The sequence below is a fragment of the Typopeltis vanoorti genome, chromosome 6 (genome assembly GCF_054136105.1).
Source record: "Typopeltis vanoorti isolate ZY-2024b chromosome 6, IOZ_Tvanoo_1.0, whole genome shotgun sequence".
Taxonomy (NCBI): Eukaryota; Metazoa; Arthropoda; class Arachnida; order Uropygi; family Thelyphonidae; genus Typopeltis; species Typopeltis vanoorti.
Genome location: NC_143554.1, coordinates 81,739,702 through 82,028,059, shown reverse-complemented (window position 1 = coordinate 82,028,059; position 288,358 = coordinate 81,739,702). Strand labels below are relative to the sequence as shown.

At 35.4% G+C, this 288,358-nt stretch overlaps 3 protein-coding genes and 1 pseudogene across 3 annotated transcripts; 1 reads left to right on the top strand and 3 right to left on the bottom strand.

Moving 5' to 3' along the window:
* The first annotated feature begins 79,987 nt into the window (after positions 1-79,987).
* LOC150105639 (uncharacterized) lies at positions 79,988-162,114 on the top strand. The gene is made up of 5 exons (XM_090394278.1): positions 79,988-80,553; positions 90,507-90,616; positions 117,839-117,966; positions 132,209-132,392; positions 156,969-162,114. The coding sequence occupies exons 1-5, from the start codon at positions 80,082-80,084 to the stop codon at positions 157,167-157,169; spliced, it is 1,095 nt and encodes a 364-aa protein (XP_090250404.1). The 5' UTR covers positions 79,988-80,081; the 3' UTR covers positions 157,170-162,114.
* Positions 162,115-162,246: 132 nt separating this feature from the next.
* LOC150105637 (putative N-acetylgalactosaminyltransferase 9) lies at positions 162,247-229,619 on the bottom strand. Its single transcript, XM_090394277.1, has 10 exons — positions 228,922-229,619; positions 226,724-226,890; positions 210,008-210,185; positions 205,306-205,515; positions 205,043-205,160; positions 198,161-198,346; positions 183,568-183,702; positions 174,563-174,676; positions 170,015-170,158; positions 162,247-167,520 (listed from the first exon to the last, which is right to left on the bottom strand). Exons 1-10 carry the CDS (start codon positions 229,596-229,598, stop codon positions 167,356-167,358), a joined length of 2,094 nt encoding a protein of 697 aa, XP_090250403.1. The 5' UTR covers positions 229,599-229,619; the 3' UTR covers positions 162,247-167,355.
* Positions 213,338-213,516, bottom strand: LOC150105638 (U2 spliceosomal RNA; annotated as a pseudogene).
* Positions 229,620-255,889: 26,270 nt separating the features above from the next.
* On the bottom strand, positions 255,890-278,718 carry LOC150105636 (glycoprotein-N-acetylgalactosamine 3-beta-galactosyltransferase 1-like). Its single transcript, XM_090394958.1, has 3 exons — positions 278,628-278,718; positions 263,077-264,061; positions 255,890-256,408 (listed from the first exon to the last, which is right to left on the bottom strand). The coding sequence occupies exons 2-3, from the start codon at positions 263,962-263,964 to the stop codon at positions 256,079-256,081; spliced, it is 1,218 nt and encodes a 405-aa protein (XP_090251084.1). The 5' UTR covers positions 263,965-264,061; positions 278,628-278,718; the 3' UTR covers positions 255,890-256,078.
* Positions 278,719-288,358: the final 9,640 nt, after the last annotated feature.

The following is a 288,358-nucleotide window of genomic DNA, read 5'->3' as shown; positions in this document are numbered from 1 at the left end:
AATTTATTCAACGTCTCTACGTACTGCTCGGAATTGATCGTGGTGCTTTCTCCAAAAAATATCTACAAGCAAGATCCCATCTGTTCCAGAACACGGCTGTCATGAATTTTCCCAAGGAAGTCTGGTTGGAATTTCTTCTTGCGCGGTGAACTGAGATGACATCATCCACTGTCTCTTCGTGAGCTCATGTACCATCACTGATGACTATGGGGGGAACAGGAAGACCTCCCCTTTTTCTCATAGAGTTGAAAAGTTCCGTACAGATGACTTTCCGGGATTCTTTGTGTTCAACATTCAGCATTTTGGAGATCCAACATTTCCAAACCCTCTTGTAGCCAAGGTCATTAAAGAGGATTATGGTAGCTGGTTTGTTTGTTTGTTTCAATACCATTACAAAATCCGCGAATTATGATGCGACGATCCTCCTTGATCAGCCTTGATCTTAAAATGTCTTACCAAGTATTTAATTGTGCTCGTATCAACAGTATCGTCTCCATAATTTTTTTTCAGACAAGTATGAATTTACATCGGATTCGCTTTCCACAACAAGGAATTCAATCGCCACCCTTCATTTCGTACATGCGTCTATAACCATTCATTTTGAGCTATTGGTGGGCTGCGTTCATGTGACACTCACTGTGGTGAGTGCCACTTAAAGACTATACGAAACTACTACTGTCCACTCAGCGAGGTGTGAAGTCATCTGCTACGCTCGAATGGAATAAATAAAACAGGAGACATCACTTTCGTATCACCTCTCTTATTTTAGGTATTAGCAGTGTGTTAAGGATAAAATATTCGGAAATCCTGTTCTAGAAACATGGAACCGTTGAATATTTTATGACTTCAAATATTTCCGAATATCAAGAGGCATCAAACTTAGTTAATCCAATTAAAACTGGATATTTCCGAATAAATAATTCCACGTATGGCGTTTAAAAAAAAAAATTTTATGCTAAGTTCAACAACTTTAGTTTGATAAATCAATAACATTTCCTTTTTTAATAGCGGAGTACTAATTTAAGAATCAAGAGGATTTGCTCTAAGAGAAAATTACGATCAGATTGAATCCCCTGATTGGTAAACATAATTAAATATGATGGATACGAATATTATTCAAGCGAGGGATAATTTTTCATCGAATAGTATGATACCACCATCTTGCTTATTTTGAAGCAGCAAAAAAATCGACTTCCGTGTGGATTTGGACTGTCGAGAATGATGCTCAGTGAGACAATTATATTTATCTATCAGTTGAATACGTTTCCCAGCTGGTTTGTTTGTGAAGGGAAAAAAACACTCACCATAAAACACTAGATAACTCAGCTTCAGAAAAATTATTAGAAAATGTGCTTGCATTTTTAAGATGTAATCTCGGCCTTCCGTTCCAAGTGACATAATACAGTCTTCAAAACTTATCTCAGAGGTGTCAGAATAGCAGACTTTCAGTCATTTGATCCATGGCCCACTAAAGGTTCTGAAAACGCAATAAAAAAGTGAACAAATACTTGCATTCATTTTTTTAGCTTTTTTAATATGACACCCATCCCTTAAAAGAGAAGGAAAATAACAGTTGCAATTAGTTATATTTTGCCGTTTTAGGTATAGTTCGCATTTTTCACTTTGAAATAAACAAAACACTGATACTGGGTTTGATTTAACACTGATAGTGAAACTACACTTTTAATGAAATAAAGAGTCAAAAGGTTTCATGAAACGCTTTGATTTCTATCTTAGAGTTTTCTTATTCGGCTTTGAAATAATGTGGGATTAAATATCCCCTTAATTTAAACAACTATACTTACGTTTTTATTAAATTACAAGATACCCGAACAGAACACTTCTAATTCTAGCTGCTTAGCCGCACTTCAATTGTGTCGCAGTGGAGGCACTTGAACAAAGAAACCGATTAATTCCAGTGCACAAGACAGAAATAAGAAGAGATTCCCACGTGCCAGCACACAATTCAAGTAATTGGCGGGTCAAGTAAACTCTGCGATCCGAATTCCCACACCCCACCCCAATGCAAACCCTCTTTTAATGTAAAATAAATTCGTACTTGCTTAGAAATTCGCTGAACGGAAAACATAAAGGAGGAATGACAGTTCGAATTACGTTAACGTATTGTTCAGAACAGTTTTACGGTAATAAGTTACAGGCAAATTGTGTTGACTTTTAATTGAAAATTATCTCATTTCTACGGTCGAAATAGCACTAATTTCAACACACGTTTTCTACTGCACGAACGTAATTCTTTCTCTGACTACCCTTTCCCGCTCCACAACCATCAAATCCAACAAATTACCATTTCTGATAAGTGTGCAACGTTTAAGTCAAGTCTCCATCTCCGGCTGTCTTTTCTGTGTCAGCATTTCACTTCCGAAAGAAATAAACGGCATTATCTGTCCGTGTCAAATCCATTAGGCGATGCTCTGGCTGATGGAATTTTTATCACTACTTTAAAATGTTACTTGTTTGAGCAGAGGGTACTCGGGAATTGTAAAATGCAAGAGAGCTTGTAAAATGGCTTCTCTTTCGAGTCCCTTAATCTGAGCAAGAGATCACGAATTTCATCGATTATAGTGTTGAACGAGTGCATCTACGAACTATTACTTGTTTGTAAAAGTAATGGCTCTGGGTATAGCGAAATTACGTTGGATTTCAGAAAAATTATCTGGCGTTTTGCCAAAGATCTTATATGTTGCAAAACGAGACTTAATAAGTAATAGTAGAAATTCTTTAAATGTTCAGGTTTTTCTGTTTATATGACAAATAAGATGGAAACGTTAGTGCAAAATTTATGAGTAGGTAAAGTAACTGTATCCTGAAATAAAGCTGAGAAATGCAAAGAAATGAGATGTTTATGAAGAGTTATTAGTCAGATACAAATAATGTAAAAGAAACTGCAGACATTCAAGAAATCTCCTTGAAATTGAACTGGTTTTAATGAAAAAGAATTTTCCACAGAAATGCAAAGAAAAAATATCTGTGCTCTTCAATCACTGCATTTAAACTGCAGAATAACTTAAGAAAATGAGTCGTTTCCAGTTTGTTTCTACCAGCGAGGTGAGAAACACAAGCGTTTGTGGAAGTGTTAATCGATATTATCATTATTATTACGTGACATCTCCAAGGAGTCGTCGCTGGAGGGCACTCAACTTTATGCAATCCACCGTCTACACAAACTTCCAGCTATACACCACGCCACAATCCATCAACTACACACATAGTGCTACCGACAGTATTTTTTTCTGTAATCATAACTAAGAGTCAGTTTTTCAAATGTTATTATATTAGAAAATTTCATTTCCATAAGTTTCTATAATAATAATAATAATAATCACGCTTAAAACCAGAGGCGCGAATATCACGCTACTGATACCTTAATATATTACAAAAACAATGCTTTTTTTCTGGGAGGAATCTTCTGCAGATAGGTTTGAACACAATGCTTTAAAGTGTGTCCATTACTTTACAAAATAAATCTAATATTAATTTCATAATTAACTATTCAGCTATTAAAATTTACTTCATATTGCTAAAGTATATTCACTTTTTATATAAAGAAAAAATACACGACTTTTCTTTTATATTTCTCTACTAAATATTGGGTTTAGATGTGCTAAACATATTTCTAAAGCAAATTTTTTTCATAAATGCTTACTCGGATGGCAACTGATGTGGTCTCTGTACTAAACGTATTATATTAGAACTACTTACCTGGAATTTGCTATGCTCCCACACTGCCCGTCATTCTGATCACATTCTGCGAAATCTCAAGAAATTTGCCAAATATACCCACCAGTGCTGTCTCGGGATGTTGGAATCGATTGCCTTATACGGTTCGCGAAATCGCCGATTTCGTGGGTTGCTTCGGGAACGCATTACGCTTTACATAACCACACCGATAAAAATTCATTTTTCTTCACGATCTAGGGGAGCGTAGACCTCACTGCAGCAGGTTTCGTATACCCATCCACTAGCATGTCAAAATGCAACCCTGCATTAGATCAAGCATCGCTTGATGTGAATTTTTTTTTTTTTTTTTTTTTTTTTTTTTTTTTATTTTAATGCAAGTGTTGAATAGTCTGTAAATGATCCCATGACGCAGTAGCACTGAATTTCTTTTCTAATATAACTTCGGCTGCTTATTCGAGCTGCCACTGAAATCGCTTGCATAAATATCGATACTCTGCTCCACTAGAAATATGTCGGTTTTTCATGCATTCCTGGGATAGGGGATGGGAAATTTAAACTATATATTAAATAAGTAATCTGGAAGAGACCTTAATCAAGATAAGTACTCGTATGAATTATAATACTCTTTTCACTTCAACAAATGAATCGATAAGAGTATTACAACGCATGAGTTCAACCTGAACTGGTGGGATTGTTTAGAATTACGACGGAAGCAACCAAGTCTTATTGTGGCTGGTGTATTTATGACTGCTAATTGCATGTGACTGGCCTAATTTGTAGAATAAAAAAACAAAGTCTCTGAGAAGAAAACTCCTGCCATCCTTTTATGAAACCAGCTAGCTATAAATAAATAAAGATTAAGTCCCCATAAATGCATGTATTAGACCGGATTTGAACATCTTCCCATCTAAAGTTATCATCGTTACCGACTGAATCTAGGTTGTCAATCAACTTAATAAGAGGTTAAAAACTAAACAATTTTCATTGAAACCATAATTGGTCGCGGTATAAGTAAAAAAATAAATTAAATTAAATTTTAAATTAAAACCTTTCTCTATTTTGTCTGCGAGTCTATATAATGAACGGATGAGAAATTATGGCTTTCCTATTTATGCCATAAAGCAATAAAGATTTCACATTGAAATGAGAAGTTAAACCAGCAGCAAAATTAAAGTTATGTGATCAAAGAGATTATCGTGTGAAAATATTCACGTCGTTTCAACCCAAAGACAACAAGAAAACTTCATTGTTATCTGTGAAAAACTGTATTTATCGAACATGCATGTACAGTTTAAATTACGATTTAAAAAACGAACAAGAAATAATTACGAAATATGCAATTTTGTATATATTAAATATTATCCGTTTTAGAAATATGTTTCATTTTTAATAATATATATTAGACTGTTTTGTAATATATAGTTAGAATGTACTTTACATGATCTGACAAAAAGCTGAAATTCCTTGCAGAAATCCAAATTCAAGTCTCCAAGAATTGATCGCCTTACAAGCAAAGTTTTCCAGATTTTCTGGGAGTAACTCATCACTTTCCTCTACAAAGTATACAACGAATCATACATTAATGGCTTCTCCAGTTCAATGACAACATCATTCATCTTGAATAGCATGTAATTGGAAAACTGGCGACTCGCTTCCACCATCAATACTGAGTGCAATATAATACCCAAAGTCATGGCTAACAGGATTAAATTTGCATTACAGAAAATAAACGACCAATACCCAAGCAATGCCATTCCAAATAGATCAATCCATGATAATTCGCACCTCATAGGAGATCTAAAGTCTTGTGAGCATAAATAATGAGCATAGGTCTTATAGCACTGGACCAAGAGAAATCATTCAACCTCTGAGCATCCCTACAAATGCTTGCAAGCCTATGGCTCCATCACTGGGATAATCAATATACTATATACCAACCCTCTAAAAATGAATATTATCCTCGCCACATCTGCTCCATATAGGAGGAGGGAATAAAACAAAGTTATCCACTGTTTGGCTTACTTTACACATACCGGCATAAAGCCTTTCCTATGCAGACTTAAATACTCGAGTCGGTGAAGCTCATCCTTTGATCTCTTCCTATCAAACACTAACCTTGACAGCCTATGCCGATGATGTCGCAATATTAATCCTTCAGCAGGAAGATTTCACACATACAAACGGTATATCAACTGTGCTAGGTCCTTTCAGGAGCCAGAATAAACCCACACATCAGCAGGAAAACTACACACAAGCAGTATTATCAACTGTACTAGACACTTTCAGGAGTCAAACTATATCCACACAAAACCACTGGGTTGTGGTGCGGCAACTGGAAAGGCAGAACTGATCCACTAGTCTCATGATGGCAACAAATATTTTAGAATCAACTTAGAAAGAACATTCCTATGAGACACATTAATAATGCTTCAAACAAACACTAAGAAAATGGATCACAGTATGAGCCAATGCATCTTCAAATGGAGAGTAATAATCAACCAAATAGCTAGTAACCCTGGCATACTCGTATACTCAAGGTTCTAGCCTCTCCAGAATTTATCAAACAAATACAATCAAAAATCTATCGATTTATATAGAATGAAATCAACTGGCTCCCATATTCCAAGCTCTGTCTATATCTTCAAAGGAGAGGACAAGGATTGGTATAGGTTGAATCATACACTAATAGACTACAAGGTACCTTTCGTATCTTGTTTTTGCTCAACATTCAACGGCATCTCTTAGGTAGTAGTTTTCCCCCCCTCTCTACTACTAATCATCCATTTATTGAGATCTATCTTACTGAAGTAGAGTCATTAAACCTGACGCAGACATGCAATACCCAATGTGGCACAATGCTATCCTCCCCACCCTTGCCATGCCAAACAAATTTAATCTGGATTTATGGGAGAATTATCTCTTCGGCATACGATCGGAACAGTTCGATATATGTCTATGTGAAGTGCCCAGTTAATAGTAAACTGATCCGTTCTCGAAAAACTGCAGCTCTAATTTGCAACTAGTTAGTTAGTTAGTTAGTCGTTTTTATTTTTATGGCGCAAATACATCAAAGGTTATAGCAGTAGATATGGTAAACGGTTAGTAGTAGGACAATCACAAACATCCATGCCCCTGGAGGGATTCAAATCCGCAGTCTGTTGGCTGGAGAGCTGATACGCTTAACCAGGCCGGCTAATTTGAAGCCATTCGCATTCAGAAGAAAAAGAAGATGAATCAAGAAACTATCCGGTCTGAAAGTATCTCTTAATCACTGTGAAAACAGTGACATACAACTTTTGCTTCGCAGCATCAGAGCAGACAGCACAACTTCATTGAGAGAGAGGAAGCTGACCACCTTCTCCGTGTTTTCAAACAAAAGGTGAGAACTCATCTATTCCACAAGCATCAACAAAATCTTTGATCTCTTCCATCAACACTGAAATGTAAGGGGTAAATTCCTAACTGAGCAGTACAACACGGTCACAATCCTCTTTGAAACCTAACACTAACATTACATCCAAAAAAGGAAAAAAAAGGATACTCCAGCATTTTCGATGGACTAGAACCGTGTAAAAAAATAAACGGTAATTTTTAAATTAAATACGATTTTTTAAAATCTTGTAGCTGTTAACTAGCGATCAATTCACATGTAAACTCTATGCCGGGATGCAGAGAAATCTCTGTAAATTTATGTCAGTTGATATCTTTTGTATATAACATCACTATTTTTAAGATAAATAGCAATAAATTATACTGATAAACAGTGTACAATATGTAAACGTGGTATGCTTAATGTCACATTTGTCTTAAACAATCAAAGAAAATTTTATAGGATTTATATAGATAGATGAAATACGAGCTTGAAATAACGTTTTGGAACATAGTTTCATATTACTATCGAAAACATGTTCTTTGAACTGAAAGGCTTATTCAATGTCATTTACGAAAGTGTAATACACAGTCTACAACATTTTTGGTGATCTCACATCCTATCTTTCTGATGCGAGTGGCAGGAATTTCCAAACCGATCTCAGTGATCCACATTAGACACACAGATGCACTTTCCTTTTACTATTTTTACGAATCTGAGGAACCTAGCAACGATTTCAATAACGTAGTTCATCTCCTCGCTCTTGAGCAGTGACATATCTAAACTAGGTTTCTTAGAGATATTCAGTCTTCTTTCGAAACATATACTGAAATTTCTTTCTCATAGGAAGAAAACTGGCATGAAAAATTCGCTTCCCATTGATTTGGATATATGTCGGCTTTCCAGACTACATCAATTCGCATACAAGAGTCTCTGATCGCTCCTGTCAAGATGAATCATGGATAGAATGTAAACAGTTTTTCCACAAACTTCAGAAATGATGTTATATATGTTAAAGAAAGAAAATACTTGTAGTTCTTAAAACAGTACAGTTGTGGAAAACAGGTAATTTTTAACGTACAGATGAAGAGTCGGTACTCAAGTTTAAAAAAAAAAGTAGTAAAAAAAAGAAGTAACTAACTTCTCACTAGCGAAATATTTCGTAATCAATGCTTTCATTTGCTATTTATTTCAAAATTGTAATTTTAATCAGCGTGACTGACAAGTACAATATCTTGTAAGGTTGATAAGTATTTTCAGTTGATAAGTTTCGCACCACTAAAAACAGACTTAAAACAACACTACATATGCAGAAAATTCTATTTCATAAACTAGGAATAATTACTTCAGACATCTTCGACAAGGTGAAACTTGTTATCGAAAAACAAACAAACTGGACTCAAACATTTTATTTTATTGATTTATTTGATATGCGCAGAAATCAGTATTACGAATTCATTCCATAGGATCAAAAGGGAACCAACACTTACATTCGATGTTTTACACTGTCAAAGTACCTTTAAAAATTCGTTCCGAAGATTCCAAGTGCTATAGTGCAGACGATTCAACAAACTCGTTTTTGTCTACAAAGAAATTTCTGGCAAAAACGATAGGACTGTTTCTGCACTCCTTACTGTCTTGATATAGCAGCACTTTCTACTTTATTCATAACCTAATGGCACCGATAAAAAGATCAGAACGTCATCACGATTTTTTGAAAAAAAGACATCTTGAATGCGAACTATATCAAGGGAAAGAGTACCACGCATGTGATGAGAGATGAATGCCATTGTCTTAGAGGTAGTATAAATATAATTCGAAATTTTTTTAATAACACCTCGTATATGATCAAAAATATAAACGTTTTACTCTCTCATCATAAGAAATGACACTAGACAGTATATAATTCCTCCGCTAGCGTACGTAATGCTAGATATTGTCTACCGTCTATTGATTACCAAGAAACTCCGGAATGATTCGTATCGACCTCATTTTTAAATATATTCTTACTTATACAAATATTAACAAATTTTAGATTCAGGACATATATCAATAGATTTTCAGACTCCCGATGAAGCAGAATATCGGTGGCAGCTCGCTGAACTATGAACTATTCCGAGCATCTTCTCTTCACTTTCTTTCTATATCTTATATTATGGTAGATATGCGAACTATGTGCTGCGGGAAGCCAACGATATTGAACATCTTATTACATTTAACAATTTCAGTCAGCACTTAACCATTACTGCTGGTAATGAACATAACTTCCAACTTCCTCAACTTTAACCTGCAAAAGAATTCAGTACGGCCAAGGTGATCACAAACTAACACTTATACAATTATTTTCATTTTCACTCCTACCATCCACACAACATAAAGAAATCAGTTATTCTAACACAGCTTATCTATTCTTATCCTCTGATACTCATGATGATGATGAATATAAAATGGAAATAATATTGCTGAAAAAACATATTCAATAGCCATCTCCAATTAACTTTGAACTCAAATACGCTCAAAATAATCTAAGCTTTAATTTTCTGTTTTTTTAGTTGCAAAGTAAAAATTACTGAACAATCTAATCTTTAATGGAAAGCATTCGAAAGCAGCCGTTCAGATATTTCAAGTGCACAACAAACCATAAATTACAAAATCAATTAAGAAATGGACCTTCATGGGTCATGTTTAATTCGTCCCTCGTAGATGGATGTTTGGAACATTTCACAAACCGTTGAAAGGTCGACTTAAAAAATAAATATAGTAAACGAATCAATATATGCACTCTGGAAGAAAAGCCTTCGAAGAATAGACTACCTGAGATTAGGACAAAAAGTAAGTGCTTAATGCGTTGTGGAAGACTTTGTACTAAATTCAGATAAATACAATAAATTCAGAGACCACAATACCAGTATTGTATTCCAATCATCATTTACAGCATTAGCTAGTTCCCCTAAAGGAAGGTCGTAATGAGAGTGACCTAATATTGCTTTCAGTTCAGATATAACATTTCAGAGATGTTCAGTCGGATTCAGATCAGATACCTGTACTGGTTGCTGTAATATTCCGATATTATTCTCTTCACGCCACCCATTCAATGAAACTGGCGTAACATGTTTGAAAACCATATGGCATGGAAGGGATAAGGATCAGTGTACCATATAAATGTCATATGAAAGACATTACTGCAACTGGCTAGAAAATCAGTGCGGTGCAGGACCAAGCAGTTATGATTCCATGTACTATAACCAGATGACCTAATCCGTACCACAAAGAAGTAAATTCCACTTTATCACACTTATATCTACATTTCATCATTGTGAAATACACACGCGGTAATAAATAATAATAATAATAAACGCGTTATCTGTCGTCCTCATATCCAAACACATCCAATCAGCCTAGAAGCATGTGACTTCGCTTCGCAAGACTGATTCACATTATTCATCATGCCAATCGATGATGCATGTTCATTATCATTAACGAAGGCTTTTGGGTTATAGCTATTCCGTGAAAATTCATGGTATGTAGCCCACTACTTAAATATGTTAGAGAACGCCAAAAACACAGATTCTCTATGTTTTGATGCCAAGCTGATACATTCAGCCTTCTCAAGTAGCGTCAATTCGTGAACCTACGCTCGATGTCACCTATTCCTTCAATTCCTTGCTACATTGCCAACTGCGGACTTGGAAATGCTTAACTGATGCATAGAAATAACACAAAGAGACTTTTTTTTTTTAAATGTGTATATTGAATAGCCATCCTTTTTTTTCTGCAATCGAAATGGTGTCTCATGATTTCGGTAAGTATATGAGTTATTAACAATTTTTGGTACTATTTTTTATCAACACATTATTTACATACTATCACATAACGTGCAACTACATCATGATGCAGAAGATACTGTAAATTCAAAAAATAAACCTTCATAAAAAAATGTTTCTTTACTAAAAGGTGCATCAGCTAGATTCACGCAAATGTAAGGGATTTTTATATCCTTTATAAACTCCAGTTTTTAATTCCACCAAACAAACGCAACTAGCCGCAAAACATATACAGAGAAAGATAATAAAGTACTGTCCTCATGGGAATACTCCGGTGTAATTTAACTAAACTAACCCGGCACTTTCGGCAAACCCCGTTTAAGCATTGACAAAAATGGTTGCTAAGCCATCAGGCAATGCAGCATACGTCTGATCAATGGAGCTTCTCACTCATACTTTTCGGTTATAAAGAAATAGCCAAATAATTCCCAATTCATTAGGTCAGCAAACCTAAACTACGGTTGGGACCCACAATCCTTGCAAATGTAACCTGTCTTTTTAAATTACTGAGATTGCAGTCCATTATTGGGAATACGCTACCGTCCCTTAAATGTCTCAATTATAATTATAAACATCAATCTCAATTATAAACATGCACAGTCAACTAAACCAGAGCTCAAGACACAAAATACTCTAGAGATTCACGACCTGCAACAATAATAGTAACCTATCACTTCACGATCGAGATATACAGTATCTACTTCTCACTGAAATTTGCTCTTCGCATCAATCCATTCTTGGAAAAATAAAATTTTATTCGAACATGTATTAAATGCCTGTTACATCTGATCTCAGTAGCCAACAGCGACAGTAACATTTTCCAGGATTTTTAAATGCTTACATAAGGTATAGATACAAGTAGATTTAGATACGATACATATTCGCGATAGGGCCAGTCCCAATTATAGAATATTTAGGCGAACTCAAGTTAACTCATCTAACAGTATTTAAATTCAGTTTTGTTGATAAAGGAAACTTCAATATAACATTGAATTTTTATTTTCATTATGAAACTTACTGAACTAGCTCTCAGCGTTGCTTTACGATATTTAAAAAAGCATCCAATTATTTCAAAATTCAACTCATTTAGGAAAGAATTCATAGAAAAATTCTCAGCTAACTTTTTTTTTGCTACTCCGCAATTAATGATAGCGTCCTCACACAAACAGTTCATTGCACCGATACACAAGCGTATAATTTAGAATAAATTATTACAATTTACCAATTCCCTTCTGATTATATGTTTATACTTATTTCTGAGCAGGGTGGTGTATCTTTATTACATGTCCATTAAACTGATCTATTAATTGCTTATTTTATCTAAGGCCTCAAGCAGTTCAGTACTCCTCTCAATTTGCCTCTGCCTACAAGGGAGAGAAAAGAAAGAATTCTTACAAAAACTACAGACATGCATTTATCACGAAGAAGAAGAAAAAGAACAAAAAAGGAAAATACCAAGAATAGGAGGGATCATGCTGGTAACAAGGATAGGGAAAAGATCAAAATATTCAACTCCCTGTTCATCAGGGATATTTTAATATTCCTACTTAATTCTCAAGAGCACAGATAACTGGGGAAGAAAAAACTCCCACACAACAAATGAGAACCTCTAAGATTCACAGTTGATATAATATTCAGCTGAATCATTCTCCGAACCAGAGATATGATTCATTTCCCAAGATTACCTATTTAGGTGGTAGGATTTTGTTTTACAGTTCGTTATACAATTTTTGATCAAAAACCATTGCATATGTACTTCTGCAATACAGTAAAACACGGAACACAATAGTAGTTATAAAAAAAAGGATCTTATGAAACATATTTCTTTAAATAATCATGGGTAAGGTGATGTAATATAAAATATCATCTGAAAAAATGCAATATTTCCATAGTGAAAGTGCCAGGATGTGGTTCCAATCCATAAATCGGCCAGGAACTTTTTCGAAAACTTTTCAAATAAGGATGAGTTTAATTATCTCAAACTGTTGTGGAAGAACTTTCTCAATAAAATCTTGATTTCCCTGATTATAAATATAAAACGCAAAAATATAAAACAGATTGAGATGAATAACGGAAGAGAATTTCAGTTTGTCATTTATTTATGGGAATATTACTATTACTGTTATTACGTGACGCTTCCATGTCGTGCAAGGACTCATTGCATGAGGGCACTCTACTCTACTTTGCTAAATACATATCACTCTCGCCACTACTACCTTAATTCTCCTACCACGCCACTACTGCCATCAACGCCATCTACTGCCCATCATAACCAACAAGTGTTTTTGTCTGTAAATTGCATATGTTCTGAACGCTGATTTGTCTGTACGGTGGGACGAAAAAGAAAAAACCCTACTACCTCCGTATGAGATCGGCTAACTCACCTTTAATTGAAATATAAGGATTCCCCTCGTCACGAAGAGAATCAAACCCAAGTCTTTTCCAACCGAATGACGCAACGTTCCGCTGTTCTTCCAAATGCGCTATAGAGACATAAAAACTTTGTCTGTTTTTGTCGAAAAGAAAAGAAACGAGACCTCTACTTTCTTGCAAGTATTAAAATAAGAGATTATACATCAGCAATAACTTATGTATACTTCAAGACAGCTTTTCTTCAAAACAGAAAAGGAAGGAAGAGAGGAGTCGTCTTCTTCTTCTTCTTCCCTTCACGTATTAGGCCTAGTGGCTTGTTACGGGACTATCCTTATCCCTACTAAGCCGTACCCGTCCCGAGAATAAGAAGGCTAGCCCTATACCTCCCGGAGTGTCCTATGTCTGTAGATGCGTATGTCCATAGGATCGGCGTGCCTGCTTGCGGGAGGAAAAACCACAGATAAACTGGGGAGAAAAACCCTGCAGTCTACGCCTAAGACCGACTAACTTGGTGTCTGAGAAAGATCTTTAAGCTAAAAGTTTTAATCACAGCACACTTTTACTTTTATAAGAAAGTTATTGGACGATTTTTATTTTATTTTTTCTTATAACGCTTTTAAATTGACAACAACACCGACACCTTAAAATCAGCTATTTAAACAAACACCCATACCTTCAAAAGACCTCATATACCTTAAAAAACAGCTATTTAATTAAGCAATGCCAATAGCTTAAAAACAGCTATTTAAAATGCACTGATCCTTCCGCAGATGATCGGATAGTAATTACATCACGGGCCGCCAGTGAGCCATCACTGTTTTACATAAAGGTTTTCATTCTCATCGAACAACACACAGTTTTCAATTAGAAAGAACTTTTCAGTGAGAAGATAAATATTCAAACTACTAAAAAACAGTTAACGTACAAAACTCCTTTAACTTTTCACTTACTAACAGCCAGTCCCTTCAAAAGAAGGTCCTGATTAACCGAAGAACTATTTCATTATTACTTTGTACATCCATACTTATTACTTGAATTTTTTTCGAAAGATGGCAAACTGCTAGCTCGTTACAGTGAAATATGGGGTTGCCGTGCCTTTAAGAATGACTTTCTTTATCAAGGGTTACCATTTTTTGTCCCAATATTTACTAAACTGCTTCATTAATATATTATTCGAATTACATTAATAATCCGGTCTGATTGTGTTATGAAATATAATAGTGATAAATCAAGTAACATGAAACGGCTGTATTTTAGAAACCACAAAGACTGGGGAAATCGGAAATAACTTTTTAGAGTTCCTTAAGAATACACAGAGTCAAAATACTTGAAATGCCAGAGGAATTTATAATTTCAATGTGACATCATGAATTTGTTTATATAACCAAATCTGTGATAATCAGTTAAATGGCGCTGGCATAACTCACCTTTGTCAACATACATGCAATGTGTAAATCAGTATCCGCAATCTAATGTATTCATGTAATGCCAAACATTACAGCATTAAATGTATCAGCCATTTAATTTAAAAAAATTTAATAAATAATTAAAAAAAGTTAAAAAGCATTTAACTTTTTTTGGGATTATTTCGTATGGTGATTCAACTGCCGTGAGCCCCTTTTAAGGGGAGGTACGGCACCACCTCAATTCCCGCTATTTTTATCTGGGCTTGGGACCGGCATAGCTGACAATTCAGACCTTTGGCTGGAGGGATCGTCTTAGGTATTCGTGGCTGTATCTGTGTGTGTACGGGACCGGTTTGCCTGCTTTGCGGGATGAAAAACCCCAGCTAAATTGGGGAGAAAAAAACCCTGCTATCCACGCCCAAGACCGGCAACTTGACTATGGCTAAGGAAGATCCTTAAGCTCCTCTCGTCGCAAACGGGAATCGAACCTAGGACACCCCTTTCCCAGGCATATGGTTGCGAAGCGCAAAGCCGCTAGGCGAACCGCGCAGACAGTATTTAACTGATTAACACGTATAGAGAGGGAGAGACCTCCCGGCATGAGAAAGACACATATTTCGATTTGGAATGCAGAAGTAGTGCGGATTATCATCTCATTGCATCGTATCATTCTCCTCTGTAACAGTACGTTCATTGCCGTTGCTGATGACTTCTTTAAAAAAAAAAAAAATCTTCATTTGTGTTTCCAAACAAACTACAGTTTCACTTGCTTACGTTTCGAAATTGCAAGCTCTTCTTAATCCATAAACACAACAAAACTGAAATGCATCCTACTTCTAAAAACTGCAACTCCACACGCTCGGGAAAACACTCTTCTTCCAGTACTTACGCAAGGTGCATTTACAGAACACCTGAAGAGTTATTTGAAGACCCTTGAATTAGGCATTCTTTACGGTGAACTTATTCGGTTGCGTTAAGTTGTTCTGAAATACCTTGGTTAGCAACAATCTACCACTAGAAGATCTGTCACGCATAAAACTTGTTTCCTCAAATTTCTTAATTAACTTTTATCTTAGTGAGCTTTTGAACACGACTCACAACAGATTTTTGTTCACTTTATATAACTTCCATGAGAACTAAAATGTTAATGCATCTTTAGAAATAAAGAGATACATTGCCCAATTTCTTTGTTTGTTTGTTTGTTTTAATTTTAGTTCGAAGCGTTCAGCCATCTAATATGGCGACCAACTCAGGAAATTATTTGCATCACATCATAAAATAAAATATTACTTCACTCACAGTTCCACTGGTAACAACGTAACTGGGGTCGGTTATTGTTTAAGCTGAGAATGTGGAACTCCTACGCACGCTTTTCTGAATAGCACAAGTCACGGTTTTGCATGATATTCATTTAAATGTATGAAAGAGTTCCCCCCCCCCTTTAGGTTATTTTTTTTTCTTTCTTTCCAAATCAGATATATAAACAGGTTGTAAAGGTTCCTGAACCAATAGATTTAAGAAATGCTTTCATTGTCTTCTAGTAATATTTAGAGATATCGGAATACATAACATTTCTTTCCAAATTAAAATCTTTAAATCTACTGAAAAAGATGTATCAGACGTATTTCCGTCCTGGTTGACGAGTGAACAATATTTCCACTTTCCATTCCATACGCAGAATTCGAATGTCTTGGCTAGCATCGATGATTGTGGGAGCTGAACTTCATCGTAAGAAGTAGCACTGGCCTGAAATTGTTCCATGTTTGCTCTCTAGAACCCTCAGCTCATGCTAATACTGGCATAGTCGTAAATAAATCTGTCAGATTATAGTGATTTAAACGTTGTACTTTAAGTATATATAATTGGCCCGAGATCTATCTTCTCCAAATAGCTCTGTCTTGCAACTAATTCACCTTCTCTACAGCTATTCCGTCAGCATCTTTCTTTCTTTCTTTCTTTTTCTGTCGTTCTTTGTCAAATTATTTTAAGGCTTGCTCTATTCCTTTTACCTTTCGCGATCCGTGTTAGAATTCCCAGTATAATCTCTTCTCTGTCCTTTCTCGGTACGTCTCAATCCAGTTCCATCTTCATTTTCTTTCATTTGTAATACTCTCGCTCTGTCTGTTTTATATAATTCTCCATTTGTTATACATCGACGTCAAAATATTTTTTTTAAATATTTTACGCGAACACTTAATAATAATATGGATTTAACACTGCTTTATTTTGACCTTTATGTTTATTTTGGTTTTATTACAATATCTGGATGATTTTCATCATATTATGCAATCTTCGGAAAGAGTATTTACTTTCGTCAATCTTTATGTAACATTCTTGTCAATTCTACCTTTAGTATCAAGACTGCCTCGAGTGTATATAAAATAACTACAGTTAACCATTGAACAACGTGAGGATTAAGGACGCGTTGTTCGAAAATTCACGTATAACTCTCTAAAAACTTGACTACTAATAGCTTATTGTTGACCAGAAGCCTTACCCAGGGCCGCCCTAGGAATTTCTTCGCCCCGTGCAGTAGCATATTTTACCACCCCTTTCCCCGTGCAAATGAACGTCTTTCACCGTCGGTACAATCGACCCTGGCCTTGCCGATAACATACAGTCGATAAACACGTATTTTGTATGGTATGTATGTAAATATACTACATTTTTACAATAAAGTAAGCTAGAGAAAAGAAAATGTTATTAAGAAGATTATAAGGAAGTGAAAATACATTTCCAGAAATGCACTGTATTTATCGATACCGTAAGTTTACGTCGACTGCTTACAAGATGATATCTGTCAGTATTACATTAATATTGTACCATTTGATACAAAAAACTGTAAATGTTATGCGTATTAGACATCAAAAATGAAAAGATAATGTGAAAAAGAAATTATTCATATTTATTTATCGATATAACGATTCATGCATTGATGACGAAGAAGAAGCAACATGATCGCTTTATGGAAGCCTAGGGCAATCGATGCGATTGCTTCACAGTAGCCTAGCCTATACACTAATGAATGAATCGTTATAAAATTTTAATTTTATGCTAATTAATTAATTTAACTAATCTACAACAACAGTTAATTTTATGCAGTTATGATTTACCACTGTATCTTTACGTTTGTTTACATTTCTCTCTACTGGAAATAAATCTGTTTGTGTTTGTGTGGGTAAGTTTTGATACATTTTAACTTTTTATAATAGATTTATGTATATTTGATGGTAGTAAATGATAAAATAGACTAGTGTCTATATATATTTTATGTATTCATGACATACCTAACTTTTTCTTAATTTTTGGATATTTTTAAGCTACGCGGTTCGTCTGCGAATTTTTTCAAATCGTCGCAAATCTCCCAAAAAAATTTCCAATATATGTATTCATAAAAAACTGCGTATGAGTGGAACCTGCGCAGTTCAAACCCGCGTTCTTCAACGGGCAACTGTATATATATATATATTAGTCACTTTACGGACATAGTCATATTTATCTATTAATTCAAACATTTTTTATCTGTCCTACACAGTGCTTCTGATTTTTTTGCTTGCATATTGTTGCGTTTTAATATTTCTATATTTCTTTATTATTCTCACATATTATCAGAGATTCCATAAGTGTCTCTGATAATTATTGCAATATCTGTCGACCAATAATGTTAAAAGCTTTGAAAAAATGCATAAAATGTGGGAATAAGATGTTTTTAATTTTATACTTTGTTTAATGATGTTTCTTAAAGTAAAAGTATGATTAACTTTCTCATGCCTTAATATGATTCTATTTAATTTTTATCCTATTCATTAAAATTTTACAAAATAAGATTTTGTGAATTCTGATAGTAGACTACCTCAACTCCACTTTTCACATTTAGTGAGATCTCCTTTCTTTAAATTTATGGTTATCATTGCTTCTTTTCCATTTTCTAGGTATTTCATCACTCTCTAGTACATTATTAACGGTTACCTGCAATTTATCAGCAGCATTTTTACTATATCTTCATTGCCACATACCACTTCACTCTTCATTATTTCATTGTTATTTATTGGAGCTAGTATAATGTGCTTCTTATTATTTTCCTTATATTGTTTTCTATATTTAAAATTACCTCAAACTGTCCACACCATCTTTTTTTTTTTAAATCGTATTTTTTTTCTTTCCTTCTTTCAGAGAATATTTTCCTTGTCACACGCAAGTTTCCAACATGTTCTAACACGACAGCCTTCAGTGCTTCATAAATAGAAAACTAAGACAAATAGAAAATTTCCCCACTATATTTTGCAGGGGAGCAGAAGGAACAATACATAGGCACAGACAATGGCGATTTTGCTACGTTTGGCCCTTTCAAATTCAGACTTAACCTTGTTAATGATGGCTTTGTAAGTGATACTGACTTTAGTATAGAATGTAAAAGAAACCGGGGTTTTGTTTCAAGACACTCTTTATGATAACTTTTTCCCTCACTTTGGAAAACCATAGCTTGGACAAGAGGTTGTGAATGGCAGAGGTATGCGTTCGAGATTGTAATCTCATCCACGTAGAACAATTTTGTAGAACTCTTTTGTAGAACAAAAGAGGAAAAGGAAAAGAACAATTGTTTACCCTTCCTAGAGACCTTAGTTACACGCCTTCCTAACGGTACACTTTCCTTCACTGTATATAGAAAACCTATGCACACAGGCAGATACATTCACATACCCTCCCACCACCATCCCGCTCAACAATATGGCATTATTAAAACTCTAACTAAGAGAGCCCACAATCTTTGTTCCAGTGGAACCGCCCTTACAACTGAGCTTGACCACATACACAACACTTTCCTCTCCAATGGCTGCATTCCCCGCTTTTCTCTTCAGAAAGAATTTGGAAATGCCATCACCATACCCTACATCTGTGGCACATCAGAAACAACAGCCAAGATTTTAAAAAAGTACAACCTGCACACAGCATTTAAGCCCCACTGCAAACTTGCTACCCTTATCCGTTATACAAAAAATCAGCTCCATCCTCTCTCAGTGCCTGGAGTTTAAAAGTACCCTGTTCCTGTAAGCTGGTGTACTTTGAACAGACAAGCAGATCAGCAAGCATCCGCCTGGAGGAACACAAGCCATACAACTGCAACCACTACAATGGTCAGGAGGACTGGCTGACCATGTCTTGGATATAACCCACAGGATCTCATGGGAAAAAACCACAATGCTCCACCACAGCAAATTCAGAAAAGAGAGACTATTTTTAGAATCAGCAGCAGCTCTCAGAAATAAACCAAATCTTAATAAATACGGTTGCATTAAGCTTCCTAAGATTTGAGAAACACTTATCACTAGAGGGCCCACCTGACATTCCAGGCCACTATAACCACCCTTAGAAGGCGCTCCACCTAGATAGGACTTTAGAGTCACCCACGTGGTTGGGCTTAGTATTGTGTGGTATTTGTGTATATGTTACATTAGTTTTTTGTAATCCCTGAAGATGTCTCAGTGACTGATACGAAATATAGGAAGCATTAAATTCTGTTTTAATCCTTTCTGAGTGCTGTATACAATCCATTAAAGGTGTTCTGACAAGCCATTATCTTGTCAGAACAACTTTAAAGAATCAAACGATTATCAGATGGGCATTAGAAGTACAAGAATTTAATTTAAAAATTTCTTATGTGCCTGGAGTTAAAAATGTTGAAGCGGACTGTTTGTCTCGAGCTGCCACAACTGAAGACTCAGTGGAAAATCCAATTAAGAACCCTGAGAAGGTTGCCACTTCTAATGTACATGTTAATCCTGATTCCTCTGCTAGTAAAAACAAAGTTGAGGATGAAGAATAGAGTGAAGAATATATAATGGAAGCTCAACAACAAGATCCATTTTGTGGAAGGCTTTATTTCTGACAAGGTATCTTTTAATATCTCTCTTCTTTTTCTTGACTCTACGGACATCATGTTTATTAAGGTGGAAAATTCCAAAGTCAGTTCAAAACTGACTGTTTCATCTGTAATGGTAAAATGGGTACTAAACCAGTACCACTTATCATCATCATCATTGGCAGGTCACGTAGGGTATGCAAAAACTTTGCAAAGAACAGTAAATCGATATTACTGGATAGGTTTAGCTAAGGGTTTAAAGGATTATGTCCAATCTTGTCACAGCTGTCAGATAAGAAATGTTTTTGTTGGTAAGACTCCCTTGCAGCCGTTCTGTTACCAGTTCGTCCTTTTCAGCATCTAGCTGCTGATGCTGTAAATCCTTTGCAAACTTCGGACAGAGGAAATAAATTCATTTTTGTAGTGGATATGCTTGCAAGATATCCTGAAGCTTTTCCAGTAAAAGATCAAAAGGCAGAGACCCTTGTTAAATGATTTGTAGATGGGATAATTAGTGGATATGGTTGTCCAGAATCTTTGTTGTCAGAGAGAGAGAGGGGGGGGGAATCCTAGTTTTACTTCAGAATAGTTGTTGCAAATGTGTAAGCTGTTAAACATAAATACAATTTTCACAACGGCCTATCGACCTCAGTGCAATGGACTTTGTGAAAGAATGAATAAATCTATAAAACAGATCCTCTCAAACTTATCACATGAAAGAATAAGAGATTGGGATCTGTATCTTCCACAGACCTTATGTGCTTACCACACAGCTTTCACTGTGGTATCAAAGAAAAATTCTTCTTTGCACTTTCTAGATTTGATCCTATTTTTCCTACTAATTTTCATTAAGTGGTAACATCCTTAATTGGCTCTGTCACTAGTTAAGGATTTGAGGATATAGATGCATATTTGACTGAATCAGTGGAAAGGTTCACTATTTAGTGGAAATTAGTTAGTGAATACAGTAGAGAGACTTCGGATAAAAATAGATCAGCTATAAACAAAGCTAGAAAGGAAAGAAATTTAGAACCTGTCAGCTAATTTTATTACAAAATAAGACTGCTGTGAAAAAAAAAAAAAAAAAAAAGGAAAATTAGGAGCGGGTGAAACCGTCCCATATAGAATACTGAAGAGACTCTCCCCAGTAGTTTATAAGATTGTGGACAGTAAGCACCCTGATAGGATTATAGTGGCCCATTCAGACAGATTGAAGAAATGTTATATTAGTAAATGGACTACTATTATTCCTGAAGAAATTTTAAAACAGCTGTTTATAGAGGAAGGTCTTTTACCTAAATCTAGAAGATCCAAGTTTGTTCCTGTTAAAAAATAAAGAAGGTGTTAATAATGTAAATTGCAATCCAAAGTATAATAATGAGCATCATGATAAAAGAAATCAGAGTTGCAGTTTATAAAGCTTTGAGAGTGATTACAACAACATAGATCATGATTTAGACACTTTTTATCAAAGGGTTCAAAATATAATGCTGAGTTGAGAAGGAGCAGGTGATTTCTACAGAAATCTCTTCTGCTGACGATGTCGCTCAGGAAAGTTTTGAGGAAGATATATAATTAGGCAATAGTCCTAATGGCGAATAGATTGTAAATCAGGATTTAGACGATAACATTTTTGTATCTAGTAGTATGCTATCATTAGGATCAGTTGAGTCTAACTGTTGTTATGAAACATCTGCAAAGAAATATTTTCTCGGATTCAATACAGATAGAAGAAAAACGGCTTGTAAGTTTTGTCCTTCATAATAGTTTTACTATGTAGGATATCTGCTATTTAACGATATCAGATAATCTTCCATTATTTTTAGTAGCTGCCGATTTTGAATAAATAAATAATAAGGAAAGGATAACTTTTGGTTTTATTATTTATCATGTATGTAAACATTTTCTAAATTTATAGCAAAATAAATGCAGTATTTCTTGTAATTCGAAATGTTTATATACGAAATCTTTGCATATTTACGGCCCGTCACAAGCTGTTTGATTGCGATATTTCTTTACCAAAAGGACTCACCTCTAATTTAGTTTTTTATTTCTGCAACATAAACTTCAGAGAAAAAAAAATAAATATTGAACTTTCCGATGACGTTTTCACGCCATTGAAGAAATGCAGTCTTGTTTACAACAAAATATTTTCATCTCACCGCCATGTTCCTTACCACGTCAGGCAATAGTGCGCTTGCGCGAAGATTGCACTTCCGAAGAGAAAGGTGAATTGGGAGTGAGAGAGAATAATAGAACAGCGCGGCGTTGATTAGAAGAGAGGTAACGTTTTAAAAGTTGGGAGTTTAGAGGAAAAATAGAGTTTTAAGGAATTCTAAAGCCGAAAAAAAAAATAATAATAAAAATAAATCGCAAAATAACCCTATGATGGAAACAAACAGTTATTCCAAAATTAACGGATGAATCTCTTTTATATGAAGCTAAGTGTGACATAGATAAAAGTGATATATAGTTTCCCCCGAAGCAACGGACAGTTCCTTTTGATATGGTATGCAGCAAAATGTATTCTGGTTAAGCGCTGTAAACCCGAAAGAGATGAATTCTTTTTGTGTTTAAGGATAAGGATTTTGTGTTTCCACAAGGAAAAAGAGAACTTTAAAATTATCTTCATATTTCAAGGAAATAAGAAAGGGACTGACATTGTGCAGAATATATGAAAGAAATGTGTTCTGCCTCAAGAAAGGTTGTGCACAAATTATTTTGTTGTTTTATAAGAAAAACAGATATGAACTAAGTACAGAATTTATATTTTAATGGCCATTATTGAGAGCAGAAACTGTCTTTTGAAATTTGTAGTTTGTGTATTCTCATCAAATCCTGTGATTTGAAAAGAAGACAAAATTGTGTAAGATGTTTATGTTCTTTAAGTCTGGTGTAATGTTTGTTGGCATTTCTCTGTTTAGGAGATAAGTTTATTTGCATTGCAAATTTCTCAGATATTAACTGATTTTTTTTTTATATTGCAAATTTGTATATAGCGCTTGCGAAACAAATATTTTCTCTCTCTCTCTCTCTCTCTCTCTCTCTCTCTCTCTCTCTCACACACACACACACACACACACACACACACACACACACACACACACACACACACACACACACACACACTATTAAGACAACCATAAATCTATACCAATATTAATTACATAAACACAAAGCTTTTCAGTGGCTGCAACTGGTGAAGCATGTAATTTAATTGGTGTTTATACCACAAATGCTGATGAAATGAAAGCACAATAACTTTTTTGTAAGATTTTCTTGAGTCTTTTTTTTTTAATTTTGGGAGAAATTTTTGAGGGACACTAAATTTATTTGCGTTTGATGTTATGCATTTCAGAGACAAGGGGAAAAAAAGAACATCACTCTGGGGGGGGGGAGCGAAAGACATCCATTCTCCATGCCATAATGTGGCCTGAACAATGCCCCTCACATACGATTACACGGCTTAGCTCCAGACGCAATCTGGCAGTATAGATGGAGAAATTATATGTGCCAACTGATCAGGAAGCTTCCGAAACGCGTCACATCGTTGAGTGCCCTATACTATCTAGCAACTAACCTGCAGAACCACCAGTCTACTACCCTTGAAACCCCCCCCCATTAGCAACATGGTGGCGTTTCACTAAGTACTACCACCAAATGGTCCATACATGGATTTTATTATTATTATTATTATTATTATTATTATTATTATTATTATTATTATATTAATATAATAATATTTTTATTTTTATTGTTATTCTCCTATATACAAAGCGCTGATCCTAAAACCACAACGAACACAGAGAACAATACGTTCTCTCGGACTTCACTTCGATACTGATCAAAGTTGGAATAACCATACAAACTACCTACACGACAAACTCAAATTATATCGATTAAAAGACATTGCTCATCATATTCTACGCAGACTACAAGCTTAACAGATTACAATCATTTCAAAATAAAATAGTAAAACTGATGTTCTTGGAACAAAGAGAACAGCCCACACTTATACGGGCAGCAAGGACAGAACACAAAATAAGGTGAAGCACTTACGTCACTATGCAGTCATGCTAAAACATTACTTCGGTCCAACAGGATAACCAGAACAACATATCATATAACAAGATCACAGTCAACAAACTATATAACATATAAGTATAATAATCACTATGGAAAAGCCTAATTAGCTGAAACAGGCGCTATATAAATATTATAGCGAGACTGGAGACAGTAGAGAGGAATATTTCTCTCTCTCTCTCTCTCTCTCTCTCTCTCTCTCTCTCTCTCTCTCTCTCTCTCTCTCACACACACACACACACACACACACACACGCATTAGGATATATATATATATATATATTAGAATAACCAAGTAATTTTATAAGCTTGGTTATTTTTACTCCTAATCCCAAGTAAGCAAACAGTTAAGTTTTCGCCTGAAACGTAGTTCAAGTCTAAAGATGGTACAACACCAGGGCAACTCATTGTAAAGGTGGGTAAATAACCAAGCTTATAAAAATTACTTGGTTATCCTAATATACAATATCCCCAAGTTAAAAATTCGTTTTAACTTGGGGATATTTTAACTATATCTCCTCCAGAGATTTTTATTAAAAATAAAAACACCTTGTAGCAACTTGTATAGGTAAAGTTAATTAAGCTCTGTATTACTAAAACCTTGGTATATATATATATATAGGGTCTAGCTACTCACTGAGGAGACCTCAAAAAAGGTTGAAACCGGTCTGGGTAGTGACCCCACCCATAATGTATTGCAGTATACATCTTTTAGTGAGATGTGCTTTACATTATGGGAAATACTAAGAATAGTGATCAGAGCTTTACCCACCTTTACAATGAGTTGCCCTGGTGTTGTACCATCTTTAGAGTTGAACTACGTTTCAGGCGCAAACTTAACTCTTTGCTTACTTGGGATTAGGAGTAAAAATAACCAAGCTTATTAAATTACTTGGTTATCCTAATATACAATATCCCCAAGTTAAAAATTCGTTTTCGTACACACACACACACACGCACGCACGCACGCACACACATATATATATATTGTACTGTACAGAAAATATGTCTCATGTATATATACGTAAATACTCTGTATGATAATAAACCTTGCCATCGTCAAAAATTCTTATTATTATTAGTATTATTATTATATTAGTTATTCATTATACAAAAAATTCTGTATAATCTTCATTGTGAATATTAGAAGAACATGTGTTCTTAATATATGAAATAGAGGCAAAAAGTATTAAAAGTTTAATTTAAATCCAATTTAGAAAAATGAACCACATATGCAGCACTTAGTGCTGAATTTTGTAAAAATTATAAGTTGGAATGTCACTCAAGGTGATTAATGTATATGTGTAAATATTTTAGAAATCATTAAAAAAAAGATTATTATTAAAAAAAATTATTACGGAATGTGTAAGGTAGCTGGGATTTTTCTGCAGAAAAATCAGGTTTTTCTTCTCGCAGAACAAACAGGTAGGCCAGAGAACTCAGTCAATTAACAGATAAACGCACTATATAGTGAAGATGATATCTGTGAGTGAAAGTATTTTAATACTTTTTTATAAAGAAAATTTACGGTTGTTTTTTTTTAGCTTGTGTTTCTTCCTGGGAGAATTTTATTTATTACTTAACAAAAATCAACAAAGAAATGTGGATTTTTTTTTAGCACTTTCAAGTCAGAAGAAACCGTTGAAAGAAGCGCAACGCAGTTGCTAATGCTTTTTATGTAACAAAACATCTAAGACATCTGTGATACACTAAAAAATTTCCTAAATCACTCGTTGTTGTTTTTTATTATTATTATTTTTTTTTTATTACTTAAATGTCACTCACATGCGTCTTGAAGAAAAGAGTGCTCGGGTGGTAAGGAAAACAAAGTGCAATTTAGTAGTGAACGTAATTAGTCGCAAGGACTAACAACTGGGACAGTTTCGGGAGGACAAAAAACACTACATTTCATAAATAATGTCAGTAATCAACTTTGGCTTCGCATACAACAAACTGAACACAAAACACAAACATGGAATGAACAAGCACTACAGGTACTCAGTAGATACGCTTTGTAACTTCCAATATGGCTGATCAACGAGTTAACATTTTCGTTTTACTTAAACTGTTTATCATACCAGAAACGAAATAAAACATGTTCATACGATTACTACGAAAGACCAAAGGCACTAACACAGTAGCCTCTCGTAACAACCAAACAAATTTTGTATATTTAACATTATTAGATGGGATGGAGAACAGCAGACTAATATATTATACAAATATATTACAAAATAGTATACAAATATATTACAAAATAGTATATAAATATATTACAAAATAGTATACAAATATATTACAAAATAGTATATAAATATATTACAAAATAGTATACAAATTTTATACAAATATATTATAAAATACTATACAATACAGTAGTATACAAATATAAAATAAAATAATTATGCAATAAAATTGCTACGTCATTATGACAACAATAAAATATTATTATTATTATTATTATTATTATTATTCCTGATACCTCCAAGGAGTCCGAAGACTCATCGTGGGAGGACATCTACAACTGTCTCTGCACCTAACCTCTACTACGAATCATCTCTATCAACGCCATCTGCCGCCCACCTCCAACACCACCACAACTAGTAATTTTTGTCTGTAAATTGCGTGTGTTCTGAAGGGCCGATTTGTATGTATGCGGGATGAAAAACCCGAGTTTCCGGGAGAAAAAACCCTGCTACCTCCGTATGAGATCGGCTAACTCACCTTCGATTGAAATCGACCAGATAAAGATTCCTCCCGTCGCGACGAGAATCGAACTTAGGCCTATTCCAATCGAAGGGCGCAATGTACCGTCGTTCTTCCAATTGCGCTACGGAGGCGCTTATTATATACAAACATAAGTGGGAAAAGAAGAAACGAAAGACCAAGAAAGAGATGGCATGAGACCTAAATAGGCCACCTGGCCTTCAATTCATGTTAAGAAGAAGAACATTATTACATTAACTGTAGACATAAATTATAACCGTTAAGCCTTGACCATTAAGGTATATAACTTCATGTTATAGTTCTTTTATTCTTTCAATGTTTTACATTACGCACGAGATAATACCTAAGCCTAATGGTAAATCATGTTACGCTGCTTCAATGCATTATAATTTATTTTTAACTTCTGTAATTTATCACTTTATATACTTAATATTTAAGACCTACTGCATAAATAAAAACACTATTACTAAACAAATAAATAAATATGATTCATACCTTGTATTGCTTTGCTTTGTTTTTTATGTAAACAAACGGCATCACTTTCACAAAATGCATTATTGCCACGTCATTATGACAACTGCGCCTCCCTACAAAACACAAATGATGACGTAATTGTTTGTGATATAGTTCTAAAATATTTTAACCGCTGAAAATTCATCATCGCAATATAAACACTTCCTGTTTTCTAATTATAAAAGTAAATTAACAGGGTTATTCCGTATTTTGTCTGTACAGTTGGGATAATTATTTTTTAATTTTTTTCGCATAAATTAAAAAAAATAACTCAGGAAATGTTGGTAAATCTTGATATAAGTAAATTTATGTTTCCGCGAATGAGTCTTCTGACTCCATGGAGATACCAATATAATAATAATAAAGTATTAATTGTTTAAAAATCTGAAAAATATAGCAGGGGAATATTTGCTTTTAGGGAATTACGTATTCATTTGCTTATAAGAGCTCTGATGAGATCTTATAAGTAAATGAATTCTTCTTGTAAAGAAGAAGAAGAAGAAGAACATTATTACATTAACTGTAGACAGAAATTATAACCGTTAAGCCTTAACCATTAAGGTATATAACTTCATATTATAGCTGTTTTTTTCTTTCAATGTTTTACATTGAAAGAAAAATTTGCTTATAAGAGCTCTGATGAGCTCTTATAAGCAAATCAATTATTATCTCATTTGTGATGCCTTTTTGTTATTACAAGCATGCGTTTTATAGAATTGGTTTTGGGCAGTTCAAATTGTGTTGGCATTTTATGTAAATTCTCAACTATTCTGCCTTAAGTGAAATGAAGCATTTGAGATGCTTTTAGAAACAAAAATGTGAAAACCGGGCGAGAAACAAAAACAGAATTTTCTTGAATTTTAATTTGATCTATTTTATAATAAGTTTGGTAGAAGATCGAGGTGAATGTGGGAATGCGTTTATTCCCACATTCATCTCCCCTTGTAAAATACTATATTTCCAGTTAAATTTGTGTGCTCTCCAAATTCCTTGGAACACTGAGGTTTATTCAAATGTTATTGCTTACTAAATCATCAATCGACAGTAACATTTACAATTAACGAATCTGTTATAATGTGGTAAGCCAATTCTTTCGTTCGTTCAAATGTAATTTATTTTAATAGCGACCGACGAATGCTCTAGCCTGCTTTACAACCCCTCTAGCTAGTAATTCAAAATTAAAGAGGTAATAAATAAATACATTTTTGAGAATCGATGGCTCAGTCATTTATGCTTATGAGAGCAAAATTGACAATCAAAGTACAAACAAGCGATTCCTCTGTAGGTAATTTATGATTTTTGTATGTTCTTTGTTGGCTCTAATCTAATTTTAGTACTCATTTTAGTACTCGTCATCTCGAAATCTTCTTCGTTTTTCTCTTCTGGATCAGTGAGATCTTCAGTAACCCCCACAGAATGTTTGTTTCTGCTCCCTTATTTCTGTTAATGGTTGAATATTCTTCATTCTGTTAAAGTTGATTTTGCAATTTATATTCTTCTCCTAATTTCTGTTTTGCATTTTTCCATCCTCTGTAATTAAATATCCGAAATAAGTCAACCATATGACTCGTTCTATCATTTGGTTTTCTACTTTGATTTTTAACTATGGGTGTATTTTTTCTCCTCTGCGTATGTATTGGCTTTATTAACTTTTGTAAGCCTTCCTCTTTCGCAGCAATCAATACAGTATCATCTGCACAATGAAGATTATTTGTATTTCTATTTCCTATTGCCGGCCTGGTTGACCGAGTAGTTAATCCGCTCTCCAGCCAAAAGACTGCGGGTTTCGAATCCCTCCGTGGGCATGGATGTTTGTGATTGTTTGTGAAAATACTAGTAGGGGTGATGGGCAGTAGATGGTATTGGTGTAGATGATTCGGTGGAGATGGATAGTTGTAGAGTAAGTAACTTCCCTCGATGAGTTTTTTTACTACCTGGAGGTGTCACGTAATAATAATAACAATTTCACTACAATTTTTCCATACACTGTACAGATTGAATAGAAGAGGGGGAAAGTACCGATCCCTTCCTAACACCTCTCTATATTTGGGAACTTTCTGACAGTTTACTGTTGATTTTTATGCCTTGTCTATTATTTTCTTTACTAATATTTTCATTAATTTCTTATAGTGAACGCTATCAAATGCTTTATTATAATCTATAAAACAGATAAACGTCTTTCTGCATTTGCAAGTTTCTTTCTTGTATTATTTTGATACTGAAAATACTCTTTCCGTTTCCTCTGATTTTCATAAATTAACTTTCGATGTCCTTTCTTTCATTTGCTGCTTTTAATTTTATTCTTTCCAATATAATTTGTAGTAGTAATTTTATTAGATTGTTTATTATGCTCTGTAATCATTGCAGTTAATTAATGATTATATTAATCATTAATTAATATAATCATTAATTAATCATATAATCATTACAGGTCAATTGCCCTAACCCTTTTTAGGGTGTTTATAAAAACAGAATTCCAGAGTTCATTAAGAACATATCTACTTTCATATACACTGCATGGAAAGAAGTCAACGGACATCATAGTGTGAGTAAAAAACAGCCATGGCACCCACCTTTAATAAGATGTTGGACCTCCTTTCGCTGTGATGACTACAGGAATTCGACGGGGCATATTTTCCACAAACATACGATAGTGACCAATGGGAATTTTGAACCATTCTTCCTGTAGGCTTGTAATAAGGTCCTATACTGTTGTGGGGTGGACATCCCTTGACCACCCCACAACACCCGACGTTCAAGTTCATCCCACAGATATTCAATACCGTTCAGATCAGGACTCTGTGGAGATCAGTCAAGTGTGGCGACGTTCACAAACCACACAGTTACAGAAAGAGCCATAGGACCTGTGCATTGTCTTGCTGAAAGAGACAATGGCCAGTTCCGAAGAAACGCCACAAAGTAGGAACATTGCATTCTACAGAATGTTTAGATACATATTGAATGTTCGTGGCACCACACACACACACACACACACACACACACACACACACACACACACACACACACACACACACACACACACACACACACACACAGAAGTCCGAGGCCAAACCAAGGGAAAAAAAACCATACCATCGCTCTGTCGTCTCTGAAATTCATAGTTGGATTTCGCTCTGGTAAGAGACGTTCACCGGGCATCCGTCCATCATATCGGTGGAGAGCGTAAAGTAATTCGTCTCTCCATAACATAACATAACACAGTGAGACGTGAAAGCTTTCCAAGCTTCCACGTCCCACTGTACACGCTCTTTGCACCACTAAAGGGTGCAAAAAGTTCGTTTGCACTTTGCATGTTGATTCAGGCAATGTGGAGCTTGCATACTGCGTTCCTACCTGGACACCCACGTTGTGAGCGTCGGTTCTGAATGGTTTTGTGCAGATTCGTGCTTCAGGTGATGTCCAGAACCCCGCTTTCGACATGACGGCCTAGGAATATGATTTTTACATATTATCCTTAGTAGTACCCTATGGTCGCCTTTTGTGAGTATGGTCGATCAGCCACTGCGGATACTCTCACAATTGACTCCATGCACTTCCATCTAAGTATAGTATCACTGATTGTTGACCTGGGATGGCCTAATAAAATATTTGCCGAACAGATAGGCCTGAACATGTCATCCTATCACAATCCATCTTTCAAACTCCGTCAGTCCTTCTCGCAGTCATTTCACCTGGACACAAATTCACTGACTTGGATGCTTTCTATTCCTCCAATAGAAACCAGCTACAAAGAAGTGACTCGTTACATGACATAATGCACCTTGCCCATGGGATTTTCTGTTGATTTCTTTTCGAGCAGTGTATAAGGTTAAATAATTTCATTAGCTCTTCTATTAAATTTCCATCTAGGACTTTAGCATTTCTGTATGAATATGATCTTGACTTGGTGATTTTCCTCTTATCTATTAACATTTCTTCTTTCAATATTAAAGGGCCGTCTTCAAGATTGTTAAATCCTATTATGGTTTTATTTCTCTCTTTGCATCTCTGAAATGAAATGTATTCAATCTAGCTTTTCTTAATTTCTTCTTTTCTGTTCTAGTTCGTCGTTTGTTTTATTTTTGGCATGTTCTCCAGTTTCTTTTTTTTGTCTTTTCTTTCCTTGCACATTACGAAGTTATTTCTTTCTTCTTTGGATGCTTTTCTTATTATAGTGTTTGAATATTTGTATTCTGGTTTATATTTTACGTTTTCTTGGAGTTTCTCATAGGCAGCATCTTTTACAGTCTCCTTGAAACTTTTCTATTTCTTCAGTTCGTTATCAGTTTCCATTTCATATTGTAAATGAATCATTTTAATGTGTTCAAAACGATCTTTAATTTTTGTTGCTATACTTGAAATTGGGTACTTTGCCATACCTGCAACCTAGGTACGTTTTTGTTTGCACAATACTGTTTCGAAATCTTTTTCTAGTCCCTATATAATCAATCTTGTTTCTTATTTCAGCTTCTAGGCTTTCTTAAGTATATATAACGCCTTTTTGATTGTTGAAAGAAGGTATATTTTAATGTCATATTATTTTGCTCACAAAACTCTTAAACCTTTGTTGTTCATATCACCAAGTAAAAAGTTGTCAATTACTAGGAACATTACTCCTCCTGTGGATCAAACTGTTGCATTTAAATCTTCCATAATGATCATGATATCATCTCTATCTGTAGTACAACTTTTCATCTCCTCATAAAACTCTTCAGCGTCTTCTTCACAATGATTATGAGTAAGTGCCATACACCTGGAGGATATCAATGCCTAAGGGTTTTCCTACCAGTTTAACTAGTATGATTCTGTCAGTTATAAGCTATATACAAGAATGCTTTTTGAAATTATTTTTTTTTTAATCATGAATCCAACACCTTTTGAGTGTTCTTCATTTCGCGAATAGATAAATGTAAAATTATCCCTCTCAGTTTTTTCATTTTTGTCCACATTATCTCATTAACTTTCATTATATCTGTATTCATATTAGCATACCTTCCGTTAAATTGTCAAATTTACCAATTTGGTATAATGTTCTGAAGCTCTAAGTAGCAGTCTGTAGGAGACTATTTATGGTTTTGACATGATCCAATAATGATGATGATCAGGACTGTCATCTAATAATGACAGTCCAGATGAATTTGAGGCATCATCCTCATAAGCCATGTTATTGGAGTTCATCCTACACTTTCCCTTTTCGACATCTTCTTCTCTGTAGTTGTATACAGCAGAGTTCATCGTAGAGGTATACAAACTGTTCCTCATGACTAAAGCTCTTCAACCTGTAATCTATAATATTCAGTAAAAAGACAAGGTGATGAAGCTCTAATCTCTTCCATCTCACAGTATTATATCCATTATAATAATTGAGATTGTAAGTTTCAGGAAATTAGCCTTTCTGACGTTATTTGTCTTCATCCTCAAACCAGCAGTGATAAGAGCTGCTTCCCTCTATCGGGATCTCACCATTACCCAAATTATTTACATTTTAAGCATTCCTACAAGGCTATCATGGTTACTGTAGTGGCTCGAGACCAAAAAATTCCCACCATATCTTACATTCTTCTAATCGTTTACGTTTATTGAAATTCTTAATCTTATCAAAGTTTGTGACTGCTTACACCACAGAAACGGGAAATCGTGTGTATAATGTATTTTGAAGATTTCCATATATGATTTGGTTTCTGATTTCTTCTTTGTTTCTGCCAATATTTAACATCACTACTTTCAGACAACCTTCAGACAACCGTATTCACTCGAATATAACACGCAATTTTTTTCCTCAAAATTAAAGTTTAAAAATTGTGGTGCGATATATACGGGAATTTTCGGAAGCTAAAGTTTTTCAGGAAAAAATTAAAGTGACGTTTATAATTAAATTCTCGGTATTCATTATACGGTAATTAATTCATTAATTATCAACGTTATTTACACCTTCATCACGCGATATATTTTAATGTTTTAGCGACGATGCTTCTGTAATTAAATTAATTATTTCTGGCGAAATCATGTCCCAAACTCTCAAAATCCAGTTACACAACAGTTCTAGTGATGGAGTCTTAATCTTCATTCACTCCCACGTAATTCAAGATCGAGAAGAAGTCACTCCCCTCACTCCCACATTTCCTCTACTGGTTGCTTCCATTTCTATGCATCTGATTGGTGTGGTATTAACAAAAGACTGCGCGACTCAATCACAAAGGCAAGCCGACGATTGTTGAGTTGAAATGCTGATTATTCTCTTCAACCGAATTCCAAAATATCTCAAATTGCCATAACAGCATTCACTATCTATTTCTTAAAGTAAACTTTTTTCGAGTTCGAATTATAAGCGAAACTTTTTAATTTCTTTTTTCGTAAAGTAAAATCAGGGGTGCGAGGGCAAGTTATATTCGAGGAAATACGGTATACGTATTTTTTATATTATCTTACATTATTTTTAAATTATATATATTTATATATTTTATAAATATATAAGATAATCTTGTATATTTTTACGTTACGCTACGTAGAAGTATGAATTGATCATTGATGGAATTATCACTGTTACCTTCCTTTTAGATATACTCCAACTTTCACATTTTGTTTAATGTTTTCCTAACCTGTTAGAATAGTGCATACGATATATTAGCTTCACTTTTTTAAACCTGCAGAAGAAAAAAAAAATTGATCGGATGTCTTCGAATTCAGTTTTGATCATCACTGACTAGAACGGTAAGAGTGATTCTGTTAGGAATAATGGTATGCGAGGGTGCCTTCTGCAGCTGCAAATTTAAACTGTCACTATCAGTATTTTATTGTGAAAGTTAAGTATGTCTTGCAAGTGCAAATAACGCCTCTCTTCACGATTTATATTTCTTTGTAAGAATGTGATATCTCTACAGTTGCCATGAGCAACAGCAAATGTAGGACAAGGCACGCAAGTAACACGATGCTGGGTGTTATCCAGTTTTAAGAAAGAAATTCTGAACTTAGGTAATCGAAATATTTAAATTCTCACCCAAGTTTTTCTTCTTTTTTTTTATTATTCTTCTCGAAAATGATTAGTCTAGTACAAAGAAAACTATATTGTTAATGCCAAAAATTTGAAATTATATATCATCTAGGCGTAGTCGACCTAATTGGCCGACAACGTATTTGTGTAATGCATTTTCGAAGTGCAGACTTCGAAAAACTGACTTGCATTTGTTGAAACAAAAAATATCAGTCATTAGATAATTTTCCCACACTGTTTAGTCTGACTACTTCTATATATGCTTTACTATTGCTTTAACAATAACAGGGTATACGCTTGATGATGTAAATCAAGCTTTTAGATTTTTTTAGATTATAATCAAGTTCATAGGTGACTGTGTAGATTTGTAGAAATGGCGTTGCTTCTATTCAACCTTCAGAAGAAAGACTTACAATTTTGAGTATAATCGCTTGCTAGAATAAATTTTTCTAAGCCTTTCTTCAGCCGGTTTTCGGATTTAGTGGATCTTTGGCAGGTATATAGAATTTTCCTCCCCGAGAAACTAAAGGTTTAACAACTCAAGAAAATCGACCATAGAACTCACACCATTTCAGACAATAATGTCTTGTGTTAGGTTTAGCGAGTACATGATGGCAGTAGTGTCGGTCTTCTCCTCCCCGGATGCCCATGAAATCACTGATGGACCAACTATCAGTGATGGCTAAAAGTGGAGATTGGTTACTTTCATCTTCAAAAAGTTAACACCAAGCCTCCTCGGTTTATTTATTTATTTAATCATATTCACTAACTAGGTAGACAGAGTGTGGATAGCACATCCTCTCTCTCTCTCTCTCTCTCTCTCTCTCTCTCTCTCTCTCTAGTCCAGCTCTAGGTTCCAGTTATACCGTAAGCACGGAAATCTAAGAGTATATTTAGGTGGTGAATGGACTTCGCCTGGTGTGACACTACTACCCCACTTATTCACTACCTGGAAGTGGCTTCAAAATTTTCTATATTTTTTGTGTCTAAAGAAGATACAAAAATGAGTTTCAAAATTTCTATATTCTAATATACAGCTCATATTTAACCTTTAGTCCCATCTCGGAACTAATACTACTGTAATAGTGCTTAAGGGTCAAATCTGTATAACTGAGAGGAGACCTCTACATAGCCTTTAAAAGAACGCGAAGAACCGACCAGGGTTTCTGACCTAATGTCTAATCCTCACTTTCCCGTGGTTCCCCCTGTTAGGTATCTACCTGGATACTGATCGTACAAGAATGGGCTGGCAATTTGGGATTTAGCTGACCAAATTGTATTCTTATTGACTTTAAACCACTTAATAATAAAATGATGGTATAAGTTTGCAACATTTCATGGATGGCACTTACATAAAAAAAATCACACGGAATACTTATTTATTGATTATTAAATTAATCAAATGGTAATTATTACATAGTTTGTAATATCTTGTACGAGAATTGGATTTCTATAACTTCTTTAGTTTTTTTTAAGCTGCTGGTAGTAATGGCCATAACTTTATGAGTTGCCATGCTGTCTTCTTTTAGATATTGTTTTAATTATTTTTTTGAAAACACCTCATTCAGTATTGCTCATGGTTAGTTTTAGCTATAGAAATACAAGATCATTACATCGCTGTGCTGTATAGCTTTCCCACAATGAATGCATAATCCGGCACTGATGTCCCCCTCCAAAACAAAACAAAAAAAAAAAGAAAGAAAGAAAAAAAGCTTACGAATTGCTTTTAGAAAGTTCGTATAATAAATGGACAAAAACAAATGAAATCTATTCAGTTTTTCATACTCCCACATTTCATCACATCTCGTCGGTAAATTTTGTATTAAGAAATGAGCATTAATTAATTCTGAAAGCCTATCGCATTTTCTTAGAGAATTGGCAATGGCAACATGTATCTATGCTTAGAGCCAACTGCGTTTATCTGTTTGTTAGTTAGAAACAAAGTCTCAGGGGAAAACTAAAGTGGTCTCGTGAACAGAAACTGCATGCCAGAAACTGCATGATTACAAATGGTTTTGCTTTATAAAGTGAATTTAGTAGCTTAATGAAGCATGTGAATCACACGGCCCGTGAGCAGCTTTCCAATTATTACATAATATATTTTCTTCCTGTGAATTACCTAACCTTTATAAAGTATCCTCTCTCTCTCTCTCTCTCTCTCTCGCTTTCAATTTTGAGTTCATTTAGATTTTCTGAAGCATATAATAACGAAAAATGAGTTCATTTCTGAAGCTAACATATTTACAAATGAACTTTTTTGAACTTTACGAAGATGTATATTCCATAAGACAAATATCAAAATTTAATGGTTTGGCTACTTATCTGTCTGTGATTTCTATACATTCAGCAGCTATCTTAGTGAGGGAATATTTTTATCTATCACATATTTCTTATGATAAGTCTATGGTGAGAATAATCGGTCAACTAGTTTGAATGTTTCGCCCTAAAACCCTTCTATTAATATTCCTCGCATCACCACTGAAGTATTTAAATGTCGTTCAATCCAGCTTCTAAAGAGTCGACTATGATCGCCTTCATGGTTGCCATGGTGATGAGAAAACTGTGACAACCATGAATAACGGTTTCCGATACAGTGTAGCCAACTAAGTGTCCAAACTTGATGCAGGATCATCATCCATTTAATAGCTTCGGATAGTCCTCCCATTTTGTCTGACGTGACTTTCCTAAGCCGAATACGTGAGAAGAATTTTAAAATGTTCCCATTGTTAATCGATATGTACCGCCACCTAGGAGCACAGTAGTGAATGAATGCTATTAATGTATGAAACGATCAAAGGATGGTTTGCGTAAAGCGAAATAGATTGAAGAATGCCGTTACATATATATTCGCTTTTTAATTTAGGTAAAAAGGAGAACGGGCAAATAAACTAAATGTCCGTGAGCAAAATTTAATAAATTAAATCATTTAACCATCGAAAAATGATAGCAATTTCGAATTCACGAATCATAAAATATGATAAGATGAACAGAGGGAAAAGGTGGAGAAAGAGATCACGTGTTGAAAACAGATCAAACATTGCATGCTTGTTTCAGAGAAGTAAAGTGTTAAAAAGAAAAATACCTGAAACAAAGCAGCTCACTGCACAAACAAATACAGTACTAGATAGCACTTAAAGATCTGAAATGGTCATCAATCTCCATAGTAACCGTGATGTTTATTGCGGTGCTTAAAGCTAATGCTATTACAGTTGAGCATGCCCAGAGCGTCAGCTACATTTCCATCTCGATTCCCCTTCTTCGACTATATCACGTTAGTGAGTTTGCTTGTGACATTGGGTCGTTACAACAACCCCAGCACGAGCCTAAGTCACGTTTCCTTATAATGTGCCACCTTCATTAGGTGATGTTATCTCAGTGACTAGACACCCGCACCGAATGCCCAACTGTTTCTCCCAGTAAATAAGATTATAGCAACCATTTCTAATTATAGAATTTCTTCCTTTAAACATTTGGGCTACGCAGCAGTCTTATTTGTTGTTTGTAAGGGATCAGGACATCAGTTTATTTCAGTAACTAGTCTTCATGTGAAGGCTAATATCGAGGCACTAACTAACGAGCTAAAAAGGAAATTAACTTTGGACAAAAAAAAAAAAAAATCAATGGAAAGCTCCCAATAGAAATTATTCAAAAAGAAGAGAGAAGTTGATTGTCGTTGAGACAGCAGATAATTTATGAAATATACTGCCTCATCTTCTGAGACATGCATTTCTTTAAAGTATAAGTAAACCAGAAAGAATTCTTAAAGAGAAAGCAAGAATACAAACTATGATAAACTACTTAGTTGACTGTAATGAATTCCATACGCAGAAATTTTAGAGCTAAGCGATTTAGATATTCAAGAATATTCAATTTAGAATACCAAATTGACGCTTAATCATGAACATACCAGTAAATAACACTAGCATAAAATAAATTCTTTAACGTTTAAATTTTATTCCCCAGACGGAGTAGGCGAAAGTCAGGTTAGCTATAACTGACTTTTGGAAAGTTAATTGGGAAGGTCGGTGGACAGCCGATCTCTACACTTAACCGTCATCGAAAGTTGAATTGTGCTACCAACGATTTTGAGTATGGCAGAAAACTGCCCATCCGATGATCCTAAACCCTAAATGGTATGACTGTCTGAAAAGTGACAGTTTTATGGATTAAAATCCAAAGTTTACCTGATAAGAAACATGGTCATCAATCTCCATTAGTAACCGTGATGTTTATTGCGATGCTTAAAGCTAATGCTATTACAGTTGAGCATTCCCAGAGCGTCAACTACATTTCCATCTCGATTCCCCTTCTTCGGCTATATCACGTTAGTGAGTTTGCTTGTGACATTGGGTCGTTACAACAACCCAAGCACTAGCCTAAGACAAGTTTCCTTATAATGTGCCTTCACTACTTGCCTCAGTGAAAGAACGCTAAAATAGAGTACTGGCTGAAAAATGTTATTTCAGTCAGTAGACTCGAACCTATAACTATCTTTCCCTGGTATATCTAAGATTGTGGAAACCGAAATACTTTCAGGAGACTTCAACGACCCTTCACCTTTCAGTGATGAAATGGAGAGGCTTACGGAATACTTATACAATGATGTATGATTAGCTTCTGTCTGTTTTGTTTTCGTTTTCTCTTTGGTTTATAATTTTATTAAGAATTTTAAAGAAAACTAAAACTATGACATTCTGGTGTAAATATCCCATACGAACAAAAATAGTAATTGAAAACCAAACTCGAGAGCAAGTAACACATTTTCAGTATTTAGTATGTGATATAACATTTGATATACAATGATAGGGGCAATAAGTTACACTGTTTTAAAATTTTATAGGTGGTACCAACAATACTATATGGTCAGAAAGTTGGATGGAAATAAAATTTTTAAAAAAATGCAAGTAGAATACAAGCCGCTGAAATGAAATTTCTTAGAACAGTTAAAGGATGTACAAGAATGGATAAAATACGAAATGATGAAATTAGGAAGGAATTATAAATAGAAGCAGTAGATGATAAAATAAAAGAACACCAAACGAATTGTAGAGAACATACACAAAGAATGGAGGAGGGAAGGCTCCCAAGAGAAATAAAAAAGTATAAACCGAAGGGGAAAGAAGACGTAGGAAGACCTAGAAAGAGAATCAAAATATAGTCCTCAGGATGCCGAAACAGGCTTTTCCTGTCTATATCTTGAAAGAAGATTAACAATTTTAAGTTTTAAGGAAAAATCATATCTCATCTATTAAGCTACCTTGCCTGTGAAGCAGTGCCATTTGTAATGCCAATCGAACAATAAAGCACAAACTGAACTAGTTGTGTATTAATATTATGTCCATCCTTATATCAATCACATATCGGTGCCTAAACAAGTGATAAGTAATTACTAGACTGCATGAAGCCTATGAGATAATTTCGCAAACGAAATACTCAAAATTTTGCCATTCATATCATTTATGCGGTATACAACAATCACTTTAATTATGTGGTATTAGAGATATTTAAATCTAATACCTTAAATCGTGTCGGACATGAAGACCAGAATTGCATGCACGTGTTCTCATTTCATCTTCCCCTTAAGAGTGTTAAGCTTCGATGAAGACTTTCACTATCATGAACAAACATAGCAGACTATAGCAGTAATTTGTCTTGATCTTCATGAAATGAGAATTACGTACCATAAAATTCTTTTACTTCAACAAGACAGAGTATTTTGCAGAGGGAAAAGTTTTATCATTTCCATATGAGATTGTGGCTCCTCAACTTATTTCCAATATATTTTCAATCAATAGGTCGTAGCTACCGACTGGGATTCAGATGCCCATAGCACATAAATAGCTTTAATGCGCAATGATAAATAAAAATGAGTAAATCACTCATTTAAAAAATACAAATAAATAAAATCTGAATAGCTGCCAGTCAGCATTCCTACGTTTCCATAAATTTATTTATGAAAACAAAACAAAGTAAACAGTGATATGAATGCATTGGCTTCGTTCAGTACGGTTTAGTTGGGATTACAACCGAAGCAACTAATTCTCTAATACCAGTTATGTTTATTAATTTTATGCGTTCTTTGTCCGGGTTGTATGCTGTGCAGGATGAAAATCCCTATGGCCTCTGTACGAGACATTGTAACTTCAGCTGAAAAGTCCTTATAAAGATCATTCCCATGTCAGATTGGATTCTAATTTGGGTCTTTCCAAATAACTACAATTGTAGTGTCTTCCCTGTGAATGCAGTACGGAGACTCCTGTATATCTGCCAGTCAGTTTGACTTCGCATGGGACTTAAACTATTAGATAAATTTTAATATAGTCCAGCATGGAGAATACTTCCTAAAATGCATTATGCATGATGGTCGTCCCAATCTACACGCGTTCACCATCGAATTGTCAGTAAAACCATTCCACCTTTATGATGAAATTTTCGTCTTTGTCTCAAGGGCATCACAAAAGCACATCTAAGGCTGCGTTAGATAACTCAATCAAATAACCAGCCTTTTTACCTAAAAACAGTAGAGAAAGCTAATGGAATTTGCTCTTAGTGTTATTAATCTTGCATCAAAGCACACTTTTTGAATGTTTCTTTCTCTCTTTTGTAATTATTATTCTTTTCTGCTAGACGTTTGGTCTTAGGAAGAGAAATAAACCAAAACTTTCAAGATCCTACATTCCACAACTTCTATTATTGTTAGGTTTAATAGCTTTTATCAGAAGCAAATATATCCCTACTAATCATTATTTCATCACAAACACTGGCAAAAGCACACTATCATCATTAGTGCAAGCGTGATTACCTATCGACCAATCTTTCACAAACAACTGCTGATGTCACATGCCTCGAGTCATTTGAAAGCTAAAACTCGAACATATTTCAGGGTTAGAGAAGGCTGAGTTCTGTTTAATGTTCATAAATTACGAAATATTTCTTTGTCTTTCTTTCGAATCAAGCAATATTACTGCTGTTGGTGTGTTAGAAACAAATCAAGTTTATGCACGTATAGCAAAACAAATAATTAACATTTCTGAAATAGAGTCTGTGATTTTGTCAAATTAATTTCTTTTTTTTATAAACATATTTTCAGCAGCGATTTTCGTGAAAAAGAACTCAGACTTTTGTATAATTTTAGAGAATAGAAAGAGTTCGACAAAAGAAATCAGTTGAGTTTAAAAATGAAAGGAGAAAGATGAACAGAAGGAAAAAATGATCAAAGGCAAAAAAAGACAAAGGAAAAACGGAAGGAAAAAAAAAAAAAAGAAAGACTCGTAAAGTAAGAGAAAGACAGGAAGTGGAAAGAAGCTTGCTTTTGTAGCAATTTTATATTTGCTGACCAAGCTGTATTCTCATCCAAAACCATTACCACCTGAACAAAAATGAAAGAAAGAAAAAAAAATCACTTCTGTTTAAATATAAAGCATTGGAGCTTCAGGGAAAATGGGACTGAAAGGAACTTGGTTCTTGCATAATACTGCTGAATGCTGCAATATTTTAGATCAGCTAATAAAGCAGTTGGAATTACAAGTCGTTGCCATAGTGACGACAGAAATTTAATATCAATTAACCCTTGTTGAGCAGACGATTATTCTTCGCATCAAAGACTTTAAAAGGGAACTTTTGCAATTAGATGTTAACGCCTTGGACAGACTTTGTTTATCTCAGTTACTTGAGATAAAAATTTCCTGAATGGCGTTTTAAATAATCTTCTTAAGTTGATGGGTATGTAAATATTAAAATATCCTTTTAGTATTATGCACATCACCCAACTGGAATCCTTGTCATTTAAATGGAATATTGCATCTTTGTTTGCGCTTTCTTAATTTGTAACGCACTGTAATTCGCGGTGCTTTTCATATTTAAACTTTCATAAGCATTAGTAATTCAAATTAGAAAGTTTCCAAATGTTGTCTTATTAATATTTTTTTCCTTTTTTTTTTTCCTGTTAGAAAAGTTATTAGTGAGGCTACTGGAATATTCATGCATTCATCTAGTCAGAGAAACGTTCACAATATAGAGGGAAGGAATTTTATGCCATTAATTTGTAAACTTCATACTTTTCCCCGCTTTGAAATCTTTCTAAACTTCGCACCTGAGAAATTCTATCCAAAGCTAAAGAGAATTATTTTAATTAAAATGACTTGTAGAAAAGAAAATTAGAAAGTCTTTTTTTTTTTTTTTCCAAAACGCAATAGACTTTCCTACTTGTTTATTCACTGGAAAAATAGGTAGAATTATTTTTCCTAGTTGCAATCTCTGGAGAACTGCTTTCTTGTATGTTTCTTCGTTGTCTAATTGTGCAATTAAGGTTGTTTATAAATAATTTTTACAAAGAACTTGTTTATGAGTCGACGTGCGCTCCATCTAGCGGCATTCGCGCATAACATTATTATGCTTATTGTAAATATACACGGCTAACAAGCAAATGACTTCTTTGCCCTAGCTATTGTATTAATAATATATTGCAACCTGAAAGTGTTATTAGATCTAATATATTGTCTCGAATTCTGAAAATGACAGGTCAGGGAATTCCATGACAACACGTGCGTATAATGAGTACATATTACGCTGAAACTAGGAATTAAAATGGGCATTAAAACTTAATGGCGGTATATGCTACAAGTACGTTGAAGATTATCGTCAGTAATTGTTCTGAGCTCACAGAGTAAGATAAACTCACTTAATCAACGACGTTTAAGACTGTACGCATTTCTCTTTAGCAATCTTATTAGCACTGTTTCAAGTATGCCAATTTCGCAAAGACTGAAAACAATTAATGTCAAGAAGGTAATAGGGCCTACTCTCGCCAAGATGAGTTAACACTGAAATCTAGCTTCCGCTTTAGAACTTAATAATAACAAATCAGAATTTTTCTCACATTCCTTTGTCACAATCACTGTTGTTAATAATTTTCTTAATCAGTAATTTCAAGTTTGTCATCTCTCGCTGCGAAAATTCTCTATAAGAACTGTAGAATCCTGCCTCCATTAATATTCATATATATATATATATATATATATTAATAGCAATGTGATTTACATCTTCAGCCATTTTGATTCCTTAATATTATCCCAGTTGATCTCGGAAATGCCTCAAATAAAAGCACTGATTACACAAATGTGTTTTAAACCCTGAATTTTTTTAATTTCCGACCTAGAGCTTCACTTAAAAAATAAAAGATGTTTATTTTAGAAGGCATTGGGTAGATACCATCCAGCAGATGCCAACCGATATGCGCCTTCTATAAAATAAATTCGCAAAAAAAAAAAAGTATTTTATTCCCCAAATGGGTATAGGCATAGCTCGTTTAGCCCTAAGTTGAAGACATATGAGGAAACACTTCTGGAGAGAGAAAGTACTCCAGAAACCTTCCGCCATTTCATGATCTTTAAACGTAACATTAATATTATTGTTTGTTAAAGTATGAGTTATACGATCAGGTTTATTATTATTATTAGTAGTAGTAGTAGTAGTATTTAGATTCAGTATTAAAACTCTACTTTCTGATAGGGGAAAATTCTTCTAGATAATGCCAAGGATCGATTAACCCGGAACTGGGCGAAAGCAAGCTTAGGAAAAAAAAATTTGGGGGCAACTAGAATCGAAGTTATAACCATCTTTCTTTGTGCGGCCTAGCACTATGGAAGCTTATGTGTGATACCACCGTCCTGTGTTTTAAAGGTCTGAAGGCAACTTGAAAAAGGGGTAGGGTTTTCGGTTAATGCAAAACATAAACATTTTTTTTAAATTTAATCTTTTACTTTACCGACTCTCTCTCTCTCTCCCCCCCCCCTCTCTCTTTCTTCTTCTCAGAGTTAGTTACATCTCACCTGAGTAAGTGGTCACATTACACAATCTCGTTTTAGATCAAAATACTTTTCTTACGAACAACAACAAAAAATCTGTTTGATAATCCCTGACTATCTTTACTCACCTCACAACACTTTTTCTATGACACAGACATAACTTTCTTTTTTTGGCTATAAGTATCTCTACAGTAGCTAATTCGCCCAAAATGTTAGTGATAGTTATACTGAACACAAACCGAAAGCAGCATATCAAAACTCATACACAGTGCAACTTCATATCCAGCATACTACTTTTTCTGTCTGCACTTTTTTCATCCTTACTTCTGCCATCCTTCTTGCTTCAGTTTCCCAGAACGCATCAAATTCTTGATAACTTTCTTCTCCATTCCCGCTCCTAACTCAAGATGGTAGTGATATCTAGTAGGTTTTATGACTCTGTGTGTGTGTGTGTGTGTGTGTGTGTGTGTGTGTGTGTGTGTGTGTGTGTGTGTGTGTGTGTGTGTGTGTGTGTGTGTGTGTGTGTGTGTGTGAACATTAATAAACTGCTACGTTTATTACTATGTTTACAGCATGATTATTATGTTAAGAAATAATAAATAAAGTCCGCGCGGTTAGCCTAGTGGCTGTGCGTTTCGCAACCATATGCCTGGGGAAGGAATGTCCTAGGTTCGATTCTCGTCGGAGACGTGAGGAGCTGAAGGATTTTCCTCAGCCATAGCCAAGTTAGCCGGACGTGGACAGTAAGGTTCACCCCCCCCCCCCAGTTTATCCTGGGGGTTTTCATCCCGCAAAGCAGGCAAGCCGGCCTTGAGAACTCAACCCTACAGACATAGGATACACCGGGGAGTAGGGCTGACTACCTTATCCTGTGAACGGCTTGCGGTCCGATGATTAATAAACCCTCGACACCGCAAGGTAAAAGAGGGAAAAGGAAGATGAGATGAGAGATGAGAGATAATAAATAAATAATAAAGGAACTCCTCGAAATGGAAATCTTAATGGAAATCATTTGACATTCTCATATTATATAACTTTAGTTCTACAATCATGGAGCCAGCAGCAAGTTTATGTTGAACGACAAGAAGTTTTGACATATGTTGAAAACAATTGGTAAAATACTTTTTTTTTAAAAAAAAAAAAAAAAGTACAACTTGCAAATAAAGTTTCCAGATCTAGATGGAGTCGGATACATTCAGCCATTTTAACCACTTGCTTTTAGTCATAAATTTCTTTCTGGAGAAGCTAAGTGAGCAGGAGCATTGTCATGGTGGACAAACCACCATTCCTGCAGAAGCTACAAAATATCAGAATCAATGAATTCGTAATGAACAATTGAAATCTATGAACGCCATTAAATTTTTGGACTTAAAACCAATCAAGTATATTAATTATGCTCAAACTCCTTTTCTCCGAAAGCAAGGATTAGCCACCCAACCGGCCATGACGTGTATACACGTCAAAGTTAACATGAATGCGAAGTGTATTCTGTCTTTTATTTTTCAGCAGTCCCACCACGAAAGACTGAAAGCGAGCACGACCATTATCCATGGTTTTCGATTAGAGAGAGAGGCAGAAGGAGTAAGTCAAAGATCAGTTCTGCTTCGAACCCTATATCTCTACCTGGGAACTCTTTACCAGGGTCAGAGAAAATTATCTGCCTTCTAATGTACGTGCAGAAGCTGAATTCTCCGACTTATTTAACTAACATAAAAACTGTTCCTAAATATTTTGAATCAAATGTAGTAAGTAATTAAGCAACGTTTCAAAATTAGACTCCATTTGGGGCTCAAATTCCTTAAAAAAATATAAAATAAAATCTCATAATTTATGTTATTATCTTCTTAAAGATGAAGGGATAACATACAAATGCCGAATAATATAAAAGCGAATTAGAACTAGTTTGAGCTCAGATCACAATTGCGTGGATGTTATTTTGGATTATTCCCCCCCCCCCCCTTCTCTACTTAATTGTACGATTTTGAGTGTGATCATATAGTTAATATTTCGATCGACTTTCAGTTTCGTCTGTTTTAAATGATTTCGTCTGCCAATTATCAAGTTTAGATGATTGCAAAGTTCAAAATAGACCGATTACAATGGATGAACTTTTTCGTGGAAATTTATGAACGATAAGAATGATGACATGGGATGATGACATCATGAGTGCAAGTAATTGGATTATTTGCAATATTGCTGTTACTATTATTATTACGTCACACCTCCAAGGGTCCAAGGACTCATTCTGTGCAAACAGAGTAGAATACTCATTGACGGAGAGTATTCTACTCTGTTGCACAGAATTCACCTTTTCCACTACTTAATTAATCTACCAATTACACAGCGCCATCTACCCTTTACCAAATACTACTTTTTTACTGTAAATTTCTTGTGTTCTCCTGGCAATTTTCATTAGAAGACATAATGATTATTGTGTGGTCTAATGCAACATGATAATCAAACTCCATATCCGACACAACGATAGTTGTGATTAATAAAACTAATAAGCACGATGTGAAGATGTTAACACGGATTTTTTAAAAAAATTTTCCGTGCCTATTTTTCATCCTTTGACAGTTAATCACAAAAGCAATGACCGAAATAATAGTTTTTTTTTTTTAATCTAGCTAACCTAATTTATGCAATTACCATTTTCCCCCCGCTGAGTTTTCTAATGGAAGAAGCATTAATCCCTTAGTGTCTTTAATGCACAAATTCCATTTTAAATGGTTCATTTAAGAGTCAGAATTCATTTTAATTAAATGATAAATTATAAAGGCTTTTATAAATATAGCGAATAAAAATTAGATAACAAAAAAAACAAACATTTTTCATGAAAAAAAAATCACATCCTCTTGACGTCTGTTTAGCTATAATTTATAATTATTAAATACAAAATGCAGTGTTGGTCATTTTATTGGTTTGTCTGAAATCGAAATCTGATTTGGAGAGTCCCGGATGCACTTTTCATGCTAGCGCGCTCTCTGTTTTGATTGCTTATTTCCAATTTAATTGATTTTAATGGCTAATTAACCTAACCATTTAATAGCTTAATACATAATTCTTAAAGGTCTCTAATATATATAAAAAGCATGCTGTCCCGATTATCATCGCATGACCGAATAAAACATTAAATGTTTTAATGAAGTAATAATTCTGATTATTGAATTTTTGAAGCATAAACAGATATTTTTATTACAGTATTTATTATTAATACTAAACATAAGTAAAAATAACCAACTTATGAGTTAAATACTGAGTGGAAATTATCCCTTATTCAACAAAAAAATAAATAAATAAAATAAAAAAGTGGATGCAGTGTGAATGGAACAATTTGGTAACTTATCGTTTTACAGACTTTGAATTGCATTTAAAACCAAAGTAATGGTTTCAGATTTGCTGAAAGCATAATGAAACGCAAGAACAAAGTGAAATAAGAAGCGTTGATTAACCTTCAAAGATTCGTAAGAAATTCTAGCAACCGAACATGCTGAAAAAGAAATTTATTTATTTATTCTTATGACAGAAGGAATACAGAACACTACGATTCAATTTCCGGTCTGGAAAGCCAATCCAAGGCCTCACCGTCACCTTGTGGATATCCCGTAGGCCACTACCCTGAAATTGGCGCCTTGGGCAGTCGTTCACAATATGAGTAATCGTCTGAACCACGGGAGAACAATCACAATAAGGATGGTCTGACAGCCTCCATTTATGTAGTAGGCAGCCACATCTGTCCTGGTTAGTTCTGATCCTGTTGATTGATGACCAAATCTTCCTAGGAAGAGCAAAACCAGGCTGCAGAGCATAGGGATCTTCTACCAGGAAGCCGTTTGTTGGGAGATTGTTAGACCTGTATTCTCTCCACATGTCAGGTGTTGATGGCAGGGCAGCTGAAGAGAGTTCGCCCATGGACCACAAAGGCTTTTTAGATTTTAGGCGAAAACTAGGTGGATTTATGAGAGTCTGGTGCAGGGGAAGGAGTGGGTTGCTTATTGCTTTATTAAATTCTTTAATCGAGGGTTGTCTTCTCGGTATGTTTGTTGGAGCAATGTTAGATAGGACAGGCAGCCAGGAGAGAGAGAGAGAGAGAGAGAGAGAGAGAGAGAGAGAGAGAGAGAGAGAGGGGGGTGCTTCTCACTGTCGCACTAATTGTGCGCATGGTAGAATTTAGCTGGGTGTCTACAGGGGCACAATATTCTGCTGCAGAGAATGCGAGGACTAGTGCAGACGACATTAGGACTTCTTTCGATGAGTGGTGAAATTTTTTAAGGAGAATTCTTTCAAAGAGCTTAAAGGTGGAACAAAGCAAGGAGATAGGTCGTAGATTTTTGACATCATTTGGATCTTTTCCTGGTTTGGGTAGCAATTATTTTAAGTTCCTGCCACAGATTTGGTAGTTTTCCAGTCATTATAATTTTTGAAAAAAGGGTGGCCAGCCATGTTTGGCCTTGTTGACCGAGATGTTTTAGAAACTCGGGGAGGATACCATTCACTCCTGCACCCTTGCCATTGTTGGTGAGTTTTAAGGCTACCTGTACCTCTTCCCGAGATACTGGGTGTACAAGTTCAGGAAGCTCCAGGTCTGTCTTCAGGATTTGTCTGATGGATGATTGCACAGTAATTTTCCTGATATACCCAGGATGTATGTTGGAGGTTTTCAATAAATTATTAGCCATTTGATCAGGAGTTATCTATGTTGCTTTGTGTGTTGTTGGTTCTGCCCCACCTAATTTTCTCAGAAGTGACCAGCTTTTCCAGCCAGATGTGGAGAAATTGAGTTCATGGATGGTTGAGATCCATCTTTCCTTTCTGTTTCTATCCAGCGTTGCTCCTCAGTTTCTCTACTCCAGCATGGAATGTATTGTTTTCTGTAGCCTCTAGGAATATAGGCTTTTGCTACAGTTTTGATTAGTTTAACAAATCTTGGATAGGAATTAGGGGTGGGTGGAATTGCTCTAATGGTTTGCTCGATTTGTTTCTGAAATGCATTCCAGTTGGACCTGCGAAGGTTCCATCTAGCGATTAATGTTCCACTGATGACTGGGATTGATGTGCTTGTCTCTAGTCAGCATTGTAGGACAATGCTGACTATTAGGGAATCTGTTGAGGATGGTTCTGGTTGTTGGCAAAGGGTGGTCTTCACAGAGTCTTTAGAGACTATGCACAGATCTGGGGTGTAGGTTCTGTTCCATCTGGCTGAGTGGAGTGCCTTCCTGCTTGGCAACAAATCAAATACAGGTTACATGTATCCATCCAATTAACTAGATTATTACCGACCCGGTTGTTAGAGGAATAGCCTCCCCCACATGGTGTGATGAGAGTTGAAGTCACCAACATAGATAGCAGGATGAGGTGGTGGTGGTCGGTCCATCTAATCATGCCAGGATTGCGATGGTGGTTTGTAGACATTCTAGATGGTGGTATTTTGAGCTTTAATACCTATGAAGTATTCTGCATCAGGTGCACATTGGGTTATGTCCTTGAGGCTAGGGATGATGTAGGTTGCCAGGACATGCTTAGGATGGCAATTATGTGACACGAGAATTAGGCATGGGATCTTTAGTCTTTTTAGGGCTGTGTCAGGCACCTGGGTTTCCTGGAGAACCAAGACGTCAATTGCTTTGTCTTTGGCTATTTTGCCAATGACTTCGGCTTTGGATTTAGATAGTCCTTTTATGTTTAAGGAATTTAAACATAAACCTTGTTTGGGACATTAACTTCATGTTACCTGTGATTCATCTCTGGGGGCTTCTTTTGTCTGAAACACCAGCAATGTACCACAGGGTAACACTACTGGCGGGGGGGGGGCACGGGAAGGCTGTCTCAAACCACCCCAAAAAGAAGAAATGACACGCTGAGAAAGATTTACCACAAAAAATATCAATCGAAACGCGAGATATGAAATTAGAAAATCGAATGAATGTATAAAGTCAAGTTTGTTTAAGGACTTGAGTGAATAACGGACGAAAATATTTATAGGATAAATTCAGAGGAAATGTTTCAGCATTTGGCTAGAGGGACCAGAACAAGGAGCTATCCTCCTGTAAGTTGAATAAAGGTGTAGTCAGTAGGAGTGTGAGGACTATATTTTTTGCTTGGAGATTGGTGAATGAGTAGAATGGGTTGCCAGAGCCAGTTGTGAGTGCTCTGTCTGTTATAATGAGTTCAAGGAGAGGTATGACAGATTGTGTGGATAGATTGGGTCTTTCGCGATGAGTCTTCGTACTCCATGGAGGTGCCAGTATAATAATAATAACAATAATAATAATAAAGATCACCAAAAAATAATTGACAAGAGGGACAAAAAGATAGATTTCCCTAAATAGTGTGATAAAACGAGTAAATGTTAGATTTGGCAATTTTGTTTTTATTGTTAAAATGGAGGAAATCTCTCTAACTTACTTTTATTGGCAGTCTTTTAATCTAGTTCTGTTGTCTGTCTTATTTCTCTCCGAGATGCTCAGAGATGACTGTTGGTAAATGCCTGTAATCGATTGCAGTAAAACTCTTTCCGATGACGACAGCTACCACAACATTACGAAACATTAGCTTTTAAAAAAAAGCATTTTGAAATCAAAAGAAAGAAGCCTGATCTTTTTAATCGTCTTTCTTCAGATGGTATGATAGTTGTCAGACCTAAACTCGTATACGGGTTTGTACAATTGCATAAGCAAGAAATAAAATTCAGTAAATTAATTCCATACTACGAAAAGCATACTCGATACTATCAAACGTCCAGAACCATACTTTCCAGCTGATAATAATTGGAAATTGTCAGTCATCTTCAAAAAAGTATTTTTAAAGGTTATTCTTATCCTGGACAGAATTCGAACCCAGATCTTCCCACCAAAAGACAGATGTCCAGTCTTTCTCATGGCTGCTATGTAAACGTTTGCATAGTTGCAGTGAGGTCTTATTTGCAGTCTACGCCGTAATAAGATGCAAAGGACCTTGATAAGGCTTTTTAAATGATGATGACTTACATCACTCGTTTTCTCTGTTCCTTTTCGTTTATAGATCACCAGTGTCACCGAGGATGAACTCCTTTTATCAGGTATATGCTGAAATTATTACTTTTAAGGAAATTCAGTGCACACAACACCTCTCACTGTTTGTACACCACTGCCATTCACTCTAGTATACGTTCTCCTGGCTATTCCTTGTTATACACTTTAGCACTTGGGAAGATTATGCTCTTAGTTGATGTATTGGTGTCCGCATTTATTTGAATCACAATGAAATGAAACCATTCGAGGTCTTCGATAATGGAACTGTACCGACCATGCCTTTTGATAGAAAGCCCTAGGTTCAAATCCTGTTTAGGACAAGACGAAATTTTATGAGAGCTTTTCAAACAAAAGTGAGTTAACTGCTTTTACGCGGAAGTAGTGAGTGGTTTCCTTTTGGCAAAACTCGGATTTTTTTTTTAAACCTGCAAAACAGACACATCCTCACTCGCTTATAGACATAGCAAACTGTGGAAATAGAAATGGAAGTAATCGCGCTGTCATTGCCAAAATTCAGAAAAGCAAGTTACTTAGCCAGGAAATATCATTAGGCCTAATAGGCAAAGATAGAATGGTATATTAAACAGTTGTCCCACATGAGGTCCATCCGTGAATTAAAGCAACTGTGGGTTTGATCATTTACATCAGTATCCGGATTCACAGGTCAAGTAACACTTGATGTTTTTCGTGCAATTTTGTGTACTCACAACGGTCCATCTCTTCAGTACTCTAAATCCTTGCTAGTCGTAAATTTTCCTCTTTTTTCTTTCTTTTTTTTTTTAAACAATTAATATTTGGATAAAACTAACACGACCAGATCTTGGAGGAGAAACAATGAACCAACCACCTTTATAAAGACGAAATACTTCAGCAATATAAAATACTCAGATTAAATTCTAACGGGGAAAAAAAAGATCATTTTAAACTCCAACCCTTAATCACATTTTCTCTTCCAGACCAAAATATCAATTAAATTCTTTCTCACTACTCACTTACCTAGTACTTAATACTACTTATCACTGACTACTCACACACAACATACCATTTCTTTTCGGAACTGTTTTTGCAGTAATGGCTGTTTATATGTACTCTGAGATCACATGTCAGAGACGGGAACCAAACTTCTTTTTCTTTTTTTTTTTTTTTTTTTTAATCCGATTTTTTATTTTTTATTTTTATTTTGAGTAGCCTAAAAATTTTTACTGCATTCTGCCCATTTAATTTTTCTTAACAAATCAATTTTTCGACTTTCCTTAAAGACTTCTTAAGTCAAACTTTTCCAAAAAGGAAGTAATTTATCCTGGTGGCTTAAATATTGAACGACTCCAATTAGTTCTTTTGCTTCACATCCACCAGCATAGCTGGAAATGCGGAAATGTTCAATATCAGTAATAACTCTACAAAAATAGCATTGTATCTACCCCAATATATACAGCACGATAATAAAAATTGTTTTGCCTATATATTATTATTACGTCACCCTTCCAAAGAGTCCAAGGCCTCATCGAGGGAGGGCGCTCTACTCTATAACTCTCCATCACCATCATTTAATACATCAGCTACACAGAACCGCTACTACCATCATCATCATCATCATCATGCAAGTCACAAAACATTTTATCGACCATAACTGGTTAAGGATGAGTCCTTTTTTGTTGTTGTTGTTGATCTGAGATACACGCTGAATTATCTCCGCGGCTTTAAATTTTCGAATACAGCTGTTAAACTTGATGTATGGTACTTTTGTTAAATTAAAAATGACTTTTTTTAATATAATTTTTCATTTATTCAATATGAAAAGCGGGTGTGACTTATAAACTCTTTTTCTTTTGCGAAAATGCCTTATTAAATGTTTTTTTGTTGTTGTTCTCATCAGAATTTCTCACGATCTGCCACCTGTCCTACATAATGTTTAGTTGTTGTTTTTATACGTTACATTCTAATTATGTTTCAGCTATATAAAATATATATTAAGTTTTTAAACCGATTTTGTTTGTAATAACTCCTGTGTGAAACTTATCTGTAAAAATATCATCTAAGAAAGTAGTTGAATCGATAAAAAAAAAAAAAAAAACGTTGCGGTAATGCCTGAAATAATTTTAATAGAGTTGTTGTAAGTTTTATTTCTATTGATTGGAATGCAGTAATAAAAATAATAAAGATGCAGATATCGCTCGTTTCACTTTATCGAAATTATGAGAACAATTTCACTAAAACTGTTCAGCGCAAGTGTTGGAATTGTAACACTGAACTATTACAGTTCAGTAATAGTTCAGTGACAGAAAACCTGACAGAAAAAGTACATTGTCTCAAAAGAAAATCTCCACTTTTTTTTTAATGTATATAACCCCCTCTTGATCCTTATCCCCTAGAATGGCAGTCAGTTCCTGTAGTAAAGCAGGACGTGTCAGTCACGCACTCGCACAAAGTTCTAACTCTTCGCAAAGCTCTTTTATTTTTCAAAGCAGCTTTGGGAAGAGGGCGACTTCGTGGTGGGGATTTTGTACTGGTCAGTATAGCTTGTGCATTCTCATTTCTGCAAGGAATGTCGCTGTATTTCTTGAAATATGACTTGTGCATTACCGAGTGAGCTCGCGTGAATTATTTCCAGTGAAACCACAGGTGAACTCCAACGTATACAACAGAGAAATGTCCATTCGGAAGTCATGTTAAAGAACATTACGACAAGGCTAAAGTTGCAATCTTGACTAAAAACATTCTCCACGCCATAACACTACTACCGCTGCCACACTTAACAGATGGGATGACTTGTACTGGTAAATAACGTTTGCAGCTATGGTTCTCCAAATATACGTCTCGAATTCATTACTTATAAAACTTTCCAACGATCTTTGGCCACTCATGCAACAGCCTATTTTGAAAATAAAGTGTATAGCGCTCAGTACGTAATCTCCTGGAAGGTTAGAATTGTTTATTCTGCGGGATATAAAATCGAGTTTTGGAGTGATAAAAAAAACATGCCACCTCCGATTGAGACCCTATAAATCACTTCCGGTTGAAAAGAAAGCGCTTTATGAAAGTATTTCTACAGGGTGATTCAAAATTCCACGTACAAACTTTGAGAGGAAATAAAGAATATCAAAATCAACCATATTCACATAGGAAAGCATGACCGGAAATGCCGCCTGAAAGTGATAGGTGGCGCTGTTCGCCAACACTCCAAGTGAGCAATTGCGGCTTCCTCATTCAAGCTTTCGACGTCATACGAAGAACATGCGTCGTTTTACGAACGCTGAGATGGCAGACATGCACCTCGTTTACCATAGTATGTATCCAAGTACTATTGAACTGTTCAGTTACGCTTAATAAAGTTTTTTACACTACTTACTGCCTTGTGTTATGTCTGTATCTTTGTGTCCTTGTTAGTATCTTCCGGTGACGTTTCCAGTCCTGCTTTCCTATGTGAATATGGTTGATTTTGATGTTCTCTACCTCCCCCCTCAAACTTTGGAATTTTGAACCACCCTGTAGACGGGATTCGAACCTGCTCTTTTCATCTTCGTTGCCTATTGAACTACGGAGATCTATTTAGTTGAAAGAATGCGTTGATCAATGATGACTGGAGAGAAAGAGAGAAAGAGACAGAGAGAGAAACTTACGATATCAATTTATGGTAACCTATTTCTGTCCTTTAATGATATCAATCATCAGTTCTCGGATGCTGTAATTATACTGCATCAGAAGAACTGATGAATGACTAATATTGAAGCCTAAACAGAGGCTTGTTTTATTTTGTTAATTTCAATTTGTTGAGCTTAACTAACAGGAGAAATGGAGAGTTAATTGAAAGTTTATAAATGAGTTCATGGCAAATATAAAGTAGATATCTAGTCTCTACTGTACTTGGCTGAACCTATACCTTCTAGGAAATATAATAAGAAGATAATGAAGAAGGAAGATATCATCTAAGGTCAGGGAAAGGCAATCTAAAGTCAGGGTTAAAATTTTAGGGAATGGTCTTTCTATAAGTGTGGTGTTATATATACAGACGTGAATACTTTAAGAATGAAATTGATAAATGCCATGGATGGAAGATAGGTTTAAAAATCTATATAAGTAAAATAAAATAAAAAACATAATAATAATAATAATAATAATAATAATAATAACGATTGAAGAAGTAGCACAGATGAAAATATAATATAATAGACAGTACCGTAGACAGGGTGTGTGGCATAAAGGCAGCCTGCCTCACGGCGCGGCTTAATAAGGGCGCTCGTTCAGCCATATTGCGGTAGGCGCCGTCGCTACGCTAACAATTCCTGTTAGCGTAGCAAGTGCGGAAAGGAGTTTTTCCAAGCTTAAACTGATTAAAAAGTTATTTTCGAACAGCAATAACCCAAGAAAAATTGATTGGTCTAGCAACTACTATATCAACAGAGGAGGACATAGCTGATAATTTAAATTTAGAAGCGATTATAAACAGTTTCATTGTGCGATATCCTCGTAGAGCAAACATTTAATTAATACTCTTATTTAATCGTTTTACATTAATGTTTCTCTTGTAATAAAAACAAAATAGCAATTGGAGATTTTCTTATATTTTTGTCTTATAATCCATCAGGGGCGATATTTAATTTTTGCCTCAGGGCGCGATCTAATCTGGAGACGACCCTGATAATAGACGTAACAACATGTATTTAGAACGATACAAGTGATAAGTAAATATTAAAAAGCAGTACTACATATGGGTTATAAAAAATATCCCACAATTATTTTTCAATTAGCAATGTAGAGATCGATAGTTAAAGAAAAAGACAGGAATAAAGAATAGAAAATAGAAATAGACTAAACGGAACTATGCAATGCGTGTAACCAAGAAACGTAGCCATACTGGTTACTATGATATAAAAATACAAATGTAGGCGATACAGGCACTAAAAAATTAAATGACTGCATCTATGAGGGCACACGTATACATACAGCACATAACTGAGACACAATATATAATATTTAAAGTGATTTCCTATATTTTTTTCAACATTACTTAGTCCTGAGGCAGTCTCTCAAACTTTTTTTAAAAGTGTAACCTGATGCTACAGACTTTTTTGTTAGGTAGTTTATTGCACCTGATTGTTGTAAGCGCTCAAGAGATGGGTGATGAAATTTTTCTTTGTTACCTTAGGAACTACCAGCAAGTTCAGGCCACAGCGTACTACAGTCTATATCAGGCATGTCAAACTCGTTTACCTCCAAGGGCCAAATTAAGAATTACACATCAAGCCGCGGGCAGCAACAGAAAAAAAAAAAAAAAATTCTCGAAATAAAGAGGAAACAGATTTTTTTTAATATTAACATTAGAGTATATAAGTACAAAATACAACCATGTTACAAAAATACATATAAAATATAAAGTTTACATGTTTAAATAAAATTATACATATTATTTTTTTGAAGAAACTTGAAAACGTTTTTCATTAACGATCTGCAAAATTTGGTTGAATTTGTTGAGCTGTAGTTATTTTCAATATTGCTTGCACATGCTGGTCTGTTAATCTTGATCTTTCCGCAGTTTTATTATTCTTTAAAGTTGAAAATAGTTGTTCGCATAAATATGTGCTACCGAACATCGATAAAATACGCCTAATTGCACATAACACATTGGGGTCTCGATCGACTGATAAATAATTATAGGACTTTGGAATTCCAACATCCATATATTTTTGTTTCAATACGGAATCACACTCAATTTCGATTAATTCCAACTGCAAATTGTCATCAACAGTTTCAACATCAATCGATAGAGGAGAAGTAAATAAGTGAAACTGATTTCTTAAAATCTAAAAATCTTCTTTCGAATTCATTTTCTAATAGCTTCATTTGATTGGCATATTCTGAAAATTTTCTTTTTGATTTTGTTTTTGCCAAAGTAATAATTTCTGTTTGAAAATGTTAATATTGTCAAATAACATGGTAACTACTTGATGTTTGCGTTGTAGCTTAAGATTAAGTTGACTAAGGTGACGTGTAATGTTAACTGAAAAAGCCAGGTCCTTTATCCATTGATCATTTTTTAATATTTCACATTCATAATTTTTCTATTCTAAAAAAAATGGCAATTGCGTCCAGCAATTCGAAGAATCGCTTTAAGAGTTAATTACAGAGTTAATTTTTAAAGCTTTATGACTGGAGAGCCATCTAATTTCTGTATAATAAGGTAGACCGCTATATTCACTTTCTATATCTCGTAGAAAGTTACTAAATTGCCGATGATTAAGCCTATTAATCATCGGTATGTGCACGGATATAATTTACAATTTTACTGACATTTCTTAGGACATGTCCAATATTTTAAACTATAAAGCATAGTGTTTGCTGATGAATAATGCAATGAAAATGTTGAAAATTATTATTACCTTGTTCTTTGCATTTTTCTTTTAAATTTGTAACAACTCCTTTAACAACACCAGTCATCGCAGGAGCACCATCAGTTACCAGACAAACCAGCTTTTTAATGGTGAATTGTGTTCATTCAAAACTTCCATAAGGGCGTCAAAAATAACAACTCCAGTGGTTGTATCGTGCATAGGAATCATTTCTAGAAGTTCTTCGCTTACTTTTAAGTTCATATCACATCCACGAATAAAAGCAGTCAGATGATGAGCGATATCCCGTACATCTGTACTTTCGTCAATTGCAAGGGAATAGGTCTGAAATGTTGGAATTATTGATTTTAGTTGATTCCTTAAGTTCCCGGCTTTATCATCAATTCTGCTAGCAATGGTATTTCGAGATAAGCTTATATTTTTAAATTTCTTTAATTGATCAGGACACAACGCTTCAACTGCTTTAATAATACATTCGCGAATAAATTCCCCTTCAGTGAATGGTTTCGACTTGCTTCCAATTAAATGTGATAACAAATAACTGGTTTTTACCGGAGCTCTATTATCTTCAATAGGTTTTGGTAAATACACTTTGTTAATTTTGAAGTGTCAACTTTAATTCTGACAATTTATCTACAAGAAGTTTCGCAACATATTTGTCATAGTTTTCTTTATGATTTGTATCGTAATGCCTTTTAATATTATATTCTTTGCAAACTGCAATAGAGTTTCTACATATCAGGCTTTTTTTTTTTTCCTTGAATACGAAAATATTGTAACTCCCATTTTTCTTGAACACTACGATGTTCTTCTTCAATTAATCGTTTTTTTACTCATACTGGTTGCAGGTTTCGATATTATTTTTATATAAATTCTTTATTAATTATAAAGAAGACACTACACTTTCTTACAGCTTGAAAATTGCTAATGACTAGCCTCCGATTGCTGTGGTCAGCGGATGTAGCCGCATACGTAGACTTGCTCGGTAAAATTCGGTAAAATTCGATATTTACATTTTAGCAGTGGTTTAACAAGATTTTTTGAAATGACAAATAGAACGTTATTTCCTTTAGAAATTGCAGAGTACTTTGGCGTATAAAATAATCTTAAGTGGAAATGTTAATTTTTTAAATATGTTTATTTAATTCGGTGTTGACAAAACTTAAATAACCCTATTGGTTATAAAGTTTGGGGGGGGGGGAGGCATGTTACTTGTCGGCCGACCTCATGCGGGCCGCGTGTTTGACATGCCTGGTTTTACATAATACTCGTACTCAGAAAAATTTACAATGTTATTTCTTAGATATAGTATACAATTATGTTGATAGAGTTTTCGTAATGGCAAAAGACGACTGTTTCATATTGTAAATATGGAACCACTGGTTGACGTAATGAGAATTAATATTTTAATCATATCAGGACCAAGGAAGATTATTTAGTATAACTATGTTGATTAGCAATTAATTACGTAGTAAGGAGCGAGTTATGGAATATTTTGAATGACAGTTATTGGGATTCTAGGAAAAGAATGATTGATAAGTCATTTGATTATTTAGTTGAACAGTCAATTGAACAATGCGAGGAAGAAAAGCAAGCCATCTTATTCAAGGTCAAGAATTTAGGAAGATGATCTAAGTGTTTGCCGCAGTAAGGTTAGCCAGTAAATGGTTTAGTTGGTTGGTACTTCAGAATGAAATTAATAATAATAATAATAATAATAATAATAATAATAATAATAATAATAATAATAATAATAATAATAATAATAATAATTTAATTATTTTCTTTTTCAGTCTTCAACGGAGTATATGCCATCTTAGCAACAAATATGACAGCAACAAACGTTACTGAATCCAGCAGAAAACCACATAACTAACGCTTTTTTCTCTGTAAATTATGGAGTTCATAAGATGGGGAAAAAGGTAAAAAAATAAAAGAAAAAAAATGAAGTTACGAACAGCGACTTTATATAAAATGACTCTGCTTTCGATGTGTATAATTACAGAGTCAAAGCCCACACATACATATACCGTTCATCGCCATGCAGTCATAACTTTCAAGAGGTGGATGAAACCCGTCTTCTTTCTTCGTCTAATCTCCAGTAAGCTAATCTTACAGTAATGGAAATTTTCATTAGCATATTTATTAACCCCATCAGTAAAAGCAGTGGGTTAACAGATTACAGCATGACAAAAATTACGTTCACTGATATATACCTCCTCACGTCTTTCCGATTAAAACTTTCCAAACTTTAATTCTTAATGTACGGAGTCATTACAATTTACGCCTGAACGGCTGGCTTCAAGACAACTCATAAATGATTCAACAACTAATATCTTTCACCTACGTTACTGCCAGTGTTCAGAAAAGTTGATATGGAGCCACGTGCATTCGCATTACCTATTTGAATATCCTGCATTGTCACCTTAATGGACCAAGGAATGCTTAAAAGTCTTTCTAAATAAATGTATGAAGTGAGCGTACATCTCTTTTTTTTTTTTAAGTATTTCTTTGAAAATTAAATGAGAATCTTATATATGGCTTCCTGATTCATGCAAGCAAACTTTAAGACGATTCTTTAGCGAAATAAATCGGATATACAAGTTACCCAACTTAATGCGACCCTATCTCAGAAATATATTCATGGCAACTTCGTTGCTTTACATTAAATGTTTTTTTTTTTTTAACAAAATGATTATCATAATAAATATTTCATTCATCTTAAATATATTAGCAATATACTGTATATTATTATATTAATACATTTAAGGTTAATGTGTCAGCAAAGCGCAATATATAGCCGCTCTGGGTCAGAGCGGCTATACGCGTATATCACGTATTGCGCATTATACTGCGCAAAGTTAGAAATAGAAGAAATCACTAGATTGGGAGGTTATAGCAATTTGTTGACTTTTTTTTTTTTTTCAGTCTTTGTCTGTAAACTCTGTTAAATTGAATATAGAAACAACGTTTTATTATTATTTTTTTTTTTTAATCTCTATTGCGCAAAAGATGTACAACTTACACAGGTGTCTTGTTCAAATGCCATATTTTTCATTAATTTGATTTATGACTTTATTTAATTAAACTAGATTAAGGAAAAACTCATCGAAGATATGTTAATCAGAGGTATGTGATGACGATGATGACGTTCAGCACGGACATATGAGATATTAGTCACAGAACTAGAACTGTATACAGGGTTATAAGTTTCATGTCACATCTCTTCATTTTATTCTAGTCTGGTATTAGCAAACATCCTATAATATATAAATATATTAATTTATTTATATATATTTACTTGTGATATTTAATTTTATCATCAACAATCCTATACAATTCTCTTATTTTGTATAAAATATAATAAAATCCATCTTGTAGCACTTGGGAGGGCGAAGGACGCAAGCAGCACTGTGTTTACCACCGTGTCATATTGCTACGCGCGCAAGCATATGCACGTCATAGTGAGATGCGAGCTATTAGTGTAATGCGGCACTGTCCGTAGCGCAGTTCCACTGTTGTTTATATGCAGTTTGGGCCAGTAGTATGTTTTCGTAGTGTTTATCGTGTTTACTCTGTCTCTTTAAATTTGGACATCACAATTAAAGGATTTAATTGTAATGTCCAAAAATTGTAAATCCATTCCTTTAAACTTCACATCCTTACGATGTGAAGCCACGTGCCTCCACTGGTGAGGATGATGCCGAATACTTTTGATGGTTCTGACTGTATCTCACTAAATATGACATTTATTACACGATCATGTGTTTTTCCCCCATCTGTCACACACCCACGCGAGTACTCATTGAAAGAATAGTACTAAACAGTTAGTTTTCTATTTGCTATGCATTATCATTAGATATTTACATATTTTCTGGAGTGTGGGGTTAATGTTAATATGAAAAGTAGTCACATCTCGCTGACGAAAGGTTGTAAACTAATAGCATTATTACCGTTGGTGGTCTAAGAATCTCTCTCTCTCTCTCTCTCTATCTATCTATCTATTTTTATTAGTTTTATTTATATTTTGATATAGATATCAAACTTTTTAAAAGTAACAGGCATTATAAATAAAATTTTTAAACCCAATCATGTACAAAAACACACACGAATAAGAATCTACAATACAGTAGCTAAACCAACCTTACTTTATGGCAGTGAGATATGGACAATAAAAAAAGCAGATGAAAGAAGAATGAATTGAATCATCCGAAATGAAATTTCTGCGCAGAACTAGGAGTCACAATAATGGACAAAATGAAAAGCAGCGAAATCAGAAAAAAAAAAACTTGGAATTACAGCCTCCCTAAATGAAACAGTTATTTGCCATAGAGAAAAATGGAAAGAATAGATTCTGAGAATGAATAGAAACAGACTACCTAAACAAATTCTAAATTACCACCCAAAAGGTACTCGATGCAGAGGAAGACCCTTAAAAAGATGGAATTGAGTCCGGAACAGGCCACTTGGCTTATAAGCCTGGAAAGGAAGAAGAAGAAGAAGAAGAAGAAGAAGAAGAAGAAGAAGATTTATATTTGGAATCATCCGAAGATCCCGATCAAGCATAGAATCTTTTCAATCCACTTCAGGGCTCTAATAAGCGGGGATGTGACCTGACACTGGGCAATGAAATCTTCAACTCAAAGATAATGACAAAGATTTATGCTCAAGGTAGGTTTTGAACTCCCCTGTCATTTGGAAACCAAATACACAAATCACTCTGCCACCCAGGCCCGTTTTATAAGTTCTAAATTATTTTGATTTAAGTTCAAAATATTCATATCTCTGTTACTGTACTGTTCCGTTGGGAAGAAGCGCTTCTGGCCATAAAAGCCATGTTTTAAGCTGGGTGGGTAAATAGCATTTAACGACATATTTAATTATATCACCTTTATTTAAACAACGAATTTATAATGTATCGCTTATTTATTATTATTATTATAATATGGGACACATACCTGAAACACTAAACACTGCATTAATCCCACCCATACACAAACACGGAAAAAGAAACATTATAAGCAATTACAGACCCATCGCCATGTTGTCTGTAATTAACCAAATCATGGAGCTCATCGTGCACTGCAAACTCTCCACATACGTGGAAAAATTTCAAATCATACCCAAAACATAATACGCCTTTCAAAAAAATAAAGGAACAGCAGCACTCCTGGAAGATTTCACAGACCTAATAAACGCTACATTGGATAAAAACAGAATAACATTAGTCGTATTCATTGACCTAACAAAAGCATTTGACACACTAACACACAAAACCTTATTAACTAAACTAACGAATATCGGATTCGGAGGTCGTCTACTCCAGTGGTTTAGCATACATGGAAAACAGGAAGCACACCACACGTATAAGATCAGCGTACACCAAAGAGGTACCGGTAACCTGTGGAGTACCGCAAGGAGCTGATCTATCTCCCATTCTATTTAACACATACACAGGACACAAGCCATCTTCCCTTAAAAAGTAAAATCTTCCAGTATGCAGACGACATGGCCATAGTATCCATTCACAACAATGCAAATATCGCTTACACAAATATGCAACACGACATCAATCAAATCACTAACTGGTTAACCGAAAACTACATATATATAAACCCTGGAAAAACAAAGCTCATGATATTCAAAAACCCCCAAACCTTGCCCATAGATACAAAATATCTCACTATCCGACATTCACCCACCCTATACACAAAGTGCTGAACCTAAAATCACAACCATCACACAAGTGAGAACAACATGCTATCTCGGTCTTCACTTCGATACTGATCAAAGTTGGAGTAGCCATACAAACTACCTAACACCAAGCTTAGGATAATAGCAAGCAAACTATAAAGATTAAAAGGCATAGCCCCGAAACACATAAAAATATTAATCTATGAAGCATTATGTGAAACATTTTCAGATACCCAATCACATCATATGCATTCTCTGCAGACTATAGACTTAACAGGTTACAATGGATGCAAGATAAAATGGTAAAAGTGATATTCTGGGAACAACCCACACCTATGTAGGCAGCACGGACACAACACAAAATATTTAAGCTGAAACACTTATGCCACTATACAGTCATGTTAAAACACTACTAGAGCCCAACTTATAGAGTAACCAGAGCAACATATCAGATAAGAAGACAACAGTCAACACACTACAGGTATATAACATATAAGTACAACAATCAAATGGCAAAGCCACCCAAAACTTCTACGTACCTGACATGATAAATAAACTGCTGTTCGACGACAGAATCCAATCCTAGGGACATGCAGAGAAATGAAACAGGCGCTATATAAATATTATAGCGAGAATGAAAATTAGAGAAATTCCTGTTTCCCTCTCTCTCTCTCTCTCTCTCTCTCTCTCTCTCTCTCACACACACACACACACACACGCACACACACACACATACACACACACAACAAAATCTATGACAAACCCCTCTCAAAAAACACCACTACAAGGACACAAACACATCATGTCTAATTCCAACCCTACTTGCAAAAAAAAAAAAAGTTGAACTGTGTAATAGCAGTTGAAGCCTTCCAAGCACATACCAGCAAACAGTAAAATCAACACCTGGCTTGCGACTAGTACAGAAACATAACCATGAAACCATTGCCATCTATTATCTTCCTCAGATAAGCTCTGCAAAGCTTCGAGGAAGAAATCAGAAATTCCTCCAAAAATACTTCCCAATATTAGTTATTCACTCAAAAAAAACTGTATAATCATCACTGTTAAAATTAGAACACGCGTTGTAAACACACAATATAGAGGCAAAGAGTGTTATTAAAATTTTTAACTGAAATCCAATGTAGAAAAATTTTGTAAAATTATACTCAAGATAACTATTGTATATATATATATGTGTAAATAGTTTAGGAATGAACAAAATTATTATTTATTTAAAAAAAAATAATGTTATGATTTAAAAATATTATTAACCTGCAAGTATCTGTTATTCACAATTGTAATGTATTATAAATATTATATATATATATATATATATATATATATATACGTGTATATATAATTATTATTGTTTCTATGTATGTAATTTATCTGAGACATAATAAAATGCTAAAAATTATTATTATTATTATTATTATTATTATTATTATTATTATTATTATTATTATTATTATTATTGACATCCCCCCCCTGGAGCATAATGATATTCAGACCATAAATCGGTTTCCCAGGAAGAACAAAAAACAAGGCTCGCCACGACCCACACCAGTCATAGTTCGTCTGACAAGCAAGGCTACAAGAGACAATCTCATAAAAGCCAGCAGACTGAAAAAACCAGTAGTCAAGGATTTAAATGCATTGCAAGACAATACGCCAATCCTTCTATCTGAGTATTTAACACCTTTCAATCAGAATCTTTTGAACCAAGCAAGAAAAGAAAAAAACAACAAAAAAAGTATCAATTTTTATGGATTAAAGACGGTAAAATATTCTTGAGAAAGTCACAGACTTCAAAGTTTATACAAATAAAAAGCTCGGAAGATACACAGGTTGCCATAGTGAAACAAAAGACCCCAACTTAGTTCAATAAGAAGATCTCAACACAACAAAAATGAATGTGAACCATCAGATAGATGTAATTATACCAGAATACATCAGTAATTGTACTTTCGAATCGCTTGATGCATGGAAACAACACACGGTACAAGCGAGAGGTCTCTCAATCTTGCATATTAACATCAGAAGCATCCGAAAACATTGGTTATAGTTACAGGCTTATCTGAGGAATTACACTGATATTATTGATATATTGATTCTTACAGAAGTATCCATAACTAATGACGAAGCGACTGCTTTCCAAATTCCAGGCTTCCAACAACATAGATCATGCCGCCAAACAAAAAGAGGGGGTGGAATATTAATATTTATCAAACAAAAATTAATAGCAAAAGAAACGGCCTATCAGTTTGAGCATGCTGAAACCCTTTCCCTCGAAATCACTAATACCACCAATAGACAGGATCCCATAATATTAAATGCTATTTACAGGCCACCAAACCTAAACAGGATAAAATTCTTGCACGAACTCAATTGCTGGCATTCAAGCCAAGAAATATGCTCAACCGAATACCTAATTATAATTGGCGACATAAACATAAATATTGCAAACGAAAACCAGAACAACACTGTACAATACCTAGACACGCTATCCATGTATAATCTAATACCAACAATAACATCATGTACTAGAGAAGAAATATTCGGAAATACTATCACTGCCTCCTGTCTAGATCATATAAACGTCCGCGCACGACCAAACAGTTACACTGCATCAGTCATAAAGTGCAAAGTCGCAGACCATTACTTCACCGGTCTAAACCTGCACACCAAGACAATATCCGTGCAATGTCCCACAGAAAAAAAGCGACAGAAAACAATAATAGACGAAGAAATAGTTAACCACGAAATAAGAAAAACAGACTGGGAACACCTGGCAGCAGATATCTTATACAACAACATTAAACTCACACTGGACGAAATATATAAGAAAGCTACAAAAAAGTCAGAATTCGTTCAAAAATAACACAAAATCCTTGGATAACACAAAACTTAATCCTAGAAATACACAGAAAGGACATTTATGGAAAGAATTAAAGCGATATCCAAATAACACAGCTTTAAAAACTGAATATAAGATAATAAGGAATCGCCTTACAACACAAATCAGAAATGCAAAAAGAAGCTACTAGAGAGACAAACTTACCTCTGCACAACAGAAAATGAAACAAACCTGGCATCTGATCAATGAGATGCTAGATTTTGTTCCCAACACCACCGCCTCCGAAACCATAAAGCACAGCTTCATGAAAGACGCAAAACCTATCCAACGACTAGCAAATGACTTTAACCAATACTTTGCAGACTCCATTCAAGAACTGCACAGAAATATTCCCCAATCACAAAACGAGACCCTCCACTTGGACCACAATCAAAACAGACATTATGGTTCCTAGCCATAAAAGAAGCAGAACTTCTCTCTGCAATACATCAAATCAAACGAAACAAAGGCCCAGGAATTGATGGTATCAGACCTAAAGATATAAAGCAACATGCAACTAGTTTAAGTCCTATCCTACTAAAATTAATAAATAAAATATTTAAAACAGGACAGATACCAAGTATGCTAAAGACCACCATAATCACACCAATATACAAACATGGAAAAAGAAATTTAATCAGCAATTACAGACCCATAGCAACATTACCAATTATCAATCAAATTATGGAGCGGATCATACTGAAGAAACTCACAGCATACAGTGAGATGTTTCATATTATCCCAAAACACAATATGGTTTTCAGAAAAATAAGGGAACAACATCTCTCTTGGAAGACTTTACAGACGTAATTAATACCGCCTTAGACAAAAACATAATTGCCATGGTAGTCTTTATTGATCTAACTAAAGCATTCGATACACTTACACATCAAACCTTGTTAGAACAGACGGGCCTTTTCAGAGATGGTTTACAAACTACCTTCAAAACAGAAAGCATATCACACCTATCGGGTCAAACCGAAGCAGAGCGCTACTAGTAACCTGCTGAGTACCACAGGGAGTTGTACTCTCCCCAACTCTATTCAACGTTTACACGCACGATATTAATCAGCTACCACTCAAAGGTAAGATATTCCAATACGCAGACAATACAGCAATAATATCCATCCATAATAACGCAAGCATAACCCAAACAAATATGCAACATGACATAAATCTGATCATAGACTGGCTCACGAAAAACTCCATACACCTAAACACAGAAAAGACAAAATTAATGATATTCAGAAATCCACTGACTCGACCAGTTGATAACAAATATATAACCATCCAACATCCACTTTCTAACATAAAAAACACACAGAACAGCAAAACCACTACAATTACTCAGGTTGAAACAATACGATACCTTGGAATTTACTTCGATGCAGATATGAACAGGAATAGCCACATAAACCATCTACACAACAAACTCCGAACAATAAGTGGCAAACTCTACAGGTTAAATGAAATAGTTCCCATACGCCTAAAAACACTAATATACAAAGCACTATCAGCAAATATGCCAAAATATACTAAGATACGCTATAACAACGTATGCTTTCTGTGCACCCTACAAATTAAATATATTAATGTCGCTACAGTACAAAATGATAAAATTGATCTTTTGGGAACAAAGAGAAAATAACGACCTTATATACAGTACATTGTAATGTCAGAACACAAAATACTGACAGTAAAACATTTATGTCACTATGCAGCTTTGCTGAAACATTATTTCGATGCTAACTACAGGACAGTCATAAATACATACCATATAACAAGACCTCAGACTACTAATTATATCACATATAAATACAATAATCACTACGGAAAGGCCACGTGAAACTTCTACATCCCAGACATGATAAATATTTTACCTTTTGACATTTTACATTTTACCCTACAAACTACAATAGCCTGAAATGAGCTCTAAGGACAAGAACAAGAAACACACACCCAAAATGCCATACAAACTTAATGAAACACAATATATTCGTTCAGGCTTTCAGTTCAGCGACGCATCAATACATTCCAAGTTATTGTGTGTGTGTGTGTGTGTGTGTGTGTGTGTGTGTGTGTGTGTGTGTGTGTGTGTGTGTGTGTGTGTGTGTGTGTGTGTGTGTGTGTGTGTGTGTGTGTGTGTGTGTGTGTGTGTGTGTGTGTGTGTGTGTGTGTGTGTGTGTGTGTGTGTGTGTGTGTGTGTGTGTGTGTGAGTGCGCGCGCGCGAATTTCTCAATCATAGATTTCGTAGCTTCCTAACACAGGAAAAAAAAAACAATAAATAATAACCAACTGGTGTCATCCTCAGATAAGCTTACATATAAGCTTCGAGGATAAAAGTAGAGAAATTAGTTCTCATCCAAGGTGTATCATATGTAACCAAGCGCATGTAATGTACGTATCACATGTAAACCAAAGTATTTAATGTATGTATTATATGTAAACAAATGTATGTAAAGTAAGTATCATATGTATACAAATGTAAGTAATGTATCATATATAATCAAACGTATGTAATGTATGTATTAACTGTAACAAAAGTATCCGATATAGAGTGATTATATCCATTGATATTATATATAGAGTGTAAAATTGCAAAGAAACATCTGTAATAATCATCATTATGAATATTATAATAATATATGTTGCAAACAGTTATTGTTATTTTTATTATTTAAAAAAAAGACGAAAAACCCGGAAACTCGGGTTTTAGGGACCACGAGATGGCGGCACTAGCTTGCCGCCTTCTTTACTGCATACCGATTTATCCGTCATAGCCTTGGGCCAGCTATCTCTCTGATTGGCTACCAGTGGAGATTAACTGCCCACTCAGTCTGCGAATTACCCTATCTCAATTTCTTACGACTATTTGTTCCTTATACGGGAAAAAATAGGCGTCAGCTAATTTTTTTTTTTTTGATTTATTATATACAGGGTTTTCAAAATTATTATTATTATTATTATTATTATTATTATTATTATTATTATCATTATCATTATTATTATTATTATTATTATTATTATTATTATTATTATTATTATTATTATTATTATTATTATTATTATCATCATCATCATTATTATTATTATTATTATTATTACTGGAGACTCCAGGGAGGCTTTGTCTAAGGACTCCCTGGAGTCCTTAGACAAAGACTCCCTGGAGTCGATAATATCTCCACTTTTCTGCTATTCAACCAATTTCTGCAACCCACAAATCTTCAACCTGTTCTCGTAAGGTTCATTCCATAGACCTGCTATTATCTTGGTCATTCGCCTCTGAATCCTCTCCACCTCCTCTCCATCAAGAAGAAACCTAGGTTACCAAATCCGGGCACAGTAGTCGAGATGAGTTCTTATCAAGGCTCGGTACAAAGGTACAATAACTTGCTTGTCTCTGCTTGTCAAGGTATTTTTCAACAACCAAGTGAGTTGATGAGCTGATTTAGCTATTTTTGCAATGTACCCCCCCTAAACTTCATCTCCCTATCCACCAACACTCCCAAGTCCCTGGCTTCATCAATCTCCTGGAGTACAGTTCCACCAATGTGGTATACTACTGCTAATCTTTTCACCCCAAAACCTTACATTGTGTCACATTAAATTGACATCCATTCTCTTCAGCCCAGAACTCCAATCTATCCAAATCATCCTGCAAGATTTTGACCTCTTCTGCATTCACAATTGCCCTACCCAACTTTGCATCATCAGCGAACAAATGAGCTGTTCCTCTTAGATCCTTCCCTATATCGTTAATGAACAAATTAAACAGCAGTGGTCCAAGAACAGAACCCTGTGGCACACCACTAGTCACAGGCCATCTTGTGGACTCTACTCCTGAATAAACTATTCTCTGATATTTCTCCATCCACCACCCACCCACCTATCCATCTCACCAACGCTATATTCATTCCCATATGTTGAAGTTTACTGATTAGAATTCCACGCGGTATCCTGTCAAAGGCCTTAGCTAGGTTCAGCAGTATCACTGTAAATCCATTACCCTTATCCAGTTCAGCTGTCACCGTGTTATAAAACTTGGGCAAGTTACTGAAGCATGATCTACCCTTCACAAAGCCATGCTGTCCCCTGTACAGTATCTCGTTTTCATCAATCCATTACTGTATTTTCCCTTGACTACTTTCTCCAAGACCTTGACAACGACTCCTGATATGCTGATCGGTTGGTAATTTGCAACAGTAGTCTTGGATCCTCCTTTATGCAGTGGAACTATTTTCCCCCTCTTTCCACATCTTTGGGAGTAAACCAGACCCGAGACTCAGATTAAACAACATGGTCAAGGGCACTGATAATTCTTTAGCCGCTTCACGTAAGACTTGTGCTGGTATACCATTTAATCCAACAGATGTATTCACATTAAGGTTCTGTAATAGACTATTCACCTCCACTTCATTCCTCACAATTCCCCTATAAACTAATGGTTCCTTCATTTTTTCAACGTCACCACCTGGATGATATGCTTTTGCAAAGTGCTCGCTCAGTAACTCCACTATATCTACTGATTCAGTGACCTCCTTACCATCGTCATTCCTTAAAATCATTTTGCCGTGTACAGTTTTTTTTCTTGCTTGCAGCATATTGAAAGAACTGTTTCGGATTCTCTTTAGCTTGCATATCTAGTTTCCTTTCATAATCCTCTTTTGTTTTTTTTACCACACTCGTTACCCTTCTGGCCTGCACTTTATACTGTTCGTGTGCCTGCAGGTCACCTCTTTCTTTAAATTCCCTCCACAGTTGTTTCTTTTTTTGCAGCTCAAGCTTAATGGTGTTATTCATCCATTTAACCCCTACTTGTTTTACTATTCGGACCCTAGGTATACAATCAGCCATAACCTCCTGTAAATGCTCCTTGACCACTTCCCATGCTCCATCGACATCCAGCCCTTGCAGTTTTACATACCATGGTACTGAACCAAACAATCTCCTAAGCTTGTCATACTTGCCAGCATGGCAATTCCACATATACCCTGTCTTAATCGAAAATTCCACACCTTTAGCCACCTCCCAGGTCAAGGCCTTATGATCACTCTCACCAATAGGTGACAACATGGTCATATTCATTACAGTCAAATTCTCAGATGCTATTACCAGGTCAAGCACTCTCACATCCCTAGTATTTTCAATTACATGCTGTCTCAGATAGTTATCCTTAATAATTGAATAAAATCCAGTTCCCTCCTCGCATGTGTCCTCCTCTCCTTCCAATCAATGTTACCATAGTTGAAATCCCCCATAATAATTACCCTCCTTTCACTCATTTCATTAATTTTGTTATGCATACTATCTCCACCATCTATTCCATCACTTGATCTATAGCAGCACCCAACTGTATATTTTGTTTTGCCAGTTTCAATCTCACACCAAATAGCCTCAAATGAGCTCTTTTCACTATCCTTCAATACAACTTCAATTCTTCTTGGCTGCAGTTCATCAGCTATCATCAATAACACTCATCCCCCCATTTTATTCTCTCTGTCTCTCCTAAACACACTATAACTTACACATTCTATCCCACTAGCAATATATAATGCCAATTCACTAATGTCAATTCACTAAACTATTCACTAATGCCAATAACCTGTGGCCAGGAAGAGCCAATCTAGGCCAAAAATTCTTCCTTCTTGTTCCTAATACTCCTGGCATTAGTGTACATGAAATGCAGAGGTCCCTTTGTCCCACTCCTATCTTGATGCGTTAATCTAACTATCGCATTCCGATTACTTGTCCTTAGTACTGGCTCGGGTACATTATGTACATTCTTACACTCAACTGTCTCACTGATGCCCGCATATCCACCTCCCCCCCCCCTCCTTGGTAGTTCTAATTTCCCTGGTTCTGCACATCCATTTCAACTTCATTCAGCAACACGTTTTCCAGTCTCTGCACACCAAATCCATTCAAATGCAGGCCATTAAAGTATATGTCCTTTAAGGTGTTGTGGAGCGCCAACCAGTGATCTAAATGCTGCAAAACTTTGCATAATACATTCTGCGTGATGTAGAAGCGATATCTGATGGTGAGTAGTTCCAAAATTCGCTAATCGGGGCGTAGCAAACATAAAATGCGTGGAATTTGCATATCCCACAAATCCGCAAGTGCCAGAAGAGTTTAAAAAGATGGGCAAGAGATTTTTATTCCCCATTTTGGTTGTTAATAACGTTCACAGGGATGGTGCTGACCTTACCCTGTTTTGCTTGTAATGCTATACCACCTAAACAATTGCTATGCTGTTCTGCAATCAACCGAAATTCGTTGCCTGAACAAATGTCGACAAGGTCCACTATCTCCATGTGTTTTGCGTAGAATGATTAGTCGTTTTGAAGAAACGGAATTGTTGGAAGTTAGACCTCGTAGAGGTTAAAAACCAATCAGTTCACAAGTGAATGAAGTTGCTACTGCTGTGTGGAACAGGCCCTGAATAACAGCATTAGTTCCTGCAGTGCACGTGATGTATCAAGAGACATAGATGCGTCTCCCAACTGTCTGGAAAATTATATGGCAGATTCTGCATTTCTACCCATCTATAATAATCCTGACACAGGAGTTGTGCCCTCAAGACTTAGAAAGTTGACTGATATTCGCTTCAACATTCCTTACTCGAGTGAAGTTGGATGATTTTGTGGGGAGTTAAGCTCATTGTATAGCCGATGATGATATTGTAGGGAGATCAGGCTCACTTTCATCTGAACAGAGCTGTGACTACCCAAAATATAGACTATGCAAAACCATCATACGATCCAACAAATTCCTTTGCATTTACACAAAGCTACTGCGGTATTACAGCCTTTATCATTCGACCATTCTTCTTTGAGCACATTCGCCAGTTGCAGTCATGTGATATGTTCAGTTACTGCCGAGAAGTATCACGATATGATAAACAATTTTGTTATGCCACAGCTACAGCTGCGCCTGTGCATGGATTCAGTCATTTTCACACAGGATGGGACCCCTCCACATACATCAGTCGATCCGTACAGGAAGATCTTCGAGAACATTTAACAGAAGCCAGAGTAATCAGCTTTGCGTTTCGCCCTGCATGGCTGCCTCTTTCAAATATCGTGTACTTGATCTAACCCCTGTGACTTCTGGCGAAAGAATTGGATTATTCTGAAAGACAGAGTTTATCCAGATTATCTTGATAACTTGCCAGCGCTGAATGACAGCATAACGCAGCATGTATGTAACATCACTTCCGACCGGCTGTGTTCTGCTGTTGAACATACTGTGCAAAGGATGCAGTTTGTGACATACCGGTAAGGGTATGTCACAACATTGAAAAGTACAGCCCATGTATGCATAATAAAAGGAATACAAATGTGTTACTTATATTTGTGTCGCTTTTCTGCTTCTTACACACGCAGTAAAATTACTACATCTACACTCGGTACATCATATAGCATCACTTGATGGTGAATTTTGGAAATACTTGTTTCTTTTTCTCTCAGATATCGCTTCCCCATGATGCATAGTGTATTGCTGCAAAGTTTCACAGCATTTAAATCACTGGGTGGCGTTCCACAAGGCCTTAAACAGGGATACTTTAATTTTGATCACACTGCATCACAATGTGACACAATGTCTTGTGCATTGTTAACAAGTCGAAAGATTATGATAAACCGATTAATTATTATTATTACTATTATTATTTATATGGGAACTCCATGACGTCAAAACACTCGCTGTGGGTCTCCCACGGCGAGTGTTTTTACGATCAACACAATACAAATCACACATCTCCTTGAACGTATTCACTGTTGGAGTTCTCACAACCACCTCTGTCAATTTATTCCACTCATTCACCACTCTTCATGTAATGAACCAAGTCCGCACGCTTTTAATAGCCACCTCTTACAAAACTTCCAAATATGAACCCTTGTTTCTAACAAACTCTTCATGTATTAAAAAATTTCTTTTGTGTCAATTCAATCATCATAGGGAACATTCCACAGATCTCTCACCAATGGTCAATTGTCTCTGAATCCTCTCCATCACCTCCCAAAGCCCAACAAATACACATGACCAAATCTCTTAACAATAGTCAACATGTCGCCCTATCATGCCCTTATAAATAGAAATAATAACCTCCCTATATTTACTTGTCAATGTGTTCTTCAGTATCCAAGTAATTCTCTGAGCTATTTTGCGACTCTTGCAATATGTCCTCTGAATTTCAAATCTGTATCCACCATTACCCCAGATCCCTAGCCTCATCAATTTCCTGTAGACTTGTACCATCAATATGACACGAAGTAGATAATCTTTTCATCCTGAAAAGCATTAACTTACATTTTACAACATGGAATTGACAACCATTGTCATTTTCCTACACTGCCAGTTTATTTATATCATCTTGAAAGATATCTACATGTCCTTTATCAATTATTGCTCTCACTAGTTTTGCATCATAATCTTCAAATTGTCCGCTATATCATTAATGTACAATTTAAAGAGTACTGGTCCAAGTAAAACGACCTGGAGCACTTCACTAGTCACCCTCATTCGACTTGATTCCAATCAACCATACACAACCCTCTGATGTCTGTCTATCAGCACCCCAACCATGCCAACAGCCTGATATCCATTCCCATTTGCTCCAACTTGTGTAACAGTTTTCCATGCGTATTCTGTCGAATGCGTTTGCAAAGCCCACCAGTATCATATTGTAGCGATTTCTTTTATCCAATTCTGTTGTCACTTGATTATAAAATATGACTAAATTACTGAGTCACATCATGCTTCCCCTATAAGGTATCATATTCCTATACACCCATTCCTGAATTCTAAATTAACCAACTTTTCCAATACTTTAACCACCACTCCAGAGATATTAATTGATGTGGAATTTGCTATTCCTGTCTTTGAGCCACCTTTAAGTAATGGAGCTACCCTCTTTCCACTCCATTAAAAGATTTCCACTCCATTAACCTTGTCAGAGCTGAGACTTAGATTAAATAACTTCATCAGAGCCACTGCCAGTTTACTTAAACATTCTCTTAGCCCATGAGCTGACCTACCGTTCAGGTCCACTACTATATTCACATTGATATTCAACATACTGAGTACCTCCTCTTCATTTATCTCAATGCTTACATCGGTATCTGTCACCTCAGTAACTGCAAACTCATCACCTGAATGATATACCCTTGCAAAGTGATCACTTAGAAGCAGAAGAAATAGTTCTGTTACTGTCGCTTTCTTACCATCACCACCGAGTAGATTATCTTTCCATAATCATTCATTCTCTTACTTGCTACTTAACGAAAAAACTTTTGGATTTACTTGCCCTGCTTAGCTAATTTTTGCTCAAATTCTGATTTAGCTTTCTTTACCATACTAATTACCTTTCTTGCTTGTGTTTTACATTGCTCTCATGGGGATGGTGATCACCTTGTTGTTTATATTCCTTCTACAATTGGTTCGTTTTTTTTTGCAGCTCCTGCTTTATATTGTTAGTCATTCACTTAACCATATGCAGTTTATCCTCCTGACCCTGAGAATGCACTTTGATACTGCCTGGTCAAACAATCCTTGACCATTTCCCATGCACTAATGACATTCATTCCATGTAGTTTCTTATGGCATGGCTCTACTCCAAGTTGCCTCCTAAGTTTGTCATAATCACAAGCTTTGTAGTTCTTCATAAACCCTATCTTGACTGAAATTTCCATATGTTGAGCAACTTCCCAGGTCAAGTCTGCATGGTCACTTTCTCCGATCGGAGGTAGAGTTGCAACTGCAGTTATAGATAGATTTCTGTTGCTATTAGCAGATCCAAACACTCTCAAACCTCTCTTCTGCCTTCCATCACGTTCTGTTCCAGGTAATTATCCCTTAGTAACTTTATAAATTCCATTTCTATTTTGCTATGTACCCTTTCCTCCTTCCAATCTACATAACTCACCATAGTGAAAGTTACTGCTCGTCCTGCAATCATTGTGATAATCGGATGATGCCTGTCGGCTGGTGCATCTTTTTCTGGACTCCTAGGTCTATACCAGCAACCAACAATATATTTTTCCTATTGGCATTATCTCACACCAGACAGCCTCAATTTCCATCATTTCCATCAGATCTACGATCTTCCTGAACTTCTATTTTTATTGGTTGAAGTTCTTCAGCTATCATTAATAATACTACTCCTCTTAAACCCTTTCCTTTATCTTCTCTGAAAATAAAATATCAGTTACATTCTATCCTAATAACTACATCATTCTCTGACAATCAGATATTGCTGATGTCAATAATTTTTGGACAGTTCGAGCTGACCAATGCCAAAAACTCCTCTCCTTAATTTCTGATGCTTTGGGCATTCGCATATCATTTCGAATGAAATGGTACGCGAATGGACCCACAGTAACCCTTGCATAATGTCAATAAATTCCCATTCAGATTCGAAACTTGTAAACTGCTCCCATATCTTCAGTCTGGCACTCATATTTATCTATCTCAGCGGTGGCTATTTCTGCAGAGTCATTCCTGCACTCACGCTAATTTGTTTCAGGGGTGGTTAGATGCATGCTTGATTGCTTTCCCCCCACTGTCCCTATTTTCCTTGATTTTGCACTTTGAAAGTCTCACAGAACAATAATTTCTCCAAAACACCTCACTCCAAAAGTATATAGGCACAGTCCATTAACCATATACCGGTCCTAACGTCCATCAGATTCATTCTTTATATCCACAAACTGCACTCCATTCTTCCTGCATAATCTTCTCACTGACTCGTTGGCAATCATGATCCTTCTCAAATCTGTCCTATCATTCCGAGGTAGCAGACTCACAGTCTTAAATTTCTTACTCTTATTTTTGCTTCTTCTAACAACTATTTCATATATTCTCTCATTTCTCACTTTTCAAATCATTTTGCCTGCTAAAACAATTAACTTCTTCGCTTCTTTCTTCTGCAGACTTAAAGCTTTACTAAGATGCTTTATATTCGCACCTAAAAACATGCTTTCGTGACTTTCTCATCATTATACGTCTTAACTTCGAATTCCTATACAATACTATCTCAATAGCGAAAAGAAATCCTTGAAAAAATCAGGCAGAACAATATAACATACCAAAAGGAACATCTTGTGCTTTAATGACATCGTTCTTTCATATTTGTAGCGATGACAAAAACAACAATGCATTGACTTGGAACCTCAGGTTATCAAGGATCTCAAATTCTTTTATATCTGTATTCCAATGATTTCCGGTGAAGCACAAGTAAATTCATACTTCTACGTGTCTCACTGATTTCTCTCAAAGCCAGAATTCATAACATTCTCAACCATAGAGGAATGGGCTATAGCCTTAGTTTCCATGAAGAACTGCTTATGATTATATAGTTGAATAAAAAAAAAATAATAAGTAATTCAGCTAACTCCATTTATTTCCTTATAAGGAATAGACGAGGCTTGATACCTCGATAGACGAGCTTGATAGAAGAGACTCTTGATACCTACCCCTAGTAGGGGTAGGTATCAAGAGTCTTGACTGAAATAGTGTGTGTTGATTTTTTTGAGTCTACGGTTGATTTTCTTGAGTTTATGAGACGAAAAATCCGAGTTTCCAGGAAAAAACTCTTTGCCAGTTCCTGAGATCGAATAAATCGGGAACCGGTCGAAGAAAGGCTTATAAAAAGTTCCTCCAGTCGAAGATTAGACTTGAACTTAAATCTATTTTCGGGCGGCATAGCGCGATGGGTGCAAGCGTCACTTTCACTGAGTTACACAGGCCTTTTATATAGCTAATCATCGTAAAATTATTGTATAAGTAAGGAATCGTGATGTATGCTAAGATCAAAATAGTTGCGTTTGAGCATGTTGACTAACAATTTACAAGTGTGATGCCTCATGTGTTAGGTTTTAGAAGCAACACTGTGGTAGTGATGGTAGTGGTTTGCATGTGTGTGTGTGATTTAGAGAGAGAGAGAGAGAGAAAGGGGTGGGTGGGATGGAAGCATTTGCAAGAGTTTGAACTAGAATCCTTAATTATAGGTTAAGGAAAAACACCAAACGTTAATTTTTTCTGTTCAATTTTGGTATGAGAAAATTCGCGCCATTGAATATTAACATTGATTTCATGTTCTCGTTCTGAAAGGACTGTGATGTATAGTTTCGAGAAATACATTGGTTTTTATAAATTAACGAACAAAAAAGAAAATCGCGATAACTCAAAAGATGCATGATGAATTTCATATTATACTGCCTTTCACTGAAAAACAGTATGATATGAGATGTGAAAGAAATCCCCAAAATTGTAAATAAATCGTTTAATTCAGTAAGAAATGGATACATCAGATAACGGTTAAAAACAAGAGGTTAAAATGATATTGTTTCATACACAACAATTTTATAACACATTCGTGCTATTTATCATGGCGTGTCCTGGAGCTCAGTAATAACAGCCATTGCTCCTGGAAAAGCTCTCCTAATTCCCTCAAACTCTTGTGGATGGGAAGGATGAAACATCAAGATGTCTACCTAGAGCATCCCAGATGTGCTGAATAGGATTAAGGTGAAGAGATATGGATGGCCAGTCCATACATAGGACAGTCTCTTCTTAAAGATATTGGGACACCAACTTCCCTCGAAGGATGAGCGCTATCATCTTGCAAGATAAATGTCTCTCATAATGCACCCGCATACGGACGAACATAAGAATACAGGACATCATCTCTATAAATGCAACTTTCGTGGTTCTGGGAGGAAGGATGTACAAGTCCTTTCCATCCTTCCTCCCAGAAGGGTCTTCGGGAGGAAGGATGGAAAGGACGGGGAGGCTTTGACGGCTAAGGTTGGAGAGATTGGTTGCTCTAAGTAATTTTTGGAAACAAGGTAAATTACCAATTTCAAAAAGTTCATTACGGGCCAAAGGAGTCTTGTCTTCTGGGAATAAAAAGGCTTTAGGTGATTTATTTTTCAGTTCTTTCAGTTCGGTCTATCATTTAGTCGAAAAGTTACCCCAGTGTGCAGCTACAATAAATTGACACGATAGCACTGGGAAAAGAGTGAATAACTCTGTATATTTAAAAGTCATGTATTTCAACCTGAAAATTAGGTGTCATCAGGCAGTTGAATCCAACGCAGAACACGAATACCCAATATTCGTGTTCTATCAATATTCGCGCGAAGCCAGATTTCTCAGATTTCCTATTAACAATGAGATTGGTGTTCTTGCATTATTTTCTTTGCTGAACGTTGACGACAGTGAATTGAGTTTTGCGATAATAAAAGGCCCTTTACTGTACATTAAAAAACCAAATAAATGTTCCAGTATACAGTAGTATATTTGCTAATGTTTTAAATTCAGGTTCCTGAATGAAACTGCATATTTGCTACATCCGGCGTGGCGCTCGTGTTCTGGGCACATGCTGTGTGTTTTCTTGTAAAAGTTGTTGCCGTATTAAATATTGATTTCGTTTATGTTTCGTTGTATTCGTAATAGGTGATCTGTATAACCTGTGCATAAAATGTGGTGTTTTGTTCGACCTATATATAAAAGACTGACCGATGTTCGGCCATCTCCGTTTTTACTTAAGTATTACCATCAAGGTCAATTGGTACATAATGTGATATGTCTCTCCAGTTTTTGCCCTTTATTTTCCGATGATTCAAAAAAAAGTAGCAGCCGACAGTTACTTTCCCCAACAGATTTTCATAAAAATAATTTTCGTTTATATACCATGTTTAGAAATTGTTTGCTAAAACCTTTAGCTTTAACAGTAGAAAATCCTGGTAACGTAATGTGTATATGTTCTCTTCATGTCATTACTCAAAATCAGATTATATATAAAATGCCGAAATCATTTGGGTGTCTGATATCTGTAAGAAACAAAGGTCATAGCAAGTGGCAAAATATTAAACATACTAAAGCTGCAAAAGACTTACAAAAATCCAGAATATTTTCGAAATTGTGCTACGCGTTGAGAAGAGTAGTGAAAGGTAAGTGGGTTGATTTCAAAAATGCATCTTGTCACATATTAAGGCGTATGTCAGGTGATACTGGTAAACAATAATATATATATATATATATATATATATATATACTAGAAATATATTCTATATAAAAATACAATATATAAATATTTTATATAAATAAAGTATTGTCTTAACTATATACAATAAATTCTTGTTTATCTGACTGCCTCCAGTTAATCAAAGATTCACTACAAAAATTTAACTGTTCAGAATAACTAATAAAACACCTATTTTTCTGCATTGAGATCAGAATTTCTTATAGGATTCTGAGTTCCCAAACTAAGCAACACGTTTAAATTATTATTTTTTGCTATATCTTTAAAAAAATAAAATTAAAAAAAAATATAACTGACTGGTTGCCGCATTTATTTTCATGGCACAGTTAAGTTTTTACAATGAATTTACAAGAAGTAATATACAGTGTTCATTAATAATATGAAATGCCTTTTTATTTTTTATTCTTATTTTATATATTTATTTTTTGGGGTAAGGCTTTGAAATTAGTAAAGAGTGCTTTGCAGAACTGATAATTTCAGTTTGTGAAATCCAGGTTTGTGGAACAATATACAGAGAAAAACTGCATAGTGTTGAAAATATGCAGACTGCTTTATGAATGCATTGATGCAAGAGCGTGAAGCATCATACTTATACAGTTTATGCTGTCAGGTTTTTTCTCTGTGAGGGATGCTTGTACTCGAGATTGCACTGACTTTATATCCAAATATTGCCTAGCTGATACTGAGTTCACAGACTAAGTGAACCTGTTAGCACTACATGCTCATGTATTAGTATATATTTGTATTAGAAGCCTTGGAGCCAGCACTGAGAGAAACCTGATTGCATATTTCACTGCATCTGTTATCAGATTTTCCTGATGTAAGATTTTTATGTTGTAGTGACCAGTGCATGTAATACAGTGAGAATCGCATGTATGGCCAGAACATATCATATCATACCGGTTGTGATATTTGATTATAAAAAGTATTAAGTTCCCATACCAGGAGCAAGCACTGAAAAGCAAAACTGATTACGTTCTTGTTGTGACGAGGGGAATCCGTATATGGGCTTTTTCAGTTGAAGGTGAGTTAGTGTTGTGACGTCTTTCTTCTTCGTTGTGTGTTCTATTTTTGTCTGAATACAGTATTCAGTCATGAGACAGTTTAGGCCTAATCTCTACACTGTACAAGAATTAAGACAATAGGGGAGGTTATCGACGGGGTCGGTAATTCCCTAGTTCTTTCTACTGATTGATTCCTTTTCAGAACACAAAGAAAATTTATATTTAACTGCGCCATTCTGTGTCCATGGTGTAAGAAGAATGTTAAGGAATCAATCATCAGCAAGTACAATGCTACAGTAATCTAAATAAGACAGAACCTTCCTTAGACAAATCACCTTTAAGTTATATAGCAGTCATGGTTCTCTAATCTTTTCTTACTTTCACATTAAATAGAGTTCCTGCTTAGATCCAAACTGTTAAATGAGTGGTGCAATGAAATGAACTCAAGCAAGCATTCAGGTTCAAACTAAATAAAAACATTTAATACACTGTCACATGAATTTACATTAATCTAAGAATATCTAAACATAACTAAAATGATCATAAAATAAAGAAGTTCTTATTAAGACAATAGTAACTTCACAGTAGAGTATACTCATCATGGTTAAATTCTTAACATGTCGATTTCTGTCCTTCTTAGAGTTATAAGCTTCTAAGTACAACTTTTAGACAAAGGTTATCTATTCAATATATTTCAATTGTCGACTCTGCTTAGCCGATCTGGTTTACAAAGCACATATTGCTAAATACACACCAAGGAATTCTAAAGTCCTATCAATCTATTACAGGAATTCTTAGTAAATCAGTTTCTAACTTGTATCACGTTCTCTTGGAACAGCCTTCAAGATATCACACGTTCAAACTTGAACTGTCATTAAGACGATACACTTCCTCTTTATTGTAATTACATTCACAAAAGACATAGAAAGGATTTCCTTACCGGGATGGTTGATATACTTTGCCTATTATCACGTGTTCTGGAAAACACTTCCTTGCTTCTCAATAGCTCTCTTAGGTCACTTTAGTTCGATAGGATCCAGATTCATCATAATGATCTTGTTGACTCGGGAATACATGCCTGCCTCGTTCTAAAATGTCTATCCTTCAGGTTTCCTTGGCAATCCCTGTCATTCCTCTCATCTTTCACAATTACGAGATGGAATAAGAATCAGGATACGAACAAGAGCCCGCAGAAGAGTAAGAAAAAATCAGAGAGCTACCTTGTCTTTTCAACCCGGTTATACTGTTGGCCTTCGTTCTTCTCTCTTTCCTTCTATATAAACAGCCTATGTCTCTTCTCTCTTCTTCACGCCAAAAAATCTGCCTCGTGGATGACTTCGTAAATGTCATTATCACGGCATGGTAACTAGCGCCAAAATGTGCGCTGGCGGATAACTTCATAATTTCATACAGCACTTAATTTCTGTCATACTGGCTATGTCTTTGGCAATGGTTTACACAAATGGATTAAGTTCAGAGTTTCTGTGCACAGTTTACATAAGATATATATACTCTACAAAGAATTAGTACAGGATAAATAACTAACTATTAGAACATACAATTATTTTATAATTATGGAATATGCATCAGTAAGTATATAATTTGCTATTGTCTGATGAGCAAGTTTGGCTCAGGGAATGGCAGACTATGTTAAATCCTGAATGAAACACTATTATATTATAATTCCTTTCATTCAGAATTTAATATTAGCCGATCTTATATGGTGGTAGCAGGGTTTTTCATCCCGCTTACAGACAAATCAGCCTTCAGATAATACTGTTGTTGGTGATGATGGTAGTAGTGTCGTAATTGGAGAAAAAAGTAGTAGTGGAGAGGATGAGATGTATTTAGCGAAGTGGAGTAGTGTGCCCTCCCACAATGAGTCCTTGGACTCCCTGGAGGTGTCACATAATAATGATGATGATGATAATAATAATAATAATATATATATATATATATATATATATATACAGGTAGGTATTCAAAAATTCGGCAACCTCCAGACCTGAAGGGTGCCGGATTTCAGATGGTTATATATGCTGTATATTTTTCACAGAAAATGACTACCTGTACAGTCCTTTAAAGAAAGAAAATTAAACATACATTTGTTTTTTTGATACACTGTCAGAAAAGAACTTTAACAGTTTTTTTTTTTTCATTTTTTAATATCATACACTGTTGAAGAGCCAATGTCATATGTTTCACAAATTGTTCGCACAGACATGCCGCTATCAAGTTTTTTTAGCATTTCTGCGATCGACAACACACGATGTTTACGTTTTACGCCACCTCTTTTCTTTGCTGAATCCATAACGGGGCTATAATACAACAGAAAATAAATGATAAAATGAGAAGGAATAAGCAGGTTATTGCAATGCTTATCGACTACAGCGCCATCAAAACATAAACAGAAAACAGTGGCGCACCAACGCAGTAAATTTGAAAATGCGTGCTCCAAAATCTATGCCAGAGATCTGAAGGAACTGGATTATCAATGGCCAGATTTTTGAATGCCTACCTGATTTAATAAGTTAGGAAATTTAATGACCGTTTTTAGTTATCTTACACTAGTTACGTAGGTGGTGCCTTTTGGAATTGTCAGTTGTTTGATTTCTTTTTACATCTACTGAAGATGCCTTTGATACTTAGGCAAAAATTGTACTAATAAAATAATATTTTCTAGTATCAAGGCTTATACAGGGTGTTCGGGATAAATTTGACATATTTATAATTAATTATATTTTTCCGTAAGTTACATGTATTAACACACACTTCTCTTCATTTAAAAGTTTGGACCCTTCTTCATTCATATACAAGATGTCAGAAAGGATGGATAGCTGGAACCCACCTGAATCATGGAAGAGAATAACTTGTATCATGATGATTCGTGCCCGCCATCAAAATAAGGATATTACGACTGCTGCCCAATGCTCCCTGAATACAGTAAAAACAATCAGGCATGAACTAGAGACTTGCAATGGTGACTACGAGGATGTAGCAAGAAGAAAGATCCCTAGCAGACGATCTGATTGCGTTCGTACAGCAGAATTCCTCGCAAATCTGCAGGAACAGGTGTTGAAGAACCCTGGCATTGGAATTCGGGCTTTGTTCGTGGAGTTGCTAACTGTAGTCAAGCCCTGGATAACAAGGGTAGGCAATGGTAGGCCGTATGTATGGCAGCAGGATTCGGCCTCTTGCCACACCTCTGGGAAAAGTCAAAAATGGTTGTCTGAAAATTTCTACGACTTCACCAGTCCAAATGTTTGGCCTCCAAACTCCCCAGACCTTAACCCCATGGATTATTTTGTATGGGGCGCAGTTGAAAAAGACACCAATCGCACTTCCAGTAATACAAAAGCCCAGTTAATGGATAAAATTAAAACAGTTTTTGCGGCCCTTCCCAGGGAGACTGTAGCATCAGCTTGTTCGAGGTTCCGAAGCAGAATTGAAGCTGTGATCGATGCTAATGGTGGTTATTTTGAGTAAATCTTGTTGATAGTATTGTAATTAACTCTGCCTGTAATGTTTTTTTGTCAATTCATTAAATTTAATAGATACAAAGAAGATTTTCTTTTTCCTTACGAAACTGTCAAATTTATCCCGAACACCCTGTATGTTGGTCAGACATAACTGGTGATTAGTTTACGGAATTAACAACGCATATAAAGTATATTAATTAAAGGTAACTTTAATGAATAACTTCTATATTTCGGCAACGTCACATTGCCATCTTCAGGAACATAAAGATATGGTATGTGCACGCAGGCACTAACACAAAGCAAACGAGGAAGAAAGCAAGAAACTAATATTCTTCCTAAAGTCCTAATGGTGCCCTCTGGCGGGCTAATTTAATAGTCTTGGCAGTTGGGCTGAAGTTCTCATAATGTAAGTCTCCCAAATTTGGGGTGGTTTCATGCACCCAAATTTGTTGAGGTTAGGAACGTTTTTTAGAGCTGCTGAAGATTCTTTGAATAATCTTTTGTATTTAAACTTGCTGCGATGAATTATTTTTGTTTTCTTCCAACGAATTTTATGGTGGGTATCTAAGGCATGGTCTGCCAGCCCAAGAGCGGCTGTACTGGTGGAAGCAGATGTAGTGTGTTCTGAAATCCTGATATTTGTTGTTCTGCCTGTTTGGCCAAAGTAGGACAATTTGCAGCTGCAAGGGACCTGGTATACACCAGGTAGGTCTAGGGGAAGTGGTTGGTCTTTGGTAGAGCGGATAAGGAATGCCAACTTTTTATATGGTTTGTAACAGGAAGTAAGGTCATATTTTTTGAGGATATTGGTTATTTTCTCAGAGGTGCCCTGGAGGTAGGGGATGGTGATAGACTTGGTGTAATCTTTATTGTGAAGGGGGGTTGTGGTTTACTGGTTTTAGTATTTTTTGGATTTTTTTGGGATTATAGCTATTGGCTAAGAAAGTGTTGAGGATGTGGTTTAGTTCAGTAGTTAGGGCCTTGTCATCTGAGCAATTAATTTTGCCCTGTTATATAGTGTTTTTATAACCCCATATTGTTGTGAGGGGGGGGGGGACTGCTGGTGAATGTATCTGCCAGTATGGGTGGGTTTTCTGTGAATAGAGAAAACCAAAGATCCATCAAGCTGGCAGGTGATTAAAGTGTCTAGGAAGGGGAGGGTGTTGTTTTCCTCTTTTTTCTAAGGTGAACTGGACTCTGGGGTGTTGGTTGTTTAAGTGTGTTAGGAAGGAGTGGAGTGTGTCTGAGCCATGTGGCCAAATAGCAAACACATCATCCACATAACGAAGCCAAATAGTGGGGCGGAGTTTAAGGCTTTTTCTTCAAATGTCTCCATAAAGAAATTGACCAAGGGTGGGGAAAGCGATGAACCCATGGCTGTCCCCTCTATCTGTTTGTAGAACTTTCCTTGCCAAACGAAATAGCCTGAGTTCATTGTGAACTGAAATAGGGCTGAGATATCTGGAGGAAGCTTGGCTTGGATGAGCTCTAGGGTTTCTTTGAGTGGGACATTAGTGAATAGGGAGGAGACATCAAAACTGACCATTATGTCAGTGTGTTGGAGTGTGAGGTTTTCTATACTGGCTTTAAAGTGGGCTGAGTTTTTTATATGTGATGGTGTGTTGCCAGTGTGGTGTGTGAGCGTTTTGGCTAAATATTTGGCTAATTTATATGTGGGGGAATCAATGCCATCCACTATGGGATGCAATGGCACATTTTGTTTATGTATTTTTGGGAGTCCATATAATCGGGGGGGTCTAGAGTTATAAGGTTTTAGTTTGTTGGTGACTTCCACAGGCCAAGAAGTGACCTTCTTAAGGAGTCTGTGGAGAGTTCTAATCTGAGAGCTAGTCGGATTATATTCAATGGGGAGGTAAGTCGTACGGTCTAGTACTAAAGCAGTTAGCTTACCTTTGTAGTCTTTTTGATTGAGCACCACAGTGCCGTTACCCACTGAAATATCGAGGCAAATAAATCGTCTGACGTTCCTAAAACGCTGTCGGGATAACAAAGTGATCCCTAAATGTGTTAAATTGAAGCACTGTTTTACTTCTGAGAAAGCTCTGCGCATTTATAATTGCACTAGCTTCGACCTGTTAAGAGAACAAATTACTGCGACGCGAGTTCTCCTGGCCAACAAAAACAAAACCTTACGGGCCTAGAGGAAGAGCTTTCGGATACACTCAGCCATGATCTATGGTCGATACTTCATGACGTCTCGTGCGCATCGGCAAAAAAAGAATTCGAAAAAATACGAAGTCGGCACTTGAAAAAATACGAAAACCTGACAAAGAATTCTACCTCCTTACCACAGCCACCACTCAACACTGTAGTCAACCTCTCGTCGGCGGTTTTAAAGCCTGAAGCACTCACCGCACTTTCACGTGGTCACAATTTCGCCCTAGCTCCTAAAAGAATACCTGCTGAAGAAATCATGATCCAGATAGAATGTGGGATTCGCAACCTGCCTAACCATATCGCCAACAACGTTAGACTGGATGTAGTTGGTGTTCTCACTAAAGCCAAACCTCCAAAACCAACTTATCCAAAAACGAATATGCTGCCCTACAAGAATTGAAAAACAACAAAAAAACAGTAATCACCAAGGCAGATAAGGGAAATGCCACTGTGGTGCTCAATCAAAAAGACTACAAAGGTAAGCTAACTGCTTTAGTACTAGACCGTACGACTTACCTCCCCATTGAATATAATCCGACTAGCTCTCAGATTAGAACTCTCCACAGACTCCTTAAGAAGGTCAATTCTTGGCCTGTGGAAGTCATCAACAAACTAAAACCTTATAACTCTAGACCCCCCCCCCCTGATTATATGGACTCCCAAAAATACATAAACAAAATATACCATTGCATCCCATAGTGGATGGCACTGATTCCCCCACATATAAATTAGCCAAAACGCTCACACACTACACTGGCAACACACCATCACACATAAAAAACTCAGCCCACTTTAAAGCCAGTATAGAAAACCTCACACTCAAACGCACTGACATAATGGTCAGTTTTGACATCTCCTCCCTATTCACTAATGTCCCACTCAAAGAAACCCTAGAGCTCATCCAAGCCAAGTTTCCTCCCGATATCTCAGACCTATTTCAGTTCACAATGAACTCAGGTTATTTCGTTTGGCAAGGAAAGTTCTACAAACAGATAGAGGGGACAGCCATGGGTTCACCACTTTCCCCACCCTTGACCAATTTCTTTATGGAGACATTTGAAGAAAAAGCCTTAAACTCCGCCCCACAAAAACCCACTATTTGGCTTCGTTATGTGGATGATGTGTTTGCTATTTGGCCACATGGCTCAGACACACTCCACTCCTTCCTAACACACTTAAACAACCAACACCCCAGAGTCCAGTTCACCTTAGAAAAAAGAGGAAAACAACACCCTCCCCTTCCTAGACACTTTAATCACCTGCCAGCTTGATGGATCTTTGGTTTTCTCTATTCACAGAAAACCCACCCATACTGGCAGATACATTCACCAGCAGTCCCCCCCCCCCTCACAACAATATGGGGTTATAAAAACACTATATAACAGGGCAAAATTAATTGCTCAGATGACAAGGCCCTAACTACTGAACTAAACCACATCCTCAACACTTTCTTAGCCAATGGCTATAATTCCAAAAAAATCCAAAAAATACTAAAACCAGTAAACCACAACCCCCCTCCACAATAAAGATTATACCAAGTCTATCACCATCCCCTACCGCCAGGGCACCTCTGAGAAAATAACCAATATCCTCAAAAAATATGACCTTACTTCCTGTTACAAACCATATAAAAAGTTGGCATCCCTTATCCGCTCTACCAAAGACCAACTACTTCCCCTAGACCTACCTGGTGTATACCAGGTCCCTTGCAGCTGCAAATTGTCCTACTTTGGCCAAACAGGCAGAACAACAAATATCAGGATTTCAGAACACAAAGACTACATCTGCTTCCACCAGTACAGCCGCTCTGGGCTGCCAGACCATGCCTTAGATACCCACCATAAAATTCGTTGGAAGAAAACAAAAATAATTCATCGCAGCAAGTTTAAATACAAAAGATTATTCAAAGAATCTTCAGCAGCTCTAAAAACCGTTCCTAACCTCAACAAATTTGGGTGCATGAAACTACCCCAAATTTGGGAGACTTACATTATGAGAACTTCAGCCGAACTGCCAAGACTACCAAATTAGCCCACCAGAGGGCACCATTAGGACTTTAGGAACAATATTAGTTTCTTGCTTTCTTCCTCGTTTGCTTTGTGTTAGTGCCTGCGTGCACATACCATATCTTTATGTTCCTGAAGATGTCAATGTGACGTTGCCGAAATATAGAAGTTATTGATTAAAGTTACCTTTAATTAATATACTTTATATGCGTTGTTAATTCCATAAACTAATCACCAAAAATAATATTTTACATGAGTTTATTACAGTATTATAATTTATTTAATTATGCCTACTCATGGTATTTTCTTATTGAAACAAATAACCAATCACATTCACTGATGTCTGGGTGCTATTGTCTCAGCATACACCCTGCCTCGCCTTCTGGGGGGTTTAAAACCACTGGAAATCGAAGAATTTGGCCAGTTGCACCATTTGTATGTCTGTTCAAAGAGCTCAAAGGTGTCTGTATTTGTTACCTCACACCTAGGCTCTTAATGCAAATGTGATGCAATATTTATGCATCAAAAAAGTGTCCTCTTCATGAAGCATTAGTATATTTTGTTTAATTTTAAGAGTCGCACAAAACCAGGAAACAAACAGGGGAGTCTTTAACAGAAATTAATGCAAAAATATAATATGAGAGATATTGCTATTTCATGGGTGTGCACCGTGCATCCTGTATATATGCCTTTGATATATTTGTTTCCAGAGAACATAACTTATATATGAATTTGTGGGACTATATTATATATTGTAGTTTGCTTTTCAGAGATTAATGGAGGTTTCATTTTCTGAAAATAAAATTGTATTATGGTATATTTATGGAAATAATTCATACTACTGTATATGAAAACCATTTTGTGAATGTATTTTATAGCAACATCACATATGTTTAGCGTGTGAGTTAGAAACTCTTGAGTTTATGTTATTGCCATTCTGAATATCATAGTGAGGGAGACTGATCATGATATAATAAAAAATATCTTTCAGTTCAAATAAAGGAAAATTAAGATGTTTTCTTTCTGAGGATATTATTTTCCCAATCTAATTTCTATCAAAACGGTACTGTTTAAAATAATGATATGAAACTAAGTGTCCTATATGGTATTTTAAATGTGAGTGCCATTTTTGCAAATTATTATTTTTTGTTTTATTTCTATGATTTAAATTTTTTTTCTTCTTGATTCATGTAGAAGGAGGTCCAGATCCTAAGTTAAATAGCAAGCTTGCAGATGTTTTGCAACAAGCAAAGGAAGCAAATATGCCAAGTTCCACCATTGAAAGTACTATCAAGAGAGCTTTGGTAACTAATTTTTAATAATCTGTTATTATTTAAATTCTTCCAAAGAATTGATGCTAATATAACAGAAAAGGGCAGTCAACCTAATAATGGAGTGCTCTTTCAGTTACTTACCTTCATATACTTACTCATAGCTGATATGTTTCTGCATTATCCATTTTAAGCACTTTCATTAGCATTACTAATGTCAGTTTAATCAGTTTAACAACCAAGTTAACATCATGATATCATACTGAGATTGAAGCATATGGAGTCAACTGCAAGTGCTACCTGCAGTGGACGACCCACCACCCTCACCCAATGTGACTATAGGGTGCTAAAAAGGATAATATGTAAAAACTGGCATTCGTCAGCTGACATATTGATACTAGAATTCTATTATGGATATAATAGAATTCTAGTATGCAATATGATGTAATACTGGAATTTTAGGAACATGAATCTGCACAAAAACATCCCCCACCGAGCCTCACAACATAGGTTTCCATGGTAGGACTGCAATAGTCAAACCTCACATTACCCAAAACAACTTGCAATGTCATGTTCAGTGGTGCAAAGAGTGTGTACAGTAGGATGTGGAAGTTTGGAAAACCATATTATGGAGTGACAAATCATGCTACACCCTCTACCTAGCAGATGGATGGGTGTGGCAGATGCCTGGTAAACGTCTCTTACCAGAGTGCATAACCCCAGCTATGAAATTTGGAGGTGACGGTGTGGTAGTATGGTTCTGACTGACCTTGGACCTCTGTTTGTGGTTCCACGAACATTGAACTCCAAGAGATATCTGAAATTCTGGACAATGTAGTGCTTCCTACTTTGTAGCATTTCTACAGAACTGAACATTGTCTCTTTCAGCAAGACAATGCACAATGTCATAAGACTGCTCTTATAATTGTGTGGTTGATGGATATGAACGTCACCACACTTGACTGGTCTCCATAGAGCCCTGATCTCAACTCTGTTGCACATCCAGTAGGATGAACTGGAATGTTGGGTGAGGTCAAGGGACATCCACTCCACAACAGTACAGGACTTCATTACATGCCTAAAGGAAAAATGGCCCAAAATTCCCATTGATTGTTATTATAAGCTTGTGGAAAGCATGCCCCTACAGGATTGCTGCAGTCATTGCAGTGAAAGGAGTTCCTACACTTATTATGATGGGTACCATGGCTGTTTTTTCCTCATAGTATGGTGTCCATTGAATTCTTTCCAAGCAGTGTATTTTATGTCTTATAACCTCACATGTAGAGTCTATGTAAAGAAAATAAAAATCATAATTGCTGTATTAATCTGTCTGGATAAAATTTGATTTTGTACCATGCTGTTTTTGGATTTTAACGCTTAATTACTTGCATGGGGAAAAAATTCTGGAAGAGAAAGTTACTAGGGGGAAAACTTCTGGATCATCAGATAATACTTTTTTTCCCCTTCCTTCCCGCTTTATTGCAGAATACACAATGAATTATATAAAGAATATACAGGATGCTTCCACATTTACACCCTGGTCATAAACTTTAAAGGCATCGTCTACATCTTGCAACTAAAAGAGCAGTCATAGTAAAATAGATCCAGAAATATTATGTTTCAAAGACACAGCCTTTTGTAGTTGCAGCACAAATGCCAACAACCTCAATGTAGAATAGGAGACAAAATGTTAAAAAGTACATTCATCCCAAAAACATTTTGGGATGATTGTACTTCACAGAGGGTGTTTAAAATGACTCTTTTACTACCTATGCAGTCATTGAGATGTCTCACTATTGACAGCCTCACATGCATCAAAGTTCCTAGCTGGTGTTTCGATGGCAGAAGACAGGTTGCTTAAGTGGGCCAATTATATGGTGTCCTCGGAATTTTTGTGTGTGTGTGTGTGGGGGGGGGCATTTGAAATCAATTGTGCGCTATGAATGGACTACTGATGAACCACAGAAACATGTTCATAATGTTTCTGCGGTTCATCAGTAGTGCATTCATAGCACACAATTGATTTCAGATGGCCCGTGCGTGTGTGTGTGTGCATGCACACACACAAATACTGAGGAGACCATATAATTGGCCCTTAAGCAACCTGTCTTTCGTAAAAAGATACCCTTGGGTTTCACAAGTCTGGTGAAACTTCATCATGTATGAACCACGTTTCTCCTCTGTGCTTAGGAATATTATTGAGCACATTTTTAAGCATAGTTTTCTACCAACTTTTGCATGATGCCATAGTGCAAAAGCTTTGTAAGCATGTTTGGAAAATGACATGATCCTGTTAATCTGTATTCAGACATATCTGGCCATAGATATAAAGTAATTGCTGATGATTTTGATGATGTTTTAACTGAATAACCACATGTGAATTTTGACTGGCCAACATGTGATTCAGGTCTCAGTTAATACATTCATCTATGGTAACTAGATTTTTCTAGTCACCATAGATGTTAGCAAAAAAGTTAGCAAATAGTTGCAGACTTGACTAAATAGAATACTTTTTATTAAATAAAAAAAATAACTTTCTGAACAGTTTTTTTAACTTTAAGAAAACACAGAACGACATGCATAATATAAAGGCTCATTATATTATGTGTTATATTATTAATGTAAGAAATCATATTTTCCTCACAATCAGTGCTATTTTCTATTCTTATTATTTATTGACTTCTTCTTGGAATGACTCTCACATAAAGGACCATATTGGAATATATTATTGAAAAAAATAGAGGTGGGGGTTCATAGACAAATAACTTTTTTTTTTTTGTGATGAGTGCAATTTTGCATAATTTGTTGATCCCTGATATCATTTGTAATAATTGAAAATACCATCTTGGGTGAAATTGTTGAGTGAATACCATTTCCAGAAGACACATGGGAGAAAATCATTGAACCCATATACTGTTATAGAAACTATTGACAAAATACCAATCAATGATGGTGATCATCTCCAAGCATTTATAGGGGAGGGTCATGCATAACCTTCCATATAATTGTTTGGAAGACACCCTCTTCTGCAGCAGTGCTCTGGTATGTGCTAGGGTCTGTGGATTTTGTATCACTAGATCTAGTATGCTTTCCTCAGTTTCTGCTATCCTCATTCTTTGTCTCTCCACCCCACTTTATTTTTTTCACTGTGCTGAAATTGCTATGCTTGCAAAGGAAGCAATGAAGGGAATTGAATGTTTGAGAGCACAGAATTCAGTTCAGAGAACACAGAGCCTCTGTATAAAGTGAATGTACTTGGTGTGCATTTCACACATCAATAATAAAAGTGCATATCATCCAATTCAGTAAAAATACATACTGACCTTCCATTGCAAAACTGACTTAGAAACACTGAAACCAGTAGTAACTGCAACTTGTTCAAGGTGAATCTGTTAGATCAGATGTAACTCCAGGCATGTCATGCAGCATGTGATTCTGGTTGTTTACCACATGATTTATCAAATTACATCTTTTTGCTTTGTCAGTATCCATGCTGCAACTGCAGCTCTCTGGTTGCAGTATGAACCTCTTCATTCATTTTGAGCTGTGGAATGTGCCTTTTAATTTCATCGTAGGGATGTAGAATCGCCACGTATAGATCATGAAATTTTTTAGTTTCAGTATGTGGTAAATAAAATGGTAGCCATTCAAAGATTCGGGTCCAACTTCTTATGCTCCCTAGTAGGGAAGAATGTGATGTGAAGGCCTCATTGCATCATATCATACACAAAAATACACATTAAAAATAATGTGGTAGTATATAACTCTTAAAAATCTATATAAATGAAAAATTACAAATATTTTTAGTAAAAAGATAATGACAGTGGTAGAATGTCATATTTTTAAAATATTTCATTTATCTGTTTCAGAGCACATTTTTATTTAATAAAAAAAATAACTTTCTGAACAAAATCTTTTGGAAACACAGAAGAAAAGGTTTATTTGTAAGCCTCTACATATTTCTAATGTGGGCAGGCTAAGGGTTTTTTTTTTGTTTTTAATTTTTATTGATTTTGTATATTTTCACACCCACCAGGCAATAAAATTCATATTCCACGTAACGTGTATGTTCATTTGTAATGAATATTTATAATAAAGTTGTGAATCAAACGATAGATTTTAAAGGAATGTGATTTTATATATGTATATATATTTTATTTATTATTATTATTTTTTTAATGCACAGAATTTGTTAAGCTGTTAATGTCTGCATTGACTATATATCTGCTGGTTACTTTCATAATTATTTACAATTAAACAGATCTCAAGTTAAAATCATTGCCGTTTTAAGAGGAAAAGCAGTGGACTGTGGTTCAGGGTGTTGCTTCAGTTTAGAGGAAGAAAATTTAAAATAAAATCAAGCCTCAATAAAACTTATGAAATACTGAAATCCCTAAATTATCCAACTACAGGAGAGCAAGTTTCTTGGTCATATAATTGATGGATTGATTAATCAGTCAAAACGGGGGGTGGGCTGAAAAGTTTTTATCAACACCTAGAACAAATATGACTGATTTGTGCAATAAAAGAAAGAACTTTTTTTCTCAGAGGATGGCAAATGATGCAGTGGCATTGTAACAAGAATGGAATGAGAGGACATCCTTGGAAGTTGAAAATGAGTGTAGTCAGATAGGGGATGAGAGCTAGATTTTTTTCCTCATTGAGTAGTTTGTGTTGGAATAGATTGCCATGGAGGTTGTGAGTGCAGATAGTGTGAAGGAATTCAAGAAAACATTATGACAGTTGGTGCAGGTGATGTGTGGCCTCTCTCTTGAACCCCTGACTTCCTGGAGGTTTCTCTTAATAATAATTACATGTAATTATGCCATCAGTAATCAGACTTTGTGTAATTGCATGTCATTTGACATACTAACCCATTCAAGGATTGATTAATTGAAGATTCATTCATTTGAAGTTCAGATAACTGTGTGATCATTCTATATATGAAATACTTATGAAAGAGGCATAATATATTCTCTGAAAATGGGGTTAGCCACAACAAACTTATTCCATTGCTTTCAAATGCCATAAGTTGGCAGTGGTCTGAAAACTGTCAGAAAATTTCTAGTCTTGCAAATGCAAAGTGAAAAATATAAAACATTAACAATTTACAGTTCTCTTAGTTGCCTTATTTCCATGACAGGTATCATTTTTTAGCCACTGGGAACCATTTCGGCTGTTCCCATAATTTCATGACTTACAATTAATAATTGGTGGCTAGGTTAGTTCACAGACTTTGTTAAGGATCAAAGCAAGATAATTAGTATGGAACCTCCCACATAGTCTTTGAGGAATGCAGAGAACCTTGTAGAACTTATGACCCAGTGTTCAATACTCAACTTCTCACAGTGTGCTCTGTTATTAGGTATCCATCTGAAGAGCAATCAAGGATGCAGCGACAGTTTGGGACTTCGTTGATGTTCTGTTTGACTTAAATCACAAACAAAAGGAATATTATGATTGATGAAAAATTGTGAATAGGGTTTTGTCCATTTAGAAAAGTCTCCACTGCTTTTGTTCCAGAACCAGGACAAACTGGTTTGTTCTGTTTCCTTTAGCAAGTGTCATGAGTGGAAAAGAACTTCTCTTATTTGTAGGGGGTATTAGTGAAGTACTGCTATAGTTGGTGATACTGAAACAAAGAGGTCTGAAAATAGACCTCTTTGTACTCCTAAATAATAACTATAGGGTATTTTATTAGGACATTGGTGATCACAGAAAGGAAGAAGTAACTATAGTATTTAGTATCCAACACCACAAATGAATAACCAAACATGAACTTCTCAAATAGTGAGAAATTTCAATTAGAGTGATGTGGGCAAATTTCAAATTGGGGAATATTGCATGTGATCCCTCAGAAAATCCTACTGAGAAAGAAATTGATAAGTTTTATGAGTCATTAGAGAACATCTGACAAAAAAGGAAATGCTGGTACTTGTTAGACATCTAAACATCAAATTAGCAAATAAATACCAAACATACAGAAATGTTTTGGGGAAATTTGAAAAAAGAACAAAGCTAATAATAATGATACTTCCTGTATTTCTGTTTAGAATATTAACTAATCATTGGTAATAACACCATGTTCTAACATAAATATGTGCATAAATTAACATGGAGAGAGCCACAATAATTAGAAATATTATTGATTCTGTGATTGTTAATAGTGATATCAAGATCATTTGAAATAGGAAATGAGCACGATTTAGTTTTCAGTAGGATAAAAATGAATATCACACTGAAAAGAATCAGTCTAGCTGCTTTCAGAGATGAATCATAAACTCAAATACAGGTATCCCTTGATTAGGCAGCAAAATTAATTGTGGCAATCCCTTGATATACACGGCAAGAGTTTTGATTAACGCTCCTTTAACTCTGCGGAGCTCGCAGCTGATCTGACAGATATATGCAAAATGTTTAATATAAATATTCTATTTATGTTATTATTAATTATTAATACAATAATCGATCATGGATGAATTGTAATTTTTTACCATTGATTATTAGATTTGATTAACACGATTTTGATATATGCAGTAACAGCTAAAAAAAAAGCTAAAGGCGTTAGCTGATTTTTTGAAAAGAAAAAATATGCAGTAACATCGAGGGATAATACCTGTATACAAATATGACAGGGGGGGGGGGTGTTTAAAACAGAAACCAAATCTTAGTCACTGGATGACAGAATTTGGGGGAAAAAAATGTTCATTGATTCAGACATGGGCACATGTGGTGAAGTTGTCTGCAATAATAGAAAAATCCAAACTTCATGGTGGACTCAAGAAATTGAGACAATATTAAAAAAAAGAAAATTATATTGAAAGTTTCTGGGAAGTAAATCACATGTTCCCTGATATGGACTAATTCTATGGTATAAAAACTGTATCCAAAGTATTTTATGTTTTCATTAAATGTTAGGTTAAATACCTTGTCATGGCCAAGTAAATTGGCTTTATGGAAATCTGATTAATGCTGTGATAGGGTGGTGTCTATCAGTTGCATATTTTACTTGCCAATATTACTATTCTGGCTACCTTTTCTGTCAGAAATGTTCCTTATCATCTTTCCTGACTTTGCATCATTAGCAAATGATTGTATATTACTATTCAGACCAACCTCAGTATCATAATATAGAAGTTAAACTTGACTTATTCCCCTTTTTCTTTTAGACTTGGTACCTCCATACATAATGCCTTTGCAAATCCAGTAAGTATTGTGGTATAATCACAATTTCCTTGTCCAACTCTAGTCATTCCATCATAAAACATGAGCAAATTGCTAAAGCAAGACCTACTTTTTTCAAAGCTATGCTGTTTTCTGCAGAGAATAGGCTACTAGCCATCTCTGATGCATATCCTAATTAGCCTCACTAACACCTTAATGACTACTCCAGAGATAGTGATTGGTCTATAATTGGTTGCTTCTATCCTAGTTCCATCCTTGTATAATGGTCTTCCTCCAGTCATCAGGAACTGTGTTTATGAACTCGACTTAAAAATATATATATATATATTTACATTGTCGTCATTACATGTTTACAGCTTAGTGTTTCATTTTATTTGTTATATCTCATGATGATGTGGAACAGGTTATTTCAGGGAAGGAAGTAGTTGAGTGTCTGAATAAATCAAGTTGCTCTGTCTGGTTTAATATTAGCATTACAATTTCATCATTGCTTTGGAATCCTTGCCAATATTGCATTCAAGAACACTGCCATGTTGTTCAAATCATGCTATTGTAAGAGCTTGAACACCTCAATCCTTTAAAAAAAAAAAAAATAATAAACTGAAATAAACTCCAACTCATTCACCTCTATATTATTTATTATTATTATTTTTTTTTTTTTTGAAAGGATAGAGGTGAATGAGTTGGAGTTTATTTCAGATTTCTTCCAAATTCTTGAAAAGTAGTGCTATATATACTGACTGGCATCAAAAGCAAGATGGCAGCTGCTTTGTTTGTTAGTGAATAAAATTTTAATTTTAGTCTTTTTGTGAAATTTGAGTTTTGCCACATGTATTCATTGGAATATGTGGATAAGTTGTGAATTTTTAAAGTGATGGGAAGAAAATGTGTATGAAGTGCAATAGTGATTGGGGGAGAGCACCAAGAATGTAACAGAAAGAATGAGTGCTTATGTGATAGCCAAGAAAGATAATGTGAAATTACAGTGAGTGAGTGAGCAGTAAGATAGCTATGAAAAAGGAGTGATCTGGTAAAAGTAAGTGATATGAGCATAACAAAACATAACAAAAAAATTCAGAATAGTGGGTAAAGAAGCTAGTAAGAAAAATATAAACATGACTGGGGATATTAGAAAAAAGTGGCATGGTTGAGAGATGTCCAGAGTGAGATGACACATTTAGAGAAGAGGTTGGAGGTGTAAGAAAGAAGGTGCCAGTAATAGAGGAGTTGTGAAGATGAATTATTGCAATGGAATGATAGAAAGATATTCAAGTAGTACTGTATGGGAACTGGTGAAACAAAATGATGCAGGTGAGAAGAGCAGAAATAGGAACACTGGCTGAGACTGAGGAGAGAAGGCACAGATAAGTTGACTGTGCTGACAGGAATAAATAGTTTTCAAGGAAGTGTAAATGAGGTAGCCTGGGATTTGTGAGTGTTGATAGAAATAGTGAAGAAGCAGAGTGGGAGAAGGAGAATTGAGTGTGTTGCCAAGATATGATAATGAGGAACTGAGTAGAGGAGCAGTGGTTATGAATGGCACAATGACTGTATGAAGACAGGAGAGGACTTCAGTATGAGGATGTATGGGATAAACTTGAAGGAGAGAGCTTTTTGCTACAGATGGTCTATATTTGAGTGAGAATAGCAATGTGAAGCTGGGTAGATTGTTGATGAGAGGAGGAGAGCACATCCAGCCTTAAACTAACAGTGAGATCGTTAGTTTAAGCTACCAGTATCATTGTGAGAGAAATGATGAGGGAGTGCAAGATAAGAATATAGGATGGCCTCAGTAGGAACACCAAAGTCAAATGACTTGAATAATGGGGTGAGAAATTGTGGGAAGAAAAAGAGGAGGGTGAGGATTTGTGTATAAGCATAATAGCTTGCAGGTGCAAGCTATTATGCTTATACACAAATGTAAGGAATACTAGGAATAAGGGTGCAGGAATAAGTTTGTGGCTGTGATACAATTAGTCAGTCCTCAAATCAATAGTATCAGTATGATGCAGTTAAACAAGAAATATTATGGTTATAGCATTTTTCAAATAGACAGAAAAAAGTTAAAATTCATGTGGAACTTGAAGAAAGCCTTAGTGATAATGACTTTGAGGCCATTTGTGAAAGACTGAGGAGCACAAATTTTAGATATTTAGTGGGATATCACTACTTGCCAGGAAATGTAGATGGAGATGATTCTGAAATATTTAGGTAGATGTGACTGATGATAATAATAAAGGAAGATGACAATAATGAGTGACTAACTATGAGAGCATTGACTGGAAGCAGGAAATAATGTGAATAAGGAGATTGAATTGAAGGAGACTTAAGGAGAACTACCTTATAAAGCATGTAGTTCAGAGCAACACATGGAACATGAGTGCTGGATTTCATAATGTAATGTTGTTTAAGATAGTGATAACAGATGTTACCATGATGCCACCAGTCAGGGAGTGATCATGGGGTTTTGACATGAAAAGTACAAGCTTCCAGGATTGTATTCCTGGGGTTAGGAGGATAATTCAAGTAGGTGGACTGGATGAATCATAGAATTATGCAAGAGCTTCTGAGGAGGATTATTTTTTTTTTTTTTTATGTTGCTTCCACCTACAAAAGGCATTTGCAAATCTATAGTGCATTTTGTACCATAGGTGGGCTAAGTTTTTTTTTTTTGTTGTTTGTTTGTTTTTTTATTAATTTTATTTTATTTTACTTTATTTATTTATTTATTTTTTTTTTTTACATAATCCTGAAATCCTGCTCTAGAGACCAAACATGTAGCTTTTTCAAGCCACCTTCAATAAGCAGGATGGTGGTCTCACACTGGGCAGTGACATTTATCTTCCACCCAAAGTTACTTCGTTAGTAGAAGAAAAGGTGAATATGGAAGACTGACTTTAGTTGCTGGAGATGGAATGTGTAACATCTGCAGAAGAATGTAATTGAAATGTTCAATGAGTATTTTGTTAGTATATTTCATTAGGGTGAGGAGAGGGGATTAAGAATAGTGTTGAATAATAATAATGACAGAAGACTGGTGGTTGAAGAGTTTAGAATTTTAGGTAACCTTGATGCTAATAAGATTAGGACTGATTGGGATATCACCACATATATTGAGGAAAGGTGCACAAGAGCTGATAGTGCCCTAGACTTGGTTGATCAACAAGAGTCTGGCAACAGGAATAGCCCCAGAACAGTAGGAAAAGGAAAGAATAGTGCCACTGCACAAGAGCGAATCCAGTTCAATATATTTTCCCTTAGTGTCTTAGGAACTATAGGACAGCATGTATATCATGTAGTGTTCTGAGTGGTAAGCTGGTTAGAGACAATACTAACCTGAATATTTGATTAGAATGGAAATCTCTTAAAAACAGTGGCATGAGTTTGTTGGGGGGGGGATCTTGCTTCAATAACTTGGTTGTATTTTATAATAGGGTAATTGGTGTACTGGACAGAAGAGATTCTTATACAGTTGTTTTTCAGGATTTTACTAAAGCATTTAATAGAGTACTAGATGCTGAGCTACTATTGAAACTGTCTTGTTCAATTTCAGTAGTAAGTTCATGTTGTATTATGGCGATGGATAGTCAGTGGGTAGCTTTGTTAGAGATGGGGGGCAGTGTCCCAAAATGAAATGTGGGGTTTTTGCAAGTTTTTCGACTTGGTTATACTATAAATTCAGGGGTCGGCAAATTGTGCCGACCCCTGACATTTCAGCTACTTAGGCACAATTTTTACCCTTTTCAGGGGTAAAAATTGTGCCTAAGTAGCTGAAATGTTTTACTTGTTCCACAGGTTCTCCATTCACAACACAGTTGACATTTTCAATGATTCTGCCTATTTTCATTGTCTTTGTCTTTTTATTGATGACCTTCATACCATATCTATTACAACAGCTATTCAATTTAGTCAGAGAATCTTGCAGACTTGTAGCGGATTTATTTAGAAGTATAACATCATCCGCATAAAGCAAAGAGCTGACATTAACATCTCCAATTTTGATATCAGGTTTAATACCACATTCCTTCATAATGTGATCCATATAGATAATGAATAATACAGGGGATAATGTACATCCTTGTCTCACACCAGATTTAACATTAAACCATCTTCCTGTACTTCCTTCAATTCTAACTGCTGACTTACAACTCAAATAATGACTAAGTATTGCTTGATATAATGCCCCATTGACACCATATAACTGCAGCGTATTGAATAGCTTCTCTCTTGGCACCTTGTCATATGCCTTTTCCAAATCGACAAAACTTAAATACAGATCTTTGTTATATTCCCATGCTTTCTCGACTATTTGTCGTAAAGTGAAGATCTGATCCTGACAGCCTCTATTTGGCCTGAATCCAGCTTGTTCTTCACCAAGCTTTTCTTCCACAATTCTTCTCAAGCATTTCTCAAGTATATCTTGCCAGGAACACTCAGTAGGGAAATACCTCTGTAATTCTCACATTCAGTTTTATTTCCCTTTTTATATATGGGTACTATGAGAGCTCTACTCCAATCATCGGGAATTCGTCCCTCTGTCCAGGCTTTCTGAACTATGCAGTGCAGCCACTGTAAGACTCTTATACCACCATACTTCAACATTTCTGGTCGAATATCATCTACTCCTGCTGCCTTTCCACATTTCAAGCCTTTGATGGCTTTTTCTACTTCAAGTATGGATATGTATTCCTGACTGCATGCCTGGTCAGTGTTTTTTATCACTGTGCTGTCATCACTGCTTGTTTCATTTAGCAGTTTTTCAAAGTAATTACTCCATACTTCAAGGATATCTTTTTCTCTCGTTTTCATGTCACCTTTATCATCTCTAACTCCTTTTACAGCACTCTTTCCTCCATTCCTAAGCTTCTTCAACAACCTCCAGAATATTTTGCCACCTTCTTGGTATTTATTTTCTATATTCTTGCCAAAGTCCTCCCATGACTTTTGTTTAGCTAGTTTTACACAGTGTTTAGCATTCTTGCATTTGTCTCTGTATTCTCTAAGTGCACAAGCTGACTTATTTGACAGGAACTTTTGATATGCTTTCTTCTTTTCCTTCACTGCCTCTTTAACTTCCTATGTCCACCATGGAGTTCTAATTATTCTATCCTTGCAGACAACTTCACCACATGCCTCTCTAGCTGAATCAATCAGGGCTTTCTTCAAGCTTGACACTGAATCTCCAAGGTTTGATTCCTGTTCTCAAACTCTTTCATTTTTTCTTTAATCTTTGTGTATTTTACTCTATAGTTCACATCTGAGAGCTGACCAACTTTTATTTGCTTTAAAACTTTCTTACATGTTATTCTTCTCAATATGAAATTCAATTTTATCCTGCTCAAGACTAAATAGTGATCACTTCCAATTTCAAATCCTCTGTACACTCTGGTGTCCTGCACCAGGGAGAAAACATCACTATCAACAATAACATAGTCAATGAGACTTTTCTTATTCCTTGCCTCTTCTCTCCATGTGAATTTGTGCATATTTTTATGTTGGAACATGGTGTTAGTAATAACCAGTCCATGTCCTGAGCAGAAATCCAACAGATATTTGCCATTATTATTAGCTTTGCTCTTTTCTCCAAATTTTCCCAAAATAATTTTGTATATGTCTGACAATCACTTCCTACTCTGCTATTTAGATCCCCAACAATGACCAACTTTTCTTTTTTCATTGTATCAGTTGCTTTTTCTAAAGCCTCAAAAAATTCCTCCACTTCTACCTTAGTAGAACCTTCTGTGGGACCATAGGCACAAATAAGTCTCATTGTCCAGTTCCCCATTCTCATATTTGCCCACATTACTCTACTTGAGACTGACTGCCATTCAAGAAGATTAGCCTCGTATTTTGTGTTGAATACTATGGCTACCAATGCTTTCTCGACTATTTGTCGTAAAGTGAAGATCTGATCCTGATAGCCTCTATTTGGCCTGAATCCAGCTTGTTCTTCACTAAGCTTTTCTTCCACAATTCTTCTCAACCGTTTCTCAAGTATACTTGCATAGATCTTGCCAGGAACACTCAGTAGGGAAATACCTCTGTAATTCTCACATTCAGTTTTATCTCCCTTTTTATATACGGGTACTATGAGAGCTCTACTCCAATCATCGGGAATTCGTCCCTCTGTCCGGGCTTTCTGAACTATGCAGTGCAGCCACTGTAAGACTCTTATACCACCATACTTCAGCACTCTATTTTAAATTTAAATTATAAGAAAAGTAACTAGCAAGTTAACAAAATCTGAATTAGTAGTGGTGAAATTGCCAAAATTAAATCTGGACATCATAATTACTAGTTAATAAAGGCAGTACCACGGTTATTTTAAATAGAACAACGTATTTGGAAAAAACGAATTTAATAGTCTCAGACAACAGCACCTATCAGCTTGTTAACTATAACCCAACTAATCGAATAAAGAAAATGGAAAAGCTACTTAAATCAGTTACTATTTGGCCCAAAGATACAGTTAAAAAATTACTTCTGCACTATGCACATTCCCCGAGAACTTACAGTTTTGTATGCAAAGGTTTCTGTGGTTTAGCAGTTCATAAGAAAGATTCCGGTAATTGGACCACATGTGTATTAAGCTAAATGAAAATAAAAAACAAACCCGACAAGTTTCGTAAGTCGTTTGACTTACATCTTTAGGGGTCAAAGGTAACTAAAAGTTTAAACACAAGAAATGAGAAATTACTCAAAATAATTCATTATATATACAGTTGTGGCCATCTAGCTGTTATTAAATCGAATATCCGAATGTAGATTCAGTGCAATGCTAAGTTGAACAATGCTGGATGCTGCCACGTTCTTTTGTCCGAGGTCTGACTTGGGTATATTTTTTATCAATGCTGACCAAACTTGGTGTAGAATTATTTTGAGTAATTTCTCATTTCTTGTGTTTTAACTTTTAGTTACCTTTGACTGCTGAAGATGTAAGTCAAACGACTTACGAAACTTGTCGGGTTTGTTTTTTATTTTCATTTAGCTTAATAAACATGTGGTCCAATTACTGGAATCTTTCTTATGAACTTACGGTTTACCAAAGATTCACAAGCAGAATGTACTGCTTCGGCTGATAGTTGAAGGTATAGACAGCCCCAATTATCACCTAGCCAAAAAACTATTGTCAACACTCAAGGAGTTGGTAGGTCATTCCCCCTCCTATATTAAAAACACAGAATTCTTTTTAAACAAAATCAAAGACATCACACTGGAAAAGGTTGATTTATTAGTTAGTTTTGACATGTCTGCCCTCTTCACAAATCAGTCCAGTCAATCAATGACACAATCCTTGTATTACAGGACAAATTCTCTCCCAATATCACAGTGCTCTTTTCACATGTAATATGTTCTGGCTATTTTGTGTGATAAAACACTTTCTACCTACAAAAAGAAGCACACTTTCCTCAGCCACTTAAACAAACAACACATATGCATACAATTCACAATTGAGATTGAGAAAAGCAGAACACACCTCTATTTCTAGATATACTTGTCACATGTCTTCCTTCTGGCAGTCTTTCCTTCACTATTTACTGGAAATCTACACATACTGGCCAATATATACACATAACTCCTACCACCACCCAACACAAAAACTAGGTGTCATTAACACACTAAAAAAAGGCTTTGAAGATTTGTTCCAATGAACAAGCACTTAAATATGAATTAAAAGTTATCAGCAATACCTTCCTAAAAATGGCTACAGCCAAAATACTATCGACAAAATTCTTCACAAGATCTCACTTAAAAATAAACTAGACTGTAATAAAACTGTAACCATTCCATACATTAAAGGGATATCAGATAAAATAAACAGAATACTACAGAAATACAACCGTAAAGCCACCTTTAAACCTTCTGCAAAATTAAAGAACTTACTCATCTCATCCAAGGATCCACTCCCTCTGCTGGCCCACCCTGGAGTATACCCTATTCACTGCATCTGTAATTTGCCCTAAATAGGAGAAACAGGGCACACAATTCCTATCAGACAAAAGGAACATAAACAGCATATTAAATTTAATAACTATGGTGAAGCTAGCCTTTCTGATCATGCCCTGAATACTTTACATAGAATTGACTGGAAAAGCATCTGTTGTTTACATCACACCAAAACATGGCATGAATGTAAATTTAAGGAGGGCTGTGAAATTCTTATCAACCTCCCTAATCTTAACAACAATGATTGTCTAAAAATCCCAAGAATATGGAAGGCACATATTCTACCCACATAGCCTTTCTCCCTGAGTTAATTATAAGGAGGACTACAGGTAATCCAGGACTTTAAATCTAATATAACAATTCTCATGTTAAATTAGGACATCATTTTTGCTGTAATAAAACTATCTATAGGAAAAAAATTTTCCCTGATGCTGTCTTAAATAGAATATAGTTTTGACATAATTAAGTGGGTGGTCTGAAAAGTTTTCGGCCTCGACCATAGATGACAACACTATTGGCAAGGATTGTATTCTCATAAACCCTCTGGTCAAAATTTTGAAACTTTCCAAGTTTCTCCATGTATTCAGCTTTGAAATAAGGTTTAAACCTTATTTAAAAGTAGAGAAATATTAAAGATGTGTCTTTAATATCCTCTACTTTTATATGTCTTAACAATCACTGTATTTCTCGAATGTCCATAACTACTGCATATCATAAAATAAAATGATATTTAGTGGAAATAACTGGAATTTACACTTTATCAGTAATAATAAGAGTTGACAGTATTATCCCACATTGTATTTCAAATGTTTTCATTAAATTTACACTGCTTACTGTTAATTTAATGATTGCTTGAAAGTTTATTTTTCACTTGGTTAGACTATAATAAATTTAGTTTAATCCTTTATCCAACAAAGTTTGCACCTGAAAATATCTTCAGGACTGGGGTAAGGTAGTACAATACCGGACAACTCATAGCAAAGGTGGACTAAGCTAACATCACTCCTATCTCAGTATCTCCCATAAAGCAAAACACATCTCCTTGCGGATATGTATAATGTTATGCATTAAGGGAAGGGCCACTACGCAGACTAGTTTCGACTTTTATTGAGGTCTCTTCAGTGGGAGCCAGGCCCAGAAGTGGAGATACCAGGCAGAAGCAATGGCGAGGTCATCTTTACCTATAGGAGTGGCCAAAAGGTGTGCCACCTTTTTTTTTTATTAAATTACTCTGGATTTAGAGAAAGATGTTGAAAGTTTATTTTTCACTTGGTTAAACTATAATAAATTTAGTTTAATCCTTTATCCAAGTGTGAGCAAACAAAGTTTGCACCTGAAAATATCTTCAGGACTGGGGTAAGGTAGTACAACACTGGGCAACTCGTAGCAAAGGTGGACCAAGCTAACATAAAGATATTTTCAGGTGCAAACTTTGTTTCCTCACACTTGGATAAAGGATTAAACTAAATTTATTATAGTCTAACCAAGTGAAAAATAAACTTTCAACATCTTTCTCTAAATCCAGAGTAATTTAATAAAAAGGTGGCACACGTTTTGGCAACTCCTATAGGTAAAGATGACCTCGCCATTGCTTCTGTCTGGTATCTTTACTTCTGGGCCTGGCTCCCACTGAAGAGACCTCAATAAAGGTCGAAACTAGTCTGGGTAGTGGCCCTTCCCTTAATGCATAACATTATACATATCCGCAAGGAGATGTGTTTTGCATTATGGGAGATACTGAGATAGGAGTGATGTTAGCTTGGTCCACCTTTGCTACAAGTTGCCTGGTGTTGTACTACCTTACCCTAGTCCTGAAGATATTTTCAGGCGCAAACTTTGATTGCTTACAGTGATAGCCAGGAACTTAATCGATTCTGACACACATATACAGGAGAAAAATTTGCTACACTAATTTCTCTTGATGATGATATGTGATTAGATGCTAATCCTAATTATCTAAATTACTCATTCCCTGTATAAAATACATTTTTAACCTACTCCGTATCCGTGATATTTTATTTTGCTCTTAAAGTTATTCACAATGCAAACACTTTGAAAAATATTTCATAAATTTTTTTTGCCTAATAATAAAAAGTGAGCTTCTCATATTACTTCATGCTTCTTCTTATTATTATTATTTCTCCTGGTAGGTTTTAATTCAGCCATGTGCAACAGACTGTTTTCTTTCCTATTAGTTATGAACACATTACAATTAACCAAGTCTCGTAACTTTCATGACATAAGCCGTCATTGTTAAGTATCAGAAGTGAGGGATATGACATTGTTGCATAGATATGATTATTCCAACTGAAAATAGTTGGAATAAGTAAAATGTAGTTGAAGGAGATTGATATCTTGATGGGAGAGTGAAGCACTGTTGATGATAGCAAGGGAATTCTGTCTTCATAAGGTTGAGATACAAGGAGGAAGAAATAGTAGCAGTAGTTTTGTTGAAGTAGTATGGTGAAGTGAAGGTTAACCAGATGAAATATTTAATAGGTATTTTATAGAAACGTGTGTGTGTGAAGGTGCTTTTAAAATGATGCTTTTAAAAATGGTTACACGTAGAAAGAAAATTAGAATTAATTTATGACTCCTATATATATTCACTTAGGAAGAGAGCAAAAGAACTGGTTACAACATTCAAAATATTAACACAAGAATGAGTCATACTTTCATATGTCTTGGTCACAGCTTTAAATAGTGTCGTCTCCTGTTCACTCAGCTGTAACTGAGATGGGAAAGTATGATTCATTCTTGTGTTTAATATTTTGAATGTTGTAACCAATTCTTTTGCTCTCTCCCTGAATGATAATACTCATATTACAGTGAACAAAATATATAGGAGTGAGAAATAAATTCTAATTTCCTCTACATGTTGTTAACCCATTTTTTAAAATTATCATTGAGATGTTTTATTGAATGTTCCATAGGCTGGACAATGTAGAGGGTTGAGACAAAGAGATATATAGGCAAATTGTCTTCATGAGCAAGAGAATGGTAATTGTTGCAAATTATTTTTAATTATGGTAATATTGATTTCAATGAAGAAACAACATCTGGGAATAAGGAGAATGGAATTTTTTGAATTCTTTAAAGACATGTACAAATTTCTTAGTATGTAATGGAAAGCACATGATGGTTGAGAGGTGTCTAATCTTCCTTCAGTTGGTGAGAGGGACCAATAAGGTGATCATCTGGGTTGTAGCCAATCATATGAGAACTGGTGAGGAAAGTATCTATGTATAACTAGTACATTGGTGATTATGAAAAGTGTCGGAGGCATCTACGGTTTATAATGTGGAAAGAGGAGTTGGGTGGTTAGAAGGCAGGTGTTACTTGGATACTGATCAAGAGATATTTAACAGTGGCAGAGCCTAACTTTATTTCAAATGTGAAAAGGCTAAATATGATAAGAGTAAAATGGACGAATGAAGAGATTAAGCATGCAATCTTGAAAAAAGAAGGCTTTTTGGAGGCAACCCAGGGAGGTAACATGGTGGATAAAAGTGCAGTATAAGCAGAAATTAACCAATCAGACAAAAAAAACTTAGAGTTCTTTTGATATACAGCAAGTAGAAGAAAATGATTATGGGTGGAGGATGATGTTAGTTTATGGAAATGGTAGGTTGATAACTGCTACATAGGATAAAAGTCGAGATACTCAGTATTTCATCCACATGAATGCAATATCATGAGGAGATTGGGGTGTAGGAGAGAATGACAGTGAGTGAGTAAGTAAGAGGATATGAGGAATTAAGCATGATGTTCATAAGACAGTAGGACTTGAAAACATATTGCCACATGCAGTGTTTCCTCTAAGCCGTGCGCACACACACACCACTCAAAAAGTTAGTGCACATGCCTAGCACAATTTCTGAGTCAGTTTTTGAACATAGTATGAAAACAAATTATATCAAATCATACTTATTTCTTATTTTATTTAGTAATTTCTGCAGTATCTCTGTTCCAATCCATTCCAACTTAATGCTCTAATTAGTTACTTTTAGATGTGAGAAATATTACATTAGCAGTTTTAGTATGTTACATTAAACCCTCAGAATGTCACTATCAAATGGAAAAGAACTGAAAATTCATTTAAATTTGAGTTGATGGAATGTGCCATAGTTTGTTTATAACCTGCATGTATATACAGTATTTAAGTAGCTGAAGGAGTAAGCATTTAGGTTGCTCTTATAAAAATATTTAGCATGCAGCATACAAGATCCTTTAACAAATGTGTGTGTGCCACACACATATTGAGTCTGAGGCCTGGAAACTTGTGCACAAAATATTTTTAGTGTGCATGCATGGACCAGCAAAAATTAGAGAGAATATTGACCATGTGTGTTTAAAGGTAGTTTATGGCACCCTTAGCATACCTGTTTAACATGAGTCTCACAACGGTGCAAGGAAAATTGTCCAACTTTGCAAAATGAGAGAAGAACTGAGGCTACAAATTGTAATAGGCAAATGTATGTGTCTGGAGTAGTGGTTAAGGTGTTGGTGAGGGTTAGGATTCAGAATTGAGTTTATCATAAAAGCAGTATTCTGATGGTTGGCATGGATTTGTTAAAGGAAGGTCAATTTTTAGCAATCTGCTTAGGTAATACAACAACATGACAAAGTAAGTGGATAAAGGGCATATACAGTGATGTGTTGGATTTTCCAAAGGCCTTTGAGTTTTTATTTCATTGCATTTGTTTCTTGGACTGGCCTGACACACTTCTTGGAAAAACCTCTACTGGAAAGCCTTCCCATTCTTAATCTCATGTTCTGTCTGCTAGTTATAACAGCAGCACCAAGAGAAAGGCTGTTTCCATTGTCAGACTGCTGTTCAGATTCAGATACTTTAGCAATCTGCTTAGGTAATACAACAAAATGACAAAGTAAGTGGATAAAGGGCCATATACAGTGATGTGTTGGATTTTCCAAAGGCCTTTGAGTTTTTATTATACAAGAAAAACAGCATACCACAAGTGCAATAAAATAAAAATTCAGAAGCCTTTGGAAAACCCAAATACATCACTGTATATGCATTGCCCTTTATCCACTTATTCCCAAGTGTATTCAAAATTACTATACAATATCCAAGTATTGGATATTGTATCCAATACTGGCCTGACACACTTCTTGGAAAAACAATGTCTTGGTATTGTATAGTAATTTTGAATACACTTGGGAATGAAGACCTTTGTTCAGATGGATAGTTTCTGTAAGCCAGTCACAACAAGTATCTGAATCTGAAAAGCAGTCTGACAATGGAAACAGCCTTTCTCTCGTGCTGCTGTTATAATGCTAGCAGGCAGAACATGAGATTGAGAATGGTAAGTTTGATTTTCCAGTAGAGTTCCTTTTAGTTCTCCGTCACCTGGAAGGAGAACTAAAACATATAGTGTTAGGTGAGTGGAGAGGATTTGACTGGTGTTCTGGTTGATAGGATAAACAGTATGGCTTTAGGTCATTACTAACAGCATACATTTCATTTGGAAAAGGGAAACCAGTTAGGATTTTGGACATTAGTTACCAAGGAAGTTAAGCTTCGAGAATAAGAAATCAAAGAGGTTAGAGTGATTTTCAGAATTAGGTGGAGGGAATTCAAGATTTGTCATTCTGACAAGGAATTCCAGACCACACCAAAGCACATATGCTATCCATGTGTTAGGACTCGTACAGGTCTTAAAATGAACAGTAATGCAGAGGCGTAGCTAGGAAGGGGCAGAGGGGATGGGCTATCCCGGGCGGCACTTTGAACCTTTTTGAACTTTTGCAGTTAATTCCAAAATACAGTCGCAAGAACTCATTTCCATATATTGTAATACTACTGCGAATTTTGCTAACAGAAAAGCAAGAAAAATAAAATGTTAGAATGTTGAAATTGAAGTTTTACTTCAAAAATAAGCATAGTGTTTTAATTTATTTCCCTGTATGTTGTTTTGACTTTTTGTAGTATATTTGGTGTGTATTGAGAGGGGCGGCAAACTCAGGGACTGTCCCGGGCGGCAAAAGCTGTAGCTACACCACTGAGTTAATGTGAACTACAGTTGTAGTAATTTGGACTTTGATCAAGAACATGAGTGAAGTTTTGGATATCAGTGATGGTGACAGACATCAATATAAGTTGTGTTTATGCCACAAATGTTGGTGAAATGGCTGCAGAAAATAATTTTTTGCAATGCTTTTTGAATGTTTGAAATTCTCTGGGGTTGAGAATATTTTATTCAAGTTTTCTATTAAAGTGGAATTTCAGAAGTAAAAAAAAACAAAAAAAAACAGGAGAATGTGCAATGAAAAGAAATTGACTCTTGGATATGTTATCCATACATCCTGTCTCCATGCCATAACATGGCCTCAGTGGTGCCTCCCATATCAGGATACCTTCTCAATCCATTGCCATCATATTCATTCCTATTCGTTATCTGATGATTAAGCTACAAAACTGCTTTACTGAACTGTTGTATCCTTAAAAATGAATACAGTATGCTTGGTATATCCTTGAGAGGTTTCACTCAGACTTCATGTTTGAAGAGCAAGGATTGACTATGTTTGATCCCCAGAATCAAAATGCTTGTTCTGAGAACAAACAGGGCATCAGTTACATCAAACATCCAATAAACAAGGTGACAATGTTTCACCTGGTGATGACCTAGACCTACTAAGTGGTCATATACTACTTAGTAGGTCTAGTTAGCATTTCTTCCAACTCTGAAGTTATACTTTGACAGTAGGAATACTTTCTGAAAACACAATAGATGGAACATGCCACACAACAAGAAAGAGCTTAAATGTTTTTCCACATGTCATCAGAGGATAATCTGGCTATACTTCTAGAATATTTTAAAGAAATTGTAAATTTCAGTTGTCTACCATATGTAAATCTTGCAAGCAGAATTTCAAGCTTTTATTTAACATCAAGGATATGACTTCTCTTTTTTTTAATACACTTGGGAATGAAGACCTTTGTTCATATAGATCAGTGGTTCATTACCTGGGGTGTGTGCACCCCAGGTTAAGAACTACTTAACATTTCCAGGGGTGCGAGAGAAGTTTATAAATTTTGACCCAGATTCGATGGATGACAGCTATTTAATAAAAGATGATCTTATTGAAATACGAGCCAATGCACGTATTCAAATGGAATTTGAAAAACTGGACTTGTACTGTGTACACCAGAACAATTCTGGTGTACACAGTTAGAACCTTATCCACAGGCTGGCAAAAGCAGCATTGCAGACCCTTTTACCATTTGCCACCACCTACCTGTGTGAAATGGGATTTTCATCACTTTTGCACATAAAAAAGTCAGAAATCGCTTAAACATCACTTACACGTGAAGAAGCACGTGTAAGTGATGACTTACACGTGCTTCTTTCAAAAAAAGAGCCTTGCTTCAAAAGTATTATTATGAATAAACAACAACAACATAGCCATTAAAAATTTAGATATTGTGTTGTATGTATATGTAAATGTATGTGTTTATTTTTCAATAAATAAATTATCTTGCAATAGATGTAATTTCCTAAATAAAGAAATAGAAACACATTTTTCAAGGGGGTGCCAATCACTAAAAAGGTTAAGACACACTGATATAGATAGTTTCTGTAATGCAGTCACAACAAGTATCTGAATCTGAAGAGCATGAACAACAGTCTGACAATGGAAACAGTCTTTCTCTTGGTGCTACTGTTATAATGTTAACAGACAGAACATGAGATTGAGAATGGGAAGGCTTTCCGTTAAAGGTGAAGAACTCACCTGGAAGGAGAATGAATACTTAGTGTTAGGTGAATGGAGAGGCATCTTTTTGTGTGTGTGTGTGGCAAGTATTATTTAAATGTAAACTCTCTTGATCTGGTCAAAATTTGTTATGATAATTTGCACAAGTCCAGCATGGTATCAGTACAGAATTCATCCTTTGGAAAAACAACAAGTTAGAACCTTATCCACTGGGAAGGCTTTCTGTTAAAGGTGAAGAACTCACCTGGAAGGAGAATGAAAACTTAGTGTTAGGTGAGTGGAGAGGCATCTTTTTGTGTGTGTGTGTGTGTGTGTGTGGCAAGTATTATATAAATGTAAACTCTCTTGATCTGGTCAAAATTTGTTATGATAATTTGCACAAGTCCAGCATGGTATCAGTACAGAATTCATCCTTTGGAAAAACAACAAGCTAATCTATAAAAACAGTTTTAGGCTTGAGCACCTGGAGAGTTCAACAAGTTTCACTAGCCACTGTCTGGCATTTTCAAGGCTGTACTGGTGTGAAAACAAATGCATCAAGTTGCATGAAAACATACACCTTTAGTAACTGCTAGGCCGTTACATTTGATAATTTGTATTTGATGGCGTGCATGCGTTCGAATGCTTCAGTCAGAATCCGGTATATGACCACTCGTTGTGTAGTTTTTCGCATATTGTAGTTCTGTTGAGCTGAGAGAATTAATGAGATATTTCCATATGTCTTTAAGAGTAGCACCTTGATTTCTATTTAAATTATTGCCTGTGCATAGCACCACTGCTGCTTCTTTGAAAGTTCTGTGTCTGTAGTCATTCTCGATGTAAGGCATAGAACTATTTTTCCAATCTATAACGTGATTTGATGTTGAGAAATGATGAGCTAAACCAGATGTGATGATTCTATTGTGATTGATATCCCCCACATGTTTTTCTGACTTATTTCAAAACTTCTAGAGGTCTGTCCAATGTAAGAAAGGCTACATGTGCATGGAATTTCATACACTCCATGAAATTTGAAGAAAGGTACCTCAATTTTTGGGTGATCTTAAGACTTGTCTGATCGTGGTAGTTGGTTTAAAAACTACTCTGATGTTATGAGTTTTTAACATTCTCGCCAATTTTGTGGATAATGAATTAATATATGGAATGACAGCTGTGGACACATATTGGGACTCCGTTCCACGTTGTTGGGTGTTGTCTTTAAAAAACAATTTGTTTAAAATGTTAGAAGGGTATCCATTCAGAGATAGAGTGTTAGCTATTTGTGACAGTTCTCTCTGTACATCTTCTTTCGAAATAGCCCTTAAGGCTCTATTACGGAGCATATGAATGATGCTGTGTTTTTGTGATCTATGATAGTTAGACGAATAATGTAGATATCTACCTGTATCTCTGGGTTTCTTGTAAATGGACAGTTGGACATTGTTATCTTCTCTCCTCACCAGTATGTCAAGAATGGTTAGTTCTTTGTTCTTCTCCAGTTCCATAGTGAATTTGATCTTATTATGTAGCGAGTTGATTTTACTAAGAAACACGAAGGTTTTCCATGGTATCCTTCCAGATGATGAACACGTCATCGACATATCTCCACCAAATCAAAAATATCCTTTTCAAGTTTTTCCATAAATAGATCTGCGCATGGCTAGACCTTCCGATTGTTTGTATACTATGTTATTTACTTTGAAGAAATTTGATTTCAGGCAGTGATGAAACAACTGGGTGATGTCCTGAGGGAAGAGATCTTTTAGAATTTGACACCTCTACGACAGTACATTAGTGAATAAGGACACTACATCTAAACTAGCCATAATTTCCATTTGTGATATTTTGATTTTTCCACAAATTTTTGAGTTTTCAATGTAGGTCTCTGTTTGTCTAATTTTTCCTTTCATTAAATTTGCCAGATGCTTTGCTATTAAGTACGTAGGTGAGGATTTTCCATCAACTATTGGATGAAGTGGTACGGTTTAGAAACGTACCACTTTGTCCAATAGTTGATGGGAAAATCCTCACCTACGTACTTACTAGCAAAGCATCTGCAAATTTAGACAAACAGAGATCTACATTAAAAACTCAAAAATTTGCGGAAAAAATCAAAAGGATCAAAATATCACAAACAGACATTATGGCTAGTTTAGATGTAGTGTCCTTATTTACTAATGTACTGGTCGTAGAGGTGGTCAACATTCTAAAAGATCTCTTCCCTCAGGACATCACCCAGTTGTTTCATCATTGCCTGAAATCAAATTTCTTCAAAGTAAATAACATAATATACAAACAATCGGAAGGTCTAGTCATGGGTAGCCCCCTATCACCATCATGCGCAAACCTATTTATGGAAAAACTTGAAAAGGATATTTTTTCCACCATTTCACCTAAACCGTAGATTTGGTGGAGATATGTCGATGACGTGTTCATCATCTGGAAGGATACCATGGAAAACCTTCTCGTGTTTCTTAATAAAATCAACTCCCTACATAATAAGATCAAATTCACTATGGAACTGGAGAAGAACAAAGAACTACCCATTCTTGACATACTGGTGAGGAGAGAAGATAACAATGTCCAACTGTCCATTTACAAGAAACCCACAGATACAGGTAGATATCTACATTATTTGTCTAACCATCATAGATCACAAAAACACAGCATCATTCATATGCTCCGTAATAGACCCTTAAGGTCTATTTCGAAAGAAGGAGATGTACAGAGAGAGCTGTCACAAATAGCTAACACTCTATCTCTGAATGGATACCCTTCTAACATTTTAAACAAATTGCTTTTTAAAGACAACACCCAACAACGTGGAACGGAGTCCCAATATGTGTCCACAGCTGTCATTCCATATATTAATTCAGTATCCACAAAATTGGCGAGAATGTTAAAAGCTCGTAACATCAGAGTAGTTTTTAAACCAACTACCACGATCAGACAAGTCTTAAAATCACCCAAAGATGAGGTACCTTTCTTCAAATTTCCTGGAGTATATGAAATTCCATGCACGTGTGGCCTTTCTTACATTGGACAGACCCCTAGAAGTTTTGAAATAAGTCAGAAAAACGTGGGGGGATATCAATCACAATAGAATCATCACATCTGGTTTAGCTCATCATTTCTCATTTACAAGTCACATAACATCAAATCGCGTTAGATTGGAAAAACAGTTCTATGCCTTACATCGAGAATGACTACAGGCACAGAACTTTCAAAGAAGCAGCAGTGATGCTATGCACAGGCAATAATTTAAATAGAAATCAAGGTGCTATTTTTATCAAATGTAACGGTCGAGCAGTTACTAAAGTGTATGTTTTCATGTAACTTGATGCATTTGTTTTCACACCAGTACAGCCTTGAAAATGCTAGACAGTGGCTAGTGAAACTTGTTGGCTCTTTGTATTTGTAATCATTAAATCTTATGGTCTTTTAACAATAAAAGTTCTTAGTTCTAGCACATTAGACCAAATATGAACAGTTTAGCATTAATTATTATTATTTTTTATGTAAAGTTTTCAATGTAAAAACTCTACATTAAAGCTCAAGACAAGTAGAAGACATGTTCTTCTCTGAATCAAATTCCTTATATGTACTCTCAAGGGGGGGGGGGTACAGGATACTATGGTGGCACTACATGAAAAGTTTATATTATTACTAACTTCCCATCAATAACTTGACTTAGAACTAGTCTGTGATCTGCCAGATCTTCAATATTGTGTTTTGGATTGTATTGGTTTTCCTCTCTGTTTTTTTCCCTGCCATCTTGGCATTAAACATTTGTTTTGCTAATCTTTACTCTCCCATTCTGTTTAAGTGACCATACCACCTATATTAGCTCACAAATTTCTAGATGTTCACAATGTTAGGTATCTTCATATCTTCACCTTTAATAATTTTGCCATTGATGTCATCTGTTCACTGACTTGAAGACTGTTTTGTATACTGCTAGTTTAGTGGTTGACTAATTTCTCTCTTATTCCATATTTAATTTACCATCTTCTAAAAATTTTGCTTAAATAGCTGAAATGCTATTCAATAAATTCCTCGTTTGAAATGCAGTTGACTGAGAGGTAAACTCTTCATAGTAAGTAAAGAATGCAGGAAACTGATTAGGCTTCTGATCCACTACTGATTCCTCTTCTTCTCATGGCATGCCTCATTATTAAATATTCACCTAGATACTGAATGATGACTAGGGATGGAATGGCAGTTCTGAACTTACCCAAATTAAAATTAGCAACATAAGTAATAATGGAGCAGCTGATATTTGCAACAAATTTTTTAACTTAGCAGAGTAGTAACTGCAAAAAAAGAGGGGGGGGAAAGCATCTTAAGTTTAACTAATATTCTGTTTAAGATATTATTTAGTTTCTTTAAAAAAATTTTATTTTTCAGACAAGTAAAGTCAAACAATGTGTTATGGAACTTCTTGGGCCTGGTGGCTGTATCTTTATACTTGAAATTGAGACAGAAAATTATAGTAATACAATACATGATCTGAGATCAATATGCAAAAAGTTCAAGTAAGTTTGATTTTTTTTCTTTTTTTTTTATTTGTATCATCAAGCTTTTATATACAACAGACAAAAAAATGATCTTTTTTGTGTAGGAAGTTTGACAAACTGTGACATGTTCCATTGCATCTCAAACATGTTGGACAGGTATGTAGTTTCCAAAAAATTATCTTTGTGGACTTAGAAATGCCATTCAGAAGATGATTTGAAGATGATCTTCCTAGAGAATGAATACAAGAATTTCACAATAAGGATCATATAACTAATCATGAGATTAATAAATTTTTTAAAAAAATAATATAACTATTTTATTAATTCTACAATTCTCAACTAGCTTTGTATACCTTTTGTACACTTCAAGATAATTTTTTAAATGATAAGACATTTTATTGTTTATAAGCTCACTGGAATAGAATGAACAAAAATGGTTTAACATTGGACACATGATGGCAGATATACTTAACAGGTATTATGATGTTTAAAGATATGACATGGCATCATATCAAAGTCTGTAAGCATGAAGGTTTTGATAAACAATTAACAGATTTGATGCTAGATGATACCTTAGTTTTTATTGCATTGAGTAGACATGTTTAACATTTCTGAAGTACTGGATGGCCTTCATTGTTTGTGTGAAGGCTTCATTTGTGTTTTTCTCTTCTTTTCCACTCTGACATGCTGATATCTTGGGATTGTTCTGTTTGCCCTATATAGCATATGCCACAGGACATCTTGTATAATGAGTAAAGGCCACTTTTATGTCATGGTGTAGCCTGAGTATTTTAGAAATTTTGTCTGCTACATGCTGGGTATAAGGAAGGTAAGCACAACATGATATTGATAATCATGTTGTGCTTATCATGTATTCATTTTTAGATAGGATGTGCTAAAAATGTTATTTTAAACTCTTTTCATCTGTTCATTTTATTCTTCCATTCAGCTTGTATATAATAAATATCTATTGTCATTTAACTTATATTTAACAAACTCCTGAAAAGGTGTACAAATAGGTACATGAAACTAGTTTAGAATTGCAATACTAATAAAGTAATATTTTAAAAAAAAAATCTCAGAATTAGTTAAGTGGTCCTTGTATGCCCAAGAATTTCAACACGGCCATGGAGGTCTTAGAAGCCTTTACACAGATTCATCAAATAGAACTGGTGCTTGGCTTCTGGTTTCTTGAAACAATACAACATTCTGATTTGTAAGTTACATGAATATTATTGAGCTACTGTTTGAAAATGCGATTTACTGTTTCATTCGCAGGACCACTTACCTGGTTCTTTTTCTAAGATATGTTGATGTGCAGTGCTTTATTGTTGAAATACAGGAAAACCTCACTTAACATGAATTCGATATGCACGAAATCAGTTAGTGCGATGAGTGAAATGATACTATTTTCTGCTTCAAGCAAGTGATTAATCAGTTAACACGATTTTTTTATGTTATGCAAAATTTTTTTTCACCAATCTACAGTGAGTGGCAGCACTTGTCAATGTAGTGGACAGTGGCAGTGCTGAGGCCAGCAACACACGGCAGTTGACTAAAAGCTATCATCACGCGCAAACTCTGTTCTCTTACTCGACCCCTGATATGGAAAAGAGAAAGACTGATAAAGAAAGTGGCAGTAATAAAAAGAGAAGAAAAGTAATTATGTTAGAGGAAAAGCTGGAAGTCATAAGAGCAAACAATACAAAGAACAAGGAAAAGTTGCTACTGCTTCTTTAAGCATGCAAATCAATCAAAATAGAAAACATTTAATGATCAAGATGGAATGTTTTCTGTCACTCTGGATTGAGGTTTGTAACCAAAGAAGAATACCTCTTAGTACAAGGAATATTCTGGCAAAAGCTCTCAATATTTTTACATCATTGAAAGAGACCAAATTTCAAGAGGAATGTGAAAGCTTTACTGCAAGTTTAGGATGGTTTGACCGTTTTAAAAATCGAGCTGGACTGCATAACGTTAGAATAACTGGGGAATCTATTAATGCTGATAAAGATTCTGTAGCCAAGTTTCCTGGTGAATTGTAAAGGATAAATCGAGAGGATCATTAAATATTCATCGTCAATGAAGCTGGTCTCTTTTAGAAGCGTATGCCAACAAAAACTTTCCCAGCTAAAACTGAAGCATCTCAACCAGGATACAAATTATCTAAAGATCATTTTATACTTTTATTAGGAGGCAGCGCAAAAGATTTTAAACTCGAGCCTATGTTGTTAGTTAATCGTGCGCAGAATCTAAGATCTAACGTTATTGAAGAAATCAACACAACTGGAAAAGAACTTGGATTTAATGAACTGAATAATGAAGATGTGAGAAACTAGCCTAATTTCCATTCAAAATAGTTGTGCATGGGGTGCTTAAGGGTCAAAGCTGTATAACTGAGAGGAGACCTCCACATAGCCTTTAAAGGAATGCGGAGAACCGACCAGGGCTTCTGACCTAATGTCCAATCCTCACCTTCTCGTGGTGCACCCTGTTGGGTATCTACTTTGATACTGAACGAACGAGGATGGGCTGGCAATTTGGGATTTAGCCGACCAAATTGTATTCTTATTGGTTAAACCAAAATAAAAAATGATGGTACAACATGACAAAATTTCATGCCGGCTGGGGCGTCGCCCGGTTAAACAAGGCCCCCGTTGTTTTCGCCAGGGAACCAGGGCGAACAGCGAAAAGTCAGCTACTGGAACAAATCTGAAAACAAACCCCAACTCAACATCACCAGAGTTAAAGATCGGTACTATCAACGTAAGAAGCCTGAATGGCAAAGAAATGGAGCTAGCTGAGGAATTAGATAAGTACCAGATCGACATAATAGGGGTGACTGAAACAAAAAAGACCAAAACTGGTGAGATCTTTCTGAGCAATAAATACAAAATGTTATATTCAGGCAATAACAATCAAGGAAAAGAAGGAGTGGCCATAGTATTCAACACAAAATACGAGGCTAATCTTCTTGAATGGCAGTCAGTCTCAAGTAGAGTAATGTGGACAAATATGAGAATGGGGAACTGGACAATGAGACTTATTTGTGCCTATGGTCCCACAGAAGGTTCTACTAAGGTAGAAGTGGAGGAATTTTTTGAGGCTTTAGAAAAAGCAACTGACACAATGAAAAAGGAAAAGTTGGTCCTTGTTGGGGATCTAAATAGTAGAGTAGGAAATGATTGTGAGACATACAAAAATATTTTGGGAAAATTTGGAGAAAAGAGCAAAGCTAATAATAATGGCAAATATCTATTGGATTTCTGCTCAGGACATGGACTGGTTATTACTAACACCATGTTCCAACATAAAAATGTGCACAAATTCACATGGAGAGAAGAGGCAAGGAATAAGAAAAGTCTCATTGACTATGTTATTGTTGATAGTGATGTTTTCTCCCTGGTGCAGGACACCAGAGTGTACAGAGGATTTGAAATTGGAAGTGATCACTATTTAGTCTTGAGCAGGATAAAATTGAATTTCATATTGAAAAGAATAACATGTAAGAAAGTTTTAAAGCGAATAAAAGTTGAGCAGCTCTCAGATGTAAACTGTAGACTAAAATACAGAAATATTATTGAAAAGAAAATGAAAGAGTTTGAGAACAGGAATCAAACCTTGGAGATTCAGTGGCAAACTCTGAAGGAAACATTGATTGATTCTGCCAGAGAGGCATGTGGTGAGGTTGTGGGCAAAGATAAAAAAATCAGAACTCCCTGGTGGACACAGGAAGTTAAAGAGGCAGTGAAGGAAAAGAAGAAAGCATATCAAAAGTTCCTGGCAAATAAGTCAGCTTTTACTCTTACAGAATACAGAGACAAATGTAAGAAAGCTAAACAGTTTGTAAAACTAGCTAAACAAAAGTCATGGGAGGACTTTGGCAAGAATATAGAAAATAAATATCAAGAAGGTGGCAAAATATTCTGGAGGTTGTTGAAGAAGCTTTGGAATGGAGGAAAGAGTGCTGTAAAAGGAATTAGAGATGATAAAGGTGAAATGAAAACAGGAGAAAAAGATATCCTTGAAGTATGGAGTAATTACTTTGAAAAACTGCTAAATGAAACAAGCAGTGATGACAGCACAGTGATAAAAAACACTGACCAGGCATGCAGTCAGGAATACATATCCATACTTGAAGTAGAAAAAGCCATCAAAGGCTTGAAATGTGGAAAGGCAGCAGGAGTAGATGATATTCGACCAGAAATGCTGAAGTATGGTGGTATAAGAGTCTTACAGTGGCTGCACTGCATAGTTCAGAAAGCCTGGACAGAGGGACGAATTCCCGATGATTGGAGTAGAGCTCTCATAGTACCCATATATAAAAAGGGAAATAAAACTGAATGTGAGAATTACAGAGGTATTTCCCTACTGAGTGTTCCTGGCAAGATCTATGCAAGTATACTTGAGAAACGGTTGAGAAGAATTGTGGAAGAAAAGCTTGGTGAAGAACAAGCTGGATTCAGGCCAAATAGAGGCTGTCAGGATCAGATCTTCACTTTACGACAAATAGTCGAGAAAGCATGGGAATATAACAAAGATCTGTATTTAAGTTTTGTCGATTTGGAAAAGGCATATGACAAGGTGCCAAGAGAGAAGCTATTCAATACGCTGCAGTTATATGGTGTCGATGGGGCATTATATCAAGCAATACTTAGTCTTTATTTGAGTTGTAAGTCAGCAGTTAGAATTGAAGGAAGTACAGGAAGATGGTTTACTGTTAAATCTGGTGTGAGACAAGGATGTACATTATCCCCTCTGTTATTCATTATCTATATGGATCACATTATGAAGGAATGTGGTATTAAACCTGATATCAAAATTGGAGATGTTAATGTCAGCTCTTTGCTTTATGCGGATGATGTTATACTTCTAAATAAATATGCTACAAGTCTGCAAGATTCTCTGACTAAATTGAATAGCTGTTGTAATAGATATGGTATGAAGGTCAGCAATAAAAAGACAAAGACAATGAAAATAGGCAGAATCATTGAAAATGTCAACTGTGTTGTGAATGGAGAACCTGTGGAACAAGTAAAACATTTCAGCTACTTAGGCACAATTTTTACTGAAGATGGTAAACTAAATATAGAAATAGACAACAGAATCAGCAAAGCTGGTATCGTGGGAAGTCAATTGAATAAATTCATATGGAATAAGAAAGAAATTAGTCGGAACACTAAATTAGCTGTATACAAGACTGTGTTCAAACCAATTTTAACTTATGGATCCGAGAGCTGGGTCAGAAGTAAAACACTTGACCAAAGACTAGAGACCGCAGATATGAGAGTCCTGAGAAAGATTAGAGGCGTGAACAGATGGCATCAATGGCAATATCATATTAAAAATGAGGATATTAGGAAAGAACTTGACATTGTCAGCATCCAGGAATGCGTTAGCAGAGCTAATCTCAGATGGTATGGTCACTTAAATAGAATGGGAGAGGAAAGATTAGCAAAACAAGTGTTCTCTGCCAGGTTGGCAGGAAAACGACCCAGAGGAAGACCAAGATATAGGTGGATTGATACGGTACAAAGTGCCTTAGACGATAGAAATATAAGATCTGATAATGTTGGAGTCTTGACAAGTAACAGACTGATTTGGAGGAAAATTGTAGATAGGAAGTTAGTAATGATGTAATTTTTTCATGTAGTACTGTCATATCCTGTATACCCCTTGAGGGTACATGGCAGGAATTTGATGATGATGATGATGATGATGATAGTTGTGCATATGAAGAAGAAGAAAATAAGGAGTGCGAACAAGAAGAGAATGTTACGACTAAGAAGCTAACTGCAAAAGAACTTGAGCTAGTTTTCACTTACATTGAGCATGCTAAGGAAATTTTGTTTGATGCTGATCCTGATATGGAAGGAAGCTTTGAAATCTGCCAAAATCTTGATCAAGCAATCACCAGCTATTGCAAATTGCATGACAAGATGAAAAAGTCAAGCATTATTCAGACATCTTTATTTAATTTTTTTGTAAAAAAGTTGCTCAATCAAATGTTTAGACATTAAATAAAAATTTAAACAATTGATTTTTATTAACTTTGATGGTTTTATTCTCTAATAGAGCTTATACTGTAAATTTTGTTTCAAATTTATGCTAACTGATGTTTGAATTATAATTATTCCTATTTTTATTGTATTTGCTTAATGTGATTTTGCTTATCGCTCATTAATTGATGGATTAATTAATCTTGTTAAGTGAGGTTTTCTTGTACAGTATTTATATTTTAGATTCAGGTGCTGCTTTTTATCAGTTCACCTAGATAGTTGGTCTTCCATTTGAATTTTTTTGTCGTTCTTGCATCCAATGTCTGTTTTGTTCAAGTTCCCAGCAGTGATGGGAATTACCTTTTGGTTTATGGATAGAAGTTTCCTTATCACACAAAACAACTAAAATTTAGGAAATAAGCAAAGAGTGCTGTTATGTTAGGCAAATATTTATTCCATAATACTGTATTTACTCAAATATAACTCGCCCTTGCATATGTTGCGCCCGTGATTTTACATCATAATAAAAGAAATTAAAATGTTTCGCATATAACTAAGAAATAGATTGTGAATGTTATGGTAGTTTCAGGTATTTTGGAATTTGGTTGAAGAGAATGAGCATATCAACTCAACAATCGTCGGCTTGCCTTTGTCGTTGAGTTGTGTGATGATCTTTTGTTAATGCTACACCAATCATATGCATGTCTTCATAGCTGTGCTATCTCTACTGGCCTACCATTGCTGTCCATTTTGTGCTCAGCTTTCACTTCTCATTAGTCGTTTGCTAATTTGAATTAGTATTGCCATTAAAGATTTGAATGTGTCACGTGATGAAGGTGGGCGGGCAGCCGATTGCATAAATAACGTTGAGAACAGTTTTTTCCTGAAAAACTTGAGCTTCTGAAAATCCCCACGCACAATGATTTTTTAACTTTAATTTTGGGAAAACAAGTGTTATATTCAAGTAAATACGGTAAGAGAGAATTGTGTCACTGACATATTTTGGCTGATATGTCAAAACTTATTTAAATCTGTACTATATAGAAGAAAGTAATTTTGTTTCTTTGAAATGTTATGTTTTTAAGTTACATGCTTACTCTTACAGCTAATTTCTTGGCTAGATAACTTAGGTAATATTGTTTTTAATATCACCAGGCTTGAGAGCCATCAATTCAGAGTGGATGTTAACTATAAAACAAGAAAATAACTTGATAACTACAGTAATAAACTAATGAAAAGCAGAAATATTTCTTACTGAAAATAACAGTACATCATCATTGTGTATGTGAAAAACAACAAGCAATTCAAACAACAGGAATACAAGGTAAATACAACAGTAGGTTTGCCAGTTAAACAGTTGCCACATACTAGAAAAATAAATACATTTTCTAAGTTTGAAAATTGTAAACATTTTTCAAAGTTTTAAAAAATAGTTTTTAAATATTATTTTCCTAGCACTCATCAACATCATCATCATCAAATTCCTGATATGCACCCTCAGGGGATGTACTGGATAATTATAATAGTACTACATGAAAAAAGTTACACCATTATTAACTTCTGATCAACAATTTTCCTCCAAATGAATCTGTTATCTCAAAACTGATGTTATCAGATCTTATATTTTTGTCTTTTAAGGCACGTTTTACTGTATCCATCCATCTACATATTGGTCTTCTTCCTCTAGGTTTTTTTTCCTGCTAACCTGGAAGAACACTTCAGATTAGCTCTATTAATGTGTTCCCAAATGCTAACAATTGCATGTTCTTTCCTAATATTCTAATTTTTAATATGATACTGCCATTGATGCCATCTGTTCACTCCATTAATCTTTCTCAGAACTCTCATATCAGAGGTCTCGAGTCTTTGATCAAGTGTTTTATTTCTTACCCACCTCTCAGATCAATACGTTAAAATTGGTTTGAACACCATCTTGTATACAGCTAATTTCGTGTTTTGACTAATTTATTTCTTATTCCATATGAATTTATTCAGCTGATTTCCTACCATACCAGCTTTACTAATTCTGTTGTCCATTTCCATATTTAATTTACCATCTTCACTAAAAATTATGTCAAAATAGTGAAATACTTTACTTTTATAGGTTCACCAGTCACAATGCAGTTGATGTTTTCAATGTTTTTACCTATTTTCATTGTTTTGGTCTTCCATACCAAATTTATTACAACAGTTATTCAATTTAGTCAGAGAATATTGTAGATCTGTGCTGGATTTGTTCAGAAGTGTAACATCAGCAATGTTGATATCAGATTCAATACCACTTCCTTCATAATGTGATCGATATAGATAATGAATAACAGTGGAGATAATGTGCACCTGCATTGCACACCTGATTTAATATTAACAATCTTCCCATACCTCCTTCAATTCTAACTGCTGCTTACAGCTTCAATAGAGACTATGTATTATTCAATATAATGTTCCATTTACACCATATAACCATTGCATTTTGAAGAGCTTTCCTCTTGGCACCTTGTCATATGCCTTTTCCAGATCAACAAAACTTAAATACAAATCCTTGTTATATTCCCAAAATTTATCAACTATTTGTCTTAAAATGAATAGTTGATCCTGACGACCTCTGTTTGGCCTGTTTGTTTTTCCAGCTTGTTTTTCCCAAGCTCCCCTTCCACAATCCTTCTCAACTGTTTCTCAAGTATACTTGCATAAATCTTACCAGGAATACTCTACAATTCTCGCATTTCTCATTTTATAGATGGGTACTATGAGAGCTCTGCTCCAATCATCTGGAATTTGACCCTCGGACCAGGCCTTCCGAATTATACAATGCAGTCACTGAAAAACTTTTATACCTCCATGTTTGAGCATTTATGGTCAAATATCATCTACTCCAGCTGCCTTTCCACATTTCAGGTTTTTGATGACTTTTTCTATTTCAAGTATGGATATGTATTTCTGACTGCATTCCTGTTGGGAGTTTTCTACCACCATGCTGGCACTTCTTGTTTCATTTAGCAGTCTTTCAAAGTAATTACTCCAAACATCTAGAAATATCTTTATTTTCAGTTTTCATGTCATGTCACCTTTATCATCTCTGATTCCTTTTAGTACTTTTTCCTTCATTTTTTAAACTTTTCTAATAGCCTCCAGAATATTTTGCCACCTTCCTGGTATTTATTTTCTGCGTTCTTGCAAAAGTCTTTGCATGACTTTTGCTCAGCTAGTTTTACACAGTGCTTTTCTTTCCTATATTTTTCTCTGTATTCTCTAAGAGCACAAGCTGACTTACTTGCAAGGAACTTTGGATATGCCTTCTTCTTTACCTTCACTACCTCTTTAATGTCCTGAGTCCACCATGGACTCAGGACATTAAAGCACATGCCTTTCTAGCTGAATCAGTCAATGTTTTCTTCAGGATTTGCCACTGAATTGCCAAGGTCGGTTCTTGTATTCAAACTCTTTAATTTTTTCTTTAGTGATCTTTGTGTATTTCAGTCTGCAATTCACCTCTAAATCTCTGAGAGCTGCTTAACCTTGATTTGTTTTAAAACTTTCTTACACTCTTCTTTTCAATATGGAATTCAATTTAACCTGCTCAAAACTAAATAGTGATCATTTCCTATATAAAATCCTCTATGTACTCGTGTCTTGAACCAGTGGAAAAGCATCACTATTAACTATAATATAATCAATGAGACTTATCTTATTTCTTGCATCTTCTCTCCACGTGAATTTGTGCACATTTTTATGTTTTTGAACATGGTATTAGTAATAACTATTCCATATCCTGAACAAAAATCCAGCAGGCATTTATCATTATTATTAGCTTTGAATTTTTCTCCAATTTTTTCCAAAATATTTCTATATGTCTGGTAATCATTCCTTCTCTGCTGTTTAGAGCTCCAACAAGGACTAACTTTTTCTTTTTCATTGAGCCAGCTGTCCTCTCTAATGCCTCAAAAAATTCCTTCATTTCTTCCTTGGTAGAACCTTCTATGGGACCATAAACACAAATAAGTCATTGTCCAGTTCCCTATTCTGATAATGCCTGCCATTCAAGAAGATTATCCTCATATTTAGTGTTGAATACTATAGCCACTCCTTATTTTCCCTGATTTTCATTGCTTAAATATAACATTTTGCATTTCTCACTTAGAAAGATCTCACCTGTTTTTTGTCTTCAGAAATGGGTGCCCATTTCATCCCATGTAAACAGTCCCCATATTAGGATACCACCACCACTGGCCTGAACTGTACCCTGCTGGCACGAGGGATTCTCGCTTCACGTGCTTGGCGACGTATGTCGCCATCGGCGTGTACCTCGACTCATCAGTCCAAACGACCTTTTTCCATGCGTCGAGGGTCCAATGCCGATGTTCCTGCATCCATGCTAATCGTTGTGTCTTGTGACGTGCGGTGAGCAGAGGTACCCTAGTCAGGCGGTGGCTTCTGTACTCCATAGCGAGGAGATGGTTCTGGATGGTATGGCAGCTCACACATCATTGTTGTGTCCAGCACTGAATTGGCGAGTGATCTGCGCCACTGTGGCCTGTCTATCTGCTGTTACCATCTGAGCTAGACGACAGTGTCCCCTGTCATCGACACGTTGTACACCATGGCAGTTTTCCCTGCCGGCTGTGGTTTTACCTGATTCCATGTACTTACGGTACACTCTTGACACAGTGGCCCGTGAAAAGCACAGTGCCTGCACGACTTCGGAGATGGAGTGCCCCATACGTCTGGCTTAGACTAGCTAGCCGCAATTGAAATCGCTGCGACTTTGAGTCTTCCCCATTCTGTGCTCGACTATTACTCAGACAGTCAGTACAAGGTCTGACGACATCCCCATCTTGCACCGTGTGGCACTATTCTATTCGCCGGGGCGACCACAGCACCATTTCACCAACAAGGCAGGAATCTCTAATTCAACTGCTCATGAGTGTATAAATTCACCCTTCATTATGAACAATAAATGAAAGAAAACACAAATTCAGTTGTGATGAGCTGTGTGTAAAAGAAAGCCTCTTTCTGTATAATTACAGGTAATGTATAGAGGAACTTATTATGAAAGTTAAAGAAGAAAGTGCTAAATAAGACCTTAAACTTAACCTCAAAAAAGACAAAAGTTATGGCAGCATGTGAATTTAATGATTTTGAAGTAGATGGGGAGAAAAATGGAAGTAATTAACAATTTTGTGCTCCTAGGATCCTGAATTGATAAAGATGGGTATCGTACTGAAGTAGTTAGAAGATTATTACTCAGAAAGAAAGCAATGACAAATTTAAGCAAGATATTTAAAGATAAAGATATTAGCCTTGCAACAAAAATCAGAATCATGAAAGCATTTGTATTTGCTGTGATACTGTATGGATGTGAAAGTTGGATCCTGAGAAAGAGTGAGAGAAGGAAGATGATGCATTTGAATTATGGGTTTGGAGATGCTTACTAAGAATACTATGGACTGCAAAGCAAATCAATAAATCAGTGATAGACAGAATAAAGCCAGATTGCTCCCTCAAAGCTATTACCATCAAATAAAAATTGTTATACTTTGGACATATTATGCAAGTAAATGACAGTCTGGAGAAGATGATGATGCTTGCCAAAGTTGCTGGAGATAGGCGAAGAGGAAGACCAAGAATTAGATGGGGGATGGAGTTTAAATTAGCAACTGGAATGTGCCTGGAAATTCTGAAAGATATGGCCAGGGACAGATCTGAATGGAGAGTGTATGTTCATAGAATCACCAGGAGTCGAAAATGACTCGATGGGACATAACAACAACAATGTATAGTGAGAATTAAAAAATGTATTACTTTGTTTTGTCAGTATAACATTCCTCCCCTCCCCCTTTTTTAACATCACTTATAACAATATTTATATAAAGCAGATATAAGTTGTATTTCTGGAGCACTGTTTATATTTAAGCCATAAATACAAGTGAAATTTGTTTTTAAATACATGGTAATTTCCTTGCAAGAAATCTGAATTAATAACTGTAAATCATGCAAAATTTACTAATGAAACTGGACAAGTATTATACTTTGGTAGATATGGAAATAATGGGACTACAAAAGTTATTGAAACTGGTCTCCTCCTTGTCTGGAAGAAAAAGAGAAAATGAAACAATTTCATTCTTGGTGTTGCCTTTTCGTTGTTTACTGTGACATAGATATTTATAAAAATCTTTAGGTGGCAGATAGTGTGATACAAACTACCCTGCTTATTGAAGGCCTGAAGTGGCTTGAAAAAAAAATTTTAGTTTGGTATCTAAATCAGGAGAAGATTATCTAACCCTTCATAGATCACCCATGGTTCTAAATGTGCTATAGGTTTACAACCTCTCGCAGGTGGTATTCACTTAACCCTTTCAGGACCATGGAACATATGTGTCCCCACATAAAATTTTAATTTATTTGCAACCCTTTACGTCCATTGGGACACGTGTCCCATGAAATTCTATAAAACCTACGATTTTTTCCTACATAATGATGATGTTTTATGTTAAATAGATACCTAATAAAGTCATTTTAATACCTAAAAACTTTGTATTACTTCATAAGTTCTTCTGGTCCTGAAAGGGTTAAAAAAAAAAAAAAGAATGTCCTATTTGTGTAATAATATTAACACACATTTTCAAGATTTTGGGAATCAAACACTTGGAACTAAGTAGTGGATACTTTTCTATATCTTAGAACAGTGGTTCTTAAACTTTTCAAAGTCATGGAACACTTTTGATTATAAGAAAAATTTGGGGAACACCAAAAGCATTAGGATCATAAAGCTAACAATAAACATATGCATGAACTTGCCTTTAAAAAAAATGGAACTTATTTTAATGCTATACTTTAGCTTGTCAGCTTTTGCAGATTTCAGCAATATCAGGTCTAATATGTGATACAGCTACCCTCATCTCTTTTCTATATTAGTAAGTCTTATATGCTTTTTAGTTTTTATATGGGTTATTGTTGAGAAACCGAGCTCACACAAATATGATGTTGAAAACTGTAACAAAATTTTCAGTGACCTTGTGGAGAGAGCTAGGTATTCGGCTTGGACAAAAATCCAAAATTCCTCAAGAGTTATTTCAGAGAATTTCATTTTTAGAGTACAATCTGTATACAAGGTAACTAATTGTTCTTCCTCTTGTAACAAAAATTCACAACTCGATGTATTAACTGCAAATGGATTTCGTATCAGTCATAATTGTGTGCATTTAAGGAAGGAAAGTAACTTGAAATCTATTATTCCAATATTGTTAAATTTTTACACATTAAAAATAGTACCTATGAATGATATTCTATTGGTTTAGAAGTCAACATGCAAAACAGTCTTCAGTTGTTAGAATCAGAGTAACCAATTATACTGAACTGTGTCATGTGACATCTTTCACCGCAGAACACTGGTTAAGAACCACTGTCTTAGAAGGTTGGAGTTCAGAGGAGCAGTACATATTATGCATGTGCTTTTCCTTATAGGTTATTGCCATAGTGAATAGGCCATGCTGGTCTCTTGAGATAGCTAACTTAGTGACTATAAGAGAAACAGTGAGCCACTACTGCATGGTCAGATCCATTGTTATTGGTCACAGCAGACAATCTCTTACTGTCTGCTTCCCCCCACCACCATTTACAGTCTTCTGGATAACTCTCATCAATGGTGCTGTAATACACAAATAGTTTCCGAGAATTCTCTGACATTGTTTGAATGTTTTCTTACCCGAATTGTAATTGATTTGTCACAAATTATTATAAACAACATAGCCAGGTCATTCGAAGGTAATGAAAAGGATTTGATTATATATATAAATGGTAAGAAGAAAGTATTAAAAAAAAATAAAATAAAAACTTGTCTCACAGACAGTTATTTGTATTGAAAAGTTAAAAAAAATTAATTGAAATCACACACACACACACACACAAAAATTTTAATTATGCTTTGTGCATTTCTAAATTTTAAGGTGACCATCATGAGATGCACCAAATAAATATGCATTTTATCAACAGTTTCTCCAATTGTTAATCTTAAATTGTTTAAAATTATGTATCGAGTAGAGATGATGGATGATACTGTCTCTTCAACTTCGAAGAGTTATAATTGCCATTTAAAAGAAATGCAGTAATGCATATATTTCAGAATATGGTCATGATTAAGGAGTTTAGTGAATCTGAACCCATACTGGTTTTTATTATTTCAACTGTCTTTCTCTCTCACACATGTATACACTTCATTATATATAATGTTTAAAAAAATTACAAAAAAAAAACTTTTCCTTCAGGAATGTTGGAATAAAAGAAGAGGGCCGGAGTCGTCTCTTTTTTGATAAGAAAGGTATTTTTAAGGTAACTGGTACTCTTGATGGAACACCACTTAGTATTGATAAAGCTATGGAGGTAGCAATTGAGGCAGGTGCAGAAGATGTTCAAGAAGTTAAAAATGAAGAAGGAGAAACAATTTTGGAGGTAAGCTGCATCTTAATTTATTGCTGAGTTTTATGTTTAATTATTATTTGACACCTCCAGGGAGTCCAAAGACTCATCGAGGGAGGGCACCTGCTCTACAACTCCAGCTCCACCACTCAAACCACCAACGCCATCTACTGCCGACCAGTATTTCCAGTAATTATCAGAAATAATAAGTTATATATTCGCAGATTTATTAATATATTAAATTGCACTTTACCACTGCTTCATTTTTATAGAAAAATGTATCCTGCTATTTAAAAAAAAAAAAAAAAAGATAAATATCTGTAGTCATCATTTTTATACCAAGTAGGTGAAACCTGAATCGTCAAAAATTCTAAGTGATGAAGAGTTTAAAAATTAAACCTTTTATCAAGTGTTTTGTCCTAGTATTGTATTGCTCAAGACATGAAATCCTCCTAGAGATCATAATATTGACCTTTTATTAATGTTTTTTAAGTCTTCCATGGCAAACTTCAAAATGGAGACATGGACAATGAAACTGACTTATTTGTACTTAATGATTCCACAGAAGGTTCTTCTAAGGAAAAAGTGGAGAAATTTTTGGAGTCATTAGAACAGGCAGCTGACATAAAGAAAATGGAATAAAGTGATCCTTGTTGGAGATTTGAACAACAGAGTAGGAAATGAATCCCACCAGACATACAGGGACATTTGGGAAAAATTTGGAGAAAAGGGCAAAGCTAATAATAATAGTATTTACTAGACTTCTGCTCAGGACATGGATTAGTCATTACTAACATCATGTTTCAACATAAAGATGTGCACAAATTCACATGGAGAGAAGAAATAAGAAAAGCCCCATTGACTATGTCATTGTTGATAGTAATATCATAATGCTGATTCAGGATACAGGAGTGTACAGAGAATTTCAAATGGGAAGTGACAATTACTTAGTACTAAGCAAGATAAAAATGGATATCACATTGAAAAGAACAGTATGTAACAACATTTTAAAAAAAATTAAAGTTGACCAGCTTTTGCAAGTAAATTGTAGAGTTGACTATACAAACATTATTGAAAAAAAAATGAAACAAATTGAAAACAAGCATCAAACCTTAGAGTCTCAGTAGTAAACTCTGAAGACATTGATTGATTCAGCTAGGGAGGTTGTGGTGAAGTTGTTTGCAAGGATAGAAAAATAAGAATGCCATGGTGGACACAAGAAGTTAAAGAAGCAGTCCTAGAAAAGAAAAAAGCATACTGAAAATTCTTAGCAAATAAGTTGACAGATACCCTAAAAATATACCGAAATGTAAGATAGCTAAGCTCTGTGTAAAAGTTACCAAACAAAAGTAATGGGAATTCTTCTTCCCTTCAGATATTAGACCTAGTGGCCTGTTACGGAGCTATCTGTAGCCCTTCTAAGCTGTACCTGTCCCAAGGATAAGGCGGCTAGCCCTATGCCTCCCAGTGTGTCCTATGTCTGTAACTATGTGTGTTCACGGAACTGGTTTGCCTGCTTGTGGGAGGAAAAACCCCAGATAAACTGGGGAGAAAAACTCTGCAGTCCACGCCCAAAACTGACTAACTTGGCTATGTCTGAGAAAGATCCTTAAGCTCCTCACATTGCCGACAGGAATCAAACCCAGGACACTCCTTTCTGAGGCTGGTTGCGAAGCGCATAGCCACTAGGCTAACCGCACGGACAATGGGAATACTTTGATAAGAATATGAAAAATAAATATCATGAAGGTGACAAAATGTTCTGAAGGCTTTTGAAGAACCTATAAAATGGAGGAAAGAGTACTGATAAAGGTGACATGAAAACTGAGGATAAGGATATCCTAGATGTCTGGAGTAATTATCATATTTTTTGCCTTATAAGACTCGCTTTTTTGTACCTGAAAATTAGAATTCCTCTTATAAACAATGCATCTCATACACTTTGGTGTTTTTTTTATGTATGCGCAGTTATGGTGCATCACCACTTGTCAGTAATGTGTGATCAGTTTGAATAGTTGCACAGCCGTCAACGATCACACATTTAAACTAATAATCAACACATTATACAGGTAACCCTTGTATAATGCGGATGTTAGGTTCCATAGAAATGCCATGTTATATAAATCGTGTTATGCGAGACTCAGATTACATAGAAAAAGTAGAGTTATATTCTGAAATCGTTTTTTTTTTTAATTATATAAACAACAATGACATACCCAACAAAAATATTTTTTTTATTTAATTCAGGTAATTCATGTAAGTTAAGAAAAACATATAAAATAAACCATGAAACAAATACAAATTGTACGTAAACTTCATTGCACATAATGCATAAACGTTTTAGACAAAATAAAATAAAGTGCATATTTTAATCATCATCACTGTCTTCAAAACGAACATTTTGTAGATGTTCTTTATTTACGTGTGGCCAGACGTTGTCATCACTTAAAATCTCCTATAATTCTCATTGCATACTTAAGCAGGTTTATTTAAAAATTCAGTAATAAGACCTTGCTTGCCACTATGCTGCAATTTTTTTATTAAGTTCATAATTCTAAACAAATATCGAATTGTCTCATGAATTTTCCAGAGAGAGATCATTATCCATAAAATAAGGTGGCTATCCCTAACTTTCTTGCCAAGCCCAATCCTTCTGCTAATTTCTTTAAACTGAATTTTTTAACGGATTCATCACAATCAGAATCTTCGGCAGAACTTTCCCCACCATTTGGTTCGACATCATGTATTAATTGTACCAGTTCCTCTTCATTTAAATCTATTTCCCCATCAATTAATTCACTAATTTAATTTTCAACCATATCGGAAAAGTCCTCTAAGTGACCATTACTATAAAAATAAAATTTTTACATAAAAAAGCATTACACGTTGTATGTAACTCACCAGAAAAAAGTGCTCAGCTTGAGATTAACACACTTATGATTTTTAATGTGCTTTCCTGGCAGAAAACGAAGACAATTTTCAGCAATAAACACTTTATTCGGTAAACAATTGATGTACGTGCACGCTAAAAGGTATTTCCCCTAATATAAATTCTCTACTTATAACTACATGCACAATACGGGTAGACTCAAAGTTAATGAAGACAAAATTTGATTTTTAAGTCGTGCGGTGAAAAATATATGAAAAGATAAAGGATTTCCACAATTTGTAGAACTTGTTATATCGAAACCACATTGAATAAGTACCGCGTTGAACAAGGGCTACCTGTATTTAAATTTTATTATAGCCCATGGATTCTACGAAGCACAGACATTGCTATACAATTGCGTTTAAGTGTAGAGTGATTGAGTACGGGAAAAAATGGCAACAGAGCAGCAGCAGAAAGAAAACATGGTATCAACTTGGAGGAAACAAGAGTAACAATTAAAAGAAGCAAATTCTAAAAAACACAATTTCCGCAGAAAACCAGCAAAATGTCCAGAAATTGAAAATAAATTAAAAACTTGGATAATGGATTAAAGAAGATCAGGTTGCTGTGAATCTACAAAAATGATTATTCAATGAGCAAAATTATTGGCACAGAAATAAATACCAGATGTCACAGGGTCGCCTCATGGTGCTTTATATTTATGAACAGAAATGATTTATGCATGCTTACAAAAATGAAAATATCACAAAAAATGCCACAGGAATTTAAGGGTCAAAGCTGTATAACAGAGGAGACCTCCATATAGCCTTTAAAGGAATGTGGAGAACTGACCAGGGCTTCTGACCTAATGTCCAATCCTGACCTTCTCGTGGTGCACCCTGTTGGGTATCTACCTGGATACTGAACGAACGAGGATGGGCTGGCAATTTGGGATTTAGCTGACCAAATTGTAATTCTTATTGGCTTAAACCAAATTACAAAATGATGGTACAACATGACAAAATTTCATGCCGGCTGGGGCGTTGGCCAGTTAAACAAGGCCCCCATTGTTTTCACCAGGGAACCAGGGTGATCAGCAAAAAGACAGCTACTGGAACAAATGTGAAAACACACCCCAACTCAACATCACCAAAGTTAAAGATCGGTACTATCAACATAAGAAGCTTCAATGGCAAAGAAATGGAGCTAGATGAGGAATTAGATAAATACCAGATCTACATAATAGGGGTTACTGAAACAAAAAAGACAAAAACTGGTGAGATCTTTCTGAGCAATAAATATAAAATGTTATATTCAGGCAATGACAATCAAGGAAAAGAAGGAATAGCCATAGTATTCAACACAAAATACGAGGCTAATCTTCTTGAATGGCAGTCATATCCATACTTGAAGTAATACATATCCATACTTGAAATAGAAAAAGACATCAAAGGCTTAAAATGTGGAAAGGCAGCAGGAGTAGATGATATTCGACCAGAAATGCTTAAGTATGGTGGTATAAAAGTCTTGCAGTGGCTGCACTCAGAAGGCCTGCACAGAGGGACGAATTCCCGATGATTGCAGTAGAGCTCTCATAGTACCCATATATAAAAAGGGAAATAAAACTGAATGTGAGAATTACAGAGGTTTTTTCCCTACTGAGTTTTCCTGGTAAGATATATGCAAGTATACTTGAGAAACGGTTGAGAAGAATTGTAGAAGAAAAGCTTGGTGAAGAACAAGCTGGATTCAGGCCAAATAGAGGCTGTCAGGATCAGATCTTCACTTTACGACAAATAGTCGAGAAAGCATGGGAATATAACAAAGATCTCTATTTGAGTTTTGTAGATCTGGAAAAGGCATATGATAAGGTGCCAAGAGAGAAGCAAATCAATACGCTACAGTTATATGGTGTCAGTGGGGCATTATATCAAGCAATACTTGATACAATACTTGAGTTGTAAGTCAGCAGTTAGAATTGAAGGAAGTATAGGAAGATGGTTTAATGTTAAATCTGGTGTGAGACAAAGATGTACATTATCCCCTCTGTTATTCATTATTTATGAAGGAAAGTGTATTAAACATGATATCAAAATTGGAGATGTTAATGTCAGCTCTTTGCTTTATGTGGACGATGTTATACTTATCAATAATTCCACTATGAGTCTGCAAGATTCCTTGACTAAATTGAATAACTGTTGTAATAGATATGGTATGAAGGTCAGCAATAAAAAGACAAAGACGATGAAAATAGACAGAATCGTTGAAAATGTCAACTGTGTTGTGAAAGGAGAACCTGTGGAACAAGTAAAACATTTCACCTACTTAGGCACGATTTTTAGTGAAGATGGTAAATTAAATATGGAAATAGACAACAGAATCAACAAAGCTGGTATAGTAGGAAGTCAATTAAATAAATTCATATGGAATAAGAGAGAAATTAGTTGAAACACTAAATTAGCTGTATACAGGACAGTGTTCAAGCCAGTCTTAACTTATGGATCTGAGAGCTGGGAAAGATTAGAGGCGTGAACAGATCGCATTAATGGCAATATCATATTAAAAACAAGGATATTAGGAAAGAACTTGACGTTGTCAGCATCCAGCAATGCGTTAGCAGAGCTAATCTCAGGTGGTATGGTTATTTAAAAACAGAATGTGCGAGGAACGATTGGAAAAACAAGTGTTCTCTGCCAGGTTGGCAGGAAAATGACCCAGAGGAAGACTAAGATATAGATGGATTGATACGGTACAAAGTGCCTTAGACGACAGAAATATAAGATCTGATAATATTGAAGTCTTGACAAGTAACAGACTGATCTGGAAGAAAATTGTAGATAGAAGTTAGTAATGATGTAAATTTTTAATTTTTAAAAGACAAACAATGCTCAAAGAAAAACTTTCCCAAGGAGTTTACATGTATGTGCAGTTAGGGAAGGTGTGGTCCAGATGTCCTGATAGTTTACGTCAGAAACCTGTTTTGTTAGTATGGGATCAGTTTGAATGCCATAAAACTGAAGCCGTTAAGAATGAACTTTGCAAAATGAATACAGAAATAGCTGTCATCCCAGGAGGATTCGCCTCCATGCTTTAACCTTTAGATGTTTCAATAACAAACCATTTAAAGGATTTATGAGGGGAAAATGGGTCAATTGGATGCATTTCTCCGTGTTTTGAGAAACATCTACAGGTAGAAAAATGAAGACCACAAGATTGCAGGTGTGCGAATGGGTAAAGAGTTCATGGAATGAAGAGAAACCCGAAATTATTATAAAATCTTTTCAAAATTGTGGCATTAGTAATTCTCTTGATGGTATAAAGGATGGCTTATTATTTCAAGACAACGATGACTCGGTTTCTGATAAAGAATCAAGTTCAGAAAATTTTTAGAGTGAAGATGAATAAAGATTTGAAAAGATTAATGAAAAATTTATAAAAATAATTTTGTTTATATTATTATTTATGTATGTGTGTGTGTGTGTGTGTTGTTAGGTTTTTAATGATTTTTTGAGAATAACTTTTTTTATCTAATAAATGAATAATACATGTATTAAAATTTAAAAGAAAAAAAAATATTTACTTGAAAAATTTGGTGCATAATTTGTGCACCTTATACTGCAAAGAATTAAAAAAAAATTTTTTTTCAAAAAATTCAACATGAAAAATGTGCATCCAATACAACAGTGCATCTTATACGGCTAAAATACGGTACTTTGAAAGACTGTTAAACAGTTCAAGTCAAGCAGTGACAAGAACAGTCTTAGAAAATTTTCAGGGATAATGTAAAGAAGAGTACATGCCATTACTCGATAGAAAAAGCTGTCAAAAACTGAAAATTTGGAAATTCAGCTGGAGTAGATGATATTCGATCAGAAATGCTCAAGTAAGATGGTATAAAAGTTTTGCAGTAGCTACACTGCATATTCAAGGGCCTATTCAGAAGGTCGAATTCCCCGATGATTGGGTAGAGCTGTCATCTATAAAAAAGGGAATAAAATTGAATGTGAGAATTACAGAGGAATTTCTCTAAGTGTTCCAGGTAAGATTTATGCAAGCATGCTTGAAAAGAGGTTGAAAAAGATTGTGGAAGAGAAACTTGGAGAAGAACAAGCTGGGTTCAGGCCAAGTACAAGTTGTCAAGATCAGATTTTCACATTAAGACAAATAATTGAGAAATCATGGGAATATGAGAAGGATCTGTTTTCAAATTTTGTACATCTGAAAAAGGTATACAACAATGTACCCAGAGAAAAACTTTTCAGAGCATTACAGTTATATGGGGTGAATGGAATATTATATAGAGCAATACATAGTCTATATTTAAGTTGTCAGTCAGCAGTTAGAATTGAAGGAAATACAGGAAGATGGTTTGATGTAAAATCAGGGATAAGACAAGGATGTACATTATCTCCACTCTTATTCATCATCTATATGGACCACATTATGATGGCATCAGGCCTGGTATTAGAATTGGAGATGTCAAACTTAGCTCCCTGCTTTATGCAGATGATGTTGTACTCCCAAACACATCTTGTGCAAGTCTCCAGGATTGAATAACAGTGGTAACAAGTTTGACATGAAAATCAGCAATAAAAAGCCCAAAATAATGAAAATAGGCAGGAACACAGAAACTTCAACTGTATTCTGAATGGAGATCGTATAGAACAGATAAAATATTTCAGCTATTTAGGCACAGTTTTTTAGTTTTTTTTTTTTAGTTATTGAGGGACAAGTGAAGGTGGCAGGTTAAATAGACAACAGAATAAGCAAAGCTATGGTGGGTAGCGAGCTGAATAAATTTATATAGAATAGGAGCGAAATTATCCAAAACACCAAACTAGCCGTATATAAGACAGTTTTCAAACCAATTTTAAGTTACAGATCTGAGAGTTGGATTCGAAATAAAACACTTGATCAAAGGCTAGAGACCACAGATATGACGGTTCTAAGAAAAATTAGGGGGGTGAACTGATGATATCAGTGGAAGAATAATATTAAAAATGAAGATATTAGAAAGGAACTTAACATTGTTAGCATTAAAGAATATGTCAGCAGAGCTAATCTAAGGTGGAATGGCCACTTAAATAGAAAGGGTGAAGACAGGTTAGCGAAACAGGTGTTTGATGCCAAGATGGCAGGGAAAAGACCCAGAGGAAGACCACGGTCTAGGTAGATTGATTCAATCAGAATTGCCTTTGAAGAATGGAATCTTGGATTGCTTACAAGTAATAGATTGCTCTTGAGGAAAATTGTTTGATAGTCAATTAATAGTAATATAAACTTGATCATTTAGTGCTATCATTGTAACCTGAACATTCCTTGAGGGTACATATCAGGATATTGATGATGTTCCATGGCTTGACAGCTGTTTAAAACTATTCATTCTCATCAGAGATCAGGAAGAAATCCAAAATACTGAAGAACATCTACTGTAATTATAGAAAGAGCAGAAAGCCACACACTCACATGTACATACCATCCTGCAGGAAGTGCAGCTGGAGTTGAACTCATTAGATATAGCCACAGGGAAGATATCTAAAGAAGAGTATGGATGGAAGAAAAAAAGTAGAATCTTATATAGTAGAAGAGAGACACCAGTTAAACAATAATTGGGGGGAAAGGAGAGCTTTCTAACTAAATGGGAGGCAGAAATGCACTTAAGAATCAATCACAAATAAACACGGCCACTAGTGAGATTTAATAATGACCTGTACTATCACATGCAAGACTTCATAAAACACGTCAGTAATATACATGAACAAGATAAAACTCATATCAAAATATGTAATGGAAAAGAACCACTGAGAATCACAAGGCAGAAGATTGGAGTTTTTAAAGAAAGGAGAAATCAGTATTAGAACAGCATGATAATGTTTATTATTCATGTAATTGTCAGGCCACAAAATTTTATAGCCTGACGATTTTTGAAAATAATGAATCAGTATCTGAAAAGTGAGTAGAGCTGTGATTTACATGTATACAACATTACTGAATCCAAATTTGTGACAGAATATGAAAATTTAATTCATGGAGCAAGAGTAAAGTAAAATGTAAATGCAGGGGATGAAACATATAAATTTTAATACAACAGATTAGAATAATCTAAATGTCATCATCAAATTCCTGCCATGTACCCTCAAGGGGGGTACAGGATATGACAGTACTACATGAAAAAATTACATCATTACTAACTTCCTATCTACAATTTTTCTCCAAATCAGTCTGTTACTTGTCAAGACTCCAACATTATCAGATCTTATATTTCTATCGTCTAAGGCACTTTGTACCGTATCAATCCACCTATATCTTGGTCTTCCTCTGGGTCGTTTTCCTGCCAACCTGGCAGAGAACCCTTGTTTTGCTAATCTTTCCTCTCCCATTCTATTTAAGTGACCATACCACCTGAGATTAGCTCTGCTAACGCATTCCTGGATGCTGACAATGTCAAGTTCTTTCCTAATATCCTCATTTTTAATATGATATTGCCATCTGTTCATGCCTCTAATCTTTCTCAGGACTCTCATATCTGCGGTCTCTAGTCTTTGGTCAAGTGTTTTACTTCTGCCCCAGCTCTCAGATCCATAAGTTAAAACTGGTTTGAACACTGTCTTGTATATAGCTAATTAGTGTTCCGACTAATTTCTTTCTTATTCCATATGAATTTATTCAATTGACTTCCCACCATACCAGCTTTGCTGATTCTATTGTCTATTTCTATATTTAATGTACCATCTTCAGTAAAAATCGTGCCTAAGTAGCTGAAATGTTTTACTTGTTCCACAGGTTCTCCATTCACAACACAGTTGACATTTTCAATGATTTTGCCTATTTTCATTGTCTTTGTCTTTTTATTGATGACCTTCATACCATATCTATTACAACAGCTATTCAATTTAGTCAGAGAATCTTGCAGACTTGTAGCGGATTTATTTAGAAGTATAACATCATCCGCATAAAGCAAAGAGCTGACATTAACATCTCCAATTTTGATATCAGGTTTAATACCACATTCCTTCATAATGTGATCCATATAGATAATGAATAATACAGGGGATAATGTACATCCTTGTCTCACACCAGATTTAACATTAAACCATCTTCCTGTACTTCCTTCAATTCTAACTGCTGACTTACAACTCAAATAAAGACTAAGTATTGCTTGATATAATGCCCCATTGACACCATATAACTGTAGCGTATTGAATAGCTTCTCTCTTGGCACCTTGTCATATGCCTTTTCCAAATCGACAAAACTTAAATACAGATCTTTGTTATATTCCCATGCTTTCTCGACTATTTGTCGTAAAGTGAAGATCTGATCCTGACAGCCTCTATTTGGCCTGAATCCAGCTTGTTCTTCACCAAGCTTTTCTTCCACAATTCTTCTCAACTGTTTCTCAAGTATACTTGCATAGATCTTGCCAGGAAAACTCAGTAGGGAAATACCTCTGTAATTCTCACATGCAGTTTTATTTCCCTTTTTATATATGGGTACTATGAGAGCTCTACTCCAATCATCGGGAATTCATCCTTCTGTACAGGCTTTCTGAACTATGCAGTGCAGCCACTGTAAGACTTTTATACCACCAGACTTCAGCATTTTTGGTCGAATATCATCTACTCCTGCTGCCTTTCCACATTTCAAGCCTTTGATGACTTTTTCTACTTCAAGTATGGATATGTATTCCTGACTGCATGCCTGGTCAGTGTTTTTTATCACTGTGCTGTCATCACTGCTTGTTTCATTTAGCAGTTTTTCAAAGTAATTACTCCATACTTCAAGGATATCCTTTTCTCCTGTTTTCATGTCACCTTTATCATCTCTAACTCCTTTTACAGCACTCTTTCCTCCATTCCTAAGCTTCTTCAACAACCACCAGAATATTTTGCCACCTTCTTGATATTTATTTTCTATATTCTTGCCAAAGTCCTCCCATGGCTTTTGTTTAGCTAGTTTTACACACTGTTTAGCTTTCTTACATTTGTCTCTGTATTCTGTAAGAGTAAAAGCTGACTTATTTGCCAGGAACTTTTGATATGCTTTCTTCTTTTCCTTCACTGCCTCTTTAATTTCCTGTGTCCACCAGGAAGTTCTGATTTTTTTATCCTTGCACACAACCTCACCACATGTCTCTCTGGCAGAATCAATCAATGTTTTCTTCAGAGTTTGCCACTGAATCTCTAAGGTTTGATTCCTGTTCTCAAACTGTTTCATTTTCTTTTCAATAATCTTTCTGTATTTTAGTCTACAGTTCACATCTGAGAGCTGCTCAACTTTTATTCGCTTTAAAACTTTCTTACATGTTATTCTTTTCAATATGAAATTCAATTTTATCCTGCTCAAGACTAAATAGTGATCACTTCCAATTTCAAATCCTCTGTACACTCTGGTGTCCTGCACCAGGGAGAAAACATCACTATCAACAATAACATAGTCAATGAGACTTTTCTTATTCCTCGCCTCTTCTCTCCATGTAAATTTGTGCACATTTTTATGTTGGAACATGGTGTTAGTAATAACCAGTCCATGTCCTGAGCAGAAATCCAACAGATATTTGCCATTATTATTAGCTTTGCTCTTTTCTCCAAATTTTACCAAAATATTTTTGTATGTTTCACAATCATTTGCTACTCTGCTATTTAGATCCCCAACAAGGACCAACTTTTCCTTTTTTATTGTGTCAGTTGCTTTTTCTAAAGCCTCAAAAAATTCCTCCACTTCTACCTTAGTAGAACCTTCTGTGGGACCATAGGCACAAATAAGTCTCATTGTCCAGTTCCCCATTCTCATATTTGCCCACATTACTCTACTTGAGACTGACTGCCATTCAAGAAGATTAGCCTCGTATTTTGTGTTGAATACTATGGCTATTCCTTCTTTTCCTTGATTGTCATTGCCTGAATATAACATTTTGTCAGAAAGATCTCACCAGTTTTGGTCTTTTTTGTTTCAGTCATCCCTATTATGTCGATCTGGTACTTATCTAATTCCTCAGCTAGCTCCATTTCTTTGCCATTTAGGCTTCTTGAATGGCATGTTTTAATCTAATCTAAATGTAGATTATTTTTTAATCTAAATGTAGACATCGGAAATAATGGGCTATGCAAGGCTTAAAGTGAGAAACCATGTTTGAACAATCAATTAACTTTTGTGATTTTTAATGGGCCTCCCATCCATGAAAGGTTATGAACTTATAGTATGAGGGGGTACCCCAAACTAACTGGAATTATTATTATTTTTTTAAATTTTTATTAAAGTTTATAATACCATATTCTAGTCTCCTTCAAAGTACTCTTCATCTGAGTCATTGCACTTGTTCCAATGTTTTTTCCACTGCTGGAATCATTTCTGGAACTGTTTCCAGCAGTTTAACTGGAATACTCGTTATGGCCTCCAGCGACATTTCTTTCACTTTGTCTATATCAATAAATCACTGCCCTTTCATGGTTTTTTTTTTATCTGTGGGAATAAAAAGAAGTCACATGGAGAGAGAGAGAGAGATTGGGCAAGTAGGGAGGGTGAGGAACAACTACCATGTTGTTTTTCATCAAGAATTGTTGGACAGACAAGGCTATGTGGGTTGAGGCATTGTCATGGTGCAGCAACCAATCTCTGCTAGTCCACATTTCTGGCTGTTTTTGTTGCACACTATCACACTTCTCAAAATGCTGAGATAAAAATGTTGGTTCACTGTTGGTCCAGAAGGAACAAATCTTTGTGTACAGTTAATTTCACATCAAAAAAACAAATTGACATTGTCTTGACACACCTTCTTGGGTCTCGGTGAATTTGCATGTATCCATTGCTTGATGCTTGTTTTGTTTTTGGATCGTAACTGTAGCATCAAGAGTCATCCCCAGGTGAAAGTTCTGATCATTAAGAAAATCCCTCAAATTCAAAACATTTCAAACATTCACACAATATAGATATATTTATTTATCCAGAAAATATAGCCGTTTGGCTTTTCATCTTAATCATAATAATATATATATGGGCACACCACTCTGGCTTTCATATAGTGAAGGTATGTAAGTTCTTTTCACTTAAACTTTGATATCATCCTGGTCTACTTACTCACTGATGAGACCTCAAAAAAGGTTGAAACCGGTCTGGGTAGTGACCTCTCCTCATAATGTAAAGCAGTATCACATCTCCTAGGAGCTGTGTTTTCACATTATGAGAAAATATCAAGGATAGTGAGGGATCTTGCTCCACCTTTGCATCGAGTTGCCTTGGTGTTGTACTACCCAAGTGGTCACTTACGCTTGGATTCGCCGATAGTTCTTCGGCATGAAACTCGTAGATCGTAGTTTTTGATCTTAGTGTTTCGCATACTGGCTATAAAATAATAAGGGATTTTTATCCCCTTAATCTAACTAACTTCGCCAGAAAATATAGCCGTTTGGCTTTTCATCTTAACGTAGGCCTTGTTTAACCGGGCGACGCCCCAGCCGGCATGAAATTTTGTCATGCTGTACCATCATTTTTATTTTGGTTTAACCAATAAGAATACAATTTGGTCGGCTAAATCCCAAATTGCCAGCCCATCCTTGTTTGTTTGGTATCCAGGGTAAATACCCAACAGGGTGCACCACAAGAAGGTGATTGGACATTAGGTCAGAAACCCTGGTCGGTTCTCCACATTCCTTTAAAGGCTATGTGGAGGTCTCCTCTCAGTTATACAGCTTTGATCTTTCTCAATATCATTAATGTGTAGATTGTATAATTGTGGACCAAGGACTGATCCTTGTGGTATGCCACTAATTACCTTAAATCTTGCAGACTCGCATCCCCATATACCACTTTTTGATATCTGTCAGTCAGCCATCCTCTTATCCATGTTAATATTTTATAATCCAAACCCATATTCTCCAATTTATGCAACAGTCTCCCATGCCGTATTCTGTCAAAAACCTTGGCAAAATCCAAAAGTATCATGGTATGTCCATTTCCCTTTGTCTAGTTCACTGTTAACATTAATGTTAACAACGTTAACATTATAGAATGTGAGCAAGTTGCTATAACACGACCTTCCTTTAGTAAAACCATGTTGTTCATTGCAAAGTAGAGATTCACTGTCAACCCCTTTCTGAATGTGAGCCCTAACTGATTTTTCCAAAATCTTCACCACCACGCCTGAGATACTGATCGGTCGATAGTTGGACACATTGGTCTTTGCTCCATCCTTGTGCAATGGGATTACCATACATTCTTTTCATTCCTGTGTAATCTTTCCTGTTCTGAGACTCAAATTATATAGCCTGGTCAAAGGAATAGCCAGTTCAGCTGAATACCCTTTTAGTACCTGTGCTGATATCCCATTAGTCCCTATTGCTGAATTTTTATTCAGTTTGTGCAACAGCTCTAATACTTCCTCTTTATACACCTTAGTTTCTTCATTCAGTGAAGAGGTAGTTGAATTTACTGTTGCATGCACCAGGTTGACTGCTTTTATCAAAATGGGCACTCATTAGTTGAACAACCTCTTCTGCATCTGTCACCCTCACACTGTCTGCATTGAGAAGAGTCATTCTTTCTTTTACTTGCAACATATCGATAGAATTCTTGTGAGTTGTCTTTAGCTTGCAGAGCCAGTTTCTTTTCATACTCAGAGTTAGTTTTCTGCACAAGTTGTGACTATTCTAGCCTGCTGCTTATAATTTTCATAATGGACATCATTCTTATGCACACGGTATTCCTTCCACATCATCCATTTCTTACAAATGTCTGGCTTAATAAGATTACACATCCATTTGACTCTTGCCCTATTTATTCTTCGAATTCTCTGGACACATTCTGATATTGCATCATTTAAGTATTTTTTTAAAATGCTTCCCATGCACTGTAGATGTTCTTCCTATCCAGCAACTGATACCATTCCACTGAACTCAGTATATGCCTCAATTGGTCATAATCCCTTCCATCAATATAGTACACAGCTTGTGATCTCTTCTTCCCAAAATACATCACCTTACATTTGGCCACATTAAACTGGCAGCCATTTACCTTTGCACATACTGCTAGTCGATTTAAGTCTTCCTGCAGGATGTCTGTGTCACCTTCATTTACCATTGCTCTTCCCAGTTTAGCATCATCACCAAACATCTGAATATTTTCTATCAAATTTCCTTATATCATTGATATATAGATTAAGCAACAGAGGGCCAGATATTGTAGTTCACCATTTGTTGCCTCCCTTCATCTGGACTCAGTTCCTCCATAAACTACTCTTTGATATCTGCCTATCAACCATCCTCTAATCCAAATAACTAGATTCATATCTATCCCACATTTTATCCAGTTTATGTAACAGAGTTCTGTGTGGAATCCTGTCAAATGCCTTTGCAAAGTCTAGCAATATCACTGAGTAGCAATTTCCCTTATCCAACTCCGTTGTCATTTTATTATAAAAAAATAAGCAAATTACTAAAAACAAGATCTAACTCTTCACAAAACTATGCTGTCCTTTATCCATTCATTTCTAAATTGTCTTTCACCAATACCTTAACCACCACTCTTCAGGTAACAATTGGCCTATAATGTACTACTATCTTGGACTCTCCTTTATGCAGTGGGATTATTTTTCCTCTTTCCATCCAATGGCACCTTCCCAGTGTGTGTGTTATGATCCATCGAGTCGTTTCCGACTCCACAAACATACACTCTCCATTCCGATCTGTCCCTGACCATGTCTTTCAGAACCTCCAAGCGCACTCTAGTTACTTCTTTAACTCCATCCACCCATCTAATTCTTGGTCTTCCTCTTCTCCTGCTTCCATTAACTTTAGCAAGCATCATCATCTTCTCCAGACTCTCATTTCCTCGCATAATATGTCCGAAGTATGACAATTTTTGCTTGATGATCATAGCTTCAAGGGAGCAATCTAGCTTTATTCTGTCTATCACTGATTTATTGGTTTGCTTTGCAGTTCACGGTATTCTTAGTAAGCGTCTCCAAATCCATAATTCAAATGCATCTATCTTCCTTCTTTCCCTTTTTCTCAGGGTTCAACTTTCACATCCATACAGCACCACAGGGAATACCACTGCTTTCACGATTTTGATTTTTGTTGTGAGGCTAATATCTTTATCTTTAATGATCTTGCTTAAATTTGTTATTGCTTTTTTTCTGAGTAATAAACTTCTAACTTCTTCGGTACAATAACCATCTTTATCAATTTTTGGGATCCTAGGAACACATTGTTAACTGCTTCCATTTTCTCCCCATCTACTTCAGAATCATTAATTTCACATGTTGCCATAACTTTACTAAGGCTTATATTAAACAACTTGGTCAGAGGGGCTGATAATTCCCTTGTACATTCTCATAAGACACTGGTTGACATATTCTAATCCCATGGTTGTGCTTGCATTGAAGTTCTGCAACATTTTTAGCACCTCCATTTCTTCAATTTCTATCCTCCCATCAGTCAATGTCACACCTGGCATTGCAACATCATAATCATCACCTATGAGGGGGGCTGAAAATTTCTGATAAACACCCAGAATAAAAATTATATTAAAGCAGTTGATATAACCGCAAGAAATAACATATCTTAAAACTCTTTAACCCACATGTTTCATCAAATTGTAATAATTTGTTCTTTTTCTTTTAGGATATATAAGAAGACATGTCAGAGGTTTTGAAGAAATTTGGAGACACAGAGGTATAGGCCATCATTCCCAGGTCAGGAAGACCTTCCCTAGCAATCACACCTTCCATACAGTGCATGCCATGATCCTTGATGATAGATGAATACCAGCCAAAAACATTGTAAAGAATGGGGGGGGGGGGGTATTATCCTCTAACACCTGGAATGCAGCAGCTCTCAGCAAAGTGAGTCCCCAAATGTTTGCATGCCAACCAAAAGAGAGAACACGTACTGTCATCTCAGAGGATTTTGGCTCATATTGTGACTGCTGATGAAACATGTCATGGCACTGTGACCCTGAGACCAAACAACAGTCAATGGAGTGGAGACACAAAGGGTCTCTACAGCCAAAGAAGTTCAGAACCCAAAAGTCAGCAGGGAAGATTCTTGGTATTGTTTTTTGATTTATGGATGATGTAATCTATACCAAGTACTTCAAAAAAGGTGAAACTGTTACAACAGCAGTTTATTCAACAGCTCTGAAGGAACTGACGGAGCTACTGAAGGAAAAAATACTATGGGGAACTGAGCAGAGGCATGTTACTTTTGCAGGATAACGTACCTGCTTGTGAAACCCAACAGACAATACACAATTTAGGCTTTCAGTGTCTGTCTCACCCACCCTATTTGCCAGACCTTGTCCCATCTGACTATTTCCAAATTCAAAGAAACACTTGAAAGGAACAAAATTTACCACAGATGATGAAATCATATCTGTAGCTGAGGACTGGTTTGTGTAACAAGGGAAAGACATTTTTCTCAGAGGATTGCAAATGGTGGAGCAACATTGTAATAAGTGTATAACAAATATCTAATCCTCTAATACCTTTGCTTAACTCGCTCTTACACAGTTTCGACTGGCAATCCCTCATTCTGTCCCTACACATTCGTGGGGGAATGTGTAGAATAATGTGTTAGTTACGTGGTTCTAAATCAATTTCTTCATGGTGATTATCACAACTTAGTTGTGCAAATGCTCACTCAGTAATTCAACTGTTTGGTTGGCTTCTGTTACCTCCACACCATCAGCACTTTTTAAGGTCATCCTATAGTCATTCCTCCTTTTGCTTGCCACATAGTGAAAGTAGGATTTCTTTTGGCTTCATCAGCTAGCTTTCTGTCTTAATGTACAAATAATTTGGCTTTCCTTATCATGCAGGTCATCCTTCTTGCCTGTGTCTTGTATTTCTCATGAGCATGTTTTTCTTTATAATTCCTCCACAACTCTTTCTTTGTCTGCAACTTCTGCTTGATTAAGCAGAAGTTGCAGACAAATTTTTCTACCTGATTTATTTTGATACTACTTTTTTCCAAACATTTCTTCTCTCTCTCCTCTAAATTCTTATGCCATGGCATTGCTAAAAGCTGACTCCTCAGCTTGTCATAATCATCTGCTTTGTAATTCCATGTATTCTCCTTCTTAACAGAAAATGCTTCATATCTGGCAATTTCCCAGGTCAATACTACATGATCACTTTCCTCAGGTGAAGGCAACATAGCTAGACTGGTTGCTGTTAAGTTCTCTAATGCTGTGATCCTCCATTACATGCTGCTTCAGGTAATTATTTCTTGGCATAAATTCCATTTTCTTCTCTCCCTGTGACCATTCCTCCTCCCCAATCTACATCCCAATAGTTGAAATCCCCCATAGTAATTACTTGACTTGCACTCATCATTCTAATTTGCAGAAGGGAGAATGTAGATGACATACATCTACATTCTCCCTTCTGCAAGTGGGCAGAAGATGCTACACGAGTTTTAAAAGAGGTATACCGTGAGTAGACATATCGATACAAAATTAATAACAGAAAAAACTCACGTACAAAGATTATTTAATAGTATAATTTTCACATTTTAGGCGAAAGGTATACTATTAAATAATCTTTGTACATGAGTTTTTTCCGTTAGTAATTTTGTATCGATGCCACACATGGTTATTTTCAGTACCAAAAGATGTTATTTTTGAAAGTATTTAATGATAATTAACTCATTTTTTTGTATTTTCATATTTATGAGTGCTTGTGTGATTAACTGTAATGATAGTTATGTAGTTGTAGTTTTGAAGATTTTATTATTGTTTATTATTAACATTTTTAATGAGGTTGTAAGAAAATCAATACACTCATGGAAAGCGTTTGAATTCTGCTGTGCATGCAAAAGGATCACCCAGCATCTGTTAACTCCACTTGTGAAAGACAAAAGTTGGGGGGGGGGGGCAGCATGTGCAGAACGATCCTGTCATTAACTGCATAAAATAAAATTGAATGACCATTTAAAGCAACATATAATGTTTAGTTCCTTTATTCAAGCAGAAACAAAGTTTGCGAGTGAGGTATCTTCCTGACTTTGCATCCCATAATACAAAGTACGCTTCCTTTTGGACAGGTGTGTGTGTGTACCAATAATTGTCTCAACACTTTAGCAATTTACAATTGATACCAGCAGGTGAACCCAATTATCAGCTATGTCCACCTTTGGCTTTGATCACCTCCTTTACCTTTTAAGGGAGGCTTTCCAGCAATGTGCAGCAGACATCAGGTGGAATTTGCCTCCATTCCTCCATCAAAGCAGCAGTGAGTTCAGTGATAGATTGAGGACATGCTACTCAGGACCTCAATCGCCACTTTAATTCATCCCATAGGTGTTTGATGGGGGTTGATGTCAGGACTCTGTGTAGCCAGGGCACTCGTTTATAACCCATCTCTTCATACCATTCCATAACTGCTGCAGCTTTATGACAAGGGATATTGTCATCTTTATAGTAACATTGGTCCATTCCATAGTACAGGCAGCACCTGATTACCCAGAATATCAAGGTTGAGATGTCTGAGCTGCCTTCATCGAACCACAGACAACCAGCTGAATTCATTCCACACCATTACTCCACCACCAAACTTTACTGTGGGTACAATACACTGTAGTAACAAACATTCACCAGGCTGCCTCCAAACCCACACCCTGCCATCAGACTGGAAACAGGTGAACCTTGATTCATCACTCCAGAGTACCGTTTTCCACTGATCAATTGTTCAGTTCACACACACACCCTTTGCACCAGGCCAGACAAGCCGCCTTGTTCATTGTTGTGATGTTTGGCGTGTGTGGCACTGCTCTAACGTGGAAACCCATTGTGTGCCACCCATTTTAACATTCTCCTGTCAGTCGTTTACGACAGCCACTCTGTGTATTTTCCTGCACTAGTAATGTCAGAACATTTCTATTTGTTGATTACATCACCAACCGTTGATTTTGGATGCTCCAGTTGAGTGGCAGTAGCACATATGGACATGCCACCAATGTGACAGTCCACAATGACATTTTCTGCACTAGTGATGTCAGAACATCTCTATTTTTTGATTACATCACGAACCGTTGATTTTTTGTTTGTTTCTTTCAAGTATATTTACTTTAAAATTTTCTTTAATTTACATTAGTGTGGATAAGAGGATGGGTGACTGACAGATATCAATTATTTTTATGCTTTCTTATAATGAAATACAGAACTTGGAGATTTTTTTTATTAGTTATGAAAAGCCATCCTGTATAAAAGAAGTAATTACAGTTGCACAGGAGTTGATCTTAAAATGAATGCCTACCAAATTTTTTGGCAGATTAATGCTGCTATACTTCTTAAGGTTAAGAGAATGCTTCATATCTGTTGCTGACTAAAAATAGTCTCTCAGACCTTAATGCCTTCTGTGTAGCACACTGGTTTTCTTCCATCTAATCCTGTGTGAGGGGATGTCCAAAGTTTGGTCTGCTGGTCCTGATTTTCCATAATTATGGGGGCAAATGCATTCCTTCTTTTCTTCAATCAATATGAAGGTTAGCAGATCTTCCTGTCTGTCTGTAGTAGGCTCAATCACAAGGAGCTTCATACACTCCAAGATGTGCTAGAGAATGGAGTTTGTCCTTAAGAGAGCAGGTGAGAGTTGCTAATTTGACATCCTATCCCAATGGCTTTAACAGGCCTTTAAGGCCCACAACCTTCCAAGCATGCTTCGATTTCGTAACAGAAGTACGAGGATAGGATGGTCACCTCTATGCCTTTAAGTATTCCTGGCTCTATCCCTGTGTGTTCACTGGGCGGGTTTGCCTGCTTGCGTGATGAAAAACCCCAGATAAACTGGCGGAAAAAACCCTGCTGTCCATGCCCAAGACCAGCTAACTTGGCTATGGCTGAGGAAGATTCTTTAGTTCCTCACATCTCCGACGGGAATCGAACTTATGACACTCCTTCCCCAGGCATATGGTTGCGAAGTGCAAAGCCACTAGGCTAACCGCGTGGACTGCTAATTTGACATGGTTTGGAATATTGTGTTTTGTTGTAGTGTGTTTGGGGGGAATCTTTTTTTTTTTTTTTTTTTTTTCTGTAGAAGCTGTAGTCATTGGCCAAGAAAGTTGGGTTCTGTGGAAAGGGCTGCATCATTAGAACAAATAGCCATGGCTCTATAAGTTAAGAGTTTTGTGGAATCCATACTGTTGGATGGACGATGATGTGATTGTTTATGGAGCTATCTTCCAGTTTTTTTGTTTTTTTTTTCACACATGAAAGGTAGAAGAGCCTACAGCAAATAGATGTCGTGTGAGGGCAGGGTCAGGAATAGAGTAATCTGCTGATATTCTTCTTGAACTGTTGAAGATTGTAGTCCTTTGGAAATGTATGAGGGAGATTGTTCCACAGAATTGAGATAGAAGGCATGAAATATGAGTGGGAAGTAGAAGGTTTAATGAGTATGCAGTTTGGCTGTGAAAGGATGTTGAGCAGCTGTAGCATGAGTTCTTGTAGATCTGGCAGAAATGGGAGACATAATGAATACTAGTTCTCTGAACTGTGGCCATGGAAATATCTGTAGAAGACACAATGCAGAAACTGATCTTCTATGGGAAAAGTGTCTGTGAAGTATCATTTATCAACCACTGCCCTTTTCTGAACAGCATCAAGAATTTTTAGGAGGATCCTAAGTGAACTACCCTATACATGAGAGCAGTATTCCAATGTTGGTCAGATTTGGGATTTATTCACAGTAAGTAACTGTTCAGCAGAGAAGTACCATCTTGACCCGAAAAGGATGCCAAGTGATATGATTGTACCAGAAAACGCTTGGAGTAAGAGTCAGTCCGAGAAGAGAGAGAGAGAGAGAGATTAGGTCTTGACTGTTGGGCCCAGCATTATCAAATGTTAGTAAAGAAGATCTAAGGTCTTTTTTATGGGAAAAACAAACAAAACTGCGTTTTGAAAGCATTGAGGTTGACTAGATTGCTTTTACTCCACTCGAGAATACTGTGAAAATCAGTGTTCAGGGCACTTATTATAGATGATCTTGAAGTTTGAGCACTGCAAGGCTTGCCATATGAGCAAAACTATGACTAGGTTTGAATCAATGAGAGCAGGTCATTTATGTAAATCAGGAAGAGGGTGGGTGAAATGACAGAGTTCTGAGGGACATGGACATTGACAGGAATGTCTGAAGAGAGAACATCATCCACCGTTATGTGTAGAGATCGATCTGAGAGAAAACTGGCAACCGTTTACGTAATAATAAAGGCAGTTCAAATGATGGTAACTTTCTGAGAAGCCCTTGATGCTAGACCTATCAAAAGTCATAGAGATGTTAAGAGCACACAAGCACAGGTTTCTCTAAACCTTTCCATGGAATGGGTCCAAATATGAGTGACATAAGCCAGGAGATCTCCTGTGAATATCTAGAGTCGTGAAATCCATACTGGTGGTCACTAGATAGCAGTTCTCAAGGTGCTGAAGAAGTTGACTAAAAACCTGCTCCATTACTTTGGACAAGTTTGATGTTGAGAGCAATAAGTCAATAGCTTGATGGTAAACATTTCTCCTTTTTTGGGAACTTGTATGAGCTTTCTTCCATGCTGAAGGGTGGATGCCAGCTGAATATGGTTTAGTGAGTAGATGATAGAAAACAGGTGTTAGTTTGGGAGCACATTGAATGGAATTCCATCAGGAATTCAGGTAAAGACATGAATGATCTATTTTAAGTTATTGATTACAGCAAAAATCTCTGCCTCTCTTCCAGCTTGATCAGTGATATTTGAAAAAGGGGGTCAATTTGAATTATTAGAATTGAAATCACCAAGAGGGATGACTTCGCTGTTTGGAAATTTTGACTGTATGTAGTTAGAAAGTCAAAAAAGGTCAGAATTGGGAGAGCAGTAGAGGCAGAAGATGAATGAAACATGTGGCAAAGACATTTTAAGCCACAAGATCTAGGTTAGGCATCCTTTGTCAAGAAATATCAGAATGCACAAGTACTTGCTTATGGTGGAAGAAGTCATACAACATGTATTTTGGACAGTTAAGATGAGCTGTGGTTGATTTAGTAGAAATTTGAGGTTCAGTCAGAAACAGACCAAGTTTGAATGACTGAAGATGCACTTCATTTAAGTTACTGTTAAGGGAAGTGTATTTTTGAGTTACCTATTTAAACTTACTTTCATGTTTAATGTTATAAAAAGAGGAAGGAAACGAATATCCTCTTAAACATGTCGCTCATACAGAGTATCCAGTCTCTAAACCACATGGCCTCGACAGTGCCACATACATACCATTACTCCTTCCAGACACTGGCCTGGCAGTGTAGTTGGCAGCAAGATTATGTGCCAGTTGATCAGGAAGCCTCCTAAAAGACATGTTATTACTATCTGGTTCAATCTTGTACAATCAGTGGCAGAAGTACTGTATCCCTGCAGTATATATGGCATACCCTCAGAGGGCATCACTCACACTGCATGCTGAAGGTTGGGGGAGCAGAATTTTTGCTCGGTGAACCAAACATGGTGGGAACGATTTTGGGTCCCCAATGAGCAAGGTTGTAATATTTCACTGGGTGATAAATCATCTACCACTTAGGATTAGTTGACAATTACTCCGACCAGGAATGTATCCCTTTACAGCAGGAATACTCACTGTTGTCAAAGCCCCTGTAGTAGAACGGGCCACATCATGAGAAAGCAATGTTGACTTGACTGGGAGAGGTTGTCTGTATGTGGGTATGTTGAAAATCAACATACACACGTATGTTGCTTTTCTATAAATGGAAAAAGATGGTGACCATCCATAAGATAAATGACTAATGTTTCAAGTAAAGGCAAACAGGTGTTTTTCTAATGTGAAATGAATTTTAAGGTGTCGCTATTAAGATGTAAGTTACAAAGGAATCCAAAGTGTCTTGCCTATGGGGCAAAATAGCAAACACATCATCAACAAAATAACCAGACAAGTTTGAATGCCATGGACATCCCTTCACACAGGATTAAATGGAAGAAAATTAATGTATTATAGAAGTCATTACAGGTCAGAGAGACTATTTTAGAGTCAGCTCTGGCTATGAAGCATTCTCCTAACTTAAACAAATATGGGAGACACTCTTAAAATGACTGACTCCTGTGCAAGTGTAATAACTTTTTATACATTAGAGGGTGCCAAATTAGGACTTGAGATCTTCTGTCTATTACAATTTCAATTGTTTCACTTATTGTCATGTGGCAGAGAAACTAAGTATGCTTAATTATATCATTAATCTCTTTCCAATTTTTTATGAGATTGCTTAATTACATAAGTCACCTAAATTAGCAAGAAATAAAATGTATATTTGAAGGAAAGTCATCAGATAATTCACAGAAGGTCACTACCCAGATCCCTTTTCAATTTCAACCTTTCTGGCTAGCATCACGAGACCTCAAATAAAGGTTGAAACTGGTCTGTGTAGTGATCCTTCCCATAATGCAAAGCAGTATACATGTCCAAAAGGAATTGTGTTTTTGCATTATAAGACAGGTGAGGCAGTTGACATGGTCAACAGCTTGTATATACAAATAAACTAGTAGAACATGCAAACTTTGCTTGGGTAAAGGATTAAAATAAGAATTCACGACGATCAAACTCTGGTCTCTCACTAGTTGTATATTGTACTTGCATTTTACTTGTTCTTTTATTAAGTTTATACTTTAGAAACACGTGCTTCTTAAGGGTTAGAAGCACAAATGTAACTAATAATAAATTTGAGATTTATAAATAGGTTTTTGTTTAATTTGAACTTTTTTTTTCTCCAATTTAGTTTTATTGTGATCAGAATGATTTCCACAAGGTGAAGAAACATCTCGAAAATTTGCCATATGAAATAGAAGACGCTTCAGTTGCATATATTGCAAAAGTAACTATTGAACTAAATGATGAAGATATGGAAATGGCTTCAAAAATTTGTGACCTAATACAGGAGTTACCAGAGATAGTAAAAGTGTATGATAATATACAGTAATATTTTAAAGAGCATAATTTGATTGATCAATAGTTTTAAGAACTAAATAAATCTGCAGATGTGTCATGTCAAATTTATGGAGAATAATTTTAGATGTAAAAACATGCAGGAATATTTTATTGCTAGTTTCATTCATTTTAATTGTTTAGAATTCATTTGAAACTTGAGAAATCTTGAATATTCATTTATGAATGAAACATTTAAAGATGTTCTTTCACTTATCTCTCAATATTTCGAAATGAATTGCGAGATGTTTACATCACTGTAACCATACAGGCTATAAAAGTGGTTGATTTTTTTATTATTGTGAAAGTAACAGTGCTGCACTTATAAGGAAGGACAATTTGCTACTAATGAACTGAATTAAGTCAAAATGTCATTTACACAAAAGACTCACAGGATTCGGAATGTAGCTGCCTTCAAAGTAAAATCCCTTCTGCAGCAGTAGTGTTTTCTTCATGCAGGAAACATTTATTGGAATGTCTTAAAGTTATAAAATGGCTTCTGAAAATAAAAATATGGAACTAAATAAGGCAATTATAATAAAAGGTTATTGTGATGCAGTATCCACTTTTTCAGATTTCTGTTTCTTTTGAACTGCATATTGTAACATTAGTTTGCTATGTGTTTGCCATGTCTTTTTGATCTTGAACAGTAGATTCTAAATTTTAATTAAATGATAAATTAACATGCTCATGCTGATCTCTAGAGAAACCCAAGCTATACAAAAATTCTAGAAGACTGCTTTCAGTTATATAAGTTACCTATAATTAAGAGAAATTCTCTTAAATTTTGAAATTTAAAATTTCAATTTTAAATTGTAACTGACAAGCTCTTCAGTCCTGAGCAAGTGTATAATGTTCATGAAACTGAATTATATTGATGATGCTCACTGTGAATGACTAACAGCAGAGGATAAAGACGAGCTCACAGATCCTGTCCTAGAGTGCCAGTGATAGGAAAAATTATGCCTTTCAGGGGCCTTGAAAGGCATAATACATAATGCAAAAATGGCTGAATTACCACCAAGATTGTTAGAACGGTATTAAAAGTTTTTTTTTTTTTGTACCTGAAAAACCTGGCACACACTGCACATCTGTATGCCTTCCAGAAGATGCAAAATTCTCACTGTGGGTAACTTCAGCTTACTCCAGAACTGAACTCCTGTGTAAGGAAAAAAAAAAACTATTTATGCAGTATATTTACCACCAAATCATATATATATACATTATCCAACTCCAAGATCAAGGAATATTATGCTCTGTGAAGTGTCTATCACTCACTTTTCATGAAATGTTGTTATATGTAAATGCTGACAAGCAAGCCTCTATAGGCTTGCCAGCAAGGGTATAGGCAGTACACTTAATGAAGAAAATCTAGTCAAGTGGATTGACAAAGAAACACCTGTTGTTCATCACTATACTGAACTCTGAAATTATATTCTAAATACTGAAAAACAGTGAAAGTCATGAAAATGAAACAGATCTAGTTGAAAACTTACTATTGAATTGACAGCTAAATTAAAGGATTAGAGCAATGCACCTTTATGATGGAACAAGAGCTAATGAATTTGCATTAGGTATATGAAAAATTGGAGGGGAAAGATCAAAGCATAGTAAACAATTTTGCTTCTAAATGTTTTCCCTGCATTTTCAAAGATCCATGATAAACCAGTTTAGCTATTAGACAGAATATCAACTACCAGACCATTGTGATTACCTCTGTAAATCCAGTAAAATTCTAAGTTTTTATCACTTGGGGAAAAGCACTATTGTAATATGCCTGTTTTCAATTATATTGCACTGATAAAGCTGTGTAATTTCTATACTTAATTGAATTCACGTTTAATTAATAATCTTGTATCATATCATTTATATCATATTTAATACCATCTAGTAGGCTATCTCTGACCTATTAATTATACCTTCCTATCTCTTTGAACTGGAGAGTATAGTTAATGGGTCAAAGGTGTATGTACTGATGAATTATTAATATATGATATGACCTCCATTGGTCTCCAGCATCTGCCAAAGCTTTGGAACATCAGGGGGTGTACCTGTATAACTTAAAATAAGACATTATTTTTGAGATATTTTCTATACTATGAAAGACAGTTCATAAATATTATTTAGAGTAGCAAACAAACCAAATTGTTGTGAAGTTTTTGTTTCAGTTTACTATTTTCAGCTTTGTTTTTGATTTTAGTTTCTCTATTTTGGTTGAGTGCTGCATGTTTTAACTGTCTCTATGATGTTTATTAGTAATGTAAACAAGTTGACATTCATAGTGTTTTATTCATTTTGTGTAGCTATGAAATGGATACATCTCCAAGAACGCATTCAAAAATAATTATTTTTTCTCAACACCCATCTATGACTCAAAGACAAACTGCCAATGAGTGTGGTTTTGGTTTGGGTACTGTTAATGTGATTTTAATGAGGTTTAGGGAAAAAGCATTTCCCTTTTCTGTCAGGAGTACCTTTACTCCTGACAGAAAAGGGAAATGCAGGTGAAAAAAGCGAACTACACTTACTCAGGATCGTTTACTAGTTACAAAAAGTAAAATGAATCCAAGATTGTCTACTGTAGACTTAATCCTAGACTGCTCACCCTTTTTTTAGACGTCATCACTGCTCATCTGGGGTAAGCTGTCACCCCACGACATTTCTTCTCCCCCTCCATTATAGGTAATTGAAATTGTTATTGTGTTTAGATAGCCCAAGCTATTAACAGATTTTACCTACTACAATATTTTGAAAGGAGAAAAAGAAGGGAAAATAAAATACAATATGTAATTTTAAATTTTTAGTAATATATGCCAAGTGTCATACTTTCAATGAAAACAAACAAAAAAAAGAATATATCCTAATTTTTCTTATGCAAATATGTTGTTAGGTTTCAGTTAAAATGTACATGAAGAAAAAAATACCTTAGAATACAAACCAGTGTCAAAAATTGATGTTTGCTTTAGTAATATATTACACAAAAATAAAACATTTTTCTACCATTTGAATGATTTGTAGTTGGTAAATCTAATAAATTTTAAAATGCATCAAAATAAGTTTATAAACCATGTAGAATGTTAATTCTTTCTAGCACATTCATCACAGGTGTCTTTCCTGTGATCTGCACACATACAAAAACATCACATACTGAACAACGGACTTTGGTTCTCCGATCCTTGGCTCGTGGACAGATCTAACATCTAGCTTGCTTCTTCACTTTTGGTTCTGGAGGTCCCTCAACAGGACCAGCATTGGTGTCTTCATCACCTTGGATATTCAGAACTTTCTTTATGATATTCGTAAGTTCTCTAGACAGTGGCTGAGCCAGTCTCCTTTTCATGTGTGGTGTGATTCAAGCCCAAATTCTTCAAGTATTGGCACCTGATCATCTTTTTCTTAGTTGCTGACTGGAGAATCAGTGCAGTTCAGATTAGCTAACATAGCAACACTTCAGAACTTTAATAAATGTTCTTGGAAGATTTTACATCATAGTGTGGAGCTGTCTCAAAGGGCCTTAGTGATATTAAATCCAGTGCTGAGCAAGTCTCGTCTTTTATGTTCAGAGATCTGTTGAATGGTCAGTTTGACCCAAGTTTCACGAGCAGAGCAACTCAATTCCATGTGGATGTTGGGGATGGGAGTTGTCTCAGAGAGAAGAAACTGATTTTGCTGTTTGGTTTAAGGTACCAGTTATTTTGAACTTCTTGGGGATTCCGAATAATATTCAGAGGAACAGATATTTTGCTCTTCCCAAAAATATAGCATAATTCTTCCTATCATGCTCTATTTAGGATAGTATACTAAAATGTATGTAGCATCCTCAGATTTGTGGTTTGAACCAGTAGTAGAGGCATCATTTCATGTGAATGTTATGAACAGTAATGCTCTTATGATAACACAAACCAAATCCTAGGACGGTGAGATTAGTTTTTGAACAAATAGTTGTAGGTTACATAGGAAAAGTGGATATTAAAAATCCAAATGTTTGTAGAAATTGAAAGTTTAGTAAAATTTGCCTTAGCATACACTACTCAAAAGAACACAACCACTGCCAAAGCACCTGTATTTTTGCCTTTTATAAGTGCATTTTTTAAGGTTTCATTGGCCTGATAGCTGTTTCAAACTGGTTGGTTCTCTTCAGAGACCAGGCAGAAACCTTAAGAGAATAAAAACTCTCATTCAGTGCTGAAGAAATCAAATGTCAGAAATGTACGTTTTGTAAGTGAACTTTCGGTGCATAAAAGTACTAAAAAAGAGTCATATGGCTTCAATTATCGACTTTTCTTATATAATTTTATATTGCCGAAATGACACACTCATGGTATAAAGTAAAAAAAAAAAAGGCAATAATCACTTTATTAACCAAAACAATGAAGGTATTGAAACAATACTAGAATCCACTGGAATGACACCAAGCTAATTTATATAAGCCTGTTTAGACATCAACTGCTTATTTAATAAGTATTCTGAGATCCTGCATTGCTCCAACTTAAATCAGAACTATGGATTAATCTGTCAGAGGTTTGTAAGTTTGCATGTTGAACTGTCATGATTAGCAAGCTTTGTTTCTAATACATCTCTAATTAAAAGGATCATAAATTAATGACATTGTGCAGCATATAAAGAACCATTAACTGCTTTTTGTGTATATGATCCTTCTCCCCCCCCCCCCTCAATTATACAAGTTCCTTGTTAGCTAGGTGGTTAGAATATCTGCTCTACAACCAACAGGTTGTCAGTTTGAATCATATCTTGGGTATGGATGTTTATGGGGAGGCCTGAAGTAGCTTAAAAAGTTCCATGTTTGGTCTCCACATAAGGGCTTCCAGACTATAAAAATAAAGAAATCCTTAGCACACCAGTGGTATGAATGTACTCTAGGTTTACAAAAGAAAAAGATTATCAGTACTAAGGATGGAATAAAGTCATCTTAAAAACTAGTCGTCCTTTTGATTATTACATATTCTTAATACAGCAAAGTGTCAACATAACAAAAATTAACGATTACCTTATTACGCAAGTTTTAACTAATAAAAAACAGTTCCTATGGTATGAATTTAATGATGCCAAATCAAACTTTTGATTAGCTGAATTAGTACATACATATATGCTATGTGAAGGTCTCAATATACATTGCACATATAAATTGTAGGGAAAAAAATTTCGCATTTTTCTGTCTTACAAATTCTTTACTTATAGTTTTCTTATCTTAAATATCTTTCACCAAATGGCAAAATAGGATCTAAAGAGATGTATATTTTTTTTTACAAGATTTTAATAAATAAGTTTTGATTAATATCAAGTTCTTATGATCAAGTAGCTATAATAACATAGTGGCATGTAGAATACTTTTTAAATGTTTATGCATTTAACACTGTTATGGTGAACTTGATCACAATAGCAAACTACTGAAAAAGTTCCTATCAAAGTCCTATTAACACCACTGCTATTTAAAACTAAATTTGAAAACAAACTTTCCATTATAAAAAAATCATTGGCCCCTGTGCACTAACCATAAGTGCAGGTTGACTAAAATGGCTATCTTTTCTCTTTATATCATTAAATACAAGAATGTATAAAGATAACTTTAAACTGGTACCATTTTAACAAAAATTTACAGGATCTTGTTGTACCAACATTTCAAGTTTTGAAAGACAAAAGGTAGTTTATATATAATTTGTAACTAATAAAGTGTTATAAAAATTAGACACAAGAAAAATGCAAGTACAGTAAAACCTCGTTTTTACATTCCCGCAATTTATGTCATTTTTCGTTGGTCCTGTCTTAAGGCCTATTCTTATGATATAGTTTTCCCGCCATTAACAACTTGATGTGGACGTTATTTCCCGTGATTTGCATTTTTTTCTCAGGTGGCAATACTGATTTTCGAATTGATCAGCGCATTTCTGTTTCCAGATGGCATTGCTTTCGGCTGTAGTTTCGTTTCTTCCATCACGGTGACTTGCAGTAGTGATGAGCGATACAGTGATTTTTCAATCGCAGTATGAATTGATATTGTAGAATTTCTGCTACGTAATTTAGCGTGTGAAAGTTGCTTTCGAGCTGCGATGGTGGATTATCCATGTTAGTAACATGGAGAAAAAAGACAGAAAACGTATTTCGGTAGAAGAAAAGATTGCAATTCTGCGACGTGTAGATGTTGGCATGCCGGAACATGTGTGCATTTAGCAAAAGATCTTGGACTCTCCGTGTCCACATTGAACTCAATGCAAAGCAATCTGGCGCTAAGTCAAAAAAACGAAAAGCAAAACAATCAACAATTAAAGATTTTTTTAAAGATAAATGTAAGTAATTGTAAATTCATTTATTTTCAATTATTAAATTTTGTAATCTAGTATTACACTTTTTAAAAGTGTAAATAGCATTTCCTGTTATTTACACTTTTTCCATTGGTCCCCTGAAAAGTGTAAAAAAGGGGTTTTACTGTATATAAATAATACTGTGAACATCAGTAGCTCATCACATAAAATGAATCATTTTTGCAATAAAACATAAGTTTGATATATCTGAATCCCTTCAGCATCTCAAAAAAAAGTAGAACTTTTTATATGGTTTTAATATAATAGAAGTCTATATATTTATTTTTTTTTTTTTTTTTCAATTATTAACAATTCTAAGATGAAATACATTTCTCTTAAAAAAATTTCCACCAGTATGGGCAAACAGCAACTCTTGGTCTATAAGTCAGTGAAAAACTAACAAAACCCTATGACAACCTATTTAAAAGAAATCCACAACAGCAGGCTATTCTTTGGTCCCTATAACATTATCATGGTGAATGGTTTAAGACATATTTTATATGCAATTAAATCAATGTTGGAGTAGTATGTAAGGTTATTTCATCGAAATTGCAATGTTAGTTCTAAATTCTAAGAATATAAATGACTTTTTTTCTAAAAAAAAAAGCTGAGTAGTTTTCAGTTTAAGAATTTAACTTTTAAAATTATCTGAATACAAACTAAATGCATTAAAAGTTCGGTATAATCTTTTAAAATTATCTGAAGACAAACTAAATGCATTAAAAATTTGGTATAATCTGAAATAAATCCCATAACCAAATAATACTTTTCAGTTTACTATTTAGAAACAGTTTTTAATCTGAATGAAAAATTTTCTATTGACTGTTTAGTTTGATTAATTTGAAATTTAATTGGCAAATATGTTTGCCCAAATTATTTTCTAACTTTTCAAAAGTTAACGTCAAACACCTGCAAATTAAACTTTATAAGCATGGTCAGCATGATCTGAACAAGTGGATGTCTGCCATATTTTTGTCTCCATAAATTCTTCATTATGAATGCTAACCACTGTAACCTTAAAAGAGAGAAATCTATGAGTTTTAATGCCTAAACAGTAAGAAACAATAACTGCTTGAAAATTCTATACATTTCATTTCATGTATTATTTGAAAAGACTTAAAAAGTTTTTTTATTTAAAAAAAAAATCAGCGAACAGATGTTTGAAAAAACGTGCTGATAATTTTTTGTTAATATTTAACATCATTATACTGCTTTATGATCATGGCTCATCAAATGACACCAAACAGTATCAAGCAAAATGCTGTTACACACATTAAAAAAAAGTTCCTAAATCACTCACTTTGTTCTTCCATTTTTCATGCTAGTAGTTCAAGACTTTGGATCTCATAAGATAACATTATTATAAAGAGCTCCTTTGTGTAATAATAAATAATGATGTTAACTTGGCTACAATCAATAAAAAGAAATGTTCTTCATCTTTTCACCTGTACAAAAACATAACTACATCCACCATGAGTGTAAGGCACTACATCAGAACTTAGCAGTGATAAAAGTCATGACTGGTTGCTGCAATCTCCATACTTGGCATAAACATATATCTCTCGAACTGCAGACTTCTTTACGGCATACAATGAGCTAGATTTCTAGCCATTCAGATTTGAAACTTGCAGTATTCACCATAAATGTTCACTCTGTTAAACCGTTTATGCCATATAAAATTCTTACCTCCTAAGATTAGAAATTACTTGCATAAAACTCACTTTTTTACTAGTACATTTTTCTATGTAACAATACATACATAGTGGCATGGTATAATACAAGAATCCTAACTCAAAACTTTCTCTAGAATTTTGAAGAACATCAGAGAACTGAATATCATTTCATCCATCCCAAGAATATTGTATCTGTTCTTAGATACTCCAGATTACTTGAAAGACAACAAGAGAAGAGGATTAGTGTGATGGAATGTTCAGTGTTGTTTAGTTTACTGAAAAATTATTTTAATTAATGACTTTCAAGATTAAAGTACTTATGATACTTTACACTGCTTAATGTAAACACTAGAGTACAACCAAAGTTGCTACATAAATTTCATAGACTTTCGTCAGGCATTTGATTCAATCCGTAGAAGAGAACTATGGAAGAATTTGGAATTCCCAACAAAACCATAAGAATAATAAAGAATCTATATGAGAAATCTGAAAGTGCAGTACGAATGGAGGACACCTTAACCAACTGGTTTCACACAGAGAGCAGAGTAAGACAGGGATGCAATCTGTCACCAGACCTGTTCAATCTTATACTGGAAGAAGCAACCAATAAGGCCTTAAACACTGAAGACTCCAGAATCAAAATATATGGGAAAAATGTGACAAATTTAAAATTTGCAGACGACATTGCATTATTTGCAAGTACAGAAGAAAATCTACAGTGAATTTCTGATAAAATAAAGGAGGAGTGTATAAAATCTGCATTAAACATAGACAAAACAAAATTATGCAAATAGGAAAAAGAAGCACCAATCTGAAAATTGAAATTGATAGTAAGAATATAGAGCAGTTAGAAAACTTCACCTACCTTGGAGGAGTTATTGAGTACAATGGTGAAATTATAAAAGATATAAACAGACGAATCAGTCAAGCATCCCAAACTTTTGGACGACTTAATAAAATATGGAAATCAAGAGACAAACAAGTAACAAAGGTAAGAATCTATGAAACAATGGTCCTCCCAATAGCTCCTCTATGGAAGTGAATGCTGGAATCTCAAAAAGGCTGAAGAGAAAAAATTATTAGTTACTGAAATGGGTTGGCTAAGAAGATAACTTGGAGTATCTCTGCTGGATTGACTAAGAAATGATAATAGACAAAATCCAAGAAAGAAGACTGCGATGGTTTGGCCATGTGACCAGAATGAGAATAGAAAGACTACCATCTAAAGCCCTGAATACAACGATGGAAGGTAAAAGATCCAAAGGACAGCTCAGAATTAGATGGATAGACAAAATAAAAGAGGACTGAAAACCAATTCACAACAAGCGACACCAAACTGGACAGAATTGTTCGGACTCTCCCGGGACAGACAAAAGTAGAAAGAGTTCATTCGGCCTCATCATCATCCATATAGATGATGGAAGAGAGAAGAAGAATATAAACAAAGTAAGTAGAAATTTTTTTCTAATAGAAATAATTCTATATTTTAACGAGATAAACATGAGTATAAAAAAAATAGTGCAACCAGTACAAAATGTAATTTCATCATCTATATCAACATACAAATTAAGCACACTGGAAAAAGACAATATCAGATCTCTTCAATAATTAAAATACAAAATTATATTTGTAAATATTTTCAAGGCAAAAACTTTTATTAAAAAATATGTCATTACTTCTTAAAAAGCTTTTGTATTAACACTTGGCACCACTTGCCTATAAAAAAGAAAACTACTTTATATATATACAAAAAAAAAATAGGATATGTGCACTATATATGGCACTTTGAAAAATTTGCCACACAATTTCAGTACCAAGATATATATTTGTAATAAACCAAGTGTGTTTTAGTGCATAATTTTCAAAAATCATGCAGCAAATCCTTAAGAGCCTTAAAACAGAAAAGTTGGAACTAAAAGAGCTTGTGACCTAAACTAACAGATATATTTTTAAAAAAGAGCATAAATTATTGTAACCAAGTAAAGGAAGTGTATTTTTAAATTGCACAAAAACGGAAGGAGGGGAAAAAAGCTGCGATTCAGATCTGGTCCCTATTAACATTCTTTAGCATGCATACAATGATGAATCACAGTTCTAGTTACATAACAAATAAAGTTAATAAACATCTGATATGTTTCAACAGTATTTTAGTATAATTAGATGCGATGTCTTTCCAATAGCATATTTGTTACGGCCTTTGAACTTCTACTTGTATATCCATATCTAGATAATTTTCAAACCACCAAATTTGATAGTGACCACCACTGCAATCTGTCACAAGAACATCTTGTCCACCTTTACGATCCGTTGTATCAAGGCACATCCCAGTAGCAACATGTTTAATTGGTCCTCCCTGAAATAAGAAGTATGAAATAATAATATTACATGTCACATGCTCATGTAACTGAACTATTCAGTTATGTGAATATCCTTAAGCTATTCTTACTATAGAAAATACTGCCATAATAGATTCACTCACTATACCAAACTGCAAAGTCCCAATCAGAGCTCCTTAGATGTAATGTTATAATGAGAACTGACTCTATATACTTACATTGAAATCCATCAAGAAAGTAGACAAGAATTACAGCATTACTGGCCCTGAAAATCCAAATTCTATTTCTGCAAAGCTGTGCCTTTTTTTCTTTTTTAAATGAAAAATACTCATCCACAAGTTGTTGGTCAAGTTACGGTACACTAGGTGCTGTGGATGGGCAAGAGAAAATATACATGTGACTTGATGTACTGTGGATTGTATTCTTTGGGAAACACAAATGGCATGAGACTGATGCAACAAATGAAGAGGAGAAATTTGTTCTGTGGGTTTGGAGATGAACTCTGAACAAATATTATTTAGTTGCGGCACATGCATAAACAGATTTGACAGTCGGGGGGGGGGCTATTGATATCAATTCTGGTGAATAGTGTGGCCACAGAAGTATTCGAAGAAGATACAAGCAGTAGAAACTTACCACTGTGAGAGTGAATGAAATGTATTTAGTAAAAGAGAGAGAGAGGGGTCAATCTAACTGCACTTTTCTGCACAGAATCTGGTATTTTTAAGGAGTTCTGAGGGGCACCAGCTCAGATGTGAGAGTAATATTCAACAGGGAAAAGGATTTGTGTTGAGGTAAAGTTAATGCCTTGAATGAAAGAGGAAACATTTTTTGGGTACAGAAGAGGCATTATTTGTAACATGTTTATGCTATGAGCGATTTGAGGTTTAGAGTAATCCCAATCTAGATTAATTACTCTAAACTAAGGAAATTTTAGGTAGAACACTCTTTGATATGGTACATTAGAGCAAACATATGCACAAACCCCATCTTTGAGATGAAAGGAGACAAAGTAACTGGGAAAAACTGAGTAGTGCCTGAGAAAGATGAAATTTGAATTTTTCAGAACAAGTAGGTGAGGTGGTGCACCATGTATGTTTGTATGTGGATCTGAAGGGTTCTGTGCAGTCATTCTGCTAATGACCACATATTGTCCACACTTTACCTGTATTTCAGCATTTTTTTATTTTCAGTTCTAGCTGTGGTCACTGATCTTTTTCCTGCTACATGCTGGTAAGATCTGGCCAGGCTCATATGCACAATGAGGGCAAGTTCCTTCAGACTTGTTAGTGGTCATTATGAATGCAGATCTGCTTGTTGGTGTATCACAGGTCATTTTTACCAATCACAGTAAATTTGTTCACAGGCTTGAAGCAGTGACATTTACAATTTTCCTGGGATAAGTTACACTGTTTGGCAAGCTTGCAGGTGTGATGGACAACAATGTTTGTTTCCGAGCAGAAGTTCAGGATGATGCATTACATATATTTTTTGTTTTCTGCCTCAGTTGTATAACAAATTGACATGACTGAAGTAGTGAAGGCCAAAGCATGCTGGTGCTTTCAGCAGTAGGGCACATTATTATCACTGTGAATTGCTGCAAGCATTCTTTCTATTGCATAGATTTTATGGAAGAAAATCTTGTCAAGCATAATATGATACTGTTCCAGACTGTCAATGTGCACTTTCTGAGGTTCAATCACTGTTCTGATGGAAGGCACAGAAGGCTCTTTTTCTCTTCTGTTATGTTCAAGCTTATAGCCATAACACCAGATAGTTTGTATGCACTAGGAAGACCTGAAATGCTCTGTTGTCACTTGGCTTTGTGCTGCCCTCCTTGCTTCATGCAGTAGGCATAGCTGAATCTCTCTCTCTCTCTCTATATATATATATATATTGTGTGCAGTGCTTGGCCAATATTAAATGACCTTTAATGGCCAATATTAACCTCTCTGCCGGCAAGGTGGATGAAATAGTGAAACCAAACTGCACTTCTTATCCATGTTATTCAACGGGCGTTACGGAATTGTATCCAGATTTAGCTGGATGTCTATAGACGTCATGGCCGGTTGGGGAGGATTAAAACAGAGAAAATTTTCTTTGTGATGCTCAGAGTACTTACAGGTTGGTCTGGAAATCTTCAGACTGAAAAATTGCTGTACTTTAATTTGGTATCTTGTGTGTTAAAAAAACACCTTACTCTTTTTAGAATAAACTTAATTCTTTTCAAATTATTTTTATGGTCAAGGTTGTTTTTTTTTATGAATAAATAAATTCTCTTTTTAAATTATCTTTGTATAAAGTTAATTTATTTCAGAAATGCATTAACAAACTTAATGATATATCTATAAAAAAATAACTTCAACTTACACATTTCAAAGAACACATAAGTTGGGGTTTACTAGTAAGCTACTTATGTTACATTGCAAAGGCTATTTTTATTTCAGAAATAAAGTAAAAAATGCTTCACTTTTTTTGTAGAAAATGAACTATTAACACAAAAATATACACCTTGCTGTGACTCCATTCTTGATCATCTTTCTTTCCATGGCACTTTGACATCAGCACTTTCCTGTATTTTGCATTGCTGGCAGAAGATACCTCTGCACAGTTTTCTTCTTTTCTAAGTTCCCCATTATATGTGAGAGATAACATCTTCAAAAAAAAAAATAATAATAATAATAATTAAAATTTTTACCCATAAAGAAGATATTGCATATTTCAATGATCATTTTACAGTCAACTTTCACTATAGTAAACTTACTGTATGGGGGGGGTCCCGAAAAAAATTCCGATGTTATATTAAAGCTACCACAAGAAAGAATAACGCATATTAAAACCCCTTTAACCTCCATGGGGATTAAAGGGTATCTTATATCAGAACCTTTCAGCTTCCCCCCCCCCCCCCCCAAGCATAAGGGCTAAATGAATAAGCTGAGCAAATTTACTTCGAAACTTATATGACCACATCTAGATTACTGTGATCATGTCTAGTCACCTGGGTTTCTCAGGGATGAAAAAATGGTGGAGAGGATCCAGCAGCAAATGTTCAAGATGGTGAGTGGTCCATTCCATATGAGGATAGTTTGGAGTTTATGAATTACGAAAGTTGGTTGAAAGGCAAAAAAAAAAAAAAAAAAAGGGGGGGGGGGGGGCAAAACATTTAAGTTACTTTTAAGGATTTTATACGATGTTAACAGTGCATGGGGAATAATCAAGGGATATCCGGAAGAAGCAATATTACACTGTATACCCAAAATCAAGAAGATAAATTGGGTAAGCGTTAGATAGATGAGCAGTATCATTAACTCATGAACTAGAAAGTTGGCCAGCACATGGTAAGGAAAGCAAAATCAGATTATGAGAAGAAATTAGCTGAACAGGCAAAAGGAAATCCCAAAAAGTTTTATCATTATGTGGCAAACAGAAGAACGAATGACTATGGAAAGATGAGTGCAGATAGCAGAGAGGTAACAGAGGCAGATGAAATTGTTCAGCTACTGAGTGTTAATTTTGCATGGGTATATCGTTCAACTGAAGATGCTATGACAGGGACTGATGTGAGAGCAGAAGTTGATAAATTGGGGGTACTTAGGATATTCCAGAATCTGAATGCAAATATACCGTTGGATTGGATAGGATAGGATTATGGCTCACATTTTAAGAGAAAGTGCAGGGAAACTGGCTATGCCTTTGACTAGGCTGTTTAATTCTCAGCTTTGGAAGGAGGGTAAAATCATTCCTTTACATAAAGGAGGATCTAAATATGTGGAAGCAAATTATAGACCAATCAGTATCTCAGAGTGGTGGTAAAAGTACTGGAAAAGTTGGTCAAAAAGAGAATTGGTGGATAAGAATATGATACTCTGAGGGGCATATTCTTCGTGAGTGACCTATCCCTTCACATGGCTTTGTGAAGGGGTAGGTCATGCCTTAGTATCTATTGACTTTTTATAATAAGGTGACAACTGAGTTGGATAAAGAGATACTGCTAGATTTTGCAAAGGTATTTGACAAAATACCAAATGGAACTCTATTATGCAAACTGCAACAAATGTGGATGAATATGAAACTGGTGATATGGATAAAAGGGTGACTGATGGACAGATACCAAAAAGTAATATATGGAGGAGCAGAATCCAGGATAAGGCAGGTGACTAGTGGTGTGCCACAGGGTCATGCCTTAGTATCTATTGACTTTTTATAATAAGGTGACAACTGAGTTGGATAAAGAGATACTGCTAGATTTTGCAAAGGTATTTGACAAAATACCAAATGGAACTCTATTATGCAAACTGCAACAAATGTGGATGAATATGAAACTGGTGATATGGATAAAAGGGTGACTGATGGACAGATACCAAAAAGTAATATATGGAGGAGCAGAATCCAGGATAAGGCAGGTGACTAGTGGTGTGCCACAGGGCACTGTGCCTCAACCACTGCTGTTTAATTTGTACATAAAATGATATAGGAAATAATCTGAAGGGAGATATTCAGTTGTATGCTGATCATGCAAAGTTGGGTTAGGTAACAGTTAATCAAGGTGATGTAGAGCTTGCAGGATGATTTGAATATGGGTAAAATATAATGGGCGTCAATTTAATGTGGAAAAATAAGTGTAAAGTTATGCATTTGGGGATACAAAGATTACAAGCCATGTACCATTGAGGGAACAAACTGATCAAGCCAGGATGGAGGTAGTAGTAAACAGAAAGTTGAAGTTTAGAGGACATATTGCTAAAGTAGCAAGGGTAGCTTATAGTATTTCTTGGTTATTGAAGAGCATACTAACAAGCAGAGATAAGGGCGTTATTGTTCCTTTTTATAAAGCCTTGATACGGCCACATCTGGATTACTGTGGTCAGGTCTGGTCACCTCAGTTTCTTGGGGATGAGGACGTGATGGAGAGGTGAGTGTCCTGTGGAATTCTCCCTATGAGGATAGATTGAAGGTTTATTTTTTGGATTTCAAAAGTTGGTTGATAGCAAAAATGGGACGATGTGATAGAAACGTTTAAGTTACTTAAAGGATTTTATAGGATTGATGTAGATGAAATGTTTCAGCACCTCACTAGAGGAAGCAGAACAAGAGGTCATCCGTGGAGTTGGGTAAGAGTGTGGTTAGCAAAGGCATGAGAACTAAATTTTTCACTTTTAAAGTAGTAAATGAATTGGGTTGCCCAAGTCAGTTGTAAGCACTTTGTCTGTTAATGGTTTCAAGGAGAGATACGATAGATATTGTGTTGATAATTTTGTCTCCTACGATGAGGTGCCTGTGCAATAATAATAATAATTTGATGGAGATAAGGTTTTGGCCAGACTCTTTTTTAGTAGTTTGGTATAATGAAAGTTGGCAGTATAACTACTGTATTTTTTAATATTCCACACCCTATTAGGATGTCATGGCTTATTCTGATTTTCACTTTACCATGCTCATAATCTGTTGTCACAACTTTCTTTTCAACATATATACTGGGATCTTCATGTATATAATTTTCTCACCATGTTTACTAAAAGGATATATATATATATATATATATATATATATATATGATCCTTTGCTGTTAGTGAAAAATGAAAGAAGCAGCAGAGATTAGAAATATGTCACTAGTAGGTTGGTTCTCGTGATGTCTTTTAGATGAAAGAACCTGTTTAAATAGGTCTGAATCCTATCTAGGACGTGAGGAAGCTTTATAAATTTTTTTTTTCCAACTGAAGCCAAGTTGGCTATTCTTATACAGAAGTGTAAGGGTTTTTTCTTCTCACAGAACAGGCAAACTGGTCAAAAGAGCACAAACAGTTAATATAATACATTAGCCTCAGAGCCTTAGTTGCTTCAGCTATTATTCCATTCTTGGTAGAAAAATACAGATGTCACTCACAATTGCTTCAAGACTGAAAGAGGTAGAGTGCAGCTGTAATTAATGAAGATCGTTATCTAACAGATTCAGATTTCAATGCTATGAATGTACTCAACATTTATACTCAAGCACATATACTTTCAATTATAATAAAACCACAAGTTTTTATTTTTTTATTCTCTTCTTTCAGAAGTATTCAAATATAATTTGTTTCTCTGTAATATGGTATTAGGATAATAAATTTTAAAACTATTTCTCCTTTATAATAATTGCTTGAAAAGTGTCTACTGATGCAAGTCCAAATGCCAATTTTTGTTTTTATTAACAAGTTTCACACATGAACATGAGAAGCTGCACAACTTATAGCACATTAGGTGCCATGCACAGGCAAATACTGCCAACTGTTCCTATAACAAAACTGTAGTTGGTTATAGTGTATAAATGAATTTATAACGATGTTTGCCATGGAAACAGTTGGCAGTATTTGCCTGCACATGGCACCTAATGTGCTATAAGTTGTGCAACTTCTTGTGTGTGTGTAACTAATGTTAAAAAAAAATGACATTTTGACTCGCATCAGTCTCATAAGCATAATGCTATCTCTTCTCTCTCTCTGAGTTTGCTATAGAGTTGACTGTATTTCATAATACATGTTAAGAAATCATTCTGAATCATATTTTTAAAACAGTTTCCTAAATGAAAATTCCATCACATGAAACCAAAACAGTTCACACAAAATAAAACTCACTAAAGCATAACCCAAACATAACCATCCATTACTTCTTTATTTACATGTATTTTTTGTGACCACACTAACAAACCAGTATTATACTGTTAAATGACAGCAATATGATTTGAGATCAAAACTCATGAGAGCTATCTCCTGCTGTGTGATCCAGCTAACCACAAAAAGCTGCTGTCAATCTGAGAGCATATATCTCAACTACAAAAATTGCTAGTATTGCATATGAACAATAAGCAAAACGTGGAGAATATTGAGAATATATATTTAATTATGGCAACAAATTACAATCATAAGCTAGAAAGAAAGAATTCAATAATATCTTTTATCCTAATCTCATTATTGCTTTATTTGTTTGTTTGTTTGTTCTAAAGAGAACAGATATATGCAAAGATATTTGCTATCTTAAAACAAACTAATTACAACTTTATTATCCCTTTTTAATAAGACTTACCTGGTTCATAACCACTCCCTTCTGGCTTTTGCAAGGAAATAAACCAAGAGGAGAGGATTTATCTTCATTTCGATTCAAGGTATCAAGACACAAACGTGAAATAGGATTGCGAACCTAAAAACAGCATAGGCATAAAATGGATTTTACTTGGGAAATAATAATCTTCAAGAAATATACAGCAGAATCTCATTAATACAAATTTGGTTTACATAAAATTTTAATTTAGACAAAACAATTATTTTCCTGCCAATGTATAGACTTTTCTATGTAAATATTTATCTAAGAAAAAATTCAGTTAATGTGGATTACAGTGTTTTTATTTTGTGAGAAATAATGTTATTCTGTATAACTAATCGATAAAGCTTGGTACAATCCTGTTAACATTCTGTCACAAGCATATTCCGAGTTTGACTTTTCCAAAAAATGACATTGACAGTTCACAAAAGAAACCCCATAAAAACAATGAAATAAATATGGGGGGGGGGGGGGGGGAATTAATCCCAACAATTAAAATAATACAGGCAGCTAGCAGTTAAGAATGCATATAAAACAAAAATTGTGAAAGTGAAATGAAACAGATTCTGTCCTCAAAACAAATTAAAAACCCATGGACTAACTTTCAGCAAAAATAAATAAATAAAGGTTATGGAATTTTAGGACAGAAGTAAATTTCAATTTTTGAATTACATATTTCAGCAAAGTCAAGCGTGAAGTTTTTTCACTGAATTATTTATCTGTGCTTGCTAATTTCCAACATACAAAAAAAATATGATAATTAATCCAAAAGAACTACCTTCACCTACATCTGTAGGTGAATAGGAATGATCCTGAATGAATATTCTCTTATAAAAATATTTTGCACAAATAACTTCCTAAACTGCATACTCTACATTAAAGGATCTCTAGAGGAGGTAGGAGGAAAATTCAGTTTGTGAATGAATGAATGTGCAGCAACCAGAATAGAGACAATAAAGACAGTGATGTTTGAAAGCAATTTCATTTTAAATCAGCAGCTGAGAGAACCAAGTATAACTTTTGGCTGCATGTTATTTGTAATGAACTGCATGGCTGAAACTATTTAGCCAGTTCAAGTGGAACTACATTATTAGTCACGGAAATTCCTCTGGAAGGAAACCAATGCTACACTTCTGTCCAACTGATGGTAGTAATCAGAAATAAAAATGAAATATTTGCTTCACTATAACAATTAGAATAATTTTTTTTCTTTTTATGAGATATATAATTTTTTTTCCGGTGCTCTTAAAAGTTTAACATTAGGGTAACATCACTGATTAAACTCAATGCTAAAATCTAAATATTCAGTTAATTAGCTGAATTTAATTAAATCCATAAAGCTTAATAGGCAATAAGGCCCCAGGTGCAGATGGAATCCAGCGGAGTTAATTAAGGCCATAGGGGATGGTGGGATAAGTGTTTCATGGATTGATTACAAGAATATGGGAGATAGAATCAAGGCTAGAAGAAGTCATTTTTCATACCACTACATAAGGGAGATGTGAAAGATTGCAAGAACTATAGAACTTTTAGTTTAATCTCTCATGCAAGTAAGATTTTATTAAAGATCATTCTAAATGGGAGTGAGGCCAAAGTTGAGGTAGAGATCAGGTTTTTTTTTGCCTTAGACAGATTATAGAAAAGTATAAAGAATTTAAAGTCCCTATGGTAATGTGTTTCATAGACTACTCAGCTTTTGGCTGTGTTCAGCATGTGAAACTGTGGGAAGTAATGAAAAGAATGGATTTTCCTCAACATACTATCAGGTTGATAGCCAACTTGTACAGAGTGCAAGAAGACATCTTAAGAACAGGTAATGGATTAAATGATTGGCTTCAGGTTGGAAAGGGAGTTAAGCAAGGATGCCTACTTTCTTCTCACATTTTTGGTATCTATACTGAGGACATTATGCATATAGCACTGGATGAGCTCAAGACAGGAATTAGGATATGCTGGTGATACAATACTCTTTGTAATGCCAAGGAAGAACTAGGACAAATTTTTCACAAAGTTAATGAGGAGTGGTTAATATGGTTCTCAAAGGAAATGCAGACAGGGAAGCTCCTGAGAAACAAGCGTATCTTAATGGAGAAAGAATTGAGGAAGTCAGCAAGTTCGAGTACCTGAGATCATTTATTAAATGTGAAGAACTGCTGTTCTGAAAATGTCAGAAAAAGATTAGCAATGGCTAAAACAACAGTGGAAGGATGGATCTATCTCCACAAGAAAAAAGTTGAGGATTCTGGATGCAGCTGTTTGTCCAACAGCAACATATGGATGTGAAACCTGGAACCTAAAGAAGTCTGATAGATAAAGGATAGCTGCTTTTTGAGATGGTGTTACAGAAGGCTGTTGAGGATATCATATACTGAATGGTGGACAAATGGATGAGTCTAGAAAAGAATCAGTAGAACTTTAAAGCTCCTTAAGGAAACTGACAGAAGAAAGTTGAAATACTTTGGACACATTGAAAGGATGGAAGGAGCACTTCTCAAAATGGTAATAGAAGGAAAAGTTCCTGGAAAAAAAAGGAAAGGATAAACTGTCAATGAGATGGATGGTATGTCTGGAATTACTGATCTTCAGAGAGCTGAAGATCAGTAATTCCAGACACACCATCTACATCATCTGGTGTAGCATTGATGTCTAATGAACAGATGGATGGAAGCTGGCTATATACTAGTAACTAACTCTGCATATAATATTATTATTAATTTATTGAAATATACTTATGCTTTGACATACTGTTAACATAAAATTCTGACATGATATATATATATATATATATATATATATACCGTATTTGCCGGCATATAAGACGCACCCCTTTTTTGTACACATATTTTTAGGAAAAAAACTTTATCACTGAATATTATAATGAATTTACAGTAATTCAAATATAAATAATAAGTCTACTTTCAACAAATACCTAATCTAACTAGGAGTTAAAAGAGTACCCACCTTTTAATCTTCTTTGTCAAAACCCAGAAATTCATCTCCAGAGCTAAATGAAGAAATACTTGAAACCTCTTCTAAATCAGAATCTGAGTCATACAACAAATCGTCCTCTGTACCATCCAGTGCATTACTAATACTACACTTCTTAAATGATTTAACCACTGTCTCAGTTTTCACAGCATCCCATGAAGCTTTCACCCAAACTTGTGAAATGCTGGGCCTCTTCCTTCTTCCTGATGGCATAACATCAAAATCTGAAGACTGCATCCAGCTGTTCCACTTCTCCTTCATAAATCCCTTAAATGGTTTATTAATACAGACATCTAAAGGTTGAAGCTGACTAGTTAGACCTCCTGGAATTACAGCTAACTGAGTTTTCAATTCCTTGAGATTATTTTTAACATCTGTTCGGTCAGAACGAAACTGATCCCATACTAGCATTACAGGTTTCTTCACGGTCCACCAGGGCACCTAGACCAAATTTTATCTATCCATAACTTCATTCTTCCTCAATTCATCCAGCCTTTTGCGTAAACATGTAACAAACACTCCTTTAAGCAGTTTTTCTTTGGGTAGTGTCTTCCTTTTAAAAATGAATAGTCATCATCATCATCATCAAATTCCTGCCATGTACCCTCAAGGGGAGGGAGGGTGTACAGGATATGATATGAAAAAAATTACATCATTACTAACTTCCTATCTACAATTTTCCTCCAAATCAGTCTGTTACTTGTCAAGACTCCAACATTATCAGATCTTATATTTCTATCTTCTAAGGCACTTTGTACCATATCAATCCACCTATATCTTGGTCTTCCTCTTGGGTCCTTTTGCTGCCAACCTAGCAGAGAACACTTGTTTTGCTAATCTTTCATCACCCATTCTGTTTAAGTGACCATACCACCTGAGATTAGCTCTGCTAATGCATTCCTGGATGCTGACAATGTCAAGTTCTTTCCTAATATCCTCGTTTTTAATATGATATTGCCATTGATGCCATCTGTTCATGCCTCTAATCTTTCTCAGGACTCTCATATCTGCGGTCTCTAGTCTTTGGTAAAGTGTTTTACTTCTGACCCAGCTCTCTGATCCATAAGTTAAAACTGGTTTGAACACTGTCTTGTATACAGCTAATTTAGTGTTCCGACTAATTTCTCTCTTATTCCATATGAATTTATTCAAATGACTTCCCACCATACGAGCTTTGCTGATTCTGTTGTCTATTTCTATATTTAATTTACCATCTTCACTAAAAATCGTGCCTAAGTAGCTGAAATGTTTTACTTGTTCCACAGGTTCTCCATTCACAATAACACAGTTGACATTTTTAATGATTCTGCCTATTTTCATTGTCTTTGTCTTTTTATTGCTGACCTTCATACCATATCTATTACAACAGTTATTCAATTTAGTCAGAGAATCTTGCAGACTTGTAGTGGATTTACTTAGAAGTATAACATCGTCCGCATAAAGCAAAGAGCTGACATTAACATCTCCAATTTTGATATCATGTTTAATACCACTTTTGCTCTTTTCTCTAAATTTTCCCAAAATATTTTTGTATGTCTCGCAATCATTTCCTACTCTGCTATTTAGATCCCCAACAAGGACCAACTTACCAACTTTTCCTTTTTCATTGTATCAGTTGCTTTTTCTAAAGCCTCAAAGAATTCCTCCACTTCTACCTTAGTAGAACCTTCTGTGGGAACATAGGTACAAATAAGTCTCATTGTCCAGTTCCCTATTCTCATATTTGCCCACTTTACTCTACTTGAGACTGACTGCCATTCAAGAAGATTAGCCTCGTATTTTGTGTTGAATACTATGGCTACTTCTTCTTTTCCTTGATTGTCATTGCCTGAATATAACATTTTGTATTTATTGCTCAGAAAGGTCTCACCAGTTTTTGTCTTTTTTGTTTCAGTCACCCCTATTATGTCGATCTGGTACTTATCTAATTCCTCAGCTAGCTCCATTTCTTTGCCATTAAGGCTTCTTATGTTGATAGTACTGATCTCTAACTCTGGTGATGTTGAGTTGGGGTGTGTTTTCAGATTTGTTCCAGTAGCTGACTTTTTGCTGTTCGCCCTGGTTCCCTGACGAAAACAACGGGGGCCTATGAGAGCACCTATGAGAAAAGTGATCTGTTTCTACATTATCCTCTTTTTATAGACACTGGTCCAATGAATTTGCTACTACCTTTCCTCCATGCTCTATCATGTAAAAACTAGAGCAGCTCTAACCAATATCCATACACAGTCAAACTGAAATATTTCAAAGCAATGTCTGTCTCATCATCTTCCTTCATTTCAACTAACTCTGTTCTTTGAAATAGCCTTTTCCATACATCTTGGTGGGATTGTCCTCACTTGTCTACATGGCACTACTGTATTATAGGTGCTGTGACCTATCATGTGGGGAGCAGGCTCATTTTCTGACAAATACACACTAAATTCCCCATTTTTCTATTGCAGTTTTAATGACCTATTGATTTATCTCATCATCATCAAATTCCTGATATGTACCCTGAAGGGGAGTGTACAGGATATGATAGCACTACATGAAACAGTATCTACATGAAGGGGTGCTTAAGGGTCAAAGCTGTATAACAGAGGAGACTTCCACATAGCTGTTGAAAGTTTCCCTGGTGTTGTACCACCTTACCCCAGTCCTGAAGATACTTTCAGGCGCAAACTTTGTTTGCTCACACTTGGATAAAGGATTAAACTAATTTTATTATACATTTATTAAACTTCCACATAGCCTTTAAAGGAATGCAGAGAACCGATCAGGGATTCTGACCTCATGTCCAATTCCTCAACTTCTTGTGGTGCACCCTGTTAGGCATCTACCTGGATACTGAACAAATGAGGATGGGCTAGCAATTTGGGATTTAGCCAACCAAATTGTATTTTTATTGACTTAAACCAAAATATAAAATGATGGTACAACATGACAGAATTTCGTGATGGCTGGGGTGTCACCCAGTTAAACAAGGTCCCATTGTTTTTGCCAGAGAACCGGGGAAAACAGCGAAAAGTCAGCTACTGGGCCAAATCCTGAAACACACCCTAACTCAACATCACCAGAGTTCAAGATCGGTATTATCAACATAAGAAGCCTGAATGGCAAAGAAATGGAGCTAGCTGAGGAATTGGATAAGTACCAGATCGACATAGTAGGGGTAACTGAAACAAAAAAGACAAAATCTGGTGGATTTTTCTGGCATTAACCTAATGTCTTTTCATAAACAGTTCGTATCCTGGGAGGAGGAATAACATTAGTATTATTAACAGGCCTTCAGGGAGGCCATATATCATTCACATCAGCTTCCATACTTTCTCTTGAATTCATTCACAGCAACTGCACTCACCATCTCCAAAGGCAGGCCACTAAAATCATGCACTGCACTATGAGAGAAAAAAATCTGGCTGTCATCCCTTTTTTCACTGCATTCACTCTCAACTTCCATGGATGCTCTCTCTTCTCATCCTCCATAAAATGAAAAATTCCATCTACTGTTATCCTGTATATAATATTTTCAAAAGTTTGTAGAACTATCGCATCACTCATCTTTCTACTCTCTCCTAGTGTCTGCAGTCCACAAATTCTCAGGATTTCAGGATTTGTTTTCAAAATCTATATTCCACACTTTGCAATATCATCTTTAAACTCCCCTTTAAATTTTCTCCACTGTATCTGCAAAGGCAGAAACACCTCAGAAAACCAGCAGAACGGATCTGAGCACAAGTCTAAGTGAGGTTGTATCAGAGCTTTGTAAAGAGAGAAAATAGTTTCCATACCCTTACAACATGTCACTGTTAATTTCAGCATTGCAATTATCCTCTTAGTTGTATACGCAATCTCTGCTATATGGTACCTAAAGTTCAATTACCTATTCACTAAAACCCAAGCTCTCTGACATTATCAGTTTTTTCTAGCATAATCCTGCAAATATAATATGCCCTCTGATATCTCATCATTCTAAAGTGCATAAGATTATATTTACTAATATTGAAATGACATCCATTTTCACATGCCACACAATTCAGCCTATTCAAATCATTCTGCAAGTACTACGTATCAGGGTGCATCACTGATTACCATAACTATCTTTGCATCATCAGAAAATAGGAAGGATTTCATAGGAGAAATGCTAATATCATTAATGTAAAAACTGAATAACAATGGAAAAAGGACTGAATTCTAGGTAAATTAATAGTCACCTTAAATCATGCAAACTCACATCCCCACACACACCACTTTTTTTATATCTGTCACTCAGCCATTCTCTTCTACAAACTAGTGATTTATAATCCAATCCTATATCCTTCAACTTATGTAACAGCCTTCTATGATGTATGCTATAAAAAGCTTGAGCAAGACCAAAAGTATCACAGTGTATCCATTCTCCCTTGTCCAGTTCAACTGTAACATTATTACAAAATGTGAGCAAGTTATTCAAACATGACCTTCCCTTAGAACTCATGCTGTTCATTTCAAGGTATAAATTCTCTGTCAACCTATTTCTTTATGTAAGCTCTTACTAACTTTTCCAAAATCTTCACTGCCGCTCCGTTGATATTCATAAGTTAATAGTTAGACACATCGGTCTTTGCACAATTGGATTATCACACATTTTTTTCCCATTCCTATGGAATCTTCCCTGTGCTGAGATTCAAATTATATAACCAGATCAAAGACACAATGCCAGTTCAGCTGAACAGTCTTTTTGGCATTTTTCTGATATCCAGTCAGTTCCTATTGCTGAATTCTTATTCAGTTTATGTAATAACTCTAGTGCCTCTCCTTGTACAGTTAAGTTATTTTATACACTGTAGAATAGCATTCATGTTCTAATCCAAATTTAGTAAAGTTATTATTCCACATTCATTCTTTCCTTTACCTGCAACATAATGATAGAATTATTCTGAGTTATCTTCAGCTTGCAGAGCCAGTTTTTATTTTCAGACTTAGCCTTCTACACAATACTTGTAACTCTTTCTGGTCTTCAATTATTAAAATAATAATTAATAATTGACATCATCTCCTTATGCACATGACAGTCCTTCCACATTTTTTTTTCTTAAGAATTGCTTGCTTAAAATGAAAATCCATCATAGTATTATTATATCTTGTATGTTGTTGTAATTACATAATTCAGGGTTCTTTTATTCCTGCAAACACGTGTCATACAATATGTTTTATCAATAAAAGTTCATTAACTGATTTAACTATGGAATAAAAAATTTATTAATCATATCAAAACCTTGAAAAGTGCCAAGAATGGAAAAAACGGATAGGGCATCTTAAATTTAAGGCCCTTACATGAGTTATATGAATAGTTTTGTGAACAATTTTTAAGAGTTGTTGCCCTTTGTCTCAATGATTTTTAAATCTCTGAACATTATTATTATGTGACACCTCCAAGAAGTCCAAAGACTCATCGAGGGAAAGTACCTACTCTGCAACTCTCTATTTCCACCAACTACAGGCCATCCCTGGCTACAGCAAACCGCATCAAATGATAGAAAACAGCAGTTATCTATCATGATGTACAAAAAAGCAGTGCAGCTACAACTCCTTACCTAAAATATCAGCAATTAATTTATGAGTAACAAACTGCTTGCTGAGTTTAATAAACCTGTATTTTTCAATACTTTTCAATGGGATCCAAGCAACTTTTACACCTAAAATAAGCAAACTAGATTCTTGCTAATAGCAGAACTGACAAAAATGAAGCAACTAAGAATAACCTAAAATTTGCTGTTTTTTTAACTCAAATAAACATACAAATTTAAGATACATATCAGAAATATTTTACAAAATCTAGAATCCCTGTTTTGAATTCATTTCTATGATTTACAAAAATGTGAAATGGAATAAAAAGAAAACAAAATCAATAAATATATATATAGCACATAAATTAGATATTTACAAATTGTAGTGTAAAATCTAGTCTAAATTAGAAAAAAGTCAATTTCAAGTACATCACTAATTAAAGCTACTCAGATTATTTTTTTTTTACTCACTGTTCCATAGCCAATAACATTCTGATCAAGGACAAACTTCTGAGGATAAATATTCTTCAAGTACCAGCTAAAAGGCTTACACTTTAGTTTTTTCTTAAGAGCCAGCCTAGTTGATATATCGCCATAATCAATACCCTGAAATTTTTATATGAATAAATTACTGCACAAACACTAAACTTTTCTTTTAAAAGTCTTAGAGATCACACACAAAAAAGATGCACAGTTCTTAAAAAAAGTGACATACAAGAATTTTGGGGCCTTAATTTGAAATTTCAGAAACAACTAACAATGTCAGGATAAAAAAAAAAGTTTTAAATATAATATGCCCACACTTTGTAGAGCTCCGCTTCGCTTTCTGCCAAGAATAGTTGATTCATGCTGAAGGGGAGAAAGAAATGAAGGGTGTGCAAATTTGTTGCCAACATGCGAAATCACGTACTTTCTTATCTGTCGCTGTACTATTTAACTACAATGTTCATAAAAGAAAAGCTAAATTTTCTGACCTGTAATAATAAACAAACTCATCCCAGAAGACAGATTGGTTACCCTATTATTGTAATGGATTCTCCTTTTTGTGACATGCGCAGAAGTGTCTCGAATCTGTGGGCGCACCATACCAAAAAGCGGGGGGGATATAGAAGTTGACTCTCACTAGGGCAAATGGCATTATAACAAACTTGCTCATTATTATAAACTTTCAAAAAATCCAAACCAAAGATTTATTTAAAATTACTATAAAAAAATTCACTATACAACTGTTCACTATAACTAATTTTATGGTCCTACAAGTTTGTCACAATGAGTTATCAACTGTATATCTTTCTTTGTATTTTAAGTTAAATATAAGCTATTATTTATCATAGCCTGGCTACATATTTCAATAAATATGTTGAGATGTTGTTATTCATATCTTAAGCAGCACCATAAGAATAAATAAATATGATATTTATTAAGTTGCTGAATATTTGGCTGGAAATCCTCTGCGCTTGGCCACATGAAGTTAGACTTATAGTTCAAGTCTAGTCGCTGAGTGGAGGTACTTTATATAAGCCTTTCTTCGACTGGTTCCCAAGTTAGTAGTCTCTGGTAGAGGCAAGCAGGTTCTTTCAACCTGAAACCCAGGTTTTTCATTCAGTAAACTCAAGAAAATCGACTGTAGAACCCACATTATTTCAGACACTAACATATCCTGTTAGGGTTAGGTACCAAGAGATGGCAGCACTTGTTTGCCGGTCTCTTCGCTGGTGGCTGCATATAATTAATGATAGACATGGGCCAGCTACTCTGATTGGCTACTGGTGGAGATTGAACTGCTCACTCAGTCTCCAAAAGCTAGATAGGGTTTAAAGGCCTTGCCTACTGCCTATACAGGAATAAAAAGGCATTAGCTTATTTATATATTTTTTGATACTCACTGCTATTATCATAACTATTATTTTTAAGGAAATAATGTATACTAAAATATTAATTATAAAAACTTTAATTAATACTTTCCTATATTTCAGCAATGTTACATTGCCATCATCAAGGATCAGTGCATGCAGGCACTAGCACTGGGCAAATAAGATTGGAAAAAAAAAAAAAAAGGCAACTAAAGTCGGGCCTAAAGTCCTAATTGGTGCACCCTAGTCTGCTAAATTGGATAGTCTAGGTCGATGGGCTAAGATCTGAGGATTAATGCTTCCCAAATTTATAGCAATCTCATGCATCCAAATTTGTTGAGGTTTGAAAAGTTTTTTAGGGCTGAAGCAAATTTGAGAGACAGACTTTTACATTTGTATTTGCTGTGTCGTAATAGAGTGGTCTTCTTCCAGTGTATCCTGTAGTGGGTGCCCAGAGCATGATCAGCAAGTCCTGAGTGGCTGAATTGGTGGAACTGCATGTAGTCCTTGTGTTCAGAAATTCTGATTATTGGATGTCCTGCCTGTGTTCTCATAAGTATACGACAGTTTGTAATTGCAATGGACCTGGTAGGTTTAGAGAATGTGGCTGGTCTTTGGCAGAGTGGATAAGGAATGCAAATTTTTTATATGGTCTGAAGATGGTTGTATTTCCTTAGGATTTTTGTCAATTTTTCGGATGTGCCCAAAATATATGGAATGGTGATAGATCTTGAGTAATCTCTGCTTTGAGGGGAAAGGGGAGAGAGAGGGATTGCAGTTACAAAGTTTTAATATTTGGGGGGGGGGGGAATTGTAGCCATTGGCTAAGAAAGTTGAGAACATGATCAAGTTCAGTAGATAGGACACTGTTATCAGAACTAATTAATTTTGCCTTGTTATATAGGATTTTTAAAATCTCATATTTGGGGGGGGGGGGAGAGTGAAGTGCTGGTGAATGTATCTATCAGTATGCATAGGTTTTTCTATAATGGAGAATAAGGGATGCCAATTTTCTATATGGTCTGAAGGTGGTTGTATTTCCTTCGGATTTTTGTCAATTTTTTGGATGCGCCCAAAATATGTGGAATGGTGATAGATCTCTGCTCTGAGGGGAAAGGGTTCTTTCCCCTCAGAAGTTCTTTCATTATGTGGCAAGTAAGAGGAAGAATAACTATGGAAGATTAACCTTAATGAGTGATGATGGTCATGAGGAGAGAGAGAGAAGCAGATAAAATAGTTGATTTTCTGAGTGACCACTTTGCAAGCATATATCTTCCTAGTGACGTTACTGCTTTAATCTATGTGACAGACACTAGCATAGGAACACAGGTGGATGAATTGGAGGTTCTCAGGATATTGCAGAATCTCAATGTAAATACAGTTGTGGGATTAGATGGAATATTAGCTAGGGTTTTGCAAGAATGTGCAAGGGAACTGGCAATGCCTTTGACTAAGTTGTTTAATTTAAGTAGAGTTCCAAGGGACTGGAAGGAGGGCAAAATAATTCCTTTGCATAAGGGAAGTTCAAAGACGAGAGTAGCAAATTATAGACCAATCAGTATCTCAGGCATGGTGGTAAAAGTTCTGGAAAAATTGATAAAAAAAGAGAATTCAAGAATGGGTAGATAAAAATATGGTACTGTATGAAGATCAACATGGCTTTGTTAAGGGTTGGTCATGCTTTAGTAATTTACTAACTTTTTATAATAGAGTAACAAGCTGAGCTGGATAAAGGAAATAGCTACAAGATGATTTTGCTAGATTTTGCAAAGGCATTTGACAGAATACCACATAGAATACTGTTACACAAATTAGAACAAATGGGAATGCATTTGACACTGGTTAAGTGGATAAGAGGGTGGCTGCTGAACATATATCAAAAAGTGGTATATCGAGGGGGCAGAATCGAGGCAAAAACAAGTGACTAGTGGTGAGCCACAAGATTCGGTGCTGGGACTATTGCTGTTTAATTTGTACATAAATGATATACGAAATAATCCGTGGAGAGCTTGTAGGAAGATTTAAACAAGCTGTCAGTATGGGCAATTTAATGTTGAGATATGTAAAGTTATGCATTTTGGGACAAATAGATTACAAGCTGTGTATCACATTGATGGCACTGTACTCCAGGAAACAGATGAAGCTAGAGATTTAGGGGGGGTGGTAGACAGAGAGTTAAAGTTTAGAGGACATATTGCTAAGGTTGCTAAATTAGAGACCATAAGATTACTTGGCTAGTGAAGAACACAAGGAAGTTGTAATTCCTCTTCATAAGGCCTTGATACACCCACACCTGGATTATTGTGCTTAAGTCTGGTCCCCTGGGTTTCTTGGGGATGAGGAAGTGGTGGAGACGATTGAGAGGTGAGACCAAGATGGTGAGTAGCCTGAGGAATGTACCCTACGAGGATAGATTAAAGGTGTGTGGATTGCAGAAGTTGGTTGATAGGAGAAAAAGAGGGAATATGATAGAAATGTTTAAGTTGCTTAACGGATATTAAGATGGGTGGAGTACTTATCAGATCTCTATGATGATGATAATGGTAACATGTTGGATGATTCACGACACCTTAAGTTAAACGTAACAACAGATACCACTCTACCCACAAGAAAGGAGGTAAAACATATAATTAAGAATCTTCCTAATAATAAATCCCCTGGGTGTGATAATATTCCGGCTGAGCTGCTGAAAGCTTTGACTGGCAATAATAACAACTATTTAGTGGAATCCATTCAGGACATCTATAAAACAATACAATTACCTGAAGTGTTTTTTTTTACATCTATCTATATACCAATTCCAAAGAAACATAATGCACAAAATTGTGAGGATTATAGAACTGTGAGCCTAATATCCCATGCATCTAAAATTATTTTAACCTTCGTTAACTAACAAATTGAAAGAGCCACAAGCAGTGAATTGAGTGAACAACAGAAAGGCTTCAGAAGAGGAATGGGAACCATTAATGCTATCCTGGAACTAAAAATACTAATAGAAAGATCAATTGAAAGAAATAGGAACATTTATATATGCTTCATAGACTTTCAGAAGGCTTTTGACCCGGTAAAACATAATAAAATGTTCAATATATTAGATAAATTAGACATAGAAGATCATGTACTTAAGATTATAAAAATGATTTACACCAAACAGAAAATGCAGCTGTTTAACTCTGAGACTACTGAAGTGAAAATAAAGAGAGGAGATGAAAAAGATTGAAAAACAAAAAACAGGAATTAGTATCAATGGTATAAAATACAACAATCTTAGATATGCTGATGATACCATTCTAATAGCTGAAAACAGAAACAAATTAATCAAATTACTGCAGCTACTAATTGAAGAAGGTAAAGAATTTGGATTAGATATTAATGCAAAAAAAAAATAATTTATGAAAATCTCAAAAGGAAGTAGATAAGAGCCAGAAATATTCATAAACAATACGAAAATTGAACATAACAGAATACACATATTTAGGCACCTACTTTACTGCAGGTGGAAAGCAAGATAAAGAAATAAAAATAAGAACAGCCATAGCTAAAGATGCATTCTGGAAAAATAAAGATCTGCTCAGAAGTTCTGTGAATATCGAGACAAAGAAAAGAATGATAAGAACATTAGTGTGGCCAATTTTCACATATGGAAGTGAGACCTGGATATCCAAGAAGAGAGTAAGGCAACAGATAATGGCCTTTGAAATGTGGTACTATAGGAGAGCTCTGAAAATCCCTTGGACAGAACATGTGACAAATACAGATGTCCTACAGAGATTAAGAACACAGAGATCTTTATTACAGGAAATGATCCAGAGAAAGATGAGATTGGTAGGACATGTACTGAGAGGTTCAGCAGAACAGAGGATATTAACAGTTTTAGAAGGAAAAATTATGGGAAAAGGATCACATGGCTATGCAGAAACAAAAAGGAAAGCCACCAACAGAGAGAACTGGAAGGACATGGTGCTACACCCTCTGGCTGAGGAAGCTACATGAAGAAGAAGAAAAGGATATTATAGGATAGATGCAGGGGAAATGTTTCAGCACTTCACTAGAGGGATCAGAACAATGGGGTCATCCCTGGAAATTGAATAAAGGTGTGGTCAATTGGGGTGTGAGGATTAGATTTTTTGCTTAGAGAGTGGTGAATGACTGGAATGGGTTGCTAGAGTCGGTTGTTAGTGCTTTGTCTGTTAACGGGTTCAAGGAGAGGTGTAATAGATTATGTGGATAGATTGGGTCTCCCACGATGAGTTTTTGGACTCCATGAAGGTGTCCGTACAATAATAATAATTCCCAACACTTTCTTAGGCAATGGCTGCAATCCCTCCCCCCCCCCCCCCCCACACACACACAAAAAAAAATTAAAACCTTGTAACTGCAACCTCTCCCTCCCCTTCTCCTTCAGAGCAGAGATTACTCAAGATCTATCACCATTCCATATATCTGAGGCGCATCCAAAAAATTGACAAAAATCTTAGGGTATGTTGTCTGGAGTTAAGGTAACTCCAGACAACATACCCTAATTGAAGTGATTTGAGTAGTTTAAGTGATTAATTGGTGAAATTCATTAAATAAAATAACTTAGATGTACATGATGAGAATTATAATTCAGCGGATATGAGTAGAAAAAAGAGAGAGGAATGCTATTGAAAAAGGAGATATTTAAACTATGAGATCAATGGTATTTGAGAATTCCTATATGAACCGATCAATTTTAGAATTACTGAATTATAATCCAGTGTGTTACTGTGGTAGAGGAACTAGCAACAGTATTATGGGAAAGTTACTTAGTAAGATAAGAAAAAAGCAAAGTATTATTAATGAAAGATTTTAACAAGGGACAAAATGACAGTAAAAGAACGGTTTTAAATTTTTGATTGATAATTATCCAAACACATGTGAACCTATTAGAGAAGGAAAGATCATGAATATAATACATCATAAGAATTATGAATTAATCTTTAATTATCTTCAGTTCCGATGTGATTTCATCATCATAATGATCACTCATTTGACCTTGGCAAGGGAACTGGTGTTCATTATTCATAATTAAGAAGCACAGTATGTTATTTCAAAAAAATTAACTCTGAAGGCATGATAACAGCATTAACAAGTATTAAATGGAAGTATTCTTTAAGCAATGATATTAATATGAAAAGAATAACACGTCATCCGGATATGGAAACAGAGAAATTTAATGCACATGCAAACATTCCTCTTCTAGTTGTACAGATCTTGCAGGCAGAGATGCCGAAATCTTTGCCATCGCCAACGACCTCACACAAATTGTTCACAAGCTGACTAGAATACCAGATAACCCAAATCACTCCCCAAATACCCTAGACCTCTTCCTTACAAACGATCCTTCCAAATATACAGTGAATGTAGTGAGTCCCCTGGGTAATTCTGACCACAACCTAGTGCTCATCTCCTGTCCAATGCAACAATGCTCACACAGTCACACCTGCACAAGAGTAGTCTGGCATTACAACAGTGCTCAATGGGACAGCTTCCGAGACTACTATGCTTCATTCCCATTGGACTACTGTTTGCAGTCTTCCAATCCTAACATATGCACCGAACGCATCACCAAAATAATCCTCACTGGCATGATAACATACATTCCCCACACCACTCTGAACTCCTGTCCCCTATCCAAACCCTGGTTCTCCAAAAAATGTGCCAAGGCTGTGCAAACGAAAAATCAGGCATACCACAACTGGCTCAAATGCCTTTTGGTCTCTTGCCAAAGCAATTGGTCGCAACTTTTGCCCTACACTACTCCCCTCCCATCATACCCAAATGGCTCAATTGCAACATCACCCACAGAAAAAGCTAATCTCCTGGCTTCACACTTTGCCTCCAATGGCAAATGTCCCCCAATCATTCCAACTGCCCAATGCACAATGCCCCCTGTATCCTTTTTGCCAGAAAGAGATCATAAACCTGTTTGTCAAAATTAGACACAAAAAAAGCCCATGGCCTTGACGGCATTCCTCCAATTGTCCTGAAAGTCTGCACAGCAGAACTGATTCCTATCCTATGCCGTTTATACACACTCTCCTACTCCACTGGTATATATCCCAAAGCCTGGAAATTGGCCTATATTCAACCCATTCCCAAAAAGGGTGACAAATCGCTGGCATCTAACTACCGCACTATCTCACTCACCTCAATCCTATCTAAAATGATGGAGAAAACCATTAATTCTTAACTCCTACTCTACCTTGAAGGCACCCAGCTATTAAATGACCACCAGTATGGATTCCACCGATGCTGATCAACAGCTGACCGGCTGTCATATATCACCCATCTCTGGATATATGCCATGGAAAAATTTGGCGAATCCCAAGTAGTCGCACTTGATATCTCTAAAGCCTTTGACCGGGTCTGGCACAAAGGCTTATTAAGCAAACTCCCATCATTTGGACTGTCTCAGGACTTCTGCAGATGGATTGCCAACTTCCTGTCTGGACGCACACTATGTGTGATGGTAGATGGCTCCCTATCCTCCCACTATCCAACAAATGCCGGGGTCCCACAAGGTTCAGTTCTCCCACCGACCCTCTTCCTTCTATACATCAATGACCTACTTCAGTTGACCTCCAACCCAATACACAGTTTTGCAGATGTCAGCACATTGCACTCCTCCATTACATTTGATAAACCTTACCTTGTACATCTCACTTCAACCCACAGAACATCAACCACAACTTCGTTTAACACAGACCTCCAAAACATCCTCCGGATGGGGCTCAGATAACCTCGTCAACTTCAACGCTACTAAAATCCAGTTCTGTCTTATTTCACACAAAAAAGAACCCTTTTCCCCCAGTATTATTTTCGATAACACTCACATTCCCAGACAAGATGAAATCTCTCTTCTCGGAATTACCATGACATCAGGCCTCTCCTGGCATAAACACATCAGATCCATTGCATCCTCAGCTTCCAAAAAACTAGGCTTTCTATTTCGCTCAAGACGCTACTTCACTTCAAAACAACTGTTAACCCTATACAAATTGCAAATCTGCCCAGGTATCGAATACTGTTCTCACATTTGGAGTGGGGCTCCTAAAATCTCCCTCAAAATGCTTGACTCAATACAGAGGAGAGCAATTAGACTGATAAATGATCTATCTCTTACTGACTCACTCCCGCACTCTCACATAGACGCTTAGTCTCTGCAATTTGTATATTCTACAAATATTTTCATGGAAAATGCTCATCTGAAACAACATCAATAATTCTCCCACTCTCTACTTACAGCCACCTCCCAACACCTCTTCAACAGTACACCTCGAAACCCACAGAACAAGTTTCTTTTCCTCCTCCTTCATCTGCTGTACTGTGGAACAATCTTACCCATGATGTATTTCCCAGGAATACAATATACAGGCTTTTAAATCTAATATTAACAAGTTCCTCCTCTCCCATCCCGCTACCCATGTACGGTACTAAAGTACTATAGGATGAACAGACAAACCTCTCGTATATGGGCACAACATAAAAAAAAACAAACAAAGAGAAGAACTACTTCTTAAGAAGCAAATTTACTTAATGGCATAATAAAGGAATAAACAATTGTTATCGGGGTCTTTAAGGGTCAAATGTATAACTGAGAGGAGACCTCCACATAGCCTTTAAAGGAATGCAGAGAACCGACAAGGACTTCTGACCTAATGTCCAATCCTCACCTTCTCGTGGTACACCCTGTTCAGTATCTACCTGGATATTGAACAAACGAGGATGGGCTGGCAATCTGGGATTTAGCCGACCAAATTGTATTCTTATTGGCTTAAACCAATATACAAAATGATGGTACAACATGACAAAATTTCATGCCAGCTGGGGTGTCGCCCGGTTAAACAAGAACCCCGTTGTTTTCGCCAGTGAACCAGGGTGAACAACGAAAAGTCAGCTACTGGAACAAATCTGAAAGCACACCCCAACTCAACATCACCAGAGTTAAAGATCGGTACTATCAACATAAGAAGCATGAATGGCAAAGAAATAAAGCTAACCGAGGAATTAGATAAGTACCAGATCAACATAATAGGGGTGACTGAAACAAAAAAGACAAAAACTGGTGAGATCTTTCTGAGCAATAAATACAAAATGTTATATTCAGGAAATAACAATCAAAGAAAAGAAGGAGTAGCCATGGTATTCAACACTAAACATGAGACTAATCTTCTTGAATGGTAGGTAGTCTCAAGTAGAGTGATGTGAGCAAATATCAGAAAAGGGAATCGGACAATGAGACTTATTTGTACCTATGGTCCCACAGAAGGTTCTACTAAGGTAGAAGTGGAGGAATTATTTGATGCTTTAGAAAAAACAACTGACACAATGAAAAAGGAAAAGTTGTTCTTGTTGGGGATCTAAATAGCAAAGTAGGAAATGATTGTCAGACATACAAAAATATTTTGGGAAAATCTGGAGAAAAGAGCAAAGCTAATAATAATGGCAAATACCTGTTGGATTTCTGCTCAGGACATGGACTGGTTATTACTAACACCATGTTCCAACATAAAAATGTGCACAAATTCACATGGAGAGAAGAGGCAAGGAATAAGAAAAGTCTCATTGACTATGTTATTGTTGATAGTGATGTTTTCTCCCTGGTGCAGGACACCAGAGTGTACAGAGGATTTGAAATTGGAAGTGATTAGTATTTAGTCTTGAGCAGGATAAAACTGAATTTTCATATTGAAAAGAATAACATGTAAGAAAGTTTTAAAGTGAATAAAAGTTGAGCAGCTCTCAGATGTGAACTGTAGACTAAAATACACAAAGATTATTGAAGAAAAAATGAAAGAGTCTGAGAACGGGAACCAAACCTTGGAGATTCAGTAGCAAGCCTTGAAGAAAACCCTGATTGATTCAGCCAGAGAGGCATGTGGTGAGGTTATCTGCAAGGATAGAAAAATCAGACCTCCATGGTAGACACAGGTAGTTAAAGGGGCAGTGAAGGAAAAGAAGAAAGCATATCAAAAGTTCCTGTCATATAAGTCATCTTGTGCTCTTAGAGAATACAGAGACAAATGTAAGAAAGCTAAACACTGTGTAAAAGTGGCTAAACAAAAGTCATGGGAGGACTTTGGCAAGAACATAGAAAATAAATATCAAGAAGGTGGCAAAATATTCTGGAGGTTGTTGAAGAAGCTTAGGAATGGAGAAAAGAGTGCTATAAAAGGAATTAGAGATGATAAAGGTGACATGAAAACGGGAGAAAAAGATATCCTTGAAGTATGGAGTAATTACTTTGAAAAACTGTTAAATGAAACAAGCAGTGATGACAGCACAGTGGTAAAAAACATAAAAAACACTGACCAAGCATGCAGTCAGGAATACATATCCATACTTATAGTAGAAAAAAACATCAAAGGCTTGAAATGTGGAAAGGCAGCAGGAGTAGATGATATTCGACCAGAAATGCTGAAGTATTGTAGTATAAAAGTCTTACAGTGGCTGCACTGCATAGTTCAAAAGGCTTGGACATAGGGACGAATTTCCGATAATTGGAGAAGAGCTCTCATAGTACCCATATATAAAAAGGGAAATAAAATTGAATGTGAGAATTACAGAGGTATTTCCCTACTGTGTGTTCCTGGCAAGATCTATGCAAGTAAACTTGAGAAATGGTTGAGAAAAACTGTGGAAGAAAACCTTGGTGAAGAACAAGCTCGATTCAGGCCAAATACAGGCTGTCAGGATCAGATCTTCACTTTACGACAAATAGTTGAGAAAGCATGGAAATATAACAAAGATCTGTATTTAAGTTTTGTCAATCTGGAAAAGGCATATGCCAAGGTGCCAAGAGAGAAGCTATTCAATACACTATAGTTATATGGTGTCAATGAAAAATTATGTCAAGCAATACTTAGTCTTCATTTGAGTTGTAAGTCAGCAGTTAGAATTGAAGTACAGGAAGATGGTTTAATGCTAAATCTGGTGTGAGACAAGGATGTTCATTATCTCCTCTGTTATTCATTATCTATATGATTCACATTATGAGGGAAAGTGGTATTAAACATGATATCAGAATTGGAGATGTTAATGTCAGCTCTTTGCTTTATGCAGATGATGTTATACTTCTAAATAAATCTGCTACAAGTTTGCAAGATTCCCTGACTAAATTGAGTAACTGTTGTAATAGATATGGTATGAAGGTCAGCAATAAAAAGACAAAACACAATGAAAATAGGTAGAATCATTGAAAATGTCAACTGCGTTGTGAACAGAGAACCTGTGGAACAAGTAAAACATTTTAGCTACTTAGGCACGATTTTTAGTGAAGATGGTAAATTAAATATGGAAATAGACAACAGAATCAACAAAGCTGGTATGGTAGGAAGTCAAATGAATAAATTCATATGGAATAAGAGAGAAATTAGTCGGAATACTAAATTAGCTGTATAAACCAGTTTTAACTTATGGATCTGAGAGCTGTGTCAGAAGTAAAACACTTGACCAAAGACTAGAGACTGCAGATATGAGAGTCCTGAGAAACATTAGAGGCGTGAACAGATGGCATCAATGGCAATATCATATTAAAAATGAGGATCTTGACATTATCAGTCCAGGAATGCGTTAGCAGAGCTAGCCTCAGGTGATATGGTCACTTAAACAGAATGGGTGAGGAAAGATTAGCAAAACAAGTGTTCTCTGCCAGGTTGGCAGGAAAACGACCCAGAGGAAGACCAAGATATAGGTGGATTGATACGGTACAAAGTGCTTTAGATGATAGAAAAATAATATCTGATAATATTGGAGCCTTGACAAGTAACAGGCTGATTTGGAGGAAAATTGTATATAGGAAGTTAGTAATAATGTAAATTTTTCATGTAGTACTATCATATCCTATACACTCTTGAGGGTATATGTCAGGAATTTGCTGATGATGACAATTGTTATCTTAGATCACATTGGAACTGAAGTTTGCAGGTAGGAATGATACACACAATCACCTCTCAACTATGGTGCCTGTGCAGATTTGTGGCAACACTTCCAATTGTATGGCAGACTGCAAGAAAAAGAAGAAGGATTGCCAAAATTTTGATTCAAATCAACTAGAGAAACTTCTTTCTAGTCTTTATTTTCAGCTATTTCTTGAGATAGTTGCCCTTTGGTGCATGCTATTATGGTTTTTAATATAACAAAACCTAAGCTAACCTAACCTAATCCTGCAAGTGGAGAAAACTAACCACAGAATTCACTATTTCAGACGGCATCAGTTAGGACTGAAGAATACTAAACAACTAAAAGTTCTTTCATCTCCATGCATCTATCTAATTGTACTCAAATGCTGTGCACTAGAACTAACAAATGTCTTATACTGTCTCTACATTTTTTATGCTCAGCTGTGTTAAGGTTTCTAACGAATTCAATAAATAAAGATATTAATTTTTATGGTTGGTTACATATGTAAATTAAATATTAAAAGCAGCTTTTATTTCCTTCAATATGAAGCCTAAAAGGTGATGTGTGGAGGGAGATTTACAAAGAAAGGATGTGAAACACTTTTCTCTGCTTGTGCTAAACCCTATCAAACTGGTCATTTTTTTATTTTATCATGGAGATCTTTTGTTCATCTTTAGCTATCTCAGCAATCATAATTTGTAGTAAAGCCTAACAGCATACCATTAAAAGTGTAACACTTTGAGGTTGTAAATATTCCATCTACATTCATTATAATGTAATGTATTATAATGCAAGCAAGTATAAAGCAAGGACATATTCTCATAGGATTCTTCATGTGAATCACATATGCTACCTGAATATGCTACATTCATTGCAATCATGCTTTTTTTTTTCTTCCAGTGTTTCTATTCATATTACTGGAGGAAAAAAAAAAAAAAGATTACAGAAAAAGGAAAAAAAAAAAAATTCAATTTTGGTAATATATCTTCAAATTAAGTAACATTCAGATTTTTTCACCTAACTGGCAGCTGAAAATTTCGATCTGGTTCATGAGAACATGATGAAGATGCTATACTATTATGTCCATTACTGGAGTTTTCTTCATTCATAATCTATGTCTTGGGTGGTATAGGAACTAAATTTATTATCATGAATTACTGACCTCATTTTTTATTTATTTATTTTGTATGGTGATTCAACGGCCGTGAGCTAATTTTACGGGGAGGTAAGGCACTACCTCAATCCCCCCTATTTTTATCTGTGCTCGGGACCGGCATAGCTGACAATTCAGACCTATGGCCGGAGGGATTGTCTTAGGTATTCCTGACTGTATCCGTGTGTGTGTGTTCACAGGGGCCTGTTGGCAGGATGGAAAAACCCCAGCTAAACTGGGGAGAAAAACCATGCTGTCCATGCCCAAGACCAGCTAACTTGGTTATGGCTGAGGAAGATCCTTAAGCTCCTCTCATCACCGAAGGGAATCGAACCCCGGCATATGGTTGCGAAGCACAAAGCCACTAGGCTAACCACGCAGAAACTGACCTCATGATTTCTGGAAGGTCTGAGTATTTCATTCCATGTTTCAACTTTACAGAAAAGCCAGAGATGACTGTTAAACTGAAGTAGCAATCATCTACAGAGGTTCTAGGCTTCATTTAATCAGCCTCTTTATAAATGAGTACACCTACTGAAACATATGTGGAAGTCCAGGTCGGTTTTATCATAAATAAAATAGAATGTCTGCACTGTTCATACATACAAAATAATGTGTTATGTAACTTTAGTCACTAATTAAAATCATAGTCTTCCCTTTGTGCAAAAACTATACCAAAATGCACACCCCAGTCTGAAAATCCAGATGAGCAACTTAAAGTGATGCTCACATTTGACTGCTTTCGCTTCTCTTCACGGTAGTGATCACAGCATATGTGCAAGACTATCTCATCTGATAGTGACACATCCATGTGTCACATGATAGCACACAATGTTACACATCATATGATGATATAATCCTTGTGCACCTACATGTGTTGGAGAGTGCCAACTTTGAAATGACTCAATATAACTCAATGCTGCTTTGTCAAACACATTTTGTTAGACAAACAGCAGGGTGATGGACCCATACACTTGGCATTTTTGCATTTAATTTGATTATGTTAAAATAATCTACTTTGGCCTGAAGGAAACTTTTACTGTTGTAGAATGTTATATGAATACTAGTATTGGCATAAATCAATAGTCCATATTGTTGCTACAACACAGTCTAGGTATTTAAATATATTTACCAAAAGATCTTGCCTGTACATGTAGAAATAGGCCTTGTATTCATCCATCCATACCTCCACTGTACGTACTGTATTAATTCCATGTGTGTCTTTATTACCTGGAAAGCTATATGGATGGAAGTTGCGAAAGATATGGCCAACATGAGAACAAGGTACAATCTCCAAGGATCCGCCACACATCCAGGCCTACACAATGTGAGAAATAAAAACTTTACATAATTATTCTGAAATGAATAAAGTAAATATATGTAATTATCTTGTATACAACTGGACAAATTAATTAACATTACAAAATATACTGAAGTCCTCAGTACCTAGGATGCAATCAATAACCTTCACCAAATTTACAATTTTTATTACTGAAGTAAAATACTCAATGTTGTTGTTGTTCCTCATTATCGTACATAATACTATCAATTAATGCAATAAATTTATTTATTGTTTCCACAATCACCGCGCATCTTTCACTCACACCAACCAGAAAAATTTTCCCTCACACTTCTACTTGCACAATCCTTATAAAGCTTCTAAAGATAGCCTCTTGTTCTGTCCCTATCTCTCTCTCTCTCTCTCTCTCTCTTTTGAATGAAAAATCTTTTCTGCTTTAATCTGGTATAAACTCATCAACTTATAGATCTCATCATAACATCCCTTATTCTATCTTCCAGGCTTTGCAAATGGAGTTCCCTCAATCTGTCCTCATATCCAATATTCGAGGGGACCTAATATCACCCAGTCACTCTTCTCTGGATTCTTCGCAAAAACCTATGCATCTCTGTAAATCAGGTGACCAAATCTGAGTCAACAATCTGAATAATAATTATATTTATTTAAAAAATATCTTACCTGTACACATAGAAATAAGCTTTGTATTCATCCACACTTCTACTGTATATATTGTATTAATTCCATGAAACTATAGCCTCTATTTCTATATGTGAATACCCCACTGTTGCAATAATTTGTTGTATTGTGTTCATAATTCTCAAAATGTGGTTCCTATTTCTAGTTTACCAACAACTTAGATCCTTGTTGGAAGTTTCTCCACTTGGTTATATTATAAGTTAAAGATACCAAGAAATTATATACTTGGTTTAATCCTTTATCCAAGTGTAAGCAAACAAAGTTTGCACCTGAAATATAATCAGGAATAAGGCAACTCGTATATAGAAGCTAATGATTTCACAACACTTGCCTTCATATCCCATAATGCAAAGCATATATCCTTAGAGGTATGTATAATGCTATGCATTATGGGAAGGGTCACTACCCAGACCAGTTTCGATCTTTATTGAGGTCTCATCAGTGGGAGCCAGACCCAGAGGTAATACTAAGGTTGAAGTAATGCAGAAGCCATATTTTCATATACCAGTTGCCAAAAGAAAGGGTGTCACACCTTATTATTAAAATACTCTGGATTAGAGATAGTTGTTCGGAAGCTTTTCCACTTGGTTATACTATAAGTTAAAGATACCAAGAAATTATATGCTTGGTTTAATCCTTTATCCAAGTGTAAACAAAGTTTGCACCTGAAATATAATCAGGACTAGGGCAACTTGTATCTAGAAGCTAATAACTTCACATCACTTTCCTTAGTATCCCATAATGCAAAGTGCATAGCACATATCCTTATGTGTATGAAACAAAATCCTAGCTTCATATTTTACAACAACCAATGGGGCCTGTCACACAATAAGTGTGAAGGAAAGTGACAATGCGTTCAAGTTGATCAAAGTAATAAGGACTATTCTGTACTCCAAGAAAATATTTCTACTGCCACCACCACATGTTAAACTGGATATTAAAAACTTTCTTAAAGCATTGAGCAAAAACAAACTTGCATTCCAGTATATAACTGAGATTTCCAAAAATTACATACTAAGCTACTTTAGGTTGATATATTTTAGTGGATTTCAAATTAGGGAAGTGTTAAAAATTGGAAGAATTTAAAGATTATCATCATCATCAAATTCCTGCTATGTACCCTCAAGGGGTGTACAGGATATGATAGTACTACATGAAAAAAATTATTTCATTACTAACTTCCTATCTACAATTTAGCTCCAAATCAGTCTGTTACTTGTCAAGACTCCAACATTATCAGATCTTATATTTCTATTGTTTAAGGCACTTTGTACCGTATCAATCCACCTATATCTTGGTCTTCCTCTGGATCGTTTTGCTGCTAACCTGGAAGAGAACACTTGTTTTGCTAATCTTTCTTCACCCATTCTGTTTAAGTGACCATACCACCTGAGATTAGCTCTGCAAACGCATTCCTGGATGCTGACAATGTCAAGTTCTTTCCTAATATCCTCGTTTTTAATATGATATTGCCATTGATGCCATCTGTTCATGCCTCTAATCTTTCTCAGGACTCTCATATCTGCGGTCTCTAGTCTTTGGTCAAGTGTTTTACTTCTGACCCAGCTCTCAGATCCATAAGTTAAAACTGGTTTGAATTCTGTCTTGTATACAGCTAATTTAGTGTTCTGACTAATTTCTCTCTTATTCCATATGAATTTATTCAGATGACTTCCCACCATACCAGCTTTGCTGATTCTGTTGTCTATTTCTATATTGAATTTACCATCTTCACTAAAAATCGTGCCTAAGTAGTTGAATTTTTTAATTGTTCCACAGGTTCTCCATTCACAACACAGTTGACATTTTCAATGATTCTGTCTATTTTCATTGTCTTTGTCTTTTTATTGCTGACCTTCATACCATATCTATTACAACAGTTATTCAATTTAGTCAGACAATCTTGCAGACTTGTAGCAGATTTATTTAGAAATATAACATCATCTGCATAAAGCAAAGAGCTGACATTAACATCTCCAATTTTGATATCATGTTTAATACCACTTTCCTTCATAATGTAATCCATATAGATAATGAATAACAGAGGGGGATAATGTACATCCTTGTCTCACTCCAGATTTAACACTAAACCATCTTCCTGTACTTCCTTCAATTCTAACCGCTGACTTACAACTCAAATAAAGACTAAGTATTGCTTGATATCATGCCCGATTGACACCATATAACTGTAGCGTATTGAATAGCTTCTCTCTTGGCATTTCCCTTTTTATATATGGATACTATGAGAGCTCTACTCCAATCATCGGGAATTCGTCCCTCTGTCCAGGCTTTCTGAACTATGCAGTGCAGCCACTGTAAGACTTTTATACCACCATACTTCAGCATTTCTGGTCGAATATCATCTACTCCTGCTGCCTTTTCACATTTTAAGCCTTTGATAGCTTTTTCTACTTCAAGTATGGATATGTATTCCTGACTGCATGCCTGGTCAGTGCTTTTTACCACTGTGCTGTCATCACTGCTTGTTTCATTTAGCAGTTTTTCAAAGTAATTACTCCATACTTCAAGGATATCTTTTTCTTCCGTTTTCATGTCACCTTTATTATCTCTAACTCCTTTTACAGCACTCTTTCCTCCATTCCTAAGCTTCTTCAACAACCTCCAGAATATTTTGCCTCCTTCTTCGTATTTATTTTCTATATTCTTGCCAAAGTCCTCCCATGACTTTTGTTTAGCTAGTTTTACACAGTGTTTAGCATTCTTGCATTTGTCTCTGTATTCTCTAAGAGCTCAAACTGACTTATTTGCCAGAAACTTATGATATACTTTCTTCTTTTCCTTCACTGCCTCTTTAACTTCCTGTGTCCACCATGGAGTTCTAATTATTCTATCCTTGCAGACCACTTCGCCACATGCCTCTCTAGCTGAATCAATCAGGGCTTTCTTCAACGCTTGACACTGAATCTCCAAGGTTTGATTCCTGTTCTCAAACTCTTTCATTTTTTCATCAATAATCTTTGTGTATTTTAGTCTACAGTTCACATCTGAGAGCTGCTCAACTTTTATTCGCTTTAAAACTTTCTTACATGTTATTCTTCTCAATATGAAATTCAATTTTATCCTGCTCAAGACTAAATAGTGATCACTTCCAATTTCAAATCCTCTGTACACTCCCTGCACCAGGGATAAAACATCACTATCAACAATAACATAGTCAATGAGACTTTTCTTATTCCTTGCCTCTTCTCTCCATGTGAATTTGTGCACATTTTTATGTTGGAACATGGTGTTAGTAATAACCAGTCCATGTCCTGAGCAGAAATCCAACAGATATTTGCCATTATTATTAGCTTTGCTCTTTTCTCCAAATTTTCCCAAAATATTTTTGTATGTCTGATAATCACTTCCTACTCTGCTATTTAGATCCCCAACAATGACCAACTTTTCTTTTTTCATTGTTTCAGTTGCTTTTTCTAAAGCCTCAAAAAATTCCTCCACTTCAACCTTAGTAGAACCTTCTGTGGAACCATAGGCACAAATAAGTCTTATTGTCCAGGTCCCCATTCTCATATTTGCCCACATTACTCTACTTGAGACTACCTGCCATTCAAGAAGATTAGCCTTGCATTTTGTGTTGAATACTATGGCTACTCCTTCTTTTCCTTGTTTGTCATTGCCTGAATATAATATTTTGTATTTATTGCTCAGAAAGATCTCACCAGTTTTTGTCTTTTTTTTGTTTCAGTCACCTCTGTTATGTCGATCTGGTACTTATCTAATTCCTCAGCTAGCTCCATTTCTTTGCCATTCAGGCTTCTTATGTGGATAGTATTGATCTTTAACTCTGGTGATGTTGAGTTGGGGTGTGTTTTTAGATTTGTTCCAGTAGCTGACTTTTCGCTGTTCACCCTGGTCCTGGCGAAAACAGCGGGGCCCTTGTTTAACTGGGCCACACCCCAGCCAGCATGAAATTTTGTCATGTTGTACCATCATTTTTTATTTTGGTTTAACCAATAAGAATAAAATTTGGTCGGCTAAATCCCGAATTGTCAGCCCATCCTCGTTTGTTCAGTATCCAAGTAGATACCCAATAGGGTGCACCATGAGAAGGTGAGGATTGGACATTAGGTCAGAAGCCCTGGTCGGTTCTCTGCATTCCTTTAAAGGCTATGTGGAGGTCTCCTCTCAGTTATACTGCTTTGACCCTTAAGCACGCCATTTCAAGAGTAGTCTTACTAAAATAGAACTAGAGGTCTGGAAATTGTCTGGAAATACTGTTGAAAGTTTTTGAATAACAACAAAACTAAAAATTATAAAAACTTTAGTTGATAAATTTTTAACTAAGTACCACAAGATAGAAACCATGCTGTTATGGAAGATTCACTTCATTCCTCCTGTACCTTTTTTCCCCGTGAAGATCTAGGTACAGCAAGTGACAAGAAAGATGAACAGTACTACCAGGCCATCACAGATGCAGCAGTGATACCAGGTTTGCTTTGAATTAAGGACACAGAAACTACTAAGATTATAGACTATTATTTTATATCTGTTAATTGCATGCACTTCTGACCAATTTGTTTTGCACAATGAAAACTGTCTTATAGTGGAAACAAACTAACTCACCTTCAGCTGACAAGCCCTTAAAAAGGTTTGTTGCATTTTTGATGTGGATTCAAACCCAGGTTTTGAATCCACATCAAAATGATAAATAAATGGCAAAATTTATCTTTCAAACAATTTTAAATTTGTATGTAACACTTTAACATTTATTTTTCTCACTTAATGTAGATATTGTAAATATGAATTTTGGCTTTATATAATCTCTATCTTTATATCCATTTTAAAAAATTCTACAAATAAACAAGTTTTACTTCCAAATTCTATGCTATAAGATACATAAAATCCACCTGTTTATCAAAGTTGAAAAATATTTGTTGACCAGTGTTATTAAAATTCTGTAGCAAAGCAATATATTACTATGCTTATTGGCTTATGAACAGTTCAATTCATTTAGTTTTGAATGCATTTAGATTTCACTAGCATAAATGATAAAAAAATGAGAACAAATAAAAATAAAGCAAATTATTGCTGAAGGTATGATACATTCAGCTTATGTAAGTCTTAAGTGTTAACCCATGATCAAGAAAAATCAAATAGTAAAAGAATAAAACATCATAACTAGAGAAAACTAAGAAAATAATGAATAAATTTATTAATTTATCGAGAAACCTGAAGTTTTCAACCTTCATTCCTTCTAGATGAATTTCAACCATCAATGATAAAGTGGCTTATTAAAAAAAATTTATGATTTTGGCTATAACTGGTTGAGATTCTTTATAAGAAGTTTCAATGCATGGAGTATACAACATGTAAAAGACAGTGTAATAGTGTCTGCTGATCCCAATATAGCTTCAGATCAACATTTATCCATGGATATCAATAATTTAAGTGTGATGGATTTTAGGAAAATAGGTTTAATGTTATAGCATAAGGTTACAATCTTGATGTTATATTTTTTAATCACTGCTTATCATTTTGTTTATCAGCTTTTCTAGTCATTAAATGGAAGAATACTGCAAATGTTATAATTATTCTCTTCTATTCCTGCCACAAAAAATCTCAAAACTAATAATTACAGCAACATAGAACTTTATGACTGAAAAATAAATACTGTCCGACCACAGATACGAGAATTTCAGTTGGCTCGGTGCCAAGAAGAGTCAATTCATGTTGAAGGGGAGAAAGAAATAAGGTGTTGTACCAACTGGCCACCAACACAAGAAATATCACATGCTTTATACGTAAAATTTTCCAACTGTTATACAAGCAAAATAGTTATCACTTTATAAACTACAATATCCATAAAAGAGAAGTTAATTTTCTGACGTGTAATAATAAACAATCATCCCACAATATGGATTGATTAACCTATTATTGGAATGAATTGTCCTTCTTCTGACATGAGCAGAAGTGTCGAAGGGTCTCGCATCTGTGGGCGTAGAGTAACATGATCAAAATTTTCAAGAAATTTTAAGATTTCAGTTGCATGTAGCTCACCCTAAATGACAACTCAAGATTTTCTCCTCCCCAGATATCCATACCAGGATCATAACTACCGATCTCCCAAAAATATTTTCTATCCATGGCAAATAATCCTCCAGCCATTGTTGGAGATCTATGAAAATTAATCAATTGCAAAACTGTATTCATAACATAAGTTCTTTAAACAAATTTCAATAATGAAATTAAAGCATAAGCAACAGGACAATGCAATACAATACCACAATAAACATAAATGATTAAAAAAAAAAGTACAAAACCTGGTTGGTGAAATAGAACTGGCCTTCCTTTTCTCTTCCCATTCCGGAATTTCAATCCATGTAAAATGCCCACTCCAGGTAAAGCCTCCTATCTGAAAATAATCTCCATTACTGGCATAATATTCCAGTGTTTTATCATCAATGACATCAATTATTGGGCATAACACAGCTTTTCTGTATTCTTTAATTCTTTGTAATAAAGGTTCTAACCTAAGAGAAAAATAATAAAGCATGAGCTTCAGTCTATTCCTAAAAAATGTGAAATAAATTAATATTATTCATCATTATTCAAGGATTTAAGGCTATTATGGTTTGTTCCAGATGCTATTTGTCATGTCTTTAAAGAATAGCTCAATCATCTTTTTTCTAAATGAATAGTTTAGAATTCAATAATGAAATTATAGCATCAACAACAGGACAATACAATACCATAATAAACATTACTGATTAATGATTGGGAATAGCTCAATCACCTTTTTCTAAATGAATAGTTTAGATATACAGTTGGCTTCATATCTACCGGCCTAGTGATGGGAGACCTAAAGCAGTTTGAAAAAAGTTCTAATGTTGGTCTCTTGAATAGGATTTCCATATTATCTAATCATTAGCCTATCCAAGGTACTAAATACTATAAGTTAGCAACATTTCATTAGTGTGATATACATAAAAAAAATACAGATGATGAAATATTGTGTAATCTATCTATTTGCATTATTTTACTATGTAATTCCTCTAGTACTAGTTCTTGGTTTAAATGTCATTATTTTTACAATTGTTTTATGATCAGAAATGTAATAGTTTTGTTTTTTGCCTCCTGTTAACACACACACACACACACATCAGGGACGAATATTCCGGGGTGCTAGGTGTGTGTTGCTCATCCACGAAATATCAGTATCACCGATATTAATTTTTGCATTTATTGCTGTTAAAGACTCCTCCAATTGTTTGCAGACTTAAAATTGAACACAATATACTAATGCTTCATTGTCCTCTTCAGGAGGGTAATAAAGCATTAGTGCTTCATGAAGAGGGCACTTTTAGATGCATAAACATTGCGTCACATTCATGTTAATAGCCCAGGTGTGCTTTTAAAATGCTTGCATTTTAAAAGCACACCTGGGCTATTAACTGGGTGATGATGCTGGGTGAGCTAACATTTTGAGCTCACCCAGCATCAGTGTTTGGTTATTGTGTCAACCAATCCAATTGAACGTTGTCACTTGTCATGAGTTGAGAGCTTTCTGTATCTGATGGCTGTATTATAAACAGCTGTTTATAATACAGCTGTTTACATGTTTTTGGAACTGAAAATTTGAAAGTGGATGTTAGGAGAAAAAAAGCTAATTGTTTTTTCTTTTGCTTGTGCAGTATAGCATCTGTTGAGGTTGCAAAGTTTTAACGGTATATAGAGACATTTTCATTCTAGTATTCAGAAACAACAGACAGTAAAAAATATCTCTTCCTGAATAAAAATGAATATTCTGTATATTATAAGATGTTGTTGATCTACAACAACATACCAGCATATGTGAGATTGATAAGACAGAAGAACAGCTGATAGTAAAAAAAACAAAAAACTAATGAATGTAGCATTCCCAAAAGTATGGATAATTCCAATAATGATCGGATGTTATGTATACTGAGTCTCAGTAAACAAAATAAAATTCTTGGAAAATGGAGCGAAATATACACAAACCAGAGAAATACACATAACATGCAACAAATTTTACGAGATGATTTGCTGTTCCATCAAGCCATATTTATTCCAGCAATACTCTCTCTCTTTTAATAAGTTTTTTTTTTTTTTAAATTATGCCATCATAAATTCACTTATTCATGTTTAGACTTTATAGGATCGTGCTATTAGCTCTACCCAGCAACTTATAGGACACACATATCACAAATGATAATTATTAATAATTCATTTACCATTAATGAAAGTGTTTCTACTCACATTTATTCTTTCCTATTCTTACAGGTCTTTTAAATGATGGTTCACATATTTTCATCTTTGAGTATTTCAAATATACCAACCAAATATAGCATTCTCCTTCATTATTGTTTTCTAATAAATCCTAAAACAGATTGTTCCCCTACTCTACGCAGAAGTATTCAAAGTTATCCTGCAATTAATTGCATTGGACCAATTAAGATGGGCGCTCATGCACTATGCCCTCTCAAAATGTTCAGACATTGATAAAAACAATCACACGGTCATGGGCGTCTATGGGGGGGGGGGGCACTTCCCCTGCGATCGATTAAAAAATTCTACAAATTATAATCATAAAATTGATTGAGATATGTAATCTTACACCCTCAACCCTGGGACACTTTGTCTGTCTTAAAATTTTATTATGGTTGGCCTGTTTCTGCCCACTGCGGGGGTAGCCATAAAACATGCGTTTTATTGCAGCAATAAAACACATATTCCTGTTTTTGGTTCATCTTTTTCTGATTTGTGAACAGTGACTGGTTAGTTTTTCCTTCACTAGTGAATCACTGAGTGAAGTGTGAATTGTAAATTTATAGTGAGACAAATTTAAACAGAAAAATACATTTTTATAAGGTAAGTGTATGTAATTGAATATTATTTTACTTATTATTATTATGATGATGTTAATTTTATGATTTTTTTTGCTTTTAAACTGAAATAATTTAATTTAGGATTAATTAATTAGTTGATTTTTAATAAAATATGCCAGTCAATTTTTTTATATATGAAATTGTGCTAAAAACTATTAATTCTGAATGTTTTTTTTTACAATAATTAAAGATCATTAAAATCTAATGTAAATAAATGTGTTTTAATTATATGTCAATAGAGTGCCGCCTGATTGTTTATTTTACAATGCACTAAATAAACGCGAACTTAAGAGCGGGAAACCAAGTAAGATAGCCGAAGTGTATAGTTAAGTGCAAAGAGACCATGACTGTTTGTGTAAAGTTTTACTGAAGGAATCTGTGTTAGAGAAAGAGAGAAAGAAATCAACTGGCCATATTACTGAGTTTTATGCCAATTAAAAGATACTGGTGGCACAGTCTTATCAAATAAATTTTCTAGTATCCATAGGTATATAACTCGTAGTGCAAAAGGTAGATAAACTAAGTACGCAACAGAAGAAGAAATAGTGCGAATAAGAAAGGAATATATATAAAATTAATAATAACGGTGCTAATAAATAGCAAGTAATAGCACACCATTTATAGTGTTATGAATAGTTGTACAAAATTTAATGAAAACTGGAGTAATGAAGAAACTACTATTTACTACTTTCTTAGATCTCTGACTATTTCAGAATGTTTGTTGCAATCCATCTTTCCACTGAAATGTTTTACTTCCAACACCTGGTTTCATCTATTTCTTGGAATTATTTTTTCTTTTCCCATTCTGTCAACTGGTTTCTGCTAGTTTTTTTGTTTTTTTTAAGCCCAGTATGTTATTGATATTACCCTCTGGATAGGACAATCATCCAACATGCATCCCAGAAGACAGGTCTTGTAAACTTATCAGCTGAGGTATTATTCTGGCCTTCCTCTTATTTGGAGAACTGAAGTGAGCATTCTTTGCTTTGTCACTTGGTCTCAAAGTGATGAAAGTGGAACCAACTTTCATCACTATTGATAATGTTCAGCAGGAAACTTGCTCTCAGCAGCAAACTTTCTAATAACCCACACCAGTTTCTTATGTTAAAGTGGATTGCAACTTCCCTTACCATTATATGTCTGTCTTCTTTAATCTGTGAATCACACCAGTTCTTGATCAATCAGCAAGAGGTTGATTGGCAGTGTTCATGTTTCTATCTTTAAAACATTTCACCACTTTTATGAAATAGATGCCAGCAGCATCCATGCCATATCATATACTGCCATTTTGTCATGAATTTATTTGTCACATCATGATATGCATGTATTAGACTAGTATTTTTCATTGGGTAGTGAAGAACAGATGCGGCTACTAGCATATATTTGGCAGTCTATGTCATTTCACTCAGATGTAAAATCTGGCTATGCTTATTACTTCTGGCACACAATCCATAATTATACTTCAGCCCATGTGCTGAAGTATAATTATGGACATAATCCCCATAAATATAAAACACACTTTCAGCATTTGACTTTTTGTGTGCTCATTATAGCATATTGTAGTTAAGAGTTTGAAAATAAACTAAAGAATAAGGAGCAGGACATATTTTTCCAAAAGTTACTATGATGATATTCAGTTTCAAAAACTACAATGTTCAGCTGGAATTGTTTAGCAACTGGCTTTGTAATGTTTACAAGCTCAAAAGTGTTACTGTAACTTGTGTTGGCTAAAATATGCGAATTCTGGAGATTTTGTTGAAAAAGAAAAACATATGTTACTACTAACAATAACTGTTTCATTCATATACGTATCTTGTTTACTTCAAATATTTGTTCATCACTTTTCATATGATCCTCATACATATATTTGTATCTTCACTCTATACACTATATGATTTCAATTCTTATAACAGCTATATGATTTTAATTCTTATAACAAAACTGTAACATCCTCATATATTACAAAAAAATTAATTAATTAAAAAAATAAAAAAGACTGATGAATTTCAAGAATTAAAAAAAAATGATTAAGATTTTTTAAGAAAGCATGATTAGAGTTTATGAACTTTCTTACATAAAATAAGACTTAATAACCATATTAATGGATGTGTCTTACCAGTGTTCATTAGCCTCACAATGGGAATCTAAGAAAATGAGCACATCCCCAGTAGCAACTTTGGCTCCTGCTAATCTAGCTCGTATTAAGCCTTGCCGTTGATTCATATGCAACAGTTTTAATTTGTTGGCATTAAAATGGTGTGATATGTATGACTGTAGCTCTTCCTTCAACTCTTCTGCAAATAAATGGAAAAACAGTTCCTGAGCTCTATGCATTCTTGAAATTCATACGATGATTCATATAATATTTAAAATACTGCTTAAATTTATTAATTTAGAAGTTCGTTCCGATATTTAAGACATTCAAAAATTCAATTATTTACCAAACACTTGAAAATCAGAACAGTACATTATATGAAGTTTCTGCTTGATTAAGATATTTTTTAGACCACCAGGATTGTCTATCCTTACCAGAAATTTATAACATCTCATGTTTAATATAGAACCCAATATTTTTTGACGGACAAAACATTTTTATGTTACTTCATTTGAGAGAAGAAAGCAAAGTTATCACATAAACCAAATTTGGAATTGCAAGGTCTGTTCTTGGAAGTGTTAAGTCCTACAAAATCTTTTAAATGTAACAGAATAAATGGGTTTATTTTAAATAAATTTTGTCACAATGTCTTAACTTCAGTCCCAAGATATTAAATATGGAAGCTCATCACAGGTGTACAAGGAGAGCATCTCTAGCATACAATTTTCTGTAATGTGAGCAATGATAGATGACAAAAATCTGTTCTTCGAATCAACTCAGGTCATATAAACCAAACCTTTGTTAGATTTTGTAAATTCATTTTAAATAAATTTTGACTTAACTTCAGTCTAAAGATACAAGTCTAAAGTTACAAATCTAACATTAAGCAGGTGACTGTTTTTAGATCTCTCATTTAATGCATCAGTTTTTTTTTTTCTTTTCTAGAACACTCTGATATCATGTCAGAAAACTTCGCTTTACTAAAAATCTATATTTCTATATATATCATTAGTGTTTGAATGCCAACATTTTTTTTATTTTAAATATTGATCATATACAGAGAGGTCAAAAGACTTATAAACACATCAGTACTGTGTGTGGGGGGGGGTGCACCTATACTACATTATACTGGTAGACAACATCTGTAAAATGCTATTCATTACTGTTTCTTTTTCATACTATGATTAACAGAATTTCTATTTCAAGAAACTTCATTTAAGAAATTGATGTTGAAAATTTATTTATCACTAGGTTAGACTATAATAGATTTAGTTTAATCCTTTATCCCAGTGAGAGCAAACAAAGTTTGCGCCTGAAAATATCTTCAGGACTAAATATATAGTGTTTTACTATCTTATCCAGTAAGTAGTGCAACACCAAGGCAACTCGTGGCAAAGGTGGAGCAAGCTACCAGGCACTTCTAACCCAGTATCTCCCATAATGCAAAACACATTTCCTATGTGGATATGTATACTGTTATGCATTAAAGGGATTGGCCATCTACCCAGACTAGTTTCGACCTTTATTGAGGTCTCTTCAGTGGGAGCCAGGCCCAGAGCTGGAGATACCAGGCAGAAGCAGTAGCAAGTCATCTGTGCCTATGGGAGTTGCCAAAAGGTTTATCACCTTTTTTAAAAATTACTCTGGATTTAGAGAAAGATGTTGAAAATTTATTTATCACTAGGTTAGACTATAATAGATTTAGTTTAATCCTTTTCAACATCTTTCTCTAAATCCAGAGTAATTTTTAAAAAAGGTGATAAACCTTTTGGCAACTCCCATAGGCACAGATGACTTGCTACTGCTTCTGCCTGGTATCTCCAGCTCTGGGCCTGGCTCCCACTGAAGAGACCTCAATAAAGGTCGAAACTAATCTGGGTAGATGGCCAATCCCTTTAATGCATAACAGTATACATATCCACATAGGAAATGTGTTTTGCATTATGGGAGATACTGGGTTAGAAGTGCCTGGTAGCTTGCTCCACCTTTGCCACGAGTTGCCTTGGTGTTGCACTACTTACTGGATAAGATAGTACAACACTATATATTTAGTCCTGAAGATATTTTCAGGCGCAAACTTTGTTTGCTCTCACTGGGATAAAGGATTAAACTAAATCTATTATAGTCTAACCTAGTGATAAATAAATTTTCAACATCTTTCTCTAAATCCAGAGTAATTTTTAAAAAAGGTGATAAACCTTTTGGCAACTCGCATAGGCACAGATGACTTGCTACTGCTTCTGCCTGGTATCTCCAGCTCTGGGCCTGGCTCCCACTGAAGAGACCTCAATAAAGGTCGAAACTAGTCTGGGTAGATGGCCAATCCCTTTAATGCATAACAGTATATATACATATCCACATAGGAAATGTGTTTTGCATTATGGGAGATACTGGGTTAGAAGTGCCTGGTAGCTTGCTCCACCTTTGCCACGAGTTGCCTTGGTGTTGCACTACTTACTGGATAAGATAGTACAACACTATATATTTAGTCCTGAAGATATTTTCAGGCGCAAACTTTGTTTGCTCTCACTGGGATAAAGGATTAAACTAAATCTATTATATTATATTCATTTAAGAAAGAAAGTGATATCTTTTGATGCCTAAAAATTTTCACTATTCTATTTCAAGTTTGAAGGAAAAAAACGGAATTAAACAAAATTAGTACAATGAAAATTAGTTTATTTAAAGGATAATTTACATCCTAGTAAACACATTTCCAGAATGAGATAATCCCTGCTCTGCTCAATATTAAATTAGTTAAGCTTACAGTCCTATTAATTGCACACTCAGAACATCATAAAACAGAAGCAAACTGGATACTACTCATGTACCAAATCCATAAATTAATTTAATGCAATGTGGAAATCTAATATTTTAACCACCCAACCAGCCATGATGTGTATACATGTCAAGGTTACCATGGATGTGAAGTGCATATTAAAATTGGAATACCATTGATATTACATTGATATATATGATGGGTACGAAGTGTATGAGGAGTGAAATATATTATCCATATTGATAGCAATGTGGTTTACTTTTACACTTCCTAAACAAGCTATTAATTTAAGATAAAACAACTTTCTGCTTAGATAGTAAAATAGATAGAAGAACATTTCAAACTTAGCAACTCATAAGGATTACTTACATCACCACACCTACACACCGAATGAATCATACAATGCATTTAAACAACTTTATTGAATGACATGCACACACACACACAGGCAGTGGGCCCAGCATAACAAATAAGTTAAAACAGCGTTTTTCAAACTTTTCTGACCACGACCCACAATAAAAAATACATTTTATATCTTGACCTAGTGTGTACACATACACACAAATATATACATAGGCCAGAAATAATTGAGGTTGTGCAATGCCAGGCAACTCAGCACAAAGACGGAGCAAGCTCCAAGCAGTTCACCACCATCCAGAAATCTGTTTAATATCTTATGGCTCATATCAGATATTAAGCTGATAAAAACAGATACTATACTGTTATCTTAGCCAAAAGGCATAGAAGCAAAAAGTGTAGGATCTGTTCTTACCAGTTTAATATCTGAATATCTGATGTGGACCTCATTGGCTTCCAAGATGTTAAGTTCAGGAAAGAAGCAACAAAGTGCTTGTAGTATACTTCACCTTTGCTATTCAGGCACACACACACACACACACACACACACACACACACACACACACACACACACACACACACACACACACACACACACACACACTCTCTCTCTCTCTCTCTCTAAGCTGAAAGAAAAGTTTCGCTAAACATGTCGTTAAGTTAATATCAAAGATGAATTTTATTAACATCCAAATACACATTAAAAAAAATGCTAAAAAATAACAAAAACAAAAATTATGAAATATTTTATTTAATGTGTTTCATAGCAAGTGTGCTTGCTATGAAACACAGGATTCATTTTTATTTATAGGAATAAATAGTTTTGCTCAATACATCTATGCTTCAGGATGAATGAAAATATCCATGTATAGTTATAAAATATCCCTCCTCAACAGATATCATACTGCAAATGCAAGAAAAACAAGTATTTTTATTGTACCACTAAATACAATACTGATGCAATTAGAATACATCTGAAATGTCTCCACTTTATGGAACAACCGAACTCTGTGATAAACAACTCCCCAACCAAAACCACTATACATTAAGACAATAATAATAATAATAATGTCATTTTACAGTTAAAATTTAGTCGAAAGTTCAAACCAGCATACCATATATATTTAAAATGGTAAAAATGCACCCACTCAACATGGAAGTCATATGGAAATGGATACAAAACCTGGTGTGAACATGTTGAAGCTACAAAATCTATGAAATACATTCTGATATTTTCTATTATATTTCATTTTAAGAAAAAAATGTTAGTCATAACTCGCTAATGGTGAATGACCTGCAGTTCAAAAAACACTGCATTACAATATAGAGGAAAAATACTCCTGTAATATTTTCCAGATTAGTCTCAACTTGTGTATTCATTTATCCAATAAAATCAATTAAGCCATAAAAAAAGCAGATACCATATTTAAAATTGAGCCTAATTAAACTGTGTAACTGATATAACAAAAATTTTATCAATTGCACATTGTGTGAGAAAGGACACTACCTCTTTACACCATAAAAATACTAATGTCATGAGCAAGATACCTTCAAGACATGAAAAAGTTGCTTGCCCATCACCACTTATGACAGTGCTATGGTAACAATAATGCAATGTGCACGGTTTAATCATGATTTATCAAATATTTTAGCATTTTTTAACCCATAATTAATATTTTACCATTCAATATAGTGCTAGATATTTATAAATTACACTCAGTTTATGAGAATGGAAACACAAACTAAACTGAAAGGCAGTGAGAATGAAAATACAAATACCGAAGTGCACAGAGAAAACAAAACATACTCGCATTTTGGAAAAAGATGTTAAAAATATGACTGCTGTTATTTGTACATATATGATCTTATACAATCCAATAAATCATATAAATATAATTTATAATTCTCTCTTTGTCAGAGAAATGATATTAATTCCTCAGAGGAAGACAGAATTCTATCAAATATAAAAAAATAAACCACACACCATTTGACCACTCATAAGCAACAATCAGTATCATCAGTCAAATTCTTGATATGCACCCTGAGAGGGTGTACAAGATATTATAACAGTACTAGTGGCCAAAATTGTGGAAACCTTTTGGAAAAAGTGTATTTTTTATGTTTGATGGCTCATAACACCACTTTTTTTGTGTGTAATACCATAAAATTATATATCAATGGAAAGATATAGAAGTATTTTTACCTTGGGTATAAATATGTTAAAGATACCAAGTAATTTTAAACCTGGTTTTACTCCATTTCCCAAGTAAGCAAACAGACTAAAAAGTCAAGTTTGCGCCTGCAATTGATGCAAGTCTAACTGATCCCACAGGTAGTGCAGGACCAGGGCAACTCGTGGCAAAGGTGGAACAAGCTCCGATCATATTAAGATTAGTGATCGGAGCTTGTTCCAACCTTGCCACGAGTTGCCCTGGTCCTGCACTACCTGTGGGATCAGTTAGACTTGCATCAATTGCAGGCGCAAACTTGACTTTTTAGTCTGTTTGCTTACTTGGGAAATGGAGTAAAACCAGGTTTAAAATTACTTGGTATCTTTAACAATGGAAAGATAATTTAATCAAGAATGTAATGCAACAAAGTTTGTTCAATTATCTGTAGTCTATGAAAAGTTATAGCCATATAACCAGAAAAAAAAGAAGCACAACTTGCCTAGGTTGATATGAAGTAACTTTCCTTCATTTGAATGTAGCCAATGAGCATGTGTGTTTAGAGAGCCAATCAGGTGTCATCTTGTTTTGGCAATGAGCCAATAAGGTCACAGTAGGATTCAGCTATTGATGTCATATATTGGAGCTGAGAGGAGGACATTTGCCAGTGCGTTATGTGATTGCTATCAAGTTGGTTGGGTTTTTTTTTGTGTTCTTTCATTTAGTGAGCTTGTAAAACTTAATAAAATTAAAGAAATGGTGCAAAGAGATGACTAGTCACCCAGAAAGCGATCTAAAATAGTACTATTAAGTGAACAAGGCTACAGTTATGAAGAAATTAGAAGAAAAATTGGTGGAAACTTAACCAAAGGTGGCATTTCTAAATTTTTGAAGAGGTATAAGGAGACTCAGTCACTACAAAACCAGACTGGTAAAGGCAGGAAAAGGCGCACAATAGCAAGTGATAATAGAAGAATTGAGAGACTGTGCCTATGTGACAGACGAAAATCATCTGGGTGTATACAAGATGAAATGGCGCAATACAATGTGAAGTTGAGTGCAAAGACTGTTCGGTGCAGACTGCAGGAATTTGGTCTAAATGCTAGAATTCTACGAAAAAAGCCATTTTTATCTCTCAAACAAAGGTTGAAAAGATTAAACCGGGCTAAAACCCATGTTTTAGCCCAGTTAAAAGTAAAACTGGACAGCGGAACAATGGGACAGTGTTATTTGAAGTGATGAGACCAAAATCTCCCTGTTTAGTAGTGATGGCATAAAATATGTAAGAAGAAGAATTGGAGAAGATTTGCATCCTGATTGCATTACACCTACCGTGAAACACCCACTTAGTGTTATGATCTGGGGTTGTATGCTATCAAAAGGTGTGGGCAGAATTTGCGTGATTGATGGGAATATAAATGCCCAGAAATACATAAATGAAATACTTGAGTCCAAACTGAAGCCTTCTGCACGTGATCTTTTCCAAGATAATGAAGCATTTACATTTCAACAGGATTCAGCTTCATGTCATGTTGCTGCTATGTGCAAAAAAGTGGTTTCAAGATAATCATATTCCAATGCTGGAATGGCCCAGACCTTAACCCAATCGAAAATCTATGGAGCCGACTAAAGAAACTTGTTAGTCAGAAGCAACCCAGCAACAAAACCCAATTAATAGAAGCAATAATTCAATCTTGGTTTCAGTTAAAATATTATAACAGCTGCAGAACTAAAAAACTTGGTTCACTCCATGGGAAAGCATTGCAAGGCCGTAATTAACGCTAAAGGTTAGCCAACTAAGTATTAACTCACAATGTGAGAATTTTTGTATATTTAAATTATACATATTTGGTCGTTTTATAATAGAAATACAATTTTATTAATACAGACCAATTTACAATAAAACTTATATTAAAACCTACCAGTTTCGCCAGCAAACTATCTGGCTTTTTCAAGGCATTTACGGAGACATGAAAACTAGTAAATGCAAATTAAAAGGAACATAAAAAACATTGTAAACCAACTAGTAGCTAAGGTTACACATTCGCGTGACAGAGAGGACTTATTATTCTTATTCATTATCACGCATGCGTGTTTGTTGTAAATGTGTAATGCGATTACTGACTAGCTGTAGTTCAGATTGATTGATAGATTAGCTACTAGTTGGCTTACAACGTTTTTTATGTTCCTTTCAATTTGCATTTACTAGTTTTCATGTCACAATAAACGCCTTGAAAAAGCCAGACAGTTTGCTGGCGAAACTGGTAGATTTTAATATGTTTTATTGTAAACTGGTCTGTATTAATAAAATTGTATTTCAATTTTTGTATATCTCATTTTTTCTATGTGTTTCACTTTTCTTCTTTATAACTGCTGTTTTAATAAAAAATCCTTCATAAAAGGTATTGCATTCTTGATTAAATTATCTTTCCATTGATATATAATTTTATAGTATTACTCCAAAAAAAAGTGGTGTTATGAGCCATCAAACCTCAGAAATACACTTTTTCCAAAAGGTTTCCACAATTTTGGCCACTAGTGTATATGAAAAAGTCATTATTACTGACTTCTGATCAACAATTTTCTTCCAAATTAATCTGTTATGACTCCAATATTATCAGATCTTATATTTCAGTCTAATAAGGCAATTTTTACTGAATCAGTATACCTAGATCTTGGTCTTCCTCTAGGTCTTTTCCCTTTCAACCTGCTAAAGAACACTTTTGCTAATCTTTTCTCTCCCAATTTGTTTAAGTGACAATACAACCTAAGATCAGTTCTGCTGACACATTCCTGAATGCTAACAATGGCAAATTCTTTTCTAATATATCCCCATTTTCAATATGATACTGTCATTGAAGCCATCTGTTCATTCTCCTAATCATTCTCAGAACTCTCATATCATGGTCTCCAGTCTTTGATCAATTATTTTATTTCTAACACAGTTCTCAAATCTATAAGTTAAAATTGATTTGAACACTGTCTTGTACATAGCAGTTGTGTTTTCACTCATTTCTCTCTTATTCTTACTGTCAAGGTAATGTGTGATAAACTAAGCACCCTTTTACTTTGGTTTAGTTTCAATTAGTTTCAACAGGGAAAATTACTAAGAATTGTATTGGGAAGTGGGGGGGAGGGAATAGTGCACAGGAGAAGCCTCTGCATAAAGGAAGTCTCAAAACAGTCATCTTCAGCTAACAGCTGTGTTTCAGAGGTAGTGGAGAAGATGTTGAAAAGGTTAGTTAAGATGAGAATTTAAGATGGACTGATAGAAACAGGAATCCTACAGAAGAGCACTGAATTCGTTAAAAGGCAGTAACCTTTCAGTTATCTGGTTACATTTTATAAGAAGGTGACAAATTTGGCAATAAAAAGACTAAACCTATAAAAATAGGCAAAAACATAGAAAACTTCAACTGCATCATCAATGGAGAACTTATAGAACAAGTAAAATATTTTGGATACAAAAATTCTAAAAACTCTCATATCTGAAGTCAGATAACACAGATGTGAGAGTTCTGAATATATTAGTTAGTTGGCTGAATAAAGATATTCAGCTGGCCTGGTTGGTCAGGTGGTTAGCATATCTGCCTCTCCAACCAACAGGTTGCAGTCTTGAATACTGATGTTTGTGATGATTGTTGTTAGGGGAGATGAATTTCATCACCTGGTGTGAGACCACCACCCTTGTTATTGGAGGCAAAAAGTGACTTGAAAAAAGTTCCATGTTTAGTCTCTAGAATAGGGTTAGTGAACCTGATAAAAATACAAATATATATACATAAAAAATCAATTAAAAAAATATCCTTAGCCTGCCCACAGTATGAATGTACTGTGGGCAGGCTAAGGATATTGTAGGTTTACAAATAAACCTTTCATGGGTAAAAAAAAAAAAAAAAAAAAAAAAAGATATATATATATATATATATACTGGCATTAAAAACAGACTTGATGTTGTTAGCATTCAAGAATGTGAGTAGTAGGGCTAATCTAAGGTGGTATGGTCACTTAAATAGAATGGGAGAGGAAAAATTAACAAACTAGGCATTAGATGCTAAGATAGTAAGAAAAAGATTCAGAGGAAGACCAAAATCTAGGTAGATTGATTCAGAAGTGCCTTAGAAGAAAGAAATTTAGGTACAACGTGCCAAGTAACATACTAACTTGAACAAAAATTGTTTATACGATATTAGTAATAATGTAAACTCAATCATATAGTACTGTCATAGTAGATTGTATACCCCCCTTGAAGGGTATATCAGAAAACTGATGATGATAATGGTGACAAATGCAGTAGTCAGAGAAGACATGTACATAACAACATTTCTGGATTTTGTTAAGGCATATGATATAATATCACATGACAAACTGATAATAAATCTATGAAGGAATATGGAGAATGGTCTCAAAGGAAGGCAAAAAGTGATTTCTATAATGTTCTATTCTATCGTGGAAATGTTTTCTTTAATTTATATGATATTGAAGAAGATATTCAACTATTTGCAAATCATGCAAAATTAGGAAAGTAATGTCAGAAAATGAGAATCTGATGCAGTGTCATTTCAAATCATGTAAATAGGCTAGTTCATTACGATCAATTTAACATTGCAAATGCAGAAAATTTTGCATTTTGGCCAGAGGAAATGAAATGCAGTGTACTTTATTGGTGGTACTGTACTTCCAGGGGTAAGGACTTGGGGTAACAGCAAATAAAAGACTGAAAGGGTGCTTTGCAACAGCTGTAGATATCTGTGATAACTCTCTATTACCCAGAGGGTTATCACAGATAATCTCATATTTGACATTTGACAATTAGAACTAAAAAATATAACTCTGCTGCTGCACAGTTAGATTTTTTAGTGGCACTGATTAGGCTGCTTCTGAACTAATGCACAGATTAAGTCTCCTGAATCACTAGTGCAAGCGGCATTGAGTATTCAAAGTGAGGTATGATGCATGGAATGAAGGTCTTCCTGTAATAAGTCTAGTGATTCCATGGAGGCCTTGAAATAATATTAACCACAGTTAATTGTAAAATCAAAGAATTTAATAGCATCATTATTATTATTTTACAACATCTCCATGGAGTCTGGAAATTTATCGTAGAGGACCCAAATTAACACACAAATCCTATCATACCTCTCCTTGAATCCATTCACCAACAGGGAACTCACAATTAATTCTAGCAATCCAATCCACTCACTCACCACTCTCCATGCAAAAAAATCTGGTCCACACACTCCTTCTAACCACATTCTCAAACAACTTCCATAGATTTATCATATATTGAAAAATTTCACTTGCATCAATTCTATAAAACCCCTTTAATATCTTAAAAGTTTCTACAATGTCCCTCTCTTTACCACCTAACAACTAAATTTTGTAACCCACAAACCTTCAACCTATTCTCATAGGAAGTATTCCACGGACCTGTCACCAGTGCTTTTTATTTCAACTTCTTAAAATTCTATCAATTTTAAGAAGTTTGATGTTCTAGAGTCGCTGCACATTCCTGTAGTTCCCTAGCATTCTTAGGTGAAGCATGATAAGTCACATAAAGTTTGTCCATGAAACTCTTAAAGCGATTCACTCCTACCACATTGTTCACTGTGTCACTAACAGGCAAAATTCAAGGCGATGGATAGCACAATGCCAGAAAATAACACTAGGAAACTTCTCTTGCATTAGTCTCCTTACACCATTATGCACACTAAACAACACAGCTGCACCATCACAAGTTACAGACAATAAACACTCCTTTAAGTAATCTTCAGATAATCCTAAACACTCAAGATGGCAGTACACAGTACCGGCACCTTTTTTCATAAGTTTTTAAAACTTTGAGATTTACTGACAGCAGTACTGCTCTTTTCTGGCAGCACGCAGTACCGGCACCTTTTTTCTTAAGTTTTTAAAAATTTTAGATTTATTGACAGCAAAATGTATTATAAATATTCCAATAGATGGTACTGTGTTCACAAATTGAATTTTCAGTTTTGATTACTCATAAGTTGATACCCTGCTTTCCTGTTTCATAGGTTGGTACGCAACCGGAAACAGGAAGTTGTGTTCGCTTCCGATTGCTTCCAATATTAGTTTATCAATTTATTCACTCTGCAAAAGGCAGGTGTTCACGTGATTTTGAATTAATCTAAGCTAAATCAGTGCAATCATTGTTCAAAATGAGTAATCCTATTCTGATTTTTTGTCCTTAGTACTACTGGCTCGGGTACATTATATACATTCTTACACTCAACTGTCTCACTGATGTCTGCATATCCACTCCTCCCCCCCTCCTTGGTGGTTCTAGTTTCCTTGGTTTTGCACATCCATTTTCACTTCATTCAGCAACACTTGTTCTAGTCTCCACACACCAAATCCTTTCAAATGCAGGCCATAAAGCATTAATAAACAATATAGTGAACTCCAAGAACAAAATATCGTTACTTATTGATGAATCGACAACTGTGAGTAACACAACAACAACATTGATTGTTATTGTTTGTGTAGTTCTTCCTGAACTTTCGGCTCCTGTGAGTCTTTTCCTAGATTTGACCGAATTATCAGATGTAACTGCTAGAGGAATTCTTAACTCTTCGATTAGTCATCTTTTGTGTTTAGAATTAGTTGAAGATTACTTAAAGGAGTATTTATTGTCTGTAACTTGTGATGGTGCAGCCATGTTGTTTAGTGTGCGTAATGGTGTAAGGAGGCTAATGCAAGAGAAATTTCCTAGTGTTATTTTCTGGCATTGTGCTATCCATCACCTTGAATTGCCTGTGATGTGAGTGAACAATGTGGTAGGAGTGAATCGCTTTAAGAGTTTCATGGGCAAATTTTATGTGACTTATCATGCTTCACCTAAGAATAGGGAACTACAGGAATGTGCAGCAACTCTAGATCTTCAACTTCTTAAAATTGGCAGAATTTAAAGCACTCGCTGGGTTGCATCTAGCTTTTGCACTGTTTCTGCAGTGTGGCAAGACTTTGAAGTCCTAGTCCATCACTTTCTGGAGGCAAAAGAAGCTAAACAGAATGCTTTCTTTATGAGGGTCTTTTAAGAAAAATAACGTCAAGCAAGTTTGTTCTTGATTTGGGCCTTATGTGTGATGCTCTCCAAGAACTTAGGGAACTAAGTCTATTTACAAGAGAGAAATATTGACTTGTACAATGCAGACAGGAAGATAAAGAATACAATTCAACTTTTTGAAGAAAGAATTGAAAATCCTGGTCCGTACTACAGTATTTCTCTTCAAAGTCAGAAGAACATGAAGTTCAATGAGATTGAGCTCCACAAAAATGAAAGACACAGTCCTGCAATAAATTCATCTGCTTTCTATAAAAGTCTGAAAGAAGCTGTTGGAAAGCATCTGCTTGAAGGAGATGATGTTGATTTGCCTGAATATGCTAAGATGTTAGATTCCAAGTATTGGCCAGAAAATCCTGGGAAGCATCTGACATTTGGTGAAGCTGAAATTAAAAAGTTAGCATGCAAATTTCACTTAAATGAGAGGGAAGCAGTTTGTGGTTTTCGTGAATATCTTCAAGAAAATAAAGTCCTGGACATACTACTTCCTCCACAGCACACTTTGGGCACAATTGCAATATCTTCCGGTGAAAGTGAAAGGGGTTTCTCTCAGATGAATCTTATAGTAATTTCATCTAGGTCATCTCTGCTTGTACAGACAACTTCTGCACTGATGCTCATCAGGATAGTAGGACCTCCTCTCACTCAGTTCAACCCTAGCAAATATGCAGGCTCATGGCTGCTCCGAGGTCATCATTCTGCAGTTGATACCAAAAGCAAGAAGTGATCTAAAGATGACGAAGATATATCATAGGATATGTTAAAAGTGTGGAAGTTGCTGTAATAACATCTTCATGGTGAGTACCTGCATCTTTTTTTTCCAGAAAAAAAAAGCACTGCCTGTCACCATCTTGGTCACTCATCTCTGAATCCTCTCTACCACCTCCTGGTCCCCAAGAAACCCACATGACTAAATCTGTGCTCTGTAGTCAACACGTGGCATAATCATAGCCTTGTAAAGACGGATAATAACTTCCTTATCTTTACTTGTTAGCATATTTTCCCATCCAAGTCATTCTTTGAGCTATTTTATCATCTTCTACAATATGCCTTCTGAACTTCAACTCTTGATCCACCATTATCCCCAAGTCCCTAGCCTCATCAATTTCCTGCATATCCAATAAATATGATATGGCATATGCAACCTTTTCAAATCGAAGTGCATAACCATACATTCTGCAACATTAAATTGACATTATCCTTTGCCTACAATGCCAATTTATTTAAATCATCCTGCAAGATATCTACATCACCTTTATCAACTATCACTCTCCCCAGTTTTGCATCATCAGCAAATAACTGAATATCCATTATTAACTTTTTCCCTATATCATTGATATATACAAATGAATGAGTACTGGCCCTAGTGTAGAATCTAGGGAAATGGTGGTGGTGCTGCTAGCTTCATATCCATTCCCATTTGCTCCAGTTTTTGTAATAGTTTTCCATGTGATATTCTGTCAAATGCCTTGGCAAATTCGAGCAGTATCATGATGTAACCATTACCTTTATCCAACTATTACTATTATAAAATATGAATAAGTTACTAAGACAGGAACTACCTTTTACAAAGCCATGCTTCCTACTATAGATTATCACATCCCTATCCATCCACTGTTGTATTTTACCTTTCACCAACTTTCCAATAATTTAACAACCACTCCTGATATATTAATTGGTCTGTAGTTTGCTACCTCTGTCTTGGATCCACCTTTATGAAATTGTACTATCTTACTTTCTTTCTTATCCTTGGAACCCTGCCAGAGCTGAGACAGATTGAACAACATCAGAAACAATGACAAATTCTCTTGCACATTCACGTAGTACATGGGATGAAATGCCATTCAGTCCTACTACTGTGTTTGCATTCATATTTTTTTAATATATTCTACACCACAATATTGATATGCATCTCTGTAACATCAGCAACTGTAAAATCACCATGTGGATGATACACCTTTGCAAAATGATCACTCAGTAGCTCCACTATTCTTTTAGTTCAGTCACCTTCCTACCATAAGCACTGTTTAAAGTCATCCTATAGTTCACCCACCACTTCTAGGTCCCTTCTTGGCTTTGTGCCAAGAATAGTTGATTCATGCTGAAGGGGAGAAAGAAATGAAGGATGTACGAATTGGTCGCCAACATGCGAAATCACGTGCTTTCTTGTCTGTCGCTGTACTAGTACTAGCTTGATTTTTGTTGTTCTCTTTTTGCATTATTTTTTTTATTATTAATTTGTATGATGGATCCAGTACAGTCAACAAGTTCTGTTGTTAAACGTTTCAGTAGCTCTTGCAAAAGAATATTGAATAATGTGCTGACATTCTGCGAAAAAGAATCGTCAGAAGGCCGTCTTCTTGTTCCCCTTTCTCAAGTCATAAAACGTGCAAGTGCAATTGCGGGTATCGGGGTCGACTGTTAAAAGAATTCGTAGGGAATCAAAAGGTGAAGGTAAGCCAAAATTTAAATCTCCTAAAAAAAAAAAAAAAAAAGCGCCAGAGAAAGAAAACCATCGAAACCGTAGCTTTGAATGATTTTGATGTAGACGTTATAAGAAGAGCTATTCACGAATTTTACGTATTCGAGAAAAGAGTGCCAACTGTTCCGAAATTGATTCCTGTGCTTAAAGAAAAAATTAATTTTCCTTGGAAAAGAGAAACTTTAAGGAAAATACTTCACGAAATCGGATTTTGTTTTAAAAAGTCCCGGAATAAAAGGAAACTTATCATGGAGCGAAGTGACATTGTTTTATGTAGAACGCAGTATTTGCACGTATTAACACTCTACGTACATTTTTCCAACTGTTATACAAGCAAAATAGTTACACTTTAAAAACAGCAATGTTCGTAAAAGAAAAGCTAAATTTTCCGACCTGTAATAATAAACAAACTGAGTTTGTTTATTATTACATCCCAGAAGACAGACTGATTACCCTATTATCGGATCCTCCTGACATGCGCAGTAGTTTCGAGGGACCTCAAATCGGTGGGCGAACTATACCATAGCAATTTTTAATACTGCTACATAACAAAAAACTCTTGGGTTGCCCAGTTTCCATGGATGGCCCCTAGTCCTCCCACCACCAGTCCTGTTCTCAAAAATATCTTCTCATTTAATCTTATAGAAACCCTTCAATAATTTGAATGTGTCAATTATATCGCCCCTCTTCTGCCTATCAACCAATTTCTGCTGCAACCCACAAATATTCAACCTGTTCTCATAAGGTTCATTCCATAGACCTGCTATCATCTTGGTCACTCGTCCCAGGATCCTCCACCTCCTCCCCATCAAGAAGAAACTCTGGTGTCCAAATCTGGGCACAATAGTCTAGATGGGCTCTTATCAAGGCTCGATACAGAGGAACAATAACTTGCTTGTCTCTATTCATCAAAGTATTCTTCAGTAACCAAGTGATTTGATGAGCTGATTTAGCCACTTTTGCAATGTACCCCCCTAAACTTCATCTCCCTATCCACCAACACTCCCAAATCCCTGGCCTTGTCAATCTCCTGGAGTACAGTTCCACCAATGTGGTATACTGCTGCTAATCTTTTCATCCCAAAATGCATAACCTTACATTTTGCCACATTAAATAAACATCCATTCTCCTTAGCCCAGTCCTCCAAACTATCCAAATCATCCTGCAAAATTTTGACATCCTGTGCATTCACTATTGCTCTACCCAACTTTGCATCATCAGCAAACAAATGAACAGTTCCTCTCAGATCCTTTCCTATATCATTAATCAACAAATTAAACAGTAGTGGTCCAAGAACAGAACCCTGGGGCACACCACTAGTCACCAGCCGTCTTTTGGACTCTACCCCTGAATAAACTACTCTCTGATATCTCTCCATCAAATATATATATATATATAAGTTATATATATGATAAAGCTTTAATTAAAATGACTGTTAAATTAAAATTTAACAGTCATTAAAGCTTTATCATAATATTCCAACTGAGTAAAAATGAATTCGCAAGTTATATATATATATATATATATATATATGTATTATATATATGGATTAATGCAGTTACCAGTGCCTTAAAAGACCAAAACATACTGACAATCATAGTCCTAGCTAACAACAGCAATTGGGAGGAAAATTATCAATAAAACGTTAGTAATAATGCAACATTTTATGTAATGCTAACATAGTATCCTGTACATCCCTTGAGGGAGATACATATCAGGAATCCAATAAGGAAAAATGACTCATTTTAATATAAATATAATAAAATGAACCAAATAAAGAAGAAATCTCTCAGCATACCATTCTGTTCATGGATATTATGTTCAATTTAATTAATATCCATTTGAAAATGAAAATAAACCATACCTCGATCACTATAATCATCAACTAATATGATTTCATGAAGTAAAGATGGCGGACTACGATTGATAACACTGTATACAGTCCTCATAAGTGCAGACAGAATTTCATTTGTGAATATGATGATAACGCTAGCATTGGGAAGTTCTTGATCATAGTGAACAGATTTACACCTAGCAGAAAAATCAATATTTCTATTAGTGACATTAAATAATGAAGAAATACATGCCATGTTAGAAAACTTCACAAAAAACTAATAAATAATAACTGAATGAATGTTTTCAATAGAGGTATATCAAGAACAGGACAACACATTTTCACATAAAAAGTATCATTTGGGAGAAGAGATTTTTCTTTTTACTATTACTCTCTAAAAGACGTAAAATCCAAAACTTCAGCAAAGTAACAAATATCTATTGCACATCAATGGTTCCAGGTGCCAAAGGTGCAAATTTTATCAAAAAAAAAAAAAAAAAAGCAGAGTAATACCTGCATTACAATGCTTCACTTTACGATGATCCACTCATATGATGTTCTTCAATTAAGACCAATGTTCATTTATACAATACTGCATTCACTCATACGACACTCCATATAGGATATATAACATATAGGTTATACAACAATCATGACATGCCTGGTGTTAAATACATAACAACTAACATAAAACTTTTGTTTTTATGTATTTGAAACAGTAAAGTGAAAATTTACATGAAAACAGACTATGTATACTTAACTATTGAAGCTTTTTAATTATTGCAATAGGATAGATTAAGCTTTAACAGTTAAATACATTGAAATTATGGAAGTACTAACAAAAACTGTTTAGAATCTGAATTAGTGTGGTTTAATTATACACTGCTATACCTACTAGATGTTGAGAAACAACTTCATTGCACCATTAGATAACTTCAGCACACAACTATTTGCAGATACTATTTTATTATGATTTTTTATGAATAATTTCCTTTGAAATTTACAATTGGCCAGGACCTTAAGCATACTCTGCAGCCCACAGATATACGATCTTGAACTATATTAGATGATATAGTAAATCCTGATATGAAGTAAAATGACATGTTTATCTGTCAGCGGCTAATTACAGGATGAATGTTACTATTATTATTCATACTGATAACTAACAACAGAAAACTTTATATTATTGCCATTTCACATAAAATATGTAAAATGACAGATCAACATGCTCAATCTGAAATAAAATGGAATCCAGGGTTTATAATTTTGCAAGGTCTCCACATCAAAATCCATCAAGCTGTTTAAGGAAACCCGCAACACTTTATGTGTGATAGTCAGGGACATAGTGCAGCCATAAGAGTGGCTTTTATGCTTTCTTATTATTTGGATACATTCATGAGTATTATTTTTTACTTGTAAGCACTAAGTGCTTAAAGTACTTGGATACTTGCTTTATATATTGTATATCAGCATAGTTAGCAAGGTGGATAACATCTTCACTCTCCAACTAATAGCCTGTAGGTTTGAATTCCACTATAGTATAGATTTTTGTGCAAGTTATGTAGTAGCCAATTTTCGATACCTAGTGCAAGACTACTGCCCTGTTTACCAGAGGCCTCAAGTGATTTGAAAAAGCACTATGTTTGATCTCTAGAGAAGACCATTGAATTCTATCACCATTAGCCCCATCTATAACACTAAATGTTTACAAACTTTAGTGGATGGGATTTGCATCAATAAATATATTTACATACAAGTTAAAAGTCAAGTTTTCAGAATTCTCATAGCATTACAGTGATACCTGAGATGCAAAAATTAAAAAATAACAAAGCATTATCAGTAATAAGGATGACCTCTCACCTCCTCCTACAAGATTTCATTGAATCTATGAACACTTTCATCAGGCCTTTCAAAAAACTTTTGCTGTACAATAAAGTTCATTTTCATCTTCCCTTACAGTAGGTTCATGTATGATATGTAGTAATCAGTACCCAATTGTAAAAGCTGCTTATTGTTATTCATGAAATAAGGAAATGCATGACATAAAATTTTCTCAATTAATACTGAAAGAAAAATAAAATAATATCCTAAAATTTTATACTGTATGAAGAGTGCAAGAAGGATTGGAAATGTTAGTGTCAAGGGAGGGGTTTCCAGATGGGATAAATCCACCACCACTCCAGATGTTATAAAATCACACTCCAGTGTTGTTAGCACTATAAACTTACATTGGATGCCTCGGATCGGGAAGTGAACGATTCAGTGCAATTCGGTCACTAAGATACATATTAAATGCAGCGGTATTGAAGAGTTTGTCAGCTAGTTCTTTTTCTTTTCCTTCAAGATAAACAGCAGCTCCATTTTCACCTAAGCCAGGAGTTACCTTCATAAAGTTATCAGCACTTTTAAACTCTTGCGACCACTTTTGGGATTCGTGTTCACTACTTCGGACGGATTTTTGTTTCTTCGCAGTTTCAAAAGGCGGCTTAATTTGACCTACAGGAAAATTATCATGCTCACGCTTTTCGTCATAGTTTTTTGAAACATTTTTCGCAGAATGTAATGCTTGTTTTGCAACTTTCTCTTCTTGTTTATCATCTATATGGACGGACTGAAAAGGATTAATTCTTATAAGTTCATGTTTTGCAGTATGCTCAAGTTTACTTTTCTTAACTATCACTTTTTTCACTTCGTGTGTCGCATCGTCTTTAGGCGATTTTCGCCGATTAGAAACCATTCCAGGTTCCCCAAGAAAATGAGCATGCCTCGGTGAAGGCACATTACGAACTTCAAAGAACCAAAACACTACACCTGCTACAGCAATAGCTACTATTAAAAATTTTATAACTGTGAGTCGACGCCGCCTGCTAAGTTTAAATCGCGGGAACATTTTATTAACAACCATACGAAATCATTATGAAGTAAAATTGTGTCTATTTTATAAATCATATGACTATAAAACCAAGAAAAGAAAGTGACAGCATCTAAATATACACGACTAAATGTCAACTACGACCCATACCCACGTGGCAGTTGCTATGTCTCACACATCGCCCCTAGTGGCCGTAAAGTAGATGCACACATAGTTCTGATACTTACTGTCCTCTTTCGTCGGGAAGAGGACAGTTTTCCGTGTTTCCACAACAACCTCCAGGAGTATCAGTTTCTTGCATGGCTGGTGAGCTGTCTATATGTTTGTAATCCGGAATTGGCCTTTATAGATGTTATCCATTTAGTTCTTGGTCTTCCTTTTTTTCTTTTTTCTTCTAATCTTGCATACAGAATGAGGCTGGGAAGCCTTTTTGATGGCATTCTCTCGACATGTCCACCAATGAAGTTGTCTTTTGATCTTTTCTATTAATAAGTCTGTATAGTTTAGATATGGACAGAAAAGAAAACAAATGAAACTGTAAAACAAGATTCATTTGTTTTCTTTTCTGTCCATTTTGTTTTATTTATTTTTCTGATACAATTCATCTCGAAAGCCTCCAGTTTTCGTATCTCTGTCTTCTTGAGTGTTCAAGTTTCTGAAGCATATAGCACAGTGGGTATTATAATTGCATTATATAATTTTATTTTTAGAGGTTTGGAGATTTTAGTATTTTTCCTAACTTATTAAATGATGACTATGCAGTCGATATTCTATGTTTAATAGTGACCTGGTATCTAAGTGTTCTGTTATCACTGTTCCTAAATAGTTGAATTGTTTTACTTGTTCAATGTTGATCCATTCAAAGAGAAGTTTACTTTTTCTTCGTTTCAAGAAAAAGTAAACTTCTTATCAAGATTTTTGTTTTGTCTATTTTTATGGTCATGCTTTATTCTTTAGCTGTATTGTTTAGTTTGGTTATTAGGTTCACCATTTGTGTCCGCTATTATTACAATGTCATCTGCATATTTTATGTTATTAAGGTTATAAGCATTTAGGTTGACCCCATTTTCTCCTTCCAAGGCTTGGTTAACCATATCCTCTACGTAGATGTTAAAAAGGTATGGAAAGATGGGACATCCTCGGACTACTCCATTATTGATGTTTATTTATCTGTTATTATACTGTTGAATTTAATTATTGCTTCTGTGAGGCTATAATATTTTTCAAAGAAGTCTAGGGTGTCTTCATCGATTTGTTTCCATTTTAATATTCTTAATAAAGTTACTCTGTTTATTGAGTCGAATGCCTGTTTAAAATCTATAAAACAGTAATAGATATTTTTGTTATGTTCCCAGTATAATTCTGCTAGTCTTTGTATTACCAAGATCTGGTCCAATATGGAGCGATTCTTTCTGAAGCTTGCATGTTCTTCACTAAAAATAATCTCATATGTGCTCTTTATTTTGTTCTGTAATACTCTTGTAAATATTTTGTAAGCATGGCTGAGTAATGTGATTGTCCTGTAATTTTTAACAATTTTTCTTATCACCTTTCTTGTAAATTGGTATGATAATTCCTGTTCTCCAATCTTCTGGTATTTCTCTTGATTTAATGATTTTGTTGAAAAGTGTGGTAAGGAATTTTAAAGTTGTTTGCTTTTCTTCTTTCCAGAGTTCTGATGGAATTTGGTCTATCCCTGGTGCTTTGTCAGATTTCGTTTGCTTTAGAGCATTCTCCACCTCCAATGGAAAAACCATTAAGGCATCAGCTTGAGTTAGTGTGGGGTTTTGCTTTCATTCTTAAAGGTTTCTTGATAGTGTTCCAACCATATTGCTTTTATCGCATTTGAATTTCCTGTTTCCTCGCCCTGATTGTTGATCATTGTTAAGAGGTAGTGGTGAAAAGTTTTTGTGATTTCTTTAATTGAGTTATGCAATGTTTTTGAGTTATGGTGCTTATATGCCTCATTGCATGTTTCTACTTTTTTGTTTAGCCAGTTTTCTTTAGCCTGTCTACAGAGTATATCAATTTCGTTTTTGAGTTGTTTGTATTTCTTCTGAGGTTTGTCTGTTTATTTTTGTATTTAGTTTTCTTTTTTTTCACATTTTTTCTAAAATTTCAAATGTTATCCATTTATTATTGGGATCTTATAAATTCCCAAAGTTTCCCTTGTCGAGGAGCCTGTGTAGCTCAGTGGATATAGCGTGTAGTGGTGGCGTGAACTCTGACCAGAGCAGACGTGTTTTTGTGTGCTCCTTAGTGTTCGAGCGTAAGAGGATTAGTGCTGCTAAGCCTTACCAGTGCGGGCACGCTGCCCTTAACGTACCGTCTGCTTTCATACAGCATGTCGTCGATCGCGGAAAAATCTTCACTTGCTAATACAAGCTCACCTATTATGGCTACTAGCTTTCAACAACTACCGGAAGGAAATGTTTCATCTGGCAATACCTCTTCAAGTACCAAGGCTACTGGATCTCTGAAGGATACATCCCCAGTCTCTACAGTAACAAATCTACATAACACAATGGAACAGGCATCAGCGACCGTCTTTCAGTCACCTGCTGCCAGTACAACGAAGGATTTCAATTCCGATGTTCTCTCATCGTTGAATCTCCCAGATGAACTAGATTGGAGCAAGGCCTGCATCCTAAAGTGTGATCCTTCTGGCGCCCCATATACAGAACTGGATATCATCGAAAGTTTGAAAGGCAAGGTAAGAGGTTCCGATGTATGGCACCTTGGCTCCTTAAAGTTCAGTTATGTTTTCATAATATCATTTAAACATGTTTCTTTGAAAGAAAAATTTGCTAAATTAAAATCGCTTAATGTTAATAATCATACATGTGAAATTATCCCCATTGTGAGATCTAGAAAATTAGATATTTTAATTCATTGGTTGCCCCCCTCCCCAAAATATCTAATAGATTAGTTGGCATGCACTTTGAATCATTTGGTAAAATAGAATGTATTGAAAATGTATCCAATATAAAAGATAAAGAATGGGCGCATGTATTATCCAACAAAAAAAGATTGACTATTACATTGAATGACGATGCCAGAATAGAAAATATCCCGTACATTATAAAAGTTTCTAAAATGCCAGGCTTAGTAATCATTCCAGGAAGACCTCCTGTATGCTTCAGATGCAGGCAGGTAGGTCATCTAAGAAGAGAATGTACAGCATCTAAATGTGAGCGATGCAAGAGAATCGGACACGATATTAAACAATGTCCAGGGCAGACATATGCCTCCATGTTGGCCGCGCGCCCTTCGGGCAGTCAACCGAACACATGCGATGAGCTTGAAAAAGCAGAAGACTTCCAGGAAATAACCTCAAGTATTGCATTTGAGGCAGATAATCGGGTCAATGAGAGCAGTACCCCAGGGCTTAACATCCACGGCCACGCGAATGTAATGAGAATAACTCTCCACTAAAGGCAAAGGAAGGGATTATCCGGGCGTGCAAGGAGACTAACAGCCAAAGGTCAGTTTCAAATTCAGAAAAAGTAACAAAACGTGAAACTACAGAGAAAAAAAAAATCACTCCGAATAACACAAATGAAGAATTAAATAATAATTGCCCGGTTGAAGATGAAGAACTTCCAAACAGTGAAATAATTCAAACCATCTCGGTAACACAAATTACAGAAAAAAGTAAAACGGATTTAGAAAACGAAGTAGAGAAATTAGAATGGAATACTAAACAGACCCCAGTAAAGAGAGCAAAAATGAATTTTACGCCTAACATCACCAAAAGCCGGAAGTCAAAACCCAAAGGAAAAAAAAAAAATAGCTAAGTGTAAATATATATATATATATATATATATATATGTGTGTGTGTGTGTGTGTGTATGTATGTATGTATGTATGTATGTATGTATATCTAATTGTGTAAGAAAAAAAAAAAAGTAAATAGCAAATTACTCCTTAAGATAAGTCAGTACTACTCTAGTAATAAATATGTAGATTAAGATATACTACCAGACATATGTATATTGTTCTTGTATATACAGACACAAGGACGGTAGAAATGTCAATTGTAAGAAATGCAGATAACATAAGTTCATAACATGATAACCCAAAATGTTAATAGGATATGTTATCCATTTATAGACCTGTAACTAATTCTGCAATTCAGAAAACTTTGTATATAAGAAACTACAGATTTACCTCTTAAGTTAAGCAAACAATATAATGCTAAAGCAAGATGGGATTCCTTTTTGTAAAAATAAGAGTGCCTACAAAAAAATAAAATCTGCATGAGATATAGAGATACTACCAAAATATATGCATATATAAATGTAAATACAAACATAAGCAATGTATGTATTTTAAGAATAAGGTGTGCATTTAAATTAAGTTAATAAAATAGTCTTCCAAAATATGTGAACAAAGATATAAAATGAAGATATATGTAAAACGAATTGTACATATGGAAAATGTCAATGCTAACATGTATATGTATGTATATGTATATGTGTGTGTGTGTGGGTGGGTGTATATGGATGTATATATGTATATGTATGTATGTATATATATATATATATGTATATATATATATAAACGAGAATAGACTGATCTGATAATGGAACTTATAAATAGACTGAAATCACGATGTAACATATACCAACAAAAATAATAGCTCAAGCAATTCAATAGGACAATAAGGAAAATAGAAATTGAGCATGTGATGTTGTATCTTATTTAAACAGTGATTGTAAAACAGATGTCATAAGTATATTGTAACGAGTAAATGAAAATGCCTAATAGAATTAGCAGCCTATGTACAAATTGAAAATATATTTATTTTTAAATGTACACAGCTGCTGTTGTTAATACAAATAACCACAGTAGAAGTAGCCTCAAAAAATGTAAATCAAAATGTCAATTAGAATAAGCATTCTATGTACAAATGTATATATTGTAAATAGTTGTATATATATTTATTTTGATTGTACATAGATGCTTTAGTGTTAATAAAAATATACTCAGTGGATATAGCGTTTGCACACCACTGCGCCTAACCGCACAAAGGAAGACTTGCTTTCGAGTCTAGTCGGCGACCAGAGGAAATTTTTCTGAGCCATTTTTTAGACTGGTTCCCGAGTTATTCGATATCTGGCACGGGTAAGTGGGTTTTTTCTCCCGGAAACTCAAGAAAATCGACCGTAGAACCCACATTATCTCAGACATTAAATGCATTGTGTGAGGGGTTAGGATCCACAAGATGGCGGCACTTGTTGAGCCGTCTCTCTTCACTGCGTGCGGCTTAATTAGTGATAGCCTTGGACCTGCTAACTCTGATTGGGTACCAATGGAGACTGAACTGCCCCCTCAGTCTTCAAAAGTTAGATAGGGCTAAAATAGCCTCGCCTACTTCCTATAAGGAAATAAAAAGGCGTTAACTGATTTTTTTCCTGTTTACCAAAGGTTTTCGGTTTCATCTATTTGAGTCCTACTTATTTCTTCAATTTTCTCAATGTAGTCTGATCTTATTTAGTTATTTTTTAACTTTTCCGTGTGGAGTTATCCGTGTGATATCTGCTATACTTGCAGTAAGATTTTGTTTTATTAGAATTGCAACTCCTTCTCTATGTACATTGTCTCTTCTTCCCGAATACAATAATTTTCCTTCTGGCATGTTTAGGCATCCTTCTCCTGTCCAATGAGTTTCTGAGATTCCTAAAATATCCCACTTTATCTTTTTCTGATTCTCTTGTAGAATTTGGAGTTTTCCTGCTTTGTATAGAGATCTGATATCTACAGTAGCTATATACTTATTACATTTTGCTGACCAAAAAGAAGATTTCTCACCACACTATGTGAGGCTCGTGTTGGCGCGTCGGCTACCCTGTACGTGGTAATGTGAGACGTATTTCCGGTAATCGTATAATCCATGGAAGTTTTTGACATTTTCGTGTGGCCGGCTTGCCATTCTCTGCCACACCCTTTGGTCCATGGCTCCTTATTCTTTATTCGGAGCAAACCGGTAGGATTTCCCTCATCTGCCACCCAAGGGACGCGCCTGGTAGGAGTAATGGTCTCCCCGAAGAGGTCTGATTAGGGAAGTATATAAGGAAATACATATAACTAATGTAGATTAAGTCTATTGAATGAAGGGTAACCAAATTGCCCTGTAATATGCGAACCAGTAAATGTGTGCGTTGATGAGTGTCGTTTTTAAAAAGAATTTTCCTTACATATTGTCAAAACTGCTTTCTTGGTCTTCTTCTTCCTCTATTTCTATTTCTTGATTTGTACAGAACAAGAGTCAAATGAGGTGGTTGGGATAATCGTCTCCTGACCACCTCATTTGACTAGTCTGAATTGTTTCTATTATTAGGGGAATTTGCCTATTCGGGTAAGGTCTTGCCATATATATATATTCCTCGTTATTATTATTATTATTTAACACCACGATATGAGGTGTACATGACTTGCATATTACTGAAGTGTATATGTAAGTGTGTGCACGAACTTGTACGTGTGCGAGGATAGTCGATCTCTCGTACGGGTAAGTAGGGATTTTAACCAGTAACTCTTAGTTTTAATCTCGGATCCTAAATTTGGACTGTAGAACTCTCACTGTTAGAGACAATAATATGAGTAAGAGTTTAAGGCTTAGGGTCACGAGATACATTGCCCCCTTCGATTGGAAAATATCTGCGTTCGATTCCCGTCTTGACCAGCGGAATGTTTATATGGGCCTTTTCAATTGAAGGTGAGTTAGTTAATCTCATATGGTGGTAGTAGTTTTTTTTTTTTTTTCCCTCCTGGAAACTCGAGTTTTTCATCCACTGTACAGGCAAATCGGCAGGTGATGGGTGGTAGATGGCACTCGTTGATGGTAGTAGCAGTTGGGTCACTGTGTGTATTTGAAGAATTAAATAGTAGGGGAAACGGTGAGATGTATGTAGCGGAGCAGAGCGCCATGTAATAATAATAATGTGTGTCCACTCATTCAGACAAGAAATGCCTTTAGCATTTTGCTGAACTATACACTTCTTTGCAATCTACCTAGTTATACTAAGAATGGATGTAAAATGGTAGGCTTTATTACACTATTATTATTACTTTATTCACATAACTGAATGGAGGTAAAATGATAGACTTTATTACACTATTATTATTACTTTATTCACATAACTGATACACAGTCAAAACAAGATATCATTCAAACAACAATTTGACTGGTGATACAGAGCAATTCAGATACTACTCAAAAATCTAAGAATAGTCTATCAGGCAGCATCGTAAAATATGGAATGTTCCAAGTAATGCTATTTTTTGTACACCATATGTTGTCACTTCGTTGATGTTTATTGTAAATAGTTGGATAGCTTTTTGAAATTGCACCAAGTACACCGATAACTATTGGGATGACTTTGGTGTGTTTAAGCCACAGCCTACCAACTTCAGTTGCCATATCTCAATATTTAGTAATTTTTACTTGTTCTTTGTTGTTATCACTGGGTACAGCGATATCAATGATTCAATAATTGTGATGTCAGGTCTATTTGTGTTCCAAATGACGATCAGTTCGTATTCTAACGAACCAGACAATTTTTGCTGTTTCGTTTTCCAATACTGTCTTTATTTTATGCCGTGACCAGTTATCAGAAATAGGAAAGCCATATTTTTTACATACCTGCCATTGAATTTTGACCGCTTGATCATGGCGGTAATTATAATCAGTTTGACCTATCTTGCTGCAGGCACTGATTAGATGTTCTACAGTGTCATCTTTCTGATCGCATAATCTGCATTTGCTGTTATTATTGATGTTCAAAAGTTTTGCTTTGATTGCATTAGTTTGTAACGCCTGTTCTTGAACAACTAGAATAAATCCTTCTGTTTCTTTTTTCATATGTCCATATTGTAGCCATTGTCAGGTATTGGTCACGTCAATATTTTCTATAGTTTCTCAGAGGAGCAAAAGACCAGAACCTAATAAATAAAATGATCCTCAGAAATTCAAAAAAGACGAAAAACTAACTTAAAATGACATGGATAGACTATAAGAAAGGATTCAATTCTCTCCCACACTTCAGACTCCTGAAATAACAACAGATATTTAGAATTAGCAAAAATATACGTTCCTTTCTGGCTGCTACTATGAAATCGTGAAAAAAAACTTTAATGTGTCAATAATGAACGATTCGGAGATATTAACATTAAACGTGGAATTGTCCAAGGTGATTCTCTGGAATCACCATTGCTCTTCAACATTTCTCTGATACCTCTACGATTTTGAAGAAAACAAAACTTGGATATGAAATTCCTAAATATAATATTAAAATTTCTCACATGTTGAATATTAATGACTTGAAGTTATATGGAAAATCGGCTCAGCCAATAGACTTATTACTGAACACAGTTCAGTTAGAACATCAAAATGGAATATGGTTTGGATAAATGTGCAATTTTATCCATTAAACAAGGAAATATTAATAACGCTAGCAATTTTAATTTTGATTAGGAGAAATATATAAAAGTAATTTCAGCTAACAAACACTATAAATACCTAGGGATGCTAGGCGTCAGTAATATTTTCGGCTCGAAAGTAAAACAGGCATCAGTGGAATATATCAAAAGAAACTGATGCTACCATATAACATCAGGCTAATGTTCCTGCAAGAAACACCATTCTACAACTAAGACATGCAGGAACCTAGTCAAAAGTACCCCTTGACATCATACTGGAACTTCAGGCAACACCATTCAGTACCGAAGTTGGGGCTCTTATGCTAACCCCCCCTCGGAGCCGTTCACAGCATTCAAAGGGATGCAGAAGGAAGAATTCTCACCATAAATTGGAAGTACCCGGGGCTTTGCCACAGGTTCCTTAACATCTACGCCCCGGTTAACGCACTTGCAAGACTATCATTCTTCCAGAGCCTCGAAAACTATCTCTATGGCGCCCATCACATCATCTTGATGAATGACTTCAACTGTGTGGCAAACCCGGTCTTAGACAAACTAGAAGGGAACCCAACAACAGAAACATTCGGCTACAGAGACTTGGAAATTCACCTCGGAAATACTCAGCTCACCGATGTTTAGCGACATCATAACCCCACAACCGTGACTACACATGGTTTGGCCAAGGAGTTGTTATTAGACCGTTTATACTTAACATTGTCGCTTCTTTCTAAAATCGATACGGTAAGGCACATCAACATCAACATTTTGGACTATAAAATGATTGCACTCAAGTACCATCATCATGAAAAAGTTGAAACTGGTTAGGGCCCCTTTAAGCTAACATCAGCCTCCCGTCCCTTTTTCTCAGTCAAACTTCACTAACGCTGGCTGGGATTGGGGCACTAGGACGTATTTTAAACTCGCCATCGAGCAAAAAAAAAAAAAAAAAAATGATAGAATGGGGCCAAGAACGTGCCTATCTCTACAGATCTCGACTCTGAGACCTCTACAAAGAAAGGAACTGGTTCATAGCCAGCCAACACTAAGGAATATCATGTGATAACATCATCCGAGAAATCAACGTTGAAATAGATACAGAAAAGCAAAGACAAGCAGAGGGAAGGCATTTCAAGATCCGAACACAATTGCGCTTGGAATACAAACTGTCAGCAGCCTTTTACAGCAAGCACTTTACAAAGTTCAGATCAGAGAACCAAAATTAACATCATGGAAAGCAGTAACATCAACTCCACTTCTGATATCCTTCAAGAGGCACACAATGAACTTTATGCAGATTACGGTGCCTCTCCGGGCTACTTCTGGAAGGTTATTATCCTCCATGCTCACATCAAAGCTGAGTTGGATCGTGTTTTTTTTTTTTTTTTTTTTTTTTTTTTTTTACGGCGGACGAAATAATATCAGCCTTTAAGCAATTCCAAGCTAAGAAAGTGCCTGGTCCAGACGGACTGGTGACAGAGTTCTATCGTAAGGCATGGAACTTGATACTCACCGCTCTCCTGGCACTTTACAATATCTTCTTTACCACCTGAAACATACCTGGCGAGTTCGTGGATTGCCATACAGTTTTCATCCTCAAGGCCAACAGAGATTTCTCCCTGATAAAGACCTGGCGGCCGATTAGTCTCTCCAACACAGACTACAAGATCCTCGTTGAAGTCATCAACAACAGACTCAAAGTGGAGGTGAAATACGATATTAAAAGCACCAGTGGCGGCTTGTGGCTTGAAATCGTGAGGGTGCTGCAAATTTCGAAGCATACATACACACTATAAATGCAGTGTATACGTGTTTGGATAAAATATCAACATTATGGTAAAAATTAAAAAAAAATAAAATAAACAGGAAAAAATATTGTTTAATATCTATAAAATTATAGTTTAGTATAATTCAAAATTACTTAAAAATAAAACCCATTCCTTTAATTGTAATTAAAGGAATGGCTTTACAACTTTTGGACATTACAATTAAATCTTTTAATTGTGATGTCCAAATATTTAAAGAGATGGAGTAAACACGATAAGTACTACGAGCAACACTCTACTACTGGCGTAGACTGCATATAAACATAAACAACAGCAAACTGCGCGACGAACAGTGCCGCATTACGCTATACACAGTGCTGCTAGCGTCCCATACCCTCCTAAGTGCTACAAGATGGATTATTATTATTTTTTATACAAAATAAGAGAATTGTATAGGATTGTTGATGATAAGATTAAATATTACAAGCAAATATAAATAAATTAATGATATCGAGAAAAATTAGGGTTGCTGCAGTGCCTATGCACGACCCACCACCGAAAAGCACCCAAATATATGACATCACTGCTCTGCCTGGTATCCATCAAGAAACTCCCTATGGCATTCCTCTCAATTAATCGCAACCGAGCGTTTGTCAGCATCCGACATTCATATCTGTTCCATATTCTCCAGGAAGTGTCTGGGTCAGCAGGGGTCTCCTTTTCATTCTCCGGGAAGGCTACAATAGCTTTCCTTGCCTCCAAATCAACGGACAGTTATCCGAACCCCATTAGCATCCAAAAAAGGGGTCAAATAAGGATGTCCTCTCAGCTCCCACTTCTTTTTGTTGTCTTTGATCTTTGAGCCTTTTCTACAGGCAGTCAACAACTCTTGTGCTGTTAGAGGAATACCACTTCTGCTCATCATGGAAGAATCCAAAATAACAGCCTATGGGGATGACATGGTGGGCACCCTTAAGGACAATGACTCCATCAGGAATCTCTTTAGCATCCCAAAGAGATTTAAAGTGTCGGGACTTCAAGGAAATCATGACAAACAGCTCAAGACATGGAATTTGACACTCAGTTAATATCCCACTGGGCTTAGTCTCCATTACTATCTTAGGGGATACCTTTTTCGGCACAGTCTGAAGTCAACGAAGAACATCTCATTGCCAAGACAGTCAACAGCCTCAAGGACAAAAATTGGACCACTGTCACTTTCCTCCTGGACCAGAGTAATCAAGACCATTGTGTGCCCGGCTTACTAATATGTCGTTAGCATAAGATATCTCGGAACATCAAGCTGTACAGGAAACCCTTAAAGCTTCTGGGACAACTTATGTCAGGAAGTTGACACCAAGATCCTTTAACTTCCAGGGAATCTGAGGGAGGGGGCCCTTTGGCCTCCCAGTCCTCAAAATATGATACCTAAGTAATACTGCAATCCAACCTTCATAGCAATTATCTTCTTCCTTATTACTTGGGTTTCAAGTTTTATCTATTTGGAATTACGGCTCGCCAATCATATTATTAGAGGTTGAACCAGAGTGCAACCAGCTTTGCCAGACTTTATAGCAACTCCACTCTCCAGGCATTGACATTAACAAAATTTGGAACAGCATAAAATGGTACAATATCATCTTTAATAATGTTTAATCACCAAGCACAACATCGTGGCTACCTGTCGAGAAAGGGCCTGGTGTTACACGCTGATATCTTAAGAATGTAAAATTCTCAGTTATCATGGTGTAACATGAAGAGCAAATAAAAAAAACCCTGCATAAAGGCTAATAGCTAATTTAGATGAATTATTTAAAAGAAAAAGAAATATTCTTGCATCCAATAAAATATATAAAATATAAAGTTGTCTGTTGAACTATCTAACAAAAAGAAAGAATATATTAATGTTGTAATATGATATAAAAGAGAAAATTTAACTAAATAAGACAGAAAAGGATTAGTCATAAGAGATGGTATGTGAGAGGCTAGAGATTAAAATGTTAAGTGATTTCATAGAGAAATTTTGAAAGGGGATTAAGTTAGAGGCTAGCGGAAGAAAAACAACAGACTATCGCTCAGGGTCGATTCCCGGATTGAGACATCGTTTGGCTCGCCGACCAAAGGACGTTTGGCAGAAAAAAACACCACCCTAATTGGTCGGTGAAGTAAAAACAAGTAGGGGGCGGAGAAAAGAAGTTAAAGAGGGTGCCGTTAGGAGAGCAAGTATAAAAGGGTTGGAACCCCCCCCTCCCTCCAGAAGGCTTTTTGGTTTTTGTTTTGGTTCTGTTCCAAGGAATTCTCTACGAGCTCCGTGACATAGGTTTCACGCAGTTTTCCTGAGTGCAGACTGGGGTTATATCTCCGTCGTCACAACATGAAAACAAAAGTGAGCGGGATTTCGATTCCAGATTTCCTATGTAAGAAGCGCAGAATGCCATAGAGTCAAAGAAAAGGAAACATATTGTGTTTCAACTTCAGTGACAACCACAAGAAAGGGAAAGCTGTAAAGATATCGATATCCACGTCTCGAGTTGCACAGCCGTCATATAGATGATTCAAAGTGTGTCCTGAATTACGAAAGTTTAAGACCGTGTAAGCATAGTTCAATTCCAAAAGGAACGTAGGAGTAGCAGATTATCGGAGACGTTATACCAAGCTAGTTCAATCAGAAAAAGGTAAAGGGCCATATGAAAAACTCAAGAAAGAGAGGTACTGTAAAATATATCTAATTCTTCTTCTTCTTCGCGTTATTCCCGCTTCGTATGCAGGGTCCGCGTGTTACTTAGATGCGACATCTTGTTAGTACTACTCCCAACAGACCCGTCGCCTGGTCTGCCGCTGGGGGGGAGATGTATTTTTGACTGTAGAGGTGTATGTTCACAGGCTGGTTTGCCTGCTTGCGGGATGAAAAACGCCAAACTGGTGGAAAAATCCCTACTGACCGCGCCCAAGACCGGCTAACTTGGCTATGCCTGAGGAAGATCCTCAAATTCCTCACGTCTACAATGGGAATCGAACCTGGGACACTCCTTCCCCAGGCATATGGTTGCGAAGCTACTAGGCTAACTGCGCAGTCTGTAAAATATATCTAATGTTAACTAAAATTTGTCTGTAATAGGTATCGTTATTCTAATACGGAACTGTTGAAGTGACCAAGGAAAATTTATACTAGGACTTTAGTACCTGACAGAATATATTAAAAGTAAGCTGGCTAGTGTTAATGTTATATGAATAATTAATTGTCCTGAGAATTTTGCATGTCTATTGTAATGTATAGGAAAGTTAAAATGTCATAGTTGTGTATTAGTGCAGTAAAAGGTTTAGTTAAGCTACTTAAGTTTGAATAGTTAAATAGTGTGAATTAATCTTATATGTCCATGTCATATGAAGTTATGTTTGAATTGTTATGGCGGCATGATCGTAATACCCTTTATAGGATCATAGCCTTATTACTTGTAATAAGTTAATGTTAGTTTGTAAGTATTTAGTTTAGCATTGAATTGAGTAATAACAAAAATTGAATTGTACCATGTTAAAGTTTTTAATAAACCTTTTGTCCAATGATAAAACAGTTGTCTGAAATTGCTGTCCAATGCACCACTTGAAAATTTACGAACCTAATCACGCGGGAAATTAATGTGTTAAGAAACGAGATAAAGTGTCACGACTGCAACATAGTTTCACTTTCAGACATATTTTAGTTCTTTCTCCTTGTTTTTGTATATAATATCTTAAACTAAATGTCCCAAAAGGCGCAGCATAATACAAATATTAGGGATACTAAGGGGAGAATTAACTTAAGTACTAGTAAAAATTTTGGTGATATCTCATGCGTAGATAATAGTTGAACATAGATAAAGGGGAAATAACTAGATAGAATAAAAATCGTAAAATGGGACACAACACTGGCATAGAGAACAGTATACTGTAGCCTTCCAGTCAACTGTAACATCTGGCGGTTCCACAACACCAGGAACCCCTTCTGCGACTTATGCCCGAGTGTGGATAACGTGAAGCATGCCATCTCTGAGTGCCCAGTCTCCCAAAACATCTGGAGGAGGCTGAGTAATGTGCTCCGCATCCCACTCTTAATGCAGGATCGAGTCATCTTTCCATCTTTCTGCAGTTCCAACCACACACAGAGGTTACTAATCTTCGTGATGAATGAGATCAAATATCACAACTGGAAGGTGAGGGGAAAAGGTGCAAAGAACATCAATCTTCCTAGCTGGACAAACATCCCTCGGATAGTGCTCTACTATCTCTATGGAGCTACACAACATTTCCTGATGATCGAGAAAGAGAATCTGAGTGAGCAGAAATTCAAGTCCATCTGGTACTCTCCTCCCATCCTGTGCACCTTAAGGGAAAGAGTCATTAAATTCACACTCCTTTTGCTATAACATCAACAATAGCATCTATAACATCTGTTGTTCATCTTTTACAGGTTCTAGTTCTAGGTCTTCTGGGGGGGGGGGGGTAACTTGGATGTGAACCCAAAGGTCAACTCGAGGTGGTCGACCCTGAACAGGTTGATCACCTGGGATCCAGCAGAAGGGATCATGAAAGAATTAAACATCTGAGAGCAGAGAGCTAGAAAGATGAAACTTATTATCTGAGGCCTTTTCCCCTTCTTCCCTTCCCATATCTGTATCCCCCCTTGACTTTCCTATTTCCTTCTTCTCTTTTACCTTTCCTCTTCCCACACTTTCGTTTCCCTCCCCCATTTCTCTAATTTCTAGGGGCTCCTTTATTTAAATAGGCCGATGATTAGATTCCTTTACTCTTTCACAAACCTTGCTCTGATGCACTCGGTTGTCATAGATTGGAAAAAAGGAAAGAAGTAGGAAAGCGTGCTCAGATAAAAACATTGCTGGTACTGATAACACTATTGTTGCTATCAGTATTGGATTACCTTTTGCTAGTATTTTCACAGATAAACAGGTAAAAAAAAAAACATTGAACATGTTCCCCAGCGGTGGACTGGAAATATGGCCACCAAACCATCAGAACATTGGGATTTATGTACCAAACAGTGGTGGAACTCAAAGGAGGTGCAGAACTAATGATGCTTAAGCATGTTACATGACAGACAGCACCAGGATTATGAAAAACTATTTTGGCTTTTGATCATCTAAGCAAAAGCAATCTACAATGCCAACTAGGCTTTTAGTTGCCAATCTTTGGAATGGACAACTACCAAGGATCTAAGACTAAAAACAATACCACACTACTACCAAGACATTTGCACAGTAATAAAAGAAATTGCAGGCATAAATGAAAGTACAGCTAAGCTCATCAGCTGCTTTGCTTATTGAATGTCCTAGACTAGGTTGCATTGTCAATCAGAGTGCTTCAGTATTTTCTGAAGGACAAAATTTGCAAAGGATTAATTTATTTTATATATTATTTATATTAATTTATATTATTTTATATATTAAACAATTAATATATAATATTGTTTAATTAATATTAAACAATTAATATTATATTAATTGTTTAACATATACCTACTGTACACATTGCTAAACAATTGCATAGACCAGCTGCCAAATTATTTGCTATTTATATTTTAATTTCTATTGCAATGTTATCATATATTTGCAAACAAAAAAAATTGTTCTCAAATTGAAAAAAAAAATCCGCTAACAGTTTTTGTTTCCCACAAGGAATATGTGAGACTTGAAATTATAATGCAGACAGCAATAATAACTGAGCATATTAATGCATTCAAAATGATGCTTGCAGAAATATAGTCCAATCACATAAGTGAGAACTCTCGTTGGCAGACTGCCAAGAAGGGTCACTTCATGTTGAAGGGGGAGAAAAAAATAAGGCAATGAATGAATTGGTCAGCAAAACGCGAAATCACATGCTTTATAGGTAAAATTTTTCAACTGTTATACAAGCAAAATAGTTACCACTTTAAAAACTACAATGATCATAAAAGAGATGTTAATTTTTCGACGTGTAATAATAACAACTCATCCCACAATGCGGATTGATTATCCTATTATTGGAATGGATTCTTCTTCTGTTGACATGTGCAGAAGTGACGAAGGGTCTCGAATCTGTGTGCATACTATAGCAAGTTAAAAAAAAAAAAAAAAAAAAAAAAAAAAAAAAAAGGAAGGGTGCATGAAATAAATACAATTCCACATATGTATTTTTAGTTTTCACATGATTTGGGATAAATCAAACATGTTTAAATGGCAGACTGAGATCGGCGCATGTCGACCATAAGTGAGTAGCTTTTAGAGAGAATGCCAATTTTCTTGAAAATTAATAAACATTTTACATGTATGTTGTTTATTATGGTTTAATAAATCTCTTATCGAAATTATACTGCATCATGAATATTTCTCACTATTACATTCTTAATAATCAGTGCAAACTTAATACTTAATCACAGATTTAAACATTACAGTAGATTATAGTGTACTCTTAAATTCATTTAAAATAGTTTTTGCCATTTTTAATAAAATTTATTTTCACATAAAAGCATACAGAATGCAACTAAAATGTGCATATAAAAGTACAATGAGATATTTAAAAATACTTTAAAATATTTAACAAGACTTTTTAAAAGATATAATTTATTATAATAAAATTATGAGATTTATCAAAAATATTTTCTATTGTGCCCTCTGACATGTAAAGCCTGTGTTGTTTACAAATTTTAACAAATATTTATATATTAATATGAAAAGCATATTACAAAAGTGAAAGACCTATATATATAAACATTTCTCTTATTCTCTACTAAGTAAAATGCATATATCATCTAATATACTCACTACATGTATACTCCATTTAATGAACAGAGAATAAAAATCCAGTAAAAAGATATCAAATTAAGAATATTCATATTTCATAATTATATACAATTTACAGAACTTTCCTGTCAAGAACAAGTTATGGAATGCTTGGAGATGTAATCATTGTACTAACAATGCAATTCCATTCAGAGTGACTGTAACCTGATCTCATTCAAAAATAGTGTAGGATTATATGCTATCCAACCCTATTTAGAACCAGAATGCTTTTTGAAAAAAATGGTCTGGTGGTTTACATAATGATGCCAGTGTTAATTTACTGAATTATATTTTTAAGTTAAATTTCACTGCAGCAACTTATATTGGAATATTATTTTAAAAAAAAAGTAAAACTAGCCTTTGAAACCTGAAAACAAGCTTAATTTTTTCCATTACTTTTTTTATGATTATTTAAAAAGATTCTTTTAAGAATAATGAAACAAAATGAAATATAGCTATTAAAAATAGTAGCAAACCCATTATATTTCTAGCTCTTAGTGGTTTAAATTTTGCTGTTTTCTCATCAAATAGCACTGGAAAAATAATATGCTTCGAGCACTTCTCTCTCTTGGTATTTTTTAAGATTGACACATGTACCCACACTGATAAGCCCAATACACAAACAAATATACTACTAACTTTTGGACAGTGGGTGGCAAAATAAATAGCTGCTTGATTTTTAGTCAATCCATACAAGTGGAAAACAAGTTATAGAGGATAACTTATTGCAAATATCTTATCTTTTAATTCTGTACTATGAAATTCTCGCTTTATTAAGGCAGAAGGACTAACCAGGGCAAGTTAGTTAAATACTGTTTTAGGTGCTCAGAAACATTATTTTCTCTTTAGGATCTGTTATTCCTCTCTCTCTGTTCACTTCATATCTATTAGCTTTCATCTATCTATCATCTATATTTTATATCTATAAAGATAAACTACTACTCAATTGCAATCAAGATGTGCTAAAAGCACACAGAACATTTAAAAATAAATTTTGGTAGAGTAATGATTTAATAAACTAATTTAAAATAATGAAATCATACAGGATACCTTATGCTGATAGCAATAATGCAACTACTATTATTACTATCAAAATAAAGGGGGGGGGAGGAGAAATATAAGATATGTTTCCAGTTCATAGTATAATGTTCCAAAAGGACAAAGCCTAAATTCATAATTAACAAGGTATAAAGATTAAAGCAATCATGTGTTTTTCTGCAGTTTACTTTCATTAACGTACAGCTACACTGCACGTGTTTATGTCAGGTGGGAGATCAAGTGCTGTATATGACATCTGTTTTGCATCAGGTTAGCTCAACTTCATCAATATTTATTTGGGATGCCCATCTCAATCTCTCTCTCTCTCTCTAGAAATTTCATGTAAAGTAAATGCTTCTGAAATATCTCGATGATTGACTATCACAATGAGAGATTATTTCAAGTATAAAAAAAGTAACTTGGTATTTCATATTAAAAATATTAGGTATTGTAAAAATTGGTTGGACTGGTAAGGATGTATATTATGCATAGTAAGTCTGTAATAACATAAACATTTATTGTTGTATTATCACAGTATCCTCCTTATCCCTTAAAGGTACATATCAAGTATTTGATGACGATGAAAGCAAATCTCTGAATGCAACAAAACATAAAGAGCAAGTATTGCAACCAGGGCCAGCTCTACTGACAGTGCAAAATGTGCATTTGCATGGGGCAGAAAAATATGCTACTGCATAGGGCTGCCCTGGTTGCAACATCCCAAATATAGTCATAGAAAACAAAGGATAGTTACTCAGTAAGTTTCATCTGTAGTCATCCCCTATGTTGGTTCAGTCTCCACTAAAATAGCTAGAATTTTGAAGTCTTACAACATCAGAGTTGTGTTTAAACCGACTACAACCATTAAACAGTTTTTAAGATCCCCTAAAGACAGCGTTCCATTTTTCAAATATGCAGGTGTTTATAGAATACCATACACTTGTGGACTTTCCTACATAGGCCAAACTTCAAGAAGCTTGGAAATTAGACAGAAGAAACACGTTGGAGATGTAAATCACAATAGAACAGATACCTCAGGTTTGGCGCATCACTTCTCAACTTCTAACCATGCAATAGATTGGGAAAACAGCTCAATGCCATATATAGAGAATGATTACAGATGCCGAATATTCAAAGAAGCAGCAGTGGTCCTATGGCCAGGAAATAACCTGAACAGAAATCAAGGAGCAGTATTGAAAGATACATGGAAAAATCTGATTAATTCATTAAGTATAGCGGAACTACAGTACGCTAAAAACTATGTAACGCATATTCACAATAATGACTGAAGCATCTTGCTACATGCATACATTGTCACGCGAGCTGTCAAATTTGGTTGCCTAACCATTGCAAACGGTTACTGTATTCTTTCGTTTTTTTGCATTTATTATTATTATTTTTTTCACCTTTTTTAGTCTTGACAAAGCTAGACAGTATGCTAGCAAAACTAGTTGGCATTCTTGTACATATATGTGTATTAAACCGATGGTCTTATAATCAGAATAAGTTTTTGTGTTTATTACAGAAAGAATGTTATTAGGAGTAAGATGGTAGAATATATTCTTCCAGAAATTCAATTTTTTTTTCTTCTAGAAGTGTGGTTAATCTAGTTCCAAGAACATATGCATCTTACACATAATAAATGATTATGATACCATGAAAATAAATTATTATTTAGATATAGGTCAAGTGTAGGCGAATAACTAATTTAATTTCTACTAGTTTTGCCAGCTTATGCTGTCGGCTTCATCAGGGTACAATCAGGAAAGCAAAGAAAACGAAAATTACAAGCTAAACGTTAACTGGCAATTCTATTTTAATAACAAAACAGTGCACGTGAAACAATACCCGTGTCATGGATATATGATTTACTTCACATGATGTATTCTGGTAATTGGATGTTTTTTATAATAAGCTATATAAAATACAATGAATTGATAAAAACCCAAAAAGTTTCGTAAGTCGTTTGACTTACATCTTCCAGGGAAAGAGGTAACTTAAAGTTAAAACACAAAGAAAAGAGAAATTATTAGTAATAGCTCATACTAAACAGTTGAGGCTGTCTGACTATTCATAAAATTAAAAATCAGAGTGCAGATTCAAAGTAATGATGAGTTATTTGTTGAGATGCATTTTGTAGTTAGACTGAAGTTCATTTCTTGTGTGTTTATTGTTCTAATTAAAGTCTTCCATACGTCTGGTAGGATTAAATCTTGGTTCCTGTTGAGGTTATTTGTGGAACGGACAACTGTAGCAGCTTCTTTAAAGATTCTGGAATGGTAGTTTTCTTCTATATATGGCATAAGACTTTTATTCCATTCAATAATGTGGTTGGTTGTAGAGATCATGATACCAATTAGTTCTGGCCAGTAGGTTCCAAAATGACAAACAGAAAAGGAAATAAACAGAATTCTTTGAGTCCTAACTCTGGAAGTTGACAGCCAGCCAGTTTATAACCTCACTTGTCACTTATGGTTCATTTCTATTGATAATTTGCATACTTATGGAGTGAAAAGAGGATCACTTAAGAGTCAACTTTAAAAGGCTGTGGGAGGGAACCTCCACACAGCCTTTTAAAAGATGCAGAGAACCGATGGGACTTCTGACTTAATGTCCAATCTCAATCCTTTGACACACCTTGTAAGTAGGTGTCTACCTGGATAATGAAAGAATGAGGATGAATTGGCAATTTGGGATTGATCTGACCACACTGTATTCTGTATTGGTCTAAACCCAAAGTAAATGATGCTACAAAATGAAAGAATGACATCACTTCATTAAATAAGGCTTTACCCCTTTTGTTTTTGTTATAGAACAAGAAGGAGCAGATGCTGGAACAAACACAAACTCAACATCAGTAGACTTATTGAAGATTGGCACAATCAAAGTAGAAAAGAAGTTAAACTAGCAGAAAAATAAGAGAAGTATCTCATCAACATAACAAGTGCTATCACAACCAAGAAGACATAAACAGGGGAGATTTTTCTAAGCCGGAACTAGTAAGATGTATTCAGACAATAATGATCAGGGAAAGGAAGGAGGTAGCTACAGTATTCCACACCAAACATGAAGATGATATTTTTGAATGGCAAGCAATATCATGCAAAATGAGGTGGGCAAACATCAAAATGGAGAACTAGGTAACGAGACTAATTATGCATATAATCATAGCTGCATTTACACATAACTGTAATAAGGAATAAGGACATATTGCAGAGGATCCATAAGCAATTAACTAAGGTGGGCTCCAGTTTCTGAAATGGGCATATGAAGATGATTTAAGGAAATGCCAATTGCAGAGCTTCATGAATAAGAGAGAATATGACTGAGACATAAGTTATAAGGAGTTGTTACCATGTTAACGTGGGAAAAGATTTTAGATAGAATGTGGGAGACAGGGATAGAACAAGAAGCAATTACAGAGCTATAAGGAGGCTGTGAGCAAGTTTTTTGCATGAAGAATAGCTGGTAAGAATGCATTGCCTGATAGTATGGTAAGTACAGAAACACTGAGAAAGTTTAAAGCACATGGTTCGATGATCATTTTATGTGACAGTGGGGGGGGGGATCTCCTGTGATGGATCTTTTGACTGCATGGAGGTCAAAACCTTAGCCAATTTCTGTGAGATTGGCTAACTTGGAAAAGCCATTCTCAGATGGGAAGTTAGCCAATCTCAAAGAGTTACCAGGATTTTTTTTCTCCCAGAAATGTTTTTTCCCTCTTCCTATATGCATGCAAATCAACTAGAGAACAGACACAGTTGACAAAAAAAAAAAAAGTGAGTGGGAGATATCAGATACAGTGCTGATAATGTATATAGATGGAGGATTAACCTCCCTACTGGCCAACGTGGATGAAACACCAAATTGCACTTCTTATCCGTGTTATTTAATGGATTTTAGAGCTTTGTATCCAGATATTTATCTCAATGTCGTGGCCATCTATAGACGTTGGGGGTTAAGTAGTGCAGACAGTAGTTTATGTGGAGTAGAGTGCCTTTCATGATGAATCCTTGGAGGTGTCATATAATAATAATATTATTATCATTATTTATGGTCTGCTATCTCAATTCCTAATCTTACTTATTTTAATCAATCCTTACCATGTATTGTAATCATATAAATATGTTGTACTTAAATATATGATTACTTTTATGGTCTACAATGTTAATCTAAACTAACCTTTATAATTATACAACTACTTCTATAGTACTCCACACAATCAACCACATATAAGTAGTACACAAAATCAAACTGACCTGGTCGGCCAATTGGTTAGCTTATCTGCTCTCCAGCCAAGAGGCTGCAGGTTCAAATCCCGCCAAGAGCATGGATGTTTGTGATTGTACTACTAACCAATTACCATATGTACAGTTGTGACCTGTGTCCTGGCACAGCATGACCTTTGATGTCTTTGTGCCATATAAAAATATAATAATAAATAAATAAATAATTAAAAAAAAATCACAAATCAGAACTCCAAGCCTTAGCTGTTAATCCATACACCATAGCATAGCGTATTAACACTAAAAATGTATCATAAGTGAGGAGCAGTTAATGTAAATGAAAACTGAATTGAAATACTGTAATGTCTATTTTTCAATTTAGAGTTATATGCTCAGTCAGTAATGATGATGCCTTTTAGTTGGAAAGATATGCATTCAAATCCCATGCAAAACATGAGAACCTCATAAAGGTCTATTATATCCTAAACAGGGGACCTGAGAATATGTGCTTTGACAGCCTTAGCTGCTGATATAGATCAACTGAGCCATCAGAGCATTGATTAGGTTTATACGAAGCTAGGTTTCTTTAATGTGACAGGCTAAATAGCCTAATATATATGGAAAATGAGGATTTAAATTAAATAATATATATCAAACAGATTCCTTTCATAAACAAGTTTCATACATGTATATTTATGAGGCCAAATCTAGAATCTGCACCCCCCCCTTTATGATCTATTCTGGCTCAAAATTTCCTTGCACACTTGTTGTTGTTTTCATTTCATGTCTTTATATGCATTCTGATAACCAATTAGGCTAAATAACTAATTACCCAAATGGGAGACTTCTTCCTTGGAGACTTGAATATTGCTGCTAGTAATGCTTATCCTTCCAAACACCCAGACCTTTTTTTTTGACTAGCAATCCTTTGAAATATTCTGTAGATTTCATCTCTTCTCTTGGTAACTAAGAACAAAACTTTGTTCACGTTTCCTTTATTACTGAATGTCTTTCACTCAGCCATTCCCAGTCTTGTGTTCTTTGGTATTACAATATGATTATGTCATGATGACCTCCATGACTACCACTCCTTTCTGATCAGACAACCTACTCTGAACCAATAATTCCTGCTGAAATGAAGGAATTTACTTCAATACCTTACCTCACAATATCCAACATCCTCAAATACTATTCAAGCCCTGTTCTTCAACAAGTGTGCCAAAGCAATTCAAGATACATATTTGGTATACATCTTAAGCAGCTGAAGTCAAAAACTCCAGCTTTGCACTCAGCCTACACAGTAATCCATAAAAAAATCAACCCTGAAAGGGCCAAATACAGAACATTTGCTTCTTACTAAAACAGCAGTCAAACCTTCTGGTTCATGCAACTTCTTTCTTTTTTCATGGTTCCACATCACAATCAGTTTTTTTCTCTAACTCTTTTAGAGACTAAAGCAAATTGCCACCCACTATACCACAAACATGAATACCACTCAAGACATGTCTCTGCTGATATTCTGCTAGAAATGCACCAGAAAAAACCTCTCCTCCTCCTTCACAACCATGATCAAAATTTGCAATCCAGAATTAATAACTATCCTACATCTTACAAGATGTCATAATCATATGCCATCTACCTAACACTATGGAGAAAAAAGTTTATATGAAGGAAAAAAAGGAAGATAACATCAACCATCAGAGACTATCATTCCACCATACAAGAATATCACATACATTCTTGTATGTGACATGAATTTCTTCAAATCTTTAGATGCAATTCATGGAAAGGCCTGAAGAAATTCATGTAATGGTACATTTGGCACAATTTGTACAATACTGACACAATTGGTACAATGGCAGCTCTTGACATTGCTGTGACACCAGATTGGGTCTGGCACAGAGGCCTACTTACTAAACTAATTAGAAGAAACACACGTATAAACTACAGTGAAAATTATTTAATTGTAAATATTTCATCCTAAGTATCTTAGGACATCATCAGTACAGTATTTAAACAAAATTAGGAATAACATACAGTTAGGGTGCATGATTACAATAGAATCTCATGAAAACGTGCATAACGTGCTAAAGTAGTAAAAAAAAAAAAAAATGTTAATTATTTAACACAATTTTGTATGATAATTTCCCATACTTTAGGAATAGTAAGAACGTCATTGCGGTTTAGGTTTGGTCTGTGTAGTAGGGCTTCAGAACTTTCTTTGTATAAACGTTCATGTTTAAATAAAGATCTATGTAAACGTTTAGCCTTTTCCCAATGGATGTAAATATTTCATCCTAAGATACTTAGGATGAAATATTTACAATTAAATAATTTTCACTGTGGTTTATACGTGTGTTTCTTCTAATTATGAAAGCACCACAGGTTTCGTTATTTAAAAAAATACTTATTAAACTGCAATCATATGGTCTATCCTCCATCCTTTGCAACTGGGTCACCAATTTCCTCTCTTCAGATTTTCCCCACTAATGCAGGAGTATCCACAGGGCTCTGTACGTCTGGCTGCTCTTCCTCTTTTACATTCTCTTGCAGCTGCTTTATTTTTATGATGCTTAAAATTTAAATAAATAATTTAAATATTTTAAAGATCACATTTTACAACCCCATCTTTCCAGAAAGACTATAAACCTTCAACATTTCAAGAAAAACATCAACAGGTTATTTCTTTCTCCTTAACATACATTCCTTAACTCACAAAACTTTGTTCATGTTACCTTTACTACTGCATGTCCTTCACCCAGCCATTCCCAGTCTTGTGTTCTTTGGTATCACAATATGATTATGTCATGATGACCTCCATGACTACCACTCCTTTCTGATCAAACAACCTGCTCTGAACAAATAATTTTGCTGGAATGAAGCCCTTACCCCCCACAATACCCAACTACTAAGAAAAATTGACATAAAATGGGTTTTATATTGGGCAAAGGATTTTAATTGATGCTAAGTAAGAAATACCAACACATTTTGCCAACTTAGCTTTGGCTTTTTCAGGGTGAATAAAAGAGATACAAAACAACTTAAACTGTTCATGAAAGAATGAACCAAATACAATTGTATTTTTTTACAAATACAGAAGAATGCATACATCAAATGCATGGAACATGTATGATGTTAACTGTCATTATGCAGGAATGTTCTGTAATTAGCAGTGAAATTTAACTCTGGCTGGGAAATAACAAAATCATTATCCTCAACCACTATTCACACCCTGTTCTTCAACAAATGTGTCAAAGCAATCCAAGATACATATTTGGTACATCTTAAGTAACTGAAGTCAAAAACTCCAGCTTTGCACTCAGCCTACACAGAAATCCACAAAAAAAAAAAAAAAAAAAAAAAAATGAAAGGATCAAATACATAACATTTGCTTCTTGCTAAAACAGGAGTCAAACCTTCTGGTTCATGCAACTTCTCCATTTTTCATGCATCACAATAAGTTTTCTCCTCCAACTCTTTTAGAGACCAAGGCAAATTGCCACCCACTATACCACAAACATGAATACCACTCAAGACATACAGCACTTGTGTGATATCTCATATGTGAGGTTAATATAAAAATAAGTTATATAAAAGAGCATCTGAAAAATGAAAAATTAAAACAAAAAAAAACATTTCCTAAAGCTGTATGATTTTTCTTTGTTGCATAGTTAATTTATCTCTCAAACAATGGTATGGTATAGCAAATTCTAGTTTCAGTTTACATGTAACTATTATAAACAAATAACTGCCGTTTTAAAATTTTTAAATAATCCACTGATCTGAGTGAATTTCTTCTGAAACTGCAAATATATATTATGTGTAAAAATAAATAAATAAATAAATAAATATATATATATATATATATATATATATATATATATATATATATATAATGTTGAGGTCTTTTACCATCTCAGCCAGATTTTGAAATGTCTTTTTTTCTTTTTTTTTACATAGTGTCAGTCACTGATATAATATAAAATCACCAACAGCAGATTATACAAATAAAAATTTTAATAATTCTATTTCCAGTGCTTTAGAACTTTTCTGAATCTGGTAAGCTATAATCAAAGTTCATAAACAAGAATGCATTTTTGTAATAGCCTGTTTTATTTTTATGATGCTTTATTAAAATTTAAATAAATAATTGAAATGTTTTAAAGGTCAGATGAGATTTAAATTTTCAAATGAAGCTATATGGTTTTCTTTCTCAGTTATTTTATAACTATAAAAATATAATTATGTCAGCTTCCAAATAACTCACTCCATATCTTTACCAAAATGTTGTCATTATCATCACTTTTTAATGAAGATGATGCTTCCTGCTGCTTCTTCAGTTTTGTCCTACTTCTGATAAGGTGTATATATGCTTTACCATGCCCATAATCATCTATCATGTTGTCCAATGGATTTGGTACTTTACTAGTCAGAGGTACCTGAGGTGGAAAATTGCCTAGTCCTTTAGGACTGTTTGAAAAGACTGCAAGGTGATATAAAAGGTATTCTAACAAGTACATCTTGGTATAATCGACATCATGGAAAGTAACAGCATGATCACTACAGCAGTTCGCACCCTACAAAAATTCAAAATGAAATATCATGAATCAAGATAAGTTTGATATATGCATACATGATAAACTTATGTAACATACATTTATGTTTCAATAAATGGAAGAAACAGTTTAACTACTGTATTTTGTTGTATTCAGTTAGGTTTTAAATATTAAAAAAAAGTTTCCTCTCTTTAACAGTACTAAACTATTAGCGATCAAACTGCTAAAATTCAGATACAGAATTTCTAAATACTAACAAATGTGCCCTTAAACACTGATCTGATATTTAACAATTTATATATGTGTGTGTATATACATATATATGAATGAGTAAGTAAAGCTTACATGCAGCAAAGTGGTATTATTCTCTTGCACTATGATTAGAGAAAGAATTTTGACTGTGTACTATAAATATCAAATGTATAATAAAAATAGAATAACAGAAAAGGATCTGAATGGAAGGAGGTAAGATGTACATGACATCTGCCAACCTAATTGGCAAAGTGGTTGGAGTATCCACTCTTCAACTAATAGACTATCAGTTTGAATCCTGCACAGGCATAGATGTTTTGACTGTCTTTAGATGGGAGAGGTAAATTTCACTGAAGGCCTGAAGTGGCTTAAAAAGTTCTAGAGTAGGGCTTCTAGATATGCAGAAATAAATTAAAAAAATACAAAAAAATGTATAAAATTAATAAAAGCAGAAAATATCAAAACCAATGCACTGTGCTAACATATTTTGCATTTTTCAACCTTTTGTGGGTTGAAAGACATAAAAAATATAATAATAAAATAAACAATCGGCATTGTTTTTATGTTGCTCGCAGATTAATCTGCTGGGAAAAAAATTTGTCGGGTTGGATTTATTTAACCAGAAAAGGTATTAATATGTTTACAATCTTCCAGAATAGGTGAAATTATTATTTTTTAAGTTTTTTTTTTTTAATGAAAAACAGATATACAGAAATGCTTGCAGAAAATCTAGAGGAAATGGTACAGCTAATAATAATGATATGCACCTGCTGGATATCTATTATTCTATATAAATTTATTCAGCTGACTCCCTGCTATACCATCTTTACTAATTCTATAGTCTACTTTCATATTTAATTTGTCATCTTCACTAAACGCTGTGCCTAAATAGCTGAAATATTTTACTAGTTCTATGGGTTATCTATTGTAAATGCAGTTGAAGTTCTCCAAATTTCTGCCTATTTTCATAGATTGTCTTTTTTATTGTAAATTCTTTCATGCCAAATTTTTACAGCTGTTATTCAGTATAGTTATGAATCCTAGCACTAATTTGTTTAGGAAGACAATATCATTTACATAAAGCAAAGAACTAAGCTTGATATCCCCAATTCTGATATCAGGTTTAATGCCACTTTTTCATTATGATTCATATAGAGGATGAATAAGAGAGGAAATAGAGTGCAACATTGTTTTACACCCAATTTTACACCAAACCACTTTCCTATACTTCCTTCAATTGTAACAGCTGATTCACAACTTAAATACAGACTATGTATTGCTCTGTATAATGTCCTATTTACTCCTATATAATTATAGTGTTCTGAACAGCATCTCTTGCCACGTTGTCATATGCCTTTCTATCAAACAGTTAGAAATATCTTAGAATTTCAAAAATAAAAGATCTAACAATACCAGAATCTTGACAAATAAATTTATTGTCAAGATTCTGGTAATGGTTGATCTTTTATTTTGGAATTCTAAGATAAGATAGTATTAGAATGATGTTAGTATTCTGTATATTCCTTATGGGTACATATCAGGAATTTGATGATCATGATGTTGTTTATTTTGTCTGTTGGTTTGTTTATTTGGAAAGCAAGGGTATACAATTTAGCAAATTAGATGCAATATTTTACCAGCAGCCTAATAACTGCAGTAATAACTTAATAACAATAGATTTTCATCTATTATAGATTTGATTCTAGGAATAATTAATTATATATGTGTAATTGTTTGAGTAAGAACAGCTGTAAACGTTGTGCACTACCGGTATTATTAGTGTGGGGGATTTTTCTTGCCTAAACTTAATTACGAAATTGTTATTATTAGACCTAGTAACCTGCAGGGGGGGGGGGGAAATGGCAGAGGCATTGTCATTCCATGATTTTAATTTAGATTTCAGTCGTTTCGTTAAGTGTGAGGTCTGTTATATGTATTCCTTCGATTACATAAATGATTTGTGGATGGAAGAAGGGTGTGTGCAAAGTGTGACCTGAATGAGGAACTGATGAATACAAATATGAAATTGATGACAGAAAGTGTTAGTAACGATTGTGTCGCGAGTGCACGTTTGAAAGAGAAGATGGTGAGAAAGAGAGGCGAAAAAATGTTAAAAAATCAGGAAAAAAGAAAAAGAGCGATTTGAAAACCGTAATGGATGTTAAAAGGGACGAAAGTGAGGTGCGAGTGGTGGAAAGATAACGAAATTGAGAGAACAAATGAGAGTAGAAATGGCGTGACGCAGAAATCGCAAGTGAAAAAAATCGAAACAATAAATGATAGCGAAAAAAGAATGAATGATGGCGAAAGTTGGACTGAAAGTACTGAAACAAAGAAAGATGAATGAGAGTAAAAGTGAGAAGAATGACAGCGAAAGTTGGACGCATGTTAGTCCGAAAGTACGGAAACAAAGAAAGATAAATGAGAGTGAAAGTGAGAAGAATGATAGTGAAAGTTGGATGTATGTTGGACCAAAAGTACGGAAACAAAGAAGGATGAACGAGAGGGAAATGAGAAGAGGGGGTTTAGAGTTAGAAAGATTTAATGATAGAGAGAGAGAGAGAATGTGTCGCGAGATTCGGAAAGTGAATTGGATTGGACAAGGGAAGAAATGAATTGGATGCAGAATGAAATTAAGAGAATTCAGGTCAAAACTATTAAAATAAATCATGATGGCATGAAAGAGTTAACGAAAGATGAGCGAGTGGCATTGTATGGCGACTCCATTATTAAAGTGTGCTAGAGGATAAAATGCACAAGGTATGTTTTCCAGGCGGTAAAATGAGTAGAGTGATTGAGGCATTGGATATGAGGTGGGAGCGAGCAAAAGAGTTAATTGTATTAATTGGTACAAATGATTTGAGAGAGAACAAAGAGCATGTCAGAATGAATGTCAGGAGGCTGCCTGGAAAGATAAAAGAGAATAGTGTGACAGGAAGGGTAGTCAGTGTGTTGCCTAGGAATGATTGTGGTGAAATGAGGCGGAGAGCAAGGATTATGAATGATATTCTGGCTGAAATGTGTGAGGAGATGGGAGTACAGTTTGTTAATGTGTGGAATGAGTTTGAGGGACGAAGTGAGCTGTATGGGAGGGATGGACTGCATTTGAGTGGTTATGGTGTGAGTCGCTTGGAGAGACTGCTGCTGGAAGGTAGAGAAGAGAATAGCGAGAATGAATCGGATCGAGAGGGGAGTGATGTGGAAGAGCAGGAGAGTAAGACAGGAGAGATTGAAGAAGTAGAAATGAATGGGGAAGTGAGTGGTATGAGTATAGAAAATGAGAGAATGGGTGTGCAAGAGGAGCAGGGAAATGGGGAGGCTCAGGGTGGACAGGGGGTACACAGCATGAGAAAGGTGGATGCTCCAAGAGGAGGTGGGAGCATGTGTAGGCAGGAAAGAAATGGGATGACCAGGGATCAAGAGGAAACAGATGAAATTGAAAAGGGTTCTAAAATGAAGAAGCAGAAAGGGAAATGGCCCCAGTCCAGCATGGAGAGATCACATCGAGTGAGTGGTATCAGTGGAACTAGCTGTAGATCTAGAAATGAGCTGTTGTGTTTGTATACCAATGCTAGAAGTATAAGAAACAAGGCGGATGAAATGGTTGCACTAATTGCGTCTGTTCACCCAAAGATTGTCGGAATAAGTGAGACATTGTTAGATGAGGATGGCATCCACACAGGAATAGAGATGGAAGGGTATGATATGTTTCGTGAGGATAGAAGGGGTAAAAAGGGAGGGGGGGGGGAGTGCAATTGATGATAGAGAGAGTTATGCCCATACAAGGTAGAGATGCAAGAGGGAAATAGGGCCAGTGGTTTTGAGGCAGTATAGTGTGAGATAGAGGTGAATAGAATCAAATACTTGGTGGGATGTTGTTATAGACCTGGTAATGTGGATGGTGGTGATAGTGAAATGTATAATCAAATAAGCCAAGCAAATAAGAAAAGGGTAATCATTATGGGTGATTTTAATTATGGCAATATACACTGGAATGAAGAGATAGCAACTGGAAGTAAAGAAAATGAGTTTGTTGAGTTTTTGAGGGATAACTACCTCAGACAGTATGTAACAGAGGGCACACGAGGATTAAGGGTCTTGGATTTGGTCATCTCATCAGAGGATGTAATTATAAATGAGGTGTCAAATCATCCACCAATTGGTGAAAGTGATCATGAGGTGATTACCTGGTGGTTGCCAGCAGTGCAAGGACCCCTGTGAAAAAAGGGTATATGTGGAACTACAAGGGGGGGCTGATTATGAAGAGCTCAGGAGACAGCTTGCGGGTGTAGCATGGAATGAGGAATTAGCTGGAAAAGAGATCAATGCAGCTTGGAGGATTTTCAAAAACTATTTAGTAGATGCAATGTCAAAATGTATTCCAAGGGTGAGAAGGTTAAATAAGTTAGGTGTGAGATGGGTGAATAAAGAGATTAAGCATGTGATACAGAGAAAAAAGGGCATTGTGGCAGCACTGGAGGCAGCATAAGAGAAGTGGAAGTAACCAATTTCATGAGGTCTACAAAGACCAGGCAAGGAGGGTGACTTGGTTGGTGAGAGTAGCTAAAGAGAGGTATGAACAGCAGTTGGCTAATGAAGCCAAAAAGAATCCTAGGGAGTTCTTTCGATATGTAGCCAGCAAAAGAAGGAATGATTATGGAAGGATGACATTGATTGGAGGAAATGGTATAAAGACAGCTGTTGCAGGGTGTGTGGTGGAGATACTTAATGAGCAGTTCATAAAGATCTTTCAATCTTGTGAATGTGACTTCATGGAGAGATTGAGAGCAGTTGATGACGGGGAGGAGAGATTGACTGTAAGTAAGCAAGAGGTGTATGGGGAGTTGAGTAAACTAGATGTAAATAAAGCTGTGGGATGGGACTTAATAATATATCACTGCATATTCTGAAGGAAAGTGCCAGAGAGTTGACACCTGCCTTGATATATTTTTTTAATACGAGTCTTGCACTTGGTCAAGTTCCTAAAGAGTGGAAGGAGGGGAAGATTGTGCCACTTCATAAAGGAGGTGATCGAACTCAAGCATCAAACTATAGGCCTATCTCTGTGTCAGGTGTTGTGGTTAAGTTGTTGGAGAAGCTTGTGAGAACTAGGATCCAGAGTTGGGTTGACAACAATGGTCTAATCTTTGATGGACAGCATGGATTTTCTAAAGGGAGGTCATGTTTTAGTAATCTACTTAGTTATTACAATAAAGTGACTGCATCCTTGGACAGAGGAGAAGGATACACAGTAATATACTTGGATTTTGCAAAGGCTTTTGATAGAGTACCTCATGATAAGTTGACAGTCAAACTAGAGCAGATGGGGTTGGATATTAGATTAGTGCATTGAATTGGAAACTGGCTATCTGATAGGTATCAACAAGTTGTGTATGGGGGGTGCGATATCCAGGAAAAGGAAAGACACTAGTGAAGTGCCTCAGGGGTCTGTTTTAGGGCCATTACTATTTAACTTGTATATTAATGATATTGGCAAAGATTTGGATGGAGATATTCAGTTGTTTGCAGATGATGCAAAGTTGGGAAGAACCATAAAGAGTAGTGAAGATGTTGTGGCCTTGCAAGAAGACTTGAATAAATTGAGTGATTGGGCAAGCAAATGGGGATGTAAGTTCAATGTTGCAAAATGTAAGGTTTTAAAATTTGGAAAACAAAGATGGGATGCAGAATTTATGCTTGGTGAGAATATATTGTTGGAGGTAGAGGAAATAAGAGATCTGGGGGTGATAGTGGATAAGGATCTAAAATTTAGGGGACAAATCGCCAAAATTGTGAAGACAACACAAAGACTTCTGGGAATGATTTGGAGGACACTAACGTGTAGAAATAAGGAGATTCTTGTTCCATTGTATAAAGCTTTGATTAGGCCACACATGGACTATTGTGCTCAGATTTGGTCACCGGGTTTTCAGAAGGATGAAGAGATGTTGGAAAGGGTCCAAAGGCAACTGACTAAGGTAGTTTCTGACCTCTGGAATGTTGAGTATGAGGAAAGATTGAGAAGATGTAATTTGCAGAGTCTGGTGGAGAGAAGGAAGAGGGGAGATATGATAGAGACCTACAAGTTGGTAAGGGGTTGTTATAAGATCAATGGTGGAGAAGTTCTACAGAGAATAGTGGGAGATCAGGGGAGAACCAGAGGTCATCCCTGGAAACTGTATAAAGAGGGTGTGAGTAGGGGAGTGAGAGGCAGGTTTTTTTCGTGCAGAGTTGTGAATGATTGGAATGCCTTGCCTGAGAGTGTGGTGTCTGCAAGGAGTTTGAGTGTGTTTAAGACACGGTATAATGAGATGTGTGTGTGTGTGATAAAAGGACCTCCCAGATGAGTCTTTGACTCCATGAGGTCTTGGGAAATAATAATAATAATAATCTGTACTAAAAAAAAAAATTAACTATTACATATATGATATTCTTACCTCATTGCTTAGAAACATGCTAGTTCTCCAGTAAGATTCAAATACTGAAATAGAACCAGGAATCAGCATCTTTTCAACAGAAAATGGATTAAAGCGTCCACGTAAATATGAATCTCTTGTATCAAGAGGTGTAGTTCCAAATTTCTTAAGAAATTTTCCGATACCTTGATCATAATTCCATGATGGACTGGCAGTGTCTGAACAACTTTTTCCATCAGGAAACTCTTCATATAGCAAAGCCATAGTGCCAGCACTTAATGCAATACCTGCAGTTCCAAGATTGTAGACATCTGAGAAATCTTTTACTGGATGTCCAAGATAAAAAGGCCAACTGCTGTTCAAAGGTGCAACATAATAACGAAGATTTTCAACTAGTGCAAAAGTCATGTCATCTACAATAAGCACCCACTTGAAGGAGTTTCTATATTTTTTCCAGATGTGAACAGATGCATAACAAAACGACTCAAAAGATCCTGCAAATGGAACTTTAAAAACTGGAATGTTTTCATCCATAAATGAGCCAAAGAAAACTACATAATTGCAATGTTTAGACCATGTATTTTTGATTGCTTCAGCATTCTTATGGGATTTTACAAATATTAAACATAATACAGAAACACTGTCAAAAAGGAATTTATTTTCCATTTTTCTAAGGCTTGTTATCTTTTCATAAACAACTTCTTCAGAAACACGTTTCTGCTCATATCCCTGAGACTCTAACCACTTGTTATAACCAGTACTATGTAAGGCTGCTGAATAGTGACTATAAACCATTGATAGTTGTACTGTCTGTTCATACTTTCTCCAAACAAGGGCAAATAATATCCCAGAGATACAGGCACACATAAACAAGAAAATCCTATTATGAAAGGCACCGCACAATTCCATTGTAGCTTCCTAGCATGAGGGAGTACAATTTTGGACCATATGTTACAGACTATTTGAATATATTACCTTGGGAATCTTCAAACATTTCCGTTTAAACCTGTTAAAGGGAGAAGAAAAAAAAAATAACAATGCTGTTGCCTGAATAAATAAAACTTCATTATGCTTTAACTTTCAAAAAATTAACAATATGGCATTTATATCTGAGAGATATGTAAAATATACTGAATAAATAAAACTTCAATAAAACATTTATCTTTCACAGGGATAAAATAAAGCACACATCATATAATGAATGAGTTTCACTGTAGTATTCCTATATAGTGACAAAATAAATTTAATTTAATCCTTTATCCAAGTGTAAGTAAACAAAGTTTGCACCTGAAGTATCTTCAGGACTGAGGCAACTCGTGGTAAAGTAAAATAAAGTATCTGTCTTAGTATCTCCCATAATGCAAAGCACATCTCCTTGCAGACATGTATAATGCTATGCATTAAGGGAAGGGTCACTATCCAGACCGATTTCGACCTTCACTGAGATCTCATCAGTGGGAGCCAGACTCAGGGGTGGTGATACTAAGGTGGAAGCAATAGAGAAGTCATATTTATATTTACTTTTGGCAACTCTTATGGGTAAATATGACTTCTCCATTGCTTCCACCTTAGTATCACCACCTCTGGCTCCCACTGTCGAGACCTCAATAAAGGTCGAAACCGGTCTAGGTAGTAGCCATTCCCTTAATGCATTATGCATGTCTGCAAGGAGACGTGCTTTGCAATATGGTAGATACTAAGACAGGGAGTGATGAGAGTTTGGACCACCTTTACGAGTTGCCTCAGTCCTGAAGATACTTCAGGTGCAAACTTCATTTGCTTACACTTTGATAAAGGATTAAACTAATTTTATTATGGTCTAACCAAGTGAAAAAACTTCTAACAACTATATAGTGACATCATTTTCAGATCTGAACGTAAGCCATTTTTTCCATATTTATTCTAGGCATAAAAATATTCTTTTGTCTAACTTTTGCCACCAAAAGCCCAACCAAAATCAAAAGTGAGATAATGCTGCAAATTACCATAAGGATCATTTCTGCCAAAAAAACTGTTCTGCAAAATGTCTAAATGAAACCAAATTTGAGATGACTGAATAAATATCAAGGCCATTCTAAATTAAAAAGTTTCCCAAATTCTGCAACTAGAGCAGAATTATTTCTCTGTTTCATTTCAAAATGTTTTGCCAAATCTTGTCCTTGCAAATGAAAACTGACATGGTTTGGTAAATTTGTGTAAGGATCCCAAATGCTAAATTTCAATCAAATCTGTCGAGTCCATCTCAGTTGAGGAAAAACATACACATAGCCAAAATGAAACTAACATGTGCCTATGCATTTTGCTAAATATGCCTATCCACATATTAAAAAACACCTGTCATAACAAAAATCACTAACTACAACTACTGAAAATTCTGAACAGAAGCCTCAAAGGTAAAATGCATGCTAAACAAAATTCACTATAGCAAACTATCCACTATGACACTTTCCTATGGTACTTACAAATTCTCTATAGTGAAAGTCAAAAACATTCTTTATCACCACCTTCTGTCACTTTTTGTTAATAAGACTCTTATCCACAAAAGGTTATAAAGCTATACACTGGCATAATCTGGAAACTCTGCCCTAGAAACCAAACATGAAACTTTTCAAGCCACTTCAGGCCTCCAATAAGCAGAGTAGTGATCTCACGCTGGACAATGAAAATTCATCTCCTATCTAAAGACATTCAAACATCCATGCCTGCAACAGGACTTATACTCACTGTCTAGTGGTTGGAGAGAAGGTATACTATTCCACTTGGTCAACTAGACCACACAAACATATAATTTGGTCTACTTTAATGGGTACATTATTATTATTATATTACACCTCAAGAATCCCGGGACTCATTGTGGGAAACCATTCTCTACAACACCCACACAATCCATCATTTACAATACACAAGCTGCTCTCTGTTACTACACCATATTTTTTTTTGCAACTGCATGCATTTTCTGGCCAGTCTGCATGTTTTATGGGAGGAAAACCTGACTTTCCATGAAAAAAAAATCTATCAACCACTGTCCAAGACTGGCTAACTCACATTCAATAAACCCATATAAAGATTTCTCATGAGAGGTGAGTGCAGTTCTTTTCTCATTAAAGGATGCATGCCTTATTGTATTTCCAATTATGGTATAAAGGAAATATATAAAAATTAAACAGGACACATTATTTATTACGGATTTTCTAGTACAAACAATAGAACAACAAACTGGAAGGAACCAACAAAGAGAAAACTAATAATGAAATCTTATTTGTGTTAGACTACTCTGGCAATTATGACATCCTCTGTCATACATCCCAGAAAATAAGAAACCATAACGAATACTGGAAAAAGTTTAGAATTCTGTCTGATAAATTCATTTTATGTTATATATAATCTGTTCAATTGCCAAAAAGCTCAATTTAAAGATTTAATTCTTTATAATGATGGTTCACTTGATGAACACTTCCTCTCAAATCCTTTCCAATATCATTGATGAACAAATTGAAAAGCAGTGGTCCAAGAACAGAGCCCTGCAGCACTCCACTAGTCACAAGACGTCTTTTTGACTCCACTCCTGAATAAACCACTCTCTGGTATCTCTCCTTCAACCACCCTCCTATCCACCTTACCAACCCTATATCTATCCCCATCTGCTCCAGTTTACTGATTAGGGTTCCATGTGGTATCCTGTCAAAGGCCTTGGCAAGGTCCAGTAGTATCACTGTAAACCCATTACACCAATCCAGTTCAGCCGTCACTGTGTTATAAAACGTGAGCAAGTTACTGAGGCATGATCTACCCTTCACAAAACCATGTTGTCCCCCATACAATATCCCATTTTCATCTATCCAATCCTGTATTCTTCTCTCGACTAATTTCTCCAAGACCTTGACAACGATTCCTGATATGCTAATTGGTCGATAATTTACAACAGCAGTCTTGGAACCTCCTTTATGCAGTGGAACTATTTTCCCCTCTTTCCACACCCTCGGGACTAACCCAGATCCCGAGACTCAAATAAAAAAAAATGGTTAAGGGTACTAACAATTCTTTAGCCGCTTCACGTACGACACGAGCTGGTATACCATCCAATCCCAAAGATGTATTGACATTGAGGTTATGCAACAATAGACTACTCACCTCCACTTCATTCACCACAATTCCTGTATAATCTACTGGTTTATTCGTTTCTGCAATGTCACCACCTGGATGATATATTCTTGCAAAGTGCTCACTCAGTAACTCAGCTATCTCAACTGATTCAGTTACCTCCCTACCATCGGCATTCTTTAAAATCATTCTGCCATGTACATTTTTCCTTTTACTTGCTACATATCTAAAAAACTGTTTAGGATTCTCTTTAGCCTGCATGGCCAATGTTCTTTCGTAATCCTTTTTTGCTTTTCTTACCACACTCGTCACCCTTCTGGCCTGCGCTTTATACCGTTCATGTGCCTGCCAGTCACCTTTCTCCTTAAATTCCCTCCATAATTGTTTCTTTTTTTGCAGCTCAAGCTTAATGGTGTTATTCATCCATTTAACCCCTACTTGATTTATTATTCGGACTCTAGGTATACAGTCAGCCATTGCTTCATGCAAGCACTTCCAAACTACCTCCCATGCACTATCAACTTCTAGTCCTTGCAGTTGTACATGCCATGGCACTGAGCCAATCAAACTCCTAAGCTTGTCATACTTTCCCGCCCGATAATTCCACATGTACCCTGTCTTAATTGAAAATTCTACACCTTTAGCCACCTCCCAAGTCAAGACCCTATGATCACTCTTACCGATTGGTGGCAATGTGGTCATATTTGTTACAGCCAAATCCTCAGATGTAATTACTAGGTCAAGCACTCTCTGACCCCTAGTATTTTCCATTACATGCTGTCGCAGATAGTTATCCCTTAATAACCGCATAAAATCCAATTCCTTCCTCCCGTGTGTCCTCTCCTCACTCCAATCAATGCGACCATAGTTGAAATCTCCCATAATAATCACCCTCCTTCCACTCATTTCTTCTATTTGCTTGTGCATACTGTCACCACCATCTTTTCCATCACCTGGTCTATAGCAGCACCCAATTGTATATTTAGTTCTGCTAGCCACAATCTCACACCAAATGGCCTCAAATGTGCTCTTTTCTCTATCCTGCAATTCAACTTCTATTCTCCTTGGCTGCAGCTCATCAGCTATCATCAACAATACTCCTCCCCCCATTTTATTCTCTCTGTCATTCCTGAACACACTATACCCATCACATTCAATCCCACTAGCTATATCATCTACAGTCAGCCATGTTTCACTAATACCAATAACCTGTGGTCTGGAAGTGCCAACCATGGCCAAAAACTCTTCCTTCTTGTTCCTAATACTCCTAGTATTAGTGTACATGAATTTAAGACCCCCATTAGCTCCAACCCTACCTTGATGCCTTATATTAACTATCCCACTCTGGTTTGTTGTCCTTATTTGCTCTAGCATATTATATTCATGCTTACATTCAACTGCCTCCCTAAGGACTGTATATCTACTCCCCCCCCTTAACAAATCTAGTTTCCCTGAATTTGCACATCCACTACATTCAGCAACACTCTCTCAAGTCTTCTTACACCATAACCATTCAAATGCAGGCCATCCATCTTATATAGATCCTTTAGCCCATCAAACTCACTCCACACGTCCACAAATTCCACACCACTCGTCATACATAACCCACGCATAAAGTCATTCGCAATTATGGCCCTCCTTTTAAACATTTCGCTGTCATACCGTGGCAAAAGACTAATCATTCTAACTCTCTCACTCTTTTCTTTTGCTACCTCAAACAATTCATTCAGGTCTTCTATCATTTCCATTTTATCTCCTTTCAAATCATTCGTACCTGCCACAACAATCATTTCTTTCACCCTTTCCTTTTGCTCTCTAATAGACTCAGTTACATCCTTTATGGTCGCACCAGGTTGGTACGATTTTGTCAAATCCTCTACTAACACACCTCGTACTAACGAGTCTCCATACAGCACTCTATCCTTCATTTTGTTCATGTTCACATTCATACGCCTATTTTTCCTGTCATACCTTTTATTACTGGTTGGTTCATTCAGTCGACTTTTGTTCATGCATTCTAGCTGCTGTTTTGCCCTTTCTATCGCACCATTCAACAATGCGATCTCACTCAATGCATCTATCTCATCTTTTTTATTCTCTGAGAAACCATTAATACTATCATTCACACTCTCATAATTCTCATGTACAACCTTGCCGTTTCTTGTCATATCGCTATTTTCTTCATTCTGAAGTTTGACAAAATTATCACACTCACGATCCGAAATACACTTCGATTCCTCATTCTCCCTACATTTTCTACACACATTCAATCCTTTATTATCATCTATCCACACTCCGACCGCACTGCACAAAGCGTACATTTCACAGCTAGTACACTGACTCATTTCTTTTATACTACCGTTCTTTGATAAAGATGGCGAACCATCTTTTTAAAGGGGAGCCTGCAAAGTTGGGTAGAGCAACTGTGAGTGCACAGGATGTCAAAATTTTACAGGATCATTTAGATAGTTTGGAGGACTGGGCTAGGAAAAATGGATGTCAGTTTAATGTGGCAAAGTGTAAGGTTATGCACTTTGGGATGAAAAGAACAGCAGCAGTATATCGCATTGGTGGAACCGTACTCCAGGAGATTGATGAGGCCAGGGATTTGGGAGTGCTAGTGGATAGGGAGTTGAAGTTTAGGGGGCACATTGCAAAAGTGACTAAAACAGCTCACCAAATCACTTGGCTTATGAAAAATACTTTAACATGCAGAGACAAACAAGTTGTTGTTCCTCTGTATCGAACCTTGATAAGACCCCATCTGGACTTCTGTGCCCAGTTATGGCACCAGAGTTTCTTCGTGATGGGGAGGAAGTGGAGAGGGTCCAGAGACGAGTGACCAAGATGATAGCAGGTCTGTGGAATGAACCTTATGAGAATAGGTTGAGGATTTGTGGGTTGCAGAAATTGGACGATAGGCGAAGGAGGGGTGTATGATTGAGACATTCAAATTACTGAAGGGTTTTTATAAGATTGATCGAGAAGATATTTTTGAAAATATGACTGGTGGTGGGAGGACTAGGGGCCATGCATGGAAGGTGGGCAAGAGCGTGGTTGACAAGGGTGTTAGAGCTAGGTTTTTTACTTGGAGAGTGGTGAATGAGTGGAATAAGCTTCCGGAGTCTGTTATGGGTGCTACAACCGTGAATGAGTTCAAAGCAAGATATGATAGATACTGTGTGAATGTTGAGTAGTTGTTCCAGACATGATGTTAGGGCCTCCCTCGATGAGTCTGTCGACTCCTTGGAGTTTCCCGGAACAACAACAACAACAATAATAATAATAATAATAATATTTTGAAAATTAATGAACAAATTATATCAAGATTGATATACAATCATGTTTATTTCTCTTGCATGAATACTACAAGTGGCCCTTTGGATACAAAACTGATGACATTTGCCTTAAAAGAGCGTTACAGCAGTTTTCCGACCTCAATTTTAGAAAAATTTTAATCTGTTTTTTCTTTGTTTATCAATATATACATATTTTATAAATAATTAATGTAATAACTACCTCATTTATGTGAAATCCATTAATGAATTACTTTTTGTGTGAATGCTCAGTGGAGAAAACACACATTTAGAGATAATAATTACTAACTAAATTTATTTAGCTAATATATTAAACACCCAACTCAATCCCCTTTTCCTAAAATCCAGAACACAAAAAATCCATTGCTATTCCCTACATCAAAAACAACTCCAAAAAAGTTCACGTATTATATAAGATATAATATATAAGATACAGACTTCCCTCAAGCCAAAAATTAGCTAACCTTATCTGCTCACCAATGAGATCCTCTCCATCATCTTAACAATGCTGATGTCTATAGCATTCAATTATATATTTGGTTTAATCCTTTATCCAAGTGTAAACAAACAAAGTTTGCATCTGAAGTATTTTCAGGACTGGGGTAACTTGTGGTAAAGGTGGAATAAGTTCTGATCACTTGCCTTAGTATCTCCCATAATGCAAAGCACATCTCCTTGCATACATGTATAAAGCTATGCATTAAGGGAAGGGCCACTACCTAGACTGAAGTAATACAGAAGTCATATCACCAAAGGATTAAACCAAATATATAATTGGTAACATAGCCAAGTGAAAAAACTTCCATCGTCTACAGCAGGGGTCGCCAAACTTCTTTGACTGTCGACCCCTTCAAGAGTTTCTTGACTTTTTATCGACCCCCTCTATTTTACTATTACGTAAATATAATAGGACAAGCAAAAAAAGATGCCCATGTGACTTTTTAGATTGTTTATTTTATAGTTACAGTGTTTATTGTATGTATAATATAGTATATATTATTATATTACAAATTACTGCTACTATTACTATCACTAGTAATATCACTTGTATTACTAGTGATATTAATAAACTACTGGTATTAATATCAGCCCTGCTCAACTCTTCAACATAGAGAAGTTTAGTTCGTGAATGAATAACGATTGAATTATAATATGTATGTTGATGAATTTTAGAACATTAATGATCACTTGTATGTTGATGCGCAAAATTGAGACTGGGATCGAATACGTGTAAATATAAGTAAATAAGAACAGCGCATGTGTTGCAATCTTGCTCCCGCCGCGCAGGAACCACCAACATCCATTTATTGGTAAATAAGTCATTTTGGCCTACTTGATTGGCCTCAGTAACTATTTTCATGACCTTACTCCATCTTACAGGTCCAATTCATATCACTGTTCCCACGATTCATTCTTAATTGCGTTGTCATTCAGGATGGAGGTAATCCAAGTTAACCGAATTAAATATTACCCGTACAATAATGTCTTATATTTTTCTATCGACCCCCAATCAACCCCTAACAATGTTATATCGACCCCTGGGGGTCGATATCGACCACTGGTCTACAGCATCCCTTACTCCTATAAACGTTCATACTTTAAACAAATAGGAAGAAGAGCTAATAGCCATCTGGAGGAACACAAACTATGTCCATTAACTGCACTACAGTTGTTCTGAAGTAGCAGATCATACCATGCCATGGATACAAATCACCAGATCCCATGGAACAAAACCTTCCTTTTATACACAGGTAGATATAAATTGGACAGACTTTTTCTAGAATCTATATTAGCATTGCGACATCTGTCAAATATGAACAACACTGGCTGTGACGACTTTAGCAAAAATTCTGAGAGACCATTACCTTGAGACCTTCAGCAGGATTCCATTGCCACACCCATAGAGATCACCAGTTAGGACCATATGGTCCTAGCTTTCAGTCAGCATTTGCTTCCTGATAGTGTGCCTGTATGCACATGCTTAGATATATTTCTTTGTACCCATTAAGATACAAAATATTAGATTAATAATTTATTAGCCAAATAAATTGAGTTAGCAATGTGTTTTCTCCACTAACATCAACATGAGTGAATTAATTATTTTGTGCTTTCCACCATTAACAAAGACCAATGCCAATCCTAGGAAATGAATTCTAGATATTGGAAAGGCACTATTTTCCACTCTTTTTTTCTTCATCAATATTTGTCAGAAACTTCTTAAATAGATAAGTTAAGGGGATAAAAATCCCTTATTGTTTTTCAGAATATAGTGACACACCTTTCTGGCAATCGTATAGCAAAAGTATGCAAGTTCTTGTCACTTAAACTCTGATATTCTAGGTCTAGCTACTCACTGATGAGACCTCAAAAAAAAGGTTGGAACCGGTCTGGGTAGTGACCTTTCCTCATAATGTAAAACAGTACTACATCTCCAAGAGCTGTGTGTTTTTACATTATGAGAAAATATCAAGAATAGTGAGGGAGCTTGCTCCACCTTTGCAATGAGTTGCCGTGGTGTGGCACGACCAAGTGGTCACTTACGCTTGGATCCGCCGACAGTTCGTCAGCATGAAACGTTCAGATCGTAGTTTTTGATCTTAGTTTCGCTTACTGGCTGAAAAACAATAAGGGATTTTTATCCCCTTAACTTATCAACCTCGCCAGGAAAAAAATAGCTGTTTGGCTTTTCATCTTTCTTAAATAGAAGTTTTTGAGACACAATGATGATGAAAATTTGTTCCATATTCATTCCACAGCAAGAATGCATAAGTGACTTGCTGAAGGAAATTAAGACTATGAGATAAGTGTCTCTTTCTGTATCTGAGTGAGGATGTTCTCTCTCTCTCTTTATATTTACCTCCTAATACAGGGATTTCTTCCTCAGGGGTCTATTATTTCACTCACCCTAATACTCACAAACAACCTTCTTTAACTGACCTCAAACTCTGTCCACAGTTTTGCTAAGGAGTACACTCTCTATTCCTCCTACTCATATGACAGAGAGGAAAAAAAGAAAAGACAAAATTGTGTTTTGGAAGTATTTGAGGTGACGGCAGTGCTCAATAATTTAAAGCTTCAAGATCATCTACATTAGCGTCCTAAATTCTGTTCATCTTTCAAACACAGTGATGACAACCTATCACCTTAAATGCTTCCAAAACACAATTTTGTCTTTTTTTTTTCTCCTTCATAAAAAAGAGACCTAATTTCTTCTTTTTTGATAACACTCCATGCAACAGTGAGGACTATGTTGCTCTTTTTCAGACTGATACTTACCTATGGCCTTTGCAGCATCAAACATATAACATCTACAGCATTCTCATCCTCCAAATAAACTTCGCATCCTTTTTTGATTAAGATGTCTTTTCAACTGTCAACTTCTAACTCTGTACAAATCCCTCTCTAATTCTTGATGCTGTTCATAAGAGAGCAGTTCAGCTGACAACTCCTCTCTCTCTCTCTCCAGCTACTGTTTCGCAGATAGTCTGTTTCTAATTGTCTTTTCCACAGATATTTCCATGAGTACTGTTCGTCAATATTGAAATCCACCATTCCCCAATAACACATGCAACAGCCCAACATCTATTTACAGGTCAGCTGTTAATCCATCAAGCCTGCAACTTTCACTCACTACTCATTCCATCTATGCCTAGTCTATGAAACAGCCTTCCCAATGAAGTATCCCCTGGAGACGACAAATCTGTAGCTCTTCAGTAAAGAATGTCAACAGATTATATATGTCTTGATCCTAGCTTATACACAGCATTGATTTGCTACAGGTGTGGAGTGACACACACACACACACACACACATATATATATATATATATATATAAAAAAGCACATTATATCTGTAAATTTCATGTTCTCATTGTGGTACAAGAAGGGGGAAAATGCAATGGAAAGCTTAACTCATCCTACTACCTTTGTATAGGCCCAGCTACTCACTTTCAGTTAAAAAAAATCCTCCAAAATTGATCAAGTCACAGAGGATTTCAATCTGAATCTTTCTAACCAAAAGGAACTACTACTATTTTAGGGGACAGCAGGATTATTTTCACTTTTTCTAAAGAGGCTTGTTTCAATCTCATAAATAATTTCTGAAGAAGCTGCAAGATTCTACTACTCCTAATAAAGGTATTCAATGTTGCTATCACTGTGAGTTGCACCACCTGTTCAAATAATGCTTATTAATACTGAAGCTTTTTCAGTTTAAGAGCATCCACAGCTATGTCAGTATCAACAACATTCATTGATTGCACAGACCTGGATTCTAGTCTAGGACATAAAGAACATTTACAAGATTTTTTCAATTGATGGAATGAGTTAGTCTCATATGAAGGTTACAATGGTTTTTATCCCACACAACAAGCAAACAGTAAGATGAACACATACAATTAACAAATATAATACTAGCCTCATCAACTCAATTGCTCTGGCTGCAATTCAAAACAAAAGAAATGTCTTTTGGATTATATCATGTTTACTATTATATACGAGCACACAGAATATTATACGAAAGCATACAGAATATTATACGAAGATAATTATAATTACAATAAAAACAAAAGAAGAATTAAAACTTTCACAACTGCTACGGCATGTTTTAAGGGAATCCAATGAAATTGAAAGAATTAATAAAAGTTGCATCATAGGATATTATTTTTAGAATATGTAATAAATGAATGAGAGTTGTCCATTTCGGTAAATTATGGAGAATTCAATTGTGTTAGGAATAACTACTTTAATTTCCCATGGCCTTCATATTAAGGTCATCATCTGGAGTTATCAAATGCACACACACACACGCACACACATGCAAAAACAAGCTATATTGCATTTCAAACAGAATATGAAAATTACAATAATTTGATCAACCATTATTCTACTGGCCTGATCCCTAGTGGAAAAAAGTGGGGGGAAAAAATTACATCAAAGCTATATCCTATTTATAACATCATCAGAGAACAAATTTATTAAAAGTATTAATATGAAATTTGTTCTCTGATGATGTTATAAATAGGAAAAAGCTTTAGTGGTTTTTTTTTTTTTTGCTAGAGATCAGGCCAGTAGAATAACAGTTAATCAAATCATTGTCATTTTCACATACTGTTTGAAATGTAATATAGCTTGTCTTTGTGTGTGTGTTTGATAACTCCAGATGATGACCTTAATATGAAGGTCATCATCTGTATATCATATATACAGATCAGGGCTATCCAACCTAAGGTAATTCGAGGGTTGCATTAAAAAAAGAATTATCCGAGGGCTGCATCACAATGCATATCCAGTAATTTGGTGAGCAGCAGCAGCGACACAACCTCAAAAGCTGAACAAATGAACAACACTAATTGCGCACTAATCGTGAGCTCACGTTCCCCGTGAGCGCCTGGAGCATGAGAGTTGGAACAAAACAGTGTAAGAACGCTTCTTTGACACATCTAATATTTGAAAAATACGTGGGTATATAGTGATGTAAAAACACCAAATAAAATTATCAACATCGAGATTATCGATTAATGATAGACTTAAAATACCTAATACGCATTCAATTCAAATTATTATTTTATTTTTTCGCTCGTGAAAATCAAAACCCACAGGTGGGTCACACAAAATCGCACGTGGGCCACATGGGGCCTGCAGGCAGTGCTTTGGACAGCCCTGCTCTAGATGATGACCTTAATATGAAGGTCAAAATGTTGGGAAATTAAAATAATTATTCCTAACATGGATGTAGTCTCCATAATTTACCAAAATGAATGCTGATCACCAAGTAATATTAATGGAGAGTTGTGTTTATGTGCTTGAGCTAGATGGTTAGAATTTGCTAATGCAGCTGAGAACCAAAGGCAAATCTGTTATGTCAATTTTGGGTTGCAAAAAAATTCTGGGAGACAAAAAAACAGAGTTTTCAGGAGGAAAAAATGCTATCTATATCTGATGGATTAGTCAGTTTCTGGTGAAGTTCACTTTATCTTCAGACATAAAATGTTGTTCACATTCTTGACAGGATTTGAACAAAGGTCTTTTCAAACCAGAAAGCACATGCTGCTTTTTCAATTTTAACACAAGGACAAACTATATGTCTGAAATACAGCATTTTGAATAATGTCAAGATGAACTAGCTTAATCTGTATAAATAATGGGTATTCTTGAAACAAACAAGAAAGTATTCTAAACTTGATATAGTTAGAATCCAAGTTGGTTTAATCACTGTAAACAATCATTATCCAATGAATTTGTATTTATGATCAAACTAGTTTGCATGGCCTGTGGCATTTTAATATTCAAAACAATAATTGGGCCTTCAGCTCTAAAAGGTTACTTTATCATTTTGATAGCCTAAAGTGATTCCTTCCTTCTTGATTTAGTTTTGCGTAGACCCACACTCACACTTCACTGCACAGGTGTTTGAAACCATATATGACAGAATCTTCTTCTTTGGCGCATCAATCCAAAAATTGGTAAATATAGCAGCACATCACAACATCCTGTCTTGTGACTTCCTTTTTATCTCTTCATAACTCTTAGTGCCAGTTAGCATCATTATGTTATTTATATATGAAATTCTTGGTCTGCCTCGTCGCCTCTTTCCTTCTACAGTCCCCTCCATTATTTCTGTAATCAGTCCCCCATGCCTCAAATGGTGTCCAATTAGGCTTTTTCTTCTTTTATTGATATGCTTCATTAATGACCGCTCTTCATGAACTATATTCAGAACTTCTTCATTACTTTTCTTTTCTGTCCAACTAATTTTCATCGTTTTTCTCCAGCACCAAAGTTCAAATGCCTCCAACTTTTTCATGTCTTGTTTTGTTAGAGTCCAAGACTCAAAACCATATAATGCAATGCTCAATATGTATGTTTTCACTAGTCTTTTTTTTGAGCTGGATGCTAAGTCCTTTACTGGTAAAAATGTTTCTTCTGTTATAGAATGCTTTTTTTGGCTAGGATTATCCGTGCTTTAATATCTGATTGGTTTCTTCCATCTTCTGTGATTAGACTTCCAAGATATTTAAAAGAGGATGCCTGTTGTAGTAGGTTATTATTTATTCCTAGGTTTATTTTCATTGGATTTGCTTTACTTGTAATTAATAATTTTGTTTTCTTATAATTAATTTTTAGGCTGTACTGTGTGAAGATTTCTTCCATCTTTGTTAGGGTGGCTTTCAGTTTATTTTCTTTATCAGCTAAAACTGCTATATCATCTGCAAACCATAGCCAGTTAATATCAATTCCATTTATCTTAATTCCAGTTTCTATTAGTTCTTTCAGTTTATTTATGGCATCTTCAATGTACAGATTAAACAATATGGGTGAAAGAGAGCACCCCTGTCTTACACCTCTACGTATTTTTGCTATTGCGGTTTTTGTTGTATTGCTGGCTGCTTCTATTAGGGCTTCTTGATGCTTGTAAAGATTAAATATGAGCCTTCTATCTCTCCAATCTACCTTTATTATTTTTAGGAGGTGAAACATTTGATTCCAGTCAATACTATCGAAGGCTTTCTTGAAGTCAAGAAAGACTATCAGAGTATTTTGATTCTTCTCCAATCTTCTTAATAAGTTGGTTAATCCTTATTCCTGAAGTAGGCTAGGTGTATATTGCATGTGTTCTTCCGGCTGGTTTGCATGTTTTAAGGATGAACCCCCCCCCCCCACCTCCTAAAGACTGACTAACTCACCATTTGATTGAAAAACACCTGATAAAGGTTCCTCACAACATAGATGGGATTCGAACCTGGGGTCTTTCCAACCAAAGGGATCATCTTAACCAACTGAGTTACAAAGGCTCTTTAGTGAATAAATAAATTTAAATTTATTACTTCCTAAAGCAAATTAATTTTGTTATAGTGACTATACAGAGATTATATTAAGAATGAAGGGTTTGAGCTCTGGTGATTTGGTTATCAAGAAGCATTTGTGGAAGAAAAAGGGATCTACTTTTTGAAAACTTAATCTTTCCTTCACCCACATTAATTCATCTCCCTTAACAACAAAGAACCAGAACCTGGAACTTTTACTGCAAAGGTAAGCCATTTCTATAACTTATCTTCTCCATAAACAAATTGTATCTGGATAGCCATATGCATAAAATACCAGCTTCTTGTTGAGAAGAAAGTACTTTGATCCTATCTCATTGTATTTTACTCACCTTTTGAGATGAGCCATAATCTCCATCGGATCCATGGTATAAAAGGAGAATCCAGTTTTATCCTTTCTTCAATGAATATACACATTTTGACACTTCATCAAAGAGGTTTATCTCCTAAAACAATATAAATCAAAGCTTGAAACAAGCTTGTAATTGATTACTTGTCAATTACATTATTAATTAAATTTCATAATTTTAATTTTTATTTTATAAATATGCTTTTAACAGATTTAGAATCAAAAAGTTGGGCTTTTAAGACAGTTGTGATATGCTAATACACATACCAAATCTGCAAAAATTTAGCATTTTCATTAATTTTGCAAAAAATATAAAGCAATGTTATTATTACTACTACTGAATGGGTACTTCCACAGAATCCAAACTCATCTCAGGATACCAACAGTAACCATTGTTCACTGACAAAGCACTCTGGAAACCCATTCCATTCGTTCATCCACTCTTCAAGAAACAAATCAAATTCTCACAACTCTGCTGACCAGGGCCAAACTTACACTTTTCCCGAAGCTGGTGGGGCCTGCGGTGCTAGAGTGATCCAGGACCCCCTCCTCGTTGTTTGGGGGGGGGGGCAGTTGGTTAGGTTAGGGTTATCTCTCTTGTTCTCTCCTATCTTGTCATGTACCAAAAACTTCTTTGGGTTGTATATATATCTATTATATCCCCTATTTTCTGCTATCAACTAACTTTCATACCTTATAAATTCTTAGTCCATCCTCACAAAGAGGAAGCAATCTACAAACCAGCAACAATTTTGGTTACTGGCATCTGGATCCCTTCCACTATGTCCTCATCTCCCTACAAAATGCATGTGACCAAATCTGAGCACAGCTGAGTAGACACATGAAGAAGGAAAATTTCCTTATTCATCAGTGTGTTTTTCAGCATCCAAGTGCTTTGGGCAACACATGCACACACACACACACACACACTAGCCAAAGTACTTACACAACATACTGGCAACACACCTTCACACATAAAAAACTCAGTCCACTTTAAAGCCAGTATAAAAAATCTCCTCACTCCAACACACTGACATAATGGTCAGTTTTGATGTCTCCTCCTTATTCACCAATGTCCCACTCGAAGATACCTTAGACCTCATCCAAGCCAAATTTCTTTTCAATATCTCAGCCCTATTTTCAGTTCACCATGAACTCAGGCTATTTCGTTTGGCAATGAAAATTCTAAAAACAGATGGAGGGGGCAGTCATGGGGGTTCTCCACTCTCTCCACCCCATGGCCAACTTCTTTATGGAGACCTTTGAAGAAAAAGCCTTAAACTCTGCCACACATAAACCTACTGTTGGCTATGCTACGTGGATGATGTGTTTGCTATTTGGCCCTAGATACACTCTACAATTTCTCAACACACTTAAACAATCAACACTCCAGGATCCAGTTTACCTTAGAAAAGTAAAACAACAACAGTCTCCCTTTCCTAGACACTCTGATTACATGCCAGCCTGATGAATCCCTGGCTTTCTCTGTTTACTGAAAACCTACACATATAGGTAAATCATTCATCAGCAGTCACCCCCCCCCACTCCTCCCAACAATATGGGATTATAAAAATCCTATATAACAGGGGAAAATTAATTAGTTCAGATAACAATGCCCGAACTACTAAACTTAACCATATTCTTAACACCTTCTTAGCCAATTGCTACAATCCCCAAAAATCTGAAAATTATTAAAACCAGTTAACCACAACCCCACTCCTCCTTCATAATAGAGATCACTCTAAATCTTTCACCATTCTTTATATACAGTGTACATCTGAAAAACTAACAAAAATCCTAAGAAAATATGACCTCACCACTAGTTACAAACCACATAAGAAATTGACATCTGTTATCCACTCAACCAAAGACCAGCCACTTCCCTTAGATCTACCAGGAGTATACCAGGTCCCTTGCAGTCCCAAACTGTCTACTATGGGCAAACAGGAAGGACATCTGAACACAAGGACTACATCTGGTTTCCACCAATACAGCCACTCAGGACTTGATGACCATGCACTGGACAACCACCACAAAATACGTTGGAACAAGGTCCCTTTATTACACCATAGCAAGTACAAGTATGAAAGATTATTCCTTGAATCAGCCTCAGCTCTGAAAAACTTCCCAAAACCTCAACAAATTTGGGGCATGAGACTGCCCCAAATTTAGGAAGCTTGCATTCTAAGAACATCAGTCCAACCCCCCAAGATAACCTAATTTAACCTGCTAGGGGGGCAGTTTTCAAATACAGTAACAAAAACAAGAGCCAAGTTTCAGGCTTCTAAAAATTAAAATCCTTAGATCATTATTTGAGGATCCAAAATTACACCAAGAAACCTGGAAATCAGAGAAAAACTAAAATCAGGAATACAGGTAACAGAATATGGCCATTAACAAAACTAGCACTTAATCACAACCAATGGAGGTTTTTTTAAAAAAAAAAAAAAAAAAAAGTCACAGAAAGAGCAATTACAAAGACAAATTGAGCCTAAAATCAGAAATGAACAGTAAACAGACAATCCTCTTTCTTTCGTTAAAAAAATAAGAGGGAAAGAAAGGGAAAACAGAAACTAAAGCGGAAGGAATGAAAAGAAAAGGAGTTAAAAAAAAAAAAAACTACTGGAATTATATACTGATGAAACTGTTTTTCAGTTCCTCCAGAAAATAAAGAAATTTTCAGATGCAAACACCAGGTATGTTGATAGCTAAGTGCCATTAAAGAGAGGCACAAATATATTTTATTATGACCCATCCTTGTTTTCCTCACTTACCTATATACGATACTTATATATATGAATACTTATGCTCACTCAGTTATATATATATAACGCATTAACTATTAACTCTGACAACAAACTTGCCTAAATGATTGACTGTTATCCATATCACCTAGCAAGCGAGATACAAGCATCAACAAACAAAAATCACTATGAATACAAACAAATTGCTACGAACGAGCAATTTGTCTAACATCAGCGACCTCTTTTTAGAAAAATCAAAATATTCAATAGTTTGTTCATTTGGGGGGAAAAAATTAAAATAAATAAATAAATAAAACGTTGTTACTGTCTGGCATCTCTATAAAATTCTAAGATTCGTCATCATGGAAAACCCACCACTCAAAAAGAGCCCTGCATTTTGGTGTAACATAACAGAAATAGAGGATATTAGGATATTATAAGTAGCGCATCCTTATTTCATAGTGAAATGAACTAAATTTTAGGAAGTTTCAAAAACATACTAGAGAGAGCTTATGAGTTTACAGACACCGGAGTTGCTTTGGTTTACACCACTTAAAAGCATAGGCTCAGCCAGGAGCTTTTAATTAAGGTATCACTGGACTAAAAACCGTTTCGAAGTGTTCGTTCTTACTAGAGACTTGTGTGGCTCAGTGAAAGCGGCATTTGCTTCCACAACAGCGACAGGCCCATCCGAAGAAAGAAGTCATTTCAATTCTAGTCGCCGATAACAAAGTCTTTCTTCGACAGGCACTCGAGTTAGTCTATCTCTCGCACGAGAAAGCGGGTTTCTTGTCCGGGAACTCTGGTTTTTCATTCCGACATGAAAATTAACCTTAGAACCACACTATTTGAGGCAATACATATTATGTTAGCGTTAGGGTAAACGAGGTGGTGGCATTTCTCTACTGCTTTTTCAGTTCTGCTTAAATGCTGCTTAAATTTAAGACCAAGTACTACTTGGTCCAATTAATGAACCAATCTCTCTCAACCTCTTTGAGGTTGAGGGAGACGGGTACCTTTTCTCCTGACAGAAAATGAAAATGTGGGTGAAAGAGGAAACGCTTACTCAATATCGTTTACCAGTTAGGAAAAGCAAAACGAATTCAAGATTGTCTGCTGTAGACATAAACAAAGACTTGGCAGCTAATGGGATTAATATTTCCGACATGGCAGTCTGTCGAAGATTGTTGGAAGCAAGGAGGACTGTCCACAGACAAAAAAAAAAAGAGAAAAAAAAAGCTGTTGACGAAGGCTATGCAGAAAAAGAGGCTCCAGTAGGCAAAAGTTTACAAAGATTGAACTGTTATATTCTCAGATGAGAGTCATTTCTTTTTCTTTTCCAAAGAGAGCGAGTACCCTAGGTTCGCAAATCAGATGTTCTGAGGTTGTTCTACACATGACTGTCCAGGATTGCTTGTGCCTGTTGATGGTATCATGAAAAGTGACTAACACATAAAAATATTGAAGAAAAGAGTGGTCCCATAGATTCAGAAAGACAAAGAACTCATCTTCAACAGGATATCGCTCCACGCCACACTTCAAAAAAAAAAAAAGTGAGAGTTTCTCAAAAATCTGTTTATTAACCTAACTGAAAATTCGTGGACTTAGTGAAAAAGAGACTTCGAAAATTAAATTGTGATAAAAAAGGATAATTTACAGTTCATTGTAAAAGTATGGCTCCGAAATGTACACATAAGAAAAATGTGTTGTACGTTGATAGAGCACATGCCTAAGCGAATTAATGAACTTATTAGGAACAGAAGAGCACATATAAGGTGCAGTTGGAGTTTAATTTGTATACAGTACAGTACTTATTTTCTTGCAAAATTAAAATTTTTCATTAAAATGTGTCTTCGGATTAATTTGTTCGCTATTGTTCTGATTGGCTACCAGGTGAAGATTGAACTGCTCACTCAGTCTCCAAATAAAGCAGTATTTTTTTTTTCTGACATGAGACCTGGCAGAAGCCATCATTTGGCAGCAATCATATCTGAGATTTGTATTTCTTCCTAAGTGAACTTTCGGTAGGTGCGCAATCGTAATCATTGAAGAAGGCTTCATTTTCATTATTATTCCTGCATTGCTCAGACGCTTGCGTCCTCTGCGCTTGGTTGCTCGAAGTCAGACTTAAGTTCAAGTCTAGTCGCCGACTGGAGGAATTTTTTCTAAGCCTTTCTTCGGCCGATTCCCGAGTTAGTCGATCTCTGGCACGGGCAAGCGGGTTTTTCCACCCGGAAACTCTGATATTTTGTCCCGTAAACTCAAGAAAATCGACCGTAGTACCCACATTATTTCAGACAGGCTCCTAATTAACATATATATATATATATATATATATATATATATATATATATATATATATATATATATATATATATATATATATATATATATATATATGAAAAAGCTTTAATGACTGATACTGAGAGATAAAAATATGACATGAGTATATTTGAAAAGATACTACTAGTACACTAGTTTCGTTGAATTGATCAACATCTTCAGGTATCACAGTCAAAGAAGTATATAGAGAATTACAGAGACTTAAAATTGTAATAACAGAACAAGTACAAAAAGACAGTAGCGTGTTTGAAAACAAAATGCGAGCTTGAGTTCCGAACAAACGCATACTACGCGCTGTCGCGAGTGCGCCAGTACTGAACAGAGGCAACGTATGCGTCAGAGAGATTGAAACTCAGGCTGTTGTTGATATGAGAGGAATCTAGAGAAATTTCCCTAGATTCGACAATCTTTCACCCGAGTTCATCATAGCACACATGGATGTTAGAAGTTTGAGTCCAGTTCACAATATGTTGGCAGCCTTCGTCTGAGTTAGCTGGAAAGAGAACGTGGCTAGAGAGAACGCTAGCTCAAGTCATATTATAGATGTCTCGAATTAGGTTATAGGTAGGAGAGGTTACACTCTCCTACCTATAACCTCTCCAAATATCTTGCGAGGTTTCTAAGAAATCTTTCTGGAATTTCCTCTTCACATATTAAAAACTCTGCAGATTTTGTTTCTAAAATCAAGGATATCAAACTTAAAAAGGTCTGTTTCGATATTGTTTCTCTCCTTACAAATGTACCTGCTCAAGAAGTCCTCGATCTTCTCAAGAACAAATTATCAAAAAAAAAAACTCTTTGCTCTTCTCTCCCATTGCATAAAGTCAGGATACTTCAAATATGACAATACGATCTACTTACAAAACTCAGGTCTGGCCATGGGCAGCCCGCTCTCTCCGATTCTCGCAGATATATTTCTCAACGATTTTGAAGAAAACGCTATTAACTCCTTCCATCTTAAACCAAAATTCTGGTATCGCTATATTGATATTTTCCTCATCTGGGAAGATGGTGTCAACAACCTCAATTTATTTTTAGGCCACCTAAACAAGTGCCATGGAAAAATCTCTTTTACCTTCGAAATGGAATCGGATGACTGCCTCCCCTTTTTAGACCTCAAACTTACCAGATGTCCTGAGAGTATTAAAATCTCAATTTTTAGAAAGCCTACTCATACTAATAGATACCTTCATGCTTCCTCCCATCACTATCCCCCCACAAAAATTTGGTATTATTTCCACCTTAGCTCACCGAGCCAAATCATTACTTACAGAAGAAACAGAAATTGAAAATGAACTCCTTTTTATTAAAAAAACTTATATTAATAATGGTTTCTCTCCTAAGAAAATTGACAAATTTCTTCCCCCCCCCCAGTCACTCAACTACTTCTGAAGATCTCTCTTCCCCAAAAGCCTGCATTTCTTTGCCTTACATCAGCTCTATTTCACCAAAATTATCAAAGATTCTTAAGAAGTTTAACTTCAAAAGTTGCTTCACTACGCTTCCAAAACTTCGTTCAATACTTAGCAAACCTAAAGAGAAACATCTTCCAACTCAGTTTCCAGGAGTGTACAAGAATTTATATGATTGTGGAAAGCCATACTATGGCCAGACTGCTAAATCCATCCTTCTACGTTTGGAAGAACACCGTCGAGACATCTCCTATAACAGGACTAGGGCTAGCGCTCTCTCTAGCCACGTTCTCTTTTCAGCTAACTCAGACGAAGGCTGCCAACACATTGTGAACTGGACTCAAACTTCTAACATCCAAGTGTGCTATGAACTCGAGAGAAAGATTGTCGAATCTAGGGAAATTTCTCTAGATTCCTCTCATATCAAGAACAGCCTGAGTTTCAATCTCTCTGACGCACACGTTGCCTCTGTTCAGTACTGGCGCACCCGCGACAGCGCGTAGTATACGTTTGTTCGGAACTCAAGCTCGCATTTTGTTTTCAAACAGTTTTGTACTTGTTCTGTTATTACAATTTTAAGTCTCTGTAATTTTTTATATACTTCTTTGATTGTGATACCTGAAGATGTTGATCAATTCAACGAAACTAGCGTACTAGTAGTATCTTTTCAAATATATCATGTCATCTTTTTATCTCTCGGTATCAGTCATTAAAGCTTTTTCATAATATTTCAAAATATTTTTCATAATATTCGAGTAAAAATGAATTCTGAAAAAAAAAAAAAAAAAAAAAAAAAAAAAAAAAAAATATATATATATATATATATATATATATATATATAAATATATTATTATTATTATTATTATTATTATTTATAATCATATTACAATGTACATTAAGCATTGAGAGTGAGAACCTAATAATTTACAATATTAAGCTATTAATAGACCTACCATAACGTTTTTTTTTATCAAACCGGGACATTTTTGAGAGTTTGCTCAAAACAGAAAGTAACGCCATCTATGCTAAGTACTTATGATCCAAAAGGCTAAATAACGGAGTGGTTAGCAAAAAACAACATTTCCTAGTAATAATTTTTTATTACTCTTAACTGAACATAACTTATTATTAAAAAGTTTTTAATATTTATCTCTAGCGAGAACTTTCTTTAAAAATTCTTTGTAATTTTTAATCGCGTCGAAAAATTCACTACAATTTAGTTCACTATTAAGTCTTCAGCGCAATACAGCTTTTATTGTTGATTCAGCCATTCTACCTCTTTCTTCAGCCCATATGTTATTCATTATTGAGAATATTTTTTCAACAGGTGAAGATGTGTCTGACAGACTGAAAATGTATTCTATAATCTGGACAAGATTGGGCAATGAAATATTCTTTTCTTTGAAATGACTGAATAGTTGTATCCATTTTTCTTCGCAACTTATATTTTTCAAAATGTCATAGTTAGCCGACCAACAATGCTTTTGCAATCACCACTTCATCAAACAGTTCATCCGTGTTTATTGCATTATTTGCAAGATTTTCATTAATTTTTTCACCTGAAGCTTCAATTTCCGACCAAGTTAATTCATTGTTGTTTATCCAAGTAAAAGATTCTGCTCCACCAAAACTGTTTTCCCAAAGCTCAATGTAAGAAAGATATCGGTCATAAAATTTTGTAAACTCTTGTAGTATTGTATTAATATTAATACTTCCATTATTTTCCAGTATTCTAGAAAGCTTTTTTGCTTCTTGAGGTATAAATTTATTATCACGCCTTTCCTCAACATTTGTTTTTAATTTTCCAAGTTCAATGACAATATCTGTTGCACTCGCTTTTGTACTTTCCATAATCAAGATAGATTTGTTAAACAATTTGAGTTGCCCGTGCACAAATCACAAATACATTTCACCACAATCATTATCAAAGAACTGTTTTATCATCACCGGACAGTGTTCTTGTGAAATAAAATATGATTTCAGTCCCAAACAGATTTCAAGTATTCTGTCAATAGCTGGAAGTAGCGAAAGAAAACGGGTGTTGCCATGTTGAAGAACCTTTTTATAGTCTACATCTACAAATTCACCGAACGCTTTAAGTTGAGTGACTCGAACCGTATAAATGTGGAAATATTTATAAACTTTGACTACTAAAGCTTCTATTTCAACAGGTAGAACATCAACTACACTTTGAAGACAGTTATGAACGATTTGAGCACCGCAACCAATGCTCACAATATTTCTTCCTAGTTCCTTCTTCAATCGACAGTAAATATTGTTTTCTCCTCTTCGTTTTACACCCCCAAAATTGGTATTGGAGTTATCTCCACAAAATCCAATATTTTTTTTGTTATATTATGAGTTTTCATAACTGACATTAAAAGGTTTGTCGGTATTCATGCAGTTTCACCGGAAATGATTGAAAGTCTAAAAGTTTAACTTTTACTCCACAATCTAGTGCAAAATATCGCACAACACATGGCATAAGCTATACGTCCCGGTTTGACAACCCGGGACGTATGGTAAGCCTATATATATATATATATATATATATATATATATATATATATATATCAAACTGAATAACTAATAACTGCGATGTGTCTGATGGGCCGCACTGTAATCCTCAAGTTAGGAGTGGAAGGGTTAGGCTGATTTAATCACACTATGACTCTACTCTATGAAGAACTGGTGTGGGATCTTGGCAACGTGACGGCGGTGGAACCTCGAAAATAAGCAGCATGTTTATCTTTTATTCTGTGTACAAATAATTATAGATAAAATAACTCCAATAAACTAATAATAACCTTCTTTTACGTTAAGAGCAAGCTTTAGGAGGTAGAGGGTTTTTTCCCCGCCAGGCAACGGGTTTTCGTCGCTTAGAACAGGCAAACCAGCCCCGTGAACACACACACACACACACACACACACACACACACACACACACACACACACACACACACACACACGGATTTACAGCTTTGAATACTTACGACAATATGTGGAAGAGTTAGGGTCTTCATCATATGTCGTTACGCCCGTAGTCAACCATGAGTCATATCATGGTAGTCAACTTCCTAAATAGGAGACGGCACATGAATGGGATGGGTGCACTCGACATTATAAAGTAACATTACGGCTTACACGTGTAGCAAAAATGATAGAGAATTTAATTTAAAAACTCCAATATATTTCAGCCAACGTTACGTGGACTT

Excerpts from the sequence above, each read along its gene's own strand:
- LOC150105639 (XM_090394278.1), top strand. The coding sequence starts at position 80,082 with ATGTGGTGTTTTGTTCGACCTATATATAAAAGACTGACCGATGTTCGG. Across the intron at positions 90,617-117,838 it reads GTACTATCAAGAGAGCTTTG|ACAAGTAAAGTCAAACAATG; the intron begins GTAACTAATTTT and ends TTTATTTTTCAG. Across the intron at positions 117,967-132,208 it reads TCAATATGCAAAAAGTTCAA|GAATGTTGGAATAAAAGAAG; the intron begins GTAAGTTTGATT and ends CTTTTCCTTCAG.
- LOC150105637 (XM_090394277.1), bottom strand. The coding sequence starts at position 229,598 with ATGGTTGTTAATAAAATGTTCCCGCGATTTAAACTTAGCAGGCGGCGT. Across the intron at positions 205,161-205,305 it reads AGTTCTATTTCACCAACCAG|ATCTCCAACAATGGCTGGAG; the intron begins GTTTTGTACTTT and ends TAATTTTCATAG. Across the intron at positions 170,159-174,562 it reads AGGGAGTGGTTATGAACCAG|ATGTTATCTCTCACATATAA; the intron begins GTAAGTCTTATT and ends TTTTTTTTGAAG.
- LOC150105636 (XM_090394958.1), bottom strand. The coding sequence starts at position 263,964 with ATGGAATTGTGCGGTGCCTTTCATAATAGGATTTTCTTGTTTATGTGT. Across the intron at positions 256,409-263,076 it reads GCATGTTTCTAAGCAATGAG|GGTGCGAACTGCTGTAGTGA; the intron begins GTAAGAATATCA and ends GAATTTTTGTAG.